This window comes from Amphiura filiformis, chromosome 13 (assembly GCF_039555335.1).
Source record: "Amphiura filiformis chromosome 13, Afil_fr2py, whole genome shotgun sequence".
Lineage (NCBI taxonomy): Eukaryota > Metazoa > Echinodermata > Ophiuroidea > Amphilepidida > Amphiuridae > Amphiura > Amphiura filiformis.
In genome coordinates this window covers 4,018,819-4,307,176 of record NC_092640.1, presented here as the reverse complement: position 1 = coordinate 4,307,176, position 288,358 = coordinate 4,018,819, and the positions used below count along the sequence as shown (strand labels likewise).

The 288,358-nt window shown below is 36.5% G+C and overlaps 8 protein-coding genes, 1 long non-coding RNA gene and 1 pseudogene across 9 annotated transcripts; 5 read left to right on the top strand and 5 right to left on the bottom strand.

The window, feature by feature from the left end:
* Window positions 1–12,950: 12,950 nt before the first annotated feature.
* LOC140167912 (mitochondrial import inner membrane translocase subunit Tim22-like) lies at window positions 12,951–37,685 on the top strand. Its single transcript, XM_072191201.1, has 4 exons — window positions 12,951–13,211; window positions 24,290–24,474; window positions 34,829–34,901; window positions 36,070–37,685. The coding sequence occupies exons 1-4, from the start codon at window positions 12,977–12,979 to the stop codon at window positions 36,150–36,152; spliced, it is 576 nt and encodes a 191-aa protein (XP_072047302.1). The 5' UTR covers window positions 12,951–12,976; the 3' UTR covers window positions 36,153–37,685.
* On the bottom strand, window positions 18,409–21,873 carry LOC140167913 (uncharacterized). The gene is made up of 2 exons (XR_011861088.1): window positions 21,685–21,873; window positions 18,409–19,558 (listed from the first exon to the last, which is right to left on the bottom strand). It is a non-coding gene; the product is annotated as an uncharacterized lncRNA (long non-coding RNA).
* Window positions 37,686–38,993: 1,308 nt separating the features above from the next.
* LOC140168781 (DNA polymerase delta subunit 4-like) lies at window positions 38,994–46,703 on the bottom strand. The gene is made up of 4 exons (XM_072192190.1): window positions 46,559–46,703; window positions 44,364–44,471; window positions 42,498–42,609; window positions 38,994–40,618 (listed from the first exon to the last, which is right to left on the bottom strand). The coding sequence occupies exons 1-4, from the start codon at window positions 46,701–46,703 to the stop codon at window positions 40,594–40,596; spliced, it is 390 nt and encodes a 129-aa protein (XP_072048291.1). The 3' UTR covers window positions 38,994–40,593.
* Window positions 46,704–47,824: 1,121 nt separating this feature from the next.
* Window positions 47,825–67,210, top strand: LOC140167911 (transducin beta-like protein 2). The gene is made up of 11 exons (XM_072191200.1): window positions 47,825–48,109; window positions 50,598–50,795; window positions 51,714–51,765; window positions 52,604–52,772; window positions 53,154–53,259; window positions 55,799–55,885; window positions 58,659–58,794; window positions 59,213–59,262; window positions 60,748–60,930; window positions 61,571–61,760; window positions 62,876–67,210. Exons 1-11 carry the CDS (start codon window positions 48,007–48,009, stop codon window positions 62,916–62,918), a joined length of 1,317 nt encoding a protein of 438 aa, XP_072047301.1. The 5' UTR covers window positions 47,825–48,006; the 3' UTR covers window positions 62,919–67,210.
* Window positions 67,211–78,500: 11,290 nt separating this feature from the next.
* LOC140167909 (putative transporter SVOPL) lies at window positions 78,501–116,295 on the top strand. Its single transcript, XM_072191199.1, has 14 exons — window positions 78,501–78,688; window positions 79,061–79,155; window positions 89,286–89,521; window positions 95,337–95,435; window positions 108,711–108,782; window positions 109,563–109,756; window positions 110,494–110,617; window positions 111,107–111,244; window positions 111,538–111,611; window positions 112,782–113,059; window positions 113,893–114,004; window positions 114,121–114,292; window positions 114,593–114,703; window positions 116,024–116,295. The coding sequence occupies exons 2-14, from the start codon at window positions 79,101–79,103 to the stop codon at window positions 116,030–116,032; spliced, it is 1,674 nt and encodes a 557-aa protein (XP_072047300.1). The 5' UTR covers window positions 78,501–78,688; window positions 79,061–79,100; the 3' UTR covers window positions 116,033–116,295.
* Window positions 80,224–80,429, top strand: LOC140168803 (small nucleolar RNA U3; annotated as a pseudogene).
* A 14,315-nt stretch (window positions 116,296–130,610) lies between the features above and the next one.
* Window positions 130,611–212,688, bottom strand: LOC140168779 (atrial natriuretic peptide receptor 1-like). Its single transcript, XM_072192189.1, has 24 exons — window positions 212,334–212,688; window positions 177,831–177,999; window positions 173,304–173,467; window positions 169,476–169,621; window positions 158,265–158,420; window positions 157,288–157,423; window positions 151,610–151,695; window positions 150,591–150,732; window positions 149,472–149,550; window positions 146,612–146,729; window positions 145,908–145,973; window positions 144,714–144,791; window positions 143,486–143,590; window positions 142,232–142,303; window positions 141,916–142,075; window positions 140,560–140,709; window positions 139,364–139,538; window positions 137,735–137,884; window positions 135,300–135,423; window positions 135,109–135,177; window positions 133,702–133,876; window positions 132,204–132,302; window positions 131,101–131,192; window positions 130,611–130,706 (listed from the first exon to the last, which is right to left on the bottom strand). The coding sequence occupies exons 1-24, from the start codon at window positions 212,686–212,688 to the stop codon at window positions 130,611–130,613; spliced, it is 3,162 nt and encodes a 1,053-aa protein (XP_072048290.1).
* Window positions 212,689–235,184: 22,496 nt separating this feature from the next.
* On the top strand, window positions 235,185–242,629 carry LOC140167168 (uncharacterized). The gene is made up of 3 exons (XM_072190540.1): window positions 235,185–235,299; window positions 237,706–237,876; window positions 242,173–242,629. Exons 1-3 carry the CDS (start codon window positions 235,236–235,238, stop codon window positions 242,508–242,510), a joined length of 573 nt encoding a protein of 190 aa, XP_072046641.1. The 5' UTR covers window positions 235,185–235,235; the 3' UTR covers window positions 242,511–242,629.
* Window positions 242,630–266,449: 23,820 nt separating this feature from the next.
* LOC140168778 (uncharacterized) lies at window positions 266,450–268,528 on the bottom strand. The gene has a single exon (XM_072192188.1). It carries the CDS (start codon window positions 268,526–268,528, stop codon window positions 266,450–266,452), a length of 2,079 nt encoding a protein of 692 aa, XP_072048289.1.
* Window positions 268,529–272,504: 3,976 nt separating this feature from the next.
* Window positions 272,505–282,990, bottom strand: LOC140168777 (DC-STAMP domain-containing protein 2-like). The gene is given in 9 exon segments (XM_072192187.1): window positions 272,505–273,082; window positions 273,085–273,351; window positions 273,354–273,794; window positions 274,752–274,908; window positions 275,645–275,800; window positions 276,850–277,013; window positions 277,550–277,823; window positions 278,474–278,664; window positions 282,699–282,990. Coding segments are annotated over 9 exon segments (2,520 nt in total).
* Between the last annotated feature and the right edge of the window lie 5,368 nt (window positions 282,991–288,358).

Here is a 288,358-nt window from a genome sequence, read left to right as displayed (position 1 = left end):
ACGTATGTTTTAAAATAGCCTGTCATATATGTGACGTGTCATGTCAAAAGGAGACACTTTTGGGCAGGATCGTAAATGGAGAAATAGCCAAAAATCTGCCCGTGGGTGATTTTTTCACAATTTGGGTTTGTTGCGAATTGGTGATGTTATTAATGTTGAAAATATTGTCTGACAGTTTCAGACCGGAATATAACTGGCATCTTGTATTTTTTCTTACATTTTTTATTCCGACTCTCAACATTGTAAACAATATTTTTAAAGGACGATATCTCAATTTCCAATTTTATGATACCACGACTTTCCAACTCAATATCTTCGCGTAGGAATGTCCGATTTCATTGGGGAAAACGGCATTGTGGAGCAAAATATCTCTATATTTAAGATATGTAAAAACCTCAAAATTGATAACCTGCCCAAAAGTGTCTCCTTTTGACATGACACGTCACATATTTTCCCGTAACATTTCAATTTGCTAATTTAGTACTTGGTTGTATATAGAATCTTAATAGAGTAAACGACTAGGCACTTCCAATATCTGCGGACTAGGACATCTGTAGCTGTGATGGCCCTGTAGCTATGAGAGCATAATAACAATGCTGTTTGACCCCTAATGAACCTTTATTGACATGTTCCCGTCATATCGAGGATTCTTTTTACCGTGTTAAGCCCAATCGGGCGACGTTTTAAATTAGCCCCTAGACCTCAAATGACCTCAATTTTATTTTCTTCGTGCTCCCCTCATGCAAAGTATTCCACCCACCAAATTTAAGCCCGATTGGACGAAGTTTAAATTTAGCCCCTATATGACCTTTGACCTCGGTTGACCTCCATTTCATTTCGCCCATATGTTCCCCTCGTATCAAGGATTCCACCCACCAAGTTTGAGCTCGGTCGGACAAAGTTTGAAATTTTGATCTTTGACCTCGGATGACCTTTAAACTCACCCAGTCAACATGCTTTTCCCGTTACCGATCCATATCCAAAATATCGCATTGATGCGTCGAAGCGCGCTTATAAGCCAAATCGGCATTGGAAGTTTACAATGCATTGTAGGACATTTTTTGCAGTTTAGGGACACTTTGTCCTTTGACCTTTTAGAAATATTGGGTTTTTGTATGTATAAAATATAATCTAAAATGTTTTATAATAATTAAAACAAATATAAAAAATACTAGTATTTTATAAAATAATTATTTAGTATTTTTAATGATCAATATTATGATAATAATAAGAAAATTAATAATAATTACGTCAATTTTCTCGATATGTCAGAGGTCAAAGTGTCCGAGTGTTATGTTTTTCAGTAACATTCAAATACTATCAAATTCCCTTAACTTAACTTACCATAACGGTTGTGAACAGATAATTCATTTACGCCTCATATTGTCATTATATATATCATGTATTAAAAACACATGTAACTAACAAAAGTCATAAGAGAGTCAAATTTGATTTAAATTGAAACGTATGTTTAAACATGTATTACTTAATATATTTTACCGTTTCTTTCATTGACAGCTCCCTCGCAGGCTGGTATGTATAGGACTAAGGTCCAATCTCGTAGGTATGGCATGGCTTGATAGCGTAACGCAGCGAAATCAATGCGACGCAATTCTGCGTTTTTGCATTTGTTTGCTTGGGGCGCAAAGGCAATGCGGCAAATTGAGCGCATGCGAAAATCTGCGCGTTTCTTTGCTTCATTTTTTTTTCAGCTTTAGGTACAAAGAAGAACGGATGCGAGATGATGGAGAAGTCAACAGTACCTTGGTTCAGAGGAAAGGACTCGAAGCTTGAAAGACGAGAAGATTGGAAGTTGATTGGTAGGATTGGAATACTGAAGTCGGGAAGGAATGAACGATTAAAAGTCGGGGAGGATTGGAAGGTTTCAAATTGTCAACTTATGAAGCGGTAAGCATTCTATATATATCCGAAATATTGCTCGCACACATCGAACATGTCGAATAATTCCCACGCAATCATGATTAGAAGATTAAACCATGGACTGTAGAAATGTGTGGGAATGTGTGTTTTGGTCAAATTGGCGATTCCGTCAATAAAAATAACAATCAGTACAACGGTTGCCATGGTAACGGTGAAAATGTTACCATTACCAGGTATGGCCAAATATATGAACTTTGACCTTGGGTGACCTCTATTTGATTTTGTTCATGCTCCCGTGATAACGAAGTTGAAAATTTATTCCATAGATGACCTTTGACCTCGCATTTTAATTAAGAGGTCACCTACTGGAAAAAACATTTTTAATAAGTCTTATGTTTATCAAAATCCACTGCAAAATAACAACCCTGATTATACTTTCCGCGGCGCAAGGATGTGTGGTGCCAGGGGGGCACTTCAAATTGAAATGGATATAGGTGTAGGGCTGTCAATGTCGCACTAAGTGGCATTCGGTGAGAGCAAAATGTAAAAAATATGGGGTCATTGGGTGAGAGCATGATTTTTGGCGTTCGGTGAGAGCAAAATGTAAAAATATGGAATCTTTGGGTGAGAACTGAAACAGCGCCACAGAAACCTCGAAAATCGAATTTCTAGTTCTAAATGGCTTCAAATTTCTTTGTTTTTTCAAAATAAGTAACAAAATCAGTGATAAATGAAAGTTGCTGTTCCAATTGAACTTGTAAGGGTCTTTGGGTGACATATCAAATGGAAAAATATGGGGTCTTCGGGTGACAGGGCATGTGTTCGTAAAAAAAACCATGGGGTCTTTGGGTGACAGCGATGCTGAAAAGGGGGATCTTAACAGCCCTACATACGCGTCACCTCCAAAGTTGGAGTGCCCCCGGGGTGTGGTGGCGTGGGATGGATTGTGAATTCACTTTTGTTTGCAATTTTTTCAGACATTTGTCCCAATATTCCACTTTGATCCATTAGGGGAAATGCATGGCATGCCAGCACTGCCAACACCTTATTTTATTTTGACCATTGATTGAGATCATTTTTAATGATTAACGATAAAATTGTTTCTTTTTCCAGATGGATACAGTTTACAAATACGACGGAGAACAACTATGACACAGGGTGCCTGCTGAAAATGACTAGTACCTATCTATATAACTGGGAATCTTACAGTTTAAAGTGACCAGATCGACAGCCTCGTCCCCCCACGTTAGGACTAAAAAACTGCTTGATTGGCGTAACCCGACCGATCCTAAAATAGACCAGACCCTAGATTTTTTCTGATTTTTGCACAAACTTAAAAGAAATAATAATAATAAAAATGAAAAAAAAAATAAATAAATGAAAATGAAAAACAAAAAGAAAGAAAAAGGTCTTTATCATACGCAATTTGCAGCTTAAAATGTGTGTGCAAATAATAATAATAATATTTAAAAAATTGCCGACCGACCTACCCTAATTTGTTTTTATGTTACGCCAATCAAACAATTTTTAGAATCCTACTGATATTTTTGGCTGGAAAAATATTTCGTTTATATGAACGAAAAAGTGATAGCCTTATCCCACATGGTGGTTGCCATATATGTTGTGAATCACATGTTTGTTTTCTGATAATATCAAAAATCAAACTTTAGGGATCAGATTTTTTTGGTACAGGCCTCGGTGTGAGGAACAAATGAAGAGCTTATTTCCAAACCTTGTTTAGTCCACAACCTCATGTGTCTCATTTACTTATGAGATACAGTCACAGTTACTTCGACAAGTTTGACATTAGCAACAATAAGTTGTACCATCAATAAGCTATCATTTACCAACAATATGGAGACTAGTTGTTTAGTTATTAAAAACTTCCTTCGCCCAATGGAATCGGCATCAACCTAGTTGATGCGATCTGATTGTGATGATTCACCATTGCAGCGAAATTACAGCACTTTGAGTCCTCTAAGATCTGGAGAAAGGCGCTTTATAAATCCAAAATTTATTTATTTATTTATTTATTTATTTATTGTTCTCATTTGGGAAACAAAGGCCTCACACAGTATTGTTACCGTGCGTCCATCCACTGTTTGCTTTGTAATGTTGCATCCAACTGAAATTATAATACCTAGCATCACAACACAGTGCAATATCACACTGGGAAATCAGAAACATGGGATAGTGGACTTAACACGGTTTGGAAATAAGCTCTTCAAATACAAAAACTCTAAACACCCCATTAAAATTATTCGGATGATATTGTCTTTTCCTAAATTTATATTATTCAAGAACCACCGTTGTTGTAAACTTGTTAAGGTTCCAAAATTAGACATACTTGTACTGACGATACTGCGTAAAGTCGGTCATTCTAAGACAACCTCTACGACCAAAGGAAAAAGACGACCAAGCCAAGACGATGATCATACTATTATAGTTTACATTTAGGGCTTTGCAATAATAATGAGCCCCGGGGTTATATTTTCAAATGGCGTGTCAAATATTGTTTTCCCCTTCTCGACCTGCCAAAAAACTGCTTGCATCCCTCTCGGCCTGCCTAAATATTATCTTTGCGCCACATATGCACATGCCAAATGTTTGGATACCTTATTTGCAAACTTTAGATAGTCTAGATGAGATATATATTGTGCGAACATAGCGAGCAGGACAATTTGCATATTTGAACTGAGATTTAAACATTTCTGTAGTTATTGCAGTGTTTTCGTAAGTCCTTTTAGAGCGTGATATTTAAAAGGTACCCCGTGAATGTACGCCAAAATTGCCTGCCAAACAACCTTTTCCCCCCCAATTCTGCCCTCCCCAGAGCTCATAATTATTGCACAGCACCTTTAGACGACGAAAAAAGCTGTTCAACGAGCTGACGGACTTGCCAATTAAGTAGTCTCGGTTGGGTTTTGTTTTCTGGAAGCGTTTAATGACCCACAAAATCACAGTAATCCCGGGCAGTAATCCTGACAAATCTGAAAACATTTTGACCCAACTTTTGCAGACATATTTTGAAAATGTTCCGATTTTTTCATCAAATTTCAATCAAATTCAATCCACTTCGCCAAGTTTTTGGCTAAAAAATTCAGCAACTTTGAATTTCATACAGCTAAAACGTATAGTCTGTGTAGAACAGTGTTTTCGTCGCTTTGAAGTGTATTATGGATGCAGTATCGTATCCTGTACATGCACATTCGTGCATAAGACCCGAATATTTAATAAAATCATAATCAACATGCAGCGTATTTTCTTTTTCTTGTAATTTGTAATTTTATGTTTTAGAATCGTGTATCTGTTCTTAAAGCATTAATATACGATGTCGGTCAAACTTTGATTTGTCATTTCTTTGTCAAATATTTTAAGGGGGTACTACACCCCTGTGGTAAATTTGTGACTACTTTTGCATTTTTCTCAAAAAATAATAACACACTGGTAACAAAAGTTATGTATATTATTGGGGCAAGGAATCCAATTACTACACTGAAATTTCAGTGACTCAAGACAAGCGGTTCAGTATTATATGATAGGAAATGAGGTACATCCTAGCGGTACCTTATTTCTTATCATAAATAACTAACCGCTTGTCTTGGGTCACAGAAATTACAGTGTAGTAATTGGATTCCTTGCCCTAAAATATACATAACTTTGTTACCACTGTGTTATTACTTTTTTTTTATTTTGCAAAAATAGACACAAATTTATCGAGGGGTGTAGTACCCCCTTAAGTCAAACTAATGAGGTAAAATGAAAGAAAACACACTTAACTGTGACGGGGGGTTTAAAGTCATAATAATTTTGTACATCAGGGCGTAGCGTCATAGGGGCATGGGGCACATACCCCCAATCGATTGCAAAATTCAGAAAATCCCATAGGAAAATTGCCGAAAAACACATTGTGTTCCCCAAGCAGAGCCGGTCCCCAGTAGCGAAAACCAGCGGGTGGGGGGGGAGGCAGACTGACAAAAATGAAAGAAAAAGTGCCCTCAGACCAAAGGAAAAGAAAAAGGGCAAGGAGCCACTTTTCCATCAAAATTCACCCCGATTATGGGTCAAAATAATGTAAAAAAATGTTATGCACACTTCATCTCAATCATATGTGGCTGGACGCGGCGAATGAGCCGTAAACTCGGCAAACTTCATTTCGAGCTACAGGTGAAAATATATGCAAATCTCGTATTTTGGCGAAGTTGAGATTTTTGCAGATTTGAAATGTTTAAGCTTTCTTCTAAACACATACAAAGTTTTATTTTAAAGAAATAAGTGGAAATATGAAATAATCTACATTTTCTGAGGCCCATCTGATGAATGGTCATTATGCTTCCCTAACTTTGAACGCGTTTTTCTCGGTTTCGCGTTTTGATTCATGACAACTTATAACAAGCCATAACTTCTCTTCTGATTATCATATGAAGTTCATTGAGGTGTCATTTTAATCCCTGAAACATGTTCTTTGCAATTATGTAAAAAAGTAAAAATGACCTGAGGGGGGCTTTACGGCTTATTTGAGGTGTCCAGGCACATATGCAAAAATAGTGTCAAATTCAAAATAGTCCCAATAAAGCCTTTTGTAAGCTCGAAGACATGTCCACTAAAAACAAAAATTCCATGTTGCAACTGCAATTTTTTTTCAGTTGTGCCCCTGAACTTTTATGTTGCCGCCCCCCCCCCACCAAAAAAAAAGCTGGCTACGCCCCTGTTCCCCCATCATGGTTGCTGCCCCCCCCCCACGCTACGCCACTTTTAAAATACATAATAATAAAAAGATCTGGATATGGGCAATTGCAAGCAACATCATTCCGCAACGCGATGTTTGGACATGAATTTTTTCAATGCAGTAGCTATGCAATTAGGTAGGTGCATACGGGGTGCATAGCATAATGGAAACTAATAATGAAAACACTTGGGTAAGTGAAAGATTAAGGTGAGAGAAACTTTTCCAAACGACCCTAATTTGCATAATTATGCAAACTTCGCGTTATGGAATGAAGCTTGGAATTGCCCAAGACGGTCTCACCGTCAAGTTTTATCAAAAATGTCAGATGTGTAAATTCTTTAAAATAAATTTTTGATACTGGAATAATATCAAGCCACCTAAAAAGTTCTATAAAAGTAGCTATCTCTATGAAAACATTGATGTTGAAATCTTTATGTCTGTGGTGACTGAGTGCACAATCGAAAAACAGATTGAATATATTCAATCCTCGTTCCTCGATTGTGCATGCACTCACCACATACTTTTTTCCATTTTTATTCACCTCACTCTAGACATAGTAAAACTTTATCGAAACATTTCATCAGTTATTTATTCTGATCAGTGTGATTACATTAAAGATGAAAATGTCAGAATGGCGGAGGATGTATTAAGATACACAAAAGGCAAACATTCCGGTTTGCTTAGGCTACTAGCCTATTGTTAGATTTTATCCGGGGGGGCAAGGGACTTTGGATGCGGGGATGTGTGGACTGCGGACAGCAGTTTGAAGCTAGGGGTCTTTCGGTGAGAGACGTGACACAGAAAAAGGGGGGTCTTTCGGTGAGAAGGTCCCAAAAAGTGGGGGAAGGGTCTTTCCGTGAGACTGGAAAATCTGACCAAAAAAGGAGTCATTAAGTGAGACTGGGAAAAATTTAGGTTTATGACATAAAAGTTGATACAATTTCAAAATTTCATCAAAATTTAAAAAAAATGATCAAGTTTTGAAAAATGTGAAGAAATATAATGAAAAAATGGGGCCATTCAGATGTTAAGTGCAGTAGCGTAGCCAGCAGGGGGGGGCAGGTGGGGCAGAGTGCCCCCTGACAAAAAATGAAAGAAAAAGTGCCCTCTGACAAAAAATGAGAGAGAAAATCAGGAGGGCAAAGGAAAAGAAAAAGGGCAAGGAGCCCCTTTTCTAGCAAAATTCAGGGCCAAAATAGTGTAAAATACAAAAAAATTTTAACAATAAAGCCCTTTTTAGCCGGATAATGGGCGAAAATAGTGTAAAATACCATTTTTTTCGCGCTACGCGCGCACATCATCCCAATAAGGCCCTTTTCGGGAAGCTCGAAGACATACAGTCTCTATGTATTGTATGATGCAACTGCAATTTTTTCGTCTGTGCCCCCAAAATTTTATTTTGCCCCCCCTGACCAAGAAAGCTGGCTACGCCCCTGGTTCAGTGCGAGATTATCAGAAATTTCCCATTTTTAAAGGGGGTCTTTTGGTGACAGGAAAACAAAAAGGGGTCATTGGGTGAGAGGGAGTTCAGTAAAACAAAAAAGAGGCTCATTGTGTGAGAGGGAGTTGAAAAATAGGGGTCAATGTGGCTGCACCCCCCCCGGTGTTAATAATAAGTTATTTGGTTTTGAAAAGTGATATTTCATCATGCGGGTAAATACGAATATACGATCAAGTTATATGTAATAGCCTCAAGAACCCCCGTCTCCACCTTGGCTGAATCTTGTAACTTGTTTCAATATAACTTGCTTCTATCAAATGCAAAGTTATTATTTTGTATAATTGATTGTGTCATTTTCACATATAATTAACAGAATATTCAATCCTCTTTCCTCGATTGTGCATGCACTCACCACAGACTTTTTTCCATTTTTATTCACCTCACTCACCACAGACTTAAAGATCTACAACTTCATCACCGCATCATCTTGTGTATTTTTCCTGCGTTCCAGTGTCATTTTAATGCATCGAGCAAGAGCCCCACGGTTGAATCGATGGCATAACCTCACAAAAACACATCGGTTACATATACAAAATGAAACTTGCATTTCATTACAGAAGGCCGGTAGGCTAGGATGTCTTCTGCAGCTTTGTTGTTCATATTTGCAAGTGAAAGTTTAGCTAAGGCAATCCAATCGAATTAACGGATTCCCAAGAATGGATAAATTATCCCAAGAATGAAGCCCGCAAAAAATAATTTATATTCTGTTGAGTGTTGACATTACCAATTTTGTGTAACTAATGAAAGTGATATAGAATAAGTAGTACACTATATGAAGAGCTTATTTCCAAACCGTGTTAAGTCCACCCACCTTCAAAATTGAGATTTTGATGAGAATGGGTATAGTGAGTAACTAGAGCTATCCAGCAATGTGTGTGTTTGTTTCCAAAATAAGTCAAGTTCCGAAATATTGACACACAAAGTATTGATTTTTTTCCAAAACGTGTTAAAGGGGCATTTCGTGATCCACAGCCTCATCCCCCACTTTTCTCAAAAAAGTTGAGATTTTTATATCACTGGAAACCTCTGGCTACATAATGTTTGTGTACAAAATATTTCTTGCAGATTAATTCGTTTTGCAAAGATATCGTGAAATTTGAATTTCGTTCTGGTGCACCAGAACGAAATTACAACGCATTGTCTATGGAGCAGTGTAATACACATAATCATGCATAACTCGCAAACGCAAAATCGGAATCAACTGAAATTTTGGGAATAGGCTTTTTTCGTGGATATGTACTGAAAAATGTCATAAAAAGAGGATGCTAGGATCACGAAATACTCCTTTAAGTCCAATCCAGTTTGGTAGCAAACTGTGTTAAGTCCACGAACACTGCCCTTGTGGACAGCTTGTAGGCAAGTAGCACGGCATAGGGCTTCCATAGTTAATCGTTAATGATTGATAACACTGCCTTGCTTTGCATCTTCGTTCTTGTTTGGTCCTGAGTAGTATAACTGAATTTGGTATGTATAAAAAGTTGTTGTTGTTGTTTTGTTTTTGTTTTGTTTTTTGTTTTCATTTTGTTTTCTTTTTTTATTAGTAAGCCTAGTTTGTATGGGATTTCTTAAATATTTGATAGATACATGGTGGGAAGGGGTAGAAGGAAAGGTTGTGATGGTGAAAATTAATGTTAGAGGATGGTGGTAGAGTTAGTTTTTGATATTATTATTTTGTACGATTATCAAAATGTGATACTAAATTTAAGGTATAAAAAACTTTGGACTTAACTTACGACTGTCAATATGAGATTAGGGTGGCAGCACGGGTAGGGGATGTGATAATGTGATAAAACAAGTGGATATTTCAAGTCATCGCTTATTGTCAGTGAAATGATGTTTATTCAATTAATCCTGAGAAATGCAATATCACTAAGTTTTGAATTTTGAACTATTTTAAACGTCAAATTTGGGTAAAAAATGGGCGGGAGGAGGGGGTTCGAGATGCAAAGTGTTTTGTGGCAAAATTGTGTTTTATAGTAGAGAAAATCACATTTTGTATGTTTTTAATAAATTTGTTATCTTTTAAGACTAGTTCGAGAAAAATATGGTTAGTTCTGTGTTACAGATACTATGTTTTGTGTCAAAATGTGTTAAGTCCATGCCAGAAATTGCGTTTTGTGTCAAAACGTGTTAAGTCCATGCTATTTTTAAAACAAATTAATTTATTTAAAAAAATCAAAAGTCTCTAGATTTTAACTTCAGATGTTTTTTATGGTCCAATATACGTCACCTTCACTTCATTGTAATTTTATAGAAATCGAACTTTTTTTCATTGCCATAAAGAGAATTCCTGATTTTCTTCAAAGTGAATCTTGTGGACTTAACATGGTTTGGAAATAAGCTCTTCATATTAAGGCCACCGGGTCATTGTACGTAATTATAGAGGGCCAGGGGATTAACTCTACCAATATAAAATGTCTTTGAAGAACTCAAAGACCCTTGGAATAAAAAGTGGTACTGCAATAATAGCCCGGGGGGTCACACCCATATCATTGTGGCCGGCCTGTACACCATCCGCGATAAATCAACTTTTGAAAGGCACCCTAAACAAGGACCCTTGGCTAAAACGATACCCTAAACACCGTATTTTCTTCCTTGCGTCAAATTCCATACCCTAAATTTCATTTCCGCAATTGCAATTTTGCTACCTTTTTTTCCAATATTTCATGTTTTTGACACCCTAAACACGATACGCGCACGAAAAACTACCCTTTTTACGCGTTTTTATTATCGCGAGCGGATGGTGTACAGGCCACAATAGGAGTGCCCCCCCCCCTTGAATAATAGACATTATTTCAATACCAGTTTGTAATGGATCAATTTCTAATTTAGCTTGAATCCGTATAATATGTCACCTCTCGGGTTTTTTTTTTTTTTTTCTGTTTTACCCCGGGCCACTTGTATTTCAAGGTGGACACCATGGTCGGGTACAAAAACAAGTAAAAAGGGTTCAGCATTAGGCAAGTACAGCACTGTACCTGTTTAGGGTGTCAAAAACGCCAAAATCAGGAAAAAGGGTATACTTTTCCAAGCAAAATACTTGCTTAGGGTACCAAAGTTTAATGGCAAAATATTGCTATGTTTGGCTTCTATCATTATCATACACATCATAGGGACGGTAAAACACCCGGTAAACATTAAGAAACATATACTTCTATTAAACAAGAACCTGAACATGCATTTTTACTACTTTCTTAGTGTTAAAAAAATGGCAAAATGCTTAGGGTATGTTTTGCACGCGTTGAGTAATACTCGTTTAGGGTGCGTTTCGAGAGTCCATAAGCATGGTGTTCATCACGTAATGTAAGTGCCCCCCCCCCCAAGGGCCCTCATTGCGCCCTCTTTTTCTCATATTTCAGAAAAGTTGATCAAGTATAATGTTGGTATGTAAAGAAGCCTTTACCCGTTAGCTTTATAAACCGAAACAATTATTTCAATCGGCTCATATAACTTTTGATGATATATGCCCTTTTAAAGAAATGTATGCGTTTTTTACTCTGTCCACATGATGAGGGGCCTCTTGTTTTTGGGACACCCTGTAGGCCAATATTTCGCCTTCTGACAATGTGAAAAAGATAAAATCCTAGAACTTCCTGATGAAATTGAACTGAAAATAGGGCCGGCTGTCATTTTCTTCGGAATGAGTCATGAATATATACTGGCATATTATAGGGGTCATAGAATTTTTAGACCAAAATTAGGGGGGGGGGTTATAATTTTTATAACACCCAAAATAGGGGGTTATAGAATTAAGGGCTGGTGACTCAAATTTAGATTTGAGATTTAACACGCTCCACGAACTTTCTTCGCTGAACCTCTAAACTTGGCGTGCTCCGCGCCTAGCCTTGGCCCAAGGTAGGGACCGTTCACAAACACTGACTTGTAAGGGGGGGGCTAATGCAAAAAAGGGGGGCCCTGATTCTCCTAAGGGGGGGCTAAAAATGGCCACAAATTTTTCTGGGAAAATTGAGTTTATATGCTTTTCGATGGGGTTGACCGATAATTTTCATGTCAAAAAGGGGGGGGGCCTGAAATTTTCGAGGTCTGTAAAGGGGGAGCCCCGAAAAATTTTTGCGATAAAATTTTTTTGCATCAGCTCCCCCCCTTACAAGTGTTTGTGAACGGTCCCTAGGGTCGTAAAAAAATTAGCCCGCGATAAGGGGGTCATAAAAATTGATTCCAGTCAGCGATCCTGGTCACCGACATATTCATGACCCCCCGGGGGGAGCACTCCAACTCTCCTGACGCGTATGTAGGGCTGTTAAGACCCCATCGCTGTCACCCGAGACCGCATATTTTTTTACGAACACATGCTCTGTCACCTGAACACCCCTTATTTTGCCATTTGATGATGATCTGTCACCCAAAGACCGGGCCAAAGACCCTTTCAAGTTCAAGTTGAACAGCAACTTTCATTTAGGCCTATCACTGATTTTGTTACTTAACTATTTTGAAAAAAAAAACAATGAAATTTGAAGCCATTTAGAACTAGAAATTCGATTTTGCGGCGCTGTTTCGGCTCTCACCCAAAGATTCCATTTTAAAAAAAGGTCATATTCTCACCCAATCAATGACCCATTATTTTGTCCCGGTATTTTGTACATTTTGCTGTCACCGAATGCCAAAAATCATGCTCTCACCCAATGACCCCATATTTTTTACATTTTGCTCTCACCGAATGCCCCTTAGTGCGAAAGTGCCAGCCCTACACCTATATCCATTTCATATTTAAGTGCCCCCCCCGGTGACCCCCTCCTTCCGAAGAAATGACATAGGCTACCCCTAGCAGGACCTTTCTTGTTTTCTATACAACAATCGCATAATCGCCCAACACTTGATACTATTATTGCCCAACACTAAGCAAGATGGCGACTTCCATGGGTGCAGACATGTCTTCGACGGGTTCAGAAAACACTGCAGAAAATCGAACTTTTGACATGGTAGGCATGATGGATTCATTGATTGGACCAAATAAACATAAACATAACGAAGGAACGAGACAGTTTGGTTTACCTCAGCCGCTGAAATCACGGGAAGAATTGCTGATTGAGAAAGGAATGGAGAGCTGCACGTTCAAAACTGTCATCAGTTGTGTTTTAGGTAAGCTTAAACACAAGTTACAGTTACGTACACCACCACCAACCAAGTCTGGGTGCGTCATACATGCATACATACGCATCAAGAGAATCTACCAAGTCAAACATAAGATGGTTTTGGCTTTTGCTGAATTACGGCCTGTCAAAACTATGGGAATCAGTGGATTGGATTTGCGTCGTGTCACATTTTCAAATATTTCATTATTCATAATTACTCTCAATACCGTATGCTTTTAAAGTGAATGCATTGAACAGAGGTATCGCTCATGATTACACATGTTGAAGCTATTAGATACGATCTGGTACTAGCTTAGGGAGGCCCTAGGTGCCTATTATTTAGGTATCCCAGGCAAACCTTAGTTAACACATTTGCTAGTCAGCGAAATTCGGCACCCCCTCGGCACAACTGAGCCCGGATGTCGCCAGTGCCACTATTGAGATATGCTCCATCGAACTTAACAATAAATAATAGGAAACAAAGGATTTATTGACTGTTTTATTGATTTTTTCACTACTTAAATGTCAAGTACTATAGACATGATATACCGTACCGTAAACCGGGGCTACTTTGCCACATTTTTTGGATGTTGTGGTGCGCCCTCTTTTTATGTTCGCATGAATTGTTACATAGGTGTTATTAGGAAAGCTATATGCCAGTGCATTTTACATATATGTGACCCCTCGGCACAACTGAGCCCGAAGTCGCCAATCATCATTTTTGAGATATTCAACCAAAATATTCTGCTTGAAATTAGCTTTAAAATGATGTATATCATGTCTATAGTACTTGACATTTAAGTAGTGAAAAATCAATAAAACAGTCAAATCCAGGGGGGGAAGGACACTCGCAAACTGGCAACCCACTTTGGCGATCGCAAACAGTGACTTCCGGGTTCAGTAAATGTAAACAAACCAACACGTCGGTATTGTCGGTACGCTGAGCTGTGCTGTGTTATGTGTAGAAATCAAGTAAACTCTCGGTAAAACAACATTGTGGATTAAATCTGTGTGACAGTTTTGGATGCTGCAATAAAGTGAGTATACCATAAGTATATTAAAAGTTGTCTCAGCGAGATACATGATTATAAATACTAGTTTGCGTCCCGGTTTGCGTCCTGGTATGTGTAAGTTACATGTACTCTGTGTCTAGTTCTTCTACACAGCCAACGCAGGAATACCCAACGCAGTATGAATTACATTGCCAAGAATGATTGCAGTACATGTAATTGCACGTAGCAATTTGAATAGTGTAGTAAACCGAGATAAGTAAGCTCCACATCACAAGTTAATTGTTACTAAATCATTTTTTTTTTTTTTTTTTTTTACAGTAACAAACTATTCTGTTGGTCGTAAAACCGAGCATGAACCGCTGACAATAGCACTGGAATGAAAACAACATTCGCATTCACTGAACTCTGGAGTGTATCACAAGCTATCACGCTATGTTTGTTTGTTTGTTTAAACGGTCGCTCCGTGCGGAGACACGCTTGGGTCCTGATGGGACCAGGCTCAAACAAAATGCGATAAGTTGTTTTCACTCCAACAAATGAATGAATGTGATGTGGCCCGACCAAGAGAATAAATTTAATATCAGTATATTTAACAGGGGGAACAGGGGTCCATTTCATTCAACTTTAAAAAGCTTCAGAAATCTCAAAATCCTTTGTAACGTTATGATGAGTCGTAGGTTCCATTTCATTTAACCTCCGACCAGTACGGTTCGTATGGATTTACTACAGGGACCCTTCATAAAGTTAATGGGTATTCGTAACTTAATGAATACCCACTACTAGACATAACATTACTGAAGGATCTCTGTAAAATCCATATTACTTACGAAGGGTACTGTTCTTAAGTTTAGTGAAATTGAACTTACAACTTGGTTACAAACGATGGTTGGTTACAAAATAAAAGTTTAGTGAAATGGGAATGTTAAAACAAGTCACAGTGACTGGCATGTCAGCATCGATCAGAATCGCAAGCACTCAGACCCAGCAACCCAACATGGAAATTTAGCCTGAAACTTCATGACCTTTTCTTTCCTATATCCTCACATAAAGGCCCTGAATGCCACTAATAGAACAAGTGGGACACCTTCCTACACATCAGTGATATGCGCAAAGGGGGTCCCCCACTATTCAGGGGAAATCACATTACCAATTATGGCGAGCGAAGGGCCTTCAGGGGAAATTGAGACCCGCCCCCCTCACTTTTGAAAAGCTGCGTACACCACTGCTGCACATGTCTGCATTGAGATTACGGCAAACCGTTGCTCATTAATTTGTGATTGAGCCAGTCTCTGGGAAGAGACTACAATTTTGGTCACCTTACACCTTGAAATGTGCTCAAAATTTACACTGATGTAAAGAAAATGATTTCTTTATTTGTTAACTTCATGTGAGGAAATTAAGTTGTGAATATGTTAAAAATTTATTTTTCTGTGTGCCTCTTCTGGCTGTGGTGTACACCTCACACCTTTGTGTGGAGAATGTCAGTGGAAATTGGAGCTAAGAAGGCATGAGTACTGGTACCTCTAAACTGCTTTGAAATGGATTTCAAATGTCGCTAACAGTGGCATTTTCATAATCACTTGCACCATTTTGCCAATGTTTGCCACCAGCAGTAATTTGTCTCCCAGAATATTGTTGTATCCCAGTGTATCATTTTCAATTTGCAGTAAAAACTTGTTCGATGTGAAACAATAAAAAAATATTTTATTGTATTTCTTTTTAAATTTACAGGTTGGTGTGGTAAGCCAAAAGATTGACCAAGCCTTGGAAACTGATAACTCATCAGGCAACTGGTAGTCAGCAATATAAGGAACCAGCAACCACATTTAGCATAATTATTGAGATTGAAACCAAGTCTATGTACTGGTGTACTACAGTGCCATTTGTGGCAACAAGCACTCGACAAGTAACTTTTAGATTTTACATTCCAATTTAGAACTTAAATCTAAGCAGTGGACTGTGGCAACAAGAGTTTAAGGATTAATAATATGAAGCTCAGTTACACTACCTGATTCCTATTGGGCCACTTGCACAGGTGCACCATCGCCGAGGCACATGTACTTGGCTGGTACTGTGCAGTACCAGGTGAGTACCAGTGTAGTACCAGTACAGTACCACTGCTGATGGATTCTGTGCAGTGGCAGTATTGGTACTGTGTAGGTACTCTATGTGTACCAGCCTGGTACCTTGGTGATGGTGTACCTGTGCAGGCCCGGTGCAGGTGGCAGAAATAGGAATCTTGTAGTGATAGAATGGATAGACAGCTGAGAACATCATAAGCTTTTAGGCTTTGGTTGAGCCATTTGTTCTCGGTTTAAAAAACCAAGAACAGTCATATTATGATTCAACTTAGCCTCGGTTCGAGGTGTCTGGGCTCTGTGATGGTATTTTTTTTGTTCTATTTTTTTCCTATTTTTTTCTTTCTTTTTTGCTTCTCGATTTATTATTATTTTTTTATGCATGTGTTTTCATATCCTGATAATCCTGTCCACCCACCTCTGATCTGTACATGATAATATCAGATTACTACCTCTCTTCGTTATTATGGTTCTGAGAAAATAACCAGAGAAAATTGCTGATTCCAACCAGTTTTTATGTCTTACTCACAACACTAAGTTCTCAGTGTATTGTAGGCTCCTTCTAATTATTTCTTGCCGCCCTAGACGGCAAGAAATAATTAGAAGTCTAGGGCGGCAAGAAATAATTAGAAGGAGCCTACAATACATTAATAAAAAAATAAATCGAGAAGCAAAAAATGAGGAAAAAGTAAAAAAACACCATCCCAGAGCCCAGATGCCTCAAACTGAGGCTAGATACAACCTAATTAGTGGTCCTCCATATGATCCCCCAATTAGTGCCCCACACCGACATTGGCTGGCTAATAATTTATGCAGCAGAGATATTAAAATAAATACACGGGATCGATACACGTGAATTGCTATGCGCGATTTTGATATCAGACGAAAATCTTCGGATACCGGGTTAGAAAATGATGAATATCTCCCGTAAATGAAGAAACCAGATGTGGTCTCATACACTTGAAAATACGTGTTGAACAGATATGATAGTCGTTAGTTTGCGCTTTGAGAGAGTAGCTTGCGTCTTGAGCTGAAAAAGTGACCAAAATTCAAGATTTTAAATAGCGCAGCGTAGAACCTTGTGGAGGTAGTCTCAGGCCAGACTATATGTGGCTATCACGAACATACAGGATCGACGAGTGTCAGATTGCCTGACACAAACTGGCTGTGTAGGAGACTATCGTGAGAGACAGTCTATAAGCATATGACAATGGCGAATGTATGCTCGCTGACCGTACAGAGGTCAGTCACAGGCTAATGTCATTAGCCTTAGTCGGATGTCCTTCAGCCCACTATGCATTTAAAAACTATTAAACAGGTGGGAATACAATGGCCATCCGTGGCTGTGGATTCAACCTACCATGGCATTTTCTGCCATGAAGATATCGGGCCGATGACACTGTGCACCACACTGTGAACTCTTTGACTCAAAGGTGCAACTTCAAACCCAATTCACCCATAGAGGTAGGTCGAGTGCAGATCTGTCGGAACACACTTTTCAATCGGAATAAATGCCGGAATAAATGCTATCCTCATCGTGACATCATCCAAGCAGCAAATTTCATTTCCCATTGAAGTGTTATCCAACGGATCTGCAGTCGATGATTCTGCATAGCACCGTTCCACTATATGCAAGGAGAGCCTCAATCTGACAGCATACATGAATGGGAATTGAACCAGTCATATTACATTGTGTAATGTTACGTAATATTTCCCATTTGTGTCAATTGCCAGTTTGAGATTCTCCTTGCATATGACAGGACTGTGCAATGGGTGAATAGTGCCACTTCAAATTCAGTGCACCTTCAGCATGTACCGGTAATTGGTACAAAACATAACCAGCTGGCCATCGTTACATCTGTTTACAGCTCAAGTTATTTCTATTGTCAAGTATTTTGAAATACTCCCAGCTAACTCAAGTCATGTGGCAATAGATGGCCTTGTGATCAGCAAACTGAGTTGGTTCCACATGAAATGTATAATTTCCACCTGTTGTTAGGAAAATCATTTACTTCATTTAAAAAAGGTTTCAAGATCTTTCATTTCACTTCTGTGTGGTTTCATAAGGCTCAACACATTTTTTTCTGTGTTTCCGGTAACATTAGTGTTGGAATTAACACTCTGCGGTTGGCCAAATATTTTATTTTATGAGAAGATTTTGAATTATGAACACATGCTGTTGCAAAAAAAAATGGGTTGATCTGCAAAAAAAAAAAATGCAAAAGGACAATGGACATTAAAGATGAGAGAAGAATGACTACAATCAAGACTTAGTAGAACAATGCTATATAAAAATAACATTTTATTAAACCTCTTTACATGGTATCAAAAGATTTACTTTACATTATTGAAGGGAAATTTGGTAACTTTTAACACAATTACTGATATTACAGATGATGTTAACAATCACGACTTTGTATATGTGTAAAAATGAAAATAAATAATATTAAATTAAAAACATAATCATTTGCTTTGCTTGAATTTACTTCAGTGTTGCATTTGGGTAGGAATAAAAATTGTAAGAAGACAGGTAAATAGCATATAAACAATGGTATCAGACTCTGCATAGTTCAGTAGCAGAGAAGATAGTTTGCCAATTTTTTTCTTTGCTGATTATTGCTGTATGGAACCTTGAAATTTGAAAATTCCAGTCAAAATTAAAAATAGCTCAAATTCTAAACACAAAATGGAGATGCATAATTTGACCTACTTGGGGCTTTCATTCCAGTTTTATGTGTATGAGCACAAAAGAAAAGGACCAAGGTTAAATGTAAATGTAAACAAATTAAAATTGTTTCAAATTGTCATTTGGTATTTTTGAAATGAGAAATTTGGCAAAAAACAAAGAAAACAGCAGTAATTCTGGAGCCCTTTACCATAGTTTTGTTCTCCAGGAACACAATCATTTCTGTAAATATTTTTCAGTTCAGTTTTTGTTCACAATTAGTTATTGTGCAGATCTAACCTTTAATTTATCATTGGAGTTCTTTTGAAGCATCAAACAGTGAAATGGTGCAATGTCTCATAAATTAGTCACAAAGTTAGCCATTTTTTCTTAACTGCTGGAACCTAAATCCAAACGACTAATCATGTTATAGTGCTATGTGAGAAGTTTGTGACAAATCCGTAGGTTGAACAATCCATTGAGCTCCATTGAATAACCAACAAGAATGGTTCCCTCCGTTGATTCAAAAATCAATTGTTTCCTATGTCCATGGTATAGCCATCACAAGGTCCATTTTCCAAACCATCATGCATACTTCCTGTAAAAAAAAAAAAAGACAATAATAACAATAATTTTACATAACAAAAATGGAAAAGAAAACATTTTTAATACATTATCATCTCCATAAAGTTAACTCCAAAAAATAAATTGACTGGAGATAATTTATCATCGCCATTTATCTTGAGATGATTTAATATAATTTATTATTTTCAGAAAAACGGTTTGGAGATGATGTATTTTCTTGAGATAATTTGTTATCTTGAGATTTATCAATTAAACTTATCTCAAAATAATTTCTCGAGACATTTATCTCCAGATAAAAGATAACAAATTATCTTTAAATAATAAATTATTTTGAGATAAGTTATCTTATAACTTATTATTTCAAGATAATTTATCTCAAGATTATCTCAACATGTTTATCTCCGGATAAAAAAGATTTTGAGATGTATTTTTTTAGTGACTTATCTCAAGATAATTTGTTATCAATTATCTCAAGATGATTGATTATCTTGAGATATTTATCTCTGGACAAAAAGAGATGTTTTTATGGAGATATTTATCTTGAGATAATTGTCTCAGGATAGTGGATTATCTCAGAATAGTTGATTATCTCAGGATAATTGATTTTCTCAGGATAATCAATTCTGAGATAATCAATTATTCTGAGATAATCAATTATCCTGAGACAATTATCTTGTGATAAATATATGGAAATAATAAAATATCTCAAGATAAATATATCCATAATCTTTTTGTCCAGATATAAATATCGAGATAATAAATTATCTTGTCCAAAAATAATAAATTATATTGAGAAAATACATTATCTTAAGATGTTTTTTAGTTGGAGATCATAAATTATCTTGATAGTAAATTAGCTTGAGATAAATATCTCCATGAAAACATCTCTATCATTTTGTCCAGAGATAAATATCTCGAGATAATAAATTATCTTGATGAAAAATAATAAATTATCTTGAGAAAATACATTATCTCAAGATGTTTTTATCTGGAGATCATAAATTATCTTGATAGTAAATTATCTTGATCATAAATTATCTTAGGATAATTATCTTGAGATAATCAATTATCTCAGGATAATTGATTATCTCAGGATAATTGATTATCTCAGGATAATTGATTATCTCAGGATAATTGATTATCTCAGGATATTTGCTTGCTATTCAAAGACAAGATTCCTCATCCTGCTTGGAAGTCGATGGACAGCGACTTTGGAAATTCCCTGAGGTATGGGGCCAGGAGATGGTCAGGGGCGACTTCCCATTCAAAAATGCCCTGCTCTACATAAGTCGGCGAGGCATAATAGTCCATTTGAATTACTCAAAAGAGTGACGTCGGTTAAATATCTATTAAAATTTAAATCGGATGAGTTGGCTCAAATTACTGCAGTGTTTTTACATGCATTTAAAAGCTGTAAAGCTTACTACAAAAAACATTAAAGTGCAAAGTATACTGACGTCTCTCTCTCTCTCGAGGAGAGATACATAATACAATATACATGTCCAGATCACTAGCTAGTAGAGGATTACGGTTAGGGGCTGTGCAATAATTGAGCCCTGGGAGGTAAAATTGTGGGGGGGCAAGAAATTTTTGGCGTGCCGAAAGGGGGGGGCAAGCAATTTTGGTAAGCCGAGAGGGGGGCCAAGCAATTTTTGGCACACATTCACGGGGCATTCAAAGTTTGAAAATTGGGATCCCAAAAATTTGGCATGTTCAAAGGGGGGGGCAAAGATTTTTTGGCGGGCCAAGAGGGGGGAGGGGCAAGCGATTTTTGGCGGGCTGAGAGGAGGGCAAGCGATTTTTGGTGAGCCGTTTGGGGGCTCATAATTATTGCACAGCCCCTTATTGATCCAGCTCCCCGTACTACAATTACCATGGCCGGGGTCAGCATGGTCAGTGTTTTATAATCCCGGGGGTTTAATATACACTGACACTACAGACAGTGACGCTGTCTTTATAATAGATGGATGATTATTGTAGACTGATTATTTTATAGACATTGTGCACTGATCAGTGTCATAGCATGCATTGCATTGGATGTGCTCACTCACTGTTGTACTATTTTAAGCTTTCAGCATCAGACAGTGCATCATGACCCTACGAAAACAGTGAGCTCGACTAATTATTCCGTACACTCACCTCAAATTTAAAATTATGCTCAAGTTGTCACCGGGAGTTGTCATCACGTTTGTAAACAGAGCTGTCTTTGTTTGTTTGTAAACAGAAGTACTGACTTCTCCGTGCTTCGTTCTGACTTTGTTATTGTACATCAACAAAAACATGGATCTCGCCGTAAACACACCACTTTCCTAAAATTTGTGAGTAAGTCTGTATATAATCACGTGATAAGGAAATCGGGAACAAGGGCAAGATCTGGGTTGCTGCAATCCAAGATGACGAATCGCAAATATCCGACTCTTACACAGCATAGAAATAACGATACGTTGTACGCTCATAATGGCAGATGCTTTTCATAGCTAGTAGCAGAGAGCAAATTAAGGGATTTTTAAAAAACGCGCGAAAGTCAAAATTTGACGGTTTTTTACTCAAAATCTATTCGGTGCACATCTTGTGCGCCGGGCAGATTCCTTTTAAATACATTTTACTTTCTCTGTGTTAATTTTTATCTCCCATGGATATCTGGTTTAAAAGAAATCGATCGACACAAGTTATGGCTAAAAACGGACTTTTAGCGGATATATTGCATAGGTTTGTAAAGGGCCCAAAATCTACTTTGCCTAAATTTAGTGTTATTTTGTCAATATGATGGGACGTCCTTTGCCGCCTGGTCAAATCCTTTGTTTCCTATTGTTTATTGTTAAGTTCAATGGAGCATATCTCAATAGTGGCACTGGCGACATCCGGGCTCAGTTGTGGTGAGGGGTCACATATGTAGTATGAAAACCATTGGGGCACTCTGTGCCCCTTTTTTTTTAAAAAACATTGGTTGGCAAAGTAGCCCCATGGGTCGGGGCTACTTTGCCAGACCTATTTTGAAGCAAGTTCAACCTTTGATTAAGGCTTCTTTGCCACCCTTTGGGTTTTTTAAATATAACAGGAATGACAAAACATCTATCTGAACAATCTAGAAGTCAGTACATTGGGTGGCAAAGTAGCCCCATGGTACTGATGTGATCTGACCTGAAATAATAAGAACTATTAGTATGGATAACTCTGGAACACCCTTTGAACCATTTAACTTATAGATTTCATTCTGGTTTGAAGGGTATTCCAGAATTAATCTATAAATCTATTCGAAACTGTCGGCATAACATATGAATTAGGGTGGCAAAGTTACCCCGGTATGGGGTGGCAAAGTAGCCCCCAATACTTCACAAGGCTGTGAGGGTACAAATCTACAGATTGAGGGTTTTGATATTTTATCTCAGTAGTAAGGACATAATAAAGTATCAAATTATACATTGGGTGAATTTGTAAAGTCAGTACTTGCGGCTGTGGGGTCGATATTTCATAAAATATGAAAAACGTGTAAAAAAACCCAAATTTTAAAAATGATTTTCCAAAGTTACTAACCACCATATACATGAACTACATATATGTACAGGTATATGGCATATAATATATTTTCACATGGGCAAATTGGAATCAATCCTTGTGTTATTTTTGTGTACCGGTACTCTGCAGTAAAGGCATATATCATTTTATCGGTCGGGTGGCAAAGTTACCCCGGTAGTGGCAATGTAGCCCCGGTTTACGGTACATCATTTTAAAGCTAATTTCAAGCAGAATAGTTTGGTTGAATATCTCAAAAATGATGATTGGCGACTTCAGGGCTCAGTTGTGCCGAGGGGTCACATATATGATTTTTTATGGTGATAATCAAGTCGCACATGGAATTATAGAGGATTTTGATAGCAGTTCCATTAAAAAAGCTGCTATCGCCATGAGACCAAGATCTAGAAACACCCCCGAAATGCCGTTTTGGGGAATTTTGCTAGCTGAATCTTTTTGATGAAAGTCAGTCTTTGACAAGATGTAACTTTGCTACGGAAAGTGCTATGAAAAAAAGGTTTTTAGTTTTGGCTTTGTTTGCTCAAGGGCTTTAATTTGATATATAAAATGATGCAGTTTCTGTTTGATGGCAAATTTGAATTCACCTAGCATACCTATATTATTGTGCACAAAGTGTCCACAAGCAGAATCCAGAACATAACATTTTTGTTTCAGAGCCTTCTTTTGTGGAAATGATTTTTTTTATAAATAATGAAAATTTCATGCGGTAAGTTTGGATGTATACTGACGGTGGACGCAGATCTTAAACTTTCATTCCCATGACCTTATCCAAACACTCAACTATCAGAAGGATGATCTACAATTGATGCATATATTTTAACTTAATAGCAATTTTGCTATTCAAAAATTTGAGACTAAGTTATACCCTGTAAAGGTCACTGGCACAAGTTATTTTTGTGATGAATCTTGTAAACGAACAATTATATAGCTAGATCATTAATGTGCAGCATATGTCCGTTCTTATGATACCAGTACTTACAATGTATCACAATTAATTAATTGTGCAAGTGACTTAGTGCAACACTTTTGTGTACATATAAAAATCACAAAATCAGATTAATTAATGCGCAAGTGATTAAATGCTTTTAAATGTTTTGATCATCTTTGACTAAAAGATGATTGTTTTTCAATCCTATTCCATTCAGATTATATTATACCCTTGGTGTATTGGTGGTGTTACCAATAATTGTACCCACTTTGTTCTTTACAGGTTTTGCCCTTGGTGGTGTTATAGGACTATTTGCAGCCAGTGTAGACCCAGTGGACCCAGAGTTAGCTGCCAAACAGAAAGCTAGAGATGTGTTAAAAGATATGGGCAAAAGAAGTCTCTTTCATGCCAAAAATTTTGCTGTAATTGGTGCTATGTTTGCTGGTACAGAATGCTTAATAGAATCGGTAAGTTTTGGTCCTTAAACATGTTTTAACAAAACTGTCAAAACGTTATAATTGGGTTTTGCTTTACACATGATCAGTGGCCAATGACACATAAGAGGTTTTTCCTGCCCAACAACATGGAGCTAAATTAACTTGGTATATATTTAGCATCTATTTTGTGTCATCTGAAGTTTAGTAGTGATGTCAGTGCTTTTATGCGGTTACTTGCTGCAAGCGTGTTATGTGAACCGCCCTCTTCTTGAGAGCATGTTTTAGGCGAGTTACAATATGGGCGAGTTAGGTAAAGGCAAGTTAAAAAGGCGAGTTACCCCCCACAGAGTCAGGCTATTTTTAGATATTCCCATGGGTAACGCTATGAAGTCCCAGTGGCGAGTTACATGTACAGTAACACTATGAAGTCCCGGTGGCGAGTTACAGCAACACTATGAAGTCCCGGTGGCGAGTTACAGTAACACTATGAAGTCCTGGAGGCGAGTTACAGTATTGAGTAAGTCCCAACAGTGAGTTAAAAATGTCACAGTGTATTTTTAAGTATTGTTATTGAATAGTCCAAAATCAGCAAAATCAGTTTCTAATTTGCTTGAGTCCTCATTTATCATATATTTCTCTCGGCTTGCAATGATCTTGGGAATTAATAGAGGCAGTGCTACTGTCGCCTGTGCATAGGCTGCCCTCTTCTTCTAGTATAAATAAAATCAAAAAAAGTTATACAAAGAAAAGTTATAAAACTTTTAAACACTTTTTTTAAACTTTTAAATTTTTAAACACAACACAAAGGGGCACAACACATAATCAGTCAATTGATTGATTACTCAACTATTTTATGTACCATGAAAAATATAACAAAATGTGATAAACAAGCAACCACTAATATAAAAGAAACCTAATCATATCTCACTACTCTTGAAATAAAAAGTCATACAAATACATTTTCATCAACAGTGGCGGCCACTGTGCATTCTAGTGATACTGAAATTCACAACTCGCCACATGGACTTTCTGGAAATTCACAACTCGCCACGTGGACTTTCCGGAAATTCACAACTCGCCGCATGGACTTTCTGGAAATTCACAACTCGCCGCATTGACTTTCCGGAAAACACTGCAGGGGGTAACTCGCCATTTTAACTCGCCTTTTTCTAACTCACCTATTTTTTAACTCGCCCATAACCTGTTCTCCTCTTGCGCATGTGTATGCTCTGGATCCGGAGGGTTAGTTTGAAGCATGCAATTCAATACTGCACAATATGCACCCACGTCACTACCAAACTCAAGCTTTAAAAGGTTACAAGCGAAATGATATTAAAAATGTTTTTTTTATGATTTCTGGATTGCAACAAGCAAAACTTGTGTGTGCATTTTGTAAAATAATGGGTTAGTTCGAGTTCAAAATACTTATGATTATAATACTGTTTTGAACATAATCCATGACATAATTATTATTCATGGGGCTATTTTGTTAAAATTTGGGGAGTGAGATGTTCTTCCCTCATGTGAATTTTGAGCACTGGCTTTGGGTATGCTTGTTATTTAGGGGTCAGACAATAACTGTAGGAATGCTGTTGACATTATTAAGTTAGGCGTGCAGCCTAACTTATTTTTTTCTTGCCATTTCTTTGTTTCTTCTTCTTCTTCTTCTTTCTCACAATTTGCTAAGTACTACTCCCACATCCTTGATCGGATTTCGACCAAACTCAGTCACAAGCAGTATTGAGTAGCTGGCTACAAAAGTTATGGATTTGTTTAATGTCCGAGGTCATCCAGGGTCACAGGGGTCAAAAAAGGTCATTTTAACCGAAAATGCTCCGATTGAGCTGAAATTTAAATGCAATGATCCTTATGACATTCTAACCATGTTTAAAACATTTTAAAATTTATTTAAGGTCATTAAGGGGCCATAGAGGGGTCAAAGGTCAAGTTTTTCAAAATGCTCCAATTGAGCTGAAATTTAAATGCAATGATCCTTATGACATTCTCAAGATATAAAACATATTTTAAAATTCATTTAAGGTCATTAAGGGGTCATAAAGGGGTCAAAGGTCAAGTTTTTCAAAATGCTTCAATTGAGCTGATATTTATATGCAATGATCATTATGACATTCTATACATTTTAAAACCATTTTAAGATTTATTTAAGGTCATTAAGGGGTCATAAAGGGGTCAAAGGTCAAGTTTTCAAAATGCTTCAATTGAACTGAAATTTAAATGCAATGATCCTTATGACATTCTTAACATGTTTTAAATATTTTGAAATTCATTTAAGGTTATTAAGGGGGTCAAAGTAGTCTGGTGCCGAAACCCAAAATATCGTCTTAACCCAAAAGTAGCGTCCGCACAATGTTTTTTTGTTGTTTCTATATCGTCAAGACCTACTGATTCAGAAACTGACTGATGCCACCTCAGCACCCTTGGGCATTTCGAGATATCCAAGATGGCCGCCAATATGGCTATCATCACATATAAATAGCCATATATCAGCTATATTAGCAGATATGGTGATGAATTTGGCGTCTTTCAATAGGTTTTAGGGGTCAACGAATTCATATCTGTCATTATATAAACCACTGAAATCTTCTTCCACATTGAATTCCAATATGGCCGCCAAAATGGCCGCCACCACATAATGAATCTAAACAGGAATAGAAATGATGTTAGTGTCTTTAAATATGTTTTAGGGATCAATGAATTCATACGTGTCCTTATATAAAGCACTGAATTCTTCATTCACATTGAAATCAATATGGCCGCCAAAATGGCCGCCACCACTTCATATAAATAGCTATAATAAGCTATATCTAAGCAGGTATTGTACTGATGTTAATGCCTTAGATCGGTCATAGGGGTCAATAAATTGGCACGCATTTTTCCTTATTTAAAATATTGAAGTCTTTATTCACATTGGAATCCATGGAGGCCGCCATCTTACATGAATGGCTACATCTGAGTATGAGGAATAACAATGATATAAACAGCTTTAATTATGTTTAATGGGAAGATGTGGTCACTTATTCATCAGATTCGTCATCATAATCCTCATGATCACTTTGCTCATGACAGTTTCTATCCATCTGACTACTACAGAATATCATCCTGAAAATATTTTGAAGGTGCTGGTTGCACAATATTGGGTAATGCCACTTGTTTGGTTCATCTTCCAGCCAACCCAACTGACATGGATCAGGTGGATCCTGGTTTAACACTGGCTCTAGATGCTAATTTACAAACACAATCGTTTTTCATCCACGGGTGTTGGTGGCAAGGTTTCAACTTAGGTGTGGTTGTCACCTTCAATTTTGTAATTTTCGACAACCAAGTGCTGTAGTACCAAATCGCTCACATTGTCCCAGTTGGCTGCTTGTATCACATGCTGCATCAAACGTGGTAGCCTCTGCAATTATGTCATCCACTGCTTGCTCCATATCACCCAACTCCTAACTTATGGCCCTTTTAGAAGCACTTTGATAACAGTTGCCTTTCCAATTTCCCAACGATATGCCACAATGTCACAGCCAGGTAGGATATGAGCAACCAGAAGTTCTACGTGCTTCTTTGCGGACGATGCATGACTTTAATGTTTGCACGCTTGGAACTATATATATGGTCAATTCCAGCGAAAGCGGACAAAATTCTCTCTATGTTAACTTTCCACTTTAAAATGTCATTAATAAAGGAAATCACGTTATTGATGGAGCATATCATGTCACGTCCAATGTGCTCTCTTTGTGCATATAGGCCTTTACCAGCAAGTCATACCAGGGGACAAGTTATGATAGCTTAAATGAATTGGCGTTACCCACGAATTCAAAGATAAAGCACCATATATGTCATTGAATGTCCTTCAATCAAAATGAAATTATTACCGTTAGAAAGACGTTTGCATGATCTCTCATCATATGTAAAACGATTGAATTCCACCAAAGTTTGTGGACTCTAGAGGCCATTAAGTCAATTTGGCTAATAATTTTGTTACCCGCGTATCAAAAATAAAATGATCGTTCTGAAAAATGTTAAGTGAATATGCCATAAATGACTATATCATGAAACGAAGTTTCGTTCTATAATTCTGAGGTCCAAGTGATTATTTTATGCAAATACGTTTTACCCATAAAATTCCATAAAATCAAATTTGACGTTACCCACGTATCAACTGTTACCCACGAGTCCAGCAAATATAATTGCCATAACTTAAATTAACATTTAATGACTTTGGGCACTGAATTTAGTTTGACAAGCGCTTAAAATCGTAAATCGTAAAAATACGTTCACCGCTTTAAAAAAGAATCTACGACGGTTTAAACTTTTGTTACCCACGAATCCCGAATAGATGCTAACCTTGAAAAATAAGGAGATTGTTTATTTTAAGTTTAAATCAGCACATATTCAAGCCATGGGTATGCTATAATTTTGACAGTACTTACAGTTTATACACCTAAGAAACCCAAACCCCAAACGGTACTATAGTACTTATAGCTTTACCCACGAATTCGGCGTTACCCACGAATCCAAGGATTTACTCGTAAATTATATGTTTCTTATGCATCTTAACATTTTGAAAACATGCGAAATAGGTTCCAAAACAGTCCTGTTTAATAGCGTCCTCTTGAAGGTATACTGAAGCTGCATCATGAAGTTTTGATTGATTATCCTAAATTGCCATTTTTTTGGTAAATGCAATTGGTTAGAGAAACGGGAATCATTGAAACACAATGGAGGAATAACCGCATGGTGCTTTCCAACCTTCTGTAATATTTTCTATTTTGCCGCTTACCAATACATACCTTCAAATATGGTCACATTTTTTAAGTTGGGACCCTAAAAAGGGTGGATTTGTCACATTTTTTCGTTTATTTGCCATTCAAATGCTCATATTTCTCAAACAAGACATCACAATTGAGTATATTTAGTCTCATTTGGAAGATAATTTATTGCTTTAATAATATCTGTAAGATAAAATGATAAAGAAAGTTTAGATTAATTACTATAACTCATTTATTATAATTGGTCAGGGGTGGAGGAGGGTGAGGATGCGCGAGGGTGAGGATGCGCACTGTGTATTTCCAATGGGATAGGCAATATAAATGAATAACCGTGTGTATATTAGTTCATTAACTTGTTATTTTATTTGGATAGTAGCATTATTGTAATAACCCAGCCTAAATAAATGTTAATTTAATTCCCAATTAATTAATATCAATAATTAGCTAATTAGAACCTCACTATATTACAAATACCACTCGAAAATGCCGATTATTACCCATTTTGAATTATAATTGGGGGGAATAGCTCTGCAGCCGTTTAATGCAGGCATGCTATTATTAATTAATGTTCCTTGATTTTTAAAACAATTGAAAGCTTTTATATTAATTGTTAACTTCTATGCACACCATTCATTGTTTTAGGAGCCATTTGCCATGCAACTACATGTATCTACAGACTTACAAATTATCACCCTATATGATTGTCAAATTGTTATGTTGATTTTCACATATCAACAGTAAAACTATTAACAAGATGTCAGACAGTGCAATTATTGCCAGGCAACATGTTGTGATCATCAATAAATAATATTGTGAATGTGGGTAATTACATAATCATCAGAATTTGTTTTCTTCATTTTTTGAACACCCTGTATAATCAAATCTGGCATTTTGAAATGAATTGTTCCTTTCTAACATGAAGGTATGTTCATGAATTTCTTTTAAGTATTTAATTTGAACAAATGAACATACATTTTTGTCATATGCCTGTACTAAACCGAATTTAAAGTTTTTAAATGTAAAAATCAGACAAATTTTGATCACCCTGTAATTCCGTTATACAATTAATTAACCACTATAAATTATATATGTCTGGATGGGCATTACTTTTGGCTTCTCAAATATGAACTTCAATATTTAGTTTAATACACTATGTATAAACTAGGAAGCATACAACAAATTGCATTACATTGTAATATTTCTTTTGTTACACCCTGTATATTTCCTAGGTCACCCTGTATACTGGAAAAATAATTAGATATTTGCAATCCTCAATATCTCAGGCTTCCGACAATGTATACTTTTGCACACTTTGGATAATTATTTTTTTAGTTATTAGGCATAGAGCACTAATACATGTAATTTTTGTCAAATGTGTGTATGTGACACAATAGGGTCCCAACTTTAAAAATGTGACCATATGTGTTACCCACGAACATTTTGGTTACCCACGAATCCCTACTTAAATTATAGTTAACAATGTATTGATAGTGTTTTAGTTCATAGGAACTGTCAAACACGAGTTAATAGAATATTGCTGCATGAAAATATGGAATGATTTTACTAAAATAATAATATAAAACAGTTACTGTTTGCTCTGTCTATTTGAATTTGGCAACTTCATTATTCTCAAAAATTTTATACCCAAAATGCCATAATGATCCATTCTAAATATTCCATGTAGTCTGTATTTTGATTAAAATTCATTTTAGTGCCATTGCAGCCTGAATTATTGACATACGGAAAAGTATTTTTTATTTTTATTAAGTAATTACAGTAATGTTAAATAACAGCCACTTTGGAAAGAGTTCGAAGAATTGACACAATCTTAACTATACACCTGGTTCTTTCTTAAAATTTGTAATAACCAAAATATTTCTTTGTAGATATATGTAATAAAATTCTATTTTACGTTCAAAGTCTTCACCGATTTCTAGTGTATATGAGTCACACATAAAATATTGAAAGATATTAAAGAAAGTGAAATTTTATGGCGTACAACAGGTGAAAAATGCTTGAATTCGTGGGTAACATGCATATGCGCATTTAACACTTTATTTGGTCTAGCAAGAAAAGTTATTTTTCAATCCGATGGCACTTCCACCTGATGATTCACTAGACATGATCGTCTCATTTGATAAGTCTAGAATTGAAAAGGAAAACATTTTCAAAATGGCCCCAGAGAGAATTTTGGCCCGCTTTGGCTGGAATTGACCATATATAGTATCTTCCATAGAAAGGTTACAGATAGTAATATGCCTTCCATAGAAAGGTTACAGGTGATAATATGTGGGCAACATGTGTCATCACACATGACTTTGATATTCTCAATCCCTTGGTTGGCAATAAAAACAACCTGCTGGTCATAGTAACATCAGCTTCGCATGGTTCGTTTTCATATAATCAGTCCGCTGGATCATAATACCCAAATTGAACTCTTGTGGAACAGTCACAGCACATCGATGAGCTACAGTGTTTGTTTGCTGAAGATCTTTCACACGATCCCAGAGCTGTTGACAAATGATGGCGATGATCTAAACATTGTTCTTAATGCCATTAAGTGTGATTTGCTTCTGTAGCAGGGAGCTGATTTTGAATACTGGCTTGTTTTCCAGCACTTTTGCTGAATGCTTGCCACTGAAATGCAGTATTGTATGCATCAACATCTCAGCTTGTGTACACTGATTTGTCAAAATTCTTTCTCGTAAATATAGTTTAGTGCCGAAACCCAAAATATCGTAAGTTAATCCAACATTGACTTGTTGTGCAAGATCTTATTCTGTCCCACAAGAAGTCAATTTGGGTATTGTGATCGAGCGGACTGATATTAAAATAAACCATGCGAAGCTGATGTTATTATATCCCAGCAAGTTGCCTTCATTGCCAACCAAGGGATTAAGAAGACTTAAGTCATATGTGATGACACGAATGTGTTCCCGTTGCTCACATATAGCTACATCATAGCAATCTTACCTATAACCTTTCTATGGATGGGAAGGTATTTTCAAGCATACAATCTATATAATAATACGCATCGTCTATCTGTCTATCTGTCTCTCTGTCTATCAGTCTATCTGTGTGTCTGTCCGCCTATTTTCTCGGAGATTTAGGGGTCGCACGTTCCTCAAACTTGGTGGGTGGGTGCAGCTTGACCCCAGACAGATCAAGTTTGTATTGGTTAGTGGGTTAAGGTCACCCGAGGTCATCTAGGGGTCAAATTAGTAAAAACTATTTTTCTCAGAGACTGGGAGTCACACGTTCCTCAAACTTGACGGGTGGGTGCGTCTTGACCCGGGACAGAACAAGTTTGTATTGGTTAGTGGGTCAAGGTCACCAGAGGTCATCTAGGGGTCAAATTAGTAAAAACTGTCATATGGGCATGCAACTTGGTGGGTAGGTGCATCTTGACCTAAGACGGAACAAGTTTGTATTGGTTAGTGGGTCAATGTCACCCAGGGGTCATCTGAGGTCAAATTAGTAAAAACTGTTTTCCGCCTATTTTCTCGGAGACTAGGGGTCGCATGTTCCTCAAATTTGGTGGGTGGGTGCATCTGGACCTCAGACAGAACAAGTTTGTTTCGGTAAGTGGGCCAAGATCACCCGAGGTCATCCAGAGGTCATCTGAGGTCAAATTAGTAAAAACTGTCGTATGGGCATGAAACTTGGTGGGTACAGTCAACTTTTAGAGTCAAATTTTTGGACGGTCATTTTGGGGTCATCCAGGGTCACCCAGGGGTCATCTGAGGTCAAAATAGTAAAAAATGTCGTATGGGCATGAAACTTGGTGGGTACAGTCAACTTTTAGAGTCAAATTTTTTGACGGTCATTTTGGGGTCATCCAAGGTCAAATTACTAAAAACTGTTGTATGGGCATGAAACGTGGTGGGTGCAGTCAACATTTAGAGCCAAATTTTGGCAGGTCATTTCGAGGTCACAAGGGGTCATCTGAGGTCAAATTAGTAAAAACTGTCCTATGGGCATAAAACTTGGTGGGTACAGTCACCATCAGCCAGGTAATTGCAACAGCCGAGAACCGCGAAATACGGGTAACCGCCTAGTAATAATTATTTCAGCAACCGCAATAAAGCATGTATATATTGTACCACAACTTCTGGCTGCTCATGCCCTCTCTGGTTGTGACACTATGGCTTATCTTTGAAGCAATTGGTAAGTGCTTCCAAAGGACCATAAGCTAGACAAGTTGTGTGATGATAGAGAGCAAGCAGTGGATGACACAATTGCAGAGGCTACCACATTTGTTGTAGCCAACTGGGACAATGTCAGAGGCTCAGTACAGCACTTGGTTGTCAAAAGTTGCAAACGGAAAGTGACTGACAACCACACCAAAGTTGAATAGCTTGCCACCAACAACTGAGGCATTTGTTGAAAATGTAAAACGAGCTCATTTGCAAGTTATCACATGGAAGCGAGCATTTTCTTCCCCCCCCGATCATCCACCTGATCCGGATCCATGTCAGTTGGGGTGGCTGAAAGATGAAAACAAGCCTCTGACATCTGTGACATTACCAGATAAGGTAGTTGTAGTACCTGATGAATAAGTGACCACATAAGCCCCTTCAATATAACACAAGCTGTTTATTTCACTGTTATAGCTCTTAAGCACACTCGGCAGTCAGATGTAACAATTCAAATATGAAATTCGTTGACCCTAAAGCCTATTTAAAGGCACTAACATCATCACCATAGCTGTTTATATATAAGCCAATTTATATGTGATGGTGGGCATATTGGTGGCCATATTGGATTTCAATGTGAATGAATACTTCAGTGGTTTTGATAAGGCCAAATATGAATTGGTTGACCCCTAAAACTCATTTCAAGACACTAACATTATCACCATACCTGTTTATATAACTGATATATGGCTATTTATACGTGGCGGCGGTCATTTTGGCGGCCATATTGGATTTCAGAGTGAATAAAGACTTCTGTGGTTTTGATAAGGCCAAATATGAATTGGTTGACCCCTAAAACTCATTTCAAGACACTAAAATTATCACCATACCTGTTTATATAGCTGATATATGGCTATTTATATGTGGCGGCGGTCATTTTGGCGGCCATATTGGATTTCAGCGTGAATAAAGACTTCTGTGGTTTAGATAAGGACTAATATGAATTCGTTGACCTCGAAAACCTATTCAAAGACACTAAAATCATCACCATACCTGTTTATATAGCTGATATATGGCTATTTATATGTAATGACAGCCATTTTGGCGGCCATCTTGGATATCTCGAAATGCCCAAGGGTGCTGAGGTGGCATCAGTCAGTTTCTGAATCAGTAGGTCTTGGTGATATAGAAACAAGAAAAAAACATTGTGCGGACGCTACTTTTGGGTTTTCGGCTTGGGCACCAGACTAAAGGTCAAGTTTTCAAAATGCCAGCTTTCCACGAGCACAGTATTGCTGCTTGATCAGATCGTCACAATCATCCGCCTAACTTACCTCGTGCCCTTGCAAAGGGCACAGTTGCTCTAGTGTACATTGTTTTTAAATGTTTAAAATTAATAAACAGTCAAAATGGTTATTTTTCAGTGTTTATTACATGCAATGTTTTCTTATTACATGACAGCATCGAGGTCAAGCTGATTGGAAGAACAGTCCCATGGCTGGGTGTGTCACAGGGGGTGTTATCGGTTTCAGAGGTAAGTTGCATTCTAGAAAATTGTGTTCATAACAGCTGATATACAGAAGCTTCCAAATGAGCTCAGCGTCAGAGCCTTGATGCGTCCTCAATAATGTTGAAAACCAAATGTTAAATGTTAAAACCATGATGACCTACCCTCTCTGAGCTGGACAAGATGTCATTGATTCGCGGTCAGAGGGAAGGGACAGTCTTAGAACGTGTGGTGATCAAATAGGGTTTGTGCCCTAGTCACTCGACTGGACTTAAAGTGCCGTTTTGACCTTCTCAACCACAGTCACAAGGGAGGTGTTTACATAAAAATTAGAGAATAAAGGTATTGGTTTTAGCCACTGGAGTGCATCTATCATCTCATATAACACGGGCGATATCATTATTTTAAGTAAAACAACAAGGCGAAGCAGAGTTGTTTTACGCCAAAAAAATACCTTTATTCTCATAAAACAATACCTTTATTCTCATTCTTAAACACTTCAATTCAAATAGAAATATAAGTATTTCAAATTTTAATCAAATTAAATCCTACGTTTTACAAGGAACTACCTACAAATGTAGGGCTTAAAATTGACCAGTCCCGTTGTTGCTATGCGCCTCCGATTGGTTCAAATAGCGAGTACGCGTATCGCGTTGATGCACACGCGCTGACCCGTGTGATATCGTGTCATATCACACGGGTAAGAACCAATAAGATTGCAGGAATGTTCTCAAGTGTTTAAGAATTGGTTATATAGCATATGAATATGACAACTTACAAACATGTTTAAAGATAAAGAGAGAAAAGTTCAAAAAGGTTGAATTTTATGAGTGTTTTGGGTTTGCTCTCTACTATTGGTGACAGCGAATATACCATATCCATATGTCTGTAGCTGGCTGGCCTGGTCACCCAATACGGCCCTTTAAATCATATCATGTGCTATATACTTCCAAATTTGAGCCAAAGGTATATCATCGAAATGCAATTTCCTTGGGTGCCCCATGTGTTTGCCATGGTGCCTTCCAAATGTGTAACTTTGAAATAATTTTAATCAAAAGCCATCATAAACAATTCCCTTTGTTGTTGTTTGATATGGGTTGTTTCACAAAAAGGTGCAAGGTGTATTTCTTTCTATCTTTATTTAAATCTTGTTCAATTACAAATCAAACCAACATGTTTACTTGTTCTCTTACAGCTGGTCTCAAACCAGGAATCTTTGGCTGTGCAGGTTTTGCTGCATTTTCAGCTGCAATAGATCGCTACTTCCATCTCCATTGATGCTGGATTGCTGCATATAGACAGTTTTATTGAAACATCCATTTTGCTTAAAATGGACAGGTATTATGGGAATAGGCTAACATTGTTCATTGTTGAATATTATTGTTATTGCTGCTCAGTGACACCATGGCAGTTACAATGAAAGTAATCAGATGTGTATATAGCTACCTGAATGACTGACAAACATATGTTGATGCCAGTCCTGCTGACAGTGGCTATATGTACACATTACCTGTTTTATGAATGAAATATGAAAGATGGAAGATGACTGAACAATGCTTCTTTCACCAAGTGATCATATTTTTCGCTGGGCGCATTACTGGATGGCATAAGCATTGTTACAACAAACACTTGATAACAGTATGGTTGATTGTGGATATTAAATCGCACTCAATCTGTGAAACTCACTAGAATATATATGTTCCAAAAGCCAGTCACATGCACACCACAGTAGCAACTCATTAACACAAACTCTGTTAACATGAAAGTTCTGATAACATGAAGTGTTTTTGAAGTCCCAAGCTTATAGTCTACATTATAATTTAACCTTATACACAAATTCCTGATTTACATTGGAAGACCGTTATCAACATGTATGTCTGCAGAGTGCAGATGTGAACATTTTCTTGTTAACTTTTACATGATTTTTTTTAGACCTGTGTGTTTCTTTTTTAAAAAGCAATGCTATAGCGGTACATTAATTGCTATATCATTGACATATTTTATATTGATCAGTAGGTTTAGATTAGAAACACAAGACTACATGTACATCTCCAGTTTGATCATTTTGAGAAAGGATTTGGTCAACTACTGGTATTAAGAATACTAGAATTGCCAAAAATTCCCAAAATTGTTTGTCATACATCTTTCTGACATGACACACTTGAGAATGGTGGAGATGAGGCCTTAATGTGTTTCTGAGACTGAGCCTTCAATATTTCTTCAGATTTCAACTGAATGAATGTAAAACATACACCAGTGTAGAGCATGCTGAATGATAATGCCATAAAAATAGTAAATACATGTAGATATGTCTACATCTGAAGTGTCAAATGAGCAAAATGTCATAAGTTGCTAGTTTCATGACCATGTTCCAATTTTTGTGTTGCTATTCATTGTTTGAAGACATAATACTCTGATCAGCTCTTACTCGGCGGGACTCATAACATCGTGGATTGATATAGAATTGCGTACAAACAGCTTGGTGCACTGTCTATGTGGATCGCGGTTTGTTTGACTGATGCACACTTTTATGAAAGTTGGGAAAAAACAATACTCGCCTATTAAGAGCTGATCATAGTATAGTTAGTCAGTGGTATGTCCTTTGCTGTAAGTCTATTCAGTTGTCCAAAGTACATACATCACCACTGCCAACTTCAACCGAAGAACCTCAACTCCAAAGTTTGCATGTCTTTAAGTCCCAACTTCCGACTTTATGCTCATTTTGTGGGAGCAGGTCACATTTATTATTACATTTATTTATAATGTTGCAATAAAAAGTCAGAAGTGTTATTGACTGTGTTCTTGAAGAAATATGCTCTTGTCTGTCCCATCTTTACAGTCATACCTACCAGCTTCCCTGCTTTCAAATTATATAGAAAATATCAAGGGACTGAATAAATGACACGTTTATCCAAAATTTGGGATTAGGAATATATGTGTCTCATACATAACAGCAAATTATTGCTGCAAAGCATGGAGATATTTTACAAACTAAAAAGGTGCAACTTTCATATCCCCAGTATTAATATAATTCCCAGTCAACTATGTCCAGTTGAAAAACAAAGCGCAGCAAATTCAGGAACACAAAATGTTTTTAGAACTTAATAAACTTGTTTGGCTTGGGTCAAAACATTTTAACTTTGGCAAACATTTTAGTAAAATATATTTTTAAAGAAATGGAGCTCAGACAAACTGGCATATATATTTTCTCAGGCATGTATCCTCTGGATCCTCGCATTTAATATTTAATGTCTCATATTGACTGATGTCATGCTATGACACAGCAGATAGGCCGCCCTCTCTAATTAAAATATATTTTTGTATTTTATTAAAATGTTTTATACTCATTAAACCTGACATTTAAACATTTTCTGTGAAACGTTTTGTGTTTGCGACACATGGAAAGAAAAAAAACTGACATCCATTTGTACAGATAAGACTGATTTTTATTATTTTTTACAAATGCCCTTGTCAACACTTGTCACATGTCCTGATTGACTCTACATTATTTTATAGAATCTGCAAGATACAGGTGGAATCAAAATGAATGTTTGTTGGAAAGCCAGCGTCTTCCAAAAATCAACAATACATCCTCATCATCCTCTTGAAATAACATAGTTTTATGACCTTATAAACTGTAAAATCGGAAATAAAAACACACAAATATGTTCTTTTTTAATGTATAGGTCTATATATAAGAAACATCAAAATCACGAAATTAAAAACTAGCAATGTAGTTTAAAATTGGCAAAGCATAAAAATTACACACATAGAAATTTCCACTTGTACAGTAGTTGAATGACCTTATAAACTTTGAATACCGGTCTATAAATTAAGTGAATCTTACATTGCATATTGATGCAGCAATCATGGAAATGGATGGGTACTAAACATGTGTTCTGATCAGCTGTGTATTAGGATATAGGGTCCCACTAATTACCCAAAATGCGGTATATACACCAGGCACAAAAAGAAACTTGTCAGTTATATTCATCCTTGCTGTTCAATAACTTGATAATTTTGAATTCTCATTTGACACCCTGTTCGTGAACATTGAGCAAGAATTGACCAAGATATGCGCCCCCCCAAACTCTCAAACCCCAAAATGAAAAGTTGCAATTTTAATGATTCAATTGTGCCTGTTACACTGTGTGCTTTATTGATTGGCCCGTGGTGCTTGTGTGCAATACAACGATGCGTTCCCATTGAAAATCTTTGAAAATGCAACTTTTGATTTGGGGGTTTGAGGCTTTGGAGGCGCATATCTTGGTCAATTCTTGTTCGTTTTTCATGAACAGGGTGTCAAATGAGAAAGCAAAGTCCAATTAACAAAATGTATATTTCAGAATAATCCAAAATTATCAAGTTATTGAACAGCAAGGATGAATATAACTGACGAGTTTCTTTTTGTGCCTGGTGTATATACCGCATTTTGGTTAATGACATAAATATCTTGGGAATGACACCATTCCTTCTTTGTTGATCTGAAGTACAACTATAAAAGTCCAGTGCTCATTATTTGATAATATGCGGAGTATAAATCTCAGGGTATACATTATGAAGCCAACACTAAAAAAAATGAGATAATAACTTGTGGCATGACAATCAATCACATTCTATAAAATTAGCAGATAAAATTTTACATGCATTACAATGTAACAACTTCGAATGTAATGTCTACCAGTTGATTTGGTCATCTTCCATATCGATGACAATAATATAGTTGGCTTTTGCTACGAAAAAGGGGATTAATCCAGGTCCAATTACTGATAATTACCCCCTTTGGTCAATTTCACTCCAGGCTGGACAAACCCACCCCAATGATGAACCACATCAGACAATCCAAAAGATAGAAAATTGTTATGTAATAATGTTATTATGAAACCTGTTGGCACACTTTTTGATAGTTTTTTAATGGGAAATCAGCAGGAGCTAATTGGAGGGATTAGTGGTTTTGATTTTTATTCCTTTTCGTAGAGCAATCAGTATACATCATGGTAAATTAATAAATCTGGCCTACCTGTTTGATGGATCAACTGACAGTGCATGATTTGACTTTACATCACTTTACATCACACAAGCTATGTGACACAAACTGTTTATGTTTAAAAATCGTCTTACAGTTAACAGTTTTAAATATCGTACATCATTGATGTGTATGTGAACTTTATGTACATTTATAAAATGTAAAAAACAAGATAAAATGAAATAGTGTTTCAAAAGTATGGTTACCTGTCAATGGGGTTTAGTAAACTACCCTGTCTATGGGCAGTCCACAGACCCGATGACCATTCCGACTTTGGATCAAAGCTTTTTAAGGGAAATTGCCCATGCATTACCCAAGATTGCCCATGCAAAAGATGTGCTGGTCAAGCCCTTGAATGACACGTGGTCAAGTTTATTATATGTACACAGTAACTACACACAGTCCTAGAAGTATTGAGCTTCAGTAAAGCAGGTGAACAAAGGACCCAGGTAGAACAAAGCAATTTTGTTTGCCCCCTTTCTGGTATAACAAAATATCATACATGGCAACATGTATGACACAAGATATGTTCAGTATTAAAACACAATATAAAATTTACCAGTAAAAGTTACATTTACTATTGGTATTATATACATGTAAAAATATGTATAGATGATGGAACAAACACTGCTATTCCCCGAGTCTGGAATGATCCAAAAGTTTTCATATCCAATGTGTGGTATCGTGCTTCAATCATAGTGGATAGTCATGCCATAAGCTGAAAACAAAACACAAAAACATTTCAAAATGAATTACCATATCAGAAAACCTAGTGTCTTACACTCCCACAATGTATTTTTTCCCTGTACTAATTCGCTACTCAATGCAACAAGGGTCGATAATATCTCAATTGCAAGGTCTGGATTCAGACCTGTGCTAATTGGGATAGTTTGTCCTTATGGACTCATGTTGCATTGCATAGAAAATCATTACAGGAAGAAATACATTGTGGGAAATGTAAGACATCTTCTCTGGCTACCTCCCATACACACTCCTATAGCTTAGCATGTATCATATTTAAAATTACACTTGAGTGCCCCTAGTCTTTGTCAAAGACCACGCGATCTATACCCAGGGGGGAGAGCGGAGTGACGAGGGCGCGACTACAAGCAGATAGCACTCCCATTACAGGGCTCCAGGCAAAGCCTAGACCCTCCCTCGGGTCCATGGAGAACGACTGGTAATGTAGATTACATAGCATTAAAAATCAACCCAATACATGGACCCTCCCAGTCTGTAAGCAATTTGACTTCCAGTTCCCACAAAATGCTGGGAGTTCACTTTTACGGATTTGGAGTCACGCAATCTTTCTATATACCACGTCCATGTTTTCACTACATTAACGTTTGTGTAAGCGACTAAACAACGATATTGTATCCGACCAATCAACGCAGCTTGGCAGCGGCGGGATATTTGAAAAGGCTTCCTAGCTAAATAATGTGCAAACATTTGCAAACCGCCGCGATAATATCGCAATATGGACAATAGGCCTAAGTCCGAGTCAGTGGTTGCCTTTTATTATTGCGCGTACCATGGGTCTATCAGACGCGTGCCACTTGAGCTCAATACCTCTCAGTTGTTGACAAGTGTCCCATCCGATCTTGCGTCACATCCCGCGGCATAGCTTTGTGCTACCATATTTGAATTGCAACTGGGGCGGGGCTTTCGTAATTCACATCGGAATCACCGTGCTTCCTTGACCGCATATTTGGAAGTGAGATCTCTAACAGATTGGACCAGTCTCGGAATCAGCGCTCAATGGACTTTCGCGTTCACTTATAATACGAGTATATTTCTATATTGCTGCATGGTTGACTGTGGTGGGTGTAATTAGTGGCGTCGATTTGTGGATGAAGAGGAATGGGTTTTTGGCATTGAAGAAAATAAGGGGGGGGGGGGAGTTGGCATTTTTTTTTCATAGGGCATTACGTAATTATTTATTGTTACATTATCCAGAGATGGAACCGAACCGAGACTGGGGGCCAGTCTAGGCAAAGCCTTGTTGAAAGGCTAGAGTGCCCCGGGTGCTTGGTCCGGTCATCTGAAATAGGCTCATAATTGGACATTATTTCATGTAAATGATGCAGATCAAAAAATGTCACAGCTATTGCATGCAACTCTTTTGTCACAATGATTTTGCTGTGTTACAAGTAGCAAAGTTCACATTAAGTCACAGGGTATTAAACAATGTTTCATAAAAACATGACTGCATGATTGAGGGTTAACCACGAATGGTACATTCCTAGGAATTCAGTTTAGATAGGCACTATTAAACCAGGGACTGACTTTTGGAATTTGCTCCTCTGGAGCCTTCATCAAGGAGAGCCATTTAGAGCATTTATAACAGAATATAAGGAATGGTCAACTAAGGAGAGCTAAAAATCACTCTCCTATATCAGATTCCAGGAATGCAGTAGAGAGAGATTGCTCTTGCTCCTCTCAAAAGGCAGTCCCTGATTCAACTATTCACCAGGCTATATGACCCAGGCTAATTCCTATATCAGATTCCAGGAGAGCAGTAGAGAGAGATTGCTCTTGCTCCTCTCAAAAGGCAGTCCCTGATGATTCAACTATTCACCAGGCTAGCTATGACTTACTTGTTTGTATACTCTGTGTCATTTTCATGTTTCAAGATGATCTGTTTGATTTTATCAGGTGGATTTAATCCATTCCTATCTGCTCTCTCCCATCTCTCCATTCGTGTAATACCTATAGGGAATCAAAAAACACAAGCATTTTATTATAGGCCATAAACAGAATTAACTTGAACCTCATTCTGCACAAAGTTTCTGAGGAGTGAGGGCTACGGCTCTTACGAAACAGTTCTGTAAAACTAATGTAGCAGGGTCATCTAAGTTTTATCATGTAGGCCATAAACATTACATTAAGTAATATTTTTAAACGTAAATGATACAGTGATATTACATGTACCGTATTCATTCCAATAAGCGCCCAGGGCGCTTAACAAAGTCATTTTGGGTGGGCGCTTATTTCTTACCTGATTTACCTAATTTTTTTTGAGGGAGATCGATTATTAGAGATGAATTTACATATGTTATAAAAGGGTGAGGCGTTCTAGTAGCTTTTCTGATGTAGAAAATGTATTCCAAGTTTACACCGGATGTGTAGTCCTCCAGCTATTTCACTATATCAACATCTATCTGTCACTTCAACATTAATGGTAGGCCTACCCTTTAGCAAATTGAATATACCCTGGTGGGCTTATTGGGGCATGGGCGCTTATTGGAATGAATACGGTATATCAACCCTAAACTCTGCATAATATTTTTATTTAATATGTATGTTAATGTAAAATTGTAAAGCAATTCTTTTTGTCTTCTGTTGAAGAATTGAAAACATCAGGATCAACACAAATTAATTGTTCCATACTGTACAACTTTTAAAAACAATAAAAGTAACCTAATGGTAAAATACTGAGAAATTCTATCATTCAAAAACACATACATACCAACACATGTACTGTGAGCATGACTTTGTGTGACTCCTGATAGCAGGGGCTATATTTTTCCTGTTTTAGGCAATGAACTATCATAGCATATTTCTATCTGTCTTGCGGTTATTGAATTAAGGCCAATAGTTTTGGGCATTTCTCCCTGCCTCCTAAGAAAATCATGCCTATATGGGATGGAAAAACAACCTTTATCAAGCCTTGGGCTCCTTAATAGAACCTTTTACCATTCCTCTTGTATGTCAGCTGTATTTGTCTCAATATATTAGAGTCCAAACACTACTGGGTCATGCTCTCTTCCAACCTGCCTGAAACCACTTGTTTCAGTTAAATTTGGGAATGAATTCCTATTCATTACATTGTGTGAATAGGATGTTATTTTAGAGATAATAAAGTGTACATGCTTGCAGGTTCAAATATACAACTGTAAACACCATCTTGCCTTTAGCAAAGGTGCCAATGTTGAGTGGTGTGGCAGTGAATGTCATGCAGCTGAATAGATGCATATAAACTACGGTACACAGTATATCATATAGCATCCACCCACTAGCTAAATGGTATAAATGTGTATTTTTCCCATTGCAAGTGAAATCTTGTCATATGTTATAAGGGGGTACTACACCCCTGGCCAATTTTAAGCCTATTTTTGCATTTTTCTCACAAATTATAGCGCATTTATGACAAGTAAGATATGTATATTATAGGGGCAAAGACTACAACAACTGCACTGAAAATTCAGCAACTCAAGGCAAGTAGTTATGGATTTATTGATCAAATATTGGTTTTCCCTCATTTTTGACTGACACCACAACTGATGTCTGTGCTGAAATAAAATATCCAGTGCAGAGTTGTAGTCCTTGTATACATATACATATGTTACTTGTCACCAATGCTCTCTAATTTTTGAGAAAAGTGCAAAAATAGGCACAAAATTGGCCAGGGGTGTAGTACCCCCTTAACATTGTAAAGTGTTTTTTTTCCAATTTATGCATACCAGTACATGGTCCATAATCCATTCTGACATCAAATTTCCTGAGAATGTTCAGTTCTGCTTCCCTCAAAATATCTGCATTACTTCTCGGTGCACTATTGCTGACAGCATCTAGCAAAAGTAAGCAAAATTCACACAATATACTAGATTTAAATCTAAAGTTGATGTATTGTTATATATCGTAACTCACCCACATTTGGATTCTTTGGCTGCATTGGTGATGTCAAATCCCAAAACAGCTCATTATTTTGTACAAAATTAGTTTCCAATGGACACACAAGCCAACTGATAAATCAACATATTCCAGAATAAAATAGAACTTTTAAAAACAATTCAATATTCTGTCATCAAGTTGGGTTATAATTGGCCATTACACCATAGAGGGCTGCTTTGGGACCAATAATGTGGTCAGTCATTTAATAATTTATAAGCCATTTTACTAGTAAGAGAGCTGGTAAATAATTTAATCGGTACTAAATTTGTGCAGGCCACTCTAGTACATTGATTAGGGTTGTGTGTTTAAAACCCTGTGGGGGGTACCGGTACTCAAGTTTGGTTTTGGTAGGGACGTGCCGCTGAGAATTTGAAAGTGGACCCATATACCAATTTTTCAAGAAATTTGGACCCATTGATATATATACCAAAAGTCAAAATTTTCGGCCAAATTTAACCGAAATATGGGCGACCAATCACAAGGCAGATCCATTTAAAGATGCATTACATCATGATGGCCAATTTTAGTTAGGCCAGAAATTGGTCTAACTCTCCATAGAGTCCTGTGTTAAAAATCTTAACCGCAAGGCAAAGTCAGTAGTCTACTTGGGAAGCTAACAAAGAGAGGGTAGGGTGACTGAAAAGATCAGATGTGAAAATCTATCAATTGTGCACACATTAATTAAATCAGAGTTTTAAGCTTTATCCAGAGTATGCACAATGGGCAAGTGGACTACGGGGTAGTCTATACATGTATTAAAGTTGTTTTCTTTAAACTTCCGTGGTCCGGGTACGCGCTGGTGAATTGCGATCGCGTAGAAGTGACAAGGTCGCCTACTACGTGCGCGCCGAAGACCAATGGGTCAGTCGGCTTGTTGTCAAGTGCATTGATCAGCCAATCAGTGTGATTGTTTATTGCTTTTGCGTTTATGCTCGTGTACGCGATACGCACAGGCACGACCACGGAAGTTAAAAGAAAACAACTTTAGCTCTTATTTATATCATCAGTTTTGTTAACTGTTTTCTAGTGCCGTACTATTACGCTGACTTTCGTATTCGGCAGGGAGGACGATTTCGACCTCCTGGTTTGTTTACAAACAGAGAGGTAGACAAAAGACCGTTCTGCTTGTCCAAACACTCAAGTATCAGAAGGATGTAGGTATCCCAGGCAAACCTTAGTTAACACATTTGCTAGTCAGCGAAATTCGCCGAGACCGGGGCCCAAACACAATGCATATTTACATAGAAATTTGAATTTTTTTCGAGAATAGGTCGGTGAAGGAAACCTACATAAATATGTTTTCTATACTTCACTTGACCCAAATATACATGTATGATTATTTATGGTGATAATCAAGTCGCACATGGAATTTTAGAGGGATTTTGATAGCAGTTCCATTAACAAAAAGCTGCTATCGCCATGAGACTAAGATCTAGAAACACCACCGAAAACGGCATTTTGCTAGCTGAATCTTTTTGATGAAAGTCAATCTTTGACAAGATGTAACTTTGCTGCGGAAAGTGCTATGAAAAAAAGGTTTTCAGTGTTGGCTTTGTTTACTCAAGGGCTTTAATTTGATATATAAAATGATGCAGTTTGATGGCAAATTTGAATTCACCTAGCATACCTAAAGGATGGTCCACAATAGCATGATTCACGTAACATGAATATATTAAAAAGCTGTCAAGTAGAACCATGTGCTTCTTTTGTCCTATTTGCCATCAAGATTTCATATGGAAACAGTTCAGACCCAGAACAGGATCATGTCAGAAATTAATATTTTGTTCTGGGTCTGATTATTCGGACTGTTTTCATGGTTTTCATCCTAGCTTTTGTATTTTTAAATCATGAAATTTAAAAGAAATAAAGGGTATGCAGATATCCGTTACACTGATGGTATTATTTATAAATAAGTTTGTAATAACTGGGTTTCAATGGACTCTCTATCTATGATTATCTATTATTATTTAATATTATCACACACTAAATGCAGTTTGATGCTGGTCGGCTGCTACATTGTTTACATCGCCATTGTTGTAGGCTTTATTCTCTAGTCTTTTTGAAGATCTTGTTGCTGGAAGTTTTTGCTGTGGAAACGATTCAGTAATCAGAGGCTGTTTTTTCGACATTTTGACCAGTTTTCTGTGAAACAATATACACACAACTCAAGTATTGCACGGAAAATCAGCTGATTTATGCAAGGCAGGGAAGCCACGCTAGGCCAAAGGCAATGACGTAGAAAAACATAGATCGCTGAGCTCGAACTGGTACGTTGCCGTTTCATTGACAATCACACACTGAATAAGCCATTATGAAATGATGGGACCTAACAAAATCAGCATCAAATGCAACTAAAATGGGAACTGAATTTTTTCTAGCATGTATGGATTAATAAAATTAAATAAATTACTTGTTTTAGCATATTCAACTTTACTGTGTACCATTTTTTATCAAAAAATTGCTGAATAACAAAGGCAAGCACGCTCCTAAATCTAGTTCATTCGCCCGTTGCCATGAGGGCTCTACAGGAACGGCGACTGAAGGCAGGCCGACTGAAGGCGAAATTTCGAAAAGTAGTAGAGTTGTTTAGCGTGGCAACACTGGTGATATACCAGATTCAGGCGTGCTTGCCTTTATAATTCAGCAATTTTTTGATAAAAACAATGGTATACTTTGAAATTTAATGCGTTTTAATACATGATTTGTTCAACTTTGTGTATTTATACAGTACCCAAACCTGGACCCAAACCTGCTTCACAGATTCGGCGAGCAGGGCACTCTATCCTTTCTACCTCATTGGCCAAAGGTTAGTAAATAATGGTCCGTTCCCAAAATAGGGGATACAATTTAATTGGGCTTTAATTTAACTTTAAATAATGACCTTAGATTGATTTTTAAGATTTAAATTCAAAATCAGCATGAAAATAAAATATACATCAGTTATCTACTACAAACAAAATTAAATTAGAGCTTTAATTATTATTGATTGAAAATATTTAGAACCCCTTTTTAATGTGGATTCGTCCGTCAATGTTTCAGGTGGTTTTAAAAGTAAAAAGATTGCCCTTTAGAAATTAAATCAAATTAAAAATCAAATTAAATCAGTGTTTGCATAAGTGAATAGATTTAGTATGTATTAAATCCATCAGAAAAACCAGACACTTTCATCTAATAAAAAGATCTAACATCAAATATATTTATACCAGATTAGAAATTTTATTTTCGAAATCCAGAAACACCCCTTGCGTGGCATTTTCGAGCAACGCTGTCGAATTCAGCAGCTTTTGCACAGCGAGTCGACAATTTAGGGCCTCCAAAAAGCCACCGATTACTACAAGTTTGCCTTATTTGATTTGAGTCAAACAAAAGCTATAGCTTCATTATGTCAGTACCTAACGATCAAGCCGAGTCTGGCGAGGCGCAACCATTTCTATGGTGGTAGTCACGATGTCTTTGGGTGCTGTGATTTTGTTGTTGATGTTGATGTGTGGACTCGGCCGAGTGACGTCAAAAGATGATCAACAGGAAGGCAAAGGTAACTAAATTCTGAAATAAAAAATGTATTAAAGATATGAACCCCTGAGTTTGAATGAAACTATCATACGGTGCCAGGGTGAATCCAGGTGGGGGGCAGGGGTAGCATTAAGATTAAGGCCTGAAAGTCAGGGTTGTTTTCCTGTGCCGTGTTTTTCACTCCCAAGCTTGCAGAAAATCCAAATACATGGGGTGAAAATTAAATCTCGGGGGCGAAAAATATTTTGCAGTGTACTGAGTGTAGTCAGGGGTAGGAGTAAGGTCCAAAAGTAGAGGGTCAGAGTTCACCCCCGAGCTTGCACATTCCCAATATTGGAGGGTGAAAAATTAATATTTGTTAAATTTAGGGGGTCATTCACCCCCGATCGGGGGTTAACGCTACATCTGGGGGGGGGGTAAGGGTGTCTACATTTACATGTTTCACATTTTTAAAACCGACCGTAAACATGGTAAAATGCACTATCCGTTTAGGAAAGGTGGACTAACCGTTTAAAGGGGCATTTCGTGATCCACAGCCTCATCCCACCACTTTTCTCAAAAAAAGTTGAGATTTTTATATCACTGCATGGAAACCTCTGGCTACATCATGTTTATGTGCAAAATATTTCTTGCAGATTAATTCGTTTAGCAAAGATATCGTGAAATTTGAATTTCGTTCTGGTGCACCAGAACGAAATTACAACGCATTGTCTATGGAGCAGTGTAATACACATAAGGCCCTTCGCACTTGATTATTAGTTTCCTGTTTACCGCCCGCATCCAAAATTGAAAATCTCAAAATAATTAATTATTTTATTTTTATTTCTAATTTTCTCCTTTAAAATAACTTTCTAACTACTTCTACTTGCCATTTTCTGACTTTAATAATATCTACAATAATGATGCATGAATAAAGAGTACAACTCCACCTTCACTTATTTATAAAATCAAATATTGTTATAAAATAATTAAATGCACGCTCTAGTCAAAACAAGTCAATAGTTGCTTGTAATAGTTCAAACTAAATAAAGAAAATAAAAGATAATTAATAATTAATAATTAAAAGTCACCTCGTCCCTTTTTCAAAAACTTTAACAGGAAACTAATAATCAAATGCGAAGGGCCTAATCATGCATAACTCGCGAACGCAAAATCGGAAGCAACTGAAATTTTGGGAATATGTTTTTTTTGTGGATATCTAATGAAAAATGACATAAATAGAGGATGCTAGGATCACGAAATACTCCTTTAAACGTAAAAAATAAAGTTTTCGAAAGTTTTTTTCGACTGGACCTACCGTATTGTGTGTAATAAAGGCACCAGAGGCGTTGTATTTTTCCAAAAGGGGCGCTTTTATTGGAAATGAATTGTGAAAAAAACTTTAAAATCAGGTTAAATTTCCCGATGGTGCTCCTGTAGAAAGGAGGGATTTACACAAGTACCTAATAATGGCGGTGCCCACAGAACAGCGTGTTAATGATATTTTTGTGGTAAATACAACAAATTTACACCTGTAAGTACGGTACATCATCAAGCAATAATCTGGTGAAATTCTACCATAATTAGGCAATGAAATGGATGGAAGTTTGAGTCAGTTTTGTCCATGCAATTGAATTTAGTGATCGTCAATGACATGACTGATGCAAGTTTTAAGCTTACTCAAAGTCAAACAATATGGCATGGAAATGTTTGCATTTTTGTCAATTTTTCATTGAATTGGAGGGGCCTTTATCAGAGGGGGGAGTGTTTATTACAGACAATACGGTAGGTCCAGTGGTTCACCAAAGTCGCTGAAATTGTTGGGTTTTTTACATACGTTTACGGTTAACCGACCGGATTGTGGTCCGTTTTAAAACGTTAGACAAATAACCGTTAATTTACATCCCTGGGGGGGGTAGCTGATGCCGGTCATCCGTGCCATCAGTGTCCGAAATAAGGAAAATATGGAGGTTGTCCCGAGGACAACTAAAGCATGAATTCTGCTTGTCCTCAAAATATTTTGGTTGTCCCCAAAATATAAATGTCATGTTTTTGAGTACAAAGAATCCAAATAGAGGTTGTCCAGGGGATAAGTACATAGCTCAATATGGTTGTCCCCAGTGATTTTTGGACAAGAGGACAAGAGGATAAGCACTTATTTCGAACACTGCGTGCCATGTCATCACAACCCCACCCCCACCGACTGATCAAGAAATCTATTAGGCCAATGGAACTTGATTATTAGTTTCCGATTGGATGTTTGAAAAAAAGGACGAGGTCGCTATTTCATTATTCATTATTCGGTCTCTTTTCATTTACCCATTATGTCAACAAAATCAATGATTTTATGAACAGCTTTCTCCAAATTTAGGTTCTCCACCAGTACCAAAGTATATATTGTTGATGAAAGACCATCTCAAAACCGGTATTAATGCTTAGATCATCTTTACAAAATTCACAACAAATAAACCCAGGCCATGATCCTACTTCTGCATGGAATAAAATCTCTCCCCCTTCTCTTGTTTGTACAGAAGAAGAAGAGAAGAAAACAAAGAAAGAGCCACAGCAGCAGAGCAAGAAGAAATCTCATGGCAAGAATCAGCGAGGCCCACGTGGTCCTAAGTCATTCTCCCATCCTCTGCTGGCTGCAACATTGAAGGAACATAGTGATAACATCCTGGATCTGGACTTCAGTATCAATGGCAAATATCTGGCATCATGTGCTGAGGGTAATCCGTGTCAATATTTTGTATTCTTGTTTTGTGCGTGTACTTTTAGTGGAATAGGGAGTCCTAGTGGTATTGTATATCAAGGGGTCAGTGCAAAAGTACCTCATCTGCAAAATTGATCAAAGGCACTCATTTTAAAGCCAGTAAGCAAATGGCACGAAGGCCAATATGTACATAGTCCCTGAAGAAAGCTTTGTAATTGGGAGGCACCAAGGCCAAGTCTTAAGGCAACAGAGGGCACAGCCTTGGTGGCCTCCATGAAGGTGTCATTTTTGAGAATGCAGAAATTTTATGTCTATTTAGGCCTAAAAAAAAATTGTTTGATTGGCGTAACATAACATTTTTTTTTTACTTTTTACTTTTAAACCTGTAAATTGTGTTTGATAAAGGCCTTGGAACTTTTTTTCTTCTTTTTTCAAAATTTAATTTAATTTAATTAACTTTGTATTATTTTTTTACAAAAAAAAAGTAAGGGTCAGGCCTATGTTTAGGGTAGGTCAGGTTGCGCGAAACAAACAATTTTTTAGGCCATAATATAATTAGGCAGCTATTGCAGAACATAGCCTCTTTGCACTAACCCTTTCTAACATTAACAGAGGATGGGTAGGTCTAAATGGGTTCGCTACTGACCACGCAAAAATATAGGACCTGCCTATCCTTAAAATCATAGTAATTTAGCACGGTACAACAAATTCAAAAAAGTACTGTCTTGACATTTTTAAGGGCTATTTAGACTTGGTCAGCCCACATTTTAAGATCACTTTTCCAAAACATGCTCTTGCCTTGTTTCTTTTTTTTTTTCCTGTTTTTTTTGTGTGTGTGTATGCAAAATTGCAAATTACGATAAAATGATGTATTACAATTGGCCTGTTTTAAAGATAGTATAATTTGTCAAAATTTCATGTTTCAACATTACAGATCGAACTGTGCGTCTTTGGAGTGTGAAGGACTTCAAAGAAAAGGAGCACAAGTAAGTGTGTCTCAATTATTAAGGGAAAGTATTGCTAACTTGCTTTATTGTTCAGCAGTGCAGAGCCCCCTCTGGCTACCTACGTTTGTCGCCCTCTATTGTCGAGATTCCACAATTGACTGTTCCATTTTTAGCATCTTCAGTTTTCTAGCTGCTACTTCCCGCCCTCTCCTCCCATTTAGTTATGCCCTCATAGGCGCTCGACAGCTGAGAGTTTGTTATCTTCTTTTTGTTTTGGGAAAGCGGTTGCTTGGGCGATCGGGTCAGCGCTTGGTGCCTTTTCACAGGCCCCACTTTGCTTCCCATAGCCAGATCAGTGGAACCTGATGCTCTGTTTTGCTCGCTAGGGATCCACTGGTCTCCTCACTATGTTGAAGCAGCTGCTTTCCCCGGTCGGGCAAATTATTCCTTTTCTCACCTATACTATGTATAGGTGAGATTCAGTGTGTTGGGTTAGGCCTACGGTCCCGTCATCCTTCGGACCTTGTGTTGGCGATTGCAATGCGCATAACTATAAAGGCTTTTACCTACTGGGTATTTGTGTACCTGGGTACCTACAGTGTAGACGCAATATATGGGCAGGAAACAGGTACCCATATCCCAAGTGTGAAATTTGCACTCAAGGCAATTTTATCATACAAACAGTTGTGTGTGAGAAGCAATGATATAAATTAGTGAAAATATATGCTTGCAAAATATTTAATGTAAGCACCAGCTTATATTATGAACATATTGTTTAGCTTGTGTGCTAACTAGTGTGAAACTTTTAAAATTGATCTCACATTCATGAGCAATTTTGAATAATCTATGTGGTTGTTTTTAATTGTTTATCTTTCAGATGTGTTCGAGGCAATGTGGAGTATGACCACGCTACCAGGGTCAAGTTTAGCCCTGATTGCAAGGCTTTTATTACAAGCCTTGCAATAGGGAATACAGTGCGTGTCTTCAAGACAGGCAAGAAAGATGATGGGGCAGCACAAATAAGTGCTGGTCTGGATTTCCCTAAGGTAAGTATATGCTGGATTAAAAATATATTTTGTGTCTGACAAATCTGACTAAGCATCTGACAAGTAGAATGTAACCTGCAGTAGGTCAGGGATACTGCATTGTATTCAAATGGACCAAAGTACAACTTTCAAAACTGTATCTTTTCTTACATTAGCTGTATTGACCAAACACAAGAATTTGTGACATTGTAAATTAATCATTTGTCTGAAACGAAATGAGCTACCAGTTTCTTTATTAATTTTTTAGTTTATAAACATTTTTATAAACAAGTTATTCTTAATCTTAACAGTCTTATGGGGGAGCTTAGAACGTTTGTAAACCCTTTAGCTTATCTTAATACCATGGCTTATGGGTGGGTGACTTTGTACTGTTTATTTCAGAAATCCAGCCAAGATATCATCAATATAGGTCTTGGCTCCAATTCCAATGGCAGTTTTGTAATGACTGCTTACAGAGACACAACTATACATATATGGGACACTAAAGGTATGTATGCGAACATGCCATAATAGAACATTTTGTGATAACAGGAAGGATTATTACTTATCATGTGGACCATTTCAATAAACTTTTAACACTTAACTCAAGTAAGGTCGGGTGTTTTAAGGTCGCCTCCTTTCGCGTTACATGGTGATTTTTGCATTCATGACATGTTTTTACCTTTACAAATTCATATTTGCTGAAGTATACCCCCTATGGTAGTAAAAGTATACATTTTCTGAAAGGAAATTGCCCAAGGAATCCAAATATGCACTCAGAATTGACACTAGGTGTAAGATAAAAAGGTAACATTGACTGAAATATGAATTTTTATATATTTTTAGTCATTCAATGTTTTTTACAATAACATTTTCTGTGGTAACCCTATAGCAAAAATAATAATATTTTCTTGCAGAGCACACTTACAACAATATCAAATTGCATGGGGTTCATGATTCACCCAAAATAAATATTTCCATCCCAATTTGGTGCAAATTTATAATCGGAAATTTAATCTTTTCACAGATTCCATGTATGTAAGTGTCTTTAGTTGCCCATTATCACCCCAAAAACCTATCTATTTATATCAGACTAACTAAACACATTCCAACATGCTTTTGTGGCAGGAAGAATCACTGAAACAAGTCATCATAATTTACTTAAAAAACATTAACATACCTGATAAACAACTTGCGTTTACCGAGTAAGTTAATATGTGACATGATCAAGGGGAATGAGTCACATGTCGGCCCTGGTCGAAAATGAGTTTTACACATGTTCCTTAAGAGGACATTTAGAGCTTTTAGAAACTGAAAACCCCAAATTGATACGACTTTTCATTGCGAAGTTACGTCAATTTATCAATAGCTGAAAACAATATAAAACAAAAGAATTTTAACACTTTCTTTGCCAATATCTCAAAATCAATATTAGCGACATCCGACTCATTTCCCTTGATCGTGTCACATATGTCGATGGGAATGCATCTTAAAGATAGTACATGAAATTTATCTATGTCCCATGAAAACAGGCTGATTCTTTCAAACATACATACACAAATATTAGGATTTTAACTTCATAGACTGTAAAAAGTATTTAAAGAGTGCAATTGCACACATTTACATCCACATAGTCCATGCAGGTTGCGTCCGATAGCATGTTTTGATACCAAAATATGATACACAGTCTTTAGGTATGACAGCATCAATTGGCTTTAGGATTGGCTTAGTAGTGATCTGGATTGCCTGAATGTTGTGCAGATTGTACATTTTAGTAGTATCCATTGATGACCTTAGTTCCTGGAGGATACTGATCTTGATGTCCAAATTCATCTTCATTTTCATGGATTTTCCGATTTATTGGATGCAAAAAGGTCTTTAGCATCATGCTGACATTAATTGACTTAAAATAAACAAAAAAGTGCACTCTTAATTACTGGAAGGTATATAGGCCCAACAGTTAACATTATTTGGCTTTTTAAAATAAAATAAATCAATGGACATGAAATATTATTTTAAAAATAATTATTTTCCTACCGATTTGCAAGTTTATAATTGTCACAAAATCACTATGTTATTATTATTTTCTTTATTATCACCTGGTTTGTCCATACTATACATTCATTTACCTACGTGTCAATCATAAAACAATAAAGTAGAATATGTTAGCTTTGTTTTGGTACCAAATTTATAGCCATACACAAAGATTTGACAAAAATATCATCGTTTCTGCAAAAATTGTACTAAAAATGTCAATTTCCCATATAGTTTGTACAGGCGGCGCCGCCTCCGCCGGCGCCGCCTCCGCCTCCACCCCTGTACTTCAAGCTACGAAAAGGTATATCTTCACTTCTGGATGGACTATGGCAATGCCACTTTGCAGGAATATGGCATAATAACACAGCTTTCAAATGAGACCACATGCATTGATCTAGCTTTTGTAATTATGAAAATATATGAGATTAACTGCAGCTTGATAACAAAAAGCGTAACATCTCCACCCTTTTTGGGTGGCGAGTTTAAAACGCGTGACCGTAATCGTTCGTAGAGTTCAGAATACCCAATACTAGACGTAAGGTTACGAAGGGTCCCTGTAGTAAATTCATATTACTTATGTAGAGCACCGTTCGTAAGTTTAGTGAAATGGAACTTACGACGTACGACGAGGTTACGAACGATTTTGAGCTTACAAAGCTTCAGAAAGTTCAGTGAAATGGACCCCAGGCAAGCTAGTATGCTATATTAAAAGTGTTGGTCTTTTATCGTGTTATCAAAAGAGAAAGACAGAAAGTTATTAAAAAATGCTTGAAGTTGAAATTATAAAGTTACTTGCTGAAATGCTGTATTGAAAATATTAAAAAAATCATAATACAAGAACACTTTATGTATGGCTACAGTGAAATATTGGACTCTGATTGGTAATTGAAAAAAAAGACAAATCTGAATTTCAGTCTTGGAGCCAATCTGTATATTTAATCAGTTCGCATGTATTTAATTTTCTTGCATGTAATTTTGTTTTCTTCCATTATGTTTCCTTATACCACTAGGTGAAATCTTAGCAACTTTAGACACCCACCATATGAATAATAATTATGCTGCTGTGTCACCATGTGGTCGCTTTGTGGCATCTTGTGGTAAGTTCATAAGGTGTTTGTGTGGATGGCTACAAACCCAACTGCTATAGTCCGTATACCTTCCTTGAGTCAGTAAACTAAAATCTAATTTTGAGGATTTTCTCAAAAACTGTTAACTGATATGCTAGTTTGATTTCTTGCATCGTTTATTTTCTGAAAATGTATACCTGTATATACTTCTCATCATTGCAGAGATAAAATTAAAAACAATATCTAAATTACTGACTCGAGGAGGGTAAACCGACTATAGGCGACTGTTGAGTGAATGTTCTTAGCCATCCAGTAGCATGTGTACAGCATACGTACAGAATTGGGGCTCTCTCAACATATTAACACCTCATTTGCTGATCAAACTGGTCATCTTGTGCTATTTATTCTTATCAAGGTTATAATCAGTAGGGCAGGTTCAAATGATTTTAGAGGACACATATATTCAAGAATATAAGGTAAGGTAATTAAACACTGAATACTAGAACATAATAGAAAGATTTATGATAATTAAATGACACAATGTATACCTTTGCAAAAATGTGCATGTAGGAGATCTTACAAGTCATGTTAGCCAGTGTAGAGCAAAACTCTGTGCACTTTATTATGAAAAGGACAGGGAGTGTTGTTCAGTGTAATAAGGAAAGTGTAGTGGTCAATGTTATAGAGATGAATGGAGTATATGTTTAAAGGTGAATGATAGTACCAACATGATTACTGTTGTATATTGCTACATGTTGTTACATTTAGATAGAGCTTAGAGCCAGAGAATAGAGTACAAGAAAGTGAACCTTAGAACAGCAAAGTAGAAACTGTCCGCTTATTTCGCATCCCTAAAGAACTCACAAACTGAGACTCATGATGATCCACTGTTTGCAGCCCTCGAAATAAGAAAAAGAATCCAAGGGTCCTCCGGACCCTTGCCTTTGAAATTACTAGAGTCCTCACCAATTGTCAAGGGTCCGACTCCCGGGGTCCGACTATCATGTTGATGTAGACTACATCAGCAGGACATTGAAAATATTTTTCAATGGTCAGTTTGTAACAAACTTCCTTTGAACCTTTAAAAGTGTTCCACCATGCACATGACTAGATCTAAGTCTCCTAAATTCTGTAGTTCTTATATTATGGGCAGTGATGAGCTTAAAGAAGTTGATGAATTCAAGCTGCTTGGAGTTACTTTCAGTAAGGACCTTTCTTTTGACTCTCATATTGGTATTGTGGCTAATAAAATTTCTAAGCTCTCCGGTTTTATAGTTAGATGTACTAGAAATATGACTTCTGATGCTTTACTTAATCTTTACAAATCTCTCATTTTGCCACATATTATTTATTGTGTTTGTGTCTGGTCTCCATTTCAAAGGAATCATATTGATAGGTTGGAAAAAATCCAGAGGAAAATCACTCGTACTTTGTTCTACAAAGATTTTCCTGAAGTTGATTTTGATGATCGTCCATCATATTCTAAGAGGCTTGTAGATCTTGAATTGATTAAGCTTGAGGATGTTTACAAGTGTCAAAGATTAGTCTTGGGATTTAAAATAATCAATGAGATTGGGCCGCCTTCGTTTAGTTCACTGGTTCAAAGAAGTATTTTAGATAATTCTAGGCTATTGCATCAATCTGCCAAATCTTCATCTTTCTTTAATTCTATGTTTGCTTCCCTCCCACGTCTTTGGAATGGAATTCCCTCTGAATTGCATCATGTTAACAATCTTGTTGTATTTAAGTCTGAATGTAAATCTTTTTATTTGAATATGCTTAAGGGGGTACTACACCCCTGCCTAAATTTGTGCCTATTTTTGCATATTTCTTAAAAATTATAGCACATTGGGGACAAATAAGATATGTATATTATAGGGGCAAGGACTACAACTACTGCACTGTAAATTTTATTTCAGCACATACAACAGTTGTGGGGTTACAGTCAAAAATGAGGGAAAACCAATATTTGATCAATAAATCAATAACTACATGCTTTGAGGTGCTGAATTTTCAGTACAGTAGTTGTAGTCCTTGCCCCTATAATATACATATCTTACTTGTCACCAATGTGCTATAATATTTGAGAAAAATGCAAAAATAGGCATAAAATTGGCCAGGGGTGTAGTACCCCCTTAAATGATCTTGTGGTATTTAATGTTTTGGCTTATGTATTTTCAAATGCCTGTATTTTATGTAAAAAATATATATAAAGCCTATATATATTTTTTTTGTACTTTCAAGTTTAATCTTTTTATTCATGTGCAGGATGAGTGGGCACTTCTGTGTTTGGGCTTTTAGCCCATTCACTCATCCTGAATTACTTGCTTTAGTCATGTGTAAGAAATGTAAAGTGTGTGTAAATGTACTGTTATTTTGTTAATTTGTATTTTGCAAGTAATTCAAATAAATATTATTATTATTATTATTATTATTAAATATTATTATTATTAAATATTATAGAAATTACCTCCTGCTTGTGCACTAACATTTATGATGTTTATAGCAGTCGCAAGTCACAGTATGTCGTTGTCGACAATAAGACAATAGCAATGTATGATTTGTACTTAATTATTTAATGTTGTAACGTGTATTATGTAAACCAGATTTTTCAGTGGAATAACAAAACTAGGATTTTCTGCTCTTTGCTTGATTCAATTTTTACGGGTCAGGCGGACCCGCACCATAGAAAAAGTGCTTGGTCCGCGCCTAATTTCACGGGGTATTTGACGCAAGGACGCGCCTTATTTCGAGCGCTGACTGTTTGGAAACCTGTAATAAAGAATCTGATTGTGATTTACAGGTTTCACCCCTGATGTCAAGGTATGGGCGGTTGTATTTAACAAAGGAGGCGAGTTTGTTGAAGTAAGAAGAGCTATGGAACTCAAAGGCCACAAAGCTAGTGTCTACTACTTCTCATTTAATATTGATACAACAAGGTAAACCTGTGTATTTTTTCTTCTTTATGTTCAACATAGGATAGATGTTATTGATAGACATGACAATTGGTTGGTGCCATATCATGTAAATGCCACATACCTGTTTCAAAGGGTTACAGAACTGTTTGTCTTCAAAAGTATCACATTGCTGTTTGCCTAAAGCTGTATTGACTGTCGTAATAAAGCATTGCTTTCTTGAGAGTAAAGCTTGGCTTTCTTAAAGCAACACAATGTCACAATGCGTAATGACCCCAATGCCTTGTGATGCACACATGCTAAAAAGGTGGTAAAGTGTGACCTTTCTGCAGTACCAAACGTCTCAAACAACATTTTGTCAGCCACACAATTGCAAGTGATTACCAGCCCCCTGCCATGAGTGTCATCTAACTTCATCTTACATCGTATTTTCTCTTTATAGAACAGCAACTGTATCAAAAGATGGTACATGGAAACTTTGGGATACAGAAGGTTAGTGTTGTAAGACCATAGCTCAGTTTTATGACCTCCATATCTCATAGGTCATACCTTAAAGCCATAATGTACGATCTTTTTTCAGAATATACCTCTATTTTTTTTCAAAACCGATTTTTTGGCACATTTGTAATACTTACACATGTTCCAACTTTTAAAAATCTATGATCAAACTGTTAAATTCGCCCTATTTGTAGCAAAACGGGATGATTTTCTGTTGGTCCGACATATTATCATAATTTTTCAGATTATGATAATATGTCAGAACGATCACAAATCGTAGTCTCCTACGAAGCCAGTTTGGTTACGCTCCCTCCACATGTGGAGGGAGCATTACCAAACTGGCTGCGTAGGCACCTTTGTTTCAGATGGACATTTTATTGTGAAAGGACCTATTATGTCATTGTACAAGCAATACAATAAAAAAAATTCCACATAGCCCCCGAATGAAAAGTATTTTATTATCTTTGTAATCACTCAAAAAGCATTTTGTGTGAATTTTACATCCGAACTAGAGGCTATTCAATTTTTATGGGCCTTTTTATTTTACATGTAAAGTCTATGGGGGTAACAATTAGAAATGGACGGCAATATTGAAAAACCCTCATTTTGGGCCATTTTGGACACTAAAATGACAATAAAAAAAGAATAGCACTTAGTTTGGATGTAAAATTCACACACAATGCTACCTGAGTGAGTACAAACATAATTAAATACATTTCATTCGGGGGCTATGGTAAAAACAAAAAATGTCCTATACCTTAATGGTTATGGAACAAAGGTGATAGGAGACTAACTCTGAGGTCACACTCGCCGTCCTGATACAAAAAGTGCAAGATATTTCGAGTGATAGAAGTGAAGTTTATGATGTTGTTTCTTTGCAAATTCCCAATGTTTTTCACGTCCAAATGTATTGGAAACTTTCATAATGATTGCATATTATCATTTTGGAAGAAAAAAGAGAAAAATCTAAGAATTTAAAAAGATTGTACATTAAGGCTTTAATACAAAGTAGGTAATGGTGTCTCCACATCAAGTTTCATAGGATATGCAAGAGGATACCTAGAATATATAAAAACAGAAAGAATCCATGAGCCAGGTATACCAACTTGATGGGAACAAGACAAAGACAAAATTAGATAAAAAAACAAAACAAATGCAGTATGTAAACCATGGAAGTGTACACTGACACTGCATTAGTAAAAATCCAAAACCACAAGGGTGGTAGACAAAAGTAAACAAAATTATAACCAACGTTTCAGGCACCTTAATACACAGCCAAGTATGTATCATACTAGGAATTTATATAAGGAATTCAGAAAGTATGCTTGGTTACTTTTAAGTTTGATCAAAACAATTAAATTTCAAAATTGCTTCATTTGACCTGATTGGATCAGATTGTGTTACAAATAAAACAGAACTTCTTCACATAACCACATGAATAATCTTGATTTATCTCCCTTTGTTCTTCTTTCTTTTCAGTTGAATACAACAAAAACCAAGACCCATATTTATTATACACTGGCAGCTACACACATTTAGGACCAAGTCTAATAGCTCTCTCAGCAGATGCCAATTCATTAGCAATAGCCCATAGCAACAGATTATGGGTGTTCAACACCAAGTCAGGAGAAGAAGAAGAAAGCTTTGAGGATGTACACACACGTAAGTATAGTCCACTTGCTCTATGAAAAAGGATATAAATCCAGGCCCAATTACTGGTAATTACCCCCTTTGGCCAATTTCACTCCCAGCTGGACAAGCCCACCCCAATAATAAACCACAGTAGACAAGGCAAAAGATAGAAAATTGTTATGTAATAATGTTATTATGGAACTTACTGGCACACTTTTCATACCATGTTGATAGCTCTATAATAGCATATCAGCAGGGGATAATTGGAGGGATTAGTGGTTTTGATTTTTATTCCTTTTTTGTAGAGCAAGTAGAGTATATGTCTATAGGGTAGGCAGAAATTAAGGTTCAAAGGTCATTGAGGGGTCATTTCTAGGAAAATAGCCCATAGTAATATAGGGTATATGTGTTCAACACCAAATCAGGAGAAGAAGAGAGCTTGGCGGATGTACACACACGGAAGTTTGTCTATAGGGTGGTCATAAATTTGGGCCCAAAGGTCATTGAGGGGTCATATCTAGGACAATAGCCCATAGTAATATTAGGGTAAAGTAAGTGTATATTGTGCATAATGCTCTTGTCAATTTGCAATATGCTTACCAAATTACCTTTGATCCCAGTGCTTTATTAGTAACATACTAAGTGATTTGTGACATTTTACTATTTCTAGAACCAATTGCCAAAGTTGCCTTTGATCCCAGTGGCCGTTACCTAGCAACAACCGGAGACAGACATCTTAGGATATTGCATAATGTGACAGGCCTGAGAGCAAATATACTTGACATGGAGACCAAGATGAAGAAACATACCACCTCAAAAGCCTTGAAAGAAAGATTAGAACACCAAATACAGGAAACAAGGTGAGATTGATTGGTAACATTGATTGATTGATTGATTAATTTTGAGAGTAAGAAATCTAAAACGTCAAAAGCCAACAATCAACATTGTATGTTTGAGAACACCCAATGCAGAAAACAAAATGAGATTGATTTGATAGATTGAGTGATTGATATGGAGAGCTAGATGAAGAAATGCACCACCTAGAAAAAAAGCCTTGGAAGAAAAGAACACCATATACAGGAAAGAAAGGGACATACCTCCTCAGATAATCCCCTCCCTGGACAGCCCTGGACAAAAACTACCTATTTCTGGACATTGGCTGTGATTGATTGATTGATTGATTGATTCGTTGAATTACTGACTAATTGATTGATTGATTGATTAGTTAGATAAGTTTAACTTGAATTAAGATGGTCCCACCTTCAGGGAATTGATATAGCATGTAAAATCTAAAGATAAAATTATTGAACCAATTATCATTTTGAATATTTGTTGTTGATTCCTGAATCAGCTATCATGGCATGATCAAATATATACTTTGAGAATATTACAATATATATAAAATTAATGATAAATTTATTTGAAGGAGTATTTTTGGGGGGGTTCTAGCATCCTCTTTTATTGTATGTTTGAGTAGGTATCCACAAAAAAGGTTTATTCCCAAAGTTTTGGATGCTCTTCCCATTTTTTCGTCTTTAAGGCGACAAAAAAACACCTTGTTCTACGGGCGGACAGCCCTTTCAAGTGGGGTCAGTTGGTCAGGCCTTTTTTTTTTTAAAAAAGGTTTATTCCCAAAGTTTTGGATGCTCTTCCCATTTTTTCGTCTTTAAGGCGACAAAAAACACCTTGTTCTACGGGCGGACAGCCCTTTCAAGTGGGGTCAGTTGGTCAGGCCTTTTTTTTTTTACAAAAAAGGTTTATTCCCAAAGTTTTGGATGCTCTTCCCATTTTTTCGTCTTTAAGGCGACAAAAAAACCCCTTGTTCTACGGGCGGACAGCCCTTTCAAGTGGGGTCAGTTGGTCAGGCCTTTTTTTTTTTTTTTGTTGTTGTTTGTTTTTGTTTTTACTTTTTTGTACCTGTACTGTGTACTATTTGCATGTGGTGTAATTTTGTGTCTTTTAATGTTTATTTCAGAAATAAACTTGCTGAAATTCTGGGAGAAACCAAGGAAGAATGAGATACCATCTGACAAACTTTGGCATGGAATGATTGGAAGAAGATTTTATATCACAAGAAGAAAATGTTTAAGGAATCTCAATCGTATAATTTTGAAAAACAATCTTGTTATATTTTTGCATTTGTTGAATCTTATCAATCAATGAACACATTTTTATAGGCAACTTTAGCATCCCAGCAAACACAAATGTTTTTAAAACATTACAATACAAACACGTTTTGCTTTGGTCAAAACATTTTTATTAAATTTAAATGTTGGGTTTATATAAAGATCATGAAAACCATTTTAAAACGTATGATATGAATAAACACTACAACAACGTTGTAAAAGTGCACGTTGTCAAATTGTTATTGAAAAATATTTTCTAGTAACATTTTTGACAAAATATTTTGTCAACACTTAATAGCAGTAAAGAGATTCATTTGGTAGGATTGTTGAGATCATAAACTGATATTTTTGTTAGCCGAATCCAAGTAAATACTACTCACGAATCTGAGCTTTGGCCACCTTGACTGATGGCTTGATCACAGATGAACTGGTCCGCTGCTTTTCCCACGAGACTTGGTTGTTAACGACCCATCCTCATTACACGGAATTGATGTTGATTTTAGCAGTGGGTCATATACATGATCTAGAAAGTGTGCACCTTCGTCACGGTTGAGTGAGTTCTTGCCCCTCCTTCTGATTTGGATGGCCTGGTGAAAATTGAAATAGCAAAAGGAAACCCAGTTTTGTTTTGTAAACTTTGATGCCTGATTTGTCTTAATAGCCCCAGATTAGTTGCCATGGTGACCCTTTGAATGAAAAAGACCCATATTCAAGAGTTGCACCTTAAATGTTGCTTTTGTTGCTATAGTGCTTGGTCGTCACTGGTCACCTCGGGTCAGAGAATGTATTGGAACACAGACTTGAGTAGCTTTATATAGCTTAAACTTTCGAAAATTCATCCTTTTCTTTCAAGGAGTCACCATAGCTACAAACTTTGAGCTATCCAGACAAATGAGTTATCAAAATTAGCAGAATTAACCCGAGTTCATGTTCGCATGTTTTTCCTACTTCAGTTTTTTAATTTGATGCATATATTTTTAGTTCTATCTCGTAATAGGAGGGGGGGTAATTTTTTGTAGTTGTTTATAAAATTATTATATCACTATATGTTGCTGTACTGTAAGGTCAGAGGTCTTTCCATATTTGGTCTTGTTCTGAGACCAATTATATGCAGGTGTGTTCTGCAGATCGACAAGAAAAACAAATATCCAAATATTTCATTATTCAATAATCATGATTTGCAATTTTCAGTACATATCATAATATTTTCTGAGTGAAGTAATTGGATTGGGTATCATTGACACCTTTGCTGTAGTATCATTAGATGAGTGCAGATTCAGAAGAAAGCGTACAGGTAAATTAAAAAACACAATTGATTTTGCTTGAAAGACTCGGTGGCATAGCTAAGATTTTTTTGGACTTCGACATGCTTACATTTTCATTCAACTTCAGTTAATCACTTTTTAAACCCCCAATGCAGGAAGCAAAAATATGCCTTTAAAGGAAGTTGACCTGATATATTTAGAAAATAGAATTCTTTGAAATTGATGTTTAACCTAAAATGGTGTCCCTTTCAAGAATTCATGCATAAAGAGCACATAAATGTTTCTTGTAAATGGGACTAATTCCTGACATTTATACGACGTGATAATCATGACAATATAGTCTACAGTGTTTTTATTAATGATATTCATTTAAAAAAATGATATCAAATGAGAGATCCTATTTTCCTCATAAACATATTGAAATTAGGAGTTCCAAATGGGTGTATTTCTGAAGGTATCGTCAAAAAACTGTTGAATTAGTCTCAAATGTTGTATACCAAAGACTATATAACTCAACAGTTTCTTGATGATATCTTTGGAAATATACTGATTTTGAATGCCTAATTTCAATATGTTTTAAGGGATGGGGTATGAACGTTTGGACAGTATTTATTGTGGGACATTAGAGCACATCAGACATATCAAATTGCATTCTGAATACGAAGAATGTCCTTCTGATTTCAAATAATTTAGATTTTTTGAAATTCGCAATGTAATACACATTTTATGGCAAATGATTAAAAATTGATATTTTTGATATTTAACAGTAAACTCGAAGTAAACTTTATAAATCTGATGATTTATACTTAAAGTGTGTGTAGGTGGGATGAAAAGCCGACGATCAATTGAAAATTTTGACCTATAATATTGAAGATATGGATTTTTTCCCAAAACACCAAAAAAAATTAGGTCTTTTGGGAAAAAATCCATATCTTCAATATGAAAGGTCAAAATTTTCAATTGATCGTCGGCTTTTCCTCCCAGCTATATACACTTTAAGAATATATCATTAGATTTATAAAATTTACTTCGAGGACTGTTATATATCAAAAATGTGAAAAATATCAAATTTTAATAATTTGTCATAAAATTTGTATTATATCGTGAATTTAAAAAATGAAAATTATTTGATATCAGAAAGACATTCTTCGTATTCAGAATGCAATTCGATATGTCTGATGTGCTCTTATGTCCCACAAAAAATACTGTCGAAATGCTCAAAACACTCATTCCAGATCCCTTAATAAGAAAAATATGATCTTTCACCTGATACCAAAATCTGCATTTTGATGGGGGTAAAGTGGGGGATGAGGCTGTCAATCAGGTTACCCAATAATATTGTGTATCATCTCAGTCTTGAGATACCATTCGTCGTGTCGGTGCAATAACGTTGTGAGGGACATTTCAGTGATTTTGCAGCAGAAACATTTTTGTGTTTCAATTATCACTAACATGACGCATTCCCGGGGGAGACAAAAATATGAATCATGGTTTTAATTTCCGCTATCTTGTTAAAGAGGGTAGGCAGGACCAATAGTTTCAGTAATGGATAGTATGATTAAATACTGGACTTTGACATCTTTACATTTTCATTCAAGTTCAGTTAACTTTTTTTAATCACTTTTATAGTCGGACAGTTTGCTACTGTTTTAGTGGTGACTTGCATCTAAGCCCCAACTTTTGTTGTTATGTGTATTAACGTTTGGGATTTCCCATCTTTGCTGGCAAAGAAATAAATTTGAAACGTTTGACTCAAGATCAACGACATCTGGTAACTCCACCTTGTCACAGGTCAATGACCTTTTGCCGCCTGGAGATGAATTAGGTGCGATACCGTAGCCTCTCAAAATAAAAATGAGTCCAGTTGATACGTTTTACGATTCTATTTTTATTATACCTGGATAGTTACTTTGATAACACTTTAATGCGTTTCTTTTCATAATTGCAAAATACTACTGTTATGTGTACTAGTAACCCACACTGCAATTGGTTCTTTTCATGTAAAACAAGGGGAATCTTAAGCTAGAAAGTTTTTGTAAGATCAGCAATGTTTTTACCATCTTTCTTGCCTTGTCAATCATGTCAATCTAAATGTCAAAATGATAACTTATTTGGTGAAGGTTTTTATGTAATAAATGGGGACATTCCTCAAATAGCATATTTAAGTCATATTGTTTGTTTTCCTGTTTATGCCTTCACCGTCATTCCGTCGAAGCTTGGGAGAGCAATTTATTGGAACTGAAAAAGGCGTATCGTGATGTAATTTGGTGGAAAGGATGCAATTAGCACAAATTCTATGAGCTTTTTGTCGCAAAATATGCTAATTTGGTAGCTAATTTGCATCAATTTGCATAAATGTCCCTGATGTCAATTTCTTGGAACTGATAAGGCTTAAATTATAGTGATGTGCCTTGGTGGATGGTGGCAATTAGTAGTCTTTAACCCTAGAACTACGAAGGGGGGGGGGTAGACTATGCCATAGTCGAATTTTATTAAAAATATGTTATTATTAGTCATGATGAACCCATTTCGTTGAACTCAAAATTATACTGATGTTTATTAAAATTAAAGCATTCAATAGTAAAATGGTCATAAAGAGTTAAAAAATATCAGATGATTAGTGACAATAAAAGTAATTGAATGCAACATTATCTTGCATAATTATAATGGCTCACTTTAATACTGAACAATTCTGATTTTGGATCTACCAGTTTATTGATAGCGAACCCCGAAAATTCGACTATGGACTTTGAATTGTAAGCAGAACTTTACCCCCTGGACTTTGCTCTCTAAAAACACACTGTCAAGCATACTTGTTTATCAGTCCATTAACCACAAGTACTAAGCATGGACGCGCTAGATGTTTGATGAGAGATTAACTTTCGCGTCAACACAAAAGCGCCGCAAATACCACAGACAGTTGTGTACGGTGTAGTTAATGGTAATGGCGCGGGCCCAGAAGCTTTAAACCATAGCGAGATATGGGCGACCAATCACAAGGCAGATCCATTTAAAGATGCATTACATCATGGCCAATTTTAGTTAGGCCAGAAATTGGCCTAACTCTCCATAGAGTCCCGTGTTAAAAATCTTAACCGCAAGGCAAAGTCAGTAGTCCACTTGGGAAGCTAACACAGAGAGGGAGTAGGGTGACTGAAAAGATCAGATGTGAAAATCTATCAATTATGCACACATTAATTAAATCAGAGTTTTAAGCTTAAATAATATCCAGAGTCTGCACAATGGGCAAGTGGACTACAGGGGTAGTCTGGGGGTACCAAGATTGTTTACGCCCAAACGACCTAAGCTAATCGTAGATATACCCTTTGTGCTCATTTTAGTGATAAAATATTTACCCCAGCACCTTACCCGGGGTAGGACCAGCCATCAAAAATTGACCGGGGGTGATGAGCCCCGTCATTGGTTTGTACAGTAAAATCCACGATTTTCATCGCTCTCTTGCAAAAATATATCCCAAGAGCTACTGACCTTTTACTTGCTAGTTCTTAGGTTGACATAGTTATTTTCTTTTATATTTAGGAGAAAATTCAGTGAAAATTGCATGTTTGTTTTGAGTTTTTAGCCGAAAAATCAATTTTGCCAATACTTTTGTACATAGCCAGAATTTCAAATTGGGGTGGGGGTGCAACCCCCCTCGTAGTCCGTGATACAAAATATTAATATGTCTCAGTAGTTCTTGGATTTTGTCATTTTTGATGGCCGGTCTTACCCCGGGTAAAGGTGCTGGGTAAAAATTTATCACATAAAGACCCATTCAGTGATCCCAGCACAAGTGTAAACAAAATTAAAATTGTTTATAAATTGCTTAAAAGTGAAGGATAAGTCCTTCAAATTGTCATTTTGGTATTTTTGAAATGACAAATGTGGCAAAAAAAACCCGAAGAAAACAGCAGTAGCCTACTGACGAAGTTGAAGCCCCATTCAAATACACGTAGCTAATTTAGATACTGTCAGTATCCAAATTACAGATTCGTGTAAAATGTCTTATTTTGTCTTATGTTATTATTTTGCTATGTTAGCACATCTATGACAATGACAAAGGAACCAAAATCTGAATTTTAATGATTTTTACGATCGTCCTGCTGCTTCTGCTTCTGCTGGATTACTCCTCAACGCTACAATATTGTAATCAGACGAGGAGGAAGTTGTGCGCAATGCGTTAAAGATGTTATACTTGTTGACTTTGATAGTGGTTCAGGACCTCTTGCTTAAAGCCATATTATAACATTATCATACAAAATAGATTAGCATTTCTTTGCCATAAAATGTTAGCTTTTACTGTCAGATATATCCCTTTTATTTTTGAGCCGAACAACTACGGCAAAGCAAAGATAAAAATTCCCTTTAAAAGGGAAAGCCAGCCTCAATGTAGAAGAGGTCTTGTAATTAGTTTTGGTCAATGTGAAAGGCATTTTTAGGATCACGGCTTACTACATCCATGTTACATGACAGTCCACCAAACCATCAACGGTGAGAAGATGTACACTGAAACTGCAGAAAACATTAACTCCTAATCTCCTGTCAACTCTTTAATTCATTATTGTTCATTATTATTAATTCATTATTGTTCTCTAAATTGTTCTGTTCTGGTTTTATTTGTCTTTTCAGCTTTTTACTCACGATATTTCAATTTTCAATTTTTAATACCATAACTTACGAACTCAATTTCTTCGCTTAGGAATGTCCGATTTTATTGGGGAAAACGGCGTTGTGGAGCAAAATAGCTCTTTATGTGAAAGCCTCCAAATTTATAAGCTGTCCAAAAGATGTCTGTTTTTGACATGATACGCCACATTTCTTAAAGACCCATTCAGTGATCCCAGTGCAAGAGTAAAAAATTAAAATTGTTTATAAATTGCTTAAAAGAGAAGGATAGGCCTAAGTCATTCAAATTGTCATTTGGTATTTTTGATACTGTCAGTATCTAAAAATACAGATTCGTGTAAAATGTCTTATTTTGTCTTAAATAGGCCTACACGGCTTTTGGCTGAACCATTCGCAGACTTAGCACATCTATGTAATAACAAAGGTACGGTACCAAAATTTTGATGATTTTACGATCGTCCGGATGAGCAAATCACTGAATGGGCCTTTAATATTAATAATAGATAAGCTGCCTTTAAAAATATAAATTGCTTAAAAGAGAAGGATAGGCCTAAGTCATTCAAATTGTCATTTGGTATTTTTGAAATGCCAAATTTGGCAAAAAATGAAGAAAACAGCAGTACTGACGAAGTTCAAGCCCCGCCATTCAAATACTTGTAGCTAATTTTAGATACTGTCAGTATCTAAAAATACAGATTCGTGTAAAATGTCTTATTTTGTCTTAAATAGGCCTACACGGCTTTTGGCTGAACCATTCGCAGACTTAGCACATCTATGTAATAACAAAGGTACGGTACCAAAATTTTGATGATTTTTACGATCGTCCGGATGAGCAAATCACTGAATGGGCCTTTAATATTAATAATAGATAAGCTGCCTTTAAAAATATTATTGACAATGTTGAGAGTATAGGAATTACCTTGAAAAATGTCTCAAAAATACAACATGCCAGTTATATTCCGGTCTGAAACGATCAGACAATATTTTAAACATTAATAACATCATAAACCCAAATCGTGAAAAAATCACCCCGGGTAGATTTTTGGCTATTTCTCCATTTACGATCCTGCCCAAAAGTGTCTGCTTTCGATATACCACGTCACAAATACTACACTGCACTGACTGCAGGTTTTAGTTAAAAGGGCATTTTGTGATCCACAGCATCATCCCCTAACTTTTCTCAAAAAAAGTTGAGATTTTTATATCACTGGAAACCTCTGGCTACATAATGTTTATGTACAAAATATTTCTTGCAGATTAATTCGTTAGCAAAGTAATCTTGAAATTTGAATTTCGTTCTGGTATACCAGAACAAAATTGCAACACATTGTGTACACATAACCATGCATAACTCGTAAAGGCAAAATCGGAATCAACTGAAATTTTTTAGAATAAGCTTTTTTGTGGATATCTACTGAAAAATGTCATAAAAAGAGGATGCTAGGATCACGAAATACTCCTTAAATTCGCCATATAACATAATATAAACTCACCTTACATGTACATTTTTTATTTTTTAAATAATTTGATATTAATTCGCAATGTATAGTTTACTATATGATAGATGGTGGCAAGAACATTTATAAAGGACTGATTACTCACTGCAATCTTCACTCTTGTGTGTTTTGACTGTAAGTTTATGAATCAAATAAAAAGATAGAAAGTAGCTTCACTTACGTTATGTGTCATTTTATTTATAACATAGAAGTTATTAAATTAATAAAGTAAGACAATTTATTTATCTATAAGTGCATGTCAAATGGGTACATTGTTCAATACTATAGGCCTACATGCATAAATTATGCCCATATTATAGCTAGCTAGGCCCTAAAACTTTATTTTGCATCGGATTTTTCCCGTTGAAAAGGCAAAACTGATGTTCATGATAGCAACTATTTCATCAATAGCATTTTGAGTCATTTTTATCCAAAAACGACACAGGATAGGATAGATAATTACTTTGACATCAATATGGTCCATATGATGAAGATTTTGATTCTTAGATCTGTTATCAACATGATATCACCACATCTGTGATATCACGCTGTTCAGTGGTCAAGGACCCCGAATCAAAGACACTGAAATGACATACTTTTCTTCTGCTGACCATATGATGCTGTATATTAACTATTATTGTTACATTTTAGGCCTATACCTAAAACTTTTAAAGTCATATTAATTCAAACATAACTTTGGTAATACTCACTCGTTTTCGTTCGTTGAAACGGCAAAACATACTTACTTTTCCTAACAAATCGAATTAAAATATTTAAAAAAAAATTTAACCACAAAAAGTAAAAAAAAAAATCATTCCAATACCACTAAAATATAATCTCTTGAGTAAACTGACCCCAAACCTGAAACAGATCCAGCCCCGAATGGGCTGGCGAAAATGGGAATTTACCACAACAGCGCACATGTCGCCAATACGTACCACTCCTTCGGTCATGTTGTGGTACGACCCTTTGTTGTGTATATCACCGTCACGCACGCCGTGACGTACTGTGTGTTATGAACATCGTATATGCGTTCGACTAATAATTCCATCGTAATAATAAAGCGCCGGTTCCGGCGATTTATTCAAAATCTCGGATTTTAACAGAACTACAGCACCTAGAGTCTTGATTTTTGCAGGGAATATTGGTTTGATAAAGTACAATCTAATCGTGTAAAAAAAGGAATTTTAAGAATACAGTGAGGGCGTCTTCCTCAGCAAATGTTATAATATGGCTTTAAATGACTTTGTTTCTTCAATGGTTACTATGTTTTGTGGGATAATGTTCCAATCCTTAATTGTGTTTGGGAAAAACGAGTTCACCCAACAGCCCCCTTTCTCCCCGATGGTCTTTGGTATGTTTTGTTGTTGTTCTTTCGTGTGAGGCGTTTCGGATGAGCAAATCACTGAATGGGCCTTTAAATGAGCGCAAAGGATGGCCCCACGATTGCTAATTTAGCATCTAGGGTGTTTGGACATAAACGCCCGTTTTTTTGTGACGAATACTAGGGTTAATTGGACTACAACTATGCAATTCATCTTTATTTATATTATCTTCGCGAAAAACATGGCGTTTTGAAACTGGATTTTTGGTACACTCAAATTATCAGCATTTGGCGTGAACATTTTTCCCAGGGATATTTAAAAAACAAAAAACTGTCAAAACACCTTTGCCTGCACCAGCAACTCTGGCTACGAAGTTACAGTGTCTACCATGTAGAGTTGATGCATTTATTAAGAATTATGTTAGGGAATTATTTTAGGCCAATGGCATAATAAAATAGGGAGAGCACTGAAACGTTATTTGGCACTGGAGTGGAAAGTTTGTCACCGTTTGATGTGACGCCCTAAAAGATGTATGAAAAATAATGTTCTAGCACGAGCTTGAAAATATCCTGCTCGCGCACACGATAAGAAGATACGTTCTAAATTTGGTTTTCCCAAAAATCTTGGATATGTTGGGTTTTACTGGGGAAACGGGGGTGGGGGAGGCAAGAGTTCTGACTGGGGCATTTGCCCCCCCCCCCCTCCCAGGAATTCCTGCTTTTATGAAGTCCAAATTCCTTTTCTTTATTTTCAGCCCGTTTTGGAGGCTTTTGGCTCAGATTCACGCACTGACTTTTCAGGCTTTTTTCTTCAGGTCAGCTTGCATCCCTGATGTAGCTTTATGTTTTGATGAATCCAATCCAAGTGTGTGAAAAGATTGGATTCAAAACATATGATAAAATTGGATGCTTAGTATGCTTCACGCCGTATTTATTGATCTCGCTATGAGTTTTAAAATCTTAGACTCGGCTACGCATCGTCCAATATTTTAAAACGCATCTAAGTAGTATAGGTCCGTAGGTTTAGGGAGGGCGAATAGGGCAATCTGCTGGAGCAGATTTGGATGTGCTGGGATATGGTCCCAAATCCTGACCTCTGATTGGTTTATTGCATGGGATATAGGATGAGTCATCAAAATACTGCTCTCTGATTGGTCTGTTCAAGGTTAAGGGGTGTGGTCAGGGATGGGGCAGGATATCTGGAGCAGGGGCATGAAATATGGAGCAAGGGCAGAAAATATGGAGCACTGAGTAGCAGGGTATTTATAGGATGGTAGTTAGGGGTAACTGGTGTAATTATTTTTACCTCTACACTAAAGGAAGGCAAATAAAATGGTCAGATGTTTTAAGAGAGGGTTACTAGTGTGTAAAGTCCTGTAGGGTATTGTAGCCTATGTTATACTTTATAATTATATACTAACTTATGGATGGGTATCTTGCTTGGACGAAAAGACTGTTACTGGTTATTTAATAAATTTTAACTAAAATTTATACACCTATTATAATGCCTATATAATTATAGTAGTACATATTCTAAGCATAAAGAACTCAAACAAAACCACAAGAAATAAAGTAACAAGTAGAAATATGTTGTTTATTTTTAAAATCTTTTATTATAGTCTTTCAGAGGCTATTTATCATGTTTATAAACATTACATGATATTTCTTGCATTTTGTACAGTATACCGTACATTTAATTAATAAGTATTAATCATACAATTATACAGGTTGGAAATTATTTTATGAATTTCACTTAACATTTTGAAATCCCAATTTTTAGCACATTTCTCATGTTTACACATCTCATAACTTGCATCCAATCGGAAGCGACCCAAAATGTTAAATATCTGTTGGAAACGGAACATTAATTTAAATGGTTTAAAATCATATAGTTACTCTCCCCAGCGTCGATAGTACGTACAAAAGCGTTACGCAGCGTCGATAGTGCGTACAAAAGCGTTACGAATCGTTAATACTAGTGTATCAAAATGAGTTTTATCATAGCTTGATTCATGAGTTAATTTATGCTAATGTCAGTCCATCTTCTCGTCATTTGCGCACAAACCATCAAAGGGTCAACATGAATGTTCTTGCTGCTAAACCTCACCAGTGTTCTCTGTGTGATAGAGGGTTCACTCGCCAATATGATCTTAGGCGCCATGAGAAAAATGTACATCAGGAAGAAGGGTCTGAACAGGAGGAAGGCGATTCAGAAGTAGATGATATGGACTCGGATGATTCACAAGTAAATGACAACAACGAATCCAAAGATTCTGAAGCAGATAATTCTGAATCTGAGGAGGAGTCATCGGATGAAGAGACAAGCGATGAACTGGAAGACAATAGTACATATCAAGAATGGTACGCACAAGCCATGGAAGCCAATGAAGCGATGAGAGCTGAAAAATATGAAAAGTACATTGCCGAGGGATTGGACCAAGAGCAAGCTAAGGAGAAAGCCTACACGAAGACCTTGTGGGCTGTTAAACGTGTCTTTTTAAAACATTTTACCACATTTTTATGGAGTTATGCCCATTTGATGGTCTGTTCCTGTACGATGAAGATGCGGATGAAGGAATGGAAACTGATGACGAAGACAGCATTTAAATAGGAACTAAACTTTGATTTACCAACACTACCCTTTTAAGTGGTCAAACACATAAACAATTGTAAATGATGTTAATATCCCTTTCTGTCAAGCCAAAATAATGGGGAGAGTAACTATATGATTTTAAACCATTTAAATTAATGTTCCGTTTCCAACAGATATTTAACATTTTGGGTCGCTTCCGATTGGATGCAAGTTATGAGATGTGTAAACATGAGAAATGTGCTAAAAATTGGGATTTCAAAATGTAAAGTGAAATTCATAAAATAATTTCCAACCTGTATAATTGTATGATTAATACTTATTAATTAAATGTACGGTATACTGTACAAGAAATATCATGTAATGTTTATAAACATGATAAATAGCCTCTGAAAGACTATAATAAAAGATTTTAAAAATAAACAACATATTTCTACTTGTTACTTTATTTCTTGTGGTTTTGTTTGAGTTCTTTATGCTTAGAATATGTATTACTATAATTATATAGGCATTATAATAGGTGTATAAATTTTAGTTAAAATTTATTAAATAACCAGTAACAGTCTTTTCGTCCAAGCAAGATACCCATCCATAAGTTAGTACATAATTATAAAGTATAACATAGGCTACAATACCCTACAGGACTTTACACACTAGTAACCCTCTCTTAAAACATCTGACCATTTTATTTGCCTTCCTTTAGTGTAGAGGTAAAAATAATTACACCTGTTACCCCTAACTACCATCCTATAAATACCCTGCTACTCAGTGCTCCATATTTTCTGCCCTTGCTCCATATTTCATGCCCCTGCTCCAGATATCCTGCCCCATCCCTGACCACACCCCTTAACCTTGAACAGACCAATCAGAGAGCAGTATTTTGATGACTCATCCTATATCCCATGCAATAAACCAATCAGAGGTCAGGATTTGGGACCATATCCCAGCACATCCAAATCTGCTTCAGCAGATTGCCCTATTCGCCCTCCCTAAACCTACGGACCTATACTACTCATCTAGCTCGAACAATAAATACGGGTCAATCGACCCAAGTGATATCAAAAATAGGGAATTTGCCTCTGACTACTTTATAAAACTAGGGCCTGCTATCGTTGGCAAGCTAATCCGGTCAAGTTTAAGGAACTTGAACCAAAAGTGGGGCTTCAACTTTAAGTGCTGGGGTATGGACGTTTGGACAGTATTTTTTTGTGGGACATGAGAGCACATCAGAAATATCGAATTGCATTCTGAATACGAAGAATGTTCTTCTGGTGATATCAAATAATTTTGATTTTTTGAAATTCACGATATAATACACATTTTATGGCAAATGATTAAAAATTGAAGTAACAGTCCTCGAAGTAAACATTATAAATCTAATGATATGGATTTTCCCCCCAAAAGAACATTTTCTTTTGTCTGTGTTAACATTTTCTTATATAGGCCTATCAAGCATTGTAAAATGTACTTCATTCACATTTTCACAACATTTGATGTAATCTGGGAAATTCCCAAGAACAATTATAAAACATTAACCTTTCACATTACATCAATTCCTGTGGGTTTTTCCCAACATGATGTCATATTCACTTCACAAGCTTGGGGATTTTTCCAAGTGTGCAAACTCTGGAAAATAGGATTCCCAACTATCCAAAATAACAAATGATTCAATTTGTTTTTGATCATTCCCCAAAACGCCATCACACATGAAATAACTCTTTATTTTGTCAACAAATTTAAATAATAGGGCCTAGCTAATTATCAAATTTAATCGCGCAGGGCACATCACACTAAGAATTATTATGAACTTCACCCTAAATTTATTAATTTTACCTTCAAACTATGGGGGGAGGGGGGGGGGCTTATGGTTACTGGGCCCCACTAAAATTATTGTGGATGCCGACCCGAGCCATTAGGTCATTCGAAAAGTTTTACCTGTTGGGTCATAACTTTTGTTCTGTTAAAGGTAGCTACTTGAAAAGTTGCATACATATAGGCCTAGCTCGTAATGTCACCTACAGCTACAGGTGGTGAAAAAATCATGTCAAGACCATTTTCGGATTTTTGTAGGTGACCTGAAAAACACCCTAAGATATGGTACACGGAAACGGTGATGCATCTTTGGATATTGCACTTTACTTGAAAACATGCGTGCAGCCAATGTACGAATTTCCCTCTTTAAACAAAAAAAATCATATTAGTAACAATATAAACTTTGAATGAATATACACCTTACAGTCAACATCATCTGTGACTGAAAAAGTAAAATTTTGATGGAATTACCCAGAATTCCACTTTTTGGAGGGATATCTTGTAACATCTCGGGTAATGATAATCAGCATAGTGTCCATCCGTACAGCGTGACTTTTCTAGCTGCGCTTTTAGATAAAATACAAAAGTTAAAGCTACCGTGACTATAACACATTTTTCGGTCAAAAAAGTAAATTTAATTCCCTTTGTGATCTATTGTGGTATTTTATTACAAAGCAAGCGATATAATGCCACCATTTTACACCATGTTTTATTAAAGTCAATATCTTCATAAACTGTGTTTGTGGTCATTTATACTAATTTTATTACACTGGCTATTTGTTCTATTAGTTTTGTGCATATTAAATGCCCGGGATTAAATAGTGTACATCATTTTCAGTTTGTGGCAACCTTTTAACCAGTACATATAATTTTATGATTATTCTTGTGTTTTATAAAGTTTTTACTGTATAACATGACCAAATGGAATAATTATGGGATCTTTAACACACTGTACTTGAGACGCCTTTGTAAATATTGTACATATTTTGACCGTTTCCGGTGAACCCGCCCTATCTTACTGTGGTTTTCAGGTCACCAACAAAAATCTGAAAATGGTCTTGACATGATTTTTTCACCACCTTACGAACATTACGAACTATAGTATATGTATGCAAATTTTCAAGTAGCTACCTTTAACAAAACAAAAGTTATGACCGAACGGGTAGAACTTTTTGAATGACCCTCGTATTTGTAACTTTGTAAAAAAACCAAAAAAAAAAAACCAAAACAACAACACATATTTAAAATATTAAAAATGAAGAAGAGTCAAGATGACTCTTATGAATAGAAATTTTTTGATTGGCCTAACGCGACCGACCTTAAAAATAGGTTGACTCTGGATTTTTTTTTCTTTATTTTTTTGCAAAAATTTAAGAAAAAAAATAACTAAAAAAAAGAAAGGAAATAAAAGTGCCAAAGCCTTTATCATACGCGATTTACGCCAATCAAACAAATTTTTAGGCCTTTAAATATTCTGGCCTTTGTTTTTTGACAAAAAATAATAAAATTAAAATAAAAGCATTCGAACTTAATTAATTATAATAGGCCATTTGCTGTGTGCATTTGTGAATATAAAACTTTTTCCCCAGACAAAAATCGACTGAAAAACTGAGTTCCGAACTTTTAGAAAGTTAGTTTCAGCCATGGTTTCAGAAGCAGCAGTATAAAACAAAATTTCACTATTAAACTTCCGCAATGACCCGAATCAAGGTCATGCTAATTCTTTAGGTAAATAATCTTGGGTAATGTTCGATCGTATCATGGGATATATAATTCATAATTATTTGCGTTTTATAATCTTCCAGGACTTTACGGATTATTTTGGATTGCTACATATTATTTTCTCTGGAAGTTCCAGTTCAGCCCATTCGGCTAGGTGGTGGTATGTATACGAAATACTCGAGATAAAATGCACATTGAAATTTTTAGAAGTATAGGCCTGTATAAATGTATGTTGAGTCAGTATCGGGTATGTAAACACTCCATAGTCGATAGTCATAGTGCAGTGTCACACTTGCACTTCCACAATAAACACTTTCACCTACAGTAGTGGCAGTGCATATTATTATGTTCTATAAAGTATGACTGTTCAAGCTGATAAACACGTACATTATAGAAAACCATATGGTACGATCCCGAGGCCGTGATCAGATTATAATTCTTTATCAGTTTATACTCACTGTAGTTCATACTTATGCAGTGGTGGATACTATTATATTATATCTAACTTGATTACACCAGTAGTTATTGAAGCATAACTTCGTCTCGTAGCGATACATGTACGTAGGCCTATGTATTGGAATTGCTAGCATGACCAATGATGACTAGTATTCAGCTTTAGGATAACTGAAACTCTAGGTTTTTATACCAGCGTATTGAACATGATCGTCAGACCGTGTTTTGAATTGAACGACAGTGAGTGGTAGTTTAGTTTTGAATACCATTACATTGCATTGGTATATACTGCGAGCAACACGTGTGTGCAGATATAAACACTCACTACAAGTATTCCCATGGAATAGGCCTAGAATTACTGATGTGAGCAACAGGTATGATAATGTTTTCCAAATTCTGCCAATTATTGGATTATATTTACGAGTCACGAGGCTTCTGAGATATTCAATTATGTATTTTGGCCCAGCCATACATGGTATAGGCCTACGTAGAGTATTATATGCCTAGTCTATGTATATGTAGTATCAGAGAAGATGTAATCGTTGACCTTGCCGTGTTGGTTGGTATCTAATCGTAGGCATTTTGAAAGTGTTCTAGAACTTGTGAGCACAGAAGTGAATTGAGTAGAGCAAAGTACACAACCGGGGTACACAATCAAGACAATTTTGCCTTTTGTTTGAAGAAATAAAACAAACAAACAAATAATGCACCATTCGGGCACCATATTTTTGTTCACTTTTATACAGATAAAACTAAAGAAATGCATGCAGTGACAGTGGAGTTGAAATGAATGGAACTACAAAAAGGAAGAAATCCTCGGAAAAGTCCGCTCTGATTCAAGGTACGTACACTGTAAAAAGGGTGTCTTGCAAATAAACACGTCTTAAATTTGACGTGTCTTTATCTGGTATCTTTTCACAAGACACGTCAAACCACATAGCGTCTTCTCCCTAGACATGTCTTAATTACACATATATTATTCTGTGTCATGACTCATCATAGCAAACATGTCTTGACAGAAGACACAACACACATGTTCATTTGGAGACGCGTCTTGGACCAAGTTGCCAGTCCTACTTGATGCCTGAGTTCAAGACACTAAATAAGACATGTCTATCTTTAGACATGTTGTAGAACACGTCTTAAAACCAGTGTGTCTTGAATGGAGACATATCACACGTGACCAATTGGAGACGCGTCTTGGAAGAAGTTACCAGTCCAACTTGACGCATGGATTAATGTTGTAGAACACGTCTTAAAACCAGTGTGTCTTGAATGGAGACATATCACACGCGACCAATTGGAGACGCGTCTTGGAAGAAGTTACCAGTCCAACTTGACGCATGGATTAATGTTGTAGAACACGTCTTAAAACCAGTGTGTCTTGAATGGAGACATATCACACGCGACCAATTGGAGACGCGTCTTGGAAGAAGTTACCAGTCCAACTTGACGCATGGATTAATGTTGTAGAACATGTCTTAAAACCAGTGTGTCTTGAATGGAGACATACCACACGCGACCAATTGGAGACGCGTCTTGGAAGAAGTTACCAGTCCAACTTGACGCATGGATTAATGTTGTAGAACACGTCTTAAAACCAGTGTGTCTTGAATGGAGACATATCACACGCGACCAATTGGAGACGCGTCTTGGAATAAGTTACCAGTCCAACAATATAGGTTATCACACCAGTTTTGGTAACAAATTTGGTAACAATTGGGTAACAAATAATTATTGTGAAGAGTACTAGTGTTTGGAGGACCTCCTCTAAATCCTAAATATTATACTAAGTTGAAATAATAGGAAACAAAACCATGGATGATAAAACGCAGGGCAAACGCTATTTAACACCACGGATTATATATTTTTAAGGACATACACAAGAATTTTCGGCACTTTCTTTTTTAAGACCATACTTTTAAAGATAACTTTTAAAGTATGTGTCACCATGCTATCAAATACACTTGATAGCTATTCAACACCACGGTGATGAGTCGAAATGTTCCTCTCTTAGCGCGAAGCGGGCAAGAGATGATACATAAGCTACGACATGTCTTCTTGCAAAAGACATGTCTTTGGCAAAGACATGTCTTTGGCAAAGACATGTCTTTGCCAAAGACATGTCTTTGCCAAAGACATGATCTACCCAAGACATGTCTCTGTAATTACATGTCTCAAAAATGGCTTCACAAGACCTGTTTTGGATACAAACGTGTCTTATACATGTGGTATCTTGAATGAAGACACGATGTATTAAGACATGTCTCTGTAATTACATGTCTCAAAACCGGCTTCATAAGACCTGTCTTGAATATAAACGCGTCTCAAAACCGGCTTCATAAGACCTGTCTTGAATATAAACGCGTCTCAAAACCGGCTTCATGAGACCTGTCTTGTTTTGTGTCTTCTGCCAAGACACAATTTTTACAGTGTACGTGTACATATTAAAATAAAGTGTTGTTTCCAAAAGGCGATTAACTTTAATGTCCTTGATTTTGTATAGTTCTGAGAAAAATACATCAGGTGCACCTGAAAGGCAAAGTCAAATCACACACACGGAAAACTGAAAACTACATCAAGTTAAGGCATTGGTTGTTTGGTTTATCGTGTCTGTTTATCTGCACAGTGATTTCTATCACTTGTTCTAGTGTACCTTTATCCTTGTTGTTTTTGCAATCACTTCTGTGAGCTGGAACTGGTAAATTTTGGCTAGATCGAACTTTTCTTAGTTCTACACTGCAAAAAAAAGTGTTCTGAATTAGAACACTAAAAATTGTAACACTTATTGAACATATGTAAGTGTACTGATTGCGAACACCAAGTGTTCCAGACTTTAACACAACAGTATAATTTGTGAACATTATGTGTTCACCTTTTGAACACTTGATGTTTGATATTATTGTTCTTTTTGTGAACATGGTGTGTTCATCTTTAGAACACCTAATGTTAAAACTTTGAACACAAAGTGTTCAAAATCCTAACACATGAACATGTTCAATTCCATGTAACACTTTAAGAACACATGGACATGTTCAAAATCAAATGTGTTCATGTTTAAAACACTTGATATGCATACTTAAAATGTACAAGTGTTCTAATCTTTGAACACCGAGATGTGTTCACAAATATCATACACTTAGTGTAACGACGCATGCGTGGCCCAGCACGTGGTAAATATAGCCTACATACATACAGTCTTACATACAGTGTTCAAAACGAACACATTACATGTTCATTCAGTGTAAAAGTTGTGAACACCTGAGCTGTAGGCCTACAACACGATTTTATGGGCGTGCACCCAGAGTTATTTGGAGTGTACGGTATAGGCCTAAATTTCAATATTCGACGTAAGCCTACCCCTATAATACGCCTATTGTCAGGTATTTTTCTATAAACCGCAAAATGTTCAACATGTTCAATGTTCTTTCATTCCGTGCATGCTGCAGGCCTGTGTAAAATAAAATGAGAACAACTGATGATCTCCATAAATAATAGTAGGGATGACCAATGAACCATCAACTTGATTAGAACACTCCCATACATGTAGACATGCAGGGAGCTCAACTGTGCACTGCTTGCACATACATTTCTAAATTGATCTCATTCTTTTATTTTTCAATATTTTTCTGTAAAATTTGGGGAAGTTACTGCCAATTATATTTTGTAACTATCTTGCAAATTACAGCAACATAATTTATTTTGTTTTTCTGTAAGTGCGAGTCAAAATTGGTCCATCGCCACAGTGCGCTTAATTGCCAGTGGCTGAGTTTAGCACTGCTCAAGAATGGCACAAAATATTCAAATCAGTAAGATCAGGTGAAAAACGTGGCCTACTGAGCTGTAATTTGGCAGAGTTGCCAGTAATACCTCTATCATACCCTCTGTAAAAAGGTTAAAAATTGAACAAGTAGATCTCGAGTTACAAATTAAATCACCAGCTTCCCTTTGGAATTTTTGTATTCCTTTCAAATCATGTTAAGAAGACACCTTTCTGAACATAAATGTGAAGTTTCGTGCTCATTCGATGTATTGTTCACCTGATCTTAACCCTAAACGTTTTCTTATATTTAGGCCTATAACATCTACAACTTGCTGCTGGCTATACCTTGTTTAGGACTTTCAAAAGAAGTACCTGAATGTGCAACCATAACTGTTTCAAAATAGCCCGCGATAGTCATGCAGGTAACTCCGAGGTCAAGCATTGAATTGGTTTGAACAAAGATACTCATAATGTATTGAGTGCTACTTTGGTTTGAATGAGGAATACTACAGGAATACACATGAGCATATGATGAGGATAATCTCTATTGTTGTGAATGAGTCAATGACCTTCAAAACTTAAGATTTTGTTTACATACACCTACTAATTGGTCATATTAAACCCAATAACATTGAAATTCTTGGTTGTGAAAAAAAAGTTCACCTACTTAGTGCAATTTTGATTTTGTGCCATATCGGCTATCTTGGATGATTTTTGGCAAATGTCCTCTAAATGCATGATTTCAATGCCTTGGTTTGAAAAAATAAGTTATGCCAGTGACTAGTTAAGTGCCATTTCATAAGAAACCCTTTGATACTTTTACAATATGCTTGTTTCATGTTTGCAAATATGTTAAAATAAAGAAATATATAAAGGTAAATATATGCTTATGCCAATTTTGCTCCCAACTGCTATTTTTGGACCTTGTCATTTTATTTCGTTCCAATGACCGGTCAGAATGGGAAACTTTGATAATTCATAATTCGAAAAGTTTTTGACCGATTTTGACCATTTAACCACCAAAATACTTCTGTTGATTAGTTCTACTCAGAAAACAATCTTTTGTAGCAATAGGGTCAACATGAAATTTTGATGGTTATCCCTAATAATAGTAACCAATTATAAAAATGGTTTTACAATCAGGCGAGCATTTTATGCTATGCCTATATTTTTAGTGTTGTGAAAATTGTAGATTAAACATACAGTGTTCATTTTATGAACATTTAGTGAATGATCAAACACTATGTGTTTAAAAGTTTCCTCTGACGTTATGTTACGAACACTAAGCATTACAAAAGTGAATGCTGTATGTCAAATAGGCCTTTATGTCGAATTTGAACAGGTGGTGTTCTAATGCTGAACATTTCAAACACTATGTGTTAAAAGCTTCCTCTGACATTGTGTTACGAACACTAAGCATTCTGAAATTGAATACAGTATGTCAAAATTTGAACAGGTGGTGTTCTAATGCTGAACACTTCAAACACTATATATGTGTTTAAAAGTTTCCTCTGACGTTATGTTACGAACACTAAGCATTATGGTTACGAACACCAAGCATTATGAAATTGAATATACAGTGTGTCAAATTTTGCACAGGTGGTGTTCTAATGTTGAACACTTTTTTTTGCAGTGTAATGCTTATACATTTGCTGTTTTTGTCACCCCTTTGCGTACTGTCTAGGTTGTGTTTTACTTGTTTCCCCACATCAAGTTGGTGTACCTTGCTCTTTTTCTTTACATTAAAATACCTCTTCAGTAGCCTAAACCTTTTGAATTATAATTTTATTGTTATTTTGTGAGAAAACTTAATTTTAGACATTATTTAACACATTTTTTGAAAGAGCTCACCAATTTTATTCGTGTGTAATTTAAAATAATAATTTATTTCATCTCATTAAGAACTTTCCTATAGCAATGTTTTACCACGAAAAAAGAACCACATTTCCACCATTTTGGCTTAAAAAATAGTGGATTACTTTCAAATTTCCAAAAAATTCCGGAAAATGCTGAGGGCCTGGGCAAAACATTGCACATGTAAACATGCACCATCATCATAATAATAAATATTTACAATGTAAAGTTGTAAACTATTAAAAATACTATACTATAGTACACTATTTTGGTAAATTAAGACCTGTTTATAACAATATTTTGATAATAGAATAATAATGATAGGCCTAATAGTACTTATAATGATAATGAAAATGTAATGATGGGGCAAGTTCAAGACGTGGCCATAATAAAATAATAATAATAATAATGATAATATATTAATAATAAGAGATTTCTGTAACATGAACAGTTTATACGGCCGGGGCTATGTGCGTAACATTAAAAAAATACGGAAAATGAGCCCAACACGACAAGATGAAGACAGTAACTAACCCGACAAAAGAAAAATGCACCCAAAATGCCCAGAAGTAGGCCTATCATGCATAGTTCGTCGACAAGCAAATGCACTTTTAGCCACAATAGCCTAAGATAGCCTTTTGTATCGAGGTACAGGATAATGTCCAGTGTATAATCTCTCGACCCAAGCAAGGGATATGGGCAGTTAGCCTTTACTTTCTATTTTTTGCTATTTCCTTTATACTCGAAAATCTGAAGTGATATTAGTAAACTGTCGGGAAGTGTTTCTGTCCACTCTGTCCGAAATCACAAGGTAAAGTGAACGAAGTCGTACTGGTTATTTTGGCTGTTTAACTTTGAGTTCTATGGGGGTTTAATGTCTAAATTATGATATTTTCCAGTAGTCTCTTTAAGGGATCTGGAATGAGCGTTTCGATCAATTGAAAATTTTGACCTTTCATATTGAAGATATGGATTTGTTTCCCCATATCTTCAATACGAAAGGTCAAAATTTTCAATTGATCGTCGGCTTTTCATCCCACCTACATACACTTTAAGTATAAATCATCAGTTTACTTCGAGTACTGTTAAATATCAAAAATATATCAATTTTTAATCAGTTGCCATAAAATGTGTATTACATTGCGACTTTCAAAAAATCAAAATTATTTGATATCATCAGGACATTCTTCGTATTCAGAATGCAATTCGATATGTCTGATGTGCTCTAATGTCCCACAATAAATACTGTCCAAACGTTCATACCCCATCCCTTAAGAGGAGAAAACATGAAAACTTAAGGGCTCGGATGGTAACGTTTTTATGTATTTTTGTTTGTAACTGCATGGGATGAAAAGCCGACGATCAATTGAAAATTTTGACCTTTCACATGGAACATACATGTAGACCTCTAAATTTTTCGGGTTTGTTTCAATATGAAAGGTCAAAATTTTCAATTGATCGTCGGTTTTTCATCCCAGCTGAACAGTACATATCATTAGATTTATACAATTTACTTCGAGGACTATTAAATTTCAAAAATATCAAATGTGTATATATCGCGAATTTAAAAATAAATCTAAATTATTTGATATCAGAAGGACATTCCTCGTTTTAAACGATGCAATCCGTTTACTACGGTCTATGCTCTCAGATCCCATAAAAATACATCCGAGCCCATAACATGGTTAAGGAGTGAATAAAAACATGATAAATAAAGATGCAGTTAACCCAGTCGTTTCGATAAGTTACGGACGGGTTCGATTGAAACTAGCCGTGAAAATTTAAGAATGGAATAACTACAAAGATTATAGCTTTCACAAAAAGTAACGCAGCCGTTAAAAATACGGTAATAGCTTCAGAACTACTAGTATTCATAATAATTTATCATAGAAATCACGATGGTTAACAAAGTTAACGCGCATTTTGATACCTCATTTTAATGTCCTTCGATATTAGCAACACAGTAGGCCTAGTTTTTACAGAAAAACATACCAATTTTAAGTGATCAAGGGTTATTACGCAAGCATTGTGGCATACGGTATTAGGATAACTCATTTCTCGTCACCACCCACTTCCTTTTTTCTATTCAAATAAATAAGCGCATTATGAAACACAAGATAATTGTAATACAAAAGCTCAGTACTTCACAAATCAACTTGCCATGCATGTTTAGAAAACCCTTTTGTCCAGATATAAATTTGAGGAGCTGCGAGTTGCCTAATTTTACGTTTCCGGTTTAGTATCAAGACATTTCAAAGGGATTTCGTGATCCACAGCCTCACCCCCCCCCCACACACACACACCCACACCCCCCACACACTTTTCTCAATAAAAGTTGAGATTTTAATACCACTGGAAACTTCTGTCTACATATTGTTTATAGTATACACAAAACTTCTAACAGATTAATTCGTTTAGCAAAAATATCACTCAATTTTAATTACGTTCTAGTGTACCAGAACGTAATGCAACATGTATGATCTATGGAGTGTAATACCCATAATCATGCATAAATCGCAAACGCAAAATCGGAATCGACTGACATTTTGGGAATAAGATTATTTCGTAGATATCTATTGAAAAATTTCATAAAAGAGGATGCTAGGATCAGGAAATACTCCTTTAAGTATTTATTTTGGAATAAAATTGCGAAGTATAAATCTAAAAAGCGAGTGTAGGCCTTACACACATTTTACAGACAATGACATTGTGAAACACCAATTAGTGCTATCTACTGAAGATAACTGCACATCATGTCCAAAAAAGTTATTTTATGCTATTTAGATAGCCGTAGTTCATTATTATTAATTACTTGGTCTTAGTAGAACTATTTCTTTATTTTTCTAATCCTTTTTTTTTTCAATTCAAGAAACATTTATTTCACAACTTCAATAATACATGATATGATGACAAATGCCATAATAATCAAATTGTTATTTGGTATTTTTGAAATGAAAAAATTGGCAAAAAAACCCAAAGAAACCCGCAGTATTGACAACGTTGAAGCCCCGAAAAAAAAATCGAGCTAGAAACGCCAGTACAATTTCATAGCTAATTTATATACTGTCAGTATATAAATTGCAGATTCATGTACAATACCTTATTTTGTCTTAATTTTTTACACGGCATTTGGCTGAACCACTAGCAGGCTGGCAAAGGTACCAAGAACTTAATTTTGATGATTTTTACGATAGTCCGGATGAGCAAATCACTATATGGGCCTTAAGGGATCTAGAATGAGCGTTTATGGCGTTTCGACAGTATTTTTGTGGGACATGAGAGCACCTCAGACGTATCGAATTGCATTCTGAATACGAAGCATGTCTTTCTGATATCAAATAATTTTCATTTTTGAAATTCACGATATAATACAAATTTTATGACAAATTATTAAAATTTGATATTTTTCAAATGTTTGATATATAACAGCCCTCGAAATAAATTTTATAAATCTAATGATATATTCTTAAAGTGTATGTAGCTGGGAGGAAAAGCCGACGATCAATTGAAAATTTTGACCTTTTATATTGAAGATATGGATTTTTTCCCAAAAAGACCTATTTTTTTTATCCATATCTTCAATACGAAAGGTCAAAATTTTCAATTGATCGTCGGCTTTTCATCCCACCTACATACACTTTAAGTATAAATCATCAGATTTAAAAGTACTGTTAAATATCAAAAATATCAATTTTAATGATTTGCCATAAAATGTGTATTACATTGCGAATTTCAAAAATCAAAATTATTTGATATCAGAAGGACATTCTTCGTATTTAGAATGCAATTCGATAGGTCTGAGGTGCTCTCATGTCCCTCAAAAAATACTGTCGAAACGCAATAAACGCTCATTCTAGATCCCTTAAGAGGGGCATCAATAAACAAAACCTGATGCACAAAATTGTGCTTTTTTTGATGTGCAGTCTGAACCGTTTCTTATGTTTTGTATTCTATATGATATATATCTGATTGTCCCTTCTATAATTATTAATTCTAAATTCAAATAAAAAGACAAAGACTGAAGATGTGACCCTTTTGTATTGATATTATAATAGATTATATTTATCTGTTTAAATGTTTTAATGACTGTTAAAAATGATGATTTATGATATTGATTTTTAAAATTCTTCATCGGTAGCCAAAATGCTAAAATTAAAAAAAACGGCAAACCATTTAATTAAACTGTACTAAGATAAACAAAAGATTTAATTATTAATGATAACCCTGACGGCTTGACCATAACCTCCCTGACCCTAGCCCAAATCCTAACATAAAATGCCGTAACCCTAACTTTAACCTTTTTCGGACTCATGACCGTTCGGATTAATGGGTGTTCCCTTCTTAGTAAGTTTCCTATTCCTATTCCTATCCTTGGTATTTAAAAAAAAAACATCTATACTTTGATCAGCTCGTAATCGGCGGGCCTTATAACATCGCGGATTAATATCAAAATATTTTATTTTGAGAATTTTTTTGACATTTCGCCAGAAGCATCACGAATTATTGATTCAAGTCCTATACTTTATCTACTTTCGTTAACACACAAAATTTAGACCAGACAGGTCAATTACTTCACTCTAAACTCCGGTCTAGTTTTCGGCGTAGTGGCAAAGCCTAACAATTCCCGCCGATTACGAGCTGATCAAACTATATATATCAACATGCGTAACCATGACATTGTTCCTAAAACAAAGCATTACCGGTACTTAACTAACAGCTGCTATATGTACGCCTTTGACGCCTATGACCAGTTAAACTACTAAAGAAGAAAAAAAGATGGAAATATTAGTCGAACGCGTACACGATGTGCATAACACAGTACGTACATGACATATCAAAAGTGCCGACACGACTCATGTTCGAATGAGTGGCTGGCATTGGCGACATATGCGTAAGATAGGACATATCTGACAGTGAAAACTAACATTTTATACCAAAAAATACAATTCTATTTCTTATGGAAATGTTATAATATGGCTTTAATAGACCTAGTGTGTCCAAAAATGTGAATAGTTTATGTAGAATGAATTTGTTTAGGGACGCACCATTAGACTTCAAGGGGGGGTGGAGGAAGTTGGGGTCGGGGCAAGATTTTTTTTTCGCCGGCGAAGTTGGGGTTTTTTCGCCGCCAAAGGCGACAAGTTTTTTTTTTTTCAATTTTCATGCATTTATACAGTTTGGTGAGGAAAGGTTTTTTTTTTTTAGTGTTGGTAGGGAAAGTTTTTTTTTTTGCTCATGTAGTGGGGAAGTTTTTTTTTCTTCAAAACTTCCTCCCCACCCCTTGAAGTCTAATGATGCGTCCCTAACACATAAGAAATCGTTCACAAATTCTGACAAACACTTCTCTTTCACAGATGACAAAATTCAGCTGAATATTGCCGCAAAAGAGGCAGATTACACCCCTGCAACTCCGTCCTTCTCCTACGGGACAGAGGTTCGTAGCGACAGGCCCGTGCTACTCAGCGATGGGCTTGACAACAGAGGGCAGGCTCCGTCACCACGGAAAGAATATACAGTAAATGATGCAATAGAGGAGATCGGCATAGGCTATTTGCAGATAATGATACTGGCAGCATCACTCATAGCTATTGTTAGTATACTTCCTTTTTATTACTATCATTATTATTATTTACTTATTTTATTTGACAAGTCATACATGTCATGTAGGAATTAACCGCATGAAATTACCATCTTATAGAGACTGCTGACAGGTTTGCGCACATATATATAACCTCCTTGCTGAAACTGGCCCGAGACCTGATAGCAGAGATATGTGCAGGGAAAACATTATACATGCGGGCTGTAGATGGTTAAAAAAAATTGATAGCTATTAGCTAGCAATGTTGTATCGTGGTATATCGACTGCAAGATCGTACGGACCGTCAAAGCCTAGGATATGCACATTATGCAGTGACATGTGTGTTCGGCTTTTTCAACACGAGAATTGGGTACCAGTTACTTCTATTAGAGATGTGAAACACCCTTTGCAAGAGTTGGTGTGTGAAGATATTTTGGGATTCCCCCCAAATCACTGTAAACATGTTTGGGAAACCCCCTGCCCTCTAGAATGTTCAGTGTATTGCACCATTGGGCAATCGCTGATAATGTAAAGTGAATATGACATCATTTTGGGAATTCCCCCGTGAAGTAAATGTGACAGAATGGTCTCTGTGGGTGTTGTATAAAAGGTGAAAGCAATTTAGTTTGCTCTTCACAGAATATGAAGAGAGTTTGTAGGCTCTCTAATATGTGTTGGTCGTCGTGCTTTAAAAAAAAAAGTAGGCCTACATTTGAACCAGTTTGTATAGTCAATTATGTGCTATTTTAATACAGCAACGAAGGAAATTTTGAGTACATGAAGGTGCTCCTCCTCCCCAAGATATTAAAATTCTTCTGTCGACTTGCTGGCTGACTTATAAAACAACAGATCTCTCATTAAAGTGGATCGGTGCAGAAAGAAGACGGTCTCATGGAGAAAGAGTGTGATTGGTAAAAGTAGCATCATTTTTGGAGATCGTCATCCGTGCAAGGAGTTTTTTTGAGAAAGCAGCACCAATTCGGTGCGAGGATTTTATACGCAAAGGATATTTAAATCCAAGGGTAAAATGGACTTCGATTTATTGTAATCAACAAGAAGAAGATTGTTGGTTAAGTACTGATTAGTTAATTTGTGATTGTGTGATTATATTGTATGTTCAATTATTATTGTTCATGTGTCAATCATAATTTACTTTTAATTTAAGACTTAGGTTTTGTTAAGGGGGTACTACACCCATTGCATTTTTTTTTGCATTTTTTTGCATTTTGTGAAGAAATGAGAAAAAGAAATTGGACAAAGTGGTATGCAAAATGAAGGGGCAAATCTTCTCGTTCAATTGGTGGCATCAGTATCAATGACGCGTACATGCTTCTAATGGTATAAGCCAAAAAGTGGTACATCACTGATGTTTTAAATTCACTTCATTTTGGAAAGCTTACTATCAACGGATTTCGTTAAAATTTTGGATATGTGTTGCTAACACATTAGGGAAATAATGTTGATATGTAAAATGGGAATAAGTGGTCCCTGATTTCTTTTATGACTTCATGAACTTGGTGCTCCACAACTATCAAAAAACGAACCGGTTAAAATGCTTCTATTTTCAATGTTGAGCTATATTTTGTATTTTGAACTTGCGACACTACTTCACTGAAACTTAATTAAGCCATAGGTAACAGGTTATCACAACCACACTACAGCAATGTTGAAAAAGATTGTATTTTTTGTCACCTATACCACCATATTAGGTAGTTTCCGTAAGCTTCATTTTTGTGATTTTGGTAACTATTTTATATTTTTGCCCAATCCATCTCAACTAGGCAATCTAAATTGTACTCACCATTTACATCCCAAGGTATTTTAGTATATCCACCTCACACATTTCCAGTATATATCCAGTAACAGACAAAATATCAAAATTGATGCCTCATTATGACATGTATGATATCACAGACTATCACATGTATTCAGAATTGATGCCTGAATTTGACCTGAACCAATTGACCTATAACCTGACCTTTGATGACCTTATAGCCTTTTTTTAATCTCTTTTCCTAACAACACATTATGGAAGATACATACATGGTGTAGTATTAAATTGTCTATGTGGAAGAGATTAGGCCTATTTAATTTATTCAGTGTTATAATCAGTGAGTACATTTCTATAGATAGTATAACAAAGGATTTAATGTATTCTATTCGTGTATTCTACTTGGACATGTTCAATAGAATAAATTATGGTTTGTTATGAAACACACATCTCAGTTACCAGGATACAGTAAACAAAAAAATATATAGGGCTAAAATGATTTTCTAAAATGGTTTAAAATCACTTTGTAGGTAGAGATATTTTATAAGTTTAGGACATGAGATGATGAACATATTTATGTAGTTCATAAATTTGCAAGAAAAAAAAAAGAGGGGTACTGATGAAAATCAGGGTATTATTCCCCTTAACTTAATCAAACAATGTATTTTTGGGGTGCATTCGTGTGAATTTGGGTAAAGAGTAATTTTGGGGAAATATGCCTTTTTCCTTATAGGTATCTGTTATCTGCTGGCAACACTGCCTTATCTCAATTTTTGTCGATAAAAGAGGTTTTGGTAACTAACAGTTTTCTGAATATAATAGGTTTACAGTGTCAACAAAGACTTCTGGCCTCTATCCATTTCCAATCGGAGAATTGGGTACCAGTTATGTTCGCCCCTGTATATTCTAAACAAAGACAAATACGTCAAAAGTAAAAGAAGCAGTCAATACTGCGATGTGTCCTGAGTAATTTAATTTGGTAATTTCCATGAGAGATGAGAGATGAGAAACCCTCTTTGCAAGAGTTGGTGTGTGAAGACATTTCGGGATTCACCCACATCACTGTAAACAAAGTCAGGACTAATTTTGTATTGTAGGAAAATCTCCTGCTTTCTAGAATGTTCAGTGTATTGAACCATTAGGGGAATCCCTGATAATGTAAAGTGAATATGGGAGTTTTGGGGATTACCCCATGAAGTAAATATGACAGAATGGTCTATGTGGGTGTTTGTAAGTATAAAAGGTGAAAGCAATTTAGTTTGCTCTTCGCAGAATATGAAGAGAGTTTGTAGGTTCTCTATGTGTTGGTCGTCGTGCTTCAAAAAGAGGTTCATTTGAACCAATTTTTCATAGCCAATAATGTGCTATTTAATACAGCAACGAAGGAGACTTTGAGTACATGAAGGTGCCCCTCTTCCCCAAAGGGATTAAAATTCTTTTGTCGACTTGCTGGAGTCTGGCTTATAAAACAACGCATCTGTCAATAAAGTTGATGGGTGCAGAATGAAGCCGGTCTCCTGGAGAAAGAGTGTGATTGGTAAAAGAAGCATCTTTTTTGGAGATCGTCATCCGTGCAAGGAGTTGAGTATTTGGAGAAAGCAGCACCAATTCTGTGCGAGGATTTTATACGCAAAGGATATATTAATGCAAGGGTACAATGGACTTCGCTGAAAAGTTATTTTCGCAGGATAGGCGAACAAGGATATATCAGCCAGCCAGAACATTGAAACAGAATATTATAATCAACAAGAAGATTGTTGGTTAAGTACTGATTAGTTAATTTGTGATTGTGTGGTTATATTGTATGCAATTATTGTTCATGTATCAATCATATTTTTATTTTTATTTAAGACTTAGATTTTGCGAACTTAATATTTTTATCCAACATTAGTGCTGTGTATTAATCTGGAAGTAACTCTATAATACACATTATATGCATACTATGTGTACAGTGACGGCAATTTGCCCCTAATTTTCTTTTCTATCGCTAAAAAACCTTATGCATGCAATGAATTTTTTCCATGGCATGACAAATATAATTTATTTTATATCGACCATAAACAATAATTTATACCCTTATATTAAACTTTAATTTATTATATCTTTCATGATTATGATTTGTTTGAATTATGCACATAACATTAGACAGATGGCCATTGTTCTGCTTCGGTAATATACACATACCTATACCTGACTTTTATTATTCTTCCATTTTTATTTATGTATTTGCATATTATAGTATACTGTTGATTTTGAAATTTTATTGGCAATGACATTGGGCTTTTCTAGTTGACGTGCACACAGATAGTGTGAATTTTAAATGAGGCTACCTGAATGAATGGGTGACTCCATTTGAATCGATTAACCCTCTTTTGACGAAAGGTGTGCACTGCAAAATTATGTTTTAATTTAAAAACCATTTGAATACTAACGCATGCACCAATTTTAAACATTTTTTTAATTTCCCGGCGGAGGTAATTAACTTTGTGAGGCGACAAACAAACAAAAAACTGCTCTACATGCTCGACCGACGTGAATTGATTTTTTAAATTCATAAAATGTTCAAAATATGTTTCATTTGAGTTTTATATGATTTTTAAAGGTCATTAAGCTTCTTCCAGAAAAAAAAAAAGAATCCTGAGTTGCTTTACACTATACATTACGTTCCTTTAAAATATGACATGGTTATATATAATATTACGTCACTCCTTTTAAATATAGCCTATATTGGGCATAATACTTATGCATGTACTATAGTAGTACGCCTCTATATTTAGGTATACTCAGATTTATTATGTGACCTTTAAAACCATAATGTACGGATCTTTACCCACTTTACCCAATCAAAATGCAGATTTTGGTATCAGGTGAAAGCTCACATTTTTCTCATTAATGTGGTACTACACCCCTGATAAATTATGTGACTAATTTTGCATTTGCCTCAAAAAATAACATACACTGGTAACAAAAGTTATGTATATTACAGGGGCAAGGAATCCAAGTACTTCACTGAAATTTCAGTGATTCAAGATAAGTGGTTCATTATAATATTTAAAGAAATGAGGTACATTCTAGCGGTACCTCTTTTCTTATCATAAATAACGTACTGGTCGTTTGTCTTGAGTCACTGAAATACCAGTGTAGTAACTGGATTCCCTGCCCCTATAATATAGGCCTACATAACTTTTGTTACCAGTGTGTTATTATTTTTTGAGAAAAATACGAAAGTAGTCATAAATTTATCAAGGGGTGTATAGTACCACCTTAACATATTGCAATTAGGCATTCCAAATCGGTATTTTCCGGAGCAATCATCTAAAAACTGTTGAATTAGTTTTAACTGTGGTATACCATGTTTGAGACTAATTCGACAGTTTTTTGATGTTAATCTTCGGTAATATACCGACTAACTCCTAATTTATGTTAATGAAAAAAATAGGATCTCGATATCATTTTATTTCATGACTATCATTAATAAAAACACTTTAGACTATCATATCCCGGGATCATATCACGCTGTATAAATTCCATACGGAATTAGTCCCATTTACAAAAATGTACAAGAAACATTTACGTGTTCTTTTTGCATGAATGCTTGAAAGGGACGACATTTTATGTTATTCGTCAATTGTAAAGAATTTAATTTCCCAAATATATCAGGTCACCTTCCTTTAAGGGTAGACGAGGTATTGTTGGTCGAAGCAGCCAAACAGATCGATTTTGATTATCTAAATCAATATATTATTGAAAAATAACACTTTGATGTTTTGCAAAAGTTCTACAAATCATATACTTTGAAAACTTGCTTGATTTATTGTTGCTAATGAGTTATGTACGTTGTACAAAAGTGTTGTTGTTTCAGCCCTCTTAACAACATAACTCAAGAACCACAGGACCTACAAAAGTATCTGTAATATTTGATTTCTTCTACACGCTTGCTATGAAATGACCGATGCATTTTTGCCAAAGCTCGCTACTATTCGCAAGATGCTGTGAACTACCAAATCGCAACAGTTTAAAATAGTTGCTAACCTATTATTGTCCTTTGTTTCACAGATGGCCGTAGGAACACAAATTCTACTTATTACAACAATCAAAGATATTATACGTTGTGAGTTTAAACTAACGGAGGACGAGTCAGCATTCATCTCCACGGTAAGTAATGATCAGAATATGATAAATACTTGTTCACTTTCTGGTCATTTTGTTCGTTTCAGATTTGTCACGCTCGAGTGGTAATATCACCTGGGCATATCACCACCTCAAAAAAAGGCCAAAACAAAAAAGTTGTTTGGTTATCCTCAACGGTTGCTGACCGACTCTAATCTTGAAAATCTGTAATTATTTTTTTTACTGTCCAACAGAATGACGACCACAGTTTTTGAAATTAAGATAATTTTTCTTTTTTCTTTAGGAAATTTTGCCATTTCGGGAAAAAATGTTTTTAAAGTTTCTTTACACGTCTAAAATGTGTTCAAATTTGAATAAAGTCATACAGTAGTGAAATATTACAACTTAGTCTTTATTTATTAAAGGTCCATTCAGTGATTTGCTCATCCGGACGATCGTAAAAATAGTAAATATCATCAAATTTCAGATTTTGGTACCTTTGTCATTGTCTTTGTCAAGTGTGTTAACATAGTAGTCCCTCAGCTAGCATCGATTTAATCACCCCTCGGGTTCCAAAATTCTGACAGAGTCTATCTTATTCAGAATTTTCCACAGAATTCAAAAATCAATTTTTTACTCGCCAAAGCGCTGGCCATGGGGGTGAAAATTTCACTTTTTTACCAAAAACCTCCATTTTAATAGGAAAATCCTCAAAATCAGTATTTTGATTATTTCATCAGTATTTGGTAAGCTTTTGATGTCTTTTTGGTGTCAAATTAAAGCTGCGCAACTGTTCCTGACAATCAATTTGAAATCTTTTTCATATAAGATAATATTAATGTTGAAAAAAGACCAAATTTGGGCAAAAATCATGTTTTTTAATCATTTTTAATACTTTTTGGCTTTTCAAATGTTTTGAAATCTCTAATATGACTTAAAATACAACTCTGTATGTTTAGCCTAAGAGACAATATTCTTCTGATTACAAAAATGTCTTTTTTTCAAAAAAATAGTGAATTTAAAGGTAAGAAATGCAATTTTTACCAAAAACCTCCATTTTAAAGTAAAATTCTAAAATCAGTATTTTGACCATTTGCTCAGTATTTGGTGAGCTATTGATGTCTTTTTGGTGTCAAATTAAAGTTACACAACATTTCACGACAATTGTTTGTAATCTTTTTCACATAAAGTCATTAAATGTTGAAAAAAGACAAAATTTGGGCAAAAATCATGTTTTTTATAATTTTTATGAATTTTTGGTTTTTCAAATGTTTTGAAATATTTATGTCACTTAAAACACAATTCTGTATAATAAGCCTAAAAGACAATATTCTGCTGATTACAAAAATATGTCTTTTTTCATGAATATAGTAAATATAAATGTGCGAATTGGATTTTTTACCAAATACCCCCATTAATTTTTTTTTCTAAAAATCGGTATTGTGACCATTTTATCAATATTTGCTGAGCTATTGATGTGTTTTTGGTGTCAAGTTAAAGCCATGTAACTGCTCATGACAAATCAAATGTAATCTCTTTCACACGAAGTACTTCTTATGTTCAAAAATACCAAAGTTGGGCAAAATCATGAATAATAACTTTTGTTTCTTTTTTAAATCACATAAAATGTTTCAAAAACATTAAAATGGTTTTGAAACATTTAATGTGATTTGAAACATAATTTTGTATGTTTACCGTAAGAGGCATTATACTTTTGATTGCAAACATATCTTTTTTCATGAAAATAGTGAGTGCAAATGTGAGAAATGCATTGTTTTAAACCAAACACCCTCATTTAAAAGGAAAATGCCCAATATTGTTATTTTGACCATTTTTAGGCTATGAAGTAAGCTATTGATGTCTCTTGATGTCACATGAAAGCCATATAGTTGTTCCTGGCAATACATTTGTAATATTTTGGATTATGAAGTACTTAATCTAACTACCATCAGTTAAAAGTCCATTATACTTTAGAATAATTTGACAAGGGCAAAATAAAAATCATGGAGTTTACTGTAGAAACCAACTGCGAGCTTCACCAATGCCAACCCCCATATAGGTCAACATTGATGGTGGCCATGATGGGTTATCATTTTAAGTATGGTTCTACGTTCAGCTTTGGTCATTCAGTTAGTACAGTTAGTACATGTATACACAAATTTTAGTTTGTGTATGACACCACTACCCATGCGCTTTTAAAATTTTGATGTGTATTTTATGTATAGGCTTTTTAATTGCCTATTTTAAATTTGTCTTAATTTTGTTTTTAATAACTATGCTGCTTATATTCTTGTGTTTTTAAAAATGTATTAATATGTATTATGCTTGTATTATGTATATGCGCTGTGATCGCTAGAAATGGCGCTTAATAAATGCCTTTGTAATAATAATAATAATAATATGCCTAAGATGAAAACATAAGGGGGTTCATTTTAATTTTAAGTCTGCCGATGAATGACACTCATACCGACACACGCAATGTCTATCCTGTTTTAGTGTGGCACATTTCAAACCAATTCCTCGCTTAGGGTTTTATAATAATGTCTATCCTTGTTAAATTTCAAACTAATTCCTCGCTTAGGGTGTTTTTATTAATTTTGAGTAAAATCCTCGTTTAGGGTTAGTTTGACACATTTTCAATATCCTAGCTTAGGGACATTTTTTAAAGTCAATTTACGCGGATGCTTACAACTTGCATACATGAGTGCCCCACTGGGAACAGTTTGGAACATTCAAATACCGTAACCAGTTTAAAACCACATGATGACTCTACACCAAATTTAAATTTATACCCATGAAAGTGAATACCGGCAAGAAATGAAAAGCCTGGTTGATTTTACAGGTGGCTGTGTATAAATTACCAGTTTCATCTGTTTGATGATTGCATCAAGTTCATCCACTTTGTAGGATTCATTCAGGAAGGTGTTCAAGTTCTTCATTCTTCTTGTCCTCATCACTTTCTATTTCAGTTTGATTGTCTTGTCTGAAACCCAGCTTAAATGAATGCTTGACAACTATTCTCTCTGCCACTTGTCGGATTTCATACCTGCCAGAGATTGTTGATGATGTGTCATCCAAATCCAGGGCTTAGAATTAGTTTGGCAGCTCCAACATGAAGCCTCAGAGCAGATTCTTGCAGCTTCATTCAGTTGAACTTGGGTCTTTTGGCAGGCTTCCTTTTGCTAGTTCGCAGACTGGTAAGAAGTATAGGATACTGATGATACATTGGTCGGAATCCAATTCTACTGTATTGTAGGAACAACTGTCGCAGAAAAAATTACTCACACTATAACTTGCTGTAAAATAGAATGTGGTCCCATGTGCATCCATCCAGCTGGATGACACCAAGTCCAAAGACAGTTTCTGGGCTGGAGAAATCTCATATAGGCAGGTCTAAGGTTGTATTCCTGGCACATGTTGACCAGTTGGTCACCATTGTCGGTGTTTCTATGGAAGTGGTTGCGTCTTATAATCACCGATTCCAGAATGAGATTGATATTGTGGTTTTTACTTGGTCTAGTACTCCTATTCCTTGGAGCATACTACAGTCGTGATGACTAGTTTTTACACTGGGGGGGGGGGTCCTGTGAATGTGTTTAGACTTCTGATGCACCAGTGTTCTGTCAATCCCTGCACGTCTTAGCGCAGCTCATTTGGCGGATCTTCCCTTGCTGGTAGAGAGTGTAGATGTCAGGGGTAGCGCTAGAACTAAACACTCCAGTGTCCGCAGGGACCCCCGAACTTGCAGAAAATTAAAAAGTAGGGGGTCCGGAGTAGAGTTTGGTGAGTCCGAGTTGCACAAATGCAGCATAAATAGTATGTCTGCAATAGAGCTAGATTGAAAAAAAATGGGGGTCTGCAGGGACCTCTGAACTTGCAGAAAATTTAAAAACAGGGGGTCCGAACTCTATTTTGTTGGGTCCGGGACCCCAAAAATTTTATTTATTTATTTATTTATAACATTCGGCCGAAGCCAGGCTAATCCCAATAGTGCTCAGAGGCTACTAAATTCAAGGGATGCCATCCGGATATGACGGGACAGGGATATGGAAAGAAGTCCGATTTTAGATGCAGGAGGAAAACCGGAGCCCCCGGAGAAAAACCTGCGAGGACGAGCATGGATCGGCAACCAAACTCACATGTGGCGCCGCGGGGAATTGAACCCCGGCCACAGCGGTGAGAAGCGAGTGAGAAGACCACTACACTAACCCGCCCTCCAAAAAGCAACTTAGCGCTACCCTTGGTAGATGTCATATGAAGAGATTTGAAGGCAGATAAGTGACGCTTACTATCTGCCACGATGTTGTACCAGGGTCCCACTGGCACGTCATAGGGTCCTGAACTAGTAGAACCCCCTTATGGTTTCATCTCAGGCATACTAACTGAATGACTAAAGCTAAACGTAGATCCATACTTAAAATGATAACCCATCATGGCCACCAGCAATGTTGACCTATGGGTTTGGTGTTGGTGAAGCTGGCAATTGGTTTCTGCAGTAAACTCCATGATTTTTATTTTGCCATTGTCAAATTATTCTAAAGTATAATGGACTTTTAACTTGGTAGTTAGATTAAGTATTTCATAATCCAAAATGTTACAAATGTATTGCCAGGAACAAATATATGGCTTTCATGTGACATCATGTGCTTTCAAGAGACATCAATAGCTTACTTAAGGTTGGTCTGAACCCTGGAATTATGGAAACTTTCGGGCCTCATAACTTCTAAATTGTTGGTCTAAAGTATATAAAAGTATACATATTTAGAATGGCAAAGACTTGATAAGTTCATCTGTGAGGTCAAATTTGGGCCAAAATGGCACTTTTGGCCTAAAATCCCAAAAATAACGAGTTTGGCCCACTTCTTTTTGTGCACCGTAACAAAAAAATCTTGGGCCAAAAGTTTTTTGAAACTAATTTTTAAAAACTAGATCAAAATATCTAGGACCCGTTTTTTCATTTTTTTGAATTTTGACCAATTTCACCAAAAATATTTGAAATTTGTGCCAAAATCCGGGCTTTTTTATGATTTTTTTGAAAAATCAGCATTTTTTGACCATTTTTAGTGCAAATTTCTCAAAGTTAGTCGAAATTCAAAAAAATTAAAAAACCAGTCCCAGATATTTTGATCTAGTTTTTAAAAATTAGTTTAAAAAAATTTTGGCCCAAGAATTTTTTTGTTACGGTGCACAAAAAAGAAGTGGGCCAAAAACCATTATTTTGGGGATTTTGGGCCAAAAGTGCCATTTTGGCCCAAATTTGACCTCTCAGATGAACTTATCAAGTCTTTGCCATTCTAAATATGTATACTTTTATATACTTTAGACCAACAATTTAGAAGTTATGAGGCCCGAAAGTTTCCATAATTCCAGGGTTCAGACCAACCTTAATAGCCTAAAAATGGTCAAAATAACAATATTGGGCATTTTCCTTTTAAATGAGGGTGTTTGGTTTAAAACAATGCATTTCTCACCTTTACATTCACTATTTTCATGAAAAAAGATATGTTTGCAATCAACAGATGATGCCTTAGGGTAAAATTATGCTTCAAATCACATTAAATGTTTCAAAAACATTAAAAGAAACAAAAGTTATTAACCATGATTTTGCCCAACTTTGGTATTTTTGAACATAAGAAGTACTTCGTGTGAAAGAGATTACATTTGATTGTCATGAGCACTTACATGGCTTTAACTTGACACCAAAAACACACCAATAGCTCACCAAATATTGATAAAATGGTCACAATACCGATTTTTAGACTTTTTTTAATGGGGATTTTTGGTAAAAAATCCAATTCGCACATTTATTTTTACTATTTATTAGACATAATTTTGTAATCAGCAGAATATTAGGCTTGTCTTTTAGTCTTATTATACAGAATTGTGTTTTAAGTGACATAAATATTTCAAAACATTTGAAAAACCAAAAATTCATAAAAATTATAAAAAACATGATTTTTGCCCAAATTTGTTTTTCAACATTAAATGACTTTATGTGAAAAAGATTACAAATAATTGTCAAGAAATGTTGCGTAGCTTTAATTTGACACCAAAAAGACATCAATAGCACACCAAATACTGAGCAAATGGTCAAAAAACTGATTTTTAGAATTTTTACTTTAAAATGGAGGTTTTTGGTAAAAAATGCATTTCTTACCTTTAAATTCACTACTTTTGGGGGAAAAAGACATTTTTGTAATTAAAAACAACATTTAGGCTTATTATACAGAATTGTGTTTGAAGTGACATAAATATTTGAAAACATTTGAAAAAACATAAATTGATAAAAATTATAAAAAACATGACTTTTGCCCAAATTTTGTCTTTTTTCAACATTAAATGACTTTATGTGAAAAATATTACAAATAATTGTCAAGAAATGTTGCGTAGCTTTAATTTGACACCAAAAAAACATCAATAGCTCACCAAATACTCAGCAAATGGTCAAAATACTGACTGATTACTGAAAATGGAGGTTTTTGGTAAAAAATGCATTTCTTACCTTTAAATTCACTATTTTTTTTGAAAAAAGGACATTTTTGTAATCAGAAGAATATTGTCTCTTAGGCTAAACATACAGAGTTGTATTTTAAGGGTAGAGACAATAGAAATTTTTACCAAAGGATCATATTCTTGTTTATACCATGATATTGTTGTATCTCAATACTATCACAACTTCAGCTGTGTAACTTACCTAAAAAGTGGTTCTTTGAATTTAAAATGCAATAAATAAAATCACTCTGCGCTTTTAGTACTGACCAGACTATAGTAATATTTTTAAGTGACTCTGCGCTTTTAGTACTGATCAGACTATTTTTATTCGATAGAAAACGCTTTATAATATTATGCAATACTAGCAGCTATTAATCATGCTTCAGTGGGCAAGTACCTCTCAATTTAAATGGTACTGAAATTTGTCTTGTCCGGGGGGAGCTCAGTGGCGTTATTTTCTAGGATCTATATGATGAAGGTGACTGATGCGTAGTAGGCCTATAATTATGTAGGGCTGTAAAAAACCTGTTCAGTGATTTCATCCGGAGAATGTAGAAATCCATGAATCAGCAAAATTTAGATTTTAGCACCTTGCCCAGCACCTTTGTTAGTTTCGATGTGCAAACATTAGGCCCTTCAAAATTGATTTTGAGTTTACTGTTTCCTCCCGCATCCAAAATTGAGAAATTCAAAATATTTAATTATTTTCTTTTTATTTGACATTTTCTCTGTTAAATGACATTTTAATAACATTTATTTGCTAGTTTCTTTAAACTTTGATCATCCTAACTATACATTATCATCAATGCATAATATCAACCATAATTGCAAAATAGTTAAATCCGCAGTGCCAAAATGTGCTGTTCATATCGGGCTGTAACCACTCATTTCAAAATAAAGAAAATAATAAGTAATTAATAATTAATAATTGAAAGTTACCTCGTGCCTTTTTGAAAATCTTGAACAGTAAACTAAGATTTTAATTTGAAGGACCTTAAGCCCTGTATTAAAGATAAAATAAGTTATTTTTTACATGAATCTGTAATTTCTCTATTTAGTAGAGAAATTAGCTACATGCATTTGAACGGGGCGGGGCTTCAACTGTATCAATACTGCTGCTTTTCATCGGTTCTCGCCAAAACGTTTTAAATTATCTAATGACAATTTTAATGATTTATCCTTCACTTTTAGGTATTTTATATATACAATTTAAATCTGTTTTACCATTTTATACTTTCGCTGGGATCACTGAATAACCCTTAAATTAAGACCCCCCCTTTCGCTATCACCCAGAACACATGGTTTGTCATCCACCACCCTCCCCCCCCACACACACACTTTTTTCCCATTGGATTTATCGTCATCCTGATTCAGACGCTTTTATTGTTTCATTTACAACCTTTATTATATTTATCCCTGATGATGTTGCCGAATAGTCTTTTGAAATTAGTAGGCCTCATTAGTAGATCTCATATAATTGAAGTGCTCCCCCCGAATAGCAAGATATGGCATGCTTATGCTTATTAGTTTTGACATGTAAGAATACAAAATGATTTCCTGAGTTCTTAATGGGGAGTTCATTGCAAAGTGAAAGCAGAGCGAGGTGTGTGGATGTGAGGGGCATGCGTTGTGTTTATGGCCCGGGGTTTATGGGGGAGGGGTGGGTTAGGCAATTAACAGCTGCCTGGTATCATTCAACATTTCTGATACTGTTACGGCTTGAAATTTGAAAGCAACGGGACTTAAGATTCTACAACTTTTACCACCTGATGAACAATCTCAAATGCTTTACTTTGCACCAACATGACAGTATAGATTAGGCCCATGAAAGTCAATTCCGAGTTTATCGTCCCTTTTTCCCGGTTGGTGAGGTGACTTTTCATTTTCACTATTTCATCAGATTTCATTATTGACCTAAAATGCGTGTTGATTTAAAGCCAAACTCATACATGTGATTTATAAACATGTTTTTATATGGGTAAGGACTAGGAAAGTTAGAAAAGAGCCTGGTTTTGTTTCCAAGTTATGAATATATGTTTTACAAACAAAAATATATGTTTCCAATATTATTGCTAAAATTTTTAAAAACACGGATACTTTGGAAATAATGAATTATTTTGGCATTTTTGAAAATTTGACGTGGGTATTTTTGGTTTCCAAAAAGTTACGCGGGCGGGAACGATAAACTCGGTATCGACTTTCACGCGCCTTATAGGAAATATATTCCATAAATTAATGGTTTTATAGTTTATTATTTCGGTTTACCAAAAGTGAAGAAATTATATCAGTAATAACTGTAAAAAATGGTTTATGTCCATTTTAAGCCAAAATAATGGGATGAATTAAAAAATAAAACCCACTGTATACTATATCTTGGAGCTGTGCATAGTGATAAACTAAACCAACAAACATATATAGAACTCACGATAATAAACTCTCTTTATTTCCCATTCATTTATCTAACGTAAATAACAAAGAGACGCTTATTATACGCCAGACTGAGCACAGCTGTTGTACAATTGATCAAAATCCAAAAACTGCTGAACACTTTACAGTAGGATCAAGGACGTTGGTTCGAATCAATTGTTTAAAATCAATCAATATAGGAAAGAATCTGAATACGCTTGTTACGGCATTCTGTCAAAATCGGAAAGGACAACCTAACCTATGACACGTTTTAACTAGATGTTAAAGTATGGCTGGTGGAGTTACCCAATTTTGCAATTTTTTCGCCATTTTACAAAATACAAATATGCTCATAAGTTTGCTAATAGCAAAGATCGATGATCTGGAATAAGTCATAGTCGAACCGGAATATATTTGACAACTGTGTTCTACGTTTGAGGTAAGTTCATAATGTTCTTCATAGCAAGAACAGAAAAAGCACTGGCAAAAATGCAACTTTTTACTAAAACGCCATATTCCGCGATAGTCCATATTTACCGGACTTTGGCGAACACTTTTGGTTCTCGTTAAAATTCTACCGACAGCACAGTCGATCTAATGTTATCTTCGGTTAGAGGACAGTTTAGAGAACTCTTTTTGCTGGTTGTTTGGTTAAAAAACACCATAATTTTTAAAATATCGGGATTCAAGCAGGCGACCCGCATGGTGTGCAAAAGACGTTGCAAATTGTCAATGAAAGAGCTTATAAATTAAAATCACGGACATTAAGCTCCACAATAGGCATCTACATTACAAGCGGAAACGCTTTTCAGAAATATACCCGTCTTTTTTCAGCAATCGCTGAAACCTAAATATGCAATTCTAGGCGATTTGTAAAAAATAGCGTCAGCATATTTTACTATGAATTTGGGACACCGAAACAAATGCTTGCATTGGTGCCAGACCTATTATAATGATACGATAATTAGGCCCCCAATAATGGCTTTCATTTTAACCGTTACTTATTAAACTGAGATTTTTACTTTTTGAGAAATTAAGGAATTTATCGAAAAACTTTTCGGAGAACGCTACTTTAATGATCCCATGCCTTAAGTCACATTAGAGATTTCAAAACATTTGAAAAGCCAAAAAGTATTAAAAATGATTAAAAAACATGATTTTTGCCCAAATTTTGTCTTTTTTCAACATTAATATTACCTTATATGAAAAAGATTTCAAATTGATTGCCAGGAACAGTTGCGTAGCTTTAATTTGACACCAAAAAGACATCAAAATTAGGAATTTATATGAATCTGTAATTTATATACTCACAGTAGATAAATTAGCTGCATGTATTTGAATGGGGCTTCAACACTGCTGGGTTTTTTTTCGTTTTTTTTGTGCCAAATTTGTCATTCCAAAAATAACAAATGACACTTTTTAAATTTATTAATTTTTTAAATTTTTTTACACTTTGGCTGGGATCACTGAATTGGCTATGAAGACACAAAACACACGTTTGTTTCTTTGTTTCAACTTGTCACTTAGCTACTTAGCTTGTTTTGATATTAATTTGATTTCAATGCTGCTAAATAAATTATCCTAGTTTTATATGAATATGTTTACACTTTAGTTAGTCCTACACGTGCTTCACGTGAAGCTCATCAAAATAATATCAATATTTTTCTGCCATTTTAAATCAACGTAATGATTTTATTGGTGACACAAATTATTTGATTTGTAATCATTGCTTATACTTATGCTCGTCACAGCTGAAAAATGAGAATTGCTGGTATGCATCGATTAGTAATTTCAATATATTACCATACACGTGTGTATAAAATGTTATATTGGAGGGTATAAGTTATACGCACAATTCATATTCATTTCATTCATTTATTTATTCCCACAATTCTCTTTAAAATAACAAAATACGCACTATAATATCATTACAGGATGTTACTGAAAGAACTGTACCGTCGGAAACGTAATTGTTTGAGTATTTTAACGCCACAACTAGAAATAAGTAAATGTTAGAAATAAATCAGCTACCATATACTTTTTGAATTTTGAGAATTCTTGAAATATAAGAATTTTACGAAACTCTCATTTTCAAGCCTTTCCACGGATTTAAATATCAATCGATGATCTATATAGTCAGAGTGTTACGGCCGTCTCGATTTAATAATTCATCTCAAAGCCCTCCCCCCACCCCCTCATCGTTTACGCGTTCCCGGCGATGCAGTTCTTTCAGGGACACCCTGTACATCAAAATACAATCAAAGAATTTCGACGAAACATCATACCGTAGGCTATTCTTGATTCTGATGTGTTGTTTGGAATATCATTTTATTCTGTGTTGCGTACGTGGTATGGTATAAATGTACACAGCCAGCCATATAGGCCAAAAAGATGTTCAGAAAAAAAATTCAGGCGTAGTTTGTTACAAGCTGGCAACGATGTTATTTCAAGTCCTTATATAATTAAGTTTCACATCAGGGGCGGTGCCAAACAATGCCTGAAAAAAAAAATTCTGAACATCTTTTTGGCCTATGGCTGGCTGTCTATGAACAAAATTTCTAGCATGTTTCATCATGTGTGACTTGGAAGGACTCCAGAACTAATATGACCTGTCCTACTTTCGATACAATAGGTCCGCTGATGTATATCATTTTAGTTCATGACACAGAAACACGTGAACTACATGGTGTATCAAAATAAAGTATACAGTTTGAAAATGCCACTATAATTCAAAAGTATGAGGTATTTGGTCTAAATGCTATAATTACCAGCTGGAAAAAAAACCTATATTTTTGTGAGCCGAGTTGTGGGAGGACAAGAGATTGGTTCGGCTATCAAATAAATTAATCAAATTATTTTGTCCAAATACCTCATACATTTTAATCTAGTGGAATTTTAAAACTGAACTTTATTTTGATACGCCCTGTATAAAAATGATAAAGTTGATAACATTGCATGCTGCCTACCTAATAATTAAGCCTATAGCATGTATAGGGTTACTTTACATCGACATAATATTTAGGCCTATACTATAGGGGGCCCACTAAGCCAAAAAGAAAAGGTTGAGCCGTATACAAGATGTACTAAAAGATCTGAGGGATGTTTTGTCAATTCAGGGATGATGAATTCGAATCCGCTACCTGTAAAATTGTTAATTTTGGGGAAAAGTGACCAATAAAGTGGTCAAATTCGTTGAAAATTACACTCTATCCATAAGGGGATGTACAAGATGTACAAAAATTTGAAAGTGGACCCATAAATATACCAATTTTTCAAGAAATTTGGACCCATTGATATACCAAATTTAACCCAAATTGTCTTAGTTTCAATCAATTTTCCCAAATTTTGGGGGGAAATTTTCGAAATTCTGGCTAAATTGAGACAAGATTGAGCTATTTTTCGAAAAATTTGGACCCATTCATATACCAAAATTGGTTTAGAAAAAGGGGTAACTGATCTACCAAAAGGCGGAAAATGCTACCCATATTTGCGGCACGTCCCTGTATGGTCATTTGTACTAAGTACCCCCCCCCCCCGGACAAAAAGAGAGGGAATCCATTTTTGTTTTGTTTTTCGCTCCAAATATCTGGAAAACACATTAAGTTGGGAGCTGTGCAAAGTTTGATGGTATAGAGGTGAACATTAACTTGATTTTAAGTCTACTTAATTGGGTTGCCCTTGAAAGTTTACCTGGTCAACTGGATGGGTCTTTAGTATTCGCGAGTAAAGTCGATCAATTTGAAACCTCGAGGACACAGGTATGCTCGTAATGCAGAAATCAACACGTGTAAGATATGTTTAATCATAGACTATGGTTTAATAATATCCCAGCAAACGCAACACGTGTTCAACATCATTCGCAAAAGGTTAGAAGAGGTTGCCAGAAAACGTTTAAATGTCGGGTTATATAAAGGCAGCAACGTTTTCATAACATTCAAAAACATTTTTTGAAATATGCCGCACATAATGCGTTCCAAAAAAACATTCTACAGTTAACGTTTCGACCGGGCGTTTCGACAACATTTTCAAAATGTGTGTTTTCATACAAGACATTTTAAAAACGTTTTCATGACCGTTATACAACCCGACATAGAATGTTATTATAACGTTTTCTACCAAAACCAAAACCCCAAAATAGCCTATAAGTTACCCGCTTAAAACGTTTTGTGTTTACTTGTATGTTCCTAAGAATGAATGACTAGGCATACACAAAGATACGTTGTACAGGGTATTGAAAAGCTTGAAACAGACATCACAAAACTTGCTTTTGTTTTTTTTCTGGTACCTAAAATATTACATTTTATTAAAATATGTGTGTTCTACATGCATTTTAAAACTGCAATGTATTTATAATATTATTTGCTTGTTTGTTTGTTTGATTGATTGTTTCTTTATAGTCGATTCTCTCTTGTCTTATTTCAGTCACTGTTTATAGGTGAATTATTTGGTGCTTCATTAGCCAGTAAACTCATAGACAACTACGGCAGAAGACCGGTACGTTAACACTTAAAGACATTTCAGCAACATAAAGATTTAACAAAAGTAACGCACGCAACCGTTACAAATTCGCCTTTATATAGCTTCAGAACTAGTAATCGCATTCACAATTATTAGAACCTTTAAGAAAGGTGTTTTTTTACGCGTATTTTTATACCAGGGCCAACGTGTTGTATCCTCGGGCAAGAGAATTTATCTTGCTTGCTTCACTCCATCCAGGTGTATCATCTACAAATTTGTGAGGAAAAAAAACAGCTGATAACCCCTTTGTGTTCTCAATTGCCCTTTTCGGTAAATCCCTTAATTCTTTGCATTAAGACCTGAGATGTCGTCTCGCCGATGAGCACATTGTTACTGCTTTGAAATGCGCAGTAGCGATGTTCGCTTAAAGATGTGAACATCGGCGTGATGTCAAATGACGACATCTCAGGTCTAACCGCAAAGAATTATGGGATTTACCGAACAGGGAAACCAGTGGCATGATCGACGGGAATTATATAAATAAACATTATTTTTTATCAGGTTCGCCGTCGAAAATAAAGGAAGCAGAAAAAGTGATCCCGCCTGGGAATCGAACCCAGTACCTCAGGACCCCAGGACCTCGGCCACGGGAGCTTCGTGATTAGATCCTGATAACAAATAATGTTTATTTACCGAAGAGGTCAATTGCATATCTGAGGGCCATTGAGCATGATACCTTATACTGACGCTGGACAAATTTTAGCGATTTTATAATTGTATCTTTAATTGTATAATTATGTCTTTTATTTTTTACAGGGTTTAGTTTTAATCGCCGCATGGTTAGGATTCTACAGCCTTTTGTTCGTGTTTTCACCCACCTATGGATGGCTCATTATATTACGTTTTCTAATAGGCTTTGGTGCCGTAGGTCTTCAAGTAATCTGCGTGGTCTATCTAGGAGAAATGACCCCAGCTAGATACAGAGTATGGTTTATACTAGCTCAAATTGTAAGTACGAGTCGTATAGCGGCAATCTATTCCAGTACGTTACAAGTGCCTTCATGAGAATACTATTTCACCAATGATCACCTTTCAACCAAATAGATGGTATAAACTTGAAATGTAGAGTGCTCACCTTTGTTTCCAATGGACATTTGTGAAATTTCATTGTACATGGAATACATTAAACAAAATTCCACATAGCCCCCGCATGAAAAGTATTTAATTACATTTGTAATCACCCAAACATTTTGAGTGAATTTTACATCCGAACAAGGTGCTATTAAATTTTTATGAGCCTTTTTATTTTACATGTAAAGTCTATGGGGGTGACGAATAGAAATGGACGGCAATATTAAAAAAACATCATTTTGGGCCATTTTAGACACGAAAATGCCCATAAAAAAAGAATAGCACTTAGTTTGGATGTAAAATTCACACACAATGCTACCTGGGTGAGTACAAATATTATTAAATACATTTCATTCGGGGGCTATAGCAAAAACAAAAAATGTCCTATACCTTAATGGTTATGGAACAAAGGTGTGCTGTTGACAAAATAATTTCCACGTTGGTTTCGGGGTAAAGTGGAGTATTTTTAAAACATTAAAAAAGTTCTTTACGAATTCGAATTATCATTATTTTATTCACGAAACCCCGAGTCAATTGGTAAACAAGTTTGACTCATCTGGTATACCCAGTGTCCAAGGCTCATTCCTGATAGTGTTCTGTTCTTTCTGTTTGCAGGTTTTTATGGCCTAGGTAGTGTATATATATCAACTGTTGGTTATTTTGTATTAGAACAGATGGGATGGCGATGGCAATCTGTCTACTCTCTTGCCCCGTGTGTTATGGTTCTTATGGTATTTTGGGTAAGTGAAGAAGAAAACAACCTGCAGTCTCAAATAATAGTATAAATATAACTAAGGATGCCATCCACAATTAGTGACGTCGTAATGTTCCATAACTGGCCTGTAAGGAGTCTGAAGTCTATGAAGTCTAATGCAATTTCCAAGTGTTTCCCCATATCCCGAGGAATGCGTGTATGTATAGGGGTGCTTGTAATTTTTGGACTAATTTCATTCAAGTACAATTCCCCGTCCGACCATGGGGATTTCGGATTTCTGTAAGCATTACATGCCCAAATTCCTATGTAAATCCAGCTTACCAGCCCCACCAGTGTGCGACATTTGGTGAGTGTAAAAGAGTGAAGTTAGTTAAACATGTTCTTGTAGTCAATGTCACAGCCTGGTAGACTGCCAGCCATGACATTACCAACTGTGTGGGAGCAGAGTTGCTGCCAATCGAAAAAGACAGTATTGCAATAAAGAATATATACCTTTTTCCATTAATTTGCACAGCTCTTCCCAGAGTCTCCAAGATTTTATGCACTTAAAGGCTACCTAAAACCGGCCAGAGCAACATTAAAAGATATGGCGGATAGAAACAATGTGTTATTGACTCAAGGAGATTTAATTCAAATTGATACCGTTGAAATAGTAAGTAAACATTAATGTTGTGGTCTGCAAGTGATATGCCGTTTGTCTCAATTCATTTTCATGTATTATATCGTGAAACCGCATAACGTTCTAAAATTGAATCCCATGCAAATCATGTTGCCGTACCCATGGGCCAGCAAAAGGTAAATCCGGTCCTTACAAGAGTTGTAATTGTAATGCTTTATGGAATAGGTAATAAATGGAATATAATATTGATTGGAAAAGATATAAGACGTCAATGTCTCCTCATCTTAAGTCGATACCAATGTGAGTGTATTTTTATTTTGTTACAGGATAATAGGGGCTCTATAAGGAAGCTTCTTGGTGACGGTTATGCAACACAAACTATTCTATTAAATATCGTGTGGTAAGTATCCTAGGTAGGTTCTTAGCGGTAGTACATGGATGTTCGAGGTAGCATTGTTGGGCTATTTAGCAGCTGGTCTGCTCAATGATCAGTGCAAATTTTTTCCATGATAGCTATTTTATTTTAATTTATTATTTGAATATTTAGAATTTTAGATCCATTCTTCTTGGAAGCAGCTGGTCTGCTCTTATGAATTCCCCCATGTTCAAATCAGACCCATTTGAGAGCTGGTCTGTTTTGTGTAATCCCCCATGATCTCATTTTTGTTAGGTATTATTAATTTCTAATGTGCAATATTTAATGTTTTTCATAATATTTAAATGTTTATTATGCAATTATTCTATCTTAATGTTATTTCATGTTTTATACTATTTAAATCAAATTGTAACTCAGCCGCTTGGATGCAATGTGTTTTTAATAAACATACTAACTTAGCAAATTTCTGAAGTCTGGTTTAGAGAGTGGGAGCCATTTCAAAAATGCAAACTTTTCATCGGTTGGTTTTGCAAAATCGCGAAGATTTCGTAGAATGTTGGCAAAATGTGCACCAGGTTTGAACATAAATCATTTCAAAGTCCATGCAAAATATTATTGTTAAAAATGAATTTAGTTTTACAGAGCCCGTGAAGGAACGTAAGGGGAAAATAACACGGAAAATCCACGAATGCTGTTAATTCACAGCCACTTTCCTCTTTTCCGTGTTAACCCTTAATTCTACGGGTTTCACTGGAAAATCTGCCTGTTAAATAACCGAAAATTCTGAATATAGTTTATTTAGCCCTTCAACACTTTGAGTTTCCGTAACCATGTTTAGGAATTTAGTGTTTTTATGTATCAAGTCAGTGTGATCCGTTTTTAAAGCTTCACAGGTTGAGACATTTGTTGGTATTTTCTTTAATACCCCTTTGTAGTTTTGATTTTGGATTCAGGTTCCGTCCAGGGTGATGTAAGAGGGCCTAGATCTCATCTCTGGCGCTTCGAGTCACTTTATAATTTTAGGAACATGTCAAATTTGGTAGAAATAACCCTCAGCCAAAAAAACAAAACAAAACAAAAAAAACAAAACAAAAAAATAAATAAAATAAAACAAAAGAAACAAAGAAACAAACAAAAACCAACTGTATGTATAGTATTATAATGCGTTTATATTCCCAATTACCTTTGTTCTAGGTTTTGTGCATATTTTTGCTACTATGGCTTAGCATTATCGACAAGTCGTCTTCTGAAAATTCCAATCGGCGGTGATATGCCATTGCCCAATGTCACCGATCCTAATGACACGGCTATATTTGCAACACCTTCACCAGTCAATATGTACAGCAGTGGCGCAGAATCGATGCCAAGTAATGGGAATTGTGCAGAAGGCAAGGAGGACACGTGTAACTCGAATATACTTAACAGCGAGGAGTATTTAGAATTTCTTGCCTGTTCTGTTGGAGATATACTAGGTATGCAAAAATTTATTTATTTGTATTAAATTGTGAATACTCTCAATCATCTGGGAATCATACAATGAGAGAATAATTTCAATTTATTCAACCAGATTAATCCAAACATACCTTGGAGCAACCACAGCACAACCCAGCTGAAGGTCAGTGGTACTGACCACAACGTTGGTTACTCCCAGGTATGTTTGGATTACTCTGGTTGAATAGATTGAAATTATTCTCTCATTATTTATTGGTAGCATCTAAGAAATTGGGTAAATCAGCCATGGAAGTGCTTCGTCCTTCGTAGGGGACGTAAAGCCCACTCCGTGTATGCCACACCTGTATGTATGCATCTTGCGGTATTTTGAGAAGAGTAGGATTTTAAACTCCGGCTCTCCCTACTTCATGTCCTTGGTACCAGTGCTCTTTTTATTCACGTAGCATACCATATGAGACCTTGCAGCGTACCCCCATGTAATGAGACCTTCAACAACACCTGTAGCGTACCCCATGCAGCGTACCCCATGCAATAAGACCTTCAACAACACCTGTAGCGTACCCCATGTAATGAGACCTTCAACCACACATATAGCGTACCTCATGCAATGAGAACTTCAACATTACCTGTAGCGTACCCCCATGTAATGAGACCTTTGTAACTCATTGACACATTACGTCACGTACTGCCGCTAGCTTATACGACAACCACATCAGTGACAGATAGTCTTATAAGGATTCAGTCGTGAAGTGAAAAAAACAAACGCACTTTAATTATTTAAGGCATTGATAACGTAATATGAAAAGCACGCGTTCTGTTTTGCTGATGGACAATATTTTTTCTTTCTTAACAGGTGGTCCATTTCTTATATTCCTGGTGTTCATGTTTGGGCGTCGTGGTGGAATGGGAGTGGCTATGCTACTAAGTGGCACGTGTTTTCTGAGTATAGTAGCTTTCAAAAGCGTGTAAGTTAACTTAAGATTTGTATAACTATTTTGAGAAATACCAAAAGACGAGCAAAGTGTGCCAATTGTTTTTTCGATTGTAGGTAAAATATATATTTTCTTTCTCCTTCCTTTAGAATTGATCTGACTGCCTTCATCTTCCTGGCTCGTGCATTTACACTTGGTGTATACGGGACACTACCATTATATACGGTAGAAGCATACCCCACCACCACAAGGTCAGCAGCAATGTCAATGGGCCAGTTTTTTGCTAAACTAGCGGGCGCTCTTACACCTTTTGTGGCGGAGGTAAGATATAATGTTTCCCCGTAATTTCATTCCTTTCTTTCTTCTTCACTCTTTCTGTTTGAAAGTTAGGACCGACCGAATTGGGTACAGCTCTGCTATATTAGTCTCAGCACAGGACGGCCGTATGTACCCTAACCCAAAACTCCGTAAACGTGGACTGGACTCAAGTCTAATAAGTTGTATCCAGTTCGGTAATTGTACCGAAAGTTGTGGTATTATTAACATATCTTGTGACATTTTCATGTATAAACCCTACGTACGCGTCTTCTTTAACCATATATTCGTACCTATTTTCCACAGAGTCTTTTTGAGAAGAATACTACCGGGGCTATAATTATATACATGTTGTTAAGTGTGTTTGGTGGCGCACTATCCTGTTTACTACCCGAAACAAGTGGTCGTATATTAAAGGTAAGATAACAGTGATAGTATGAGCTCACAGCCACTCAATAAAATACATTGTACATTACGATTATGTGCAGGCATATAACGTGCAGGCCTGGTTTATGAGAAAAAAGAAACATTGATTTTAAAAACAGCAACTTGGTTGACTTACTTATTTAGGGAGCAAAATAATGTGCTATACATTTGTTCTTGTTTGGGAATAAAAGTTAAATCTTTAAGGGGTGTTGTGAAAAACTAGGTCACGCATCCATGCGTACACTATCACAAATTACTTGAGTATAATTATCCACGTATGCAATTCAACATAGCATAGCGCATTTGAATAGTCTTTGTTGGATAGTCACACATACATATATCCCCGGTTGGCACGTTTTACAAGTAGGACCAGTAACAGATCATATGTCTCCGTATGTATCTTGCAAAGGCATAGAGCACATAAACTATTACAGGTATAGAGCACATAAACTATTACAGGTATAGAGCACATAAACTATTACAGGTATGAGCTCTGTAATAGTTTATGTGCTCCATGCCTTTACAAGATACATACGATGACATACATGATGCCGGTAATAAAATGCCCTTCTGAAGGTAAATATCAATCAAAACTGTTAAGAAGAATTGAACAGCGCTGTATGATTACACAGCACGAAACGTTATATGCGTCATCAAAATGGTGTGGATCTTTTCCACGTATCTGTTCTCAAAGAAAGAGTGTGTTTTCAGTCAGTCCTCATATGGTTAGTGATACAAAAGCAAACAAACAAATGTACCTACATGTGTGCCTTTTTCTGTTATCAGACGTAGACGTTGGGATGAAACCTTTACCTTTTATTTAACTCTACATTCCAACCGTGGACGTTACTGCAACAGAGGATCGTCCCCGTTTGGATGAGCTGGGCAATTGGTTGCAAACTAGCCTAATAATGCATTTGAGAGTGTGTCATCTATTGTTGGTGTAAAAATCAGTCCCTCGTTTAAAATGAAAAAAAAAATGCGCAAATCAGGTCAACGTCAGGCGCAGGAAAAGTATAGTTATGTATACAGTCGCCATTTACCGGCAAAGGGTTAAGGAGTGGATTGGTATGTGTGCATGTATTGTAATATATTTACAAGATGGATCTTCCTATTATGCAGCATGAATACTTTATATCACAATTCACTTCCCTGCTAAACGTTGGTATAAAACCTTTACGCCGGCCTTTACGACGATGTTGTAACTTGCACTATCTGACTGTAGGCACACCTGGGCAAACTGTAGCGAAATTAACACAGACACCCTATTTTTATTATTTCTAATGTTGTTTTTATCATTATTACTTTCAGGACACGTGACAATGCGAGTGGATTGCCATACATCTCCGTAGTGATCTGTTGTCTTCAATGTTACAATTTGGTAGTATTCGTAGATATTTATTTTTACAATAATGTTTATTTGAAAATAATTATGATGCTAAAGCAATGATGATGTACATGCCACCTGAGTTGCCCTATCGTTAGTCTGAGGACATATCAAATATAGAAATGTAGCTATACATTACTTTTTGTTATTATGTAAGTTGGGACATTACAAATATGCCACAGACTTTGAATATGTGGGGCGTTGTGTGTGGGGGTGGGTGTGTGTGTGAGGGGGGAGGGTGTATTTGCCGGCAAATGCGGACGTTTTTTTTAAAACTCTACAACATTCCAACCGTGGACGTTACTGCAACAGAGGATCGTCCCCGTTTGGATGAGTTGGGCAATTGGTTGCAAGCTTGCCTAATAATGCATTTGGGAGTATGTACTCTATCAAAAATCAGTCCCCCGTTTAAAATGAAAAAAAAGTGCAATTCGGGTCAACGACCACGGTTATGCGCAGAAATATTATAGTTATGTACAGAGTCCCCATTTGCCGGCAAATACCTGTAAAGGGTCACGGGGTGGATACGTATGTGTGCATGTAATGTGTTTACAATTACAAGATTGATCTTCCTATTCCAAAATTTCCAAATGAACCATGAATACTTTATATCACAAATGCACAATCACTTCCCAGCTAAATGTTTTTTGGTTGTTTTTGACACATTTACGTAACTATCTAAATATTAACGGTATACGTGTTGATTGTCGTGAGAAATGCGGAGTCTATAGAATGATTATAAACTCTTTCCACTTTGGACAAATGAAGGACTAGATTTATCTGTAACATACTTCTGGTAGGTCTTGATTTAACATCCCTTCTTTGACTTATGGACCAACATTAGACTGGATACTTTCTTTATGGGATGGGTTTACAGTACCAGGTGTCACCTCTGACGTCATGATGGACACATACTTGAGCAAATCATTTCAAATTTGACTAGAAATCGTGTCAAAGTGGGCTTAATTTTGCATCAATCTGCTAAAATGTGACAGTAGTTCAGTTTGACTAGAAAATCCCGTGAGATCTTATTGTATTGTACATTGTACTCATATAATCTAGTCAAATTGACCAGACCGTTTTTAGAATTGGTTTATTCCAGCTGAAATCCATACACCCCTATATGGAAGACAATCCTAATCTTCCACACATGGAGTGTGAATTTCAAATAGGTTTACTTGAAAGGGTGACTCTATTTGAAATCTACACCCCGTGTGTGGGAGATTAAGGCCAGATCTGAACAAGAAAGCAATAGTAGAAAACATTTCTTGTTTACCATGTTTACAAACACAACTTTAATTAAAGTATAATCCCACTAGCAAAGCCTAATGTCCAGAGATACAGGTTTTTTCCAGGCTTTGCCCAGACAGGGGATAATCTGAGAGGGTTTTTGCCCAGGAATGTACAGATATCCAAAATTAAATCAAATTGCCCAGGTCTGTCCCACGATTACCCAGACATGTCCTTAACATGGATTAATGCTACCTTGAAATGCTATGGCAAATACGCATTAAATTAAAGCTACGTAGTACATGTTGGGGATAAAGGAATGAATGGCCTGGTAATCGTGGGACAGACCAGATAATTAAAAGCATCAAAGGCTGTATTTCGTGCATACATGAACAGCTGTATGTACTGTCAAAAGAGGCAGGTCTTTATAGTGGTCATTCCAATTATCTACATATTTTCCAAGCTATTTACTCGCCTTGTTCTTACACATAATGTTGATTGCTCTGTAAACAGTTGGTTTGACATGATAAGGCCAAGTAAAAAAAGTATTAGTTTCTCGTCCTCGCGCGCATCCGTTTTGGCTGCCGCATCAAAAAAAAGGTTTTTTTTATTTTGAAATGTTTGTTTAAAAAACAACAAAAACGAAAATATCACAGACCTCGGAGCGATGCTTGTCTTTTTTGTATTTGTTTCCAGTCTGAATGAGTACACTATTCAGGTTAAAAAGCTAGATTTACAAACAAGTGATGGCCACTTTGTAGCAAAACATCCCCCGTGTTGAAAATGAATCACAAGAAAGCGATGGTAGTTTTGAAAAAAAAATGTTCATCTGCCATTTGGGATCCGCCATTTTGAAGAAGAAAAAAGAAGGTCAACCGCCATTTTGGATCGGCCATTTTGAAAAAAAAAAAAATTCCTCGTCCTCCTTTTTTTAAAAAGTTATGACGAGAAACTATTTTTTTTTTTTGGCCTAAGTAGGCTAGCCACATTCTGGACATGGTTTGGACAAGTCTGGCAAAACTATGACAACCTAACTTAGATTTCAATTTTGGATATCTGTACATTCCTGGGCACTGAAACCTCAAAGGTAATCCATTGTCTGGGCGTTGCCTGGGAAGACAAGGACAAAAGCTACGTATCTCTAGACATTGGCTGTTCCTAGTGAACAATGCAACGAAATCCCCATATACTCTCCATACATAGCGATCCAGTAGATATATATATATATATATATGGTCAATTCCAGCGAAAGCGGGACAAAATTCTCTCTATGTTAACTTTCCACTTTAAAATGTCATTAATAAAGGAAATCACATTATTGATGGAGCATATCATGTCACGTCCAATGTGCTCTCTTTGTGCATATAGGCCTTTACTAGCAAGTCATACCAGGGGACAAGTTATGATAGCTTAAATGAATTGACGTTACCCACGAATTCAAAGATAAAGCACCATATATGTCATTGAATGTCCTTCAATCAAAATGAAATTATTACCGTTAGAAAGACGTTTGCATCAGTTCAGTTCAGTTCAGTTTTATTTTCATCTCAACACACATACATATAAATAACATGATATAAAAAAAACATTTTGTAATAAATTAGTAACAATGCAATGCCAAATAATTTATAATTGAGATACCAATATTAATATTACAAAATAATATTTTAACAATGTGGTATGAGAGATGTGGATGCCACAGAAACGCAAAGCGTGTAAAGTTGTGGCACCCATTTGAAAGTTACAGACAAGTCTATAGCTTAAATGCAATATTCGATATTTATAAGGTTACAAATTCTATGAATGCCATAGACAGACAACATAAAGTCCGAAAAATCAATGAAGCATAAAATGCGAACTAAAGCAGCGCAGTAAATCCATCATGCAGGAGAAAGCACTTTAATCATCATCATGTAAATATCCATTGATGAGGTTTTGTTTGAATGTTTTTTTAAATACTGTAGGAGACGGGATGAGTTTAAGGGATTGGTCAAGATCATTCCAGAGGAGAGCGCCATGTGTTTTGATGGTGTTGCTAGCAAAACCCGTATTAAATAATTGGATTTGAAAGTCTTTAGAATGTCTGGTATCGTGTGTATGGATGTCGTCATTAGTAGTAAAGAAGTTGTCGTAGAGGTCATTTGGTAGCATTTTGTAATGAAATTTATGCATAAAAATGCTGTTTGAAATTTGAAAATGTCATGGATCTTAAGGGCATTTAATTGGTGGAAAAGTGGGTCAGTGTGGGCGAGCCACAAAGAATTTGTGCACGTCCTAACAACTCGTTTTTGTAGGAGAAAAAGAGAATCCAGATTGGCGTTGTTTTTATCTGCCCAGACAATTGCGCAGTAAGTTAAATAGGGAAGCACAGGTGTATTATATAAGGTTTGCAAAGAGGCCTCCGGTAGAAAAGGGCGGACTTTACGTATAATACCATTATATTTTGACACAATTTTAGTGATGTGTGTAGTGTGTGATTTCCAGCTGAGGTTATCATCAATAAGTAGGCCTAGAAATTTGGTAGTATGAACCAGATTTAATTCTGTATTATCTATTAGTACTTTTATATTGATTTCAAAATTGAAAGCGTATATATCAAACTGATGATCAATAGCTGAAAGATAGTTTGGTACATCATTGGCACGTTTATTAAGGCTTAATGCATTGAGGTGGAAAAGAGAAATTTCAGTGTTTTTGAAGTCAGTTGAGTTGAAAAGCTCAATGTCGAAGTAATTGCAATCAGTAATCATGGTGTTGTCAATATTACATGATTGATCGGATGTTGGTGAATTTGGGTTTAAAGTGCTATCAAAAGTAGATGGATTGAATTTGACATGTGACATAAAATCGGACAAATCAGACGTAGACATAACGAATAATAAATATACAATGCAAAAAAAAATATATATATATAATATATATATACAATCCAAAGTGAATAGGAATTGGATTATCTAGAAACAAAAGTAAATTAAAAACAGTTGGAACAGATGAGTCAAGCTCACTTATACCAAAATGTGAGGGAATAGGGGTGGGCTGGGATAATAATAAATACTGATATTAAAAGGGTAATGGCTGGATGTTGGCTAATACAAAGAAATATACTTCAACATGATCAAGATACTCAACATGTCATGAACATAAATATATAGAATAATGAAAGAACAATTGGGAAGTGTATGTACACGCCTATCAATATACCCCAATATCATGAATTAATATCAACTGAACATGTCATCAGTAATGTAAGGTACTGTCAAATATAAATAAGTATAGTAGATATCAATATAGGCTGAACAGCTTAAGGAAATGTCTATGAAGTATACACTCCAAATTTCAAGGATTCAAAATAAATCCCAAGGGACTGCGATTAGGGACCAATCAAGTGCCAGATCCAAAATCAAATCTTTAAGATTCAAAATTAAATCTTTAAGAATTAAAATTAAAATCCATAAGACTGACTTCAAATCTAAAATTGACCGGTCCCCAACCACAGTCTCAAGGATTCACTTTTAAATCCCTGCAATTTAGAGTGTAGGCCTACTTGCACTCTGTTGCACTGTATTTTGTGGTATGGTATGAATACCAAGATCTAACAATTCACCCAAATTGAGAAAGAGAAGCACAGGAACAGAAGGCAAAACATCGCACAAGTAGGACAAATATCAAAGACAGTAGACACCGCCTGTATGCAATTCATCAATCATGTGTACAAAACAGATCAAAATTAACTAATTATATGATCTCTCATCATTTGTAAAACGATTGAATTCCACCAAAGTTTGTAGACTCTAGAGGCCATTAAGTCAATTTGGCTAATAATTTTGTTACCCGCGTATCAAAAATAAAATGATCGTTCTGAAAAATGTTAAGTGAATATGCCATAAATGACTATATCATAAAACGAAGTTTCGTTCTATAATTCTGAGGTCCAAGTGATTATTTTATGCAAATACGTTTTACCCATAAAATTCCATAAAATCAAATTTGACGTTACCCACGTATCAACTGTTACCCACGAGTCCAGCAAATATAATTGCCATAACTTAAATTAACATTTAATGACTTTGGACACTGAATTTAGTTTGACAAGCGCTTAAAATTGTAAATCGTGAAAATACGTTCACCGCTTTAAAAAAGAATCTACGACGGTTTAAACTTTTGTTACCCACGAATCCCGAATAGATGCTAACCTTGAAAAATAAGGAGATTGTTTATTTTAAGTTTAAATCAGCACATATTCAAGCCATGGGTATGCTATAATTTTGACAGTACTTACAGTTTATACACCTAAGAAACGCAAACCCCAAACGGTACTATAGTACTTATAGCTTTACCCACGAATTCGGCGTTACCCACGAATCCAAGGATTTACTCGTAAATTATATGTTTCTTATGCATCTTAACATTTTGAAAACATGCGAAATAGGTTCTAAAACAGTCCTGTTTAATAGCGTCCTCTTGAAGGTATACTGAAGCTGCATCATGAAGTTTTGATTGATTATCCTAAATTACCGTTTTTTGGGTAAATGCAATTGGTTAGAGAAACGGGAATCATTGAAACACAATGGAGGAATAACCGCATGGTGGTTTCCAACCTTCTGTAATATTTTCTATTTTGCCGCTTACCAATACATACCTTCAAATATGTGTTACCCACGAACATTTTGGTTACCCACGAATCCCTACTTAAATTATAGTTAACAATGTATTGATAGTGTTTTAGTTCATAGGAACTGTCAAACACGAGTTAATAGAATATTGCTGCATGAAAATATGGAATGATTTTACTAAAATAATAATATAAAACTGTTTGCTCTGTCTATTTGAATTTGGCAACTTCATTATTCTCAAAATTTTATACCCAAAATGCCATAATGATCCATTCTAAATATTCCATGTAGTCTGTATTTTGATTAAAATTCATTTTAGTGCCATTGCAGCCTGAATTATTGACATACGGAAAAGCATTTTTTATTTTTATTAAAAATAAATAATAGGAATTGCTATTTTCCAGACGCTGTTACCCACGAATCCATCCGAGATCCTCATCCTGCGACGAGATACAAAATCTAACTTTATATTTATATGAAGCATTTATTCTAATCTTTCCAAATAACACAGTAATGTTAAATGACAGCCACTTTGGAAAGAGTTCGAAGAATTGACACAATCTTAACTGTACACCTGGTTCTTTCTTAAAATTTGTAATAACCAAAATATTTCTTTGTAGATATATGTAATAAAATTCTATTTTACGTTCAAAGTCTTCCCCGATTTCTAGTGTATATGAGTCACATATAAAATATTGAAAGATATTAAAGAAAGTGAAATTTTATGGCGTACAACAGGTGAAAAATGCTTGAATTCGTGGGTAACATGCATATGCGCATTTAACACTTTATTTGGTCTACCAAGAAAAGTTATTTTTCAATCCGATGGCACTTCCACCTGATGATTCACTAGACATGATCGTCTCATTTGATAAGTCTAGAATTGAAAAGGAAAACATTTTCAAAATGGCCCCCAGAGAGAATTTTGGCCCGCTTTGGCTGGAATTGACCATATATGTATGTGATCATTTAAATTTGTCTGCAGAAGGTGATGACCGATTGCAATGAAATTTGGCGGTTGTAAAACACCTCATTATCAGGTGCAAACTGCAGCACAATTGTGCAATCTGGATTGCGTAATACCGAGCCATGTAATCTCAATTTTATTTTTATGTATGCGGTAATTTTACTTTTTCTTCAAAGATTCACTGCAAACATTTATGAAATTTGGTGTTTATAAAGCTAAGAATGTCTTTCGTTGATGTAAGTTGCAGAAACATGCATCTGTTGATTGAAGATATCCGCAGTCTCGTTACACTATATTTTCTGCTCATTCATTCAGGCAGGGGGTTTATAAGGAGTATACAAAATGACAGAACATTGTCAAATTTTCGGTGGTAATACATGTACAATACTATGTTTTATGCTAACCGTACCAAATAGTGTTATTGTGTACAAATTATTACAATATAGGTATATGCAATTATTTATTTTTGGTGTAAAATATTTCTGCGAAAGTGTTATGAATATTAAGTCTTCCATTTTTGTAAGCTTCAATGATATTTGGTAGATTAATAAAACATGTACTATATATAGATAATGTTGTTACCCCATCTCATTTCTCAGAATTCTAATTGGTAAATATGAGTAGGCAAATGAATACGACATTTGCGCTAATCCTGGATACGGGGACGTACCGCCCAAAATGGGTCTGCTTTTCACAACAAACCCCAAAACGTGGGGGATAGCTTGGACCTTTCAAGTTCCTATTTATGTTTTGGGCACGTGGTTCAGTGGCGTAGCGCCAGTCATCCTATGGGGGACGACCATGATTGGGGAGGGGCACAAGGTCTGACGGGGGTGGGGTGGTGGAAACAAGCCGTTTTGCGGCAATTTTCCTTTGGGATTACCTACATTTTAAAATCGATGGGGGAGTGAGGGCCACGCGCCGCAAATTCCACAGATAGTTGTGTACGTTGTAGTATAGTGGTATTATGGCCTGGAGGATTTAAATCATTACGAGATCTGGGCGACCAATCACAAGCCAGATACATTTAAAGATGCATTACATCATGGCTAATTATAGTAGGCCAGACAGACTTTCCATAGACACCCATGTTAAGCATTTGTGATGCGATTAAGTAAAATCAGTCGGAACTCGGAAATAGCAAATTTTCAGTTTCTTATATAGGATAGTAAAAGTCATTTACATAGCTGCATTTTGCAGAAAACCCCGTTGAAATTGAACCACCAGATCCAAAGATAAGAGCAATTAAAGAGTCTCCAAAACAGGAGGAAACAAAAAGAAATATTTCCTTTCTTTGGCAATATCTCAAAATCATTATTCCGAGTTCCGACTGATTTTGCTTGATCGCATCACATTATAGCCGCAATCCAAAGTAAGTAGTCCACTTGGGAAGCTAACAGAGGGAGTACGATGACTGAAAAGATCAGATGTGAAAATCAATCAATTAATACAAATCGGAGTTTATGCTTTGATGTAATACTAAAAGTAGCCAGAATATACATGTACAATGTGCAAACCAACCCACCACGGGGAGTTTGTGTTAACAAATTTAAAAAAGAATCCCTAGTGGCACAGTGGTCAAATGTCATACAACAGGTTTCAAATTTCATAATTGCTCAGATTTGATTAAAAACTAGAGCGATAACCGCACCATAGCTGAACCATGTGGCTTCGGCAGTATATTGTGGTAGGCCTATTATACCAATGTCACCCGGAGTCTGTAATGGACATAATCTCGAAATGCTACAAAGGTATGACCGGCCGAGTGGTGTTAATGAAAGAGGAAAAGTAAAGAATAAAAAATTAACTAGAGCAACTGTACCCACGAGGTAAGTTAGGCGGATGACTGTGACGATCTGATCAAGCAGCAATACTGTGCTGGATAGTATTAATTTTAATAAGACTGTTTCATTAATTGCCGTTTTAATATACCTTGATCGTGGAAAGCTGGCATTTTGAAAACTTGAATTTTGACCTCTGTATGACCCCCTTAATGGCCTTATATGAATTTTAAAATATTTAAAACATGTTAAGAATGTCATAAGTATCATCGCATTTAAAAAGCTCAATTGAAGCATTTTGAAAACTTGACCTTTGACCCCTTTATTGCCCCTTAATGACCTTAAATGAATTTAAAAATATTTTCAATGTGTTTAGAATGTCATAAGGATCATTGCGTTTAAATTTCGGCTCAATCGGATCATTTTGGAAAACTTGACCTTTGACCCCTTAATGACCTTAAATGAATCTTAAAATGTTTTTAAAATGTTTAGAATGTCATAAGGATCATTGCATATAAATTTCAGCTCAATTGGAGCATTTTGAAAAACTTGACCTTTGACCCCTTTATGGCCCCTTAAAGGAGTATTTCGTGATCCTAGCATCCTCTTTTTATGACATTTTTCAGTACATATCCACGAAAAAAGCATATTCCCAACATTTCAGTTGATTCTGATTTTGCGTTTGCGAGTTATGCATGATTATGTGTATTACACTGCTCCATAGACAATACGTTGTAATTTCGTTCTGGTGCACCAGAACGAAATTCAAATTTCGCGATATCTTTGCTAAACGAATTAATCTGCAAAAATATTTGGTGCATAAACATTATGTAGCCAGAAGTATCCAGGGGTGTAAAAATCTCAACTTTTTTTGGGGAAAAGTGGGGATGAGGCTGTGGATCACGAAATGCCCCTTTAATGACCTTAAATAAATTTTTTAATGTTTTAAACATGTTTAGAATGTCATAAGGATCATTGCTTTTTAAATTTAAGCTCAATCGGAGCATTTTTGGTTAAAATGACCTTTTTTGACCCCTGTGACCCCTGAATGACCTCTGACGTTTGGAAATATTTTTATTATATTCTTTATGTTTTCCTCTTTCATAATAATGACATCACTCATGGGGTCATACCTCCGTGGCATTTAGAGATATGTCCATTTCAGACCAAAAGGTTGCCGAGTAAGTAAGTAAGGGAGTAAGGAAGTAACATAGACTACTATAGGCTGAGACCATTTCATGGTTCAGCAAAAAAAGAAACACCCAAATATTCCTCTGGTCATAACAATTCAGAAAAAGTACAATTTGAACTATCTGCGACATACCGTTCTTGAGTTATAAGCAGAAAGGTCAAACATGGGGCGGTCAGGTGTTTGTTTTGTTTTGTTTTTTGTTTGTTTTGCTACACAGGGGTAAAAAACAAAGTGCTCCCATTTCAATGAAAATGGTCTCAAACTGTTCGTCACATAAAATGAACTCCAATAAGGAATCTATGGTGTTTTTTTCTAGGAAATATCACAAAATAGGTTATGGTCAATTATAGGCCTATGGCGGTTACAATGGCGGTTATATGGCTAGATTTTGGCAATAAAAAAGCCTTCTGGACAGTGCTGCTAGTCTCATTTTTTTTCACCATTTATGTAATTCGCATCTTTTTCCTGCCGTTTGTTAGGTGAATATTTCGGTATTTTTTAATCACGCGATACCCCTCTTGACCTCATTTTCGATGTTCTGTATTACGTGTTATAGATACGATATGTTAGTTTTTGTTACGTAGAATATCTATTAGAAATATATTATCGATTTTACGTCATCAAACATTCGTTAGAGCTTAATAGCTTTAAACATTACTGAAAAAAGAATGGGAATATATAGACATCGAATATTTAACGTCGAAGCCTGTTGGGCCACTCAACCATGGACATAATCAAAAAATCCGAACTTATCATCCTACCTTTTCTGGTGTATCAAATATTATTGGAATTGTTGACAATGTTCATAATTAAACATTGTAGTTTAAACAAAAGAGTAGCTGACGAATTAGTCGAAATTGCGCATTTCTCATGACGTTTTACTTTCATCTTATATAAAACAGAATATCACTGAATAAACTGTAACGTTATGATTCGTTATACATTGAGTATTAAAGCACAATGTGCAGATACAGACATATTTTACAGGTCACATACATACAGTAATAACTTTTAATGTTACATCTACATAGTGAATGTATTTAAAATCACATAGGTTTTATAGGTTCGAGAATTTCACAAACTTGTTAACAATAATAGTTGTAAATATAGTTTGTTTGGATTTTAATTGGCGAAAATCAGGGCCGTTCCGGCCATTAGGCCAGGTAAGGCGGTCGCCTAGGGCGGCAAACGCAGAGGGGCGCAAAAAGAAAAATCAAGAATGGAGAAAGAGAAGGAGGAGCTTCTAAATGGCAAAAATTTTCACTCGCTTCGCGCGCATTTGTACCACACACTTATTATGTCACCAAAAGGTGCTGAATTCACTATACTTCCAGAATTTTTTCCAACTCCATCCCCTCAATGCCCAAAAGAAATCTACGCCACTGTGGAAAACGGTAGTGGGCAGTATACAAATAGGTTAAAACTGATGAGTTTTCAAGGGGGCGACCCCTTAACACTTTTTTCCATGCTTTAATTTGGTGGGGCGGCAGGGAGAGGCTTTGCCTAGGGCGGCAAAATCCCTTGGAACGGCCCGCCTGGCGAAAATTATTCGGTTTTTGTTATTGTGAGCGTCAATAGAGTCCAACTTACACTCGCGTAAATTCACATAAGCGCGATCCTGTCACGCGATAACCAACTCGCAACAACAATTAAGTGCATGTGCTGCGACCAAGTTTGTGCGTCAATACACGATGTTATGAGTCTCATATTTTCACCATTCCTATAATAGTAGTATAGCACGTCCCATTACGTTAGGGTTTGGGAATGAATATCGGGAGCAGGATGAGAAAGTAACATCATGACCTTACGGAAGTAGGATTTGTCACAGGAAATCACACCTTTTGGGGTAAAATCCTGCTCTGTGATTGGTCGAATGAAGCTTAGCAGGAAGCTGCTAATTATAGGAATGGTCTATAAGGCTGTGGACAAAATTCCGAACTTTTGATACTATCCTACCTTTTCTGTGCATCAAATTATTAAAATTGTTGAGTTTTGATAATTTTACGTTGTATTTATATAGGGTAATTTTTATCTCGATTCAAAATGGCGGCATTTCCGGTTAACCTTTCAAAATGGCGGTATTTCCGGTTGACCTTTGACCACTTCCGATTGACCTCATGACCCATGACCCGAAAGTGACCTCGTGACCGTTGACTTGGGTTGACCTATGACCTCGTGACCCAGAAGTGAACGTCCTGGAAAGCATACTTACTACTACTTTCATTCTATCAAGGAATTACTCTAACGTTACGATTCGCTGTAAAGTTCATTCGCTCTAAGTGTGAAGGTTTTGACTGGGTGTGTTTACTAGTTTTTGGGTTACCTCATTGATATCACTAACCACAAGTTCCAAAGTGGTACTCAAGAAGTCACAACAATGATAAGAGACTGTATACAATTTTAACTATTTTAGTCTAAAATACTATGCCATTTTATCAGTTGTTGACAGAAAACCTCTCCAGTCGTGCAGTAGTGTGGTTTAGTTTTTATCAATATTGGGAATTGTCAACTCCCAAAAACCTTCACAGTTAGGGCAAATGGACTTAACATTATAAATAGATACATTTGGAAAAAAATTGCATTAAAGCACATTGTGCGGATAGAGATATTGTTAGGTCAGATATTTACACTGACAGTTATTTTGTAACATCTTCATCAGGCAGGCGCGAAAGCCATAATGTGTGATTTGCTCCACAGTGACGCCCTCAATTTTTATTGAATTTCTACTTTTTGCATGATTGTAATGCCCAATGGTGTAATAAAATACAATGTGAAAGACTAAACCTGAAGTGCTTTAATTACAATAATATTAAGGTTTTTTTTATATTAAAAAACCCATTTGTCTTACTTCTTGTTTGTCTGTCCTACATGTAACTGTGTGAAGCTACGCCAATTTTCATGATACTAATACGATACGATCGGTGAGCTAATACACGCATTGTAGAAGAATGTAACGGCTGGAATGGCATGGTAATTTTCTTCGTTTTACCTTGTTTGGCTCGAAATTAAAAAAAGGAACAATGTGATCAGTGAAAATTAGATTTAAATAGGAATCAATTATGTAAATTACACATTATGGCTTTAAGTAAGAACATTTTTTGTCCACGAACTGTGGTAGTGGACGAAATAGCTTATGGTTATCCTGGGAAGATTATGCTTCAAAGATAAGGGAAATTAAAGACATAATGTACGATCTTATAGTATGAAATTGGTTAATTTTTTCAAACCTGATTTTTTTTGCATATTTGTAATGTTTACACATGTCCCAACTTGCACGTAAATGGAATCGGCCAAATTTGTTGTCTTTGTAAGGCAACAGAGCAAAGTTCGACATATTATCATAATTTAAAAATTATGATAATATGTCCTCCCATAGAACTGCATGTTAAAATGGTCAAAATAACTAATGGGATTTCTTTCACTTAACCTTGTTAAAATGGACAGCAACCCTGCTCGGCAGTTATTACTAATATTATTTTAAGATCTTGAATAAAAAATGATAAAATTAAAATTTGACAGAAATCGTACATTAAGGCTTTAACAAAGCAGGCTACACCGCATCAATTCGTAGCGAAGGACATACAAACACGGTAAACATTTGCATGATGCAGTCATGTCTACAGTAGAATTCACCACGACCTTTGCAGGACTTAAACCCCATTAAAAGCTATTAAACCAAGATAACACTCATTGAAAATAGCTCAACTATGTTACATCAGATCTTCTCTGGTTAAATCCACACTACACATGTTTCTGTTTTACCTGTGCAATGAGCAATGAGCTGGTATTATAGTTTCAGTTGGGTGAACGATTATAAAGCAAACGCAAGGTAACAATACTGGTGCGCATTTGTTCACGAAATGAGACAATAGTGTGCATATTGTTAACCAGCATTCTTGAAAATGAGAAACATAATGGTTGTGGACCGTAACACGGTTTGGAAATAATTTCTTCATATTGTTTGGTGTTATCTGTCGTTTACATAATTATCCTTCCTAAAACACCAAAGTGCGAATATTTCCAAACACCTAAATTTAGGACATGTTACAAAACTATATTTTCTAGAATTTCAGAAGAGTACTTTAAATATTGGCCGGTTATTTTTCACACAATGACGTTAACTACGCAATGTCCTATTACCTATAACATACACTAAAACACCAAAGTGCGAATATTTCCAAACATCTAAATTAGCTAAATATTTAGGACATGTTACAAAACTATATTTTCTAGAATTTCAGAAGAGTACTTTAAATATTGGCCGGTTATTTTTCACACAGTGACGGCAATTGTCTATACTTCTAACATACACTATTTGTAGAGGTCACGCGTCAATGGTGAGAGCACTGTGTATTGTGTATAGGAAAACGGACAGTAACTGCAGTATGGTCCGAATAAACACATCAGGCCGGACGCGATTGGGGTGTGTCTAGCTGTGAGGGTCTGTGATTACCCTGATTGACAGCGATTTGGTTTGTAGATTTAATCACTGATGTAACCAAAATATAATCGTATGATAGCTGTCTCAATATGCTAAACAGTATTCTAGTAGCTTCTAGTAGACATGAAACTATGACAAATATAATTGTGGAATGGGGATATAACTCTTAATTTGGTAAATCACTACACTCGAGTATATGACTAAATTCTATGTTTTCTGTTTCCCGCGACAATGCTCTTAAACGATTTAATACAAATTGTACACATTGTACTCTCCGTGTGTATAACCTAATAACATACGCTTTTTGTGTTCTTCTTCGCCAATTTGCCGTTTACAACATCACCACAAGAGATCAGCCAGAACGTCTTCTGGACGCCTTTCCCCTGCAACAATGGTTATGGTAAAATTGTGAAGAGATATAATGGGTATTGGATATTATAGTGGAAGCTGTGGAATAATCATGTTGGGGTTTTTAATGGTTAATGTATAAATACCAAAGAATTATTTACACGTCCGTGATCATGGTGATTTTCGTGAAATAATTTCCTCATTTAATACAACGGCTACCATGATGCTGGTGGAATATGGATGTTACCAATTCTGATCATTTGCGTCTATGCAAAAATTATATCTGAGTACAATTTTGCCTATACCGAATGTTACCAACATCATTTGCCTCTCCCCTTTTGAGTTGCTATGTCCTAGTCCTGCCCCATCTCGAATGAAACTAGACCTAAGTGATGAATGAATGTATTTTAAGTTTAATTTTTCAGTTACCTTCATTTCCACATCGCCTCGCAACTCGATGTCAAATGCACCAAATATATCCAGGATCGTCTTTGTAGAACGGCTAATGTGTATTTTCAAAGCTGTTGAAAGCGTAAAACATGAAAATAAAAGAACACATTCATTCTCGCAGCGTGTTTGTAAGGGCCGAGCTTCTAGCTGGTTACAATAGTGGAAATCATGACATCTCTGATTGGTTTGTGTCAAAACCCCGAATGTTCCCTTGGTCCAATCAATATAAAAACACATTTTTTTACTACGTCAACAGATGACGCAATTCAAAGTTTATAACAAGGCGAATGTTGTAAATCTGTTGAAAACGACCTATTCACGCACAATTCTTACGAAGATGTAGGTTTTAAAAGTCAAAACCCCAAGTGTTCCTTACAATATTTTTCAAATTTTATGTCAATAAATGAAAGAGCACACTTATATTGTCTAGTCCATGTACATATCCATTACAATGAGCAATAGCCATTCTCTTTAAATTGCAAATCTTGGGCGAAAAGTTACTCTTTTCGCCCGTTTTGTCATACGGTTGTAAATTCAATGAACTTAAAGAGCGTTTATAATGCAGATATATAATACGAGCGAACAGGAAAAACTCTCTTGCACGCCCCCCTTCCCCCACCCGGTTCGGCTTGCCAAAGATTGCTTCCCCCGCCATTTCTGCTTGCCAATCATTCACGTATTTTGAAGGAGGATTTGGGGGCACGAGCCCCCCGGGGTAAAAGTAGGGGCGGCAAAAAAGAAGGGACGGCGGAAGATAAAGGGGAGGCAAGAAGAATAATTAAAGAAAAAAAGGCGGGACTGGTGGGGCGACAAGGAGAGTTATCATGGAAAAAGGGCGAAAAATTATGGAAAACTAATGAAACTATACCCTTTTGACCGTCAACAGGGCAACAGCTTGAAGCGGTGTGGGTAATGAGGGGGTTTAACACCTGTAAAATGTTACTTTAAAAGATTGATGAAGTTTGTTTTTGCTCTTATGCCGTCAACTTTGTTAGGAAGTGTTATCTATTGTAGATCAAAAATCAGAAGTTTGAATTATAAAATGTAAGCTTGTTGTCTTTATTAATTTAGTTTTAACAAACCTTGTCCATTTGATTCCATTCGGGATGCAGTGTTGACAGTGTCTCCAAACAAACAATATCGTGGCATTTTGAGTCCCACAACGCCAGCTGCACAAGGACCTGAAAGATATTGATACATATTACAACTGAATACCTGAGTGGAAAAAGGGCCCAACTCCATTTTTTTACAAAAATGGGTTAGACCCATCATTTTATTGCCAGCAGACTGTTCTTCCTTGTGTGTAAAAGATGAGCCAAAATCCACTCTCTAAATAGTCTTCCACGTACACTTAATCATGGTTTTCATGGAAGAAAGGCCCTTCTTCCACAAATATAGGGTTAAACAGGAATTTTGTTCATCCATGAAATCTGCTTCAATCACTACAATAAACGTTCTTGCTAACATATTACATGAGTTCTACTTTTGCATAATGGTGATTACCTTCTTTCTGTAGCTAGAACTGGCACTTGCAGTATATTAGTGGAAGAAGGGCCCAACTCCAGCTCGTATTAAGACCTGTACCGTTGTCGTGGAAACACCATATATAATTTCGAATGTATGTTATATTGTATGTTCATGTATAAAAGGTCCCCTGAAGACGAAAACATTCTGTCTATAAAACTTTTCCAAATATTAAGTTTTTTCTGAATATCTCAAAATCAGTTTTGATGGAGTTGGGCCCTTCTTCCACTCACGTATTCAATTATTCTAAGCCCCCTTCATTTGTTAAGGGCTCGGATAGCGACGTTTTCACGTAATATTTGTCAGGCATGGGATTGCATTTTGAAAATGAAGACGTCCTTCTGATTTTTTTGTAATTCGCGATAATATACAAATTGTATTTCAAATGCTTAGAAATTTGTGCAATTTAACAGTCCTCGAAGTAAATTGCATAAATTTAATGATTTTTACTTAGAGTGTATGTAGCCCGCCGCCCATTACATGGACATTTTGACGTTTCGTATTGAAGATATAGACCCCCCCCACCACCACCACCAAAAAAAAAGGCTTTTTTGAAAAAAATAACAACATATCTTCAATATGAAAGGTCAGAATTTTCAATTGATGGTCAGCTTTTCATTCCAGCTACATACACTTTAAGTAAACATCTACCAAAAAGTAATTACCTCCTTTAAATAATGACCATGTTGATCGTATGTCAAATATAGAATATGCAGTCGAAGCAGAATTTATTTCTGTGCATTATGACACCTCATTTGTTGCAATGGTTCCAATATTGATGTCGCATCGTACGTTTTAATGAAAGTAACCCAATATTTGAAAGTTGCAGCAAAATCCTATTGCCTTGTATTCAGTATCCATTGAATGAAATCTGTTCAGCACTCATTGGATTACTTATACTTCATTCCCGCCAGCAACAACGTCAAACACAAAAAAGGACTCACTCTGACCACCAACATAATTCATGGAGTCAATAGATATATTCATAGGCACGTATTAGCATAATGACATAGGACTCTGTAAAAAAAACACCAACAGGTTTTCATTTACGATTACCGGAATGAATTCCAACGCGAAGTTGCATTACATGATCGGGTCGATGCTTAATCCTGAAGGAGCGGACCTTCCTAACTAGTGCCAATGCCATTATAGCGATCTCCTTTGCATGATCATCACCATTACGTATTGGTAGACCAGATACAACCATGTAGGCATCACCGATGGTCTCGACCTAGGAATGTAATAATAACACCATAGATTGAGCATAAGAACCTTAGCCCACCCGGGGAGGATGGTTCCTAGTGGAAATGTGGGTAGGCGTACAGGTGTGCGGCAGATTTTGTTGTGCAATTTCCACTAACTTGATTTAGAGCAGCGGTGTTTCCCCAAAAATCTGGAAACTGTGCAAACAATTTTGAACAGAAATAACCCAAAATAGGGTGTTTTTTCGTTCAATTTTGTTGTATTTTTGAGGGCATGTTTTCGCACGTCCCTTCCCAAACCAATGTTTGGGTAGGTGTGTCTTACGTACTACATGCTGGTTACATGCATTAAAAAGGTAACTTTTCTTCAGGATTTCTGTATTACAACATATTCTACTCCATGGATTCTTATCACCATTTTATGTCATGCATTCCCTATGGCATCAATACAAGACCTTCCTTGTAAATTTGAAAAATTCTATTCAGCTACAAAGTTGTACAAACATTTTACACCGGAGAAGTAACTTTTGGTTTCATCATGAGCAAAATGATTATATATTAGTTGGAGTCATTTGTTGGCGTATTAAGCCTATTCTATTACCCCCACAAAAGTGGTATATTTGAGTGGTGTGGAGATATCATATTAACTATACTGCATTGCAGTGTTATCGTTGGGTAAAAACCAGTAAATTGCATACCATTGGCAAGCATGGACCTTAAGCCTTTCGAAAAACAAGTTTAATAATTATGTAAATTTTATGCAAATTAGCTCATGAATAATTAATGAGCTCATAGCCAAATATGATGGAAAAATATTTTGATTTACATTTTTGAAGTGTAAGAGTACATCAATGTGGCATTTTTATGCAGTGTTAAATACACTGCCGTGTTTCTACATATAATAAAAAGAAATTAGGTTACTTTGGACTATATTTAAAAAGTTAATGGACATTTTTGGTTTCCAACATTTTAAACCATTTTATGATGTGTAAATGGTAGTTATGTTAGGAAAAAAGTTATTTTGTTGATAGAGAAGTGATAAATATTATCAAAACTGGTCAAAAGATAAGACCTTATTTGTGTAAATTGTTTTTTACATGCACATAAATTGATGGGGGTAATAGAATAGGGTTAAAGGATTTTACTGCACCTGATAAGACAATGTTAGGAGGGGTTTCCCCTCATAGTAAGAATGGGGGTTCATGATTTTCACGGAGGGGTTTATCATGAATAACAAAATAAATGTGCTGCTTGTGCGTACCTTGAAAACATCAAACTCGTCGATAGTTTCGTCGAAACAGGTGTACAGATCATTCAATAAAGTTACCACCTGAAATTATTCAAATTGTCGTGTTTGTTATTTGATCTTTAATTGATTTCAATATCTCACATGGATGTGTTTTATTTCCTCTCCTTCGGACACTTATGTTAAATTGTTTTTGCAAAACTTACTTCCAACGGTTCGCTCTGTGCAGATAATGATGTAAAACCGACAATATCACTGAAAAATATGGTAACACAATTGAAATACTCGGGGTTTACCGCTTCTCCTTTCTTGAGTTGATCAGCCACACTTCTAGACAAAAAACATATTATAATATAGATTAAACGATTGATCTCAATGTTTATATTATTTATATCGTACAACTAGGTAATAAGAACGGTAAATTAGTCAACGGGTTAGTTCCACCCGTAAAACTGTTTTCTATTTAATAGTTGGGAATAATATTTCTCTCTGAACATGTGCAAGTTGCATATTTGAGATATTTTCAATAGCTAGTGTTCCTGAAGCACTGCGGAATATGCCATCAATGGCTACACATAAAACAACGGTGTACATTGGCGGCAGAGACGATCGTTTCCCCTATTTTTTTTCCATGGGGGATATCGATGTTCCCTCTCAAAATCCAAATAGAAGAAACAAGGAGGCAATGATTGCACTGTCATCTTCCTTCTAGCCCCGAAACATATCAATTTGTACGCGCTCTTTTTTTTAAAAGTCATTGCTCATTCTAGTGACTCTAGTATATGGAGAATATAAGTGTGCTCTTTCATGTAATAACATAACATCTGAAAAATATTGTAAGGAACACTTGAGGTTTTGACTTTTAAAACCTACACTTCGGTCAAAAATGTGCTTGGATAACAGAGTTTTCACATTCGCCTTGCTATAACATTGAATAATTGTGTTATCTGTTGACCTAGTGACTAAAAGTGTTTTTAGGGGGAAGTGTTAGCTTTCGCCTGATATAAAAAAAAATCTGATTAAATGAAGGGAACACTTGAGGTTTCGACAAAAACATTTTTAGCTAGAAGCTTTACAGCTCCTACATTGTTATACACTCAACCGTGTAGTGTAGACTGTGGTGTAGACATCCGCTGCTTGTTGTTCTCTGCTTGGAAACTCTTGGGACGAAAATGTGTGCTCAGGTGTATCGAGGTGAAAATTGTGCGCATGATGGTTTACAAGAGAATCGTTTTTGTATAGAAACCTTTCCATATGACATCATTTTGTGGCCAAAATACTGGTAAAATTGGAAAAAGTTACACAACTCGTACGCACTAATCAAAATTCACCTTCACAGTATTTTTGTGGGATCTGAGAGTACAACAAACATCGAATTGCATTTTGAATACGAGGAATGTCCTTCTGATATGAATTTCATTTTTTGAAATTCACTATATAATAAACATCTTATGACAAATTATTAAAATGTGATATTTTTTGAATTGTTGATATTTAAGTACACTTTATAAAGCTAATGATATGTACTTTTTTCAATTAATCGTCGGCTTTTCATCCCAGCTATATACACTATAAGTACATAATTATCATTAGATTGATAAAGTTTACTTCGAGGACTGTTAAATATCAAAAATATTATTTTATTTATCAGTTGCCATAAAATGTGTATTCAATTGCGAATTAAAAACAAAATCAAGATTATTTGATATCAGGACATTCCTCGTATTCAGAATGCAATTCGATATGTTTGTTGTACTCTCAGCTCCCTCAAAAATATACTGTGCAAACGTTAATGTCCGATTCCTTAAGGTGAATCAGTGCGTACGATGTTTTTTTTACCATTTTACCAGTATTTTGTAAACAAAATGGTGGTTTCGGGGCTAGAAGGAAGATGGCAGCTCCATCATTGCCTCCTTGTTTCTTCTATTTGGATTTTTAGAGGGACAGGCCCCATGGAAAATTTAGGGAAAACTTTCTACCGTATTCAGAATGCAATTCGATATGTCTGATGTGCTCTCACGTGCCACAAAATATTGTCCATACGTTGCCACCAGAGGCCTTAAGTTTTGGATCAAATAGTCTGAAGTAGTGAAATAACAGGTACAAAATATGCTGGTACTCCCCTAAATTGTAATGTTTCCGCCGCCATTGTCGCTGTATTATGGATGACTGTAAATCTTACATTACACATGTGACGTGTCATGTCAAAAGGAGACACTTTTGGGCAGGATCATTATGGCGAAATAGCGAAAAATCTGCCCGGGGTGATTTTTCACAATTTAGGTTTGTTGCGAATTTGTAATGTTAGTTAGTAACGTTTAAAATATTGTATGATAGTTTCAGACCGGAATATAACTGACATCTTGTATTGTTTGAGATATTGTCAAGTTAATTGCTACCCTCAACATTGTCAATAATATTTTTAAAGGCGCGATATCTCCATTTCCAATTTTATAATACCATAACTTACGAACTCAATATCTTCGCTTAGAAATGTCCGATTTCATTGGGGAAAAACGGTGCTGTGGAGCAAAACATCTCTATATATAAGATATGTAAAATTCTCAAAATTGATAACCTGCCCAAAAGTGTCTCCTTTTGATATGACACGTCACATGTAGCCACAACAACTCTTGCTTACTTAGGCAACACTTGATACAGCAGCATCTCAGATCGTTTCTTTTCGTCCAGAAACGCCGATGTTCGTTCATCTACAAGAGATTCTAAGTTATTGGCGTACTGTTCCATCCGTAACAGTAAATTATCTAAAATACCGCCTGATAAAGTTCCTCTGAAAATTCAATGCAAAGCATCAGTTTAATTTCGAGAATGTAAAATTTTAACAAAGTTCTCACGACTTACATTGTGGAGGTGAGTGACATGTGATAATAAGATGAACAGGAAGAGCAACACAATGAGCAGGATATAATATATACAGGGTGTATCAAAATGATTGGTACCGGGATATGTGACATTTTCAAAAATATATAAAAAATATAAAATTGCTAAATAATATAGTTTGTGTGCTATAAATAGAAAGGGGAATATGTTGACTTATTGATCTAATAATCTGAAGATAATAGGTTGATGCATCTTGGAGCTATTGTCATTTAAGCGAAGATCGACGTAATCATGGTTTTACTTACACAGGACAAGATGAATAGGTTAACTGCTTGAACTATCTATTGCATACATGCTCTCAATCAATAACTCACTTCAGTCTTCATAACATAAAATTGCTTTACGTACTGTTAGAAAGATAATTCCTGAAGTTTCTGCCTTACGACTATGGCAGTGTGAGGTGAAGCCCCATGATCTTGAACTTAACACCTGGGATGGATCCATTCTGTAACGGCCCATATCAAATTTTGAAACATTGTAAGTTATAGCATGTGTGCATGCTCTTAGGAACTGTCTAAATATCTTATCTGTACTTCTCCCTTAGCTTCGTGTCAACCAGTAATTCTTCACTATGAAAGCACGCTGAAGTGTGGAATACTTTGAAGCCATTCCAATAACTCTTACCAGGACTAATATAACAGACACTGTCTACAGTCTATAACCATTTTGTCACACCGTCTACTTAGTAATCTCAATGCATCTAAAACTACAATTTAAATTACCGCCCTAGAAAGTTTTAATACGCTTCTTTCACCACACCTAAATTATTCAAATCAATAAGGCTTTGACATTACTCTCAACCAATAAACATTGATTAAAACATTTATATACCATATGAATGAAGGAATAGGCAAGGAAAAAATAAAACATTTCCAAGATTTTCAACATATCATTCTCACAAGGTATTTATAATAAACATGGTAAAATAGAGCTACTGATCCAACGTTACGATGAAAAATGTAAAAACACATACTTTCCTTTAGAATCGTGTAACTTTTGAACGGAATGTGCTATCTTTATGATCTAAAATTCTTAGAAAATATAAAACTATTATAATTTCGAATATGTAAAAATTAACCCCAAACTGGTACACAAAATAGTAAAAAAGTCTGCAAACATGAGACGTCGTCGGTACCAATCATTTTGATACACCCTGTAATAACTCAACAGGTGACAGAATTGCCGCAAATATATATCAATTACACACCCGGTATTGAGCCTAGCCCTTCTTCAGGCCGAATACCGGTTGTGTAATTGAAATATATTTACGGCAATTCTGTTACCTGTAAACTGTAATTAACTTACTGTTACGCATTCACAAAACTTTTAAAAACAGTAATGTATGTGAAAGAAAGTACTTATAACATACTTTGTACTCTTTTTGATATCGTTAAGAATCGCTGAAGCTGATGGTCTTTCACGGGGGCTTTCAGTCCAGCATCTTTCAATCAGAGATTTTATATGTTTGTTATTGTTGCACGCTTCAATTGAAAGAACGGGTCTAAATGGCGGACACTGCTTTGTCTTTACTTCGGCCAAAATATCTGTAAGTAAGTAAGTAAATAAGTAAGTAAGTAAATAAGTAAGTACATAAAGAAGTAGGTAAAATATTAATTAAAGTGGCTTAAACATAAAAATACATTGCAAATGAAAATGACTCAACTGTTGATTATTGGGATCATATCGAGTAAGTTCCATTTCTTTTGTTGCTCTGTTCCCTTTTTACTCAACATTTGGTAATTTTTGCCATTACGTTTCAGTCACTACCTGGAGAGGATTGATCAAAAATTGAACTCCCTCCTGAGGTTCGTATCTGTCAATGACAGAGTTCAGGGCCGGATTTACCATAGGGCCACCAAAATTGCCCTGTGCAGTGTCCATCTTCCATTTTAGCCGAAAACAACATGTTTTGGGCCAAATCAGGTACAAAAATTGCAAAATTTTGCGCGCTTCGCGCGCACTGGCCTATTTATCTAGCAAAATTCAACTTAAATTTGGGCTAAAATAGTCTAAAATTGAATTTTTTCGTGCGCTTCGCGCGGAAATGTCATAGTAAAGTCTAAAAACTTGGCCACTTGAGTGCACATTCCTTCCTCACGGTGCGGTTGGGGGCCTCCAAATTTTGGCCTGGCCCAGGGCCCCCCAAAAGGTAAATCCGGCCCTGACAGAGTTGACCAGATCACAAGGATGTCATTATAGCTAGAGGTAGTATATATTGGGTCAATGAGTTACATAAAAATGACCTTGTGTAGTATTTGGTTCCCAGTAAGTGAGTTTTGCCTGAGGCAATTAAATGTTGATCCCTCACTATAAGAGTTATTACCTTCGATTTGGTTGGTAATTTACCATTACCAAAAATTTGAAACGATACCCCAAACAAGTTGTTTAATTTCAGAAAACTACCCTTATTCTTGAAAATTAGTGTTTTTTAGACCCTAAATGCGTCACGCGCGTAACTTTTTACTTGTTTTTTTGGTCACGCATGCGTACAGACCATTTATGTGAGTGCCTCCCCCGCCCCGGAACTAAGGAAACTACATTGAGGTATAGAGTGTTTTGTAATACCTGTAACTTCCATTTGTTGTCGCTCCGCATTAAATGGAAGACCACGATATACAATTTCTTGCATAATAATTCCACCTCCGTAGATGTCGCCCTCTTTTGTTGGATTTAAGTCAGGTTCACGTAAATGTTCCGGTGCTTTCCACAGACGTTCTAGAAAATAATTTTACTGGTATTAAGGTCTCGGATAGCGACGTTTTTATGTATTTTTGTAGGATACGAGAGCACATCAGACACACCAAATTGCATATTGAATACGCGGAACATGAGGAGTGGTCTTCTGATATCATGTAACTTTCGGGTTTTTTTTTTCTTTTGGTTTTGTTTTGTTTTTGTTTTTGTTTTAATTCGCGATACAAATTTTAGGGCAAAAACTGACATTTTAACATCAGTTTAATATAGGCCTAATTTGTAAAGTGACTTCGATTTGGGAGACCAGGTTGATTGGACAGACCATTACGTACCACTGCAACAGGGAAGTTACAACGGCATTTCACAAATTGTGTGCATGTTAGCGTGTGTGTGTGCGGTGCGGGCGGGGTGGCGGGCAGAAGCGAAGCCAGCGGGGTGGCAGGGGCAGAGTGCCCACCGACAAAAAATTTAAAGAAAAAAAGTGCCCCTCTGACCAAAAATGAAAGAGAAGATCTGGAGGACAAAGGAAAAGAAAAGGGACAAAGAGCTCCTTTTCCAACAAAGTTCACCATACCACGATCATGGGCGAATAGAGTGTAAAATACAATTACAATAAAGCCTAATCTGGAAGCTTGAAAAGTACAGTCTCTCGAAAAACAAAACCGGTATATGTATTGTATGATGCAACTGCAATTATTTTCGTCTGTGCCCCAAACATTTATGTTGCCCATTCTGACCAAGAAAGCTGCCTACGCCCCTGGTGGCGGGGGTGTAGGCCCGGTCCCCGCACTCCGTGCATCCGCGGGTATTCATGCTCGTCGAAAAATAAGGGGTGTTTTCAAGTGAAGAAACGCGATTCGCGAAACACACAAAAAAGGGGTGTTTCTTCATACCACGTGTTCGCGAAATTAAAAAAGGGTATTTTCATCCAGCAGCCTACGCGTTTCTGCCAGAAAAGGGTATATTAGAAATATCGTTCGCGTTTTAGCGAAAATAGGGGTATTGTCGAAGGGCAAATAATTCGCGAAATCGCTAAAAAAGGGTGTTTTTCCCTAAAACTTCGCGAAATGAGATGCAAAAGGGGTGTTTTTAAAGTTCACCGACAAGCATGAATACCCGCGGATGCACGGAGTGCGGGGACCGGGGGTGGTGGGTGGGGGGGAGACATATATCTGTATATTTAAAAAGTGTTTGGTGTGAGCGTGTGCACGTTTTAAGGACAATTACTGTTTCCAGGAACTACTTCATCGGGATTTTCCATTCCACTTTTCAAGACATCCAAACCAAAATCAGTCAATTTCAACACAAAGCGACTGTCTACAACACAGTTAGATGAACTCAAACTGCCGTGGTGATTCAACACGCTATTGTGAATGTAATGTAGACCCTTAAAGTACATAGAAACATGAATATAATGTATCTAGCAACTAAAGATTTTATGTAATTTTTACATAATTTCATCCTCAAATTTGAAAGTAGAAATTGTGCCTGAGGAATATTGATATAGCTTACGCTTATTTCGAACCAATTCCATTTCACGTACCTGGAAAACATCTGTCATCAGCGAAATTTTGAAAATCCAGTCTAGCTTCAATGCGTCATTCTCCAATATGTCCTGTAAGATGTATGACATAAACATTGCAATAAGATCATAATAAATTTATATAAGTTACAATATCTTCTACATTCAAGTTAGGGATACCACTAAACCAATTCAAACCACATAAAAAAAAAGGTCATATCTGATCATTGTAGACTACTACAAGGAATTTAAGGAATCAATATAACAGGGCCGTAGTGCTAGTTTTCATACCCATCCAGTGAATGTTGGCCTCAAGACGTACCCAGCTTTCTTGGCCAGAGGGAGCAATGACCCGGTATTATCGGTGAGCTATATAATATAGGCTAACGGGTGTTTTTAGAGAGCCTGACATGAAAAAGTATGCAAGCTTCCAAAACAGGATTTTATTTGGACAATGCGCATAGACCGCAAAACAAGAAGGTATTTACACTATATATTGGTCGTCCCGGGGGGGGGGGGCACTTCCATGACAGATATGCATCATGTGCCTCGGGATAGACCCCCTTTTTCAAACCGGCTTGTACCCAATGACCCCCTTTTTTCTGTTATGGTCCTACCTATTACCCAATGACCCCCTTAAAAAAATTCATGTACTCAATGACCCCCTTTTTCTATTTCCTGCTATACCCAATGACCCCCATTTTAATTCCCAAAATTAAGGTGGTATTTGTGTTCTCCTCCAGAAATAATGAGATTTTCACATTTCCAAGGTGGCCAAGTTGTTTTTACGCAGTTTGGCACTTATTTATGTGTACTTAATGATACTCTTTTGGCAATCCTGTACTCAATGACTCCCATTTTACTTTTTGTTACCCCAATGACCATCCTTTTTTTTTTTTTTTTACCGAATGACCCCATTTTTATTCAGGTTGTGTACTGAATGACCCCATATTTTTGTATTTGTACATTTGACCTGAATGCCCCCTACTTTTAACATGGCCGAGGCACATCCCTGCCATTTCAGATAGGGAGTGTCCCCGCCCCCGGGTTGGTCGTGATAGGGGTAAATTTTGATGGGAAATGGGCTCTTTGCCCCTTTTATTTCCTTTTCCTTTCCATTTCCGATTTTCTCTTTCATTTTCTTGTCAAAGGGACACTTTTCTCTTTCACTTTTGCCCCCAACTGCCCCCGCTGGCTACGTTATTAGCATAATCATACCCACGCCACGACAATACGCATGATATGCCACTGTTGTTGGAACTAGCTAACATTTACCTGCAGGCTTCCCTTTGGGCAATAATCAAAAGCAGTGGCAATGTTAGGACTATCGATACATGCTCCAACAAATCGTACAATGTTGATGTGTTCCGCTCGCCGCATCTGTACATGTATAACAAAACACGCAACACGTAACGTTAACAAAACCTAGAGGATCATGTGCAGTGAACTTACTTTCTTCGGGTTTTTCTGTAATACTAAATTGGTGCATTTTTTCTATCACTTTAAACAAACGTGTTCAAAATCATGATGATTATTGATAATGGTCTATAAACATAGACTATAGTCTATACCATAGTTGCTCCCGCCAAGAGTTGCTAGGCTGACTGCTAATACCCAGTGTAGTGAGAATATCGTTCCGTTATTTTTTGTTTCTATAAAAACCAATTGTAAGGCTTGCACGTGAATGTATGTGTTGAAAGAACATGATACTCTTAAGTGTGCGTATTGAAAACCAAGTTTGCGTTTTGAAAGCAAAAACTGACAAACATTCGGATTTTATATGTACAGAACAAAAAATGAATACTGCCCTCATTCGTCAACCCTCAGGATTACGGAGCATAACGCAGTACTTGCGCAGTGTAGATATGACTGGTGGAGTTAGACGTACCAGGCTCACTGACCTAGCGTCTACAGAAGTCAGTGACCAGGCTTTTGTCTATAGCCTTAGTCGGAGGTTCCTCTGCCCATAGTCTCAAAACTATTAAACAGGTCGGAACAAAATGGACATGCGTGGCTGTTGAAGAACTAGTGGATTGGACCTACCATCATTGGGATTTCTGCCATGAAGATATCGGGGCAATGACACTGTGGAGCGTAGACGTGATGTATAGAAACCTGTCTGACCCAGGATAGAACTTCCAATGAATTTATTGGACGTACAAGGAACCTCTCTACAGACAGGCATAGTCTATATTTAAATACCAGTAATTGTCTACGGACGCGATGTGTGACACGATCTTGTCCATGGGGGCCAAAGGCGGCAAATTCGAAACTGAGATAAAGGTAAAAATATGGAGTAAAAGACAATAAAATACATAAGAAAATAGACATCGAAAACTTTTGAACTAAGTATACCAGCCCTTTGGTGTTTTCAGTAAATGATAACCTATTGTATGTAAAATGTAATAATTACAGTAACTTAATTTTCAAAAATGCCTCATTTGGCCCCCATGGACCAGATCGTGTCACATTAATATATAGTGATGAAGATAATTCAGCATACACTTGTCATTTCCTTCCTTAGATCTAGTGTGATGTCCACTCTCTGTTTTCGAATCCGTTTTACGACAACCATTCTACCCTGAAAAACAAATATTTTATCAAAAATAATTCGAATAAACAAGGTGTCACATTATTGTGATAATTTTGTGAGATTAAACATAATGAAAGTGATTACATGTATACGTTCGAATTAGATAATATGATTTCGCACTATTCAAATACTCCCTCCACCAACTACTTCCCTCTCTTAATATCTCTGGAAATGTGAGGAAATTACTGGAATTATTTCGGACTAATGTATTTTAGTATAATCCCCAGCCCCTGTATATCCCGGGGGTCACTCCCATTGTGGCCTGTACACCATCCGCGACAATGAAAACGCGTAAAAAGGGTCGTCTTTTCGTGGGTAGGCACGATACGCGCGTATCGCGTTTAGGGTGTCAAAAACATGAACAATTGGAAAAAAGGGTAGCAAAATTGTAATTTCTAAATACGCGGAAATGAAATTTAGGGTATGAAATTTGATGTTAGGAATGAAATCCCTGTTTAGGGTGTCGTTTTAGCCAAGGGTTAAATCCTTGTTTAGGGTGCTTTTCAAAAGTTGATTATCGCGGATGGTGTACAGGCCACAATGGGAGTGACCCCGGGCTGTATATGTGTAAACTTTTGCAAGATTCAAGATTCTGGCCACACTACAGTAAAATGTAGGACAAAATACACTTTTAAAACATGTTTCTTTTAATATTTCAGTGCTTTATAGTGGAAAACGGAAAATCACGGAAATCCAATTTGTAACACGAATTTTAAATTTTGTAACACGGAGAAATCGTGGCTTTAATTATACTGTCCCAAACTATCACGGCGCAGTTAACAAGCTGCAATAATTTGATCCTCTAAACATACTTGAAGCTTAAAGCATAATGACTGCAAACGTGCCTACATACAAGACATCAGTCTGCTCCCCGGGACAGCTCAAGAGAAGCTCAAATCGAAAGAATCGCATAATGGATCTTTGTAGCCTTTCCAGTGCCTTTTTTCAGGTCAAACATGGTTTGTTTTCGACGAACCATTAAAGTTCCAAATACAAGACGGGTCAAGAACCTATAGGTTCTACTTAAAACCCTCTTCTAAGAGTGTAATTTCTATGGTATTGATGCAAGTGACTTGTTATTATGTATTGACGGAATTAACCTACTTGGTATAATGCCACGTTAGCAAAAACCTGGTTTGCCACCGCCTCCTCTTCTGTTTTTGACGAAGTCTGAAAAATAGTTCAGGTATTTGTGAGTAAAATTTGGTATCCTACCTTCATGTAGCTATCGTACTTAATTGGTACCGGCTTTGAGTCTATTGCCCTCAAAATGACCCCCAAAATGAGCCCATTGGGTTCTACACTCAAAAGTGTATCATATTATCCATGGTCATAACATAAGGATCACACATACAACTTGTGCGTGTTCGACATGAGGTTTCATGTATCGTTATATAATGTGCAGTTAATATTCATAATTATCTTCCTTTTTCATCGGATGCTACAGTTCTTACACAAAAATATTGAAAACCTAACACTCGGTTCTTTCCGGAAAGGTTTTGGGCTTCATTATACTCTGCATTAAACTAATGTTATTTATTAATGTTCATTATAGCTTTAACAACGGTTTTAGAAATACGTCAGCATGGCGTTGGGAGTCGCTGATTTCCACTTGCCGGAAGGAGGTATGAGAGTCAATTATGCCATTTCATGAACCCTAACTAATCCTTATCCTATATAACTCTATCCTTAACCCTAACACTAACCCTAACACTAATATCAATGTTTTACCGGTGGAGTTCCACCTATGTTATCAAACGCCGCATTTACGAGTTTGTTCAGATATGACACAATTATGTGAGACATACGTTAGAGATTGCCTTTAATGACGCCCTTGAAGATTTGCCAATACTTTTAAACATGAGATCGTCCCAGTTAATTTTCCACGACATATTTGCCAGCTCTGCTGCATCCATCTTCATTTTTCTGAAAGAGATAATTGAATGGCATGCAAAGAAGTGTACAAAATATAGTTTGATTTATTTTATCGTGCATTATGTTTTAAAAACATACAAGTAAAGAAACTAAAACAAAATCCACCAGGAAAACATATGAACTAATTGAATAATTGATTGGACACAAACAAGTTCACCCGGCAGTCAGTAAACCTGTTACTCTGAAAGCCCGCTATTCAGAAAGCTCACTTTCCATGAATTCGTTGACGGCACACCCCTTATAAATTATTTTGGATCCTTCAGGGACACAGACGCAGTTCAGTACCAGGATCATTTCCCCGAGTATCGTAGACCGGGGACAATTAGCAGCACGTTCCTTGTCCAAAGGAATCAACGAAATGATACTGATACGTTTTAAATCAAAGTTTTCAGAAGTTTTGACTAAATTATAATTCTATTCAACTGGACTTACTATTTATGATGGCTACGGTATCACGTCATATCCATGGCGCATCATCAGGCCGAGTGATCTTGAATTGGCTCTGTATTCTTGACCTGTGACGTCACGATGGTAGAAGTGACGTCACACGAGAGTCGTCGAGGGATCTTCCTGATGGTCGGTTCGTAACTCTTGGACAAGTTGTGGCGTAGTCCCCCTCCGCGATTCAAGGTTGGCTCCTCCCTGCGAACATATATAGCTTCTTTCACCCCTCTTTCATACCACCTATGTTCTTTATCAAGCACAATAACGTCCTTGTCCTCAAAGTTGTGTTTGGCTGCTTTGAGGTGCGTGTATACCGCAGAGTCGTTGAGCCCTGTTGAACTAGGGCGACGATGTTGATACATGCGCTTGTGGAGAGGTTGTTTTGTCTCCCCTATGTAGTAGTTCTCACAGTCCGAATCCTGGCAGTTAATCGCATAAACAATGTTGCTTTGTTTGCGTTGCGGATCTTATCCTTCGGATGGACTAACTTTTGTCTCAGAGTGTTACAGGGTTTTAATGAGACCGGGATCTGGTGCTGTCCGAAGATCCTCTTTAACTTCTCAGAAACATCTGAGACATAAGGGATAGTAATACCGAACTTGCGGGTGCTCGAAGCGGTGGTAAAAGATTGTTTGGTCCTTTTGCGGGTTCAAAGCTTTTTGAAACGTCCAGTCCTTGTACCCACAGGTGCCTAAGGCCGAATCAGATGTTCGCGTTCACCAGCTTTAGCTTCGTCCGTTGACGGGATGGTCTCCGCGCGGTGAAAGAGCGTTTTGATCACACCGAGTTTGTGGATAAGTAGATGATGGGAAAGTATTGGTCCGTATGTGTGGCTTTTCTGTATACTGATGTTGTGAGAGTGCCGTCTGACTAAAATTTGACCAAACAATCCAAAAAGGGTAACTGGTTAGTGTCCTCGACGACTCTCGTGTGACGTCACTTCTACCATCGTGACGTCACATGTCAAGAATACAGAGCCAATTCAAGATCACTCGGCCTGATGATGAGTCATGGATATGACGTGATACCGTAGCCATCATAAATAGTAAGTCCAGTTGAATAGAATTATAATTTAGTCAACTATTTGATCTACCTGGATGATTGATACTATTCATAAATACATTTTCAGAAGTTTGTTATCATGGTTATGGATGACCCCGTTTATAATTCCGGGTCATCAACGCTAACGCAAACGCAACAAATACGTCTGAACACAAAGACACGATCAAGCGTTGGGTATGGTTTGTGCAAGAGATTGATATTTATATTGAGAAGATCACATGAAGACCAAATCAAATGTGCCGCAGACGACAAACTTCTGCATTATTCTTTCTTTTACTGTCATATTGTGAAGTGCCAAATAGTGGAAGTGGTAGTTCGATACCTTTAGAAAATACTTCTCCATGATGACTCATGTTGATTTTGGCTAAATACGTTGTATTTTCACTCAAAAGGGTATGTGATTCCGCTTGATTCATTGTGCTCCAATTTGATCCCCTAGCTTACTGAATAAATACTGCGGTTTCGGATCTTTTAATATCTTGATTTGAAAAGGTCTATTAGCTGGAAAACCCGAAATCATGTGATTGTTTAATCAGATTATGTGTCTACCAACTAGACCACGCCCACTGTATAACAATGCCATATTACATGTCGACTTTACTACGCTCATTGAAGTCGTAGGTTTTAGTTTGTCTTAGGCGACGCGCGGTGCTAATGCCACCAAGTTCAACTTGACTTGAGGATCACTGTCACGCTCCTTCCATATTCAAATCCTGACCCCACCCATGTATAAATCCTGGATCCGCCCTTGGCCCCAACCCCGGGACGCACTTATCGGTTACTCCCTAACCACGGCTTACAATTCCCAGGGGGGGGGGGCACTGGTCATTGACCAGGGGGTATCATGCGTGGCCAAAGATTGAAGTAAAAGGGTATTTTTTCATTATCAGGCAGTGTACTACGTGTATCGTGAATAGGGTATCTAAAACAAGGAAATTTAAGAAAAAGGGTATACATCGTACAATAAATTACAGTGTTTTGGGTCAAAATATGACTGATTTACTTGCTTCTAATGGGGGTAAAAATAATGTCAATACTTATTTAGGGTATAAAATTGCACTTATCATATACTTGTGCATTTTTAGACCTTGTAAATAATTGTTTAGGGTGCTATTTGAGACTTCGTAACCACGTATGATACCCCGTTGTCAATTACTGGTCCCCCCACCCCGGGTACAATCTCCAACTTTAAGTGAAGTGTGCATAAAGTCAAACATAGGCCCATACTTGTAGATGAGAAAGAAAATGACAATGATGAAAAGTCCGGCGACAGATATTCCAGCTGCAGCCATAGGCGACACAGTCTCTGTAAAAAATTAAGATATAGATAGGTCCATGTTAAATTATTAACTCTATATCATATCCCCGCTATAAAGGAAATGATCATCACAGTTTCAAATGAATAGAGCAATACTACGATATGTGGTTCTCAGTTTTTGGTCTTCGAAAACCATCAACATTCAGAAACGTTTGCCATCCCTTCTAAATTTGAGCTCAAAAAGAAACTTATGATTTTTTACAACTTGTGAATCACAAGGTCTTGAAATACTGTCAATCAAAATGAACCAAAATTACACACAGGATTACCCTAATACTCTACTCAAAACACATGTCAGTAACCAAGCAGTTGTCCAACTGACACAACAGCAAAAGGCACTGTCATGGGACAGCTTCCTGGTCTTCCTTCACTTTCACAGCCCAACATTTGGCACCCAGGACAAAAAATCTGTGAGAATGCACACAAGATCCTTGCACAGATGATAAAACGGTGCTGATTTCTGTTTTTCATAGGGATGGGCTGTGAATGTGGTCCAGTAAGCTGTCCCATGTCAGTGCATTTTACTGTTGTGTCAGTTGGATAAGTGCTTGGTTACTGACATGTGTTAAGAGTAGAGTATTGAAGTAAATCTGTGTGTAATTTTGGTTCAATTTGATGGACAGGACTTCAAGATATGACCTGGTGGTGAAAAAGTATTTCTTTTTGAGCTCAGTTTACTTTGTTTCCTAGGTATAGATTGAATTGTACTGATCTTGACCTATTTTGTGATGTTACCTATGACTGAAAATATCCTAGATAGTGCGAACTATTAATTTTAATATTTGAAAAAAAAATTTTATGCTACACATAAATTGTTTTTGATGATGGAAAGTAAAATTTTCATTCATTAATTTTTGTAAGAGAAAGAGAAACAAACGCAAACCGTGGCCTTTACTCATGAGCTAAATGTGTTCCCCACGAAGTGAATGTATCAATGTAGTCCCCCCTTCTAATTCTAATTTGAGGGCCAGCTCATCCACAGGCAGAAAGAAATATGAATTACAAAATACTTTAGTGTCGTGTCTTACCAGTTTCGTGACGACAAAGCGGATTCTCATTCTCAAATCCACAATACGGAGTATCAGGTGGAGGTCCGTCTGCCCTGCCTGGCCAATGTATATCACCTTCAATAACAATTTGACTTGTTGCCCCGTAGTAACTTGCCACAACCTATGAGAAGCAAACAAATCCCGGTGGACTCAAAATGATGCTATAATTGAATGTCTTATGAAAATATCAGAAGAAATACAATTATTGTATATTTTTTGCATCAAATAATAATTTCCCCATATAAAATCACTTTTTCATTGGTCAAAATGGGACAAAAATAACTGAATTATGATTTATTGCCCTAAATATGGCTTCACGATAGTACAGTGTATATTATATTCTTTTTTTTAAAAAATAAAATACGGATGTTGAAAATCCACGTGGTGTGCATGATGTGTATAATATTCACTTGGATCCATATAGCCCAGGACCTGGTCCGCCAGAGATTTTGAAAGTTGATTTATGTTGGTGGACTACTCACCTTCCAGAACCTTTTTCAAAGCCCTTACCAAACCAAATGTATTTTAACACCCTTCCGGTATATTCCTCGATCCCCGTATGATTCTGGTGACAGACATTTAGAATTAAACTGACGGATCTTTTCTATGGACATAGCCACAAACACCAATACAAATGGACTACTCACCTTCAAGAACCCCACAGGTGGCTTTTTCAAAGCCCTTACCAACCCACCATCCCCGATTGAAGGCAAAAACCCACCCAAATGTATTTTAACACCCTTCCGGTGTATTCCTCGATCCCCCGTATGATTTTGGTGACATTTAGAATCAAACTGAGGGATCTTTTCTATGGACATAGCCACAAACACCAATACAAACATTATCTATAGTAAAATGACTAAGAAATGTACAGCTTTGGACACTTAGATGCGTGCATTCATTTATTTATCTTATTTTCCACCTCGCCCATCATGTACAAAATAATTGTAACCATGTTATTATCATAATCTTTTTTATGCGGTCTTTTATCATCTCACCTCAAATTTATCCCCTTTGAAGTCGTAGAGGGAAAAATCTGCATCTCTGTCGCCGTTTGCTTTGATAGCTATGTTTCCTGATATGCCTAAAAACAATTGAAAAATGCATGTGTTTATAAAACACGAACACTTTTACAATTTTATCAATTATTTTAGGCATATTGCTCTTTATTTATTTATTTATTTATTTATTTATTTATTTATTTATTTATTTATTTATTTATTTATTTATTTATTTATTTATTTATTTATTTATTTATTTATTTATTTATTTATTTATTTATTTATTTATTTATTTATTTATTTATTTATAACATTTGGCGCAAGGCCAGGCAGATCCAATATTGATTACACAATAAATTGAAGGATTGCCCTTACATTAAAATCAGAAACATTACTAGAAAATACATTATAATCAATACAGAATAAAATAAAACAAAACATAAATTATGTGAACTGGTTAGAGGAGGTGGGACTGGATGGCTAATTTGAAGGCCTGGAGGGAAGAAGCATTGACAATAGCTTCAGGGAGATAATTCCAGATGGAGGAGGCAAACGGATAAAATGATCTCTGGGACAATGAAAGCCGGCGGAAAGGAACTTGAACAGCGCGGGAATTGAGGTTTCGTAGACCAGGTCTGGGATGAGGCTGGAAAGGGTTGGGAGAAGAACAAAGATTGGCAAAGATTTTAAATAAGTGACACAGAGAAGCAACATCACGACGCTTACTAAGAAGAGGCAGGTCGGAATCCAATAGAAGGTCCTCATGGGAGAGGTTCCAAGACTGAAGAATGACACGACAGGCGAATCTTTGGGTAGACTCAAGACGGTTGGTAAGGGTTATGTTAAGAGGATGCCAAGTAGTACAACCATACTCCAGAATGGGGCGAACCAAGGCCAAGTACAAAGAACGACGGATGCTGAAGGGGGGGCTGATTGGAAAGATCTATGAATGAAGCCGATGATTTTGCGAGCTTTTCTGCATATGTCATCAATGTGAAGATTCCAGGAAAGCTTGTCAGACAGCCAGACACCAAGAAATTTCGCAGATGACACACGTTCAATAGGCAGGCTGTTAAGAGTGAGATTGAGATCCGGAAAATGGTCCTTCTTAGTGGAAATGACCATGACTTTTGTTTTGGAGGAATTGACAGAAAGGTGATTAAGGGAGAACCAAGAATGGATGGAATCAATGTCGGATTGGAAATCAACCAAGTCATCAGGAGCAGAGATAGGCTTGAAGAGAGTAGTATCGTCTGCATAACGAACAAGAGAACTGTTTAAAGAAAAGGAAGAAAGACACAAGTCATTAACATAGACAAGAAACAACAGAAAGCACAGGAATATATTGTGAGTCCACACCACGGATAGCAACCAACTGGGACCTGTTGGACAGGTAAGACCTGAACCAAGAGAGGAGTGGACCGGAAATACCAACAGCTCTGAGTTTATGGAGCAGAGGGATGTGGGGGACGCGGTCAAAGGCTTTGGATAGGTCAAAAAGAGCCATGGCGATGCTTTTGCGATCCTCAAGGTGATTGTACCATTCATAAAGTGTATTTGTTGCTGTTGGTGGTCGTGTTTTGTGGTTTTTTTTATTTGTAATAAGGTATGCATTTGTGAAGATTATCATTCATCCATAGACATAGCTTGTCAGTCTATAATATCGAATTGATTAATTCGAATTAAACAATTAATTGATGTTAGCACTGGGTAGTAGCCATTACTGCCAGTAGACAGGAAGTCTAGAAAGTTGACCTCAACGCTGTAGGTGGTCTTCCTGTACTTTTGAATGGGACAGCAGTAACCTTGGGCATGTTTTAGACCAAAATTTTGGATTTTTCAGATTTTTTTCTAAGTTTGTGAGAGCATAACAAGACTATCCGTCGATGGATTTTTATTTCCGTCGGTAGATATTGTTACAATTAAGTTTTTCATATCATATTAAAAAGGCAGAGACCCTTGATGTATAATAAATTAGCTAGGTAATTTTGAGTAACCTTGATGAAAATTATCAAAAAAGTGCCTATTCAATTGTGTGGGTACGGTCCATCACCTGTCACTTGGTAGTCTTGTAACATGTCTAATGGCGCTGCCCATGGCCACTCGATGAATTGTTTAATTCGAATTAATCAATTCGATATTATTCATTCATTCATTCATTAAAGGTTTATTACACAATTGTCATAGCAGTATAAAAACTGAAATCCCGGGGGTGCCACTCATATACCATTGCATGTTGTCATCACTGACCAGACACTTTTATTTTTCACCCAAAACACTGACATGCCCAAGGGCTGAAAGGTAACCCTTACCACTGACCTGCTATGAAAAAAGGATACCCAAATCACTGACCACAGCCATGGTGCAAACAAAGGTACCCATATCACTGACCTTACATGTCCCAATGACCCTTTTCACTGACGAAGGTAGAAAGCAATATTTACCTAGTGTATTTCCAATCCCTTTACATACAATTTCTGTTATAATATGAAATAGCCTGGAATATCATCCTCATCATTTCATTGGTATCCAATTAGTACAAGTACATCCTGGGAAAGAAAAAAGTGCGTTCGAAATTCCGAGACGAAACGTGCAACTGAATCTAGATACTCCAGCGTTCCATCGCAAATTGTGCCGCTGATAACCGGGGATATTTCGATCAATTTCACCCGGGAATTTCATTGCAGGCACACTGTCTGCACTTTCTAAGGTCATAAATTATCCAATAAATTAATACAGATTCATGTAAAATGTAATATTTATTTCACCATGTCATGACTTAGTTGGTGTGAGAAATGCATCGTCTAAGCAGTGAAGCTTACCAACTTTAAGCTTATCAATTGGTCATGTGTGTGCCGAATTTTGCACCCTCTGGACTGGTGTGTTTTTGAATGGTACACAACCCGCGGCACACAATCGGAAGTAGAAACCCGGGAGTAGAAAGCAAGAAACATCAGCAAAAGCGATGAAAAACGTGATTGCATTTTCTTAATAAGCGTAGCTATTTACCTTTGATTTCAGTGCTGAATCCCGGGCCGAATCCATGATCCGCGCTAAGCTCTGAAATCTGAAATATAAAGCACTTTTTTTCCCCGTTTAACTTCGGTTTTGCGCGGGTGACAAACAGCGATGGCAAATGTCACTTCACGATTTCCAAAAGGCATGGTTCCTGTCATATCTGGTTCAGCAGTCAAACGTATGTCGTAATCCATTCCGATTACACAGTATCTGTACCTTGTACAAAATTCGTAGTCTCTACGCCCGTCTCTACGCAGCCCGCTCGGCAGCATGCACAAACATCACCGAGTTTTAATCATGGTACAAGACCGGGCACAAGACTAATATATTACACTTACAGACCCGGAAGTAAGAAGTTGTTTACAATCAGGAACGAAAACAGCGGCTGACGTCAAATGCTGGACTTTGATTTTTCATGAACCCAAAACGCCGACATATCTATTGTAAAAAAGGTACCTTTTTTTCCAGAAAACACCAAAATGAGACCCTTTTCGCGTCCCGCGCGGGACGTGGCCTATGCTTAAAAAGATACCCTTTTACCACGAAATTTTGGTCGGTGATGACTTCATTGACGGTTCAACTGGCACCCCCGGGACTGAAATGCAACAATTTTACAAAAGTATACACATATAAAATATTAAAATACATAAGTATAAATGCTAAAATACAATGTACATATAAATACAGCAAAAACATGAAGAAAAAGCTAATTACATAGTAAAACATCCACACATTCATTTTCACCCATTCATCCACATGTACACCCCCACACACACCCCTGCATCCCATATCCACTCATAAACTATCACTACTACAAGATCACCCCCACTGACCTTACACACCACTTATTCAAACTCTTTCTCTACTCATGCACTAGTGACTACATACTGAAACTCCTTCTCGGCACACACATACTTTCATAAATGAATTACTTAGCATATTAAGATCATATTAAATGACAAAAAATGAATGAGAGAAACAGAACATATATTGCACATAATAATGTTTATAAAATTTGGCGGAGATGGGAGTGAAAATGCCAATAGCCCTTTAAAATAATTTAAAAGCTAAAAACTAGGAGTCTTTTTATTCCACATATTGGCCATGTACACCAGAGGGCTTTTCTGACAACGCAATGTTCTACACCTTGGTACCGACAATTGGTCAGAATTTCTTAAAACTCTGCCATGAATGGTGCTCTTCTTTGGCGGTACCCAACTATGGAAACGCTCAGATTTGAAAAGCGAGTTGAAAAACTTCAAACATTGTTGCTCACGTCTCTCATACATGGATGGCAACTTACAAAGCTCAAGTGCCTCATCATAGGTTGTATACTGCTTGCCAACAATGATCCTACATGCTCTCTTCTGGATTCGTTCCAAAGCGGCACTTTCGTCGATGGTCAGACCAGGGTGCCACACAGGGGCAGCATACTCAGCTAATGGGCGTACGAACCCAGAAAAGATAGTAATAAGAGCATCTGTTGGCAAGTTGAAGCGTTTGAGAAGTTTAAGCATATACAGTCTACCATTTGCCTTTTTTAGCACTTCAGTAACATGGTTACTGATTATAGACTGATTGTAGTCAAAATATTTTATTGTAATAAGGTATGATTTGAGAAGTTATCATTCGTTCATTTTAGTGATAAAATATTTACTCCAGCACCTTATCGGGGGTAGGACCGGTCATCAAATTGGGGGGGGGGGCACCATTGGTTTCTACAGTTAAATAACTAATTTTCATTTCGCTCTTGTGAAATTATTCTAAGAACTACTGACTTTTTACTTGTTAGTCAGGTTGAAATAATCATTTCCTTCCATATTTAGGAGAAAATATTTGGCATTTTAGCAGAATTTTTACCCGAAAATCAATTTTGCCTATACTTTTGTACATAGTCGAATTTCTCCAAATTTGCATGGGCGCCCTCACATTATGACGTCATAGCGACATTGTATGGGTAACGTTTGATTCGTGGTATCAATGGATAGAGGAGACCCATTATAGCTATAACTTGATATCGAATATAAGGATATATGACGTTTATAATCGACCCCCCCTTCGTAGTTCGTGTTACAGATTGCACCTCAGGCATTTCAGGGACTTCTCTAGGAGGAAGCCGTGTTACATTTTAAGGAATGTCCCTGAAATCAAAGATATGTTTCATGAAATAGACTAATATAAGGGAGAATGAAGGAGTAAATTTAATTTTTAAAAAAGGGTATAAACTCAAAATCTGATGGTTTGTGACTATTACGTTAAAGTAGATTGTTTGACCCAACTATCACAGGGTTAGACACCACGTTCAAGTGAAATGACCCCCCCCCCCACGACAAAGTTATGGCTAAAATGTGATTTTTGTTGAAAACAGTGGCACCTTGAATTTTTGGTCTGCACACATTTTCTTGGACCCCAGGGTAAACATTTTGCCATTTCATGATGAAGTAGATCAAATAGAACACAAAAACTCAGCCATAAGAAAAATAACAAAAAAAGTATGTTTGACTTCCATAAAAATTAAATGGTAGTCAACCATTGAACTGTCTATAATTTAAGAATGAGTAATAATATAATAATATATTATGTATAATACAGTCAACCGTGACATGTTAAAACAAACAGTCCAATCATGGTTTCTCTAAAAAGGACTCGACACCGACCTTTAAATGTTGAGTTCCACATCTTTTTCACCATGGCAGCTCCATCCCTGACACTACCGTTTTCTGCAAGCGTTTGATTGACGACATTGGCGTAGAGTATGAGCGCGTCATGGAATGCACCAGCAAAATAATTGGTCTATTCAAACGAGATGGAGACTTTAATTAAATATAGAACGAACTTATATACATTAACTGCAAATCATATATAACGATTCGTGCTAAAATTTATGTGGTTTAGGAGGTAGAGAATTTTATTTCAATTATATATACGCCAAAATTTTTTCTGAATTTAGTCAAAATTAACACTCAATTGATGGTGAAAATTGTAGGTAAATTTTACGTAGGTCCCGAATCTTATCTTTTTATATATGAAAGAAACTTTGGGGACCTAAGTGGACTTTTCCTATAAATTGCAAAAATTCAGACCGTCTTACAAGAAAAATGGTAGGCTGACTGGGCTCCATTCCTCGCCCCTCGTATTAATTTATGCGCTTGAGATTTTAACAATATTGATAATGGTAGCTCTATTGTAATACACATTAATGTTTTTAAGCAGATAAAATTCCAAAATATGGTACGTTTTCTGTTTTGCATGTCACGTGGTATGTTGAAGTAATGAAGTTGCGATTATATATTCAACTTTTCAAGATGGCACCAACAAGTCAGGTGGCCGAGCGGTAAGGCGCTGGTAATATGTCGATACTGTATACATGATAGCAGCGCAGTGCAGCGTGGGTTCGAGCCCCACCTCTGCCGAACTAAATTTCTTTTTTTTTTCATATTATGTTAGGGAAATGTGGCTGGGAGAATTTATGTATTTATGTATGACGAAGAGTGGTGTGTTCTACAACTATGCGTACAGCTCAGCCTTTGACACGTTTAACTTTGCACCTGTCACGTGAAAAAACACGAAGTGTTTGGAATAAGAGTATACGATGGTGAGTGAAAGCGAGTTTGTAATTGTAAAATGTACTCACATAATCACCTTCGGGGCGTGTCCAGTTATAAACTTCCAGCTGGCGTTGGTGTATTTTGCGCTCGAACTCTGCAAATTCTGAAGTTAACGGTTCATATAGGCGAATGTGGAGCAAAGCGTCGTACGCTAGTCGGGCCTTCTTGTCTAAGCCATCGCCCTATTCATTCAACATACATAATATTATTATGACTTTTACATTTTGACACACATACCTAATTAATTTTTAGATATGTAATATTATTTTCAGGTATCTAATATTTACGTAAGTGCGTTTTTAGAAAGCATAAGGCAAATTGTGATCTTTGTCAACGTGGCCGGTGGTCAAAGGGCAAGGGCTCGGGATATGACAATATCACACCTTCTGTTGTCAAATGTATCAAATAATGCTCCATTCATTTCCAAACCAGTGGCGTAGCCATAATTTTTAAAGCTCCTCCCACTTTCAAAACTGGTAGATCACAGGTGCATTTCAGTTCAGACGAACACTTATTGGTATTCAGGTTCAGTAAAATCGCCTCAAACCGCAATGAATTTGATAATATCAGAATAATGTTGGTCAAATACAGAAATTTTACCCCAACACAAATCAAATTCAGTCTACTTAAATCCACCATTTTAGGCTAATTCACTACATTATGAGCGCCATAATGTAAACTAATGGAAAGCATATTTACTGCCATACAATAAGTTTACACCATCTCCGACACACCCCAATTAATATTCAGCCCGTGCCGTTTATGCAGACCTCTACCAGACCAGTCTTGGAATTTTGCGAAAAAGTATAGTCAAGTCTGTATTTCAGCAACATGTTCTTTGTTTCTTCAACATGACACACAAAATTGTCTATTGTTGACCCCCATTTTTTAGCCAAGGCCTGTTGTCTACCGACGGCAGAAGATGAACCGACGGCACTGATGTGCACCGGCCCCCCTGCCCCCTCCTCCCCCCACTGGCTACGCCACTGTTCCAAACTACTTGTTCATATCTTCGATCTCTGTATAAACAAGGTGTTTGTAATACTATGTGTGTCTAGACGGTAGCCTACTTCTGAATGTAACTTACAAGCGAGCCAGCAATTAAATTATGCTACAAGCGCGTGTGTGTCCAACTCAAAATAAGATTGACCTTCACTGGATAATCATGCCATGATTATGCACAATAATCAGAATAAGAATGTCATCAATGTCATGCTTACATGCGAGTTTACATGCAAGTCTTGTTCACGCTGGCCTTACATTCGAATGTAGGTCACGACATGAAAGATATCTTACATGTAAAATCGTCACTTGCATGTAGCTACATGCGAGTGCGTTTAGACGGGCACTACCTGCAAGTTTATATTCGAATGTAGTTACAAGCGACTTTACAAGCGATCGTCTGAACAATCCTACTGTACTGTAATGTGTGTGTTTTTTCGCGGTAGACCAATAATCGAGGTATCAAGAAATCAGTGGCGTAGATTCCTTTTAGACATTGGGGGGATGAAGTTGGAAAAAAAATCTTGAAATAGTCAATCCAGCACCCTTTGGCGACAGAATTAGTTTATGATATAAATGCGCGCGAAGCGCTCGAAAAATTTTGCTATTTTGAAGCTAAACTGATGAAATATGGTGTAAAGTAGATTGAATGCGCGAAGCGCGCAAAATTTGCACTTTTGGGGCTAAAATGGGCAAATATGAGGTTAATATGGTCAGAAACCCACATACAGGCGTCAACATTGGGGGGATGATTGTATGGACCATCCCCCTGGCAAAATATTGGGGGATAAATCCCCCATCCCCCCGGATCTACGCCTATGCAAGAAATGGTATCTTTCCGTGGTCTTTCTCTTCGTAGGTGAATGTCATATTCCCGATGAGGTCAACTGTATTACGGTGTTTAGTTATTCGGTGGTGCCGTTTTGGATGATTTCAAGGACATCGTCAACATAGCGGCAAACAATATACCACTAAGATCCGCGAAGCATTATGGTGTCGAAGAGGGAGCGACAAAACCATAATTGTATTATCTTGACCATGTATATGACTCTCTGATCAAGCACACATGACCCGTCCGGTCCGACTGCCTGCCTGGCCAGAAAACACTTCCTGACCAGGCAGCATGTTGCCTGAGCAGTCCCAACAATATAGCTCATTCTTTAATAGACCATCTTGGTTTAGAGTAACGACTTTTAAATTATATAAGCAATGAATATGCGATCAGTGGTATTTTTTCATCAATTTTAATAAAAATAATGGTGATTTACATATTTACCAAACTATTTATAACATTTTCAAAACACCTTTAGTTTATTTACATTTAGTAACATGATATCGGGACATTTATTGATCAGTCATTTTATTTTTGTAAAATATTGTGGCGATAACCTTCAAATCCAATATGGCCGCCGTTTTGATATAATTTTGTACTACAATATTTTGCTTGCACGTCGCCCTAGTTCGTTCGTTCATTCATTCATTCATTCATTCATTCATTCATTCATTCATTCATTCATTCATTCATTCATTCATTCATTTATTCATTCATTCATATTTTAATTTCATAAATCGTCAAAATGTAGTTTGGATAGTGTCATGCGCAAGTGAATAGTTCACCCATATGATGATAGTCACTTGATGGGTTACGGTCAAGTTTTACGTACGATTTTTTAAGGTACCCCCAAACCGTGGCACATCCCCGTATACCTTTGTTATAATTTGAAACTCCCCGGAGATCCATCAATTATTTATTCTGGTGTAAGATAGCTTTCACACCATAATAGAGGACCGATGGATCTCCAAGTATCACGGGAAAAGACTCGCTGAATACACGAAGAGAAAAAGCTGGTTGACAAAATAATTTTTAATTCCGCATCATCAAATATCAACAAAGTATCCCAACATAGATTATTGATTGAGTACGCTTGCGGTGTGTCTCCTTCTAGAGCTGGATATCGACTACAAAATATCGTAGGTGAGCGTGATTGATGAGAGAAAGACGACGGAGCGATATATTTAAATAATTGATAAATAGAAAGAAAATAGCGCCATAACACCTTCGACCGGGGGAGGGGGCTCCTGACCGTACTGGGACGACTTGATGGTGTTGCTTATGAATTAGTAGCGACGTGTAATTATGAGAGACTGAACATTTTGCTTTTTATACTCTTGGTCTACATGCAGTGGCGGATATAAGCTGTCAGCAAGTCAGCAGTTGCTGACAAGCCTCTATTAGGGCCCTACCACAAAGATGTGCATTTTACCTGTTTTGAACTTAGATCATTTTACTTCACTTCCATCTGAGCCTCCATCTGCTCAACATTAATTTAATCTTCATACATCATATTATCATTGCATCCATCTTCATATTGTTTCTACATATTAATGTATTAAAGCCGAAGCATCAACGATATATATCTAGCGGGATAGGCATCAACATAAATCCACCTGTGATATTTACATAATCTCACCCACCATGAGCAAATTATGAAACTAGCTACGCCACATTTATAACTATACGAATACAAAAATCATATGCAGCATTTTAAAGTTTGCACAAATCTTTTATGCGTCATAGTCCGGCTGCAAACACCATTGTTTGGGGGTTAGATGGTTTTGGCAGTTAAAGTTTGTTTCTTTGCCGATTATTGATCTTTGAGTGGCGTAGAAAAAGATTCTGTGAGATATAAACTCCGATATATCAAAATTGCCACCACGTAACTCTGACATATTATTCAAATGGTGTTTTAGTGACAAAAGGTGTCATACCAAATAACTATAGTGTTTTGGGCAGTTAAAGTTTGTGTTGCTGCTGATAAATGATCTTTGAGTGGTGTAGAATAAGATTCTAGTGGGTACAAAATCGTCACCCTTGGACAATCCGTTATGAGTCCTGTGCAAAAGCGAGTAACGGATCTTCAAGTGAGATTGGGTGTCTTACTCAGAGATTCAAAGATGATTATAAACCATCTGTTCGACTACCGGGTTACATGTTGCTATAATGGTCGGTCCTACACTTCAAGAATTTACGCTGCAGTTGCTGGCGCTGTTGATATTAGTCGTCAAAGAATTGAAAACGAGCAGCTCATGAAGGATTGGTACAAGTTGGGCTGATAATGTTGATACATATATCAGTTAAGATATCACCAAATGCATGGGAAGCTGTTAACCCTGAGCTGTCACTCATCACCCAGTCTTCAAAATGTGTTATATTTCTACCTTTTATTTCGGTGGTGGCCATCTTGGAATTTTTATGCGATTGTAAAGAAGTAAAATGTCAACCTGCATCTGCTTTATTCTAGTGTGGTCATTAATTATTGTAAGAAACAAAATCTGGCAAAAGAACTTAACCTTGAAAATAATAGTTTTTGCTTATGACGTTACCCAGCGTCCATTTTGAATTTCTTGAATTGTGAGTGTGTCACATTTAAAACTGTATATAGTTTATATTTAAAGCATCCAAAAGGCAAATAATTTACACAAAATACTTTAAGTTAAGTTATTATTTATTTTGGTACCCCTAGTGAATAACCGAGCATTTTATTACCAGAAGTCAATCTTGTAATGCACTTGTCTTGCCATCTTGGAATAACAATTCAGGAAACGAACTTTTTCTTACAGAGGTACCTCAGTGTGGAACAAACTGTCTTCTGATGTTCGCAGTAATCTTACATCAATGAATGTGAATATGTTAAAATCAAAGATAAGCATTTAATTCACACCTTTCCACCTCTGTTAGTATTAAATTTCACTACCTGTTTGTTAAAATAAAATTCATGTCTTATAAAATAAATTTTATCATCTTGATTTGTAAATATTACCTACATGTACATGTATGTAAACATTTTTCAATTTTGCTTTTCTTTTGTATTATGTAATTTATCTCTTGATATGTAAAACTTGTTAAAATCTTGTATTATGTAATTATTATCAGGGTCTCATGGGAGACCAGTTTTTGTGAACTGAATGAAATACCCTGAATAAAGATTGTTATCTATCTATCTATCTATCTAATTGCCCAAGGGTTACCATTTTACATCAGCAAAGAAAACTATTTTAACTGGCAAATCCATCTAACCTTGCTCTGCCACCGGACTATCAAGATATACTATGGCCATGATGGCTCAAATGCATATGTATGCGGATGGGTGTTTATTTGTATTCGCACATTACGATGTTATCACGTTTTTCACTGAAGAAATTAATCTCTAAAAGCTTTTATTTATAGTGTTACAGTGATAAAATTGATATTTTTGTAGCTACCTGCATCATCAGATGTTCTCTGTCAAAGTGGACTTAATTTCCGATAATATAAGGTGAAAAATAAGTTTCCTGCACTTGCTGTTCACCAAACAAGGAGGTTAAAACTCTACAACAGTTTCAACTATCTATGATTATGTAGTGTAACAATAGTTTTTGTAGTTAATTGTGTCGTGGGATGTGCACTGACTGAACTGGACTTGATTTCATATAATATCAAAGCAAAATTTATGGGTTCATTTACGGGTTCCTTGAATTCTGTCAGGTTTTGTATGGAAATGGCTCAAAATTATTTTAACAATGTTAGCCTCCTATGTACCATTGTATATTATGTGTGATATTTAATCCCCGCGCCTCCGAAGTTGTAATTGAAATACACTGAAATAAATATGACGAATATTATGAAAAGATACAACCATGGCCGGATGTGGCCGCTACCTGGCTTGATATGCATCAACGCTTTTTAAGGACGTTCAGTCTTGAAGATGTTGGTATTATCAAGCCCAGGATATACTACGTCCTGACGGTCCTGTTGTCAGTTCAACCAGTCTACTGCAAATGTACCCGACTTGGGACGGCCGGCTGTGGGTTTAGGGGCTTTGATCCTGGGAACACTTCCTCCAGCTGCAGATACTGTCATAAATTAAAAGGATTTTTCTGCTTCTCCATCTAGAAAAGATTACTTCAAATGCGTCGGTTGAATATCTCAGAGATTGTATCAGGCATAGGCAAGCTAATTATGATTTAACGATTATTGTATGGTGCCCATTATTTGTTTTGATAAAAATATTTACTGGATGTGCATTTTGGTGGCAATGGCCAGGCTAAAATTGACTGGGTGAGCAAAATAATGTACTAGGTGGGCAATGACGCACCTAGTTTATCTGTTATTTACCACCCTGCTTCCCCTATCCAATAACCTGGATCATCCATTTTCTGTTCTCTATTCCTTTTTGTTTCTTTCTTTCTTTTTAGGGTGGGGACCCGTGTCCGGGCCCGCTCTGAGGTAGCGATTCCCAAAGTGTTTCTATATGCATCTAGCCCTATCAAATGTGGTTTGCAAGAAAACGAAATGGGCTCTTACTACATCTCTACTGCATATTCTAAGCACGGATTTCACTTGTCACTGCATGTGAATTTTTAATCTCACAGCACGAAGGTTCCAGGAGGCACGTTCAAATAGCCCCGGCCCAGTGTCAATTATTTTCTCTAATCCCCCCTTCCCGGACAATAGGGTCAGGCACGCCACGAATTGAACTCCCTAATATTGGACCCGGGCTATTTTGCTGACAGGCCCTTTTTCTCGGTGTCGCCGACAAGGGGGGTTAAGGGGTGCGTTACCCCCGGGCCCGGGGTCCTAGGGGGCCCGTAAAAAGTAAAGAAATCATACTTTACTATATGGGCCTGTACAGCAAAGAAAATGGATCTCAGGGGCCCGTAAAAAGTAAAGAAAAGCTTCTTTGCTCTTTACGGGACCTCCTTGATGAGGTCCCATTTTTCTTTGCTTATTAAGCTTTTTATACATGCTAATTAAGGTCTCTTTTCTTTACTTTTTTACGGGCCCACTACGGTCTCTTTCGGTTACGGTTTTCTTTGCCTTATACTGGTTCATTGCAGGGTCTGATTTCTTTGCTCTTTTACGGCCCATAAAAAGCAAACAAAAGTAGTGGGCCTGTAAAAACAAGCAAAAGAAACGCGACTTAACAATACAAGCTAGCCTTTGACACACACTTACTAAAAATATTTCACAGGAATTATGTTACTGTCTGCTTTTGCCACAATGATCATCCTCGATATAATGCAGACTTCGAGAAATCAGGGAATGCAGCTTAATTGTGGGAACATTTTGCCTCCAATGTTCATTATTATTTGATCATGCAACTTAAAATTGGCGGTTTTTCCAATGACTTCAATCTGAGAGCAAAAGCCGGTATTTTCGAATTGCAAATTTTCGCACGCTTCACGCGTATTTGTCCAATTCAACGGTTCATACTTGATAATTTTAGCTTCAACTTGGCATTAAAATTGGCACATTTTCTACACTTCGTTCTTATACAGGGTGTCCCAGAAAAAAATACCGAGTGAATAAAATTGAACGTAAGTCGAGAACTGGACATCAAAATCAAAAAATTTAAATTGCAGCGGATAGCTTATTTTAGTGTGCATCACATACGAAAATTTTATTTGGTTCGGTTGAATGGTTGCGAAGAAATTACCAATTGCAGAATGCGCGCATCAATGCAGTTCATTCCAAGTTTGAGCAAATGGTGCTTTTTTCATACTCGCTCACCGCTTCCTTGTGTATCTCATTAAATTTAGTCCACATTATCTATTTTATAATCCGACCGTGTTTTGTTATTCATACTTTCACTGAGGATGAATAACAATTTGTCCGAGAAAACTTCGATTTTTGCAATTGAAAGCTTTCTAAGTTTAATTCTTTAGGTTCTGCAAATATTTCATATTTTTAACTTTCCGAAGAACATTTGAGCCAAGAATGACAATGAACAAGTGCTTTAACACAGCTTTACGTATGATTTTTGATACCATGCAACATTAATGTTGAAGTTTTAAAAGATTTAAACTTTGCATTACAATTTCTTGGAATTATTCCAAAAACATTAATGTGTGTGAGAATTTTTTAAGCCAGGTGGAATTCTTTATGCAATAATTCTTTATGCAACAATTATATCAACATTAACGAAAAGGATATTTAAAAGGATACCGAGTATCATCTTACATGCAAGCTTTCATTTTCAATATCGTGCAGGTTTTAAAACAAAACCTAAAAATGTTAAGCAAGAAACAGATCATTTAAAAAGAACGTAAAGGATTTCACCGAACAAAATATGAAGTCCTTAACCACTAGTGCACATTGTGTTGAATGATCTTTCTTTCAAACTTGGAATGAAGTGAATTGACGTATGCGTTATGTAATCGCTCATTTCTTCGCAATCAGTCAACCTATTCCAGTAAAATTAGCGTATAAGATGTCGAATAAGATGGGCTACACGCTGATGTTTATTTCTCGACTTACGTCCAAATTCATTAGCCCGGTAATTTTTTCTGGGACACCCTGTACTTGTACATAAAAATACCCACTTCTTTGTCATACATCTCAAAAATGTTCAATGCGTTATACTTTTCAAACAATGGTTTTGTGTGACTCAAATAAGAACTGTTTGAGATTATTCTGAGAGCTCTCTTTTGAAGCTTGTGTATTTTCATTACATGTTCTTTAGAAGCTTTTCCCCACAACACTATTCCATATGACAAATAAGGTAAAATATGCGAGCAATATAATTGGTACAATGAATGTTTTGGTAAGAAGTGTTTGACCTTATTTAGAACGCCCAGGTTTCTGAAACATATTTTACGAATAATATTTATATGGGGCTTCCATGTCAAATTTTCATCTATAGTAATGCCAAGAAATTTAACATCAGAAACTCGAGATAAGTTACAACCATCTAATTTATTAGAACGATTAATTTTTGAAGCATTTAGGGATAATTTATTGCACTTGAACCAATTACACACTTCTTGTAGCTCAGTATTCATTGTATCATAAAGTACGTTGACATCTTGACACAGTTGTGTCGTCAGCGAAAAGAATAAACGACAACAATTTTGGTGTACAACAAATGTCATTCATATATATAATAAAAAGTAAGGGTCCCAGTATTGAACCAGGGATACAACACACATCACATTTTCATAGTGACGGATGTGAAACGGATGTTGGGAGGATCTTTTTCATGTTGTTACATACTGACGTATAACTTTGCATTCATTTTACTCATTTAATAGCGAATAATTATTCATGTGATAGATGTTTCAAGATACTTTAGATTAGACTAGTTTTTCACAATACAGCAACATTTGGAGGATTTTACTTGTTAGTGATTTCCTATGGTTGATCAGGAATTGGCATACTCGAAATGTCCAACATCCGTCACTATGTAGTGCACATATTCCCTTTCACATGACACTATCCAAACTGTAATGGCAGATTGCTAGGATGACCTGTGATCAAAAAATTGTTCAAATATCAAAACGGCGGCCATATTGGATTTTGAGGTTATCGCTAATTTTTAAAGTGTAAAGGCTGATCAATAATGCGTAAAATAATACCACATACATACACACCTTGCCCACGGCATGACCGGGGCTATTAATGGACAATTGCATTCAATATATTGTTTTAGAATCGGGCAGTCACGTTTTGTGTATTTTAGACAAACACATTTTCAAACTTCGACACAGTATAATGTTACTTGTACAAGATACATAATTTCTGGTATAATCTTTGACACAGAGTGATTAATTATCTTTTCAATGATACAATTGCGTCACTGTCACGTATTCATTGGCTTAGGAAGATTTTCAACATGGGGGGGGGGCTTAAACCTGAAAAAATTTTGGTGTCGGTGTCAGAAAATGTTGCAAAATATAGGCCACAAACACCCATTTTATCACAATTTTTTAACTTCACCTAGGATTATTGGGGGGGGCTGAAAGGTATTCCTGCCCGCACCAAAATTATTGAGGAGCTGAGCCCCCCCCAAGCCCCCGGTTCCTAAGCCTATGGTATTGATATTGAAAGTTATGATCAAAATTATTGTGAAAGCTGAGATCATTGTGGACACCATCTTGCATTTAGAGGTGACATAAGTAAATGCGCAAGAGTATACCAAACAAATATTGTGTCATATACAATAAGGAAGAGAATAAATAAGGTGTACTCAGTTGTAAGCATGGTGCAATGGGACTAAAAAACTAAGCACGTTTTTGAGGTCTAGCCCTTCGCTTATACTGAACAATTCTGATTTAGAATCTACCAATTTATTGATCGCGAAAGCCCGAGTAAAAATCTTGGGGAGCTAACAAACAGAAGGAGTACGGCGACTGAAAAGATCAGATGTGAATATCTATCACCATGTTGCAACACTACGTGTGGACCTTTGTACCTTTGTACGTTGGACCAACGTTGTTTTTCTACGTTGGCCCAACGTGATTTTGGCCAGGCGCCCAACCCCCATAACGTTGGGCCAACGTCGATCTAACATAGACCCAACCCCAATACAGATGTAATTTGTAACAACCCCAATGAGACAAAAAAAATCATGAAAAAATATAGTCATACTTTGCTTACATTAAGTCCTACATTACCCGGCTATCTATTTTACAACGAATACAAATTGACTACCTGAATTTTACACAAGTCACTTACCTTAATATTTACCTACCGGGAATCGAACCAGGGACCTTAAGTTTATAAGTCTGATGCCCTACCGATTGAGCTAATGGGGTTTATATAGTTGAAGAACTGTTTTAAATTTATGTAAGCTATATTTTGATACCAAAGTGCATATTATTATTATTATTATTATTATTATTATTATTATTATTATTATTATTATTATTATTATTATTATTATAATTTTAATTTAGTGGTTTAAACCTTTGATCACAACACAAAAATTCGCGTACCTGGAATCAGCAACCTTTCAGACACTTGACCCCAAAATAGGGTCGTATACTCTAGGTAGCCTGTATCAGCCATCGCTGAACAGAGACGGGCCGATACAAGCTACCTAGAGTCTACAACCCTACCAATGTTGGGCCAATGTTGTCTTGCTATTATGCACAACTTAATATAAATCAGAGTTGTAAGCTTAAATGCAATAGCCAGAGTATGTACAATAGGCAAGTGGACTACGAGAAGTCTAATATAGATTATGTGTGTAAACGTAAAATTTTCCACAATCCTTAATATTAAAGTCACAATAAACAATTAAGGGCTTAGTCTACCAAATTCAGAAAATTGGTAATGTTTCCTGGGCAGGCAGTCGGACCGGACTGATCACAACTTGTTCATCATGTGATCACAAGGAAAGATAAAAAAAAACCAATTATATAATATATATTATCATGTTACTTATAATCAGTAATTAACTTTATCATTGATTTACCTGTTGCCAGTGGTAATTACCATACTGCCACGAGTTATTAAATGGATGAAATGCCATAAATGCATACTCGCCATTGATGAAACCAAGACTATATGCAGCTACCATAGCCCTACGAACCTCATCACCCCGAGAACTAATGATAATCACTGAAGGAAAAGGCATAAACAAAATGTGATTTGCATTAAGTTTCCGCAGTGCAATATATTTTTATATTTTACGTTGAAAGTGCTTGAACGGTACCAAATATCCAATCATGCCAACCGTTATCAGTATATCTTACAGCTTGTTTATAGCGTGAGAGGAAGGGATCCAGGAGGGGGGGGCACTCAACTTTGGAGGTGACGCATATGTAGGGCTGTTAAGACCCCCTTTTCAGCATCGCTGTCACCCAAAGACCCCATATTTTTTTTACGAACACATGCTCAGTCCATGCTCTGTCACCCGAAGACCCCTATTTTTCCATTTGATCTGTCACCCAAAGACCCTTACAAGTCCAATTTGAACAGCAACTTTCATTTATCATGGATTTTGTTACTTATTTTGAAAAAACAAGGAAATTTGAAGCCATTTAGAACTAGATACTCAATTTTCGAGGTTTCTGTGGCGCTTTTTCGGCTCTCACCCAAAGATTCCATTTAAAAAAAGGTCATGTTCTCACCCAATGACCCCATATTTTTCACATTTTGCTCTCACCGAATGCCAAAATCATGCTCTCACCCAATGACCCCATATTTTTTACATTTTGCTCTCACCGAATGCCCCTTAGTGCGAAAGTGCCAGCCCTACACCTATATCCATTTCATATTGAAGTTCTGAAACTCCTGACTTTTGGTATTGAAGCTAATCTTACGCAGCAAGCAAGGCTGATGTAGAGCAAGCTCAAGCTCACAAGTTTCTGAATAACTGATTTACTCTTCATCCACCCATGTTTGCGGCATGTCCCTGTATGGTCATTTGTACTGAATAAATTTCCCCACCCGGCAGGGGTGCCTTCAAGCGCCACTTGAAACGTGCAGCATTGTCAAACATGATAGACAAGTTGACTCATCATATTCCTAAGCCAAATTCCTAAGCCGAACTGTATCGTCGGAAACTTAATTGTATGGGTATTTAACGCCACAACTAATATCGTCGGGTGCATCACATACTGGTCTATCTTGATTTTTTGACTTTTTTGAGAAAATTGGTATATAGTTCTTTTTTACGAAGCTCTTCCAATACAACAAATTACAGACCTCAATTTTTCCTAGATAATTAGTAATAAAATGTTAAATTTAAACTATCTCTGATTTTTTCAAAATACGTTTTTCACATACTGATCTAACTCGAAAAAAACACGCATTTATAGAAAATCTCAATTGAAAATCTTCGTATTAAGTTTACCTTTCTATAATTTAATTAGACTATGGATTTTTATGAAAGTGGTTTTAAATTAAAGCATATACTTAACAGATTTATTTAAGTGGAATCTTTTATTATATTTACGTATGTAATATTACTTAAAACTATACTAAAGTTGTAGTTCTGTATGTGAAATCGTTAATTTCCCGATATCGTATTGAAAGTGCATTACATACTGGTCTATCTCGAGATAGACCAGTATGTGATGCGTCTAAAATCACGTCATTGTTCGCGAAATCGAGATAGCCCCAAGATAGACCAGTATGAAATGCACTTTAAATACGATATCAGGAAATTAACTATTTCACATACAGAACTACAACTTTAGTGTAGTTTTAAGCAATATTGCAAAGGTAAATATAATTCAAGATTCCACTTAAATAAATCTGTTAAGTATATACTTTAATTTAAAACCACTTTCATTAAAATCCATAGTCTAAATAAATTATAGAAAGGTTAACTTAATACGAAGATTTTCAATTGCGATTTTCTCGAAATGCGTGTTTTTCGAGATAGACCAGTATGTGATGCGTCCGACGATATAAGTAAATAACTGGTGTGGTTGAGAAATTCATCACCTATCACTTTGAATTTTGACAATTGACTACACCGTTCTAGAAATATAAGAATTTTACGAAACTCCCTCATTTTCAAACCTTTCCACGGATTCGAATATAAATCGATGATCTGTATTCGGAGTACTAATCATTGCGCATCATCAGCGCATGAGGCGTCTATTGTCATTGACAGATATTTGACTCCGTGGAACGGATGGAAAATGAAGTAGTTTCGCAAAATTCTTTTATTTCAAAAACGGGGCTGTCAATTGTCAAAATTAAAAAAGTCTGTCAGAACTGATATATTCTTCAACCATATCGGTTATTTAGTTATGTTTTTAAAACACCCAAAAAATCAGTTTCCGACGATACAGTTATTTCAGGGACACCCTGTATGGGTCTTGGCACAGCTTGATGAACTGAGTAGTGATGGGAGTGACAGTAGTGCTGGTGAGAACTGGTCATGAAAATTGAACATGTCCCATGTTACATAAGCCAATTTATGAATAAAGTATGTTTGCATGAACCTTAATATTCATATATTATGTATGTGCAGAACTAGCTTACATCAAATTGTGCCCTTAATTTGGTATACAGGGTGTCCCATAAAAAATTACCGAGCGAATATAATTGAACGTAAGTCGAGATATAGACATCAGAATCGCAAAATTTAAAATGTAGCACATAGCTTAGTTTGTTGTGCACCACATACGAAAATTTTATTTGATTCGGTTTACTGGTTGCGAAGAAATGAACGATTACATAAGGCGTGCATCAATTCAGTTCATTCCAAGTTTGATCAACAGGCACTTTTTTCATACTCGCTCACAGCTTCCTAAAGTTTGTGTATATCATTAAATTTAGTCCATATTATCTATTTTATAATCGGACGGTGTTATGTCATTCATGCTTTCACTGAAGATGAATAACATTTTGTCCGAGAAAACTTTGGTTTCTGCAATTGGAAGCTTTCCAACTTCAATTCTTTATGTTATGCAAATATGCTATATTTTAACTTTCCAAAGAACATTTGACCCAAGAATAACAATGATCAAGTGCTTACAGCCTTACGTGTGATTTTTGATACCATGCAATATTAATGTTGAAGTTTTAAAAGATTTTATACTTTGCATTACAATTTCTTGGAAATATTCCAAAAACATTAATGTGTGTGAGAAAAATTTTTAAGCCAGCTGGAATTCTTTATGCAATAATTCTTTATGTAACATTTATATCAACATAACCAAAAAATATATTTACAAGTACAGAGCATTATCTTACATGCAAGCTTTCATTTTCAATATCGTGCAGGTTTTCAAATTTAAACAAAACCTAATTAAATGTTTTGCAAGAAACAGATTGTTTAAAAAGAACAAAAAGGGTTTCACAGAACAAAATATGAAGCACATTGACAGTTTAAACCACTAGTGCGCATTGTGTTGTGAATGATCTTTCTTTCAAACTTGGAATGAAGTGAATTGACGCATGCCTGGTGTAATCGCTCATTTCTTCGCGATTAGTCAACCGATTCCAGTAAAATTTGCATATAATATGCAGAATAAGATGGGCTACACGCTGATGTTTAGATATTTGGATTCTGATGTCTATTTCTCGACTTACGTCCAAATTCATTCGCCCGGTATTTTTTTATGGGACACCCTGTATACGCCAATATATATGACAATTTCTGTTCTTATAGTCAATATTTCAGCGCAAATGTTACGGTAGCCATTTTGTATTTCTTTGCAGAAGTCGGGATGTTATGAATTAACTGATTGCAATAGTTTTTGTATGCAATTCGATATATCTGATGCGCTATCATGTCCCACAAACAATACTGTCCATCCAAAGGCTCATACCAGCAATTTACCTCTTGATACTCGACCCGCTTTCCTCATAATGTCATACACGGTTTTATTATCTCCCGTCCACTGGAGCTCGTACAGGTGCATATTATCTTGGGCTTGTAATATGTTACTTATGGCCTTTCCTGCTCGTATAGCTATGTATCCTGTTCCTATGATGTGACTGCATCTATAATATATTTAGAAAGAATAAATAAATAAATAAATAAATAAATAAATAAATAAATAAATAAATAAATAAATAAATAAATAAATAAATAAATAAATAAATAAATAAATAAATAAATAAATAAATAAAAACACGATAAATACGAAACAAATAATCACAACAATTATCATCACTACAGGATTAAACAACAAATTCTTAAACGCTCAAGAAAGTTTCTGTAATCTAGAAATTAGCAACAGTTAATTGTCAATTTTTGCCAGAAACAAGCTTTTCTATGCATACTGACAAGCTCACTAGCGCGGTTCATCAGACATTGTAGGGATTATGTTTTATCATTCAATTCGGATATGAAAAACTATCAAAAATACAGTACAAACGGGCATCACTACTTGCGTGCATAATACAAATTATATGACACATATACTACACTAAAAAAGTTTGTTTATGGTTAGGAAATTTACCCACTATTAAAATCTAGCGGATAATTTTGTACGTTTGCTAAATAATCGCATGCGGGTGATTGTCCTGCGCATTTTGACACCTCAATCACTACTCTATAACACTCCTGAGAAAAGATATGAATGTTTATGTAACACAAGGTTGAAAAATGAAAAGTACCTCTTATAACTCGCCACTAACAAACTCTACTGTAAATATTTCCATTCATTGTTAATAACAAAGAGAAGTCTGATACTGGGATTCATTCTCTATCATCCAGGGGCGTAGCCAGCTTTTTGGTTCGGGGGGAGCAAAATAAAATTTTTGGGGCACAGACGAAAAAAATACAGTTGCATCATATAATACATAGAGACAGCACTCTGCCCCCTGCCCCCCCAACGCTGGCTACGCTACTGCTATCATCTATGAATGAAGACAATGTGAAATACTTTGTCATTTCTTCAAGCTAGTACAAGACTGAGTTGTAATTTTAACGAGACTCTGCGGCCTTTGCTTACTTTTGGAATAACTTCGCCATTTTATAGAGTGAAATCGTCTTCAAATTGTGGCCAACTTATACAATCGACCATTTCGGGCGCCTGGTTATACACCAGATCCTCTATGCAATGTACTGAGAAGTTTTGGGTAAGTGCACAATATTCTTGTTGCCCAACATTGAAAACGTTGAGGAAAATTTAACTCTTTACAATAACGAGATATCCTACGAAGGTCCATTTTTACATATATGTATTATGCTGACACTTGTGGCTCTCATTTAAAATCTATCAGTAGCACAGCCTTTATCTTGGTATCTGTGGTTTTGATAATCTGTAGGGAACTATAATGTAGGTGGTTCTTTGGATAACAAAACCGATACTGTTAAAAATATCGGGATTTTCGCATGCGGCCTTTATCGTATGTATAATACATAAAAGAGCTCATAAATAAAAATAACGGACAATGGGTATGTACATTCCAAGTAGAAACGCTTTTCAGAAATATATAATTAATTTCAGGCAATCGGACATACCTAATTATAGAATTCGAGGCTATCTGTAAAAAAGAGCGTGAGCATATTTTACTATGAACTTGGGATATCACAACACATGTTTTAAACGGTGTCTTACCTATTATAATGATACGATTATTATGCCCCCAATAACGGCTTTCATTTTAAACGTTATTTGTTAAACTGCGATTTTTACTTTTTGAGAAATTAATGAATTTATCGAAACCTTAATGCCCAAACCCCTTAAATTACCAATACTGACATTAAATGACTCGATACTGATAATTTCCCAGTTAAATAACAGAGGACGATTGAATTTACAGGTTCTTTTACGATTTCTACATCATTATACGTCTTTTTAAATGTAATTTCATATCGGAAAAAAACGATCGTAAATTTATAAACACTTTAGTTAAAGAACACAATGGCGATACTTTCCGCGTTAAATGGCAGTGAATGATTGTGTATTACAGTTGATTTACCATATTTACGTAAGTTGTCCTCTGCGCACCGCACTTTTACGTTAAAATACTGTAAACATGATAAAAAACAGGATCAGCGCTGTCATTACGTCTGAAAAATCCTGTAAAATCGTGGATATTTCTAACAGTGTAGTAGTTTCTGATATTAACGACGATGTGACGATCACCCCGATTTTTTTTTATTTCTCAATCTCTGTCATAATCGGAGTATTCTTTTAATTTTGTCCCCTATAGAGGTCAAAATTTGACCTTTGACCTTTTTACTTATAATTCGAAAACGGTACATCACATTTATAATGTTCCCCTGAACCTGATGAGTACATTGATATAGTTTTTAACATGTATATAGGGTCTACAAAGTATTACAGTAATCAACGAAAACAAATAATATGACCAGTCGTTTGCGGTACAGGGTGTATCAAAATCATTGGTACCGACGGCTTTTAATTTTTGCAGATTTTTTTATCTATTTTATGTACAAGTTTGGAGTTATTTATAATAATTGTATCTTCTCTAAGAATTTTAGATCATTAAGATAGCACATTTCGTTCAGAAGTTACATGATTCTAAAGGAAAGTAGGTGTTTTTTTATACACTTTCATCGCTACGCTGGATCAGTAGCGCACCATTTTCAAAACTCTATTTTACTACAAATACCTTTTATGTGAGAATGATATGTTGAAAATCCTGGAAATGTTTTATTTTTTCATTGCCTATTTCTCCATTCATAATGTATATAAATGATCTAATTAACATTTATTGGTTGAGAGTATATGCCTTTTACTTAGTACGGTAATTTGAATTGTAGTATAAGATTCATTGAGATTACCCAAGTATATGGTGTGGCAGAATAGTTGTAGACTGTAGACAGTGTCTGTTAGGATAGACCAGGTTAGAGTTATTTGAATGGCTCCACAGTATTCCACACTTTAGCATAGTTTCATAGTGAAGAATACTGGTTGACAGTTTCCGAGAGCAAGGAGTATCCCATGCAAACATGCTATAACTTACAATGTTTCAAAATTTGATATGGGCAGTTACAGAATAGATCCATCCCATTTTCATTCAAGATGGGGCTTCACCTCACACTGCCGTAGTCGTAAGGCAAAGACTTCAGGAACTATCTTTCTAATAGTACATGTAAAAGCAATTTTATGTTATGTAATAATGTAGACTGAAATGAGATATTGATTGAGAGCATGTATGCAATAAATAGTTCATGCAGTGAACCTATTCATCTTGTGCTGTGCAAGTAAAACTATAATGACGATCTCCGTTTAAATGATTTTTTCTTGATCTGGATGGCCTCCCGCACTAAACGGGGGTACTCTCTATCATCCTTGGCTAAAACCTTTGTGGATTCCCAGTCAATATTGTGGCGAGAGTCTGTTTTATGCTCTGCGACAGCAGAGGGTTTGCGGCTGGGGGCGGTTGACTTGTGCTCCTTCAGTCTATCTCCCAGTTGTCTACCGGTCTGGCCGATATACGAACTGGTAAATTCGCCGCAGGGAATCTCGTAGACTACACCTGATTTCTTTTCTGTTGGCGTGGGATCCTTGGGCGAGACTAACAGTTTCCTCAGCGTATTGTGCGGTCTGAAGGGATCCATCCAGATCAAGAAAAAATCGCCAGAACTAAATCGCGATCAAGGACTGGAATTGCCAACCTTATACAACGCCCTCATTCGACCAAAAGTCGCCAATGGTCAACAAATGGGCAAGTCCATCACAACATCTTAGGACTTCTTCTGATGAAGATGTGTGTCACACATCGAAAATTCAAGGTTAGTGAATTTTGGTGCTGAAAGTCAGTTTAAACTTCTTGAAATTGTTTATCACCAGCACGTATGAACTTACATTCGAGTAGTAATTTCATATTTTTGATATATTTTTGAAAATGCCACATATCCCGGTTCCAATCATTTTGATACACCCTGTAAAAGGTCATGGTCACTGACGACTGTAGACCCTATATACAAATTCTTATAATTTCTGCCAGTAAGGGACATCTATAACACCTATTTATACATCTCACTATATAACCTTTTCAATGTCTGTAAAGTTTAACGTCACTGCAAATTCGTGTGACTATAATGATTGGTGTCGCTAGAATCGACCAGCTCTAAAGATTCGGTGCTAGATTTTAAGATTAATGTCGCTAGAGACCCGACTTTTATATATTCAAACTTCTAGTTGATGGTTCCATTGTCCATATGACATGTGCTACTATCACTCTATGGTTTTAGTTCACCGACCAAACAATAACCATAAACATGAACTTAAACAAATACATATTAATAGAACATAATATCAAGCATGTCATTTGATGAAACTCAATGGCATTAATGGGTGCGGATGGTAGTCCTACCATGCGATCATGCTAACGGACGTTAAATAAAATTACAATTCATTTTTGGTATAGCATATTATCTTACCTTGTCCAATTAAAACGTTTGAATGTTTCTAATAGGAGATAACCCACTCGATTCAGATCGTAGCTCAAGCGAGTGAAATGCGTGTGGCGATCCTTATCAGAGAAATCGGCTGATGTTGAGGCACCACTTAGCATAGGAATGTTCCAATATCTGGCTAAATCACTCATACCTTAAGGGAAGAAAATAACACATTTAAAAATTTAGTTTCCTCAGATTAGTGAATTAAATAAAAGTGACTTGTTTATTTGTTTACGGGGGTTGACTCAGAAATATATTTACGTACTCACAACATTACAAAAGTATGCATCGAAAGAAAAATGATATTGCTAATGTTTGTGGTGTGTTACCTGAAGTCCACGCTGTCACTGGTTGCGACACAGTGTCGCCATTTTTGGTGTATAAGGAAGAAAAAAGCTTTTACGGAAACTCTACCAGCTCTGCATCGGCAGGCATTGAGCGGAGCTGATGCTTCAAGGCTAACAAAACATGCTGCAATTTATGACCCAAAGAGCAACTTTAAAGAACACATGGATATCTAAATATGTTACGTGTTAGAATTGCAGCAACGCGAAGTGCTTCGATAAACTTCCACCCTGCGAAGATGCATTCATGGACCATGCAAAACGTGCCCATGCAAAACCTGCATCTTCGCAGTCGAAGACCTGGACTCCAGAGCGCTAAGACGATGCCCCTTGGCCCCCATCCCTAACGATAATATGACGATAATTTTTGATAACATATAAATTTTGAAATTTAAACCCTTCCAGATGTCGAGTCGAAGTCAATAACTAAATAAATAAATAAATAAAATAAATAAAATAAATAAAAATAAATGAAATAAATAAAATAAATAAAATAAAAAATAAAAAAATAAATAAAAATAAATAAATAAAAATAAAATAAATAAAATAAATAAATAAATAAATAAATAAAATAAATAAATAAAATAAATAAAATAAATAAAATAAATAAAATAAATAAATAAATTAATAAATTAAATAATTAAATAAATAAATAAATAAATAATAAAAAAAACAGGATAAAGGAATTTTCTGCAGCTTAAAACACAAAATAACAAATTTGTTATCTTTCAAGTATCGTCGTTTCAGATCATTTTAATTTTTGGTCAAAAAATGCCGTGCTAGTACGGCAGATGCACTCTTTCTTCAAAAGCTACGCATGGCGATTTTGTTCAAGATAGGCCGAGCGACCCAGGCTAAGCATATCACTTACACGATATGAGATACCGCAGCGTTTCCATTCATACATGTTAAAACGATCTGCGCATGCTCAGTACCCCATATGGCGTTGCAATTACAAGAAAATCCAATTGTTGTCAGGTAAAACGCAGGTTTTGTTTTCAATACACTAACTGGAATTTTAATACACTCAGCTGCGATTGCTGTTTTCTTTAAACACATATATTTTACTGCATTTTCACCATAATGGTTTTAAATCGTACGATAATAATGTGATATATTCAACTGTTTTAGAATATTATTATTATGAAAAGAACACGCATAGCCCATTCAGCTCTGATCACGGTGCTGTACACTGGCTATAGAATATTAAAACACAAGCCTATAATACAATACAGCACAGTGAACAGCAATACAACTTTCTTTATATGCGTCAATAATAGAATATTGATTTAAATTTAATTGAATACATCTCTACATCTGAGTTTATACACTCATCACTGAGTGATCTATCGATCGGTTTCTAGCTAATCAGATAGGACTCCTTTTCTTCCGTTCGGAAAGGCGAGCTATCTTATTGGTGAAATACCAATCGCCCGTCGCTCACCAACGGAGTATTAGGGCGTGATTCATTTCAGGGAAAAGTAATTAAAGTATTTAGAGGCTGTCGACACTGTGCCCTGGGGCAGCCGAAAAGATGTCTCTTTTTGTTAGTGCCAAACAGTTTTGTACCTTTAACTGCTATTAAGTAAACGGAATTGTCTGCTGACAATTGTAGATATTACATGTTGTAAGTGTTGTTAAGATATACTTTATATCACCTCATAGCACATTGGTCGAAGACCATGAGACAACTTTTGAGATATCAACTCATAGCATCAATATTATGAAGTCATCAATATAATATTGAGCACAATTTGCTGTGCAGAAACCTCCGCTGGAGTATACTCGCACATTAGTTGTGTTGCATTCAAGTAAGTGCAGACTAGTGCTGATCCAAAACTACAGTAAGCCAAAAAATTAAGGTACCAGTTACGTTTACCCCCTGTATAGCCTAAACAAAGAAAGAAATGTCATAATTGGAACCAGCAGCCAATAGCTGCATCTTTTAGCTCGAATTTAAGACCTCATTCGTTGAAATTGTTCAAGAAATAAAGACACGGCGATCCCAAAACCCAAGGAAGATACCAATGTAAAAGTTGCAGTTTGCTGCATTAAATGCCCTATTGGTTTGTACACAAAGCGTTCGTGAACATGAGAACTAGCGGCACGGTGAAGTTGGCTCGAGATTAGAGATTAGAGATTAGACATTCGTTATTATGTTGAATATTACACTTTTAATCGTTTTTCTGCATCGATCAAGGGTACTGGAGTCATTTGAGACCGTTTTTGGACTTTCAAAAATTTTGGCCTAAAAATTTCAAAATTTTTGAACTTCGTTATTTGGGCGAATTTAGACCTAAAACCCACTTTTATGTATCGGTCGAGTGTTCTTGAGTATTTTTACACCATTTCTGGACATTCAAAAATTTTAGCCAAAAATTTCGAAATTTTTGAACTTCGTTATTTGGGCGAATTTGGACCTAAAACCCACTTTTATGCATCGGTCAAGTGTTCTCGAGTATTTTTACACCATTTTTAGACATTCAAAAATTTTAGCCAAAAATTTCGAAATTTTTGAACTTCGTTATTTGGGCTAATTTCGACCTAATAATCACTTTTATGTATCGATCAAGTGTTCTGGAGTATTTTGACACTATTTTTGGACATTCAAAAATTTTAGCCAAACATTTCAAAATTTTTGAAATTCGTTATTTTTGGTGAATTTCGACCTAATAACCACTTTTATGTATCGATCAAGTGTTCTGGAGTATTTTGACACTATATTTGTACATTCAAAAATTTTGGCCAAAAATTTCAAAATTGTTGAACTTCGTTATTTGGGCGAATTTTGACCTAAAACCCACTTTTATGCATCGGTCAAGTGTTCTCGAGTATTTTTACACCATTTTTAGACATTCAAAAATTTTAGCCAAAAATTTCGAAATTTTTGAACTTCGTTATTTGGGCTAATTTCGACCTAATAATCACTTTTATGTATCGATCAAGTGTTCTGGAGTATTTTGACACTATTTTTGGACATTCAAAAATTTTAGCCAAACATTTCAAAATTTTTGAAATTCGTTATTTTTGGTGAATTTCGACCTAAACCCCACTTTTATGTATCGGTCGAGCGTTCTCGAGTATTTTTACACCATTTTTGGACATTCAAAAATTTTAGCCAAAAATTTCAAAATTTTTGAACTTCGTTATTTAGGCGAATTTCGACCTAATAACCACTTTTATGTATCGATCAAGTGTTCTGGAGTATTTTGACACTATATTTGTACATTCAAAAATTTTAGCCAAAAATTTCAAAATTTTTGAACTTCGTTATTTGGGCGAATTTTGACCTAAAACCCACTTTTATGCACCGGTCAAGTGTTCTCGAGTATTTTTACACCATTTTTGGACATTCAAAAATTTCAGACAAAAATTTCGAAATTTTTGAACTTCGTTATTTGGGCTAATTTCGACCTAATAATCACTTTTATGTATCGATCAAGTGTTCCGGAGTATTTTGACACTATTTTTGGACATTCAAAAATTTTAGCCAAAATTTTCAAAATTTTTAAAATTCGTTATTTTTGGTGAATTTCGACCTAAACCCCACTTTTATGTATCGGTTGAGTGTTCTCGAGTATTTTTACACCATTTTTAGACATTCAAAAATTTTAGCCAAAAATTTCAAAATTTTTGAACTTCGTTATTTGGGTGAATTTGGACCTAAAACCCACTTTTATGCATCGGTCAAGTGTTCTCGAGTATTTTTACACCATTTTTGGACATTCAAAATTTTAGCAAAAATTTCAAAATTTTGAACTTCGTTATTTAGGCGAATTTCAACCTAATAACCACTTTTATGCACCGATCAAGTGCCATGGAGTCATCTGACACCACCTTTTGACATAAAAAAATATTTGGCCCAAAAATTGCATTTTTAGACATTCGAGATTATAAATTAGACATTCGTTATTCCGCAGAATTTCGATCTAAAATCCACTTTTCTACACTGATCACGTGTCATGGAGTCATCTGACATCATTTTTTGACATCAAAAAATTTTTAACCCAAAAAAATTGCATTTTTAGACATTCGAGATTAGAAATTAGACATTCGTGATTTCTGAAAATTGTCATACAAAACCACTTTTCTACACAGATCACGTGTCCAGGAGTAATATGACACCATTTTTAACCTTCCCGATCAAGTGCCATGGAGTCATCTTTTGACAAAACTAGAGCGGTTCTCGGCTTTCGCGGTTCTTAGCATTCGCGGTTCTTGGTGGGTTTGTGGTATAGGGTAGGGGAACCTTGTGTGATCCTGGATGGTGTGTTTTATTGATTGGTTTATGCCTTTGGGCTGTTTTGGCCCGTATGTGTCGTTTCTGTTCAGAACGTTGTGTGATTCGAATGTGTATTGTTTTCTTTGTGGTATTTGATGTGTTTTAAATACATATGCCCTATATGTTTGTCTGCCTGTGCAATTGGAATAACTAATGCAAGAAACATCATATAGTTTGATTTGAAGATGGCAGTAACGCACAGTGTCATCGCCCCGATATCTTCATGGCAGAAATCGCCATGGTAGGTTGAATCCACAGCCATGCATGGCCATTTTGTTCCGACCTTTCAGACACATAATGAGCCGACTAAGGCTACTGTCAATACCTCAGTAATTGCCTTTTCTAGTGTGTAATTGAAACACATTGTATTGGAATAAGGTGAACTTTTTGGGTTCCTTTTAGTAGTGGCAACACTGGTTGGTTGTTTATAAACAGTGATTTCAGCACTGCCGAGTGCCGACGCCTTCAGCTCATTTTGCTAGAAATAAATGATTTTGATATCTCTTTTGGGAATAAAATTGTAAGTTGAAAAGTACCTCAAATAATTATGTACACATCCTTGCAGCTGGCCATAACTGTGAATGAAAAGGTAATTTACAATCTACTGGTCTAGTGGAATGGCTGTCAAATTCTGCATACTTTACCCAATCATCTCATGTATGGCATGGCATGGCAGCTCAATGTAGCCTAAATGTTTTTCTTTACGGCACTGAAAAACTATTTTTGTGGGTTTGTTTTTATGGTGGGCTTTTATGTAATGCTGCTGGCTGCTGCTACAATTATCAGTAGGCTATAGGTAGGTCTGCAGGGTCTAGTAATTTTGATCAAATGCTGTTTTGCTTTGCTGAAGTTTCCATCGTAATCGCCCAGCAAACACAAAACGTTTTCGACATCATTCGCAAAAGGTTATAAAAGGTTGTCAGAAAACGTTTACATGTCGGGTTATATAAAGGGTACATTAATGGTATAAACACAATTTTTACCCAAAAGTGTCATTATTACAGAAGATATAACTTCCTCAAGGATTCTCCGCAGTAGATCTTCTTCGTTACGTAGCTGTGGGTTTGCCCATATACTGTGGACATAAATGCATGCTGTGACACTATGGAAGAACCTTCTCTATACTTTTATGAAAAATTCATCTCTGCCGGCATTTCAAATGATGAAACTCGCACACCTTAATAATTGTCTTCAAAACTGCCGCCAAAGAAAGAATAGTTTAAGGTCACTCAATCCATACAATGATTGCTTCGTAACATCATAAATAAACGATAGATATCGACTATTTAGTAGAAGTAAGAATAGGACACATGCGCGTATTTTTTTTTTTTGGGGGCTTTAGGCGCCAGCCCCCTGGGGTAAAAAACGGGCGGCAAAAAAAAAAAAAGAGGAGGAGAAGAGAAGAGAAAAGAAGAGAAGAGAAAAGAAGAGAAAAGAAAAGAAAAGAAAAGAAAAGAAGAAAGAAGGAAAGAAAAAAAGGAGAAAAAGAAAATCACGCTTATCACCTATAAGGGCGGCACATTTGAATAGGGTGGCATGTAATCAGGCAATAATAGGGGGCCTACAGGGTGGCACATACAAGGAGGGCGGCTTATGGGGCGACACATACAAGGAGAGCGGTGGTTTGTGAAAACGTGTGTCGGTCACCCATAAGGGCGCCACATGGTAAACTTGTTACCAAGTGAAAAGAGGGGTGAAAAAATACAACAAGCCTAATATGCCTACAGAGTGACCTATCACAAGCAGGGCGGCTTGTGATGGGCGGCACATACAAGGAGGGCGGTTTGTAACCAGGACAAAAGTAGAAGGAGGGAGGTCATCTATAAGGCGGCACATCGTGACTTGTAACCAGGAGAAAAGAGGGGGTGAAAAGATAGATCACACTTTTTTGACTACCGTATATATTGGCCTGTGGGGCAACAAACAGAAGCATAGGGGATTTTGAGGCGGCACATACAAGGACGGGCGGCTTGTAACGAGGAAAAAAATTAAAATGGAGAGAAAAACGCTTATCAGCCACCTATATATAGGGCGGCACGTGTTGGCTTGTAACCAAGAGAAAGGGGCGGCGGAAAAGCACAACAGGCGTCATCGTAAATATAGGTGAACGAGGGCGGCTTGTTAGGCGGCACATACAAGGATGGCGGTTTGTAACCACAACAAAAGAAGAGACAGCGAGGTCATCTAGGGCGGTACATCTTGTAACCAGGAGAAAGGAGGGGGTGAAAAGGTAGATCACACTTTTTTGACTATATGGGCCTGCACTACAAGGAGAGCGACTTGTGGGGCAGCACACAGAAGTATAGGGGATTTTTGTTGGGCGGCACATACAAGGTCGGGCGGCTTGTAACGAGGAAAAAGGTAAAATGGAGAGAAAAACGCACAACATGCGTTATCGTAAATATAGGTGAAAGAGGGCGGCTTGTGAGGTGGCACATACAAGGAGGGAGACTTGTAACCAGGACAAAAGTAGAGGGAGGGAGGAGAGAAAAACACTTATCAGTCACATATAAATGGCGGCACGTCGTGATTCTTAACCAGGAGAAAAGAGGGAGTGAAAAACGGTATGACACGCTGTGTAACTATGGGCCTACACTGTGACACATAGAAGGAGGGTGGCTTGTGGGCGGCACTACATAAAAGTAAGGTGGCTTATGTGGCGGCACATATAAGGAAGATGGCTAATAACCATGCAGGAATAAAGCAGATGAAAGAGAGAAAACCGCATTATACCGTGGCTTTCAACAGTGGCGTCGCCGAAGGACGAGTTAGGGGACGCCGAATTGACCAATTCAATATCGATTCTGCGCCCCTCCTAGCGGGCGATGAAAGTCAAAATTTTCGCACAGTTCGCACGCATTTGAGCACAAGTTCATTAGAGAGACCAATTCCGACCAATTCAACTTCATTATAACCAAACTTAATCAGTGATAGGTCCTATTTGTGCAAATCTTCGCGTCGAATCGCGCGCTCCGCGAGCACTTGTTTCAAGGATTGGGAAGGGGCGCCATGTATCCTTAACCCTGGGCGCCACAACCCCTAGCGACGCCACTGGCTTTCAACTAGCACTGAGAGAAGAGGGGAGAAGGAGAGGAAAATCAACGCCATGACCACTACCTTTGGGTAACTAAGGGAGTCAAGCTTCGAATCATGTGACTCTAATGATCCGAGAGTCTGAAGCTTCAAAGCTTCTGAAGACCATTATTCGGAAGCCTATTAATTATATACACGAGTTACAAGAGCTATCATGGTTATAAGAGGAGGTACATATACAAACTGCAGCAAAACTCTTCATTGCTAACATTTAAAAAAAATCGCTGATATGTATATTAATTTCAATAGCCCTTCCTATACATTGGTAGCGGAGGCCAGTGGTTATTAATCCGTGACGAATCCACAGCTTTGCAGTATCGTATGCGCGAACGCAAGCGCGCTTACGCGTGAGCCAGTAAAACTCGTCATGCCTGAATATAAGGACATGGAAGATGCACTGGAGTGCTGTAGAAGAATTAAGCGGAAGGTGAACCAAGAAGAAGCGGTAGATGCCCTCTGGGCCCTTTAGTTTTTTTGCAAATTTTGTTGTTTTAACTCCCATTTTTAGCGGTACCACCGGTGGACAGTCGTCTTAGGGTATTTTAATAAAGGCACTTAATTTAATGCCCACGTGACCAGATGGGCGCTGACATTACAACTTCTGGATAAGATGTCTGGAAAAGTGACCTTTGGCACCGTGAGTGGTCTTCCTGTGTATTTCAATTGGAAACGCGGAATGCATGTCCAAATTTTCTAGCAAATTTGTCATTTTTGTAGTATTAGTGAATTGTAGTATTATTGAATGAGTTTCCGTCAATAACTTTTACCATAGGTGAAAACTTCCAAAATTTAGTTCTTGAAAAGATACTTTAAAAAAATGTGTAATTATTTTGCCTTATACATTTTCAGCTATTTTGATGATATTTGTCTGTAAATCTCTTAGCATTGTAGCACATATACTGATCACTTGGTGGTCTTGGTATGGCGGCGCCCATTGGTCACGTGGGCATTAAATTTAGTGCCTTTTATTAAATAGCCTATGCACACTGGTTGAAGGTGGAATAGAAGTATGCAGCCATCTGTGTGGGTTTGAAGGGATGGAAGGATGCACTCCATCGGCTGAAGCAATACCTTTATTCTCATTCTTAGAGACGTCAATCAAAATTAATATATAAAGTCATAAGTATACCAAATTCTAATCACACTAAATTCTGCATTTTACAAGGAATTACCTAGGGCTTAGAATCGATCAGTCCAGTTGCTGCTATACACCTGTGATTGGTTCAAATAGCGAGTACGAGTACCACGTTGACACGCACGCGCTAAAGTGTGTGATATAGTGTCATATCAAGCGACTAAGAACCAATATGATTGCAGGAAGTTTCTTAAGTGTTTAAGAATTTAAGATATGATGCTAAGATTAAAAATGACTGTTTAGGGGTGATAATTTATCTTGTTGACTTACATTCACCAAAACTATTTGAAATCAGGCTTTTTATGATTATTGTGACTTGACTTGCAACTTTGCAATATGACTTGACTTGTGACTTAGACTTGAGTTGCAAAAATTACTTGTTACCATCTCTGGTAGATCCATATCCCAATTCACATCTATTTGAACTATTTATTATGCTAATTAGGCATACATGTTTTGGTTATGACTTTTAAAAAGTTATTATAAAAAGAATTTAAAAATCCCTCCAACCGACCCTACCCCATAGAGGGGATCTATACATTATAAAACAAGTCTTTCTTTTGGCCTAAGTTCACCAAAATCTACCCTACTTTAAAAATACCAAGGTAAATATTTGACAATAATATGATCAAAAGTATTTCTTATCATATTTGACCAGTAATATTTGCCTATACCGTATCTCAAAATGAGAAAAAATAGACATTGGTTTTTGCACCTGCCTCTATCTTCCTCTCAGCCTCTATTTCTCTTTCTTGCCCTTTCATTATATTTACCTCTATGTCCATCATAGCCTTAAGTTTTCTCTCTATCTCTCCTCCTCTCTCAAAGATGAGAGAAAGGTCTCAAGAAACCCGAAATGTGGTCATGTCCCCACTTCCACGGTTTCGCGGGAGAAAGAGGGAGAAGCGAAAAATGAGGCTATGATGGACATAGAGGTAGATAGTAAAAGGGAGCAAGAGAGAGATAGCGGCTGTGAAACTGATAATAAAGGCGGAGAGAGCGTGGGCAAGATAGAGAGAGAGACAGGAATTATAGGGATGAAGAGAAAGAGAGAGACATGCAAAGAGAAATAATGGCAATAAGAGAGACTATAGGGTAGGATTCAATGACGTAAAACCATTAGAAATCGAAAATTAAATTATTCTTATCGATGTAGAAATCCTCTTTTGTTCAATATCTATTCTTATTTTATATCCAGGCAACGCTATCACGAGATAAGCTCCAAAAGAAGATGATAGAGTAGGTCATATTTTCCATTTAATTTCTAAAATCTATCTGGATCAGCTGATGTACACACCTAGTACATGGGAAAAACACTGAACAAGAACTAACATGTTTATTAACAGAATTGAAATACAATTTTGTCTTTGACTGTCTGTTTGTTTGTTTGTTAGCTACCAATCATAATCTCAAACATTTTAGTTCACATGCTATAAGGGACTACAAATTATATAGTGTGTTTTCAAACAAGCCAAACAATTAATTAATTAATTAATTAATTAATTAATTAATTAATTAATTAATTAATTAATTAATTAATTAATTATAATAATTGATTGGTTAATTAAGTAATGAATCAAATATTAATAATTAACTAATTAACTAATCAATTAATTAAAAGTTGAAACTATTTAAAATGGAAACTATTTTATTTTATTTATTATTATTATATTTTACTAAAAAAGTACACATTGCCTTTCTTGCCAGTATACACTCTATCAAGAATTATTATTATTATTATTATTTTTATATTAGCACTATTTGAGCAATATCTTTTAAATGCACAACAACAGTATTTACACATAATTGTGTTAAAATTTGAACATTTAACACATTAATACTAATTTGAACATAACAATGTCAAAATTTTCAACACTTGTGTTACACTTGCACAATATTTGCATATTTTTACACACTAGGCCTAACCTGTGATTGAAATTTTGACACTTGAACATCCTAGTGAACATTATAAAGGTGAAAGTGTTAAAAATAGTTTGCAATTGTAACACAAGTGTTAAAAAATTGTAAGTTAAATTAGTATTAAATGTTACAAGTTTAACCAAATTATATGTTAATAACAGTGCTATAATTATGTTAAAAAGTGTTACTCAAATGGTGTTAATTTACTTGTTTTTAGAGTGTAACATGTAAATAGTAAAATTCGTATGAATTTATGAAGTGAAATACTTTAGACGCATGTAGCTCCATGTAAAAGATCTATAATTATTACCTCTATTGTTACCATATTTTATGCAAGGAGAGACATTTTAACCTTGAAATTTCATTCCATTGAGCAGTTCCAATCTTGCATCCATTAACACCTATACAAATTGTCACATGATTGGGAGAACCAAACAAGTAAGATCTTTTCTACACAGGAAGCTGCCATGAGTAGTTTTCAGCTAGCCTGCTTTCTGGTACTAGTGTATTAGGAAATACAGGATTCCTTCAAATTCGAAAAAGCATAATTGTGTAAGGAACATAGCATATACATGTATCTCAAATGTCTGAAGAGAAAGATATAGCTGCGATGTAGACAAAATGTTTTTCTTCAGTTTAACTTTGTTTAATTTGGATATATAATTCGTTCTTATATATGCGTTTCATATTTTTATTGCTTGCATATTGTTGTTGTTGTTGTTTCTGGTGCTATAATTGTATACATATTTATAATGTTATGATCGTTCTGTATTTCACAAGGGTATTTTTCTTTGCTTGATGCCTCGTTTTCCGCATCTTTCATCCTCGTGCAATATTGTTTGATCTTTTTGGATCTGTTCAGACTGTCTTATACCGTATGTTATATTTTTATGCTTTGTATTACTTATCAATATGCCTGTGTATTAGCTTTTTGTAGTGGGTTGAGCTATATTGTTGTTGTTCTGTGTTATTTCGTCCTGCCTAGGACGGGTGCAACATCGGTTTTCTCTCCCCACGGCAAATAGTGTTGTTTTTTAAATGCATTTCTGTTTGGCTTTATTTAAGGGGTACTACACCTGGCTAATTTATGTTTATTTTTGCATTTTACTCAAAATTATACCACATTGGTGACAAGTAAGATATGTATAATATAGGGGCAAGGAGTACAACTACTGCACTGTAAATTTTATTTCAGCACAATCAACAGTTGTGGGGATACAGTCAAAAATGAGGGAAAACCAATATTTGATCAATAAATCAATAACTACTTGCTTTGAGTTGCTGAATTTTCAGTAGGGCCTACAGTAGTTGTAGTCCTTGCCCCTATAAATATCCATATCTTACTTGTCACCAATGTGGTATACTTTTTGAGAAAAATGCAAAAATAGGCATAAAATTAGCCAGGGGGTGTAGTACCCCCTTAATTGATTGCATCATTAATTGTTTAATTTTTCCTTCAACCACTTGGCGTGTTTTTCTAGTGTCTCCGGGTTTTTGCGGCCTGCTGTTTGCGTTGTTTTTGCCTTTCCCCGTTCAAGACTGCGAAAGCACGTCTGGTGGTGGTTGTGATTTCGTTGTTCTCTGAACTGTGTTGTAATAATCTTGTTTGATTTTATCTTGTTTTGCTCTATTGGGCTTTTAAATTTGTAGTATATCTTGTAGTTAAGATTTTTCTGTAAAGCGCATTGAGAAGCTGTTTTGTTTGTAACGCGCTCTATAAGTGTATATTATTATTATTATTATTATTATTGTTTTTAAAACTATGTCCAACACTGTGAGACAAACTATGTACTTAGGTTAGTTTCGCTCAGGTTATTAGTAGGGACAAATGATTTGCGCGGAAAAAGTAGCAAATTGCGCGGAAAAAATAGTAAATTGCGCTGAAATGTGCAAAAAAAAAAAATTGCGCGGAGATTTGAGAATGAGAAGTACAAGGATGTTTAATATCTCAATTCTAAATTGTATATTAGCAACGGTAATTAGCGGTAAACGCAAAATAGCGCACATTTCCGCTAATTAGCGTTAAATTACACTATTTTATATGTTATTTTTTTAAATTGTTAGTTGAAAATAATAAGTACAAGAATGTTTGTTAGAATTAAAGGAGTCAAAATCTTAATTATTCATTTAATTAATTGGCAAGTAATTAATTAATAAACTAATAAATTAATAAATTAATAAATTAATAAATTAATAAATTAATAAATTAATAAATTAATAAATAAATAAATTAATTAATTAATTAATTACCTAATTAATTAATCAAACAAATTTAATTAATATCAATTAATTCATTACAATTAATTATTTACTTAATGTAATGAATTAAATAATGAATGAATTAATGATTAATTAATTATTTGATAATTAGTTGTGCAAGCGTATGTCAGACAAACACACATATTCTGATTTTACACGTAGGGGAGAGCGGGGAGTGTTCGCCCTATTTTTTTCTGACCCGCCTAGCGATGTCAATTTTAAGGTTAGGGATGACCTGATTAGCCCACGTGAAAGCCCTATGTCTTAGCTATATACGACCATAATCCCAGAACTATAGGCCTTACAATAGCAACAGGATAGAGCAAACAAAAAGTTTTCAAAGTGGCGAACTTGCCCCATATTGGGGCATGTTCGCCCATATGGTGGGGTAAGTTCACCCTAATCACAAAAAAAGTTTAAACATTGCGTAACAATAACATATTCAGTGTACACATTTAGCGAGAGTATACAGGGCATTCATTCTTTTCTAGGGAATCACTAAATTTGTTGCAGGGGTCGGGTCAGGGTAAAATGTAGGGGCCCAAAGTGAGCTTAAACGTATCATGTTTACAACTTCGGGGGGATTATGGATTAGGACATAAACGGTGGTATGAGTAATACTGATACCACATAACTTTAAAAAAATGCTTTTCAGTAGTTTTACCTTGTTTAATGGTATAATTATCAATATTTTGCATAATACGCTAATGGGGCATGTCCGCCCTCCAGTTTGGGGTAAGTCCGCCCCGGGAAGATATGGGGCGAACATGCCCCATCCTCAAAAGGGCGAACGTGCCCCTTGTGGACATTTTTGTATTTTCTTCAGGGTATGCAAAATACAAATCGAATAAGGAGTTTATAACTGCATCAAATCTTTTACAAATTCCATATGTTCCAAATACAGATTTCCATTAAAACCATCTGTATTTATGTATCAATGATAATACAACATTATTAATGTAAGCAAAAATTACGTTTTGGTGTAATGTTTTTGTTTTGGCTGCAGTTCGACGAACACGTCCCTATATGTCGCGTAGCTAATATGAGAAGTTTATAATGACCTATGTCACCTAATTTTGCCATCATCAAATTCCCCGAAAGCCGTAGTGCTGAGAAACAAGGGGTGGGCGAACCTACCCCTAGGGCGAACACTCCCCGCTCTCCCCTACCCATGGTAACTGTCACATCGCGACACTTCTAGTACAATGGTATCTATTTTTGTTTAAGAAAATTTTGGCAAGCTGAGGGGGGGCAAGCAATTTTTGGCACACATTCATGTAGCGCCTTTTTAATAAAACGCTCTAAAATGGCTTAGGAAAACAGTACGGAAACGCTTAAATATGCAAATTTTCCTGCTCGCTGCGCTCGCAACATACATCTAGTCCATTTAAGGTTTGCAAATTGGGATCCCAAAAATTTATCATGTTCAAGGGGGGGGGGGGTCAAAGATTTTTTGGCGGGCCGAGAGGGGGGGCAAGCGATTTTTGGCAGGCCGAGAGGATGGGCAAGCGATTTTTGGCGAGCCATTTGGAAATTTTCCCCCCCCCCGGGGCTCATAATTATTGCACAGCCCCTAAGGGGGGTCATAAAAATATACTCTGGTCACCGACATATATATACGTGACCCCCCCTTCCGAAGAAAATGGCATCCCCCTTAGATTATACCGTTTGTACAGCTCAACTGATCATACTTTTCCTACATTCGACCTTGCATGATTTTTGAGTTGACACAGTCATGAAAATAACTATAGATACTTGACAGACCATTAGTAGCCCAGGTCTGAACCTTTTCATTGATCATTCATAACAATAGGTATCTGATGGATCGGTGAAGATAAGAAGGGATTATAATATATCCGTAACCTTGATATTATAGTACATCTCGAGGAAAAAGTGCAATGGACATGTTTTCATTTTATGTTTCAAATATCCCGCGCATGAAAATTGAGTATTTAACCCAAAATGGAAAATGGAACAATTTATTGGAAATCTGTTTTAACAGATTTTTTGACATCTTTTTCTGCACTGTATTATACCTAAATTAAGAAATTTGATAAATATTCAAAGAAAATATAGGTCATCCAAAAATGTTGATTTTTACACATTTTGGGGCAAAAAAGGAAAAATAAGCAAAAATATCAAAATCTGTTTTAACAACTTCATTCATCAAGTCATAACAAACGGCCTACATGCATAATTTCTAATAAAATATTGAAATTGTGAAAAATATAGGTATTTATTGATTTTCATGTTTTTCTTGCAAATATGCTAATAATATGCAAATTATGAAATTGCAAAATAAAGTTTCTACATAGCATACATCTTTCAAGTGTGATGTTCAAAATGACAGACATCAAAAAGAGATTCGATGAAATGTAAAGGTTTAGTAACAATTTTGGCATGGACTGTCTGGTTAGGCAAAATACGGTAAGTTGAGCTGTAAGTCATGTATAAATGTGCAGTTGGGAGTGGGCCTAGGACTACGGTACGGGATTGGTAGTCAGTATAGTGTTACGGTACGGTAGTCACAATGTTACACAACTTACATCACACAACTTTCGTGACGTAACTAACGTTGAGTAACTTACGTTGCGTTATGAGTGAAAAATGGTATGTCACGCTGTGTAACTATGGGCCTACACTGTGACACATAGAAGGAGGATGGCTTGTGGGCGGCACTACATAAAAGTAAGGTGGCTTATGTGGCGGCACATATAAGGAAGATGGCTTATAACCATGCAGGAATAAAGCAGATGAAAGAGAGAAAACCGCATTATATCATGGCTTTCAACAGTGGCGTAACGACGGGGGCAGAGAGGGGGGGCACTTGCCTTGGGCGCCACCCTTAGGGGACGCCGAATTGACCAATTCAATATCGATTCTGCGCCCCTCCTAGCGGGCGATGAAAGTCAAAATTTTCGCACAATTCGCACGCATTTGAGCACAAGAGACCAATTTACGATATTCAACTTCATTATAACCAAACTTAATCAGTGATAGGTCCTATTTGTGCAAATCTTCGCGCGCTCCGCGAGCACTTGTTTCAAGGATTGGGAAGGGGCGCCATGTATCCTTAGCCCTGGGCGCCACAACCCCTAGCGACGCCACTGGCTTTCAACTAGCACTGAGAGAAGAGGGAGAAGGAGAGGAAAATCAACGCCATGACCACTACCTTTGGCTAACTAAGGGAGTCAACGGGGAACTTGCCGCCCTGCGTTGGATTCAGCGCCTCTTTAATGAATTTCGAGCCCGTTTCCAAGCAGTGAAAATTTAAATTTCAACAAAACTAATCATTATGAAAGATTGTTTTACGGCCGGCAAAATTCAGAGGGTCAGAAAAAAACCCGAATAAACGCATGATCAGATACCATGGATACAGTACCCCCTCGATGGATTTTGAGCTCCTTCCATGCAGTAAAAATCTAAATTTTTGCGCGCTTTGCGCGAACTTCAACAAAACTAATTATTTTCCTTTAATCATTAAAACTAAGGGAGTTAAAAGGAACGTGCCGCCCGTGTTAGAATCAGCACCCTCGGTGGATTTTGAGCCCCTTCCATGATGCAAGCGGCAAAAATGTTTCCGCGCCTCTTGCGAATTGATAACGAAAGACAGGTTTTTTTCAAAGCCAAAATTTTCAGAGGGTAAGAAAAACATAAAGCGCCGTGCCATTATAGCGTTGCAATGGATTTCAAATGGGGAACGTGTCGCCCTAGATGCATTCAGCGCCCCTGATGGATTCTGAGCCCTTTCCGAGCTCAATTTCTAGACCAAGTACCATGGGCGTCAATCCCGGGGAACAGGGTTCATGTCCCCTTAATATTTTTTGGATGGGGGAACACAATATCAAATGGCCTCCCCACAGGGCATCTAGGCGTAGATACCAGGGGGAATTGGGTTAAATCCCCAATATATTGATAGGGGATGGTCCATACAATCACCCCCATGTTGACACCTGGGTTTCTGACCAAATTAACCTTATATTAATTGGTCATATAAACCTAAAAAGTGCCAATTTTTTCTTCCCCTTCCTCTTTTTTCCTCTCTTTCTTTTTTCTTCTCAAGGCATCATTTCCTCAATTTTGACTGTCATTTCATAGGAGCGGTGCTCCCCGCTCCCGCACAATTTGCATCCCTGGTTGCGGGCGTAACGAGCAGCTAAATTTGCATATTTAACCCGGGGGTCACTCCCATTGTGGCCTGTACACCATCCGCGATAATAAAAACGCGTAACTTGGTAGTTTTTCGTGGGTAGGCACGATACGCGCGTAACGCGTTTAGGGTGTCAAAAACATGAAATATTGGAAAAAAGGGTCGCAAAATAACAATTGCTAATACGCGGAAATGAAATTTTGGGTATGAAATTTGATGCAAGGAATAAAATCCCTGTTTAGGGTGTGAAAACGCCTGTTTAGGGTATCGTTTTAGCCAAGAGTTAAATCCTTGTTTAGGGTGCTTTTCAAAAGTTGATTATCGCGGATGGTGTACAGGCCACAATGGGAGTGACCCCCCGGATATTTAAGCGTTTCCGTACCGTTTTCCTCTTTTTAGAGCGTTTTATTTAAATGGCGCTCCATGAATGTGTGACAAAATGATTGCCCTCTCGGCTTGCCAAAATTGCTTCCCCCCTTTCGACACGCCTAACATTTCTTGCCCCCCCGCACCAATTTTACCCTCCTTCAGATTATTGCACAGCCCTGAAATAACAAAGCCATTTGAAACCCCGGGGGGGATCACTCACATAAATGGTATGTACGCATGCGTGACCAAAAAACAAGTAAAAGGGGGTGTTTTTTTAGGCAAGGCAAGTTACGCGCGTAACGCGTTTAGGGTCTAAAAAACAGTGATTTTCAAGAATAAGGGTAGTTTTCTGAAACTGGACAACTTGTTTAGGGTACCTTTTTGAATTTTTTTTTATATTATGAGTCCAAAAAGGTTCATTTGTTGCATTTTCACCAGCCAAAACTCATTAGGGGGTAAATTCTACACTAAATTGTCTTATTAAGGGGCTAAATTTGCTGGTAGGGTAAAACTCGTTTAGGGGGTGTTTGAAAAAAATTTGGTCACGCATGCGTACACTGTCATATTTGAGTGCCCCCCCCCCGGGTTTGAAACCTTTTGAAGCAAACTAGAAACTCAATTTTCGAGGCTCTCACCCGGACCTAATTTTAAAAAAAGGTCATATTCTTACCCTAATTTACATCCAAACTGTCCGTATGTCAGTCACGCAATGACCCCATATTTTGTACATTTTGCTCTCACCAAATGCCAAAAATTTATGATCTCATCACACAATGATCAGGCCTATATCCATTTCATATTTAAGTACAACCCCCATCTCTATCCACGACTTAGTCTGTGTTACAGACCGTGTACCTATATTATCCATAGGGAGAGAAACTATTGGGAACCACACACTCTCGGAAACCATAGTGAGGAAAGAGCGACAGTTGACATATCTGGACATATGGTCATAGTCATGGTTGACCATAGATGACTTGTGGCTATATTATTTTTAATATTATAAAAACCATGAAAACACTAGTAGTCCATGGATAATGACAAAAGATCTCAGAGAGTAGTATCTGTGTAGAAACCATTATCTTAGAAGCACTTACACCTTGAAATCAAGGGTATTGTTAGAGGGAGCCTGATGTAAAAAGAAAATTCACATAATTTTTTCAGGGTCCCCTTTCGTACCTTAAATTATTTTCAGCCCCGTCCCTTTTGGACATGAAAAATGTACGTCAACCCCATAGAAAATAGTGTAAAATCAAATTCTACGAGCCCCCCCCCCACCCAGCCCCCACCCCCTTCAGAGGGATAAAAATTTCAGGGCTCCCCGTACGAGCATTCGGCGGAAATTAACAGACGGTAACAGTTTGTAAAAACTTAAGCCAAAATATCAGGCACTAAAATACTTTCCCAGATGTTTTCCTCTCATCCTCATATATATTAGGGCAAATAAAAAAATAAACATGTTTCACGTCCCCTCCCGCTTCCTTTTTTGAGGTTTCTTCAATTATATTTAGGGCCTAGAGGTTTCTTCAATTAGAGGGGCCTACCTCTCAGAACAACAAATAAAACAGCTCTAATTATGGGTATTTACAAGGATTTTGCAATAAAAAATAAAAAGCCCCCTCCTCATCCTTTTTTTTTCTTCAAAAATCAGGATGTGAAACATGTTTTTTATTTTACTTGGCCTTTAAGGGTAGACGAGGTATTGTTGGTCGAAGCAACCTAAAATCGATTTTCATTATCTAGATCAATATATTATTGAAAAATAACACCTTGATGTTTTGCAAAAGTTCATTCTACAAATCGTAAACTTTGCAAACTTGCTTAATTTATTGTTGTCAATGGGTTATGTACGTTTTACAAAAGTGTTGTTGTTTCAGCCCTCATTACAACGTAACTCAAGAACCGCAGCACCTATAAAAGTATATCTGTGCTATTTTAATTCTTCTACACACTCGCTATGAATTGAGCAATGCAGTTTTTGCCAAAGCTCACTACCATTCGTAACTAAGATGCTGTGAACTACCAAATCACAACAGTTAAAAATAATTAATAACCTTAATATCAATGAATACACACTAGGCCTACATGGTGCACACTTGTGCACCACCATGTACAAGTACAAAATACAAGACACAAGGCCATACAGGTCAAGTTTATCCCATCTCTGTCGGACCATATGGTGGATTACATCATTTTGAAGGTCTATGGTCCAAACATGTTTGATAGTGTTACATAATAGTAAAGGGCACTAAAATTATGTGTTCAGCATAAAGCCTAAACATGATAAAAGCAGTATCTCTTGTGCATACATGTATGATCATGATAATGTTGGATCAAAGCTGCGTATAATGGTCTACTCATATTAAAGCACTATTAACTTGCGATTTGCATATCGAATAGATTCTTATTTATTTTCCATGAAATGTGTGCTTTCACTGATCACATTGCTATTTCTCTCCAGCACCTTTATAAATTTGCATTTTTTTTTTGGATTTTCCAAAATCACGAATGTCTAATTTCTAATCTCGAATGTCTAATTTTTTGGGTCAAATATTTTCGGGAAGGTCAAATATGATGTCATATTACTCCTGGACACGTGATCTGTGTTGAAAAGTGGTTTTTCGATCGAAATTCTGCGAAATAACGAATGTCTAAAAATTGATATTTTTTGGTCAAAATTTTCGAATGTCTAAGGTGGTGTCGAATGTCTAAAAATGATGCCCAATGACTCCATGACACGTGATCGGTGTAGGAAAGTGGATTTTCTGCGGAATAACGAATGTCTAATTTCAAATCTCGAACGTCTAAAAATGCACTTTTTCGGGTAAAAAAATTTGTGATGTCAAAAAGTGGTGTCAGATGACTCCATGGCACTTGATCGGTGTAGAAAAGTGGTTTTTATATGACAATTTTCGGAAATCACGAATGTCTAATTTCTAATCTCGAATGTCTAAAAATACACTTTTTGGGTCAAATATTTTCGGAAGGTCAAAATGGTGTCATATTACTCCTGGACACGTGGTCTGTGTAGAAAAGTAGTTTTTAGATCGAAATTCTGCGAAATAACGAATGTCTAAAATTGAGATTTTTTGGTCAAAATTTTTCGAATGTCTAAAGTGGTGTCGAATGTCTAAAAATGATGTCAAATGACTCCATGACACATGATCGGTGTAGAAAATGGATTTTAGATCGAAATTCTGCGAAATAACGAATGTCTAATTTCTAATCTCGAATGTCTAAAAATGCAATTTTTTGGGTCAAAATTTTTTGGTGTCAAAAAGTGGTGTCAGATGACTCCATGGCACTTGATCGATGTAGAAAAGTGGTTTTATATGACAATTTTCGGAAATCACGAATGTCTAATTTCTAATCTCGAATGTCTAAAAATGCAAATTTTTGGGTCAAAAATGTTCAGGAAGGTCAAAAGTGGTGTCATATTACTCCAGGACACGTGATCTGCGTAGAAAAGTGGTTTTTAGCTCGAAATTTTGCGAAATCATGAATGTCTTAATATCTAATCTCGAATGTCTAAAAATGCAAATTTTTGGGTCAAAAATGTTCGGGAAGGTCAAATATGATGTCATATTACTCCTGGACACGTGATCTGTGTTGAAAAGTGGTTTTTCGATCGAAATTCTGCGAAATAACGAATGTCTAAAAATTGATATTTTTTGGTCAAAATTTTTCGAATGTCTAAGGTGGTGTCGAATGTCTAAAAATGATGCCCAATGACTCCATGACACGTGATCGGTGTAGGAAAGTGGATTTTCTGCGGAATAACGAATGTCTAATTTCAAATCTCGAATGTCTAAAAATGCAATTTTTGGGTCGAACATTTTTTGATGTCAAAAAGTGGTGTCAGATGACTCCATGGCACTTGATCGGTGTAGAAAAGTGGTTTTTATATGACAATTTTCGGAAATCACGAATGTCTAATTTCTAATCTCGAATGTCTAAAAATACACTTTTTTGGGTCAAATATTTTCGGGAAGGTCAAAATGGTGTCATATTACTCCTGGACACGTGGTCTGGTTGAAAAGTGGTTTTTAGATCGAAATTCTGCGAAATAACGAATGTCTAAAATTGAGATTTTTTGGTCAAAATTTTTCGAATGTCTAAAGTGGTGTCGAATGTCTAAAAATGATGTCAAATGACTCCATGACACATGATCGGTGTAGAAAAATGGATTTTAGATCGAAATTCTGCGAAATAACGAATGTCTAATTTCTAATCTCGAATGTCTAAAAATGCAATTTTTGGGCCAAAAATTGTTTGGTGTCAAAAAGTGGTGTCAGATGACTCCATGGCACTTGATCGATGTAGAAAAGTGGTTTTTATATGACAATTTTCGGAAATCACGAATGTCTAATTTCTAATCTCGAATGTCTAAAAATGTAATTTTTTGGGTCAAAAATGTTCGGGAAGGTCAAAAGTGGTGTCATCATATTACTCCAGGACACGTGATCTTTGTAGAAAAATGGTTTTTAGCTCGAAATTCTGCGAAATCACGAATGTCTAATTTCTACTTTTGAATGTCTAAAAATGCAATTTTTGGGCCAAAAATTGTTTGGTGTCAAAAAGTGGTGTCAGATGACTCCATGGCACTCGATCGATGTAGAAAAGTGGTTTTTATATGACAATTTTCGGAAATCACGAATGTCTAATTTCTAATCTCGAATGTCTAAAATGTAATTTTTGGGTCAAAAATGTTCAGGAAGGTCAAAAGTGGTGTCATCATATTACTCCAGGACACGTGATCTTTGTAGAAAAATGGTTTTTAGCTCGAAATTCTGCGAAATCACGAATGTCTAATTTCTACTTTTGAATGTCTAAAAATGCAATTTTTGGGTCAAAAATTTTTTGATGTCAAAAAGTGGTGTCAGATGACTCCATGGCACTTAATCGATGTAAAAAAGTGGTTTTTATATGACAATTTTCGGAAATCACGAATGTCTAATTTCTAATCTCGAATGTCTAAAAATGCAAATTTTTGGGTCAAAAATGTTCGGGAAGGTCAAAAATGGTGTCATATTACTCCAGGACACGTGATCTGTGTAGAAAAGCGGTTTTTAGATCGAAATTCTGCGAAATAACGAATGTCAAAAAATTGAGATTTCTTGGTCAAAATTTTCAAATGTCTAAATGTCTAAAAATGATGTCAAATGACTCCATGACACATGATCGGTGTAGAAAAGTGGATTTTAGATCGAAATTCTGCGAAATAACGAATGTCTAATTTCTAATCTCGAATGTCTAAAAATGCAATTTTTGGGCCAAAAATTGTTTGGTGTCAAAAAGTGGTGTCAGATGACTCCATGGCACTTGATCGATGTAGAAAAGTGGTTTTTATATGACAATTTTCGGAAATCACGAATGTCTAATTTTTAATCTCGAATGTCTAAAATGCAAATTTTTGGGTCAAATATGTTCGGGAAGGTCAAAAGTGGTGTCATATTACTCCAGGGCACGTGATCTGCGTAGAAAAGTGGTTTTTAGCTCGAAATTTTGCGAAATCACGAATGTCTTAATATCTAATCTCGAATGTCTAAAAATGCAAATTTTTGGGTCAAAAATGTTCGGGAAGGTCAAAAATGGTGTCATATTACTCCAGGACACGTGATCTGTGTAGAAAAGCGGTTTTAGATCGAAATTCTGCGAAATAACGAATGTCAAAAAATTGAGATCTTTTGGTCAACATTTTTCGAATGTCTAAAGTGGTGTCGAATGTCTAAAAATGATGTCAAATGACTCCATGACACATGATCGGTGTAGAAAAGTGGATTTTAGATCGAAATTCTGCGAAATAACGAATGTCTAATTTCTAATCTCGAATGTCTAAAAATGCAATTTTTGGGCCAAAAATGTTTAAATGTCAAAAAGTGGTGTCAGATGACTCCATGGCACTTGATCGATGTAGAAAGGTGGTTTTTATGACAATTTTCGGAAATCTCGAATGTCTAATTTCTAATCTCAAATGTCTAAAAATGCAAATGTTTGGGTCAAAAATGTTCGGGAAGATCAAAAATGGTGTCATATTACTCCAGGGCACGTGATCTATATAGCAAAGCGGTTTTTAGATCGAGATTCTGCGAAATAACGAATGTCAAAAAATTGAGATCTTTTGGTCAACATTTTTCGAATGTCTAAAGTGGTGTCCAATGTCTAAAAATGATGTCAAATGACTCCATGACACATGATCGGTGTAGAAAAGTGGATTTTAGATCGAAATTCTGCGAAATCACGAATGTCTAATTTCTAATCACGAATGTCTAAAAATGCAAATTTTTGGGTCAAAAATGTTCGGGAAGGTCAATAGTGGTGTCATATTACTCCAGGACACGTGATCTGCGTAGAAAAGTGGTTTTTAGCTCGAAATTTTGCGAAATCACGAATGTCTTAATATCTAATCTCGAATGTCTAAAAATGCAAATTTTTGGGTCAAAAATGTTCAGGAAGGTCAAAAGTGGTGTCATATTACTCCAGGACACGTGATCTTGCGTAGAAAAGTGGTTTTTAGCTCGAAATTTTGCGAAATCACGAATGTCTTAATATCTAATCTCGAATGTCTAAAAATGCAAATTTTTGGGTCAAAAATGTTCGGGAAGGTCAAAAATGGTGTCATATTACTCCAGGACACGTGATCTATGTAGAAAAGCGGTTTTTAGATCGAAATTCTGCAAAATAACGAATGTCAAAAAATTGAGATCTTTTGGTCAACATTTTTCGAATGTCTAAAGTGGTGTCCAATGTCTAAAGTGGTGTCCAATGTCTAAAAATGATGTCAAATGACTCCATGACACATGATCGGTGTAGAAAAATGGATTTTAGATCGAAATTCTGCGAAATAACGAATGTCTAATTTCTAATCTCGAATGTCTAAAAATGCAATTTTTGGGCCAAAAATTTTTTGATGTCAAAAAGTGGTGTCAGATGACTCCATGGCACTTGATCGGTGTAGAAAAGTGGTTTTTATATGACAATTTTCGGAAATCGCGAATGTCTAATTTCTAATCTCGAATGTCTAAAAATGCATTTTTTTGGGTCAAATATTTTCGGGAAGGTAAAAAATGGTGTCGTATTACTCCTGGACACGTGATCTGTGTAGAAAAGTGGTTTTTAGATCGAAATTATGCGAAATAACGAATGTCTAAAAATTGAGATTTTTTGGTCAAAATTTTTCGAATGTCTAAAGTGGTGTCGAATGTCTAAAAATGATGGACAATGACTCCATGACACGTGATCGGTGTAGGAAAGTGGATTTTAGATCGAAATTCTGCGGAATAACGAATGTCTAATTTCAAATCTCGAATGTCTAAAAATGCAATTTTTCGGGTAAAAAATTTTTGATGTCAAAAGTGGTGTCAAATGACTCCATGGCACTTGATCGGTGTAGAAAAGTGGTTTTTAATATGACAATTTTCGGAAATCACGAATGTCTAATTTCTCATCTCGAATGTCTAAATGCAATTTTTGGGTCAAAATTTTTTGATGCATGTTTAACATTAACATTTAACGAATGTTTAAAATTGAGATTTGTTGGTCAAAATTTTTCGAATGTCTAAAGTGGTGTCGAATGTCTAAAAATGATGTCAATTGACTTCATGACATGTGATCGGTGTAGAAAAGTGGATTTTAGATCGAAATTCTGCGGAATAACGAATGTCTTGATCGGTGTAGAAAAGTGGTTTTTATATGACAATTTTCGGAAATCACGAATGTCTAATTTCTAATCTCGAATGTCTAAAAATACACTTTTTTGGGTCAAATATTTTCGGGAAGGTCAAAAATGGTGTCATATTACTCCTGGATACGTGGTCTGTGTAGAAAAGTGGTTTTTAGATCGAAATTCTGCGAAATAACGAATGTCTAAAAATTGAGATTTTTTTGGTCAACATTTTTCGAATGTCTAAAGTGGTGTCGAATGTCTAAAAATGATGTCAAATGACTCCATGACACATGATCGGTGTAGAAAAGTGGATTTTAGATCGAAATTCTGCGAAATAACGAATGTCTAATTTCTAATCTCGAATGTCTAAAATGCAATTTTGGGCCAAAAATTGTTTGATGTCAAAAAGTGGTGTCAGATGACTCCATGGCACAAAAATGTTCGGGAAGGTCAAAAGTGGTGTCATCATATTACTCCAGGACACGTGATCTTTGTAGAAAAATGGTTTTAAGCTCGAAATTCTGCGAAATCACGAATGTCTAATTTCTACTTTTGAATGTCTAAAAATGCAATTTTTTGGGTCAAACATTTTTTGATGTCAAAAAGTGGTGTCAGATGACTCCATGGCACTTAATCGATGTAAAAAAGTGGTTTTTATATGACAATTTTCGGAAATCACGAATGTCTAAATTCTAATCTCGAATGTCTAAAAATGCAAATTTTTGGGTCAAAAATGTTCGGGAAGGTCAAAAATGGTGTCATATTACTCCAGGACACGTGATCTGTGTAGAAAAGCAGTTTTTAGATCGAAATTCTGCGAAATAACGAATGTCAAAAAATTGAGATTTCTTGGTCAAAATTTTTCAAATGTCTAAAGTGGTGTCCAATGTCAAAAAGTGGTGTCAAATGACTCCATGGCACTTGATCGGTGTAGAAAAGTGGTTTTTAATATGACAATTTTCGGAAATCACGAATGTCTAATTTCTCATCTCGAATGTCTAAATGCAATTTTTTGGGTCAAAATTTTTTTGATGCATGTTTAACATTAACATTTAACGAATGTTTAAAATTGAGATTTGTTGGTCAAAATTTTTCGAATGTCTAAAGTGGTGTCGAATGTCTAAAAATGATGTCAATTGACTTCATGACATGTGATCGGTGTAGAAAAGTGGATTTTAGATCGAAATTCTGCGGAATAACGAATGTCTTGATCGGTGTAGAAAAGTGGTTTTTATGACAATTTTCGGAAATCACGAATGTCTAATTTCTAATCTCGAATGTCTAAAAATACACTTTTTGGGTCAAATATTTTCGGAAGGTCAAAATGGTGTCATATTACTCCTGGATACGTGGTCTGTGTAGAAAAGTGGTTTTTAGATCGAAATTCTGCGAAATAACGAATGTCTAAAATTGAGATTTTTTGGTCAACATTTTTCGAATGTCTAAAGTGGTGTCGAATGTCTAAAAATGATGTCAAATGACTCCATGACACATGATCGGTGTAGAAAAGTGGATTTTAGATCGAAATTCTGCGAAATAACGAATGTCTAATTTCTAATCTCGAATGTCTAAAAATGCAATTTTTGGGCCAAAAATTGTTTGATGTCAAAAAGTGGTGTCAGATGACTCCATGGCACAAAAATGTTCGGGAAGGTCAAAAGTGGTGTCATCATATTACTCCAGGACACGTGATCTTTGTAGAAAAATGGTTTTAAGCTCGAAATTCTGCGAAATCACGAATGTCTAATTTCTACTTTTGAATGTCTAAAAATGCAATTTTTGGGTCAAAAATTTTTGATGTCAAAAGTGGTGTCAGATGACTCCATGGCACTTAATCGATGTAAAAAGTGGTTTTATATGACAATTTTCGGAAATCACGAATGTCTAAATTCTAATCTCGAATGTCTAAAAATGCAAATTTTGGGTCAAAAATGTTCGGGAAGGTCAAAAATGGTGTCATATTACTCCAGGACACGTGATCTGTGTAGAAAAGCAGTTTTTAGATCGAAATTCTGCGAAATAACGAATGTCAAAAAATTGAGATTTCTTGGTCAAAATTTTTCAAATGTCTAAAGTGGTGTCCAATGTCTAAAAATGATGTCAAATGACTCCATGACACATGATCGGTGTAGAAAAGTGGATTTTAGATCGAAATTCTGCGAAATAACGAATGTCTAATTTCTAATCTCGAATGTCTAAAATGCAATTTTTGGGCCAACAATTTTTGATGTCAAAAGTGGTGTCAGATGACTCCATGGCACTTGATCGATGTAGAAAAGTGGTTTTTAATATGACAATTTTCGGAAATCACGAATGTCTAATTTCTCATCTCGAATGTCTAAATGCAATTTTTTGGGTCAAAATTTTTTTGATGCATGTTTAACATTAACATTTAACGAATGTTTAAAAATTGAGATTTGTTGGTCAAAATTTTTCGAATGTCTAAAGTGGTGTCGAATGTCTAAAAATGATGTCAATTGACTTCATGACATGTGATCGGTGTAGAAAAGTGGATTTTAGATCGAAATTCTGCGGAATAACGAATGTCTAATTTCTAATCTCGAATGTCTAAAAATGCACTTTTTTGGGCCAAAATTTTTGACGTCAAAAAGTGGTGTCAGATGACCCCATGGCACTTGATCGATGTAGAAAAGTGGTTTTTATATGACATTTTTCGGAAATCATGAATGTCTAATTCCTAATCTCGAATGTCTAAAAATGTAATTTTTTGGGTCAAAAATTTTCGGGAAGGTCAAAAATGGTGTCATATTACTCCAGGACACGTGATCTGTGTAGAGAAGTTGTTTTTAGATCGAAATTCTGCGAAATGACGAATGTCTAAAAATTGAGATTGAAGTTCCAAAATTTTGAGTATTTTGGCCAAAATTTTCGGATGTCCAAAATTCGTGTCAAAAAAATTTAGAAGACTTTAACTATACATAAGAGTTGTTTTTAGGTAGAAATTTGGCCAAATAACGAAGATACAAAATTATGACATTTTTGGCCAAAATTTTTGAATCCCCCAAAATGGTATCAAAAGACTTAAGAAGACTTAAACTATACAAAAGAGTTGTTTTAGGCCGAAATTTGGCCAGATAACGAAGATCCAAAATTTTGAGTAATTTGGCCAAAATTTTACGATGTCCAAAAATAGTGTCAAAAAACTGTAGAAAACTTGAACTATACATAACAGTTGTTTTTAGGTCGAAATATGGCCAGATAACGAAGATACAAAATTTTGACATTTTTGGCCAAATTTTTCGGATGTCCAAAAATGGTGTCAAAAGACTTAAGAAGACTTGAACAATATATTGAAGGTTTTTTGGTAGAAATTTTGCCAAATAACGAATAACAAAATTTCGACATTTTTGGCCAAATTTTCGGATGTCCAAAAATGGTGTCAAAAATGTAGAAGACTTGAACTTACATAAGATTTGTTTTTAGGTAGAAATTTGGCCAGATAATGAAGATACAAAATTTTGAGTATTTTGGCCAAAATTTTCGGAGGTCCAAAAATGGTGTCAAATATATGTAGAAGACTTGAACTATACATAACAGTTGTTTTTAGGTCGAAATTTGGCCAGATAACGAAGATACAAAATTTTGAATATTTTGGCCAACATTTTCGGATGTCCAAAAATGGTGTCAAATATATGTAGAAGACTTGAAGTATACATAAGAGTTGTTTTTAGGTCGAAATTTGGCCAGATAACGAAGATACAAAATTTTGAGTATTTTGGCCAACAAAAGACTTTAGAAGACTTTAAGTATACATAAGTTGTTTTTAGGTCAAAATGTGGTCAGATAACGAAGATACAAAATTTTGACATTTTTGGCCAAATTTTTTCGGATGTCCAAAATGGTGTCAAAAGATTGTAGAAGACTTAAACTATACATAAGAGTTTGATTTTATGTCGAAATTTGGCCAAATAACGAAGATCCATAAATTTTGTATATTTTGGCAAAATTTTTTGGATGTCCAAAAATAGTGTCAAAAATTGTAGAATACTTGAACTATACATGACAGTTGTTTTAGGTCGAAATTTGGCCAGATAACGAAGATACCAAATTTTTGAGTATTTTGGTCAAAATTTTCGGATGTCCAAAAATGGTGTCAAAAGACTTACGAAGACCTGAACTATACATAACAGTTGTTTTAGGTCGAAATTTGGCCAGATAACGAAGATGCACAATTTTGACATTTTTGGCCAAATTTTTTGGATGTCCAAAATGGTGTCAAAAGATTGTAGAAGACTTAAACTATACAAAAGGGTTTGATTTTAGGTCGAAATTTGGCCAGATAACGAAGATGCACAATTTTGACATTTTTGGCACAAATATTTGGATGTCCAAAAATAGTGTCAAAAATTGTAGAAGACTTGAACTATACATGACAGTTGTTTTAGGTCGAAATTTGGCCAGATAACGAAGATACCAAATTTTTGAGTATTTTGGTCAAAATTTTCGGATGTTCAAAAATGGTGTCAAAAGACTTACGAAGACCTGAACTATACATAACAGTTGTTTTTAGGTCGAAATTTGGCCAGATAACGAAGATACCAAATTTTTGAGTATTTTGGTCAACATTTTCGGATGTCCAAAAATGGTGTCAAAAGATTGTAGAAGACTTAAACTATACACAAGAGTTTGATTTTAGGTCGAAATTTGGCCAAATAACGAAGATCTAAAATTTTGAATATTTTGGCAAAAATTTTCCAATGTCCAAAAATAGTGTCAAACAACTGTAGAAGACTTGAACTATACATATAAGTTGTTTTTAGGTCGAAATTCATAAAAATAAGGAATTTCAAAAATTTTATATTCAACGTATAGAATGATTCAATTGCGAATGTCTAATCTCTAATCTCGAGCCAACTTCACCTCGCTGAACTAGCGCAGCGCTTTCATTGACTAGCACGTATAATTAGCGTCATGCTTTCATTGATTAGAACACAAAAGTGCAACTTTTTATTTGGTCTTTTCGGTAGGTTTTAGATCACCGTTTCTCTAATTCTCAACCAATTTCAACAAATAAGGTCTTGAATCAGAGCTAAAGAGTTCCGGTATTACCTGCTTGTTTTAATTCTGACATATTTGTCTTTATTTAGGATATACAGAGGTGAACATAACTGGTACCTTAATTTTTTGGCTTACTGTATTATGTTAACTTAAGGTTACTGCCTCTTTTGAGGTTTTGAGCAAAAAAATGGGATGATTTTGCCACATTAAGTATCAAATTTGGCCCAGAAATAATCATCGGAAAAATAAAAGTTATACCTCATCTTAAAGGTAAAGGTTTATGTATTATTATTTATTTATTATTATTATTATTGCTATTTTAATTTTCAGACTCTGATTGGGACTGGGAGTGAATGAGCTGGGTCATTGATTATAGCTCTCGCTATTTTTTTTTGGACCAGTCATTTCATCAATTTTCCTCATTCAGATTTCTAAACCAAATTGTAGTCATCTATAAAACATCCCATAATAACATTCTTGCTATTCAGTTTTGATATCTCTACTTCAGAAATAAAATTACAAGTTGTAGAAAACCTAAATTTATGACTGAAATTTGTATTTTTCAAAAATTTCTTAATGAGTCTAGCTTTCATTGCTTGTGTACTTTGCTACTCACAATCAAATGACTGCAACTGGTTAAATTCCTGATTTTCCTGGCAAGAAGACACGGAGAAATTTATATTTCACGCCCGGCCATGTGTTTACGTTTCATGGGGTCATGGGTCAATCCGGCAAATCGGGATGCACACACTTGGAGAAAACTGCCGCGGTTGTATATCCCGTTTGGAACATGATTGACCAACGATGTTATGAATGTTAGAAGCTGTGGTCAGAACAGGGCCAGTGTTTCATATTTCTAGTCAGAACAAACCAAGGGCAAAATTAACAATTTTATAACAAGAATGGATATCGTCAGCCTACTACGATAATTGCCTTACTTTTTTTTTGGTAATTTTGAGTACAAAATATGGTTTAACGATGCATTTGTAAATCATATGATTCACCAATCTTTGCTCAAGAACAAATAGACCTGGCGGGGGGCGCTATCATTTTCTTCGGAAGGGGGTCCCAAATATACAGAAGGGTTCAAAAATTTTAAGGATAAAAAATATGGGGGTCATAACATTTTCGATGACCAAAATGTAGGGAGTCACAAGATGACAGATAGTGTGGTTATTTCATTCAAAAAGACTGATTTGAATGATTTCAATACAATTTTAGCCTGTTTAGGCCTATGGGATAGGCCTAAGGGCTGTGCAATTTACCCCGGGGGGTAAAACTTCCACATGACTCGCCAAAATCGCTTCCCCCTCTCGGCCGCCAAAATCGCCCCCCCGTCGGCCCGCCAAAAATTCTTTGCCCCCTCCCCCTTGAACATGCCAAATTAATAGGCCTGTCAGCGCTCCGAGCAGGAAAATTTGAGCGTTTCCGTACTGTTTTCCCAAGCCATTTTAGAGTGTTTTATTAAAAGGCGCCCCATGAATGCGTGCCAAAAATCGCTTGGGGAATTGCTTGCCCCCTTTCGGCTCGCCAAATATTTCTTGCCCCCCCCCCCGCCAATTTTACCCTCCCCCAGGGGTCATAATTATTGCACAGCCCCTAAGGTGTAGGCCAATCAGGGGGTCATAATGTTTTGTTGCCGAAAAAGGGGGTCGTAATTTCATTGCCGCCGACTTTTTTTTAATTTCGGACCACCCTCCTTCCAAAAGCAGTAAAAACCTTTGTGTTGGATCTAATTTGTATTAAGTTATGAACCGACATATTGTCATGGGAAGTTATTTTGTGTTTTTGTTATTTTGTATTTTAATCAGAAGGCCTATTGGACTATTTTCGAAGTTTAGATTTTCGGATCCCTTTGTAGGCGTATATCCTGGTGGGATGGAGGATAAATCCCACTAATATTTTGCCAGGGTAGATGTTCCATACAATCACCCTCCCAATGTTGACGCCTGTATGTGGGTTTCTGCCAGGGTTTCTGACCAATTAATTAACCTCATTGGCCATTTTAGCTAGCCCCCAAAGTGCAAATTTTTGCACGCTCAACGCGAATTTATTCCACTTTTGCATCTAGTAAAAAACCTTCCAACCCCCATCCCCCCAAATGTCAAAAAGAAATCTACACCACTGCGCGCTATCCCTTTGCCGCCTCTGCTGCCCTTCTTTTTTGCCACCCCAAAAGCCCCTCCCCCCAGTAGGCCTACGCGAATGACGGGTATGGTCGTTAGGCGTATGATTATGGTTTAGGCGAAGTGACACATAAAAACCGGCCCTAGGCATGCGGGGGGGGGGGGAACAAGTTGATATTTTTTAGACGGGGGTGGAAGCTCCAGACTTGAAACCCGTAGGCCTACCCATTGCCATTTGACCGTGGACAGGTAGGGAGGGGCCTACCCATTTCTAAGGATTTTCTCAAAAATATAGACACATGTCTAAAGTTTTCTTCATAGGCCTAGACCCATTTTCCCCGAAAAGATCGAGATTTACGGTACGGGGGTTTAACGGACCCATAAGGATTTTCAGCAAAAATAGGGACCCATGTCTATAAGGATTATTTGCAAAAGCGCAATCCCCGCATGCATTTGGCAGTATGGGATTACCCCCCCCCCCCCTCCCTTGCCGGATGCAATAGGCATGTCCATTGTCATTGAATAATGATCAATAGACCTTCAACAATATTTGGTTGATCATTTATAATAATCATTTTTGTGAGCCCCGGGATTCAGTAAATCTAATACTAGTATTATCCCATATCTTCCATATAAATATGTTTTCACAGCACTTCTTGCATGCCCGGGCTGCATGCAAAACAAAACACTACTGCAAGTTACCGGGCGCGGGCCCTGCTGGGCGCACGGTTTCAAGCACAGCGATATCCCGATTCCCGTTCGTACATCCCGTTTTGATATTATATGCCCAATTTGACGAGTTTGCCGGACTGACGTTCTAATCGGAAACGCTTCAACTTGAGAGTTAGTCTCCTTCACAATCGGTTTATGCTGTGGTTTACGTCGTTCTGAACACACGTCGTTCGTCCTTACAATATGCAGTCTGGACTCGAAACTAAGAGAGTAATTGGTGCATACCATGGAGCTTTTAATAAATGGACCTCACGCAATACAATCGGAGTTTGTTTTCATTAGCAACGGGAGACAAAATAGGGGGAAATTACACATTGGCACTTTTTTCAGGATTCATGTTATTTTATATGAAGGGTATGTATGTCTTCTTGTCAAAAATAAAATAAAAAAAATGTCCCTATGTCAAGGTCATGACCCAAGAGAATGTCCCCTTAATGATCTAATAATCTGAAGATAATAGGTTGATGCATCTGGGAGTTATTGTTGTTTAAACGAAGATCGACGTAATCATGGTTTTACTTACACAACACAAAATGAATAGGTTCACTGCTTGAACTACTTATTGCATACATCTCACCTCAGTCTACATAACATGGACTTGCTTTACACATGCTTTTAGAAAGATAGTTCCTGAAGTCCCTGCCTTACGCCTCTGATAGTGTGAGTTGATGCCCTATCTTGAATGTAACTCCCCATATCAAATTTTGAAACATTGCAAGTTATAGCATGTTTGTATGGGATACTCGTTGCTCTTGGAAACTGTCTTCTAAATCTTCTCTGCACTTCTCCATAGCATCGTGAAAGCACGCTGAAGTGTGGAATACTTTGCAGCCATTCCAATAACTTTTACCAGTTCTAACCTAACATACACTGTCAACAGTCTATAACCATTCTGACACACCATCTACTTAGTAATCTCAAACATCGTATTCAAGTCAATAATATTACTCTCAACCAATAATACTGATTAGAACATTTATAGTAATTATTATAAATGAAGAAATAGGCAAGCAAAATAAATAAACATTTCTATGATTTTCAACATATCATTCTCACAAGGTAGTAAAATAGAGCTTTGAAAATGGTGCGTTATACCGATCCAGCGTTACGATGAACAGAATGTGCTATCTTTATGATCTTAAATCTTAGAGAATAATCTTAAAACTACTATAATTTCAAATATTTAAACAATTATGCCCAAACTGGTACAAAAAAGTAAAACAATCGGCAAAAATGATAAGTCGTCGGTACCAATCATTTTGATTTTGATATCTCTGACCACATCTTTTAAGTGTTTAAAAACACATAGAATGGTTTAGACCGAAGCAATCTAAATTATAACTAATAAAAAATAACGATTAACGATGTTAATAATACAGCGCCAACTTACCTACTCCAAAAATGTTAGGAGGTCCGAAAATCGCATGATACTGGTGTGCTGCATATAAATCCACACCATTACCCAGTGAGCTGCTTTTACACCCATCATAAGAATAGGTTACATCAAAGTAAAAGTTTTTATAGATGCCATTTTCAATCCGTTTTTGAACTGTTTCATACGCCAAATAAAAAGCAGGTTGTAAGCGAAGATAACTCAGCATACTGGTAGTGGTATTGCACACAAAGTATAACACTCGTACCTCTGTAGAATCTTTGTCAGCCTGTGCTACTATGATATAAGTGTTCAACGTGCATAGAAAACTAATTGCCAGGAGCAGATAACAATACTGCTTCTTTGTGCCCATTTTTATGCCAAGTGAAAATATGATGGTTATAGAGTAAGCTTTTCAAAGACGATTTGGTCTTTTGCGCAGAATCAACTTAATGCGTCAAGCAGTATAAACAGATATACATGCCTTTACTCTTCCAAACTCGGTTGACTGCTTTAATGTACATCTAACATAAAACAATAACTACCCAGTTTTGTATTTCGTAAGTCGTTCAATAAAACAATTAGCCGATACATTTTTGGCGGAAATTGTTTTCTTTATTTAACATCTGATTTGTAAAAAATTAAGCAAGAACCAGAAAGTCTGTTATCATCCAAATGAAAGATTGCACTTGACGAGTTTGTCAATGCTATTGTTTTATCACGGCACGATCTAGGTTGCGATTCCCAAACGCCGTGATCGTACGCCCGTCTCCAGGTCTAATTATTCAAAAATCTAATTTACGCAGATTTGAAGATTCTGACTTGAGACAACGGAACTACTATGTTAACTCCTTTTTAATGCTCATTGACATGTGAATATTTCGGTCACGTAAAATGTTGTGTTTTGGTTAATAATACTTTTAAGTTTGTACCGTCTAATTATATGCTTTTATTGCTTCATGATTTGTGAAATTTCAGTCACTTGTGTTTGGGGAATAGTAGTTTTAAGTTTGTAATGTAGCTAATACTTTGTGTACTCCACTCATGTGATTCTACAATGTTTTTTTATCCTCTGTACACTGCAAAATTCAAGCGTTTAGATTCTAAACACTTTTTTGTAACACTTATGAAATGTGTCACAGTATTTATTTTCTAAACATGTCACATTGTTTAGTTTTTATAACAGTCAACACCATATAGAAATTAAACACTATAGTGTCCAGATCAACTAAACACTATAGTGTTTAGTTTCTAAACATGATGTTGACTGCTGTAAAAACTAAACATGTCGCAGCATTTAGAAATTAAAAATTTTGACACTGTGATACATTTAGTTTCTACCGCAGTCAACACCATGTTTAGAAACTAAACACTATAAAGTTTAGTTGACATTGACACCATAGTGTTTAGTTTCTAAACATGCTGTGCAACACATGGCATGTTTAGAACAATGTGTTTAGCCAAGAAGTGTTTAGGATTTTCAATCACATACCTAATCTTGAGCATGTGACATGTTCAATGTGATTTCAACCAAAACATGATAGATTTTCATTCCTACACCATTTTTCGTAAAATATGATCATGTCATTAATGCACTGCCTAGTGCTACAGTTGTTGTATACAAACATACAAACATACAAAAACTTACATTTTCTTTGTCATTTTAATAATTAACCAAAATTCCCATGTTTTACCACATTTGTTTTCAGAATTTTTACCATAAAACGGTGGTAAAAAGTGTTACAATGTATCAAATATGGCGCTGGGTGCCAATTATTGGACTGTGAATGTGGTCCAGGAAGCTGTTCCATGTCATTGCATTTTGCTGTTGGATAACTGATTGGATACTGACATGTGTTTAGAGTAGAGTATTGAAGAAAGCATGTATGTCATTTTGATGGACAGGATTTTAAGATATGACCTTGTGAAAAATTATAAGTTTATATGAATTGATGGTAAATCAGGAAATCATATTGTTAAATTTTAATCATGTGAATCAAGGCTACAACGTGTACAATAGCGCGATGCAGAATCGTATTTTGAAGCGCATGAGTACTGTATTGGCGCTAAAATTAGATATTTTACACATGTTTTCTTCCTTTTGTAGGTAAAAGCTAAAGCTGAAATGAAGATGTAGACTATACGTTCAAATTAATAATAAGCAAAACTGTACAAAAATCACCAACACATGACATTTTCACCCAAAAATGTCTTGAATTAAGTGATGATTTTTGTTCATAGATATTTTTTTTTCAATTTTCAATAAAATGACATGAACTTTTCGTCTAAAAAATAACGATGTACAGTAAAACAATTTTACCGCGTCCGATCGTATCTGCTGCTGTTCGTATCGGCGTCTGCTATATGCGAGCCATGTTCGCTTTATTATGAGCGCCGCATTTAGTATGACTTTCTTAATATAACATTTATTATTGTGCAAGAGTATATACAAAAAAGAGTTAATACGATATATTAAATAAAACAAACATATGAAAACAATAGAATATTTATTCGTTTATATGGTCTTTAAATATTTTACAAAATTCATAATTTGTAAATAAATAAATAATTTTAATTCAACCACGTTTGTCGATGCTATTTTTTATACACAGTTGCGGTGCCACGGGGGTGGGGTGGGGTGGTGGACGCAAATGTCCCCAGTAAGAACTCTTGCCCCCTGTTTCCCCCAGTAAAAACGCAAAATTAGTGGATATTGCCCCTGAAATTCACTTTGCCCCTCAATGCCCCCCCATCAAATTCCTAGCGCCGCCACTGTTTATACAGCATATATGTATCGTACGTTTTAAAAATAATAGGACTACCGAGATGGCGGACTTTCACCGCTGCGTTAGCTGTGCAGGTAAAACAAAGCACAACTAGATAATTTGCGCTCACAGAGCGCAGACAACCGCAAGTCAAGTAACCTTTTAATGACCTTTTGACCTGACCTTTGACCTTAATGTTTCCTGAGGTTTGTTGTCACCGAAATTGAGCCCCATACCCCTTACAGAAAATGAAATTACGGTATAAGATTTGACCCCGGATAACCTTTGACCTGACCCCTGCAAATTGTTCCAACATATTCCCCCTGGTCATTAAGTTTGTTGTCACTGAGTTTGAGCCTTGTACCCCTTACAGATGTCCAAAAATGCATTTCTAAAATTTGACCTCTGCATGACCTTTGACCTGACCCCTGCAAAATGTTCCCCTGGTCATGAGATTTGTTGTCACTGAGTTTGAGCCCCATACCCTTTACAGATGTCCAGAAAAGGAAATTATAAGATTTGACCCCAGATAACCTTTGACCTGACCCCTGCAAAGTGTTCCAAAATATTCCCCTGGTCATTAAGTTTGTTGTCACCGAGTTTGAGTCCCGTATCCCTTACAGATGTACAGAAAATGCATTTCTAAAATTTGACCTCTGTATGACCTTTGACCTGACCCCTGTAAAATGTTCCCCAGGTCATGAGATTTGTTGTCACCGAGTTTGAGCCCCATACTCCTTACGGATGTTGAGATAATGCAATTGTACCCATGATCATACTCTTAAAAGATTTTACCCCCTTAATGACCTTTGACCCCAATTCTTTGTACAACTTTTAGACACTGGCTAAAGGCGATGCAGGTATGCAAGTGACGACATTGTGTTATGTAATTTGTGGAAGAAGAAGCATTTTAGTGAAAATCACATTTTGGCCATAATGACCTTTGGATGACCTTTGACCCCGAGTTGGTCATGTAACATTTGTCCCCCCACCCAATGGTCCTTGTGACCAAATATGGTCACATTGGCTTAAAGCATATGGCTAGGATGGCTCGTTAAAAGTTTGACAGAAGAAAGAAAGAAAGAAAGAAGAACTGACCAAAAACAGAACACTCGCAAATTGGAAATTTGCGATTGTAAAAACGCCGGTTAATATTATTGACATTTTCAGTTTGAATCAAATATAGAGCTTGAGTTGTACACCTCATTGATGTTTAGAATGTGTCCGATCTCAATCTTGTACGTGTCTAAGTTCCGCGACAGAAGCAGGTCCGTGCAGGGACATAGCTACAAACGAAAGGTTGGAGCCATTGACACCGTTTTGGGATTCTACATCTGAAAAAAAAACTTTTCCCGACCGACCGACCCAATTTCTGAAAGTGATTCGGAGGACAAGTAATGTTTTTTATTGGCCTTATGATTAACAATGAAAGTGTGCGGTAGCACATCAGAAAATGCGATCGTGAAGTTAAAGAACTCCTGTTTGGTAAAAGCAGGGATTGATAATAAAAATACCTGTAAAGGTAATAGCATAATAGTCAGTAATCACAATTTCTTTTGGTAAAATAATATTATTCTTGATTTTATTTTATTACATTTTGATACCCACATTCCAACTTTTCATTCTTCAGTGTTATGATTGTTTTCTGTTATTAATGCTTTCATAGACACACACTGTTAAGTATTATATACTTCATTAATATATTCTTGTTCATTGATTGGTTAAAAGGTGATCACATGACCAAAAATAGTTCTACCATCAGTACTCCTATCCGTAAATAGTACCTCTAAGCCGTAAATAGTATTTGCAATGTCCCGGATGAGCCGTAAATAGTACCTCCAAGCCGTAAATAGTACTTTTGACCATGCCTTCCGCGTGCGCGCATTTGATGCGACGGAACAATTCACGCACGCGAAACTGCCATAGCGTGATTTCGCGCTGCTGTAATTGGTTAGCCCGATTTTAGCCTATTCGATTTTTTTGAAGGGCACATTAAAAAATATAGGTTGTGCATAAATTGATCGTGCTGTTCACTCAGGATAGAAGCTGGAGAGTCAAAACGTCAAATAAGTTTCTTTTAACCAATCAATGAACAAAGAACATATTAATGAAGTATATAAAACAAATATATACTGCCTTTATTCGAAGTTCTGGTTAAAACTATGGTCCTTCGTTGAGATCAATTAATACTATTTTCCTTCGGGGCTGCGCCCTTAGGAAAATAGTACTATTGATCTCACCTCGGCCCATAGTTTTAACCAGAACCTCTCATGGCAGTATATATTTGTATACTAGTACCTTGGTGTATGAAATAAATTCACCATTTGGCGCTTAAAGACAGTTCTATAGCCCAAGTAGTATAATTCTCGCTATTCGCAATAAGGGCGCCGCCAGCGGTTTGCGATGTAATCGTGATGTATCATGGGAAAAGGTCGACATCCAAGTCCGCGCAATACGAATATTACCATGCTATTACATAGGAACACGTGACAATATTTTTTAGTTTGTCAAAATAAAGGTGTTACACGCGAATCGATACTCAATAATACTTAATAATGTGATTTGAAATGTGCACAATTAATTTTTTCTCTATCGATTTGCGTGTAATACCGTTATATTGACAAACTAAAAAATATTGTCACGTGTTCCTATGTAATAGCATGGTAATATTCGTATTGCGCGGACTTGATGTCGACCTTTTCCCATGATACATCACGATTTTTCCCATGATACATCGCAAACCGCTGGCGGCGCCCTTATTGCGAATAGCGAGAATTATTTATAACACTCAATTGCTTTGATATTATTGCACGTTGAAATAAACAAGACACACAAATTTACTTGAATTAGATGAGACCGTCTTCAGGTATTAAAGATAATTTTACCATATTGTATCAAATTTTAATATCAAAATAATTGAACAATAACAAACCTGATGAACTTTACAGTGTCTCTTCAGACGTTAAATATTGCGTATTTATTCTACCAAATGAATATTTGTTTGTTGTATTATGCGAAGCTAATTGGTGTAAGTGGAGGTGACAATAGACTGACGCACCCGACCCGGTATATAGTCCAACGCAATAGGGCTTAATAATCTTTTGAAAGATGAAGATCTTATGGGTATGCATAGTTCAGTGTGTTAAAAGGTCATTTTTGCATGTAACATGGATCATACCGTAAAAACTCGATTGTTAGCATATGTGCATACTATCGAGCGTTAAAACATGAAATTGCATTGTATCGAATTCCGGCGCTTTACCAACTGAGAAAATGGGGTTGAGACATACGTTTGCAGGTTTGCTTATTCGTATATAACTATGTGTATCGATGATTTGCTCAAAAACGTTTGGTGCATATTAATGTATCACACGGAGTCCAAAATATGGACATTCTAAAAAACCATTTGGCCACTCCCTCAAACGAGGTCAGTTTCTAAACGTATACGAACTATCTGAAGGCGTGAAAGGTGTACTGGTGTAGTTTGGTTGCTGATTGTCTTTTGTTGTCTTAGATTTTTGTGGGATTCTGCCCGTAGGACTACCGGCTGCATATTGCAACTATTCCACTATTGACAAATAAAATGGTTAAGATTTTTTTTCTCACAGTCCTATTATGGCAACACTGACAATAAGGGGGCGCTGATCTCGACCTGCAGCACACCGTATCGCTCCGGAATATTTTTCAAAATATTATTATGTTTGTACCATTTTATACATATAAGGAACTTATTAGCTTTTTTGTAAGTACTTCGTGCTATTATTAAGGAACTTTAAATTCATTCTGCTCAAATATTTTCGTCGTATTATGGACTTATGTATCTTCATGTTTCATCGTAATTGAGTTGTATAGGCTATCGTTATTGCCTAGTACATTGAATTCTGCTCCGTACTCATCATGATATCATTTGTAAACTGTTTATAACTTCATTATATAACTTGTATTTTTTGCTGCAATGAGACCTTTCCTATTTCGATCAGCGCCTATTCGTTCTGGATGGAAAGGTGTGATAAACAACCATTATATGAACAATTCATCAATGAAACTTTCACAATTGATTTTTCCTGCTCGTGGATGTAGAGGTGGTACACATAAGAAAAGGTCTATAGCCACTACAATAACGAACAGAATCCCAAAATGCATTGCACCAAAAACGGTATCTGGCGTTAATAAACAAAATCTTGTCCAAGTTCCGCGATGCATTGATCAGAAAACCAATAATGCACCTGGAATTCGATTTGCGACTTGGAACGCTAGATCCATCAAAGCTAAAAACAAATCAACATCATTATGTGACTATATTATTTCAAATCAGCTTGATATTTTGGCAGTAACTGAGACTTGGTTGACTGGCAGTGATAAAGACAATCGCGCAATTGCTGATATTAAAAACACATTGCCAAATTATGAACTCCATCATATCCACCGTCAACATCGAAACGGTGGAGGCGTAGGCGTTATTGTCCGAGATGGATTAAAAGTCAATTTTAATGCTACCAGTGATTTCAAGTCTTGTGAATATATGGACATGCGTATCTCATCTGGTTCTACTGCATTCCAACTTGTACTCATTTACCGTCCACAAACAGACACTAAAAAAAAAATACATCTTCTTTGTTCTTTGAAGAATTCTCGACGCTCCTTGAGTCCCTGTGTGTTACAGGTTCTGATCACCTACTGTTGACTGGTGATTTCAACTTTCACGTAGATGTCATCGATGATCGTGAAGCATTGCGTTTCCTTGACATACTGGAGACTAACAACTTACAGCAGCATGTCCATGAACCTACGCACATCGATGGTCACACTCTGGATCTGCTGATTACCAGAAAAGATGACAACTTGGTTAGATCCGTGAATGTTTATAACGGTTTACCATCTGACCACTTCGCCGTCAAGTGCATTGTCAACATAACTCGTCCTGGACTCAGTAGAAAGCGCATTAAATGTCGCCCTCTCCGCAAAATTAACGACACAAAGTTCCGGCAGGATATTCAATTGTCTCTGGACTCTATTGATTCAGCCAGTGATCTTGATGCATTGGTCAATGGATATCACGACAAGCTGTCTGAGATCCTTGACAAGCACGCGTTAGAAAAGGAACGAACTGTTGCGCCCACACGCACCTTGGTATACAGAATCACTCAGATTAGCCAAGCAGGAAAGAAGGCGTCGAGAGCGGAAGTGGTTAAAATCTGGACTAACTGTCGACAAAGAGTTATTTAAGGAACAGTGTGAAGAATACAAAGAACTTCTTACTAAGTCCAAGACTGAATTTCACAGTAATGAGGTCGCAGATGCCAATCAGCGTGACCTTTTTCGCGTGATTGATAAACTTACTTCTCCAAAAGCTTCACGCACTCTTCCGGAGCACGAGAGCCCAGAAGACTTGGCTAACTTGTTTGCCACGTTCTTCAGCGATAAAATAAAGAACCTGCAGAACCGACTTAACACCACCACTTTGCCATCAATACCTGTGCAAGCTATCAGGACGTGTACTGCATCTTTTGGTGAATTCGCTGAGGTCTCAGAGGATGAAGTTCTGAAAGCAATCAGATCTGCTTCAATTACATCTTGCCCTTTGGATCCACTACCAGTTAGCACCTTCAAATCCTGCCTTGGTGAGCTACTTCCTCTCATAACTAAGACAGTCAATGAGTCGTTGACATCTGGAAAGTTTCCTACATCACTGAAACACGCACGTATCATTCCGCTGTTGAAGAAACCAAATCTGGACATCAATAATTTCTCCAACTATCGTCCGATATCAAACCTTGCTTTCCTGGGAAAGGTCATTGAGAGGTTTGCTGTGCAACAACTGCAAACGTATCTTAGTGAATACAAACTATATGCGTCAACACAGTCTGCATATAGGCCGTTTCATAGTGTGGAGACAGCCATTGTCAAAGTACAAAATGACATCTTGGCTGCCCTAGACAAACGAAAGGAAGCTCTCTTGGTGCTGCTTGACTTCAGCGCAGCTTTTGATCTTATAGACCACAAGCATCTGCTTGATCGGCTTGCTACACGTTACGGTGTAAAAGATAGAGCACTAGAATGGTTTGCTTCATACCTCAGCGGAAGAACGCAATCTGTCGTCGTACAGGAAGTATCATCTGACCCTGTTGCCTTAGAATGTGGTGTTCCGCAGGGATCGGTTGCGGGGCCATTGGCTTTCACCCTTTTTAGTGCTCCGCTACAGGATATCATTGAATCTCATGGCATCGACTCTGTTATCTACGCCGATGATACGCAATTATTCCTGACGTTTAAGCCTGAAGATCGCATGCAAGCCATTACGAGAATCGAGGCTTGTATCTCTGCTATACGATCGTGGTGCCAGTTGAACAGGTTAGTCTTGAATGATAGTAAGACTGAGCTAATTTACTGCTCTTCTAAGTTCAGCAAATCATCTTGGGAGCCATCAATAAAGATCGGGGATGCTACGATTCTCCCTTCGCCTTGTGCCAGGAATCTCGGCGTCATCATGGATTCAACTCTTTGTATGAGAGATCATGTAACCAATGTGTGTAAAGGAGCTCTTACTGGTATAAGAAAGATTGGGCAAATACGTAGCTATCTTACAGAGGATGCCACCGTGAAGTTAGTCCACGCTTTTGTGACATCAAGGCTGGATTCATGCAATTCGCTTTTGTTTGGATTAACAGATCGCGAAATACACAAAGTACAGATGGTACAGAATACAGCGGCTCGGCTTGTTCTTCGTGTTTCGCGACGTGAGCATATTACACCTTCGCTCAAAAAGCTCCATTGGCTGCCAATTCAACAAAGAGCTACTTATAAGATCTTACTTCTCGCATACAAAGCCCTGAATGGTATGGCATCTTGTTCAGTTGTATACACCTACCAGAGTTCTGAGATCTTCATCGGAGTATCGCTTGATTCTACCATCTTCAGCAACTAAATTCTACGGTGACAGATCATTTGCCTACGCAGCGGCTAGTTTATGGAACAATCTTCCAATCCATGTTCGACGAGCATCCTCTCTCAGCATCTTTAAATCATATCTGAAAACGCACCTCTTCATTCAGCACTTCGGCCAAGATGTGTAAATGTGTTCATATTTACCTGCAATGCCAGATTGTTGTTGTATATTTTATGTTGCAATTTTTATAGGGTGATGTTCTGGAACCTCTCCCCTCAGTCTTTTCATGGCTGTTTTTATACATGTTTCATCGAGATGAAATTTTTCGCAGTGCAATATATTATTTTAATGTGTGAGTGTTATGCTTTGATGCTATAAGTATTTGACTGCAGGGTGATGTTCTGGAACCTCTCCCCTCAGTTATGTGCTCCTTTATCATGTTATACATCTTACATCGCGTATTCGCTGTGCCGGTCACTCTAGTTTTGTATGTTATTTCGCAATGTTATTTGGCTGTAGGGTGATGTTCTGGAACCTCTCCCCTCAGCCCTGTGTAGTGTGCACATATGTTTTCGTCAGAATGCTGCAATACGATCAGGTTGCCATACCATCTCCGCGGTGCAAATTCTTTGCTCATATTTTTGTTGTTGTGTGAAATATATTGACTGCAGGGTGAAGTTCTGGAACCTCTCCCCTCAGTCCAGGGCTCTCATCATTATTGTTTTTATCTGATCTTCAATCATTTGAAATTGTCACAACAATATCATTGACTTTGTATATGAACAGTAATTTTCGTGTATTATGTTGTCAATTATTTTTTGCTGTGTGGAACCTTTCAGATTTAATTTGTAATTTTATGTTCATGAACACCGTAACAGGGAATTTGTTGTTATTTAAAAAATTCGTTGTTCTTGCTCACAAATGTTTCCTGTGTCCTTAAATTTCTTGATGTTATTTACTGTTGCCATATGTTGTATTAATCAAAAGAGAAAAAATAGTGTGTAATATCCACTTAGAATAATTTTTGTGCAATCCCGTGCTGCATTGGTGTGTCGTTTATGTTTTTTGCTCACTTTGTGATCCATTAAAGATCACACGCGGCACACTGTGCGGCATGGACCTAAATAATTGTTTTGTATTTTCATTGCAGTATATTTCACATGTTAATCTGTCCTTATTTTGCTCGCCACTGATGTGGACTTTCACACATCTTTATAACTGTGCAATATACATCATCTTTTCTACCTCAGTCATTTTTATATAGCTGGTTTGTATTTTAATTATGTATATTAGATATTGCTGCCATGTGTTTATGCTCTTAGCGCTATGAAAACCAGTTTTTACTATGTTTTGCATGCAAGTAATTAATTTTATTTGATTCAGTTGATTTTGTTGTTTTTTGTATAGGTTAAATTTATGAACTTCCTCTGTCAAAGCCTACTATGCGTATTCCACGTTTGTTGTTTTGTTCTTTTGTGCTTTAAAGCACTCCATGTTTTGTGCAATATGCATTGTATGTTTTCCAATTTCTTGCCTCTTGCACTGGTGCCTATTTCACATTTCTTTTTGCTGCTTCTGCGTGTGCCTTTTTTGATTTGCTCCTTGTGTGAAATATGCATCTTGTGTTCTTTTGGCTTGATTTTGTTGTATATTTCACATGCTACTGTCCCCCTTTGATCGCCTCTGACGTAACTGTGCAATATACATCAACTTATTTTCTTTGTTAATTTTAAAATGTTAGTTTGTATCTTATTGCTGTATATTTAAATATTGTTGCCATGTGTTGATGCTTTTATGTATGCTTTGTAAAGCGCATTGAGATTTGTTTGTAATGCGCTATATAAGAATAAATTATTATTATTATTATTAATAACGCTAATTCATCGTTTTAACTAAATCTGATCGAAATCTGAAATTTAAAAATCATCTATTTGATTTTTGAATCTCTTGCTTGTCATGCAATTGATTTGGAGAAGTTGTTATGCTCTTGCTTTGTTACTTCTGATTCACGCCAATTCAGGTGAGGCACATAAGAGGGGTTGTCTAAATTCGTAGAACAAAGTACTTGAAAGAGTATCAGCCAAATTGTTTCTATCTCACTCTTGAACATGGCCACTGCTTACCTAAATGCACCCGTCTCAATTTTTCTGGAAACCTTCTTTGGCAACAAAATGGATATCTTCCGATTGCTCCATGAGTAGACTACGGTATGCCATAGTCGAATTTTGATATGTTATTATTAATCATGATGAACTCATCCTGTTGGAACTCAAAATTATACTGATCAATGTGTATTATAATAGTAAATAGTGGTCATAAAGAGTTTATATAATTAGTGACAGTAAAATTAAAGTATACTTATGTTATTGAATGGGTCACTTTAATACTGAACAATTCTGATTTTGGAATCTACCAGGACTTTTCACCTCCGCCGGGAGCAAATTCCATGATGACCCTATGTTCACTTCTGGTAGAACCTTTCACATTCAAAGAGGTGGGCATCCTCTACAGTGATACAAACATCGAATATTTTGGCAGTAATGTTTTGAATGAATAAGCTTTCATATGAGACCAAATTCATTACCGTGCAACAGAGTAGCATACCTTGTTCTACGTTCTACGAACTTTTGACCGCCCCTCGTACCTCTAGCTGTTTTCAGTAGGCATAGTTATTATCATTAAATTCATTACATGGACAGGCAATTCCATGATCCATGTTACTCGTGTTACATTTTGGACAGAATTGCTATACTCCGTCTCCTATAAATACGACTAAACAAGAACGTGTTTAATTTATCTTTTCAACATTATAAACCTTTGGGTACCAAGTACCTTAAACATTAAATTTATGGACAACACTTTAAGCTACATTATAGGCAAATGGGACATGGGCATTTATCTTCCACTTTTGCAGTCCCCTCTTGGGTATAACATGAAAACACAAGAAATCAAGAATAAAGATATGTCTGAATTAATATCCAAAAAGTTTCCGCATTTTACTTTTACTCATTTAGGAGTTATTTAGGGTTAAAATGTTTACCCCAAAATGTCAACTATTAGAATAGCTCTAATTTTAACAATAAATTGAGCAGAACTTTCAATTCTTTTGTAGATGATATGTGTCATAATAGATTTCCAACACTGGTGAATAAAAATGTCACAGGACAACTCAAAAATATTTTTGACCTAAAAAAGACGAAATTTTTGCATGGGGAAAAATAAATGTATATTTATTTGGAACAAAAAAGTTAATGATGGTGAATGTCTGTGAGCTACAGTTTTTGGTCTATGGGCATTTTCACAGGTGGAATAAATATGCATGAATTTTTCATTTTTTTTTTTCAATATTATACAGAAAATGGTCATTTTTAGTATAGTGGGAACTTCATTCATATCATGGATACATTATAGTACTTTCATTATTTGTAGATCCACTGGTAGCTTGGTGTCCATGGCAGCAGCAATTATATCAGTCAATTTTACTAATTTCAATGCAGTAAAATCATTTTAGTCATATTTTACTGAATAGAAAGTAGGTAAAATTGCTGCTAGTGGATCTTGAAATAGCATTTAAGTACGATTACCATGATTACAAGTCCATAATAGATAGATAGATATTTATTAGAACATACGCTTTTACATCAGCGGCACACGTTTAAGACGGTGCGTTCTACATTTAGTCTACAAAGTTACAAAAGGTGATTCAAAAACAAGCAAAACAAAACATAAATACATTGATACAAGTCCAAAATTGAAAACGGGTCCAAACATTTCCCTGGCCCGAAGTAGGCCCTATACATGTAGACATTAAATAACATTAAATATATACATAATTAACCCGATTATCTATATACAACACTTTTCTGAGCTATAACTCGTTATATGTCTATAGCAAAGTAAGCTCAAACAGGGACTTCAATACAAATACATTTATGAACATAATAAACTGCGGTGACAGTGGACTATTGATTTTTATGGTTATTTCTATGAGCCCATGCCTTCTTGAGAAATGTTTTACAATACCTATCAAAAATACAATCTATTGCTTGATATGATTCTGGGGGGAAAAGTGGCATAAAATACATAACATTACTTCCTAAGATGAAACGCATTTGAGCATCCAATTCACTACTGGTGAAAATGTTCCAGACTGAGGTATAACCTACATTACACAGTGAGTATTTAAGGCTATTCATTTCATGAGTTCTGATATCTTCATATGCCTTACATTGCAACATAAAATGTTTAACATCTTCTTGACCATCATTACAAAGGCTACAAATGCCAGAAATAGTTTGATCCCAAATACTTACTTTTCTATCAAGAGCCAATGTATTGGAGCGCGCTTTGAATTTCAAACTTGCTCCATAAAATCATTTTTCTCTAGAAGATAATCTTCTAGAGAAGGCGCATTTTTAAAACGAACATAATCGTTTAAGGAAGATTTTTTACAAGCATTTTCGTACCACAATATATTGGCACGACGAGTGTGATTTTGTTTAAGAATGCCAAACATTTCATTATTGTTATCAAGGTATGTTTTGAACATAAAATCCATATCATTATCATACAAAATATTTTCGATTGACTGAATCCATTTCCATCTCATATTGTTCTTTGAATTCATAATATAAATTGCATTAAATATCAATTTAGGCCATCTTTTTAGGTCCATACTTAGTATCCTTGAGAAGTACTTGACTTTTACCATGTCATGAGTGTAGCTGATATCGTTCCAGCCCAGATCACCTAAAAGGGCTGCCGCAGGTGTATTTCTAGGTGCCTTTAGAATGGCCCTTGCCATTTGAAGTTGTAGGCCATTAAGCCTTTTATAGTCATTATCACTCAAAGATGAGACTGCACATGCATAATTGATCGTGGAAGAGCCAGAGACTTCCAAAGGATATTGCCATAATACACTCTATTGAAATCATCTTGATTATCAATTATGGATTTTATATAGCCAATCAATCTATTCCCCTTCTTAATTATTTCAGACGTGTGATGATGGTCGGAAAGATTTCTTGTAAAGTGAACGCCTAAGTACTTGTATGTTTCGACTTCAGAAATATAATTCTCACCAAGTTGCCAAAGTCTATGCTTATTAGTGCGTTTACCAACAATAAGCACATTAGACTTACTGTGGTTAAAGTCAAGATGCCATTTACCAGAAAAGTTCGCGGCAATATTAAGTGAAGTTCCCACTTTCCCAAACTAACAAGTTAGTTAAAAGGACCATAAAGGACAATTTTTGCGTAATATTGAAAATATTGAACAAAATCATTCTAATTTAGTCCATATGTGAATTTGAAAGGGCCATAGATCAAAAAGCTATAGGTCACAGACATTCATCATTATCATTAGCTTTTTTTTTTCAGAATAACTAACTAGGTTTACATAATGACATAGTTTTTAATTCAATAAGACATGTATTTTTCCTCATGCAAAAATTACTTTTTCAGGTCAAAAATGACAAAAATAGCATTTTTTTCTGTTTTAGAGTTTTTATTTCACCAGAGTTGAGAATCTATGTGACACATATCATCTACAATAGAAATGACAGTTCTACTCAATTTATTGTTAAAGTTACAGCTATTTTAATATTTGACATTTTTGGATAAAAATTATAAAATAAAACAATTACCTTTTGGATATCAATTCAGACATGTCTTTACTCTTGATTTGTTGTGTTTTCATGTTATACCCAAGAGGGGTCTACGAAAGTGGAAAACCAAGGGCCGTAGAGACGCATGGCCTATAGTCTAAAACAAAAAAATAAATTATTGTGACTCGCGGTACGAAAAAAGAACACCATCCTAAATTTGGTACTTTAATGTTCACCATTTCTCCACAAACAATCAGTTGCACACTGAAGTAAAGAAAACTAGGTGATTGCCTGGTACTGGAACTTACTCCAGAGGTGAAGACTAAATGGATCAGCAATTTTTAAAATAACCAATTACATGCGTGACTCGAGTTACGTGACTCGCGTTACGTGACTCGTGTTACGTGACTCGCGTTTCGTGACTCGCGTTACGCTCAACTTGCCTGAAATTACCAACTTTATTTTGTCACATTTCTAAGCGTTGAATAAATAATCATGTGAAGTGTTACTATTTTGATATACAGGAGGCGCCATCTATTTATGCTATCATTGTTATTTTACTGAAGCGAATGGTGAATTTGTCGAGTCTGAATATGCCGATGTTTCTTGCAAGAGTGACCCCCATCTTACCATCTTAGCCCCGTGCGAAGGGCATTGCATGACCATTGAATACACGTACCGTTTTAGCATACCGTAAAACCCCGTCTACAAGGATATACCTAAGAAACGCCCTCAATAAAATTGGTTGCTTTTTGTATTTGGAGTTTGAGCAAATATATACTGGCACTGGGTGGCTATGCATTCGATCTAAGTATGTTGTAACACCAATCAATTGTATTGACATAATAACGACTGTTTCGTATATCAGGATCGTATAGCTCAATTGATAGAGCATCAGACTTTGGAACTGAAGAATGCTGAAGAGAGCATGGTCCGGGCACCAGTTCCGTTTTTTCATTCTCGTTTAATTTTAACTTTTTGACATGTTCTTTTTATCTTTCTTCAAATCTTCCTTTCTTCTTTTAATTTTAGGTGTGTTCTTTTTTTTGTTTTTTTGGTTTTTTTAGGGTTTTTTTATAGTTTTTTTTAGTAATTTTGTGGTTTTATAGAAACTAGTAAAAGCATTTATTCTAAATAATAGCGAAACCCACGGTTAGACAGATGTGTTGTAACTACTTGTCTGTCCTCGTCTTTGCAATATAAACCTATGTTGCACCTTTGTGCCATCCCAATTCTTGAGGAATGGTAGGTAGGGTGCGTTTTTGGCTTAAGCACGATTTTGTTTCTACTTGAAATGAAATCAAAATAAATATTGTTCTGTTGCCACAATTGCAGTTTTTTCAATAAAAAAAAAATAGATGAGGAATAATAATTATTCCATATTTGAATCTATTGTCCCATCAAGAATAGAGTGTCTTCAAAACTTCAATCAATTCATCTGACAAAGGAAACTATTCTGGTCATTCAATTTTGTTTCGCTTGCACCTGTTATATCACAGGCGTTGGTAGAGAAGGCACACTTCTCTTGTCTTCACCGAAGTAGTGATGTAAACACTAACATGATTAATTACCATAGCTAGCAATGGACATACACTATTTTTTGTTCCACTTGAACCCATACTCATAGGCTATTCGCTGTCGATGTGACGTAATTAATCGGATTAACTACCATAGCAATTGATGAATACAATTTCGAATATATAGCCCTGCACTTCATCGTTCACGTGGCACCTATGCATTGAACCATAGTTGTCAAAGAAATGCTAATCACTCGCCATGTAAGATTAGTATTTATGAAAAGAGTGGTATTCAATCTATGTTTGGTGACATACGCGGGTGATTAGTGCAATCTGCTTGATGGTAGTTATTGCGATTATTACGTCACTTCGACAGCGAATTGTAGTATAGACGAATCCAACAAGCCAAGTGATGGTCAGAATTTATTCGGCCATTATACGCTGGTGAAGTTACGTAATTAATCGGATTAATTACCATAGCAATAGGTGAAACAATTTTGAACATATCGCGCTGCGCTACAAGCAGGTTACACTCATCACCTGTACTGTGTATGTCTGCAATCATAGATTGAATACAATACTGGTCTTTTCAAAGATATTAATCTTACAGGTGCAGCATGATATGGTTCAATGAAGAGGTACCGCCTGAACGTATCAGTGTATAACGCGGTATATTCAAAAATTGTTTTCACCTATTGCTATGGTAGTTAATCCGATTATTACGTAACTTCGCCAGCGTATTGGAATAAAACAGGAGGACGTGAATTCATAAGGGCAATGTCGGGGATTATAGGTTACAATCGATGTGGAGAGATGAGAGATCCGACCAACAGCCATAGCGAATGGTTCATGTTCAACTAATTCCAGGACGGTCTGTGGCTAGTAAGGAATCGTCTTTGACCACATGCGCAGATCTGTCTCGTCAGGAAGATATTTAATATCCCGAATTTATAATAGGCCTATGCCTACCAGTTCCATCGTATAACCTATCTGCTAGAGAATATTTGTTACCATGTTTAATAAATTCGTATTTATAATAAAATGTAGCCAAATGTATATTATGTGTCACACGGTTTTCTGCTGAACCACTAGCAGGCTATGTTACCACATCTATGACAATGACAAAGGTGAATTTTGATGATTTTTACGATCGTCCGGATGAGCAAATCACTGAATGGGTCTTTAGTTCCCTCCTCTCCTTATCCTGCCAATATTATATGAATCAAAGAAAAAATACAAAGAAAAGAAACAATAAAAGAAAAACAATAGAATAAATTAAACTAAATATGAAAAAAAAATGATCACGAAAGGAGTCTTTAGAAAATGCAAGAAAATATAAATGAAAAGTTTGAACAATATTTTGTTTATAAAACTTTGTGTGACCGTGATGAGGCTCGAACTCACCATCTTCCGATCTAAAGAACCAAAGTCTTATGCCTTGCCAAGTGAGCTATGCTCGTGAGATGCGAAATAAAGATAAAATAATACATTGTATACCTGCTTGTGTCGGTAAATGATTTGCTCAAATTCCATAATGATTATAATATTGTGGAGGGCGCAATTTCTACGGTATATGGTAAGAATGGGGTGGCAGGAACCATAGTTGTACTGCAGGGTACTTCTTAATATTAACACATTGATCTTAATAAGAATTGCTTGCCCTCCCCTCTTCGTCTACCAAAAATTGCTCCCCTCCCTCGGCCTGCCAAGACGTCTTTGCCCCCCCCACCTAATTTTTAATATCCCAGTTGCATACCTTTTAATGTAGGGATCGGTCACCCACCTTTGCACATAATTTTTTGTGGGACCTGAGAGCACATCAGACCAAATAACGTCCAAATTGCATGATGAAGAGCCGACAACCAATTGAAAAAAAAATGATCTGTCGTATTGAAGATATATATAGAGTTTCATTATGAAATTTCATGTACATCTTCAATACGAAATGTCAAAAGTTTTATTACATTTACATTTACAGGCATTTATGGCGCCATTCACAAAGATACCATGGCGCTTACAAAAATATACACAAAAGTCAAATAACTTATAATTTATATGATGGTCGGCTTTTCATCCCAGCCACTTACACTTTAAGCACATATCATTAGACGTATAAAGTTTACTTCGAGGACAGTTTAATTTCAAAGGTATTAAGATTTGATAACTTGCATAAAATTGTTATTTTTTTTTTTTTCTTAGGTATTACAAGTGATACAAAGGCGATCTGGAGGACATGTGCAGATATGTTTGGACAGGACCTACCTGCTGCAGGTCAATGCTACTCTGGCGATGCTTTTGATACCTGGTGGGAAGAAATTAACGAAGGGGACTCGTCATCAGATGGTGGCATAGGTACATCTATTCCCGGTTCTCAAATTCAATTTACTGAGGAATATCTCGATGGTTCAATATGCACCTGTACTAACGACTTTTGTGGCGGCGTTAATATTAGTACACAAGTGGTGCCATCCATTTTGATATTAATGGTCATGCTGAATATTGTCGTTGTTACCTACACAATGATATAAAAACGCAAAAATAAAGTAGGCCTGACCAGCTGAACGTATACAGGGCACAAAGGTATGCGAGCATGTTCGTTGACAAAAGTGACCAGACCAGTGGCGGCGCTACGGGGGAGGGGGGCATGGGGCCAAAGTATTTTTCTTGCCCCTCCCCAGTTTGCCCCCCCCCCCCCATTTTTGAGGCAAAACCCCAAAAATTACGTCATTTTGCCCTACACTTTAAATTCACTTTGCATCCCAATGCCCCTCTTCCCCGAGAAAACAAATACTGGTGCCCCACTGAAAGTGACGCCGTTTTGTGCGTACATTAAAGAGATTCGCTTTGTGTTCTGCAATGCCGATCGAGTGTAAACTCAGCTTTACATTTTGTATCACGTTCATTACATTATATATCCAGTGGCATGCGCAAAGGGGGTGGGGCAGGGGGCCATGCCCACTTTTGTTGGTCATTCGGGAGAAATCAGTCATTTCCCCCGAAATGACTGATTTCGCCCGCACCTTACACTCCTAATCAAACTGCATTCGGGTGAACCGAACAACCCCCCCCCCCCCCATACACACACACACCCCCACACACTTTCAATGTGCTGCGCACGCCACTGTACAGATCCCTAAAACAATTTGACACATTTCACCTACGTTTTAGCTGAGGGAAGAGGATGGTACTAAACAACTCCACCACACTCTGACCAAAAAAGCTTACCAAATATCAACATTTTAAAGCTATAGTATTCAGCAAGGTTCTTCAGCGGTCTGCCAATTTGGCGCTGTTCATAGCGAAACATGGCTGATTGTCTATAGGGATGACATCAAAACTCGACCGTGGTTAATCACCAGTTCCGTCCGGTTCTGCCCGGTTGCTTTTGTTCTAAACAATGTGGGTGGGTAGGCCTATATGGTCAAAAGTCATTGAATGAATTCAAAAATGGAGTAGCTAGCTGTTGGCAGTTGGAATATATTTGTGCAGAATATCAAGTTATTTGTGGTCCAAAATGTATGGATTTACATCTAGGACATTACAAGATGTTATATAATTAATCTGAAACATGCTGTAGGAATTATAAAGCATTGAATGCTTGATTTCATATGACAATGCAGGTAGGAAAATTTGTATGAAATGATTTGTATTGATGCAGTCTTTATACACTATGTACCTAATATATGAGCTTATATGACACATTTGAATGTTTTAGTTTATATCTTTTCTAGTAAATCATACATGAATTTGACAGTAAATTAATGCCAAATAAATTACTAATCATCAGCTAATGTGTCAATTAACAATTGTTGTAAATAAATTATAATATTTGATATAAAAATTATAGGCTGTGTCAGTGGTGTGATCACATTAAATTTTAGGTACTGTAATAGATGACTGAATATAAGTTGATATCATAACAACTTGGTTGTTCATTAATTAACTGAAAGGTATGCACCTAGCTTATAAAGGTGTGAACCAAATTAAATCAGAAGAATATTTTTGTACAATAACTACAATTACATTGTACACTTTTAAGTTTCTTATAGCAAGATAGCACAAGCTCAACTGCCATGACTGCATGGTTGTATTTCTCCAAAAACTACAATTCAAATAATAGGCTAAATTGTCTAATAAATTTGTGCATACTCATGAATTTGTATTTCTGCATTCCCCAAAAGGTCAGGAAGTCTCCATAGAGGTCATTAGGAATATCGACACCGAAAGTTATCCACTAGGACCCGAAAAGTTATCAGGTAGTTATCCGCTAGTTCCCCAAAAAAGTCATCGGGTAGTTATCCGCTAGTTTCCCCAAAAAAGTCATCGGGTAGTCATCCGGTACCTATTACCTGAAAGGTATCCACAATGGTTTCCCAATAATTTATCGGGTAGTCACCAGCTACCTATCTAATTTGCATGTGAAATTTGCCGGTGTCTACCCCGGGTGTCTACCCGGTGACTATCGGGAAGTTATCCGAAAAGGTCTCATTTTTTGATATGGGCTGTAATGGGCACGGGGGTCAATCTCTGTGGCAACAAACTTCATAACCAGGGGAACATTTTTGAATATTTGTAAGGGTCAGGTCAAAGGTAATCTGTGGTGAAGTCTTAGAAATGAACAGATTGTACATCTGTTAAGGGTATGGGGCTTAAACTTGATGGCAACAAACCTCATGACCAGGGGAACATTTTGGAACATTTTGCAGCGGTCGGGTTAAAGGTCATCTGGCATCAAATTTTTAGAATTGTATTATCTATACATCTGTAAGGGATACGGGGCTCGAACGCGGTGACAACAAACCTCATGACCAGGGGAATATTTTGGAACATTTTACAGGGGTCAGGTCAAATGTCATTGGGGTCAAATCTTAGAATTGCGTTATCTAGATATCAGTAAGAGGTACGGGGATCAAACTTGGTGACAACAAACCCGATGACCAGGTTGAACATTTTGGAACATTGTGCAAGTTTCAGGTCAAAGGTCATCTGGGGCCAAATCTTAGAATTGCATGATCTGAACATCTGTAAGGTCTGCATGGCTCAAACTCGGTGACAACAAACCTCATGACTAGGGGAACATTTTTGAACATTTTGCAGGGGTCACGTCAAAGGTCATCAGGAGGCAAAACTTAGAATTGCATTTTCAGGTATATCTTGATTCCCCATCCTGACTTTTCATTTATCAGTGTTATTAATGCTTTCATACACAAACATTCGTAAGTACCTTGATAACTTCAACATTTGGTGATTCAAGACAGTCTAATAGCCGCAACAGTATACTTATTTAACATAACATTCAATTGATTTGATATTATTGCACGTTGAAATAAACAAGATATAATATAAATTAACTTGAATCTTTAGATTATTAGACTATTAAAGATTGTTTTTACATAATATCTATATTTTAAAAGTTTTGTAAAATCAAAAATATTTGAACATGAACTCTGCATTGTCTCTTCAGACGTTAAATATTGCGTATTTGTTTGTTGTATTGTGTGAAGCTAATTGGTGTGAGTGAAGGTGACAATAGACTGACACCCGACCCGGTATGTAGTCCAACTCAACGGGACTCAATACTGTTTTTGCAAGTTCAAACATAAAGAAACATTGAGATATTGTAATTTGAAAAATGTTTTAGGGAGAACATACATTATAATTTTGCATAATTTAAAAGTTTAGAGTGAAGAAATGTCATTTTGGCATGTTGCATAAATCATATTGTCTTGATTGCTTTACAAATATAAATTATCTATTAGAAAAGCTTACAAGTTGCAGCAACACAGTAATAACATAATTGATTGCAATGCCCAATGCTGTAATAAAATGTCATGTGGGATGAGTCCATAGTTAATACGAACTATAATGAACAAGACATGGTTACTGATTGTCTTTCGCAGTCTTAGATTTCTTTCGGATTCTGCCTCGTAGGACTACCGGCAGAATAACAAAATGTTGCCAACTATTCTACTATTGACAAATAATATGGTTAAAAGATTTTGTTTTCTCACAGTCCAGTATGATATGGCAACACTATGAATAACATTCGTTTCAACATTATCTAACACTATTTCATCGTTTCAACATTCTGAATCGAAATCTGAACATTAAAAATCATTTATTTGATTTTTGAACATTTTTATCGCTATGGAACTGATTTGGAGAAGCTGTTATGCTGTTACTTTGTTACTTCTGATTCACGCAAATGCAGGTGAGGTACTTACATTGCAGTTTGCAGTAGGCAAAGTTGCTAATCATTGAATTCATTACATTCATTACATCATTGTAGTTGCTTTACAATGTTTTAGACCAGTAATAATTAGTTTTGTAATACAAGAAACACAATTTTATCAATAAAAATGGGCAAGCAAAAGCACTAGACTTTGGAAGTGACGGGGATGTGTGGACAGCAGTTCCAAACTAGGGGGTCTTTCTGTGAGAGCCTAGACACCGAAAGGGGGGAGTCTTTCACTCAGAAGGCCCCCTCAAAAAGGGAGGTCTTTCCGTGAGACTGGGGAAAATCTTACAAAAAAGGAGACTGGGAAAAAGTTTGGGTCAAGATATCAAAGTTGATAAAAAATGTAAAATATAGTTTTGAAAAATTGGAGGAAAAAATTTATTCAGTGAGAGATTATCAGAAAATAGAGAGAGGGAGTTGGAAAATGGGGATCAATGTCGCCGCACATCCCTGTCACCCATAGTGAGTATCCCCACGCCCCTGTCCGGGAACTAGGCGTCCAAAATCGGCGTCCAAATTTCAGGAGAAATCATCAGACAGCTGCCGAATTAGTATCGACTGCGGTATACCACTTTTGATGACATCTTCCCTGTGTATTTTCCCGGGCATACTTTGAATAATCAACATAATTGTTCGAAGATGCTGCAATAAATAATAATAGAGCTTAACAATGGATCGTATGTAGGATGCACCCTTTTTTTTGGCTTTTCATAGTTTTTAATACCCTTTTACGTAACGTGCCTGAAAAAAGACGATTTTTGTCACGGATAATACCCCTTTGTCAATGACGAGTACCCCCACTCATTCTATTGATTTGTCCGCATTATTATGACTATTCTTTATGAGCACTGCATAGTGCCGAACACGCAAAAATGTTCTGTAATCTTAGTACCATTCCATTGGTAAATTGAGAACATATTATGAGCATTCATTTGAAATGTACGCCTATATTATATAGAAGTTATGGTGTACCAATTATTAATTTGCAATACTTGCATGTTCTGAAACAATCAATATACAGGCCTACCTCAAAACAGATATTTACAGCTATTCGGCTTTTTACTATTAAGTCCAAAAAGTGTGCGAAGAGTTGCATGCGGGGACAAATCCGCATTCAACGAAGTGTAAACTTTAGCACTCAACCTTGATTTGGGTTTCTTTATCTTACTGGTAGTCCTACGACTATAGATTCTAAACTTGTTATACGTAATCATTTGTCGTAGCTGTAATATTTAGTGAAAACTCACAAAATTATGCCATAGCGATATCGTGTGGGGAATGTTTGTACTTATTTTCGTATCACTGGATAGAAGATACCTATAATAGCTGCACGCTGGTGTCAAATATAAAAGTATAGAACATGTAATATAGAAAATTCGGGACTTTCCTCCTGTACTATACAATATAGATCAACCTGATTTGACAGCTAAGTATACGAGTCGTCTCTTTGTCTAATTCATTAATCGCACTCACCCAGCAAACACAAAACGTTTTCGACATCATTCGCAAAAGGTTATAAATGGTTGTCAGAAAACGTTTAAATGTCGGGTTATATAAAGGGTATATTAAGGGTATAAAACATTTACATAACATTAAAAATCATTTTTTGATAATCTACTGCTCAGCAAACAAAAATGTTTTACAGAAAACGTTTAAGTGTCGGGTTATATAAAGGGTATAAAAACGTTTTAATAACATTCCAAAAACATTTTTGAAAACTTGTTACAAAACATTCTAAACAGAATGTTATTTTGGGGAGTTGAAAAAATATTTTGCGAAAAATGTTTGCCCAAAATATTTGCAATAACGTTTTAAAAACGTTTTCATGACCTTTATATAACCCGACATTTAAATGTTATTGAAACGTTTTGAAATAAACATTTTAAGAACATTTCTGTATTTGCTGGGTGCAAATATTTTAACATAATGTTATTTAAGTGTTGACAAAATATTTGGCAAAAATGTTTGCAAGAATAGTTTACAATAACATTTTTGAAAACATTAAAAAAATATTGTTGTAGTGTGTTTTCATACAAAACGTTTTAAAACGTTTTCATGACCGTTTTATATAACCCGACATTTTAATGTTATTAAAATGTTTTTTATGTAAACCAAAAGCCAAAATATAACTTATTAAAAACGTTTTTAAAACGTTTTTGTGTTTGCTGGGCAGGTGCGATTCGTCCAAATTTGAATTTCAATATCGACGTCGGGGAGTAAGATTGATCATTAATGTATAGTGGAAATGAAAGATCACCTGAAACATAATCACAAGCATATACAAAAACTCAAAAATCTCGAATCGTCAGTCTGTCATAACGATATAATCTGTTTACACGCTTACATACTTATTTTATATGTATATTACTTTTTTCACAGGAGGGGCCATCTATTTATGCTATCATTGTATTTACACTGAAGCGAATGGCGAATATATTGAGTCTGAAGGTTCTGATGTTAATTGCCAGAGTGACCCTCATCTGACCATCTCATTCCCATGTGAAGGTCAATGCGTGACCGTGGAATACACGTACCGTTTTATCGTATTCGGTAAGAAAAAAGATCATTAAGGCGAGGTGAATGGCATGAGCTATAATTTTACAGTTGTTACAGAGTTATTACCGTCGATTTTGTTGAAAAAGGGGGTGAGACATGATCAAATCTCTCCAGGTAACCAAACGTAATGGCGGATTTAAGAAGGCTGTAGTTGAGCGTTGTGTATGACACAATTTCAGACTTTATGTAACATTATTCTGTTATTATCAAATTTATTGGGGTTTGTGGTGATATTTCCTAAACTTAGTCGGAAATTGGTATTCGTTAGAGCTGCCCAAACAGGACGCAGTGCCCAAGCTAGGTGACAGTGCAGGGGCCAGTTGACCATCGCTTTACCCCTCAATGGGAGGGGTAAATACCAGTAATTGGGGGTAGACTAGTGGCTTTGGTTTTATTCCATTTTGGTAGAACAGCTGGGTAATACATTACAAGTTCATGTCAGTTGTGATCAACACTCATTTGTATTTAGGTTCAACAGTGTACATCAGTTATAAATGCGCATTTATAAATGACCCATGGGCACGACATACCAAGACCAACAAGCTTGACTGATCCTCATGCATACAGAAAGGGATAGAAACTCTGTAGATAAATATCATAAAATTTAAGTATCAATTGAATTGCAAAATTATTAAACATTTTGCAATTCCGAATTTTTAATATGTTATCAAAACAACATTTAGATAAAGTATTCGACGACGGAAAAAAAAATATTCAACGACGGAAACGTTTACAATATAATCACAAAGTTGAACAAAATAGACAATTTTGCTGCTCAGCAGTCTCATGTTGTTCCGCCTTTGCATTCAAATGTATAGAAAGACCACTCGCTATGGAGAAGGTCACTTCGAGACTTACTGTCGATAAGCTTTTATGGCAGCGTGGAGGTGGTCATTTAAAAAGTGCATTTATATATATATATATATATATATATATATATATATATATATAATAAAACAATTTTGTCTATATAATATTCAGCATTTAGTAACTAGTAGTTTCACGCCTCACGGCGATCGTCAGTAATAGTCTGACGATCGCCGTGAGGCGTGAAACTACTAGTTACTAAATGCTGAATATTATTTAGCCAAAATTGTTTTATTAAATTAGCTCTACCTTGTTAAAAATTGGTATTGAGCACTGTGAAACGACTATCGAGTGACTATTTATGTTATATATATATATATATATATATAAGCGAAAGAAATTTGAACAGATGTGGCGAGCGTAGCATAAATAATCGCAAAAATAACTTTGCTGCTAGAGGGACTCGAACCCACGGCCTTCGCTGTTCATGAAGCGATGCTCTAACCACTGAGCTATAGCAACTCATGTGGCTAGGAAGCGAGTTAATTACATATACCTCTACAGTGTTCATTGCGCAATGCCGCTCATCATTCAGGATGATCCCCGTATAATATACGGTTATACTTATAAGCTACACATGACTAAATACATAGTATATACACAGGCGAGAGAAATTGGTGTAGCACTAACCCCGAATGTAATCTGTTCGTAAATAATATATAAGCGAAAGAAATTTGAACAGATGTGGCGAGCGTAGCATAAATAATCGCAAAAATAACTTTGCTGCTAGAGGGACTCGAACCCACGGCCTTCGCTGTTCATGAAGCGATGCTCTAACCACTGAGCTATAGCAACTCATGTGGCTAGGAAGCGAGTTAATTACATATACCTCTACAGTGTTCATTGCGCAATGCCGCTCATCATTCAGGATGAGCCCCGTATAATATACGGTTATACTTATAAGCTACACATGACTAAATACATAGTATATACACAGGCGAGAGAAATTGGTGTAGCACTAACCCCGAATGTAATCTGTTCGTAAATAATATATAAGCGAAAGAAATTTGAACAGATGTGGCGAGCGTAGCATAAATAATCGCAAAAATAACTTTGCTGCTAGAGGGACTCGAACCCACGGCCTTCGCTGTTCATGAAGCGATGCTCTAACCACTGAGCTATAGCAACTCATGTGGCTAGGAAGCGAGTTAATTACATATACCTCTACAGTGTTCATTGCGCAATGCCGCTCATCATTCAGGATGATCCCCGTATAATATACGGTTATACTTATAAGCTACACATGACTAAATACATAGTATATACACAGGCGAGAGAAATTGGTGTAGCACTAACCCCGAATGTAATCTGTTCGTAAATAATATATAAGCGAAAGAAATTTGAACAGATGTGGCGAGCGTAGCATAAATAATCGCAAAAATAACTTTGCTGCTAGAGGACTCGAACCCACGGCCTTCGCTGTTCATGAAGCGATGCTCTAACCACTGAGCTATAGCAACTCATGTGGCTAGGAAGCGAGTTAATTACATATACCTCTACAGTGTTCATTGCGCAATGCCGCTCATCATTCAGGATGATCCCCGTATAATATACGGTTATACTTATAAGCTACACATGACTAAATACATAGTATATACACAGGCGAGAGAAATTGGTGTAGCACTAACCCCGAATGTAATCTGTTCGTAAATAATATATAAGCGAAAGAAATTTGAACAGAAATTTGAACAAAACGGATATATATATATAACCGATGTACACTGTTCAATACATATCACCTCAATAAATTTGATAATATCATAACAATGTTCAGAAATCTTACCCCCACCAACACTCATAATTATTCAGTCTCCTTTAATCCGCCATTTTAGGCTGATTCACTACATTATGAGCACCATAATGTAATCTTATGAAAAGTACATTTTTCTATCAAAAACAATTTGACACTATCTTCACTATCACACTATCACACCCCAATAAATATTTAACCCGTTTATGCAATCTTGGCATTTCGTGAATAAATATTCCGTACTTAATGTCAAGTCTGTCGCTGTTGTACGGCAGTGTACTTCCTAATATCAGTGCATTGCTCTTAGGGGTTGTACAAATAAATATTAGCGTGCCAAATACTAGCTTACCCTCCCCCTCCCACCTCTTTGGCTACGACAAATTGCTTCCCTCCCTCGACCTGCCTAAAAGTTCCCCTCCCCCCTTTGCACATACCACATTTGTGAAGATTTTAGCCACCTTTGTACAGTCTTTTTGTGGAACCTGAGAGTACAGCAGACACACCAAATTGTAATCTGAATACGAGGAATATCATTCTGATATCAATTTCTTTTTTAATTCGCGATATAATACAAATTTTTATGGCAAATTCTTAAAAATTGAAACTTTTTGACATTGAACAGTCATCGAAATACACTTTTTAATTGAAGAAGTTTGACCTTTCACATTATATACATGAAATTTCATGTAAATCTTCAATACGAAAGGCCAAAATTTTTAATTGATGGTCGGCTTTTCATCCCTGCTACATATCATTAGATTTATACATTCCGCGTATTAAGAATACAGTTTGTTGTGTCTGATGTGCAATAATATCCCACACACAAATACTGAGCAAATGTCTGTATCAAACCCTTTTAAATGGTCTATGTACATTATGCGAGCGCAGCGAGCATTTACACTGTTCCCCTTTCGGCTTGCTGAAAATTGCCCCCCCCGGTCTTCGGCTTGTCATAAAAAATATCATCTTCTCCTTTTTACCCTCACCTTGGCTCATAATTACTACAACACCTCTTACTGGAAATGAGCCAAGGCAGCCGATAATCGCATGAGTTATAAGACCAATAATTACATCGAAAAGAAATTTTGGGCGTTTTTGAATTTCCCCCTCCCCAGTAACATCATGCACATGGGACGGTCTTTTTTATAGAACCTATGTCTCAATATTTGAAGACATGAGCGGAAGAAGACCATAAGTCCACTTTGCCACTCAACATGTATACACTAAAGTTACGTATAGTTTCTTAGGGTTTTATGTAAATGTTTATTACATGTTCCAGGGTGAAAACATCATGAAAGGTTGTGAAAGATTTCTTTTGGCCCCTGAACATGTATAATACATGACCAAACTATAAATAACTTTAGTGTATACATGTTGAGGGGCCAAGTGAACTTACGGTCTTCTTGCGCTCAGGTCTTCATTTGAAGAACCATTTAGGTCGGCCATGTACTCCCCTCCGATATAACAAACTATTTCACAGCCTTTGTCAGGGGAATGGAAAACTCTTTCGGCAGCTCGACAGGAGAAGGAATCAAGGATTTTTGGCATTTGAGACAAGCAAATTGTGGCAAACCATTACAATTATTATGCACTTATATTATTACATATCTCGCTGGGCATTCGCAAGTTATATCGTCAAGTACAATTTGTGTTTTAATTTTTCCTTTTCTTAGGTATTGCAAGTGAAACAACGGCGATCTGGAGGACATGTGCAGATACGTTCATGACGTTTGAACCACCACAAGACATACCTTCTGCCGGTCAATGCTACTCTGGTGATGCTTTTGATGCCTGGTTTGACGAATTCAACGAAGGGGTCTCGTCATCAGGTGGTGCAGGCATGGGCACTTCTCAAATTCAATTTACTGAAGAAGATCTTCATGGTTCAATATGCACCTGTACTAACGATCATTGTGAATCCGCAGGCGGCAGTAATGGTGGTACAAGAGTGGTGCCATCCATTTTCGTATTTATAGTCGTAATGCTGAATATTGCCATTGTTGCCCAATAATATAGAAACGTAAAAATAAAGTAGGCCTGTCATTTAAGCTGAAAGTATACTGGGCACAAAGGTATGCGAGCACTTAATACAAAAGCAAAAATACAAAAACACTAAACCTATCATACCAAACGAAGTAGACAATAGATAGAAAATGGTTCTGCGTATTTTGATACCTTTTTGTGACAAATTTTACATAGAATTTTCTGGAAACGGAAACAAGGTAATTATGAGCACGGCAAGCGAGTGTTGATCTGTCACGCTATAATGTGTCTCTTAAAATAGCCAGTAGAAATCGCCCTGAAAGAGGAAATAGCCCAAATTCAATTCGGTATAATTTGGAGGACATCAAGCGTGTTGATCGGATTCCAAATGAAACCATCTACAATCTGACCAACACCACTCCACTGGTTGCCAGAGTCAAGATTCATCAACTCAAATTTCTCAGCCATATACTGCGTCTTGAAGATGACGAGCCTGTGAAAGATTATGGCACTACACGGTAAGAGGAAACCGGGACGGCCGCGCACTGTACTTAAAGTATGTCCAGCACCTCCTGGGAGATATTGAAGGGATGCTGCAGCCAAACAAAATTGTTTCGCTTGCCCAAAATCGCAACAGTTGGAGAAAGCTTTTAGTCTGCTCCGCAGCCGACTGATGATGATGATGATGATGATGATGATGATAATTTGGAGGAAACAGAGTCGTCACATGGTGAGAAATGAGATATCAACATACACAGAACAAATTTCAATCTAATGATTACTTTACAGTCAGTCTAGTCTGAAGTACAAAGTACCGACGCGGACGCAAAAATTGTGCCGACTTTGAAGGCACGCATACCTGAGCAGAGACGCAGCACTGTTTACGCGCTGTATACGCTCGCGTTGTCACTTTGTACTTCGGAGTGGACAAACTGTAGGTTGAGTGTCTTTAAGATAATTGCTCTTAAATGTTCGGGTACTTTTTGTGTACATTATTCGATCGCTTGGCAGAAAAGTGAATTACATGAATGTTCTTTGATAAAAGTGACGTCGTTAGTTGTGTACGTTACACTAACTATACGTCACTTTTTGTTCTGCAAAAGCGATCGGGTATAAATTCAGCTTTACATTTGTGTTGCGATCCTTACATTACAAATCCCAAGAACAATTTGAGGGAGAGGGCGGTGATAATTCAATCAACCATACTCTGGCCAATATAAAAGCTTGTAGAATGGTTCCTGCTGCCAACTACCAATATTTTATAACTAACAGCCTGTGTGGTAAAGGTTAACGTTGCGATCGATCAAGCAAAATAACCACGTATCGCGCAAAATCCACGTAAATGCTGAATGTGTCAATAAAAATGCAACCCAACTTTGACAATATTTACTGTACGACAATCATTTCGTTTCTTTGTTAATTTTCATGTTACGCATGAGTTTTCTTGATTTTGCGAATAAATTCTTTTGATTTTACAAAGATATAGAGAAGCGGCAGTAGTAACTATCCAGAGGGCAGACTATTTCAAAAGAGGGCGGTATACAGGGTTCTATAATTTAAGAGACGAGTCAATATTCGGTACTCTGTCAAACTCATACTTTTGGCTAAAACACCGTATCAACTCTGAATTGTTGTCCAGGACAGGAAGTCATGCACTATTCTAATAAATACTAATATCAAGCTTGAAGTGTTCAAAACGCCGTTTCCGTGTCACTGCTATAGATGAGGTGACATGTGTTTACATTTGATACGCCCTCTGTTGGTCTGTGATCAAAACTGTCAGGCAAAAACACTATAGTTTACATGGAAGAAGTTGATTTTTATTCATTAACTTTGGTTTCAAAGCAAATAGCACTAAAAATGTTATCAATCTTGTTTATAAATGCATCAAGCTATATACATAATATCACACAAAACTTCAAAGGTTTTTAAAAGTTGAGTTTTAAAGAGATTTATGTGGTCTGTCATAGACACTCCTATGTTATTTTGCCTGACTTTAAACAACAGAGGGCGGTCTGAATGTAAACATGTGACATCATAGGTCAACTCATCTATAGTTTCGCGCCGTATTCAAACTTGTTTCGTCCGTTAGAAATGACTTTTATTAAGAAAAAGCATGTTATGTTTCTAAACAATATATGTGGGGCTAGGAAACATGCTTGGAAACTACAAAGCATTAAGCTCACTCTGGTTATCTCTTGTTTCCTCCATGTCACCAGCCAAGGTGTGTTCTGTATAATGTGTCCCTGCATATTATGCACGCATATCACATATTATGCCTAATTTTCATTAGTCTATTATCATGCCATAATTATATATATAAAACATTACAAGAATTAGGTTATTAAATTTTGAAGTCTTTGACAGTATGTCGACAAAATTACAACGAGGTTACCATTTTTTCTAATGGATAGCAGAATTATGGGTAGATTAGTGTAAGCAACTATTTTAAATTGTTGCGATTTGGTAGTTCACAGCATCTTGCGAATGGTAGTGAGCTTTGGCAAAAATTGCATTGATCATTTCATAGCGAGCGTGTAGAACAATTCAAATATCACAGATATATTTTTGTATATAGGTCCCATGTTTCTCGAGTTATGTTGCAAAGAGGGCTGAGACAACAACACTTTTGTAAAACGTACATAACTCATTAACAACAATAAATCAAGCAAGTTTTGCAAAACATCAAAGTGTTATTTTGCAATAATTTATTGATTTAGACAATGAAAATCGATTTTCTTTGGTTGCTTTGATCAACAAAAGATCGCGTCGCCTTAATGTTCTCATATTTGACGATTTTTGGTTGAATGAACACTAATTTTGTTGGAAACATGAGAATATCCACATATGAAGTGCAAGATCGAAGGCAATTGGGCAAATGTCCTGATTAGTAAATGTGACAAATCCGTGACAAATCTGGTAATACATAGACTACCCCGTAGTCCACTCGCCCATTCTGCATTATACTCTGGGTATTGTATTTGAGCTTAAAACTCTGATTTAATTAATGTGTGCACAATTGATAGATTTTCACATCTGATCTTTTTAGTCACCCTACACCCTCTGTTAGATCCCCAAGTGGACTACTGACATTGGATTGCGGTCAGAGATGCTTAACACGGCTGTCTATGAGCTTCTATGGATGAGATTGTCGGAAATCTGGCCTACTAAAATTGGCCATGATGTAATGTATCTTTAAATGGATCTGGCTTGTGATTGGTCGCCCAGATCTCGTTATGGTTTAAATCCTCCGGGTACCTATCATTACCATTAATAACTACATGATACACAAGTCTGCCGCCATTGTGTGGTGTAATTGCATGAACGCGTCACTAAGTGCATGAGCGCGTATTGTATTTGCTTGCGGTTAAATTTGATTGATAAACAAGTGTGATTGACAGTGTGAGTGTCAGGGACTTTGCCCACTCAAAATCGCGTTTAAAATTGGAAGTCCATAGTCTATTTTTAACCTGGAATTTCGCGATTAATAAACTTGCAGATATTAAAATCAGAATTGTTCAGTGAAGTGCCAATACAATTATGACATTATGATAATTTATGTTGCATTCAATAATACACTACGTACACTTTACTTTTACTGTCACTAATATAATTATATAAACTTTTTCATAACAATTTTATACTAGTATATATTTTGATGTAATAAATATCAGTATAATTTCGAGTTCAACTGAATGCTTTCATCATGATTAACATGCTTTTATTTATCAAAAATAGACTATGGCATAGTCTAGGTAATACATTACCTGATCAGCAAATGGATCCTTGTGGATGTCTGGTGAATTCGGCAACCTAAAGTAATTTTCTTTGTTGGGCACTTTATTTGATCGTTACTCATGAATCTTGTTTTAGATATTTGTTTAACATGTAATATCACGTAAATCTGTTGTGAGTTTTCAATTTTGTGCCGTGAAGTAGTTATTCATGGGCTGTACTGATGCAGTAACCGGCAAAAGTATGAGCTTGAACTGTCGTTTTTACCATTTACATTTTTGCTAAACATGCTAAATAGTGTTATTTTTATCGTAGCTAAATGATTTATTGTAATTTTATAGAGTTGTATTTGTGTTTATCTTGTAAAGCGCCTTGTGGTTGCATGCAATATAAGGCGCTTAATAAATTAAATTGTATGTATATTATTATTATTATTATTATTATTATTATTATTATTATTATTATTATTATTATTATTATTATTATTATCATTGGCTTTCAAGAACATCAACCAACTCCACTGAAGAGTTATGTTCAGATGATAAGAACTAGGTGTTAGTTTACTGCTCAGATATAATCCAAGATGGAATTTGGTCTACTGATGTCAAAACACATTTACAAGTGTCTACAAAGAATGAACTCCCTTCCTAGCAGGAACATCACTACAACTCTTCGCCTTATCCTTTACTTTGCTCTAGTCCAATCGAGTATGGGAGCATCACCAGGCACCCTCACTCTGAGGCTCTGCTTCTTTGCTTTTCCGAATCCTTATAAACCTCATCCCAGACCCGAATTCTTATCATTTTGATCCCCTTTTTTCTGACTCTAAAAACACTCACATTATTATATATTTTTGGATTGATGCATCCATTTTTATAATATTCTTATTTTCTATTCAAAAGGGATTGCAAAATAATGTGTTTAGAAAGTAAATTTATGTGTTCTTGATAGCCAAAATCTCTTCCACGCCATAATTTTGGGCGCCTTAATCGTTAGATCACGTGTCGTGAAAAGTTGGAAGTTATAGCAGCACCGTATCGAAAATTATTTTATACGAAGACTCGACGGTTGATCAATCAATTTTTACTTTGGACTTCAAACTTGCCAACTTCTTGCAATTTGTAAACTTTACGTTATGAATATGATTTGGAGAAACTGTTATGCCGTTACTTTGTTACTCCTGATTCAGGTAACAGGTAAGAGAGTACTTTGATTCATTATAAACATACGTTTGCAAACATGGGTAGTGCACGTACACAACAATTTAAGGGTATACGAGGTATTGTTGGTCGAAGCAGCCAAAAAAAAAAAAAAAAAAAACGATTTTCATTATCTGAATGAATATATTATTGAAAAATAACACTTTTTGCAAAAGTTCTACAAATCATATACTTTGAAAACTTGCTTAATTTATTGTTGTTAATGAGTTATGAGTTATGTACGTTTTACAAAAGTGTTGTTGTTTGAGCCCTCTTTACAACATAACTCAAGAAACACAGGACCTACAAAAGTATATCTGTGATATTTGAATTCTTCTACACGCTCGCTATGAATTGAGCAATCAAATTTTTGCTAAAGCTCACTACCATTCGCAAGATGCTGTGAACTACATTTTTTTGCTGCTTCGACCAGCAATACATCGTATACCCTTAAACAGTTAACTTCATTCAGCCATTTTAGAACCGACTGAACCGTGAATCCGTGAATGCGAAACTAAATTGTATAGAGAAAGCCTATTATTGTTCTGCATGTTTTGAAACCTTAATGGTTCAATATAGGCTAGCAGAATATTGTAGTCATCATGGTTATGGCGAACTTTGGAATGAAAAGAGTTTAACCACTTAAACCTTCGCAAAATATATTTAAAACGGTAACATTAGATTCAATCCATTAATACAGTTGATCCCTGTGAACGCCGACGCGCCGTGGTGTATCCATACGCTTCTACACCCTCACCTACGAAATACAATAAAACTATTACAAATAATAATAATAATTATATGATGAAGAAAATAAAGATTAAAAATGCCTCCTACTAACAATGTATTTAAATGAGAAGTATTAAAAGACAAAACGGACATGTCATTCAATAAGTACACACACCCCTGTGTGTATAATTATTGCTATCTAACCGCGGACGTGTGTATGGTGTTTTCATCGCCTAACTGTGGACTAAAATGGCGGATTTTTTGTGTATTGTACGAAACGGAAATTTAGCTATCAACTGCGCACTGTAATTTTAACACGTATGGTCCGCGGTTTTGAGCAAGTATCGCTCAAATGCATTTGAGGTCTATTGCAGGACGGTCCTAGGTAGTGTGTAGAGTGAATGTGGATGAGGTGACCACTGTGAGTTAAAACTTCAAGTAAATCCTTAACAGTCAGAACACGCTTACTTACCTCTCAATGCAAATTTAAGAAGTTCATGGACATTTGGTAACTTGGTACTGACCATGCACACTGACCTAGCTTGCTGGCATGTCCATAAAACAAAATCTGTTCGCAAGAAGTTCATTGTCGGTATGTAACTTACTAACTTGAACTTCCAGACCACTACCAACCTGTCAACACTGTCAATTATTGAAACTGATTATCACCCCCAGGTAAAAAAAACCAAAACAAAACCCACCACTATGGGCTACAGAACACAGTTTTATAAATAATTTCATGGGAAATGATGAGGCAACTATTTTATTGATGCCCTGATGAGTGAAGTAGCTTTAGTAGCTGGCATTAGTCTGCATTTCCATTACTGAGATACCATGCATTATCCTACAAAATATTTTTAGTAAGGACAAAGCAAAAGCATTTGCAGAAGAAGCCTACCTGTAGCTACTGATATTCACTCAGGTGTACCTGAGCGAAAAAAGGAATGTTGCACTCATCATCGCCGACTCAATCCCCAAAGGACTTATTGATAGACAATTGTCACGTCAGTTACACGTTATAAACTACAGCCAAGGTAGCACCCCCGAAATGTGGCTATACAATTTGTACCATCTATTTTACATGTTGTCAACCCTGGTATTGTGATTATACATCTTGGTACAAATGTTTTAGAGAAGAAACAACCTGAATCCTGTATGACACACTTCAACAGCTTGGTAAACTCATCGCAAGAAATGGTTGCCATATCGCTTACTCGGGTCTGACTGTCCAATTGACGATGACAAGACATTCTCTTGTTAACATCATCAACCTCGGAATCACACACCTGTGCCTTATGAAAGGATGGACCTTCATCGATAATTCAGATTTGAAACTTTCTAACCTGTCTATCTCTGATAGAATTCACTGTAACTCAAAGGGACTTATTGTACTTGCAAAAAATTACATTGATCATCTTCGCAAGATGCGCCAACTCCATTTTCATCAGGATGTCTCTATGTTGAAAAAAGGCTAATATCTCAAAGTGTGTGACTCATAATAATGGTATGACTCTTGTTAACACAAATTGTTCAAGTTCTTGTAATGATATAAAATAATGTTCATAACATAACTTTAGATGCTAATTTGTCAATTACTTATGGTCATTGTATTGCTAGAAATGTTTCAAATAATGCTGATACTCTTTCTGATGTTGATAGTATGTCTGCTGACAATAGTACAGACTTGACATTTAGTATGGAGTATTTTTGTAAAATTCCAAGACTGGTCTGTAAGGGGTCTGCATAAACCGCACGGGCTAAATATTAAGGAGGGTGTGTCGGGAGATGGTGTAAAATAATTAATTGACAGAAAATGTGCTTTCCATTAGTTTACATTATGGCGCTCATAATGTAGTGAATTAGCCTAAAATGACGGATTTTGATTTTACCTGCTATGATGTCGATAAATCTAACGTGTTCTCTCAAAATAATGTTGGTACGTTAACTTTTCCTATAATACTTGCTCCGGTACCAAAACCAGTTTATCACCTCATGATCACAATATTGATGAAAATATTGTTTTGAATAATGTTGATACTTTAATTGACAGTATATTTGTAGAAACACAGTTCGTATTTATTTTATCATAGTCCGGTCATTTGTGATGTAAAAATTCAAGTAGTTCATATAGTTCCTAGCGAGAATGGCTGCCCCTTGTTTATTTAAATGCAAGTTATCTCGAGTACTCAAGTGGTCAAGTGTAATGTTGCTGTTGTCTATATATTTCCATCCAATGGCATTGCTTAGTATATAAAGGCGTGAGTTAAAATTGGTAATCCAAATTCTATTAACACGGTTGAGTTGTGTAGTAAGCGAAGAAATCACAATGTCAAGGTCATATCTTATAGCACTTATAAGATTGCACAGTTTAGATATACAGTCAGAGGGTGTGTTGGTATGAATATCATTAGTTCCGCAGTGGATGATAACCATTGTAGGCTGTGTTTCTTTTATCGATTATTTTAGTCCACAAACTCAGTGTATTTCCTGGTATACACCGGTTGACAAGTTTGTATGTTCTTGACATTCGTCGACCGTTGACAAACGTTGGTATTGAATCTCCAACGAGTAGTATGTCATTTTGTCTATGTTGAGAGGGCCTGTGATCATTAGTAACAGTTTGCGAAGGTGATGCTGGTGTAATCACTGGTGTGAGGGGCTCAGGTACAGACACAGACATTGATGGCTTTGATATAAACTGCATGATTCTGGGCTGTTTCTTTTCACCTATAGTTGAGTTCTTAATCCAGTGAAGGGGAAGGGGAGGGAGATCATGGTCATCAGAGTCAGGTAGCTTATCCTACACACAAAGAATGCTGAAGGAGTTGCTAGTGGGAATTGTTGGTAAATCCATGGAAGGAACATGTAGCACAGGAGGGGCAATAGGTTCAATAGGTGCATCAGAATAATGAGCTTAAACCCAAAATACAAAAATACCACGTATACACTGATTAATATCAATTAATGTGTGAATGTAACCCCCTGGATGACCTCGGTTGACATTGCGCCACTAGCCAATATAAACTTGTTATGTCTCGGATAAAGATGCAACCATCCACCAAGTTTCATGCTCATAATGATAGTTTTTCTAATTTGACCTCAGATGACCCCTGGATAACATCGGATGACCTTGACCCACTAATCAAAACAAACTTGTTCTGTCTCGGGTCAACTGCACCCACCACCAAGTTTGAAGAACGTGTGACCCATAGTCTCCGAGAAAATAGGCGGACAAACACACATGCAGACAAACAGACGTTGCGTATTATTATATAGATGCTAACATTGAGTTTTTCAAAGTAGGGAGATTTTGTTTAAGTGACTGTTAAAAAACAGTTTTTACTAATTTGACCTCATATGACCCCTGGATGACCTCAGGTGACCTTGTCCCACTAGCCAATACAAACTTGTTATTTTCGGGTGAAGATCCACCAAGTTTAAGGTAAATGCGACCCTATAGTCCCTGAGAAAAACAGTTTGTACTAATTTGACCTCAGATGACCCCTGGATGACATCGGGTGACAAGATGCACCTACACACCTAGTCTAACAGTTTTGACTAATTTGACATCAGATGACCCCTGGATGACCTCGGGTGACCTTGAACCACTAGCCAATACAACTTGTTATGTCTCGGGTGAAGATGCACCCACCCACCAAGTTTCATGCTCATATGACAGTTTTTACTAATTTGACCTCAGATGACCCCTGGATGACCTTGACCCATTAATCAAAACAAACTTGTTCTGTCTCGGGTCAACTGCACCCACGCACCAAGTTTGAAGAACGTACGACGTCTAGTCTTCGAGAAAATAGGCGGACAGACACACAGGTTGACAAACAGACCTGCGTATTATTATATAGACTAGCAGTCACCCGTCTTTCGCGGTCACTGTCTTTTGCGGTACTGATTTTTGATATAATTTATTTAATGTTCTATTTAATGTGATAAGTTACGTGAGAGGATATTGGCATTTAGAATTACAATTAAGAAGGTCAGGTGCAATTTCAGTGTTTGTGTTATTTATTTTTATCTTGGGGGGGGGGCACCCCATTTTGAAAGTTGTGGTGCAATTTCACCTGATGCAGCGCAATTTGAAGTGCAGTCTCAGAACAATCAAAATAACACTTATGTTCAACATGGGCTTAAATATTTTGCACAGACACAGATTATCTTTCAGCTACTCCTGTATGAGTGACCCAATGTCAGACGAACCCTCTCCCATGAGCAGGGTTCATAATTAATTATTGTGAAGTCCCTTAGTTGAATAAATGTAGGCCTTCAAGACATGCTTAGCCTTACCAGACTTGCAACTGCATTGCTGAAAAGTCACCCAGTTTTTTTCTTATCCATCTGTTTCTGTCAAAAGTCACAGGAAAATCTTCAAAAGTCACCCATTTGGGCTACCAATCCACAGGTTTGGCAACCCTGATTAATTTGTCATTCAAAACAAAAGTATCCAACACTTGAACTAATTCAATAAACAAACACTCTACTGTTAACAATTATGTTCTCCATTAAAACAGTCTAATGTTGACTAATTAGTTGAATAAACAATACATGTTAATTGCTTCTCCTGTGTAATGGTATGAGTGACCCAATATCAGACCAAAAAAGCGCAGACAAAGGATATGCGGGTGTTCATGTTTAAACAGCAACCCAATAGGTGAATAGTTGGTAGTGAATTAGGCCGAAAGGCCCTTTCAGTGCTTTTGAAACTAATTAACTTAACGTGACCCCCTTAACGTAAACAAAAACAAAATTTGACGTTTTATTGAAGTGCGCACGACCTTGTTCTACGCATCGCAAGAGCCCGTTTTCTGAAATAATGTAAACCGTAAAAGTTTTTAGCCTCACCAAATTGCCAGTTTCAGTAATTTATTATAGATGATAACATTAGGCTTTTCCAAATATAACGATTTTGTTTAAGTGACCAATCTTCGAAGCACGCGTTGCAAGGGACCAGGATTTTAGCCTTTTTGGGACCCTTGGGAAAGCCCTTGACTTGCACAAACTTCCGGGACAAACTTTCAATGGCATCCGAGTATTTTGACACAAAGTGTTTACAAGTAACAAGCTCAATTCGGGGCTGATGCTGGATGCTGGCCACCCGGCACAATTTTTGAATTTTATTTTTTTTACAAATTATGTCTTCATCATAAAAGGGCAAAAAATGTTTATAGGGAGGGTGATACCCCGTTCAACTTGAACGAGTAGCTTTACCATGATACCATCCATAACGCATCGTTCGTGAAGACCAAAGGTCACCATTATCAAACTATGGACCAATCACGTACGCCGTTTGATCACTGACCTTTTACACGTTAAAAACTGAAATGTAAAAATTGGGACCATGGACCTGATTGGGACTTTATGAATGAAATTATTAATATTTAGCGTGCTCTACCAGTCTTTTGAAATGTTGTTATGACGATCTATATATCGGCAAACATGAGACGTGATAGCCGGCATATCGCATCGTGTTTTGATGCAAATATGTGACTAATCCCTTCCATTCTTCTGATGCAATTTTAAAGAAATATGTATTATAAAATATTATTGTCAATAACAAATTACGTGTATGCAAACTTCATCACATTGTACAATAGTTTAAAAATTTGTATTTTTGCTGTCAGAAAATATCCCGATGTTGATTGACAGCATTCTCGCCCGTGTAATCACACACACAGCAAAATTGGTCAAGGAATTACTCTCTTTTTTTTTCAAACACGAACATAATATTTATTGATGAACAAAATAATCCAATCGTTGAACAATCCAAATAAGTACATATTCAATGTTATTTATGTGCTATTTATTTAGAATGCATCGTTTAGCTGTATGCTGACATTCTCTGCTATCCTATATTTTTTCCAGGAGGATGTGGCAGGTCAGTCAGTGCACTAGGTAAGTTTGGAATCTTTCAATTTTATTTTGAATGTTGAAATGTTTCTTATTTTTTCTCGGATAATTTATGCAAGTAGTTACTCCCCATTAGATCAAAAAATATTATCCTATTTTGCCAAATGAAACATAGCTAGATCCTAATCCTTTAATTAGTCGTAACTAGCAATGAAAGTAAAATTTTAATATTTGGTCAATTTTTGGAAATAAGGGCAAAAATATGCATTTTATGGCGCTTTTCAACCTTTTTGTATTCTGTGACAGTCAAGCCCAAAGACTTGAACAAAGACTGATTTCAAGTTATGCATTATAATTTTTGGAAAACACATTTTTAATCTTTTTTATAACCAATTAGCAAAAATAACATTAAAAATTCAAATTATGAGCTAACTCTTACCTATACTCAAGATTTTGAATGCTTTGACTTGTGCCAGGTCTTACAATTTTGTGACTACAAATGTAAAAAAAACATGCAAAGTTGCATGTTTTGGGGCCATTTTCCCTCAAATCGCAAAAATATTAAAATTTGACTTTTATTGATAGTTAGGACTAACCAGACTTGTACCCGAGTCCAGCTTGTCCGAGTCCGAGCCGAGCCGAGTCCATTTGTATCCGAGTCCGAGCCAAGTCCGAGTCCTTTTGTGTCCGAGTCCGGACTCGAGTCCAAGTCCAGGGGTGCCGAGTCCGAGCCAAGTCCGAGTCCAACAAAAATAAGATTCGAGTCCGGACTCGAGTCCGGCTCGAGTCCGGACTCGGCTTGTAGTACCCGTACTCGTGCCCGTACCCGTACTCGAGTCCCAATTTCCGTACCCGTACCCATGGCTCCGGACCCGTACCCGTACTCATGCCCTATTTTGGCTTTGGACCCGTACCCATACTCATGGACTGGGACCCGTACCCGTACTCATGGCCTGGGACCCGCCCGTACTCATGGCCCGGGACCCGTACCCGTATTCATGGCCCGGGACCCGTACCCGTACCCATGGATATGGGTACGGGTACTTATACAGTACATGCATGTAAGAAAGTGAGAGTAAATCTACTCTCACTTCTCACATGCCTGTAACTCCACTCATGCACTGAGTACTCTAATCACAGACATAATCAAAACAAATAGGTTACATGGATGGGGTTGGGTGGGGAGTAACACATGCATGGATCCAGATAGCAAGTGCCCCAAATTGTAGCCTGGCCCAGGGCCCTGAAAAAGGTAAATCTAGTCCTGGCTACACAAAATCAGAGACACAAAATGTACATGTATGCTATACACAGCACAGATACCTACATTACATTGTCATGATTGTGACAGCCTCCAGCCTATGCACACTTAGGCCTCTCATACATGTATACTACATTTAGCATTCACACTCTGACTGATCCAGGAAAAAATAGCAAACTGGAACTAAAACATTTGTTGTTTGTGGTGAAGTTATCATGTTTTTGATATCATTATCATAGCATTTATTCATCAATTTAATATTCCCCCCATCCAAATACACTCCCCTAGCAAAGTACACACATAAAGACTACATTTTCTACCACATGTAGGCCTACTTGTGCAGTGTGTGCATTTTCTCTCCAGGATCTGTGATTTGAGTCAAATGATACAGAGTTCCTTTGCCATACCATGTTTACAGAAATGTATGATTTATTGGAGCTATAGGCAAAATATTAATAAAACTTCAATATAATTATTCAGATGTGCATAAATAATGATAATAATTATATTAAGCTAATGGATAATCTGGTGGATGTGTGCTGGGGTGTACATGTATGTGCATGAAAGGCTCCACTAATTTTGAAAATTGACAATTAAGTCTACAAAATTTGAAATCCAGTTGATGTTTGAGGTGAATAATAACTTGAATGATATCACTGCTAAATGTATGTTGAAATTAGTATTGTACAGTCTGTGTGTCCATACACAGACATAGTTTACATGATTTTTGCATCCAAAAAATATGCCACCTTTAACTAAGACCATCACCAATATCTTTTTTTTTCTGTAAATGGGAGTACTTCTTAGCAATTAATAAAAATTAATTTCTCATGCAACTCATGGCACGCACAACAACTTAAAATGTTGTATATTGTTATGACAAAATTAATTTCTCTAATTATGTTGGTGCGGAATGTAGTTTTATTCATTTGTTGTGGTATAAATGACATCAAAGAGTGTATTTACAGCAAGGTATAATTGCCAATAAATTAATGTTTACATCAATAACAATAGCTTTGTACCCATAATGGGACTCGTACAAGTATTCGAGTCCCAATATCTATACCCGTACCCATGGCCCGTACCCGTACCCATACTGGGACCCGTACCCGTACTCGAGTCCCAATTTCCGTACCCATACCCGTACTCATGGCTCCGTACCCCATACTCGCACCCTATTTTTGGTTCGGACCCGGGACCCATACCCATGGTCTGGGACCCGTACCCATGGCTTGGGACCCATACCCGTACTCATGACGGGTCACAATACTACAAGTCTGCCCGTGTGTGTGTATGGGGGGGTCATTCAAATTATGATGTGACAGGTGTCTGCCTACTGGCATTGCTTAGTAGGAGCCAATTTGTATAAAAATGGGTCATTTGGGTATAGCAAAATGAAAAAGGGATAATTGGGTACAACATTTTGAAAGAAGGGGGTCATTTGGTATAACATTTTGAAAAAAAAATTGATTGTAAAAACTACTACATGTATCAGACCACCTGTATCAGACAGCACTCACAGCAGTCATGTGGGGCTATCTGTGTGTGTGTGTGTGGCACACTACATGTATTTGTTTGTAAATGCACAGTGAACTTGCACCCAGGGACTAGAGAAGTGTCACTAGGCAGCATGCAGCATACATGTAAATGAATTGCAATGTATTATAGAAAAAATAACATCTTCATCATCATCATCGTTATCATTGTCTTTATCATCATCGTTATCATCATCGTCATAATAATAATAATACTAACAGAAATTCACCTTTAATTATAAATATCTTTTCAAAACTGTCCCACACAAATGTGCACCCTACAGCCATATTACAATTTACTAAGCTGAGATGTATGGTCCAGTGTGCATATTTCTCTCTTTCAAGATTGGATTGGAAAGTTCCATGAAAGAACTCTTAAATACTTTTATGTAGTCCAAATATTTAATAAAATTTGCATTTAATTAATTATCAATTATTTCATTAATGATGACAATAATATGATTCTACTAAGTGACAGATAAATCTAAATAATTTTGGTGGATATGTAGGATATATGACAGATCACAGATTTGACAGCCCCAATTAATTTGTAAAATGGCCAAATAAGTAAAGTCAACAAATTTGAGATCTATTTTGACATTTTCAGATAATCATTTCACATTTTACATGGATTTAATTGGACTGGACTCGGACCGGACTCGGCTTCGAGTCCGAGTCCTTTTGTGTCCGAGTCCGAGCCGAGCCGAGTCTTTTGGTGTCAGAGTCCGAGCCAAGTCCGAGTCCAACAAAAAGTGGACTCGAGTCCGACTCGAGTCCGAGTCCGGACTCGAACGATACATCAAATACTAACTTCTTTTGCCAAATGAAACATAGCTAAATCCTATAAATCCTTTAGTTAGTCCGACTAACTAAAGGATTTATAGGATTTAGCTATGTTTCATTTGGCAAAAGAAGTTAGTATTTTTTTAATCCAAAAAAATTAGTACTATTTTTCTGGAATGAGTAGTGGGTCTATTGCAAAGTATCATGGCATGTAGTCCTCTAATAATACAGCGAAATGGATTTTTCCACCAAAACCCAAAACCGCTTGTACGCGATACAGGATACAGGCTACCCTACACACAGACCGTAGGTTGCTGTGCACTCATTCACGACGCCTGGTGTAAATATCGCGACCGGTCTCATGTGACCAACTCTTATGAAGAAAGCGTTTCCTATATGTTAATATTAATATCATTACGTCATACATCATTTATTAGTAGAGCAACAGCGCTAATGTTCCGTGACCAGATCATTGTAACGAATGTTTGAAAGTGTCTCTGACTTTCCTGAAGGATACTGAACAAAAGGGTTCGTTACTGACTGGGTGCTGGAGGATATCCAGGACAAGATTGACCCCAAACGGTATGGTAATATTAAGGGCATATCCACATCGCACGCACTATTTGGTCAGCCTTCTTCACTTAATTCACCAAGTTTGGAATCTTTCAATTTTATTTTGATTGTTGAAATGTTTCTTATTTTTTCTCGGATAATGTATGCAAGTAGTTACTCCCCATTCCAGAAAAATACAGAACTAGTCAACAACATTGGAACGGTGGTTCTAACGGACTTCTCAAATGCGTTCGATATGATCGACCACACTATCCTTATTAGAAAGTTTATCCGCCTTGGAGTCCGCAGATCCATATCGTTCCATGGCTGTGTGACTTGGTCAGTAACCGAGTCCAATGTGTGCGCTGTAACCAAACTCTCTCTGAAAATTACACTTGGTCCCATTGGGTTTCAAGTGGTGATCAATGATGCAGCCAAAAACATGGATTTTGATATCAAATGTTTGAAGTACGTGGATGACTTGACACTTGCAGAGAATCGCTCACATCTACAACCAAGCAAGCTTCGTGAAGTTCAATGACTGGACTAACTTTTAGAATATGCTGATGTAGCCTTGCACTCCTTACTCTCTGCTGGTCAGAGTAGTACCCTGGAAAGGCTACAACTTCGTGCATGCAGGGTAACACTGGGCCTAAAGTTTACCTCCAACGCTGAGGCCTTGCGAACTTGCGAGTTTGAGTCCCTGTTTGATAGGAGAGAGAACCATTGTCGCCGGTTTGCCAAAGGGCTTGCCAACTTATTGCATACCAATGATAAGCGAGTCATGCTCGCGTTTCAGAACATACCGCTTCAAAAACAGACCCACCCCTTATTTTGTTCATGTATTAAACAAATAATGCGCTTTTTATTCAGGTTTTACTGCATGCAAGCACATTTCAGCTTTTATATTTATTTATTGTGCAATAATAGTGTGAATTTAACTAAATACTTGTGTCTGCCAATTTATGCCATTATAAGCGTTGTTTTTATTCATATTTATATCAATTTTTAATAAATGCTTTTACTCTGTACATTAACATGTAATATGACCTTCGGTTCAAAATTTCGTTGTTTTTAATAAATAAATATACTTGAAATATGTCCGTGATATATTTTTACATTAGGCCAAGTAAAATAAAAAACATGTTTCACGTCCGGATTTGTGAAAAAAAGGAGGAAGAGGGGACTTTTTATTTTTTTATTTTTTTTTCGCAAAATCGGTGTAAGTACCCATAATTAGAGCTGTTTTAGCGTATACAATAATGCCTGGAAAAAGGAGGGGGCCTCTTTTTATTTGTTGTTCTGAGAGATAGGCCCCCTCTAACTATCACAAAACCTTATAAAAGTGTTCCTTGTATATTAGCAAGGCAATAGAAAGCATCTCTACTTCCTAGACATATTTTTTGAAAAGTTATAACTGAATTTCAAAAAATAAAAATGATATTGAAGAAACCTCAAAAAACGTGAATCATGTTAATTTTAAGCTTGTTTGCTATTGTTTTTGGAGCAACATTGTTTCTTTTTAAGCCTGCGGCGCAACCTTTAGCAATATTGTCTTAGCAATATTGTCTTTTGAGATAACGCCCCGTAGCCACCCCCAGCCAACCACATACCTCATTTGGATTTTTAGCATACCAATATTCTGCTTTTTATATTCTATGGGGTCGCATATTACCTCAAATATTTCTTCACTACGTTGTAAATACGTAATTATGACCAACAGAGGGCGTTATTACTGTACTAAAGTACGTGGTATTTTGACAAAGGTATACACCGTGACCATACGTATGCTAGCATACAGCATACTCTTCCAAGCACGGTCTTCACCGTGACAATACACTACGTATTGTCACAGTGTTTTCCATGTACATACGTGAGGATCAGGTGATGAGAACCACATAAAAGTGAACTACTGCCGCCTCCAGTTAATAATAATGTAGAGTGGGGACTCGGGGGAGGGGAAGTATAAACTGGAATTTAGGCCAACTCGTTCAGTAATATTATTGTCATTCCTTAGCAATTTGCAAAATTGCTAAGGTCTGTTTCTGTCAAGTTCTTTCTTTCTTTCTTTCTTTCTTTCTTTCTTTCTTTCTGTCAATCTTATAATGAGCCACCGTAGCCATATGCTTTGAGCCATGTTGACCATAGTTGGTCATTAGGACCATTGGGTGGGGGGACAAATGAAACATGGTCAACTTCAGGTCAAAGGTTATCCACTTCCGGTCAATGGCCAAAAACGTGATTTCACTAAAAATGCTACTTCTTCCACAAATTATACAGCACGATGATGGCACTTGGGTACATGCATCAGCTATACCCAGTGTCTAAAAGTTATTGTCCAGAATTGGGGTCAAAGGTCATTAAGGGGATACTTCCGGTATATGACCAAATACCCTAAAATGTTGCTGCTGTCATAAATATATATGGTACAACAATGTTACTTGGTCATTAGGACCAATAGCTGGTGGCACAAATGTCACGTGACCAACTCAAGGTGAAAGGTTCAGGAAAGGTCATTATGGTCGAAAATGTTATTTCCTGTTATTTTTACTAAAACTGCTACTCCTTACACGAATTACACAGCAAGATGATGTCACTTGACACATGCATTAGCCTTGAGGTCAAAGGTCATACGAAGGTCATTATGGCTGATGTGATTTTCTGTTCTGTTACTAAAAATGCTAAGTCATTCCACAAATTATAATATAGCATGATAACATTACACATTGTATTCATCCATTGGGGTCAAAGGTCATTGGGGTCAAAGGTCATGCAGATATTACTTCCGGTATGTAGAAAAATACCTTAGGAAGTCGCACTCTAATAGCGCATGACCAAAGTTGCACAGAAATATTTACATGAATATTGAATAATTTTGGTTAACAAAATGATTTCACAACTATGGAAAATAATTATGTAATATAATTAATAATTATAAGGCCAAATAAAAAAATAAACATGTTTCATGTACCCTCCCGCTTCCTTTTTTGAGGTTTCTCCAATTATATATTTATTCAGTTATAACTTTTCAAAAATATATCTAGGAAGCAGAAATATTTCTTTAGCCTTGCTAATTATACAAGAAACACTTTGGAAGGTTTTATGAAAATTAGAGGAGCCGGCCTATATCCTCAGAACAAAAATAAAAAGAGGCCTCCTCCTTTTTCCAGGCATTATTGTGTATGCTAAAACAGCTCAAATTATGGGTATTCACACCGATTTTGCCATGAAAATATAAAATAAAAAGCCCCCTCTTCCTCCTTTTTTACAAAAACCCGGATTTGAAACATGTTTTTATTTTACTTGGCCTACTACAAACTTCTGTTGTAGTTATACATGTATATTCCAATGAATTACACCAAACTGCTGGACCTTTTGAACTCACATATGCTATAGGTGAGCTAACAAATTAACCGTGCTCCCATTGTCCCTATGGTCAATTTCAAATTACAGTGCATTTAAAAAAAGAGCTCTCAGTAAAATCAGCATATTATACTACTGCTGGTTGTTTATGCCTTAATACATCGATGCATGCTAGATAGCTAGCTGGGCTAATTAGCCATAGGCCTAGTTAATTAGCTATTGCTAAGGTCGCGTATATGTGTATGCGCAATTAGCTCTAGTTTGTATGTTGTTACTATATTTTTAATATTGCTGAATGAATGAACTTCAATAAAAGAATGAATGAAAAAAAAGAAAACGATTTCGCCCTTAAATTATTAGTATTATGTTGAAAACGTGTTTTACAATGCTTGTGATCAGTGTGGTCTTTGCGGGTTTCGCGCTATACTGACAATAACACGGAACCAAAATGATGCCCTCCGGATTTTATTTCACTTTGCCTACTCAAACAACTGACCCTGATATGCCTCTGAACATGTACAATTAAAAAAAATGATTAATAATATCACCCATAGCCTAAGTGTATTGAAATCCCTCACATATGCATTATAACGTTTATCGCAGCCACACCCAGCTGGTGGTGGTGACGCAGCAAAGAAATGTCTTATGGTTCTACTTTGTTGTGGAAGTTATCTGTCCAGTTTCAGGCATTTTACAGTTTTTATTGTCAAAATTCCAAAGATTTTACAATTGCTACTAAAAATTGATTAAATGAATAGATAAAATAAATAAATAAATAAATAAATAAATAAATAAATAAATAAATAAATAAATAAATAAATAAATAAATAAATAAATAAATAAATTTTAAATTTCTTAACAAAAACATTCGAACGATATTGTAAAAATGTGACCCATGCCGGCGGCACGTAATATAATTACCCTTTTGTACATATTCCCCTAAATTCACACCAACGGCAAAAAAGCACCCACAGCCACCACCCCGGATTTAACCCTAAAATAATATTTAACTTACTAAGAATAATAGACTAGTTATATTTTCGAAATATTATGATCATATTTAAGCATCGGCAATTTCGCGTAAAAGCTGGCAACCAAATTATTTTGGTTAATTCGGGTATGCTGAATTCATATAGGGGGAACTTAAACATGCTCTATATTCACTAGAAAACATGTCAAACTATATATGTTTGAATCTGAGGATCACAAAAGTGTAACATATTTACACGTAGGACATATAGTCGACAGGTCCAATGTCAATGTGCATGATAGGGTTGAAAAATTAAAGTTGCTCTGATTTTCGTAAAAATGGATGCAAACTATCTGAGATGTCAAGTTCAGAGGGTAGATGATAAATGTATACAAATTCTATTGAATCCTATAGAATCCTACATATATTTTGACTCTTTACTGCGAAACATGCTTACTAGACATCGCAGATAGTGCAAAATATTCTTTTTCTAAAACCTCTAGGCTAGGCGAACAATTTGCCACAAATTTTACGAAAATTGGAGCACATTTGACTTTTGACCCATACACAACAAGCAAATCGACCTGTGACCTTTTGTGCCCCATAACTTCTTAACGATATGTCGTACACGCACGGGCAGACGCATAATTTGAAATGTTTGAAAGTGTTATTGGAATAAAATTATTGTTTGCTCCCATATGATCCCATGGGGCCTTTTGGGTGTCTTTTTGAGGATCACGGTATCAAAATATTGCTTGGCAGACAACGAATTTTCCGCAAATTCAGCATACCCAAATTTACAATAATAAGCTGGTTGCCAAGTTTTACGCAAACTTAAAATTTGAACAAGTCTATCAGAACAATACCAAAAATCTTACAATTTGTTTTGTATTTCTTGATCTTCTTTCAGGTGTTACAAAGATTATAAAAGGGATCACTAGGACGTGTGCAGATTCTTTTCCTAGGACGTACAATTTTCCTTTTAGCGGTAGCTGTTTTACTGGCAAGGCATTTGAAAATACGGGCTTTTGGGAGGAAGGTATAGACGACCTCTCTGGCTCAGTATGCACGTGCTCTTCAACCTATTGCAACAGTAGCCCAGGAGTGTTACCATCCATGTTGATGGTACTCAGCATGCTGAATTTAGTCCATGTTGTTTACAAATTGATATAAACTATATAAATTAAGGACACGTGGTTTTCAGGACGCCAATTTTCTCTATTTAACCCGCGAAATTGTTCGCGCATTGGTAGATTCCCAGCCAACCCAATGAATTAATAGTAGGGATGACCATGAAAATTTGAAGTTTCTCCTGTATTGTAGAATCATACCTTATATTAAAGAGCTCATTAAGTGGAGCATTTCAGTCTTTAAATGACCTCAATAGGATCAATGGTTCTGAAGTTATGGCCAATTTTATATGCGTGTTTTGAATAGGCAGTTTGGACAGATTATGGACACCAAGTAAAAATGGCACAAAATTGAATAATTTCCAGTTTCAAATTCATTATTTTCAAAAAACGCCTTTTCAGTAACCCTTGAAAATGGATTACATGATTCACATAAATACTTACAAGAAGAAATCATTTATAAATACGGGTTTTCATAAATGCATTCGGAGATCTGGTCTTGTGAAATAGCCTTTTTGTTCTTTATTCTTTGTACAAATCCAAGATGGCAGTCATGGAAGAAAAATTATGAACAAATTTGACCAAAAAAATGTATCACCAAATTTTGACAACTAGTTATTTAAGTCACAAAACATGTAATAAAGTTGATCTGTAGTGACGATTTTTTGTGCGAGGATTCCGAATTTTGCATCCAAGGCCCAAAAATTATCAAAATCCAAAAAAGTGCAAAATTCGGAAACCTTGCATAAAAATTCGTCATTACAGATCAACTTAATTACATGTTTTTTTTACTTAAATAACAAGTTTTGGTGATACATTTTTTACACATGAGACGCATCCATGTGCTCAGTTTTCCATGGAGTGTATCTGCATTAAAATTTAATTTTACTGCAAATTTTCTCTAAATTCCCCGGCTAAATTCCAAGTTATATTGGATGAGTCAAGTTGTGTATATTATAATAACAATATTGAACCAATTTCATGTGCAATTTTAAGATATTACCATGGTCATTACAGAGTATACTGTGCATGTAGGCCTACGGTACTGCATAATTCTGAATCCTATTAAAGAGGGTCTAAATTTCATCATCCAAAATGCACCACTAAATAGTTGTGAAATTTTATGAAATTGCACATGGAATTAGATAAATATATATAGTATAGTATACAAAAACTTCACTCGCCTAATATAGCTTGGAATTTGGAGAAAATTTACATTAAAATCACTCTTTTATACAAATAACCTGTAGATTTCACTTTAGCTTGCTGTGGAGGGAAAACTATTGGTATCTTAAATCATGAAGTTGGCTACAGTAGATGGGAACTTCTTGTTAGGTGATTGCCCAAGTTATAGATTTATTGATTGATATTTAGGGGTGCATATTTGAACTTCATCAACACATGTTTTTGCCAAAATTACAAACAGGCTAATATGAGATACTACTGATGCACTGTGTGTGCACTCAAGTGAAATCCATTGGTCAGTGTAGGGAGATAGTCTCTGTGTGCATAGCTCCATTTAGACTGTGTGTGTGTTCAGTCTTGCATGGTAAACATAAAAGGTGTCCAAAGGAGTGGGTTCTTGTGTTGGTCATCCCTATTAATAGGTAAACCACAATAAACCACAGTAAACATTATTTATAAGTCATTATTTTTTGCCAAATCACAACTGGTGGTGCCACGGGGGGAGCATTTTGTGCTCTCCCCCCCCCCCCCAAAAAAAACCACGCGCGATAAGTATGTCGAATAATGTAGAACGAATGTTCGTAATGTCGAAGATTCTCTATGTCAAAAGTGAGGTTCGCTATGTCCAAAATGAAATAATGTTCGCTTTGTCAATTATTATAGGGTCATTCGGATAAGAATGGACCACCTATATTATAAAGTGTGTTTAAATGAATAAAACACAATATATTGACATGAGTTTTGTCAAAACTATACTTTTATTTGAAGTTTATGAACTGAAGAACTAAATGTTTAAGAACTTTCCCCTCCCTGGTTCTCTATCACTTTGCGGCAGCGATTCTTCCACCCGCGATCTTCCTCGAGAGGATTTGGAAGAATCGTATGACCTGAGCAGTTTCACATACTGGGGTGTAATCCCATGCATCCTTGAATTTTCTTGACTAGAATGTTCTTGTTTGTGGCAAGTGGGGGACAGTATGCTTTCTCTTCCATTATGGACCACACATTTTCAACTGGATTGAGGTCAGGGCTGTTTACTGGCCAAAAATCCTTGTCCCAATATGAGGGAAATATGTGACTATTGTCCCTTTAAATCAAAAATACATCTGGAAGTTATTTGTTCACACTACATAAAATGGTCTGAAAATGAAAAAAAATATTAAGAAGTAAAAAGATTAAAACTTTCAACTGCACTCACCAGGTTATTTTCCCAAATATTTCAGAACCAACTGGTTCCTTCCTCAGTGGGTAATGGTGTGTGAGATGTTGCTGAAATCAGTGTTTCTAGAAGATCTTCTACTAGAGTTGCCAGTTGGTTTCACAGATTTCAGCAAGCTGTTGTAAACTGGAGATAGTTCGTACCCCTGCGAGGTGTTGATTTTGGGCTGCGGGTCTCTCCTAATGTGGATCGCTTCATGAATTTTCCTTGTATCGTTCCTGCTGTCCTTTTCCAAGATAGTAACTCCGTCCCAGTCAATATTGTGACCGGACTTGGTATGAGCAGATACAGGAGAATTGGCGCTTGGAGCAACTGATTTATGCTCCTTAAGTCTGAACTTGAGTTTCCTTCCGGTTTCACCAATGTAAATAGAGCTACAATCCGTGCATGGAATGTGGTATATAACTCCTGTTTGATCTTCTTTTTCAGTGCGGTCCTTAGGTGCTACCAGATTCTTACGCAGCGTGGTGAGGGGTCTAAAGGTGGCAAAAACCCCATACTGCTGAAACACACGGCGAAGTTTCTCACTGGTACCCTGACATATGGCAAGTTGATATTAGCTTTGCATTTGGTGTTACCATTCGCCGCAGAAGAGTTATCTGTTTGTTTTTTCGGTTTGCGAGCTTTGTGAAATGTCCAACGTTCGTATCCACAATTCTGGAGCGCGGACTGCACATGCGAGATTTCTTTCTCTCTGTCTAATGGGTCCGTAACTGCGAAATCCGCCCGGTGGAACAAGGTCCTGATTACGCTCAACTTATGCTCTAGCGGATGGTGGCTGTCAAAATTGAGGTACTGGTCAGTGTGTGTAGGTTTACGATACACACTGACCCGTAATGAACCGTCCTCGGAGCGCTTGACCAAAGTATCTAAGAAAGGGAGCTGTCCATCCGCCTCCACTTCACTTGTGAACTTTATGTGATCACTTTGCGAGTTGATATGCTCTGTGAATTCGCTGAAATGCTCCCGTTTAATAACTACGAACGTGTCGTCCACGTAGCGAAGCCACACTCTGGGTGGATGTGGTGCAGATTCAAGGGCTAAGCTTTCAAACTGTTCCATAAAAAGATTGCATGTCGTTGGTGAAACAGGACCACCCATGGCTGCGCCATGTTTTTGTTTGAAGAATTGTCCGCGGAAAACAAAATAAGTTGTATTTAGACAAAACTTTAACAGTCGAAGCACTTGCTCGGCGTTAAGATATGTCCTGGTTTTCCACGAAGTATCCTCCTCTAGGCGTGCGCGAATTGCTTCAATAGCGTTGTCTACAGGTACACTGGTAAACAATGCAGTGACATCGTAAGAAACAATCAATTCATCCGGGGCAATATTGAGGTCGCTCACAAAATCCACAAATTGCTTAGTGTCTTTAATGTGGTGAGGTGTTTTTCCAACCACCGAACTAAGAATGTCAGCCAAGAATCTCGAGGAATTGTAACTAACTGACCCAATGCTGGAAACGATGGGTCTTAGAGGAACACCAGTTTTGTGCACTTTTGGCAAGCCATATATCTTAGGCACATCACACTCTGTTGGAAACAATCTTTCTTTTAAAGCAAAGTCAATGGCCCCACAAGACTTGAGATCATTAAGAATCACTGAAAGCTCCTTTTTGTATTTCTCAGTAGGATCCTTGCATAGTCGTTCATAGGTGTTATCATCGCTAAGTAAACTGTCCACTTTTGATTCATAATCCGTGCGATCAATGACACAACAAGCGCGACCTTTATCAGCGGGGAGCACTATAATGGTGTTATCCTTTCTTAAGTTCTCAAGTGCTTTTCTCTCCTCTTTAGTTAAATTACTCTCTGGTAACTTGGCTGTGTTGATGATATGGGTGACCTTACCTCGAAGTTCATCTGCATCCCCATCACCAAGTTGTTTACAGGCAGATTCACAAGCTGCTATATAATCATGAACAGGTAGCTCAGTGGGTGAAACAGCAAAATTCAATCCCTTTTCAAGTAATGATCGTTCGTCCTGGCTCAAATCGCGAGATGAAGAATTGATTACCCACTTGTCCTTGTTGGAATCAGTCAAAGTGTTTCCATCGCGTTCTCTCCAGTTGCCATTAATTCCCTTGCGATTTTCCCGTTGGGGCGGATTTTTCAAATTGCGAAATTTGTTTACCTGTCTAGCTTTAGACTGTTCATGTTCATGTAACTGTGACGACTTTGTGAACTCAATTACCCTATTAACGATCTCCTCCGGTAGACGACCGCGTAATTCAACAAGGCAATCTTGGTGTTGTTCATGCAATATATCTAGAGTAAAGTTGGTTTGGCGGATGCGTTCATTTACAAGCGATCGTTCTGCTTTCCTTAGAATATTATTGGCTACGTATCCTTTTATGGCAGATGACAAATGTAGGCTCTTAGGTGTAATATGAGCATTGAAACAGTTCAGATTAAACCGTAGATGATTCCGGTATCGTGCGATTTTAAGCGATACACGTTCCAGTTTTCTCACTATGTCCAGGCAATCCTTGCCAAATTGACTTCTTATACAGTTGTGTAAGTTCATACGTGCAGGTAGTAAACAAGAAGTAAAAAGATTAAAACTTTCAACTGCACTCACCAGGTTATTTTCCCAAATATTTCAGAACCAACTGGTTCCTTCCTCAGTGGGTGATGGTGTGTGAGATGTTGCTGAAATCAGTGTTTCTAGAAGATCTTCTACTAGAGTTGCCAGTTGGTTTCACTGATTTCAGCAAGCTGTTAAAAAAATATTGCTCCAATTTCACGGAGAAACTTTTTACATGGAGGCTGACATGTTGTCTTGAAAGTTTATTAACACCCAGATGTTTAGTGCTAAAGATAACTACCTGAGGGCAGCATAACTGATCATCTGCCTAGTCCATACTTATCCGAATCACCCTATATGAATAAGGTTCGCTATGTCGAATTTGAAATAAGGCTCGATAGGGCTATAGACAGGGGTTAGGGTATATAGGGCTGGTTTTTTGGTCAAGGGCAAGGGTTAGGGTAGCTAAGGGTTAGAGTTATCGCCCATGGTTAGGGTTAGATTCGACATAGCGAACGTTATTTCATATTCGACATACCGAAACTAATTTCGACATAGCGAACCTTAGACATAAGTGATGTAGTCAATCTTGGGCTATCACCGTTATGAGTAGTAAACTGCACAAGCCAGCGCAATATTTGGAGAAAAAAATCCTGCATCCTGTACAAAACTAATGAAATGTTAAATGGCAATAATCGTATAACTTCTGGGTTAACCATTATAACGCCCACGCTTTAAGACACCGGCAAGTATCGTTCGATTTCCGGCCTTGCTCAAAAAATGCCAGATGTCATTACTATTCAGATGTATTAATACCAGCACGTATACATTTTCATTTATTTATTTTCATATATTTATTTTTTTGCCAGCTCGGTTGAACATTAAAACGGGAGTCTCCCTAGAAAATATTTGAAACCGTGATTAAAACATAACTGTTATTCTTCTACTGTTGCATTTATACAAAGAGTAGTGGTACATTGTTGCAGAATAATGTTGCTTCCATTCAAGTGCTAAGTTGTTGAAGTTCAAAGACGTCCCATTCCCACCCAAGACCTATAGTATTGCTGCCCAAAACTAGCCATATGCACCATGTACTTTTCTTGTTCTCGGACGTTTTAAACACATGTCTTTTCTGTAATTTAAAAGGCCCGCCTTTTTGCGTGACTGATTTGGCAGTGTTCCTAGTCTATTGATTTTATGTTAATGCTGTTACGTAATCAAGTATATGGTATCATTAACACGTGTGGTTTGAAAGATAAAGATACAGTCTTCATGTGATCATAAAGAAATCCCATCCAAATATTCAATATATGGGTTCAAAGATCAACTCTCAAGGCGTGGAGTGTGCAAAAAGTTTGACGAAAGTGTGCGGAGCGCATTAAAATTTTGATTGTAGATTTACAGTAGGTGCGAGAAGCGCACGTAAAGTTCGCTTAATACAGGGTTCAACAGTATTAACCCCCTAAAATTACAAAACATTTATTTGCATAACTTCACATACATCTAGTTGATCTGAAAAATTTAAAAACCTGTGAATAGAGGAACCTTTTTGCTACCCTCCCAATTTTCTTCTTTTTTTTTTTTTTTTTGAAAATCATTTTTGTTGGCCAAACATTATCACATTTACCAAAAATGATGCTTTCAGAAAAAGTTGCACTTTTCAACATCCTCATTTGGAACTGGGTTTGGAAGATACCTTCCCCAAATTCGAACCACCAGCATCCATGGTTCGATGTAGAGAGTCTTTCCTATTCAGAGGAAATATTGCAATTACACACCTTATTGCCTTTTAACAATAACCAATGACACTAGCACATATACACTTCAGGGCCATGGATTCCTGAAAAGTCTAAACCCAAAGTGCATTACATGCTTGGATTAGGGTTGTTCAATGGCTACACAGAACAATAGGCACAGTGCCGACAAAATCAATCTCGAGACCTGTAGTGCACACGCAATGTCCAAAGGACCTTGAAAATTCGGGAACAAAGTTCTAATTCCCACAAATTAATTAACATAGCTGTCAATGTAGATGCAGCAAGTTCAAACATTCATTCAACTATCATCAAAATTGCAGCTCAGTCGGACATTGGGAAGTGGGTCAAATGCCGGGGTCAAAATTTGTCTGGAACAAAATCGTACCAATTTGACAGTCATTGTTACGTTTTGTACTGACGTCTATGGGTAGCATTGGCGATAGCGGCGAATGTCAGGTTATTATTTCCCAGTCTTGAAAAAAAAATTGCAGGCAGAGGTGGGAATCGTTCTCGGTACCTCCCGGGTAAAAAGCACTGTGCAAGACCACTAAGCAGACTTTGTTTGGTGAAGGTTTGTGGTAGATGCATGATATGGGGTAGGTGTGGTGCGTGTACAATAGATTGCAGGGGTTGGGATGTTCTTTACGTGTTCTTTACTTGTCTTAATTTGTCACATAATTTGTTTGCCATATTTCCATTGATATACTGTTTGTCAGAACTAGACAGAACATGTAAGTTACTTTTACAAGTGTAATAATGTAGCTAATTGATTGTTTTAAAGTTCTAGTGTTATTTTAAAGTACATTAATTGTCAGGTAGATAGGCAGAAAATGTGAGAGTAGTTAATTTTCCAATGTAAACCATGGCAATAAAGGGAAATACCATAACTCAACTTTAATTTACGATAATTAATTCATTTTGGTATCAACACGTCCCAAATTTATTGTTCTAACTTTCCAGTATCATTTGAAGCAAAATAAACATCAGCTAACAGGTAGATAGAAATACAATGTGAGATATTATGTTAATTTTACATGTATTACTGCGTAAAATAAGACAATGTTAAGGGGTAAGCACATACAAACCACCATAGCTCAACATTTGTAAAGCTATTACATTTAAGGTTAAATATACACAAAGACCACTGATGGTAATTTATCTTGTGCTTTCACCAGCGGGATCATCAGTTGATTGCCACCTGTCTTGGGGAGTTTCGGCCCTCTTATAATCAAGACTCCCTCGAGGTGGCGGGCCGGCAGTGAAAGAAACACCACATCCCGCTGGTGAGCTACTAATAAAACTAAAACTATGCTTCTAGCATCTGTTGCTAAAATTAATAATCTGCTTCTCAGAAAATGAAACCGGCACAGGCCAGCTAACCAAAATAGAAGATCAAGCACCAGTTAGCACCCATACTATGTCAGCATGACAAAGCAAGACGCTTAAGCATAAAACTCTCACTTGTATTAATATGTGTACAATTGATAGATTTTCACATCTCATCTTTTCATTCACCGTACTCCCTCTGTACTCTGGGCTTTCGCGATCAATAAATTGGTAGATTCTAAGATCAGAATTGTTCAGTATTAAAGTGAGCCATTTTAATGCCATTAAGACATATTGCATGCAATACTATAAGCCTAAGTATACTTTACCTTTACTGTCACTAATTATATAAACTTTTTATGACCGTTTACTAGTATTTTGATGTAATAAACATCAGTATAATTTCGAGTTCAACTGAATGCGTTCATCATGATTAATAGCATATTTTTATTTATCAAAAATCGACTATGGCATAGTCTAAGAACAGCGTCGAAGAAAGAGATCAGGAGATGCTGCCAGATGGTAGCTAATCGTCACTCGTCAGTATTGACGGCGGCCGAAGTAGAAGAAGAAGAAGAAGAAGAATATGAAGAAGAAAAAAAGAGAAGAAGAAGAAGTTCGAACTTTAGAAGGCTTTAACAGTCTTATTAGTTTTATGAGTTTGGTGAATGTCTTCAAAACGAAGAAGACGAAGAAGAAGAAGAAGAAGAAGAAAAAGAAGAAGAAGAAGAAGAAGAAGAAGAAGAAGAAGAAGAAGAAGAAGAAGAAGAAGAAGAAGAAGAAGAAGAAGAAGAAGAAGAAGAAGAAGACGAAGACGAAGACGAGGACGAGGACGAAGAAGAAGAAGAAGAAGAAGAAAAGAAGAAGAAGAAGAAATAGTTCGAACAGTCTTATTAGAGCCGTGCTTCAGTGGTCTGTTCAATAGTTTTGTGAATGTCTTCAAAACGCTCATCGCAAATTGTGCATGTATTATTCGTACCTTGCAGGCACTCTTCACAATATTTTCCTTTGCACCCGACACATTGCTTAAAGGTGCCATCGTCATTACTGTCACATCCAAAACAGAGCGTCTGTTCTTCGGATATATGCAGGATCTTGAAGATCTTCTTGCAGATTGGATAGCGTTCTGCCAGATAAACACGAATGCTGACTTTTTGTTTTGCATCATGTTCTTTCTTCTTCTGTTTAATAATATCCTTCAAAACCTTGGATAATGTTTGTCGCTTCTTTAGTGTGTCGTTGTAGATGAAATGAAGCCGTTCCATCTCGCGTTCTGGGTAGAAATATGCAGCAATACGTGGTCGTAATCTGAGAGCATATGCTTGAAACAATACCATAAAGGTTGCCATTAAGTAGCAGATACCTATACCGATTGATAAGACGTTGTTTGGTGGACTCCCATCCGGCAGACATCTAGTATTATCATACGATATATCAAAGCTGTTACTATATCTGAACTCTCCAAAAACTCACGAATGAGATAAGATATGGCACTGTTTCCAGGAATGTCCAGCGTCAACCCACTCTCTCCTGTTACATCCGCCTGTATCGAGCCATGTTTTCTTATAATTACCAATAACCAATAAAAGCCATTATCGACCAAAATAAGAATAGTTGCAATGCAAATATGAGTCATAAGGGTAACTACACCAAGCTTAAACAAACCTTTCTCAGACCTGCTGAGTTTCAATGACGTAACATCAATCAAACCAACTTTTTCGGATTTTTTCAATGGTAACAATGTCTTTTACCACTCTCTTTTTGGGCTTTATCTAATTCTATAAACTTTTGTGTAAGATAAAAGTTATCAAATTTATCCTTGGTACGATAAGATGTATGGTACCTATAAGATCTATATAAGAGAAAAATTACCGACAAAGCTACTAATTTTTCTAGAATTGAGAAAACATATCCAATGATTTCAATGGCATCAACAATATCTTCTTCGATAGCGTCTTGAATGTTTTCAAACGTATCGCTTTGATTGGCACGTTGATCAAAGTAAGTTGAGAAGTCAATTTCGGCAATAAATTGGTCGGTAATCAGGCTGATTGCATCATCGAGAGTTTCACCCACGTCCACGGGAGCTTGACAAAGGGTATCTAGACTACTGGTCACGCCTGTACATAAGGTGCTTGTTGCGTCTACTGCCGGATCGAACATATCACATACAGCATCAATACCTTAAACAAACAAACAAACAAACAAACAAACAAAATTAACACGTGTGTAAGTAAAAAAACGCTACAAAAGCATACTTCTTACATTGATCAAGAATTGGATAACTTTATTGATCTTTTAATATGACATTTTCTTCATTATTTCTTAGGACCACCAAGGGGATTTTAGACAAAAAAGACAATGGAGTATTCCAGAAAAAGTGCACACCCCCAATAGAGGAGTAAGTTTTCAACATGTTTAATACAGAAAAGTTCTGTATTTCTAATATTCCTTTCTCAAACCGACTGGAATCTTTGCAATATTACTGAAAAAAGCTTGGAAATTAAATTAAATGAATGGAAATCACGGAATTGTCCGAGATAAGCTGTCCAATTGAGGATTCCTGATTGTGAACTATTTTTGCTGCTGGATTTGTGTTATGTCTTGGACACTGTAAAAGTCTAGATTTCCAACAATCACGACTAGACAAAAAGTTCGGAAATTCGAACTCCTCTATAGGGGGCGTAGATCTGGAATAGCCGACTTTGTGCTCGATTCAAGCATTGGTAGTTTGACTCCATGCTTGGTTCCAATTGCTCGTATTACATAATTATACTATTATCATTGTCAATACCTTCTCGCAGAATAAGTGAATTACCATGATTACGGTGACACTTGCTGTGTTTGGACCATAAATTATCTTTTTCAGTATATCGTATGTGACTTTACAGATTAGTCAATAAAATCACAGTCGATCATGAAACTACCAAGAACCATGCGCTAAGGGATAAAATCAAAACTCAACCTGCAGTCGATGGCCGGTTCCGGGCGGTTCCGTCAGGTTGGAGCCGGTATCCTTTGTTCTAAACAATGGAGTGTGGGTCAAACGCCAGTCGAGTTTTGATTTCATCCCTCTATAACTGTCATACTGCTGCTGGGTTATTTGTACCATGCAAATTCATAACAACAGTTTTCCTTACTAAAAGCCGGAATACCCCAAGAGAGGGCACTTCTGCAGTCTCGTTTTATATCGGTAATGTCAGACCTGACGTCGTCGCAATCGTTTTCGGCTTCCTTCGCTATGTCTCTACAATCATCAAACACTTCAAGCACTTCATTAACGGCATTATTAATATCCTGAAACAAATCAAAATTTAAAACCTCAATAATGACTGAATTTTATGGGAATTGAAAGATCAGATCAAAGTGAATATAACAAGAAAGCGTTATGCTTATGTTTGAAAGTTGATTTTGAACACACCATTTAAAACAATTTGTGACACAAATAAGGAAAAATACCCAAAAGCTTGATGATAATCTTATAAACAAAGTGCTTTCGTTAGGAGCACCCACCCTCCATAAAACCTAAATGTGAAATGTGAGTGTGACATGTTGAAAAATCCAACCCATATTTATGTATTTCATTGGGATATTGTGGAGCAAAATATCTATATATTTAAGATATGTAAAAACCTCAAAATTGATAACCTGCCCAAAAGTGTCTCCTTTTGACATGACACATATCTTCTTTATCAGACGGATGCGTCACTATTTCGCTTCTATGAATCAGCGTTCTGACCACACTGATTTATAATAACTATAAGTTTAAATCTTTCGCTCTTATCCAGCGTGCCTCTGTAGCTCAGTTGTTTAGAGTGTCGTTCTAATAATACGAAGGTCGTCGGTGCGAATCCGGCCAGATGCACTGTTTTGTCAACATTTATGTGCGCTGGCTGCTCTGGGTACTTAATGTGTTGTTTCAGATAGATTATTTACTATGCATAAACTTTACGGTATTTTAAAAATGGGTTTTCATTTATATTTCCTTATTTTTATTTGTTAATGAACCCATTATAATAGCACGGCAACTTACGTTAAGGGCATCACCAAGCGGTCGAAGTCCCAATTCTCTTTGCACCCCGCTCACAATGTCTTGTAGGTTGCCGACAGTCGTCTCCAAGTTCATTGCGTATTGGTCGTAGATTTCCGATGCTATTTGTTGTATTCGTTGGCTTTGGTTGTACGCAAGCTATTTACAAAGAAGGCAATAATACAAGCAAAATAAAATACACACTTGTAGGTATAACGTGCTTTCTATGCATCAAATCTTTCGTCTTTGTGAAGGAAAGACCTCATGTGTATGTGTAGCTCTTGATTTTGTTTAAAGCAAAACTGTCAAGAGATTACATAGGAGGTTTTAACATGTTCAAGGCTTATGGGCTATTCCAGAAAATAGAATAGGTGCATACCCCCTCTATAGAGGAGTAAAATAAAAGAAATGTCTGGATTTCCATGTTAGCTTTCTGAAACCGACTAGAATTCCAGTTGCCAATGTTACTGGAAAAACTTAGAAATGCAATGAAATGTATAAAAGATCAAGGAATTGTTTCGATTTGAAATAGTATTTGCTGGATTTGTCATATTTAGATATTTTGAATGTCTAGATTTCCAATAATCATGACTGGACAAAAAGTCCGGAAATCCATACTCCTCTATAGAGGACGTGCGTCTATTTCTGGAATACCTCAATACCTGACGTACACGTAGAAGTAAGCATTAGCATGGACGACAACAGACCGCGTAAAAGCTTTCGAAGTCTCAGCAACACCCGATAATGAGAGCCGATTGTTCCATGAAATGCGACAGGCAAAAATGCTACGCACTAACCGCGTATTTTTACGGTTTATCGCGTAATCGCGAAGGCGCGCAAAACTCTATCGCGTATACGCGAAGGCTCGCAACGCTGGCGTGATTGTTAGACACGGCACGATTGAACAATCGGCCCTCATGAATATGCGAGAATTCACAGCTTACAATACACGGGAACTTTGACTGTTGATACATGATCTGTATTAGTCTGTGAGCATTAGAGCGTAAAAAATCGCAGTGTCTCAATTCACATTTCGGTTTCCCGAAAACCTCAACAAAATAACTTTCAGACTGCGTCACTGTCGAGTTTATGACCAAGGATCCCCTGGTGCGTGCGTAGTAATGATGTACGCGTCGACGATGTAAGTTTTGCAAAGGTAATGAATGAACGAAGTGGTAGGTCTATATTATTTTATACCGTTTCCTTACCTCTGCACTGCAACTCATGGAGTTTGACACTTCATTAGCATTAAGGAAGATGTTATTGATTGGTCCATTAAGAAGCAATGTCACCACGATGGCTAAGAATGCAGCTCTACCTTGCTTTGTACACACGGATGGGACCATTAACAACGCCACACATCTTCCTCTCACTGTAAAAAGACAGATAATCAAACAGTAAAGACATTTCATCTGACGCTGATGATTCTTTCTATCATACCATGCAGGGGCGTAGTCAGTTTTTTCTCGTCGGAGGGAGGGTAAAATAAAATATTTGTTCACGACATCTGAGGGTGACACTACTAAATGTAGTACTACACGTGGTGCACCCAGCTCATCTCTAAGTGTGGCTAGATGGTAAATCAATAGCATGCAAGGATATAAAGGAAAGGATTCAGCATTTGGCTCAGTTGCCGCGCCATCCATACTAAATTATATAAAGATGCAACTGAACCCCGAGCTGCAGGAGATCTGTGTATATGACTCCATTAGACGCATTGGGCTATTCCAGCTGATATCCAAACAATCTCATGAAAGACACAACCTTCGTCTCCCACACAGGGGTACAGATTCCAAATGGAGTCACATATTCAGGTAACCCTATTTAAAATTCACACTCCCTGTGTGGGTGATTAAGATCTTGTCTTCCATACGGGGGTGTATGGATCTCCTTCCTACGTATGCTCACCTGTGAATGCGAGACACAATGACATCAACAATGTGGACACAGCGGTGATAATAAAGGCAGTAATGAGTCCATAGTTCAATCCGTAATATAAGCCGATCATCAATACCACCCCCAATATAAGTCCTGTCATGAAACCAACCACCGCCTTCAATCTTTTATTCGTTCCTCGTTCGCTACGAAAAAGATCATTGAGTACATCTCTGCTACCATAAATGACCTTCTTAGATATTGTACTCGATGGGTCATTGAAGGAACCTGTTGTTTGTAGTTCACCCTGTGCATGGAGAGAAAATTAACAAAAAATAGTTTAAAATTGTACTAACAATTTATTGTTGTCGGTAAGACATTCAGTAGTTTTTAGTAAGAGACCAATATTTTAGCGACCAAATCTTTGCAACAAAGGTTTGAAAGTATTTTTGGCATACCTGAATGATATTGAACTAATTTGGCTCGAGTTTCCGTCTTCAAAGTGTCAGGCATTTTGGCAGGGGTCAATTAAGGTCACAAGGGGTCAAAATTATAAAATATCTCAATTCTTTTAAAAAATAATACCAAATTAATCGTCTGGTCATATGGAATCCAAAATGGATAGTTTACCCTATCTGCGATCTATCTGCAGAAATGTGACAAAGCTCAACGCAATTTTACTAATAAGTCTAATTAATATACAAATGTATATCAGAAAAAAATATTTAAAGAAACGCTTACAACAAACAAGTGTATGTTGAATTGGATAATTCCAGTTGAAATCCACTACGGAAGACATGGTCTTAAATTATATCACACAGGGAGATGTGAATTCCAGATAAAGTCACACATTCATCAGGTAATCCCATTGGAAATTTACACTCCCTGTGTAGAAAATTACTGTCATGTCTTCAATAGGGGGTGTATGGATTTCAACTGGAAAAGCCCATTCTGTACCTGAAGGAACTTTCCATTTCCATCCTCAGACGTCGCTATCTTTGCAGCGCGTCCTACATCGTAGGAATTCAAAGTTGTGCCCCCATCTAAGGTGAATGGTTTTCGATTTGGTTGTGGCGTGTAAAATAATTTCTTCTTCATCGGAGATCCGTCAAGTGTGAGAGATAAAACAGAGTCATTTGAACTCAAACCTGTAATGAGAATCACCAGTAATAATAGAATATTAGAGTACGGGTGCGGCAGATTCGAGGCGAATTTTAAGCTACTTACAGCCTGTCTCAAAAAAAATTGTGCAAGTGAAAAGCGCCCTCTGTGGCAATTAGAAAATACCGTTGTGACATGATGCTTACATCAACGGCAAGGGCATAGTCTTAGCTCTCAAATGCCGTTTAGTCTGTTCGATTTGCTTGTTTTAATCTCGAGATATGCTTACTTAACAACGAAAGGGTAAAATCACAATTGTGCCACTTTTACTAGGGAAGAGGATTGTACATGTAAATCAATGTAGCATCAAGTTTATCAAGAGTTCCTTCGTGAAATCAAAAGAATGCATCAATTACACAACAATACAAAATTGTTTTTAATGTTTTATCATGATAAAGGTATTATAATAATTCTCTTTTTCTACTTACGACATATTAAACGATAAATACATATTTCACATTCTGCTGTAAAATTAAATACGTGTGCATGTCAATGATTTTACCATGGTTAATACTGTTCTTTTTGTCATTCAAGACATGTTAAAAGACAAAAACAAATATTACACAATTATAGGTTAATGAATTTTGACAAGTTCATGAAATTTGACAAATTAATGAAATTAAACAAAATAATGCACGCGAACTGGTGTTGATGCGTCTAATGCACGAGCCCCGAAGGGGGAGTGCATTAGACGCATCAACATCAACTATCATTGATTTACATGTACAATCCTATTCCCTAGTAAAAGTGGCACAATTGTGATTTTACCCTTTCGTTCCTAACTAAACATATCTCGAGATTAAAAAGAGCAAATTGAACAGAACAAACGGTATTTGAGAGCTAAGACTGTGCTCTTGACGTTGATGTAAGCACCATGTCACAACGGTATTTTCTAATCGCCAAAGAGGGCGCTTTTCACTTGCACAATTTTTTTTGAGACAGGCTGTAGTTTAGACTCGGGTGCATTTTTGCCGAACTTTTGATTTATTGACTTCATGAAAATTTTGTTTAAGAAAGTTTATTTTTTCACAATTTGCACTTTTTCAAGATTTGGTATAACTTCGGGTATGTTTTTCCTCAAATTTGATATTCAGTCGGGTATTTTTTTCCAGAGATCCAGCCGCACACCAACACCATGTAGCTCTAGAAAACGTCGTGTAGTGTAAATAGTGTTTATTGATATACAAATTGAAAATCAATAGTAGTTCGCTTCGTGGATTCATTAAAGACCCATTCAAAGCTTTTCTGTTCCAAACGATCAGCAATTATATAAATTATATACCGATTTGCGCAATATATCTTGTCTATTGCATAAAAGACATTAAGAATAAACCTCTATGAAAATGTGAAATGCTATCATCGGTGCATGCTCGGTGTCTACTGATAGCACTGTACCATCTTAAATTCGTCCGCCTTGTCGACCGATAAGGAAAAAAAGATGGACCTTATTACTGTTTTTGGGCGAAAAATGCAAAGCATTTTTCGTCCTTATTGCGATGGGTTTTGGCATACTTATTTCCTCACAGCGTTGCAGAATAAAAATAAAATAATCGTGCTGTCTATGTAATCAGGAAACTACAGAGGCGATAGTGTACATTTAAATTTGTCATTACTACTTCATGTTGATATTCAAACAGTGCTATAAAGTTGTCTTACCAAGGCATGTGTTTGTATTAAAAGAAATAATTGTTTTACAACGTGGATGAACTAGAATTACTTTTATGCAAATCAGAAAATTGCAACAGATATTTTTCATTTCTTTAAGATTTAGCGGTATTGCCAGATTGTACGTACAGTTGGGCTACATTAATAGCCTCATTATAGTTTTATTGATACTGGCAAAATACTTGCCTGTAAGTGCTTGTTGTTCTGCTATAGCATATAGAATAATACTATAAGCACACAGTCAATTAATTTATGTCAACAATCAACATGTCCATTTCACGAGGCTGTGTTTATATAACTGAATTCATTTATACAAACACAACCTTGACTAAATTAAAGAGAGTACTTAAGGGATCTGGAATGGGCGTTTCGATAGTATTTTTTGTGGGACATGAGAGCATATCAGACATAGGTCTATGGAATTGCATTCCTAATACGAAGAATGTCTTTCTGATATCAAATAATTTTCATTTTTTGAAAATCACGATGTAATACAAATTTTATGACAAATTATTAAAATTTGATATTTTTCATATTTTTGATATAACAGTCCTCGAAGTAAATTTTATAAATCTAATGACATATTTTTAAAGTGTATGTAGCTGGGAGGAAAAGCCGGTCAATTGAAAAATTTTGACCTTTCATATTGAAAATATGGACTTTTTTCCCAAAATGACCTAATGTTTTTGTGTTTTGGGAAAAAGATCCATATCTTCAATACGAAAGGTCAAATTATCAATTGATCGTCGGCTTTTCATCCCGCCTACATACACTTTAAGTAAAAATCATCATTTGCGAATTTCAAAAAAGCAATTCAACATGTCTGATGTGCTCTAATGTCCCACAATAAATACTGTCCAAACGTTAACACCCCATCCCTTAAATGGGGAAACTTAGGCAGGCGATAAAGAGAAAATATATTTACTTTAGCACATATAGATCCTGTCAATTGAGACTTAATGTCTGTTAAGTGAGGGCTGTTATTTGAACAGTTATGGGATTAGTTAATAATATTATTTTGATAGATTTCAGGTGGTGGTCGCAGTGCATTCTCTAAATTCAGTAAATTTCCACCGTCAACCCTGTAATTGAATGGGATTATTTTGAAATTTTAAAACGCTTGAAATATCACAAACAAATACGCCTATGTTAATAAATAATATAAATACAAGCTAAAACCGTTGGGGTTCGATAATGAACCCCACAAAATTAACCGAGTATATTGGAAAATGCCATACGGCCGGGCGGTGTCACAAGTTGCCGGCTCTATCATGCCACTCGCCGCCTGATAGGTTTCTACCTCTTACAAATGTTATTCGGGTCAAATTTATTGTCAGAACACGGAGATAAAATAGCATTGAAATAGAAATAGATGTATCAAGGACGTTTATGAATATTGATAAATAGATGTATCGAGCATGTTACGTTTATGAGCATTAAGACATAGATGTAACAAATTGTTATACGTTTATGAACATTAATAAATAGATGTGTAGAGGATGTTACGCTTATGAACATGATTTTCAACATTGTTAACAATATTGCTAGTATGTCAACAAATGAAAGTTCTGTAATTTGTTGAAATTCTTCAATACTAAATTATTTTGAATGTCATCAAATTGTAAATCTCGAGTCACATTTTCAATGTATTAACAACTAGCTATGTGGCTATGTAGCAAAGACGTTAACTTCATGTACAAAACATTAATGCTCTTATTTTGTAAACATTGTATACCATAGCTACAACAATAAATGTTCTGTAATTATTGTTCATTATCCTTCATTTCTAAAGCTACTTATTATGCTAACAATGAACGTTCATTGACTGTTAGGCTAAGTAAACGTTACAGGATAATAGGGCCTATGTATTCTAATTCTGCCTCAAGGTTCCTGCTTAAATTGTGTTCAAGAATCAACTAAGATTTATTTGGCCCACCTTTTGCCAGTAAATAGGCTGTCATGAGTTATCCAGTGTATTTTTATTATACTTTATTATTATCTTATCACTTGGTACACAATAGCTCACCAATCTGAAAGCCTGTTTTAATCACAATGGTCAGAATTAAATAGCCAAAATGATTAGACAAATAGGCTACACTGTCCATACACTGAGTACAGTCTCATTGCAAGATCATAGGCTAAGTACCGTAGTCCTTGTCATTTGAGGTACTTAAACATACTCATTATGATCGATGCGAATTATAGAAACAGTTCAAACAATAAAATAACTACACCTTTATCTTGACACTTCCTCATTTGTTCGCCCTGTTCCTTTTTAAAGGAATTTTTATTAAAATGCTAAAGTGATTGTATCTAATTTTTCATGTTTTTTTTTCAATTATCTTGGTTCCTATACCTTGATGCAGACCTGGGCTCTTCGCTCTGGATTTCTCTAGTGTGTGTAGCTGCTCCAAATCAGCCGCATTAGTATCTGACTTCCTTCTTCGTCCCTCTCTACTGGCCGGTGGTTGAAGTGCTTTTCGTTTAGGGGTCAGAGGTCCACTAGTTGGCACAAGATCAGGTTTGTAATTCTCATGGATGTGTTTAGTATTTATGACATTACTAGCCTTGGATGCGTTGTTACTCGCTGGTGGTTTAGGACGTATAAATGGTTTGTTACTGGGGTTAACCTTTGTAGCCTCGTCCATGATAAGTTTTTGGAAATTTATCGCACCTGTATATCAATTATTAATAATAGATGATCAAAACATTTGGGCATTTTAATACTTAATAGTACACACAGACCGTGCGAAAATGATATTAGTATAGAGTACATAAACAGGGTAAATGTGAACATTTCATGTGAATCCAAAATTCCGTTCTTAAGTTATTGACGAAAATGTATTTTCAGATTTATTTATATCTGATTCAGACAATCCTGGCGAAAAAGGTTGCCACACCAAAGCATTAATTGTATAACACCCTTCTACGCTCTCCTATTGCAATGTTGATTTGGACCACCGTACATCGCCATCATTGCTAAATTATATTCTCACAACATTGCAAAAAAAAATGAGTATGGGGAAAGGGAGACAGTAAGCTGAATGTACACTTTCAGCTACTGGTCAAATATGTATTTATGCAGAAATATCACATACTTAAGTCTGGCTAGTGTAAGCTTTTAAAGCGATAATGTGTGATTTGCTCTGCAGTGACACCCTAAATTTTTGTTTAATATCTACTTTTTGCACAATTGTAATGCCCAATGCTGTACTAATATACCATGTAAAAGACTTAGCCTGCGGTGCTTTAATTACAGTAAAATTTAAGTTTTTTGGATAAAACCGGAGATCTCCGGTTTTATTCAGAGTTCACTGATCGAGTGGTGGCTAAACACATCGAGTGCGTGTGTATTATTGAATCATTGAATCAGTGACGTATAAACTGTGTGCATATTGCTATTTGTCTTACGTCTTCTTTGTTCGTCCTTGCTGTGTGATGTTGCGTCAATGTTCATGAAAATAATACGATCGGCGTGCTAATACACGCATTGTAAGCGCTGGAATGAAATAGAAATTGTCTTCGTTTTATCCCATTTATTTATTTATTTATTTATTTTTCCCCGACTTGACTGTGACTATTTTTTCGACAATTGTTCCATGCATGCCGACAATCGGGAAATTGCTTTGACGACAATATTGTCAACAACAGCCTTGTCGACAACTGAAACAGCCCTAGATGCTACAGAAGCGCGCAACGATGTGGCTGTACCTCCACGTACGCGTAGCGTCTTAGAGGCACGGGCCACGCGCAATTAATAGCCCCATCAGAACCCGTCCCCCTTGAAACCAAAATTGACCCCACAAATCAGTAAATTCTGCAATATTGTGCAATTTGGGGAAATACAAAAAAAATCCTGATATATTAGAAATTTGGGTCGGGATTTGTACAGGAAAAAATGGAAAATCTGGGTAGGTCGGGCCCGTAGAACGTGTTTTTCTTTTTTCGTTGCCTAATGTGGCGAACTTGACAATGCAGGTCGGAATGTGCTTCTCTTGAAGTTTTACATAAGAAATTAAAGGCACAGGCAATAGTTTTACATGAGAAATAGCCAAGGAAAGCTCTACAGTATTAGAAGAAATATATATATAGATATATATTATCGTAGTAGGCTGACGGTACAGTAAAACCTCGTCTACAAACATATAGAGTGCTTTTGATTAAAGCTATATTAATGCAGGCGCCGTCCGTCGACAAACTTATAATATTATTGAGTTTAAGCAAATACATTACCGATACAAACATATACAAATAAGTACTATATTGTAAAACCAATGTATTGTATTGTCATATTTTCGATATTAATTTAGCTTTCATTAAAAACAATCTATATGCTTATAGACGAAGTGTTACGGTATTTATTTACTCACTTTTCATTAACTAATCATTATGTGACGTGTCATGTCAAAAGGAGACACTTTTGGGCCGTAATTGGAGAAATAGCCAACAATCTGGCCGGGGGTGATTTTTTCACAATTTGGGTTTGTTGCGAATTTGTGATGGTATTAATGTTAAAAATATTGTCTGATAGTTTCAAACCGGAATATAACTGACATCTTGTATTTTTTGAGACATTTTTCAAGGTAACTTCTACTCTCAACATTGTCAATATTAGTGATGTGGTCCATGATAGGTACATCCGTTGTTGTATGAAAGTGTACTGTATTGAACGAAATAGTCAAAGAACAAATGATTTTGCAAGATTGACAAAAATAATATTAATGCGTCCAGGCCCCTCCGCATCGCATCCTTCATCAACGCCACTGGAATGTCGCACTAGGGCAGGTTTTTGGATGGGAGCGGCTCCCATTCTGAACTTGTAACTATTGTGATATTGAAGTCTGAATTTCCAAAGGGGGCTATGAAGTAGACTATTCTCCTGATGCCTCTAAACGCATGCGCTTCCGGGGGTCTCCTGGTCCACATCCAGGAGCTAACTCCTGGTCCCCTTCAAATGCTTACCGACCTGCGGCAGGAGGGAGGGGGGAGACAAGTTTGCTTCCTTGGTTTGAAATTCCGGGACAAAATATTGCTCAAAAGTTGTTATATGCACAATATTGTTCTCAATTTGGACCATTTTAGCATTGAAATTGTAAAATATTTCGCGCGTTCTGAATTTGGACCATTTTAGCATTGAAATTGCAATATTTTTCGCGCGTTCTCAATTTGGACCATTTTAGCATTGAAATTGCAATATTTTCGCGCGTTCTCAATTTGGACCATTTTAGCATTGAAATTGCAATATTTTTCGCAGTAAACTTCTTTAGTCATGTTAGTAGAGGATCAGTGGGACGATTTCAGAACATTTTCCCCATCGGTGACTCCGATACGCCGTCCTTGGACCCCACCGTGAGGGGGCCAAGGCAGGCCTCTGGACAGTTTGAGCTCACGCTTCGCTCTCGATCATGTCGACACATTATTAATAGGCCCTAACAGCGAAAAAATTTTTTTCCACAGAAAAGATAAAGCATTGGCTGAGAAGGGTTTTATCCTGGTTAACAACAACTTAAAAGTGAAAAGTAAGTTCATGAATGATTTTCGATTTTCTTAGCCTACTTTATAGCCCCTTTTTGGAAATTCATATCAACTCATCTCACAGTGATTGCAAGTTCAGAACGTGAACCGCACCCATCTGAAATCAGCGACTCCCGGCACAGCGGTCACTGAGGCACACCGACATCGCCTGGTTAATAATTACTTTGTACAGCAAAGACACTAAAATGAATACACGGGATCGATACACGTGAATGTGCTATGCACGATTTGATATTCAGACGTTAAATCTTTGGATACCGGGGTAGAAAATGATGAATATATCCCGGTTTTTTTTTATTCTAAAGAAGCCATATTTTTTTCCTTGCAATTGAACATATGTGTTGAAAGGATATGATAGTCGTTAGCTTGCGTATTGAGAAAGAAGCGTGCGTATTGAGCTCAAAAACTGACAAAAATTCTGATTTTATAAGTGCCGAACTATAGCGCAGCGTAAGCTAGCTACACTTACTCGTGGATGCAGTCTAAAAGCAGATGACCTCATGGCGTATACATGCTCACTCACACACAGAGAGGTCAGTTACCAGGCTATTGTCAGTAGCCTTAGTCGGATGTCCCTCGGCTCAGTATGCGTCTCAAAACTATTAAACAGGTCCGAACAAAATGGCCATGCGTGGCTGTGGATTCAACGTACCATGGCGATTTCTGCCATGAAGATATCGGGGCGATGACACTGTGTGACCTTAATCTCCCACACAGGGGATGTAGATTTCAAATGGAGTCACGGATTCAGGTAACCCCATTTGAAATTCACACTCTCTGTGTGGGAGATTAAGGTCATGTCTTCCATATGGGGGTGTATGGATTTCAAATGGAATAGACAGATGCAAGTGTCGATGCACTTAATGTTTAAAACTCGAGTGCCTCCATTGATAATACAAATTGCTGTACAACAACAACAACAAGCAAAATAACAAAACAAAAAACATCCACAACTAATTGGTTTTGCACCGTAGTTAGGCCTATAATTCTCTAAACTACGAATTCTTTAGTTCTGGTATAGAAAGCCTTTACCTTGCGTTTCGCGGGCATCACTATTGTTACTCCTAATATCAGGATGCGCAAAGACTGGGTTGGTCACGGTAACTTTGCCACTTCGCGACGATTTCCCATCCATATCTTTCAGCAGGTGTATTAAACCTTCCTCAACTTTCTTGTCCGTTTCTAGCTGTTTCTACAATATTTTGGAATCTTAAAAATCTTATTCTGGACACACTAGTTAAAGCGTGATCATAAAGTATTGTGATCAGAATGCTGTATCTTATTCCATGTACTCAGATGTCATGTGCAAATAAACGCTTAAATTAACCAATCAAATTAAACGGTGATTTTTCTTCGTTTTCTTTGGCCATATTTGGTCAATAGTTGAGACAGAATATCAGTTGACCATTCTAGAGAGGGAAATCCCATCCCAGGATAATTTGCTAATTTTATATAGTTTGATTCCAATAGAAAGTTGCCATTCTGTTCAAAATATAGTTTTGATTAAAATAAAACAACCATTATGTTCATCATGTTTTCGTTCTTTTCTACACTTTATTTAGTTTGAATCCAATAAAAGTTGCTATTCTATTGTAGCATCTGGAGGAAACTAAGAAACTGCAGTTTCGATTAGTATAAAAACAATTCAAGACAAAGTTGCTGTTTGGAAGCGAAATCTAGTACACCTAAAAGATTCTAAAAACATTAGTTTCCATTAGAATAAAAGCAACTTAAGACAAAGTTGTTATGGTCTCCTGTTTGGAATCGAAATTGATGTACCTGGAGGATTATACCTTGATGATTTTTAGAAATTTAGTTCCGATTAGAATAAAAACAACTTAAGACAAAGTTCATTGATCATGCCGCCGTTTTACTGGAAATTAGAGTTGAAGAAAATTGGTTCAAGTCAAAAATGTAAATGTCAACTTGAAAATTGTCCCACTTTATTCCAATATCGCAAATGGCTGAAATTAGTAGGGTAGGTCGGACGGTTTTTCCTTTTTTCCTTTTTTTTCTGGAGGCTAAAGTTACCCCCAAAATATCACCAAAATCTGAAGATTTTTTGTTTTGCAAACATATTTTCTAAAAATGTTTAGCAAAAAGTATTAAATTTGCCTCAAAACGTCTGATTTTACCAAAGGCATATTAAAAAAATCTCCAAAACGCGACATTCTGGGTCGGTCTGGCCCGTAGAACGGGGTTTTTTGCTGACGACATTGAGGAAATATCACCTCAAACTCCTATAAATTTGATAATAACTGATCAATGTTGCATAATGTCCGAAATTGTGTCCCCTACAACGTTTAAATTCAGCCTCCCTAAATCCGCCATTTTAGGCAAATTCGCTACATTATAAACACCATATGTAAACGTATGGAAAGCACATTTTCTATCAAACAATTATTTTACACCATCTCCCGACACACCCCAATTAATGGTTAGCCCGATTCTGTCCAGACCAATCGTGGGATTTTGCGAAAA

Excerpts from the sequence above, each read along its gene's own strand:
- LOC140167909 (XM_072191199.1), top strand. The coding sequence starts at position 79,101 with ATGAATGGAACTACAAAAAGGAAGAAATCCTCGGAAAAGTCCGCTCTG. Across the intron at positions 95,436-108,710 it reads AGTCAGCATTCATCTCCACG|TCACTGTTTATAGGTGAATT; the intron begins GTAAGTAATGAT and ends GTCTTATTTCAG. Across the intron at positions 110,618-111,106 it reads TGGTTCTTATGGTATTTTGG|CTCTTCCCAGAGTCTCCAAG; the intron begins GTAAGTGAAGAA and ends TAATTTGCACAG.
- LOC140168778 (XM_072192188.1), bottom strand. The coding sequence starts at position 268,528 with ATGAACTTACACAACTGTATAAGAAGTCAATTTGGCAAGGATTGCCTG.
- LOC140167168 (XM_072190540.1), top strand. The coding sequence starts at position 235,236 with ATGGAACTGATTTGGAGAAGCTGTTATGCTGTTACTTTGTTACTTCTG. Across the intron at positions 235,300-237,705 it reads TCTGATTCACGCAAATGCAG|GAGGGGCCATCTATTTATGC; the intron begins GTGAGGTACTTA and ends CTTTTTTCACAG. Across the intron at positions 237,877-242,172 it reads GTACCGTTTTATCGTATTCG|GTATTGCAAGTGAAACAACG; the intron begins GTAAGAAAAAAG and ends TCCTTTTCTTAG.
- LOC140167912 (XM_072191201.1), top strand. The coding sequence starts at position 12,977 with ATGGCGACTTCCATGGGTGCAGACATGTCTTCGACGGGTTCAGAAAAC. Across the intron at positions 24,475-34,828 it reads CAGAATGCTTAATAGAATCG|CATCGAGGTCAAGCTGATTG; the intron begins GTAAGTTTTGGT and ends ATTACATGACAG. Across the intron at positions 34,902-36,069 it reads GGGTGTTATCGGTTTCAGAG|CTGGTCTCAAACCAGGAATC; the intron begins GTAAGTTGCATT and ends GTTCTCTTACAG.
- LOC140168781 (XM_072192190.1), bottom strand. The coding sequence starts at position 46,703 with ATGTCGAAAAAACAGCCTCTGATTACTGAATCGTTTCCACAGCAAAAA. Across the intron at positions 44,472-46,558 it reads CCAGCATCAAACTGCATTTA|ATGCTGTCAGCAATAGTGCA; the intron begins GTGTGTGATAAT and ends TACTTTTGCTAG. Across the intron at positions 40,619-42,497 it reads GACACAGAGTATACAAACAA|CTTATGGCATGACTATCCAC; the intron begins GTAAGTCATAGC and ends TTTTGTTTTCAG.
- LOC140167911 (XM_072191200.1), top strand. The coding sequence starts at position 48,007 with ATGGTGGTAGTCACGATGTCTTTGGGTGCTGTGATTTTGTTGTTGATG. Across the intron at positions 51,766-52,603 it reads TTCAAAGAAAAGGAGCACAA|ATGTGTTCGAGGCAATGTGG; the intron begins GTAAGTGTGTCT and ends TTTATCTTTCAG. Across the intron at positions 55,886-58,658 it reads TCGCTTTGTGGCATCTTGTG|GTTTCACCCCTGATGTCAAG; the intron begins GTAAGTTCATAA and ends TGTGATTTACAG.
- LOC140168779 (XM_072192189.1), bottom strand. The coding sequence starts at position 212,688 with ATGGGCACAAAGAAGCAGTATTGTTATCTGCTCCTGGCAATTAGTTTT. Across the intron at positions 150,733-151,609 it reads TCAAAGGGGATAAATTTGAG|GTTGTGGCAAGTTACTACGG; the intron begins GTGAGATGATAA and ends TGCTTCTCATAG. Across the intron at positions 142,304-143,485 it reads GCCCAAAGGGAAGCCTGCAG|GACATATTGGAGAATGACGC; the intron begins GTAAATGTTAGC and ends TACATCTTACAG.